General features: G+C 38.9%; 1 protein-coding gene across 1 annotated transcript; it reads right to left on the bottom strand.

Annotated features, from left to right (window-relative positions):
* Positions 1–23,438: 23,438 nt before the first annotated feature.
* LOC111222310 (opioid-binding protein/cell adhesion molecule-like) lies at positions 23,439–191,926 on the bottom strand. The gene is made up of 7 exons (XM_022746002.1): positions 191,728–191,926; positions 106,129–106,364; positions 72,513–72,638; positions 28,569–28,706; positions 27,889–28,009; positions 26,766–26,917; positions 23,439–26,421 (listed from the first exon to the last, which is right to left on the bottom strand). The coding sequence occupies exons 1-7, from the start codon at positions 191,883–191,885 to the stop codon at positions 26,321–26,323; spliced, it is 1,032 nt and encodes a 343-aa protein (XP_022601723.1). The 5' UTR covers positions 191,886–191,926; the 3' UTR covers positions 23,439–26,320.
* Positions 191,927–258,590: the final 66,664 nt, after the last annotated feature.

Below are 258,590 nucleotides of genomic sequence, written 5' to 3'. Positions count from 1 at the left end.
TAAGGCACAATTACGTAAAGATGAACTATTTTAAACCATCTGAATGCATGGGGCTGACATCCAGTGCTGCTTCATAAGTGATACATTTTTCAATGAGCTGTTGAAAAAAAATGGATTTTATTCAATTACAAAATCATTATTTAGCAAGCCTTCTGTGGTGTTTATGTTCTGAGATTGAGATTGGAGCTACATACTTATGTGTTGTAATCCAAGCTTCTCTGTTGCGCGTGCATTTTAGTGCATGTGAGTCCTACCCTGTTAAACCATTAATCCTCCCTAACCCTAACCACAGGTAAAATGGCATTGTTCAGGTGAAAGCTACTTTCCAGAATTTCCTCAACTGAAGAAACCTTTCTTTCTGGCTAAAAAAAAGCCTCAGACAAAGAACGAGATGACGCCAGAGCCCAGACAGACTTACCATGGGGGCCAATGGCTCAAATCACTCTGAAAACATCCTGTTTTCTTTTTGTTTTTGTTTTTTTAAGTTGCTTTTATTGGGATAACCATAGTGCAAGCAAGGCAGGAAAGTCATAGAGAGAGAGAGTGGGGATGACATGCAGTAAATGGCCACAGGTCAGATTTGAACCTGGGCACTGCAGTTAGGACTAAGCTTTTATGATACACACTCTACCAGGTGAGCCACTGGAGTGCCCAAAACATCCTTAAAGTTTTTAAAGGTTTTACTACCTCCTCTCTTTGTACCTGTCATTCCTGTGGCCGGTCCAGTGGATAAGTCAAAGCCTGAATTTCTCTCCAGTGTGACTGTGAACCAGAGCAAATACTGGTATGACTTTACCGAGATGGAGAACCCTATGAGCTGGTAAAGGGCTCCAACATGACTCAGAACTGGCATTTCTTCTCTTCCATGTGTAATTAACTTAAGGGCTACATAAAATATTTTTTTTATTTTATTTTAAAAATTAAAATTATTATTGTTTATTTATTATTACCTGTTATTAATATTATCAACAATGAGCTAATAGACACATGAAATTCCCCTTGGGAACAAATAAAGTATCTATATAGCTATCTATCTATCTATAATGTTATATGTCTGCTAACTTATATTAGTAACCGGCTACTGTAGGCATTAGCTAACTTGCTGTTACTGATTTTATGAATTTGTTCTGCAAATATTTCCATCACTAGCTGGCAAACTGTCAGCATTTCCCTGGAGCATATTGTGGGTGGATTGTTTTTTTCTCTTGTGTCGGTAGCTTTAATCAGTTGTGCTTCTTGTTGTGAGATTAGAGTCTGCTTTCACCATGCCAAGTCCAAATGGAGGCCGGAGGTGTGGCCAACAGAGTATTTGTTTTGGTCTGAGTGGCAGCAAATATCGTATATAGAACCTTTAAATCATGTCTTTAAAATGGTGTGGACTCTCAAGAACTCCAACCGAAAGAAAGAATTAATATGACTGGCAACACAAGGCTATTTACTGAACTGAAGTAAAAATGAACTCCTGACATGAACTGGAATTTCACTCTAAAAATCTTCTGTTTCCTCTTAAGGCAAATATGCAGATTGAATTTTAAGCCGCAGTGTCTGTCTTTTATCAGCCCATAGTTTAACACTGGATATGGAGCAGCCATGCATTTTATGTGAGCAGAGAGCAGTGTGTATACTTTACCCAGTCATCTGTGTCATGGCTTACAGTGTACCTGAAAGAAACATTTTACTATAGTAAAACCAACTGAGATCTCATCGTGACTTCATTACACACATTAAACAAGCTGACATACTCATATATACAGTACCAGGACTGCTGTGCATATGTGTTTCACATGTGAATTCATAGGTTCATGCCTTCTTACTTGTGTTCCACAATATGTGATCTAATCAATGCTGAGTAGTATATAGAAGAGGTGTTATCATCACAGACATGGAGCACAGGGAATAAAACACCTCTGCTCTGGAAAGAGTGTTAGCTTCACAGACACAGCGCAGACCTGTGAAAAATCACAGTATGCACGCACTAAACCTCTGATCTATACCATCACATCCTTCTGCCCAAACATGATGTACGAGAGAAGCAAATTAAGATTATGATACTTATCACACCAAACAACTTGTTAGGGATGAAAATAGTCTAAAAGACTGTTTTGAGTGCAGAGATTGGAATGTATTGTTGGAGTCACAGGAAAAACAGCGAGGACCCTGAGCTTGATAGAATGGTTGAATTTACCATGGACTACATTAACTTCTGTATGGACACTGTAATACCAGCAAGGACTGTACACTGCTTTCCAAACAACAAACCCTGGATCACCAGTAACATCAAGACCCTGCTCAACCAGAAAAAGGATGCCTTCAGGGATGGAGACAGGGAGATGCTCAGGTATGTGCAATAAGACCTGAAGAGGAGATTAAAGCAGGTGAAGGAGGACTACAAAAAGAAAGTAGAGAGAAAGCTGCAGCATAAACACCACCAGAGAGGTGTGGAAGGAAGGGGATGAGGACTATCACTGGCTATAAAGAGAAGAACAGCCAGGCAACATCAGCTGATGTGGACAAGGCCAATGAGTTCAACCTGTTCTACAACAGGTTTGACACAGCCTCACCTGTTCTCTCTCCCACTGCTTCAGCTGCAGCTGCAACTCCCTCCACACTGGGGTCAAGTCTCCTGTCCTTTACAGCAGAGGAGGTGAGGGCGGAGCTCAAGAGGCTACGTCCTGTAAAGGCAACAGGCCTGGATGGTGTGTGTCCAAGGCTGTTAAAGGACTGTGCAGCCCAGCTGGCTGAGTCTTTCCAGAGGATCTTTAACTTAAGTCTACAAACAGGGAGGGTCATGTCTTCTTCTGGTACTTAAAGTAGGATGACTGAGATAAATGACTACAGACTGGTGGCCCTCACATCACACATCATGAAGACCCTGGAGCGGCTGCTTCTCCACCTTCTGAGGCCACATGTTGAACATGCACTCGACCCCATGCAGTTTGCCTGCAAAGAACATATTGTAGTTGATGATGCCGTCCTTTACATGCTCCACTGGGCTCATTTTTACTTAGATGAGCCAGGTAGATACATGAAGATTATGTTCTCAAGTGGATTTAACACATCTAACCCCCGATTATTAAAGACAAGCCGGAAGGGATGGTGATGGATCCCTGGTTCGTGTCCTGGATTGCGGATTACCTGACAAGATGACCACAGTACGTCAGGCTGGGTAACTGTGTCTCAGGGACAGTGATGAGCAACACTGGGGCTCCACTGTTCTGGCTCCATTCCTGTATACGACGGACTTTAAATACAATCCTGCCACATCCAGAAATACTCGGATGACACAGCTATTGTGGCGTGTATCAGGAACGGGCAGGAAGAGTACAGGGATCTGATGATGGCCTTCAGTGAATGGAGCGACAAGAACTGCCTCCTTCTGAACACCTCCAAGACCAAGGAGATGGTCATCGACTTTCTGAGGTCTAGGCCCACCCTTCAGCCAATCAACATTCGAGGGGAGGACATTGAGCTGGTGCACACTTATAAATGTGTGCACATGGACAGTAAACCGGACTGGTCCCTGAACACTGATGCTCTTTTTCCTCAGGAAGCTCAGGTCCTTTGACGTTTGCAGTGAAATGCTGCACATAAGAACACAGAGAGAGACCGGACAAGCTAGTCAAAAGGCTGGGTCTGTGCTTGGCAGGAGTCTAGACTCACTCAGGACTGTTGTGGAGATACACATGCAATGTAAGATAGAGGCCATCTTGGACAATACCAACTATCCTCTCCAAAAAATTCTGGCAGGACAGAGAAGCAGCTACAGGTGCAGCAAGCGTCTCATCTCACTGCGCTGCAGAACAGAGAGGTTCAGGTGATCCTTTATTCCCACTGCCATCAGGCTATACAACACCTCAGCCAAAGGAAGTGGACTAATCTAATTATTACTGTTTATTTATTATTCGTGTCGTGTGGCGTAGTGGTCTAAGCAGGCACCCCATGTGTAGAGGCTACAGTCCTCGCTGCAGTTGGCCCCGGTTCGAGTCCCACATCAGACGGCCTTTGCTGCATGTCATTCCCCCTCTCTCTCTGCCTCCCCATTTCCTGTCTCTCTACTGTACTATCAAATAAAGGCATAAAAAAGCCCAAAAAATACACTTAAAAAAAAAAAAAACTGATGCAGCAGTGAACTACTGTCAACTTGCTTCACTTGAATAACAAAGTTTAAAAAAAAAGAAAAAAGAAGTTCAAATCAAAACAAACAAAAAAACAAATAGCTTCAAATAGTTGTGCATTTAGCAGCAGTAACTCCTCAAACAACAGACAGGAGCAGAGCAGCAGAGTGGGTTCAGCCTGAGCGGTAGGCAGGAGACAACAGGGAGTTTGTGTGAGTTTATTCATCATGATAGCATTGTATAAATCTGTTTACTGTCATTTCAGCAAAAATTCTAACATGTTAATTAAAGTCTGTGATCGGCTCAGATCTGCAGAATTTTATTACAGAAAGAGCCAACAAAGGGAGAGAAACTACTAAAATTAAATTAAATTATATTTACTGCTTTACTGTCCAGTCTTAATTTTACTCTCATACTCTAAAGCTACTATTTTACACAGAGGAAAGTAAAAAGAACAGTTTAATGTGCCGCTTGTTCTGTTTCATGTATTATTCTACCTGTCCTCTGTTTACTGCATGATTCTTATAAAATGTGATTTGATGGTGTCTCCAGATGGGTTTTGGGGCTGATTTTTATTGCCACTCCATCCCTTATTCCAATAAAAATTATGAAAACTATCTTTATGACTATATTGTGCTATGGGTAAGTGAGGAAATATGTTGTTTTTTGTTTTGTTTATTTTCATTTATTTTTTTATTTTATTGTTAATTTCAGTCACCTGACCCCTTAAAGCAAAACCCTACTCATTGCTTCTCAGTGTTCAACTGGGCTGATCGCCAGACACATTACTACTCCTGTGTATCGGCTACTTCTCCTTCATGGCTCTTGCTCCTCGTCCCCTCCAAAAGTGCCCCACCATCGGTGTCTGGTGCTGGGGCGACTGCAGCTCCTCGGCAGATCTCTGCTCCAAAGAGTGTTCATTGCCCATAATCTCTCACACCAAGCCCGGATGTCAGCTACCAGTTTGGCTCTCGCCCTTCTCCTCTTGCCACACACACGCACTCCTCCCCTGCTCTAACCCCCCTCGGAGGCACACATGAAGGCTCTCCTATGCTTTTTTGGCTTTCTCTCTTCCTCCTCTGTCTGTTCTTCACAGCCTGTTTATTCAGAGCTCCTTGGCAACACATTCACAGCTTCACAGCTCCCTACTTCCAGCATTCTCTGTTGGACAAGCAGCCCATCCCTGCTGCCCACCTCTGCATGAGACAAGTTTCTGATGAACACAGACTCGCCATCTTCACAGCACCTAAACTCCCACCACCTCCCTTTGCCCTCTTCAGCAGCACTGTTTAGTGATCATATTTTTATGCATTGGTGAACCTTATTTACATCCGAGTAAAGTAGTTAGACAGTATTTAGACAGTTACATATATTTTGTGCTTCAGCACATTCAATTTCAAACAAAATAATGGATACAATGGTAAAGTAAGTCTCAGTTTTAATTAGAGAAGGTTACATGAGTATTCAATCGCATGGGAGATAGAGCCCTTTGAACACGTAGTGCTCAAACTGCAAGGGTTCAAAAGTAATTGGGTACCTGGATAATAAATGTTTCTCGGGCCGTTTTAATGTTAGTTCACACAGAGTTGACTGAGAGTTGAAAGTTGCCATCTGTCAATATGAGAGGTAAAGAGATCACCAGTACTTTTATATATTATATGTATTTGCATTTTCGTTGTGGCTTTTGCATTGTGTTGACCCATCTGGGCTACCATATTAATCTCAAATTCAAGCTGAGACTTGGCACTTGTCAGTAATGTAATATCCATTATTGTAATTCACATTGAATGTGCTGAAGCTCATAGGATGAAGAACAAAAGATGTGTAATTGTCCAAATACTCATGGTCTGGACTGTAGGTTGCAAAAGCTACTTGATCAGTGTAGTGAAAACCAGCTAATTCTTTGCTTTCATCTTGAAACAAAGCAGGCCCGCATAGTGTTGTGTGTCATTCTCCTGAACCATTACATCTCTTTAAAAGCATCAGAGTTTCTCCTTGCTGTGCTACAAATGCATTAATGGGCAAATTTTACTTCAATACAAAAAAAAATGTAATGGAAAACACTGAATAATAAAGCAATTAAGAAACTACCCAAATCACTGGCGGAGGTACTATAAGTTGTGGTAAATTTTAACTGAATGTGCAGGAACAACATCATGTTGCTAAAATAAGCAGCATTGGGCCAGCCAGTGGTTTGGCTGGTTTTTAATTAGGTAGGGGAATAATAATATCTTTACAGAACCACTGCAGTGTTGTATGAGTTTTAGCTCCTTAAGTGCAAGTTATGTATAGTTTATAGTTTTACTGACAATTTTTTTCTTGTACTAGATTATATAACTGACCTCTAACCCCCTGCTGTCCTTACAGAGTGCTCAGAATCACCAACTGGGGTCTTCTACAGTAGCTGTTCCAGAGTCTAGGTCAATAACTAAGGGTACTATGCAGAGTTGAAGGCTGTTCAACTGAACATTAGGCTGTTAATACAGTGTATGTATTTAAACATCTTCTTAGAGCCTAGTTTTGAGATCCTTCCCTAAATAAGCAACAGTATCAGTCTTTTCACCAAATGTAAAGAAGGAAATAGTGTGACATGTTGTAGCATGTCAGACTTTGGCACATGTGATCACTGTTCACTTCCTTTTTCCTACTGACAGTCCCAGGGTATAATCTCTACTCAAAGCAAAATTTACCCCTCACTTTCCCCCAAAAAATGTCCCCTCACTTTTACAGTTTCAGATTCATTTCATCACTAATATTGCTCTGATTGTCCAGCCTCCATAGGCTTGATAAAATTTTGGTAGTCATCTGAGTCACTTTCTACTTGGTCACAGGTCCTTCTGTCTAAGGTAGTTACACACTACCTATTTTATTGTTTAAATTATGACTGTTTTTTTCATAACACATTAAAGAACAGTAAGAATAAATATCTGGCCTTCTATATCTGGTCAATGTGTTATATCTGTCTGTCACATCATATAATTATTATTTAATTATTCAATTATTTAATTATTATTCTCCTTACTAGTTACTTATGTTTCAGGTCTTACTAAGAGAAATTCCAATAGAGTCATTTGGTATTTGGGGTTGTGTTGCATAAAGTACTTGTTTCAGCTTAAAAATATGAGTAAGAAAAAACAATTTGGTTTTCCAACATCACCAAATGTTATCTTGATCAAACGTAAATCCTTGTTTGTAGATTTGTTGATTTTGATTTGTTAATTTATTGACTTGCTGAGTTTGCTGAGCCTGCAAATTTATGTCAGCTTAATTAAAACGGGCTGTTGTGTAAACCTTTGTTTTGTTTATTTGTGTTGAATTTGGTAATTTATTGAACTCCTCTGGTCGTTTTTTGAAATGAAAAATCAATTTCAGCATAACTAGGGGTGTTTTTTAAACTAAATCTCAATTCATTTTCTGAGTTTCATTTCATTTATCATGAAGAACCTGCCACAGCTTCATTGTGTCAGTACAAAGACCAAATATAAAACTCCCAGTGAATTCATGGACAAGTGTTCAGAGGTAGGAGCTGAATCCTGGACTAACCTTCATCATGTTAGCACTGTTTTCATTATTTAAACAAGTTTCCATCATGTCTGTTTTCTTCAAACTGAAAAAAAGAACTCTGGAGAGTTTTATCTCTTGAATAAAGCATGCTGGTAAGTGTTAATTGCTAAACTTGTTTCTTTAAAAACATAATTTAATGACTTGAGTGAACTCACAGCAGTTCGTTCATTCAACTAATTTTTCAAGTCAAAGACAACAAATGAAGAAACCTCTTGTATGAGAAGTGAAACATCTTTAAAGAGGACCTATTATAGCCACTTTTAGTGTTCATCATTTCATTCTTTATGTCAAATAAAATAGATTTACATGCTTTAATGTTCTGAAAGGACATTATTTTTCTTCTTTTATACATTTTAGACTGTAGCCTACTCTATTCACCCTCTATCTGAAATGCTCTGTTAGAGCTCAGGGCTCTTTAAGCCCCCCCTTCCCCCTCTGAAGCTGACCAATCAGAGACCAGTGTACTCCTATTGGTCAGCTTGCCAGCAGCTACCATGGCAATGTTCAGCATGTCTTGTGGTTGTGTGCGCTTGTGGTGGCTTTGGTTCTGCCTTATGGTTCTGTGCAAGAGTCCAATCCTGAACCAGAAGATGACAGACCCGATCCACCCTCACAAGCTGGACTGGAGCAGGAAAACAAGCGTACCCACTGTCAGGCAGCCAGGGCGAGGGGCGAGGCAGAAATATGGAGTGCTGCCAATCAAGATGCTGGACAGTCAGCAAAGACTTCGGATGACAATATTCATAACTTGGAATTTACATATAGAACCCTTCTGAGTTTTTATGTGTGGACACTTCCGGACTAAAGGAATATAAATAATGGAGGAACAGACAGACAACAGGTAGGGAGTCTCCACCGCTTCACCTCCTGCTGGTTTACGATGCCTGTAAATCCGAATGAATTAAACTTTAGTGGGCATATACTCCACAATGAACTGAGCGGTTAAAATATGGATAATTTATCTGAGCTAACAAGGTATAGCATGTCAATATTGACAAACGTTTAAGCATTTATATCTTTGTTATGCTTCTTACTAACGTCATCAGGTTGCGGTAAAGCGTTTAATCATCACAGATCCACAATGATAATGCAGACTAACAGGCTGTGAGGCTGAGTCTCCCATTCAGCCACATTAAGTGTGAGTTATAGAAATAACCATTGTAAAAATGACACATCTAACAGTGTGTGGCTTCTGAAGCAATCCTCCTTGACGTGCCGGGCTCACACTGTAATGTTTGGAGCAGTTGAGAACCATGAAAAAAATTAAGCAGATTTCTCCAGACAATTGAGAACACAGTGTCTTTTCAGCATGGCTACAAAACTGAAGAAAACTTTTTAACATTATAAGTACTTGTGTGCTGGGCCTTGTGTTGGGGTGTGCCAAGCTTGCATGGGTTGTCCAGCTTACAGGTGGACAGCACCAATAGACGCATTGACATAAGTAGGACCAGGAAGCAATGTCTGGACCTCCAACAAAGTGTTTCCTACATAGGAGAAAATTGTTTTTTTTTTATAATTACATTACATACATTATATTTATATTAATCTATTTATATTGACATTAATACATCCCATGAAATTCATGCTTGATGTTTTCCAGTGTACTGTCAATACCAATCACAGATATAGAGCAGATTGACCTTTGTTGCATTTAATCATGTTTATCAGACAAACATAAGTATAGCTAATCATTGATTTTGTAATACATGCTATCCCTTCAAGATCACATTTATAACTGATTACCATAAAATTGGGAAAGCATTTTTTTCTTGCTGATAAAGGTCAAACTCTATCACACACAGAGATGCAAAAATGTGAGATATTAATACAACATATTTACATCCACTTTTTATTGTTTTCATTTAACATTAAGCCTACATTTTTCTATGTGGATCCGGAGAGAGAGCAAGAGGGAGAGGGAGAGAGTGAGAGAGAGAGAAAGAGAGAGAGAAAAAGCAGGTGAGAGAGGTCACCATGCACCAGATTTAGCAAAAACTGAAAAGAAATAGAGAGAGGAAAAGGAAGAAGAAGATACAATGTTCAAGAGGCTTTGTCACTTTCTCAGGACCTGAGCGAGGGGGAGTCTGATGGTTTAGTGATGAGGAAAGTCACTGTCAGCTGGCACAGCCGTCAGCATGTCCGCTATAGACGCAGCCACTTTGCAAACTTTGTTTTGTGAGCACAAACTAGACCTTGATTTTGTAAATAGTCAGCCTGTAGGCTAGAAACAAGCAACATCTAAAATCACCATCATTTAGAACAAATAAAGAATTATAATGCAGCCTAGTAAATCTCAACTGTGCTGCCGGCTGTTGTTCAGTCCAGTACACACACCACACCGGTCTCTGTGCGAGCTTATAGGCTACATCAGCTCCAGGTGAAACGATTGTAAAAAACCTCTGGCTGTAAATAATAAACAATAACCAAAAATAACAATCAAATAAATCTCAGAGCGAACAGCGACAGCGGCTCTTGACATGAGAGCGCACACACTGTCTCCAGATGCAGGTGTGTGCTATAGGTGAATCAGGCGGTGCTGCGGGCTCACTATTAGTCACTCATTCTCTACCGTAATGTATCCCACCCTCTCCCCTTGACCCCCGACACGATATTATATGAAGAAGGAGAAGAACTAACACTTATTTTTTCCACTTCAAGAACTGCTTGTGAACCCAAACAATGTAAATACACATGACGGTCTGGGAGACCGTTGTGGTGGCTTGAGGGAATGTTGGTGGTCTTAGAGTTGAAGTTCTAGAGGGCTCCAGCCTGAAACAGGCAAGGATAGCCAATCTTGGTTCAGTCTCAAATTATTACTATTAATCTGGAACTCTGATTAATAATTAATTTAATAACTATAACCAAAATTACCATATCAAAAATAAGTAAAAGGTTGAAGGATTGGAATTCTACTGAGTAGAGGTTGGCAATAGTCACATTTGTGCAACATTAAACACACCACTAGTTATACTTAAAGACATTTATTTACAATGTAAAGTAAGAGCAAAACACAATGTCTGAGTACATACAAGTGTGTGTGTGTGTGTGTGTGTGTGTGTGTGGACACAAACAAAGGCAATATGGCCGGTAAACAAAGAAACTACGCAAACTGGTTGCTGAGACCTTGTTTGTTAGCCTTGTTCTTGTAGTCTAAAGATGCCAAGTTAGGAGGAGAAGGTTAGCTGCATACAGGCCCTAGAACTGAGATATGCTACTGGTATTTTTGTGTGAACATACAAGTACCAAATTAGCTGTGTGACTAACCAACATCCCAAGTAGACATTAAACAACAAAGCTAAGTGGACACTATAACCAAACATGTAGATGTACATTGACAAAGGTTAAGAGTTTTGATGCTTAGCTGTGGGATGCTATGCTGTGCTAGTATAGGTTTGGCTCAGTCAACGTTACCCAGTCCTTGGAAAGAGAAAATGCCTTCCCAGTGAGTTTGTTTATCCGCAGTCATGGAATTAATTTCCATTGTTATGCTGATGATTCTCAGCTGTATCTGCCTATAAAGGCTGATGATTCCTCTCAGATTACGAATGTAGAGGTCTGTTTGTCTTCTGTGAAAAGCTGGATGTCTCATAATTTTTTGCTCCTTAATTCAGACTGAAGCCGACATAGATACCAGTTTGATCAATTAACGATAACTCTTTCTCATAGTCGGTCACTTTCGATTATTCCCTCTCCTTTGATCAGCACCTTATAGATATCACCAAGACTGCCTTTTTTCATCTACGTAACATAGCTAGCATTCGGTCTTTTCAGTCCAAGACTGATGCTGGAATCTTAATTCATGCTTTTGTTTCATCTAGACTTGATTATTGTTATGTTTTGTTTTCTGGCCTGCCACGTGCTCGTATTAAATGTCTTCAAATGGTTCAGAATGTCGCAGCTAGAATTGTTACTAAATCCACCAAATTTGACCATATTACACCGATTTTAGCTTCCCTTCATTGTCCATATCAGATCAGATTTTAAGGTGCTTTCGATGGCATATAAGGTTCTAAATGGACTTGCTCCTTCATACCTGTCTGATCTGATTAAACCTTATACTCCATCTCGTGTTCTCCGTTGCCAGAATTTAGGGCTCCTGTCTGTTCCCAGAGTTAAAAAGACGTTGGCTGGCTGCCTAGCCTTTTCCTATCGGGCCCCTCTGCTCTGGAACAACCTCCCTGCTGATATCAGACTGTCTGACTCTGTTCAGACTTTCAAATCTAAACTTAAAACGGACTTTTATGCCTTAACTTTCAGTTAGCTTCTTATTCTTTTACAAACGCAGGCTCTGTACCTATTGCCATCCTACCATTAGCGCTTGGGCCTCAGTCAACCAGTAAACTCAGTACAGTATAGTCCAGGTTGTCCTGCTGATGCGATCGCTGTAAACTTTCTGAAAATCACTGCATCATTCTAACCGTTTGTTTTTTCCCTCAAGCACATGAGTGCCCAGGCTGTGTGCCTCTCTCTCTCCCTTCTTCTCTATCTCCTTCCTGTTACTCTCCGCAGGTCCTCCCACCTCCAGAGCTGCAGCTGTACAGTCTGGATGTGCAACTGCAAACCACCTACTGCCCCCATGATCCTGTTTAACACCTGCTGCTAAACCTGCTAAAATTTGCTATAATTAATAATGATAATTATTAATGTCATTAGCTGTCATTACTATTTTTATCAGTAGGAGCACTACACTTGCCATTACATTACTATTGCTGTTACTGCCGCTACTATCATTATTATTATTATTGCTATCATTGCACATTCTTGATCTTTTCCTCTGTGCTCTCTTTTTCTCTTTCTCTCTCTCTCTCTCTCTCTCTCTCCAACCAAATCCGTCGAGGCAGATGGCCGCCCATCCTGAGTCTGGTTCTACTCGAGGTTTCTGCCTCTTAAAAGGAAGTTTTTCCTTGCCACTGTCGCCTAGTGCTTGCTCTTGGTGGGAATTGTGGGTTCTCTGTAAATAATATTATAAAGAGAAGGTCTAGACCTGCTCTATTTTCTAAGTGCCTCGAGATAACTTATGTTGTGAATTGGCGCTATAAAAATAAAAATTTCCTTCACTTTGTGTTGCTTCCTGATGGAGTGAAGTCCTGTCTGGGTTGTGGCTTCTGTGTTGTAGAGGAGGCCGTTGGTTTCTCCCTTGTTCTTCTTACAGAGTGACCTGTTCTATGCTAACTCTGCTGTGGCTCCTGTTGCTTTGGAAATCAGCTGACTGACCTTGTGTTTTAGCCCCTGATTCTGAAGAAAACTTGGTTAACTCTCCGTTAATCCTAAGCAGGTCGCTGCTGTTGAAGAGAAGACTGTTGCAGTGTGCTATGGGCAGGCCAGCAAGAGAGCTGTTGTCTCAGGTAGCAGGGCTGACCTGGGCTGGGAGCCTTGTTGCTCCTTGAAGAGCCGAGAGAAGATAAGAGCTGCTGCTCCTGGGCACGTCAGGGAGAACAAGAGAGAGAAAACAAAGAAATTGCTGGTTTTGTCACCTGTCATCTGTCGTCTGGTCACATGTCACACAATGACCAACACTCACTGGTCGGTCCCTGGGGGAAGGTTGTCCCCAGGTGTGAAAGTGAAGAATTTTGGGGAAGTGATTTCTTTTGTTTGTGAAACAAAAGAACATGTGATCCCCACAATCTTGAATGGGCTGGGTCCCTACAATATGAAGGTTTGTTTATAACATATATGAAATACCCATAGCAAAATTTGTATATGTATATTGAAAATATCTATATATATTTGTATATGGCATAATATGTTGCCACTATATTTGCTAACAATATATATTATAATTATAAATGCAAGTTTATTAAGACAATATAAATATAAAAAATCTATATATTTATACATTTTATTTATTTATACATTTAATCTCCTCATTCTGGGAAAGATGTCTCAGACATTTGCACCCCACTGTAATATCAACACATGTAGACAGGTTTTACGATGGATATTTATGTGATATATGTCTCCAATACAAACATACATACATTCACAATTCTTTATTTCTTCTCTCCCTCTCTCAAATTACATCCTTCAATCAGCAGACCTCAAGTGTTCTTAGTAAAAAATCAGATTTCGCCACAATCTCAAACAGCCAATCACATTGTCGCTGTCAGACTTTAAAGTCTGTTCTCATACACAATACTTTTTCTGACCTTTTTGAATCTCACCCATGACAAACACCCCATATTACAAAAAAAAACTAACAATGACACTTATAAAAACTAAAACTAAAACTAAATAATTTCAAAAAATAAACCAAAAAATAAAAACTTACCTAAACAAGCAAACCTCCCTGAGTCAAAACTAAATAAAAATAAAAACTAATAAAAAATACAAAACTATTACAACCTTCATGATCAAGTATCAAGTTCACCTTGTATTTGGCAAGGTGAACAAGTTATATTTGAGCCGTACTGATTCTCATTTTCCATTGTTCATGAAGGGCATGAAATTCAACCACTTCTGCTTTTTCTTTATGTTATTGAATGGTGTTTGAATTCATTACAGAAAACATTTTTTTTTTGGTCGCAGATTCACAGTTCACATTTTTCTTCCAGAAATTAATTAAAAATGAAAAGCGCAAAGTACTTTAGTTAGTGAGTACTCAGCTTCTCGGCAGTGTCACTCCTAATTGCGTCCAAATTCTTTTGAGTGTCCTTGAGATTGCTGACTCACATTCAAATGACTTGACTTGAATTAGAAGGAAACAAATACAGTTAAGAGATAGAACTGGGGAGACACACACTCACTCATCATACACACTAACACGCATCTGGGTGAAGCTGCAAAACAACACATTGACCCAAAGCCAAATTAAAACTGGAAAGGCTTCAGACAACCATGGAAGTTTTTGAGAGGCCCTGGTCTAAGCCCAAACTTCCTACTGAGAATTTGCAGAATGACTTGAAGATAGCTGTTCCCAAATACCCCCCCCCCCCCCCCCCCCCCCCCCCCCAGTCCAACTTGATCGAGCTTGAAAGAATCTGTGAGCAAGTCAGCCGCCAACGATCCCTCTATAAAGTAATGAGTCAGGGGAGTAAATTTTGTAAAATAAGACATTTCTGGATTTCAATTTCAATAAATTAAAGACAAAACAAACCAACAAACAAACAAACAAAAATGGCTTGCAGTTTTACATTGGAATTTCACACAGACTTCTGTGAATAAATGAATAAATATCTGACATGAATCCATTTTGCATTAGGCTGTAAGACCAGAACCAGAAATGTGGAGTGCATCAGAGGGCTGCCCTTATGCACGAAGTGCAGAGGCAGAAATCAATGATCAATCAAAAGCACAGAACAGCCTGACACTGAAGCATTAATAGTCGACTGTACATAGGAGATTCTGCCTATTTCAGGCATGTTTAAATTTATTATACAGGAGGAGTCTGGATTTGCATCACCTCTGATACTGACAGTAACGACCATAAATGATTAATCTGGTTAGGCTGAATAGTGACTTAAATACATGTGTTAGGTGATGCTATTTAAATGTAGTTTGTGGATCTGAACTGTTCCATACTGATGAATAAGAACCTGGTTGGATTTTCTTCCTCTTTCCTTTTTTTCTTCTGAAGGGATCAGCTGTGGTCGTCCTGGGTAACTGAGCTAGCTTTGATTTTATTATTGATGATTTGATGCGAGTCTGGATTTGTTTGGTTCTTCAAGTCACACATTAGATTTTACTTGCTGCTGTTGTCATAGCAACAAGATCTTAAAGACAAACCTGCAAAAACCCATCTTATTCACAGATAGCTGAATCATGACCATCTGCAGGTACTACTTGCTATACTTACTATTATTTCAGAACATATGTTATTGAGAAATGATTGCAATCTTTTGGTGTCATTTTTACAATTTGGTTTTCACAGTGAAGAGTTACCTATATATGAAAAAAATCACAACAAAAACCTTTAAAAAAGAACCAAACCTATAAACAAATTAGAAAGAAACTAAATCAAATCAGACTTTCTGACTGATAAAACATGGAACCACAAATCATTGTTCAGCAAAATTTGTTGCATCAAATGAACAGACTGTATGTACTTGGACTGCAAGTAGCACATTGTACATATTTGTAGTATATTTATATTTTCACTTTTTTATTGTAAATATTATATTGAAAAAATAATCTATTTATATTTAAGTTACCTGACCTGCAGCACTTGCTATATTTTTTTTATTCTGTTTATTGTTATGCACCAAAATACACAAAAAAAATATTCCTTGTTTGTTAAAACGTACTTGGAAATTAACCTGATACTGATTCGAACCATCACTGAATGGCCCAGCTGCATTCAATCATAACAACTAATAACCAATAAGTCCATCAATCTGAACTATGTAGGTCATTTGTCCTGTGTCTGGCGTACTGGACCCTGTCATCATGGCTTACAGTAATAAACATGGGTTAAGTTTGTGGAACAGTCATGGATAAAGCAAACAACAATGACTTGTTTTCAAACGGGAAATGAACAGCCGCTTGCCCTGTGTTTTGTCGACCAATCCGTCCACCCCAGACCTCCTACCTCCTCCTTTAATTAATGCAAACTTTATCGCTTTATATATGACATCACCTGACCTACTCCTTTGCTCCCGTCATAACTACTATGGCTGCTGGAGGTCGCCTAACAATAAAAACTAACTATGGGTCGAAATAAGCTGCTGTACAGATGACCTATGGGCTCATTTTTTACAGGAGGACAGTCTTGTGTAACAACAACTGAAGTGTGGACACAGTCGAAGCATGGAGTGAAATGCTGCTCATGGTTTCAGCTCTCTACCGGTGAATGCACCCTTATTCATTATAATATCATATAGTAAAGTCTGAGACCACTTTTCCATTCAAGTGAGTGGGAAATACAGAATATTACAGACACGTGTATATATATATATATATATATATATATATATATGCAAAAGTTCAGGCAACCTTCTACTTGTAAAAAACTTTCATTAACTTGTCAGGCCATAACTCACTCTTCAGTTCTCTACAGTCAAGAAGTCTTATTAGGAATTTTCAGCTGATTGTCTGATTCTTCAAAACTTCAAAACTTGTGGTAACACTCATCAACCATGGGCTCCACTACGCAACTGACTGGGGATCTTCAAATTAAGCTAATTGATACCTACGAAGCAGGGGAGGCTGTAGACTGCTTTTTATTAAAGAGTAATTCTGTCTTGAAATTCTGACTGTCCAAAATATCATTAAGCAATGGCACTAAGGGGAACTGTGAAAATCAAAAAAAGATCTGGGAAACTGAGATAAAACTGCCACATGACCTCAGAGGAACTGCAGCAAGGCTCAGCTGATACAGCAGTGGTGGTCAACCATTCCACTGTGCAGCCAGAAGGATAACTCATCCACAACCTCATCAAAAAAATCAACAGATTATCTGAAGGCTACAAAGCAACATCTGGATCAGCCAGAGTCAATTTGGAAACAAATGTGTGGACAGATGAAGGTGAAACTCAGCCCTTTGGACACAATTGCCAAAGGTGTGTGCGGACAAACAAAAGGAGTAGCATCGGATGGAAACAACACCTCAACGACTGATCAGCAAGGCAGTGGAAATGTTCTCGCTTTGCTGTTGTGTGGCAGCCAGTGGCACAGGGAACACTGCACTGACACAAGGGAGAATGGATGCCACTAGATATGAACAAATTCTGGAGGCAGAAAGTGCATCTGAGAAGAGGCTGACTTCTACAACAGAACAATGATCCAATATCCTTCATGAACTACTTGAAGAAACACAAGCTGGAGCATCTGGGTTGGCCCCCACCACCCCCTGACCTGAACATCACTGAACATTTGTGGGCAGATGTTAAACCTACTGTGTGAGCAGGATAGACTGAAACATCATACATGAAATGATCTGCAGGAAGAGGATGAATATTCATCAGTCAAGAATAGAAAGAGTCTGAGCTGCTACAAAAACTGTTAGCCAGCTGTGATATCTGTCTCTTTGCTGCAGGCTTGGATTTATTTCTTTTCACTTCAAAAATCAACTAAGTATGGGATTTGCTCAGGGGTAGGAAAATTATTGCTTACAAATGGTTATTATACATACACTACACACAGACATACACACACACACACACGCACACACAAACACACTCTGTTTGCACACTGTTTGTGGAGTGTGTTGACGAAATATGTCAAAATCAAAAAAACCATCATCATAGTTTTCATCTGTTTTCATTTCACCTTGAATAACTCTGTTAAGACCTCGCAGATTCCTCCTGTGTTTATCCTGTTTATGAAACTGCAGAGTCTGGTCAGATCACAGCAGAGAAGCAGCCGCTCCACTCACAGCTTCAGAAGAAGGGGATGATCCCTCCGTCCCTGCAGGTGTTGGGAGATATAGCTCAAAACCCAGAGAAATGAATGTTGTGGCGAGCCGCTGGCAGTGACTGATGTTGTTGTTCCACCTGGTGACGGGTGCACAGTCAAGGGCAGGGATCTGAGTGTATTTATATGATATCTGTGAGCGGATGGCACCTCGAAGGTTGAAGGAGGCACTCACCCAGAATGACACCTGTTTTTCGCTGGACAGAAAGAGCCTCTTCCAAGTGCTCCAACACCCTCATTTAAAGATTTATTTCATCTGATCATGTGACTCATGTCGGCATTACATTCAACATGAAAAAATTGTTTTTCGAAGGCTCACACAGTGCTTGTGTTTTTGTGCTGATGCTGAAGTATGCTAAAGTTGAGCTTTGTTATTTTGATAGTTTTGTGCAAGAAAAAACTTCAAAAGGTTTAACAGAACTTGAAAAATGTAATATTTTCTCCACAATTTCTTTTTTGTTGAAGCCTCTAAAAAACATTTAGACCAATATGAGACAAAAACCACCACTTAATACATGTTTTAGGTTGCTTAGCTCCTCAAACAAAGGATAACACTGGTGTCAACATATTTTTTTTGCCATTTTATTTTGAAAAACCTAATAAAAACAGCTAACTTAGATAAAAACTTTCAAATTGAATGAATTGAAAATGGTGGATTCTTTACGTGATTCTTTATGGAAATACATTATCCCATCATTCTGTTGGCAGGGAGGAGGAAAAATAAATCTACACAATGTAATGTGTTGATCCAGGTCATATAAAAATTTTGTTTTGTTACAGCATCAATGACTGTGTATAAAGTCCTGTTAGGACAAAACTCCCAGTTGTCTAATGTAATGGATAATGTTTGTTAGCACTGTCTATACTGTATCTCTTTAAGCTCTTTTTAATGGGTTTTTGGAAACAATGGGCGTCTATGAGTCCTGAAGGAACAGGAAGGAGTATGTTGTGAGAGTGACAAATAAATCAGAAGGTTTAATGTCTTCATGGCAATACAGGGAAAAAAACCACCAACAACAACAACAACACACTTTTATTATCTTCTAAAGCAGGACGAGGCAGGTTTTACAGACTGACACTCTGAAGCCGGTCAAATCCTCATATCAGTGCTGATTTTTATTGAAAAGAAACCACAATATATTGTTATATATTGTTCTCACTCGTTCTGTCCTCGGTTGTAGCTGTAGGACCTGCATGACCACCCACTATCTTGCACATATGAGCAGAATGAAATGGCAGAGACAAGATTGCATGCGTAAGTGATGGAACGAGATGCGCGTTGATGCTCTCCAGGCAGGCATTAGCTACACGGTTGATGGGATCTCAGCAGTTGTACAGGCCTCTGACCTGTTCCCACCCCTCCAGCTATGGCCTTGACCTGTCTTTGCATTTAGCCAGCTGTGCCCACACACACGCACGCACGCACGCACGCACGCACGCACACACACACACACACACACACTCAAAATTATGTCTAAAGTACTTCTAGAACTACTTCAGACAGCTGGTAAATACATCATCACATTCTCGTTTTCTTCGCAAATAATGTCCTGCACCCCTTGGTTCACCTACAGCTCACAAACATGGATTCATCTCGTATGACACCTGCCACTTGAAGCCAAATAATCCATTCACAAAAATACATTCATCAGATTTGTGAGGGTGAATATTACAAATTGATCAATGTTTGTGTGTTGGAGTAAAGGCCAGTGACATGTGCAGTTGTATTTTGGATTACTGTGGCTTATTATTCATGCAGAAAGCAGAAAGTTGAGATCAAAATCTAATTTTATGGTTATGGAGGTCATATGACTGTAGATGTTGAGGAGAACTTTGTTATGAAATACATAAGGTAAATACAAGGTTAAAAATGATGGTGAGACAGAAAAAAAAACAACAAAAAACTGATGACTGAAAGATGCCTCAGTTTTGTTAACAGACAGGAGGCATCAGAAAGTTGGATTTAATCATGTTGTTGGAACGTTAGCACAAAGACCAGTCTTCCCTTCACATTCTGACGTCTTATTTTTACATGTGGTGTTTTTGTCAATCTGCCAAGTGCAATAGCAAACTAAACTTGAAAAATTAAAAGGAAAAACTTGAGGCTGATTTTGAAGGTGCAACACAGTTTGTCAGGAACAGGTGGTGGTGATTGTCACTTGACAAGAGCTTTGGCCATCACTGCTTATATAATACCCACTCTGAACAGCGCCAAGTCTTCAGGTTAGATTAGAGGCTACAGTGAGTTGCTATTGGGAAGTGATGAGACAAGCTGGTTAGTGCTAGCATGCTAACTTTATTAGAAGAAAAGACTTGATAGAGATAAGAGGTTAACATTGGTGCTGCTTTCCACCATTGGAGTAATGTTTCTTCTAGACTGATAAGTAAACAGCTGTTAATGCTAAAGTTGGCTACGTAGCAATAGCAAAACTGATAAACAGCTCCTTTAAGGTAATTTTAAATCGATTTAGTTACGTTTTTCTTATCTTTTTAAGTCAATTGGGGCATTTGAGGACAAAGCAGTGAAAAAATAAAGTTCTGGTTGATTAATGATTCATCAGCCCAGATGCTTGAAGTGTGCAACAACTTCACCTTACATTACACCTGTCTGCAGATATCATCGAATTTATGATATCTGAAAGACAACCTGTGTTTTGCTGATGCATTTGTGACAAAGGAGAATGGAGATTGTGAGAGATGAAAGAGCAAAGTAATACTGTTATTTTTAAAAATGTCAACCTTCATGAGGACATTTTTACAAGACTTATGAAATACAAAGGCCACTCAAAAAGATATTGTTTCATTACACTGGACTGGTTATAGGCGATATCTATAAAAGCAAAATCACTTTTTTTCCTTCTTCCCCGCTGACTTTGGTCTGAGCTAAAGACAAAAAAGGGGCTTTTATTCCCTTTTCAGAGAATCTATAGAGTTATTGTAATTGGAACATTGTTGGTGTTCATCATGCTGTGTGACTACTGGCAGGTTAGCTCTTCAAGCTCATTGTGCTGTCATATAGTTTTAAAAGCTTTCCTGTCAGGAATCTTTTTCAGAATAGAATGTCTGGGTATTTCATTCATGTCATTATGAAAATAAAATTAGATGTTCTTTTCAACTTGCAGAGGATCAGCAGCAACGTAATCACACTGGTGACTTATAAGTTGTGGTAGTTGCAGAAACAGTATTCACACACCCAAAACCTCGAGGCAAGAATTTGCATTAATATCTCACAGATCTGTCACTGGAGTGCATCTGCTGCCATTCATTTAAAGAGCTAACATGCAGCTTGACTGACACCACAGGTACCACACTTGCCATATATTTTTGCTCTTTTTTTACAGCATTGCTCTGATAAGGAGGTTATACTGCAATGAGACCCAGATCTAACACATGCAGATTTTGATGTCATTGTCCTGAGACTGTATGAATCCTATCAGCTCTGACAGCAGTGACACTGAATATTCTTGTTTGTTAAGAATAGGGCGGAAAAAAAGAGACTTGGGTATGCAGAGGTAGTACTGACAGGAATGACAGGAATAGTTCCCTCTTTGTTATGGGATTTAATGTAGATCTGCCAGGTTAATTCCTGAATAAAGAAACAAAATATATTATTTTTCATTATATTGGATTTGTTAACCTAATTGAGACTGTTGCAGGTTTGAGCACAGTTCACATCTGTTAGCGGATTATCTTGCTCTTCCTATCATACCTGTCAATTCTGTTTTCAAATAATCTTTTTTTTTTCTTTAGCTGTAGAAGTAGATTTTTTTCTGGCCACTTGTGGGTATAAAATCAGATTATTCTTCTATTATGTCAAGAAAAAAGATTAACCAAAGTATGACCTATATGTTATATGATTATATGATATGTTTATACTCTTGTATCATATCAATGATAAAGCAGACTTTTTAGGGTAAGGCATTGGACTGATTTGTTTCTTAATCGCGGCATTGATCAGTTTCAGTAATGACTGATAATTTTTCATCCTCTTTCTCTTGTGGTGTCCCACAAGGTTCTTTTTGAGGCCACATTTTATTTTTACTACTGTTCTTCCACTAGGGGTCTGTTTTAGACAATACAATGCCCCTTATCAGGGCTATGCTGATAACACATAACCCTTTTTTTTTCCAAAACCAAGTAAAGGACACAATTAATAACCTCTGTCTTTAGTAGTAGTTTTCTCTGCATTAGATCTGCAGAAAAAATAAAACATTCTCTCTCTCGTTTGGAAATTTTGAGACTCAGTCTTACATGCTTTGATGTTCAGTCAGTCAGGCATCTCTGTCATGACTACAGCTTGTTCAAAATTCTGCAAGAAGGCTCCTAACTGGCACCAAGCAGCCAGGCCATACCTTCTTCCACACTGTCCTCTCTTCACATATTACCAGGACTGATTTCAGGCAGCAGTTTCTCTGCCCCCCTCAGTCCCTTTTCTGCCTCCATACCCCTCAGATCCTCTGATCAGATACTCCTCACCATTCCACACCCACAGTAAAAGTCCAAAGATAACTTTCACTGTCAAATCTGGTGTCATTTAAATCCCTTCTTAAGACCAGTGGCAGACGGCCTAGGACATTTCCTTATGGCGTGACAGGTCATTTTGGCCAGCCGTGAACAGTCAACTTGACCAGAGATAATGCAGCGAACAGGAATTTTGCCTTGGCAGAGGAATGCATTCTACTGAGTGCCATTCTAGATTTCATATTTTGTGTTGTCCCAATTTCTTATATTTTGTAATCTGCATAACTTCCCTCCCATTTAATCATAGTGGCCAAATTTATAAGTAGTCTGGTACCTGTTATATCTTGGATGAGAGGTGAAACGTCTTCCCAGACAAATAATCAAGTCCAGTTGTTTTTTTTTTTGTTTTTTTTTTCGATTTAAACTCCTTTAGGATACTATGACCTGGACAAATGAGAATATGCACAGGTTCATTTGGAGATATGTTTCTGGTCACCTGACAACTGTTACATCCAGTATTTACTGTCCTTTAAGCTTTGGTTTGGTCTCCACCAACTCCTGAGAAAAACTATCACTCTTAAATGCTCAGCTAATGCTCACCAGATAGTAAGCTAGTTGCTAACTTTGTTTGTCTGTTTGGTCTTTGGTGCTGAACAGAGAGTCATCAACTTAGCAAGGCCTTTTTAATACCAAGCCAAAAGCTAAAGCTGTGAGCCACATAATCAACACAATTAGGTGAATGATAGTAAATGCCCTGCACAGTGAGATGAACTGCAGAGTTTAAACTGATAATTCTCTGTGGGTTCATCACTACATGTGACATCTTCAACATGACATGTAATCATTTTATCCATTGTTAAAATATTGACTAGTGCAGCTTCAAAAAAAAAAAAAACGTATTGGCTCATAGTCAGAACAAATGATTGGCAACTTGAATTCACATTTAAGCAGTTTATGGACAATTTGGCAATCTCGCAATCAAATGATACATTGACTATATACCGCAATTGTGACTACTGTATGTTGAACCTCCAGTAAGGTCAGAAAACATATAAAACAGGTCAACAATGCAGCCATCAGTGGAATCATACAGTATAAACTTAACTGTTTAGGATAAACAAAGACGACCGAATTGCAAATACTGCAAACTTTAAAATGCCCAGAGAATTATGCATTAGGGCGTTATAGGATAATGTGCAACACATAAATATAAAATCCTTAAATCATAAACAGACAATGTTGTTGTTATATGCAAAAATACGCCTTAACTAAATTCCAGTATCAGTTCTGTTTTAATGGGGATTTTAAACAAACTGATTCAAGCTTATTGACATCAATATTTATCACGTTCATCTATCTGGGATGAAAAGCGTTACATTAACTTTAGTTTTTGCAGGCATCTGAATCTCACCTGTCTGTGTTGTTTTGCAAACCCCTAAGAAGTGAAATCACATCCTGTGACATAGTCCGCAGCTGACTGGTTCACCATCATCACAAGCACATAACTGAACGTGAGTACAACGAAAGCATTCCCACATACATCAATCTCAGCCTTTTTGTTTTGTCTTCAACACACTTCTTACTCATAGGTATGCACAGGAGTGAACTGGACAATAGCAGAACATCACATTATCAATCACTTGTGCTGCAAGAATATTCTCATCACTGGAAATTTCTGCGCAAGGCAGACTGAAAAATATCCCGTGAAAATGCATCCACCGACCACAGAACACAACAGTCACTCCTGCAAGTCTTGAGAACAGCGGCTGCCGTTTATCTCGGGGCAAACCAGGTTAAAAACCAACATTCATAACACCTGGAAAAAGCTTCATAGCAGCTGCACGGAACATTCATCCAAGTTGTCCTGTCATTCATTAGATTTTCCTGCTTGTCATCTGTGGCTTGGATGTGGACTGGAGCTGTGCATCATTTTATTTCTTTTTTTTTTTCTTTTAGATGAAATTGTCAAAAACACCTCAGCCTCCACAGACGTATTTTAATTGAAGAAATGTGATTCTAAATCAAACCAGTTTATTCAGCTACTCCACCACTTCACATTCAAATTAAAACAATTTAATACCTCAGAGATAAACATGATAAAACACCCTTTTTTTGTAGTTGACTGACAGAGCACGTCTGAATATAAAACATGACCATTAATTTATATATTGAATATGTGTAGGAGCTAATTAAAGGAACATACCACTATTTTTGTACTGTCTTAATTCATTGCTATGCTAAACTCAATTTACAGACGAGAATCAACAAAAGTTTTATGTAATTTATCACACTGAATATAATGTCTGCTTTTATTATGCAAAATAAAGCAAAAATAAAAATAATTTGAAAAAAAAAATATAGATATGAATGAAAACAAATGGACTAAATTTTAGTGAATAAGATTGCAAGTTCTCACTTATTGGTAGTAGATACTTTATATGTGTATGTATATGTATGGACATTAAGAGATATTTTGGATTTTAATGCTATGACATATGTTAAACAAGACAACCATTTATCATAAAGTACTGGACCATTTATTTCTTACTTGCAGATCAACAGAAACAAACAATCAAATAAAAAAACGATTAACCCCAACATGATTTGTGATAAGCTGTCACCTGTTTGGTTCCGCAAATCCAAACAAAAAGCCTCAATTGCATAAAAGTCCACTGCTCAACCGAGAAAACTTGAGGACCACTGTGGCTGCCTGAGAAACTCACTGTAAAGGCTATATATTAAATATGAATGTACTTTTGCTGATTTTTGAGATAACTTGATAATTTACCATCAGGTTAAATTACACAAGTTGCAACTTTAAAGCAAGACTGTGAAAGCTCAAAATATCATCAGGTGTTTGAGGAATATGTAGTTACAAATTAAATTTAGTTTTCTAAATTAACAGCACTTAGGGGAAAATCAGTTCAGTGCCAAGTTGCTAATTAGACCACTCACTAACATGACCGTTATTGACACCATCAGTACTATTTGTTAAACAAGTTTTAATTTAATTGGTTACCGGAGAGAATGAAGTGGCACACTGACCGACACCTCTGTCCTAAATGATACTTAACATACATGTTTAGAGTCTGAAAATCTTATTTCAGATATGAGTATGAATATGCCATGAAGCTGCTATGACTAGGTGTTTCAGAAATGCCATTTTGATAAGTGTATGCATTTTGGAAAAACAACTGCAGGAATTTTCTGTACACATTTGTACATTTTCTACACACACTACAGTAGAAATGAAAAAAAAAAAAAATTGGATGCACTATGATGTAGGACATTGCCTGAGAAATCATGGTGTACTATTTATTATTCTGAACTGTTTACCATGAATGATCTGTTATTCTGTTTTGCATACAACTGTAAAAATACAGTAAAATTCAACAATCACATTGCATTTTTTTTCCCTTTTTTTGTTGTTTACTTAAAAAAAGCTTAATGGTATTGTACAGATATTGAACAGGACGTGACACAATAATAATAATCTGAATGTACACTTCAATATTGGGCAATAAACAGTCAACTATCAACAGTTACATGTATTTTTTTCTTTTTCCCTTTCCACATACAAAAAGGTTTTGGGGAGACACAAACTCTGTAGTTCTACCATCATCAAATTAGTGCATGATTCAAATTTTCCCCTTCTTGGATTGATGCCTCTCACTGTTGGCGAGCCGACAGAGAACAGACTCTGCTGCAAAGCCAGAAAGAAAAACGAAAGATAACTAAAGGTGAACCACTGGCGCTCTTGGATTTCCATAGGACTAATAGTCTGTTCTTGCTGTTCAATGCTGAGAGAAGCTTGGAGGTTGTCACATTTCACATCAGAACTTCAGCAGGTGGAGTAAGGTTACAGTCAGCAGGAGACATACGGAGCAACGGGGTAACACCGCAGCCCCATTCACATCATGCATCGCACCAGGACCTGGAGGAGAATAACAACACTTACTCCTATCATCAGGGTTAGCATGTCTCAACGTTCAAATCAGTGCTGGAGCCACAGCCTTGTTTGAGAATGAACTGTGATTAACTGGAGCTCAGATGTTCATGTGGATTATTTCCTCAGTCAAACAGGAGCTTTTCATTGGTGTTGAAATTGCCATGGAAACTAATGAATGGCAGAAATAAAAAGGTAAAGCACTACATAACACAGAGTGGGTGACTTTTTTTTTTCTTTGCACTGCTGCTAGCATGCAAAGAGTAAATGCTTTCCATTTAAAAATTAAATTACAATAATTTTAACACAATTGATCAACATTTTATTCTTACCATAAAGGATTATGCTGGCATTAGTCATTCCCATGGTGTTCATGGCAACGCAAGTGTAGTTTCCATAGTCCTCTTCTGAGACGTTGAAAAAGACGAGCATTGACTGTTTACCTTGATTCTCTATCTTAACTCCGTTTAGTCCGTTGAAGAGCCTGGAAGAGAGAGGGGGGCAGGTTTCAAGGGTTCTGCTGGTGAGCAGGAAAGAAACTCTGCTTTTTTTTGAATCCTCTGGGAGGCCGTGTGCATGTTTGCTTCGGCATTTTTGTCAAATCTCTAGCACGTGTACTTAAGACTTATATCTGCATGAAGTTAGAAACACATTAACACCTGCAGGCTGTGAAGAGCAAGCATTTTTCATAGTCAAGCCAAAAACTCTGAATTCAGCTCACTGCCTTATTGAAGTAACTGCACATGTGTGGACTTCATCCTTCAGTGCACGACAACCTTTGTTGTTTCGCTCATTGCTTTTCCTATTCCTCTGCTACTGTGTCGTTGCCTTATTTCATGTTTGTGGATGCCAGTCATTTATTTTATCAGCATCCTCCATCTTTTTGTTCTTGGGGACTGATTTTGTCTTTTGGGGACTGACAAGCGATGCTGCTGTCACCGTCAGGGACCATTTAACAGTGCAACATAGGCTGTGTTTATATCGGTTTACCAGCTCTGGGACTACTCATAAACATCTTTCCAGTTTCCAGGCTTCAGCTGGAAAAGCCTGCTTTATTCTATAATACTCTCTAAACCTTCAAACCAAACACAACACTCACACAAACCGATTGCAGTGCTTTTGGTGACCATGTCTATTTTTCAAACCATTTCACTGATGTTTTTCCTCCTTATTTTTTTCTTTTGTTCATAATGTGATTAAATAGAGAGAATAAAATGCAAAGCCGAGCATGAATTGGATTATCTCATTACATCAAAAGCACAATCTAATCTGAAACAAGAATAATAATGTAAAAAGCCATCACTTATTAACAAAGATGATCCAGTCTGGTTTACAGGATTTCACATAAAGAGAGTCCACACCTTAAAGCAGCACAGATGTCTTTGTGTGTCTGTCATACTGACTACAAACAATTCCAAGCCTGTAGGAGTCACAGAGCTCAGAGGTGAGACTTGCCTGCGGTCTTCTTTGTACCACTCAAAATCTGCCCTCGGGACAGCAGAGGCTTCGCATTGCAGGACTCCTTTCTGTCCAACTGGAGTACCTGTACTCCGTGCCTTAGAAATGAAGGGAGGATCTGTGAGACAAAGTGAAATGTGGTGTTTAATAGCATCATATTGAAGACATATTCATGCTGCTTCACACTCCTATTCCTTTAATGTGAATTGACAAAATGATGAACAAGCAGTGGCCTAAATACAGACTGCGACTGAGTTTGTTACAGTATTTGGGATAGCATCCAGTTGAATCTTCACTAAACCATGACGAACTATTCATCCTTTGAAAGCGACAAAGCCTCATGGGTCTGTCTGTGTAAACCATTTTATCGTCCCAGTATAACTGCTACTCTAATGACTGAGAAAAAAAAAAAGTACCCTCTGAAATTTTGATTCTGTTTCAGTATCATGTGGAGTAACTCTTTTTCATAATAAATCCAAAGAGTTCCCTTTCAGAAATGGTTAGGATCAGGACTGTAGTCAAAATGGTTTAAGAATAGTTCATTTTCAGTCAGGGTCTATTTGAGGATACTGTATATCCGAGAGACAGCAATTGGCTTTCTTTGTATACCCCATATGTCCTGATCGTTATGTCCCCCTGTGTAGTTAGACCATGAATGTGATAGTGTTGGGTCTTACAGTTGACGGTGACTTGCACTGTCCTGATGTCAGGGCTCGAGATGTCATTAGAAGCAATGCATTCATATGATCCTGACTCCTCTTTGGTGACAGCTGTCAGTTCCAGATGTTCCCCCTCTGTCACAAATTTATGGGTGCCTGTGGAGAAGCAAAGAAACAGAGGAAACACGCATGAGTAAATACTGTATGTCCTTGAATTGGTAAATAGGTGACCTGTACTGACCTTGATATAATTTATAGTTCCTATATGAGTGATACATATCACTGCTGCAGATATTGTACTGAATTACTGAAACTGACATGTGGAATCAAGATGCATCCTCACACACAATGTGTAGACCAGACCAGATGTCCCTGTCATGTGGTTTGTTTGGCTTAGTGACTTTGATGATCCTCTGGCCTGTCCTCTAGTGCCACCATGAAGTTTCACCACTTTGTTTTATGACCTGAAAAACTGATGGCATTCTCATTAGCCAGAGCTGTACTTTATGTTTAGTGTTAATTAGAACATTATTGCATGCTAACATGCTAAACTAAGATTATGAACACTGTAAACACTAATCATTAGCAAATTAACATTATCCCAATGAGCATGTTATTATTTAGCTAAAAGCACTGATGTGACCATAGTATGTGCCAGGGCTCTATTTTTGTGAACTCTGCAGCACAGTACTGGTCACAGTCATGTGTGTCCCGCCCAGTGCCCTCACGGTGTAGCCAATCGCACCTTGGTATTTTTATGGCCAGGTGCACTTAGAAACACGGTGGGATCAGGAATGAATACCATAATTGTATGGTATCATGGCCAATCACATTCACTACTTCCATCCCTGTAATGGCGCACTGACACTTTGGGAATCCTGTGGAAAGTTTTCCTCGGAGGAAACTTACTGCTTTCTGGGACATACAGACTTTGATACTGAGCAACATCTCTCAAGTTACGGAAACCTGCTGCCTTCAGACAGCTGCGATGAGACTCGCTAGAGTAAAGGAAAGGCTTTCAGGATACATGATGATGAATACTGTTTGTGTGGTTGTTAGTGTTTTAGTGAGGTTTGTGCAGATGGGATTTCACCAAATAAAATGAGCAAAATATTATGGAACAATTACACTGTGTCGATCTGATCTGAGCAGGCGGGCGGTGGACCACGCAAATGACACTCATTCTTAACGCCAAGATTGTAGTGCACCCCTGGATTGGCATCACCACACCCTCTGCCTCGTCTCCCACTTGGGATTCACAAAAAGGACACCACAGGAAAATACCAGTTTACCAGTGCAACAAAAGTCCATAGGCTTGTTATCCTGTAATCCTGCTGCCACTCTTACTGGTCTTCACTTAACAAATGCTTGTCTCTAAAGTCGTTGGTGTGGTTTGTCCCTAAAATGGGTCAAGCTCTAAAAACACTGGTTCCCACATTTCCCATAATGTAACCAGTCTTTGTTAGACCTTCCCTGCCTGGTTTGTATTTCAGGCTTTCTGTTAGCGATGTGTGATGTCTAAACCCAATGTGAAATTAACGAAGTGGTGTCACTTGATTGATTGATTGATTGATTGATTGGAAAGTAATATACTGACCATGTGCAGATATTGGTACTTTTGTTTAAGAAAAAAGAAAAGACTGAATAAGACATTATGAATACACTATTTGTTAAAGTACTGACTTTGCAGAAACCAGTGCATGTACTTTATTTAGATAAGATCATGGTAGAAACCCCTGGGCAAACCCAGAACATGCTAGAGGGATTATATATCTAATCTGGCCTGGGAATGCCTCAGGAGGAGCTGGAAAATGTTGCTGTGGAGAGGGATGTTTGGACTACCTTGTTTGGCCTGCTGACACCATGACCCAACACTGGATTAAGTGGTTGAAAATGATTGGATGGATGGATGGTAGGGTGGAGTGGAGTGTATGATGCTGTGTAAACCAAAGACGGTCTTGTGATTATCCTGGACAAAGATCTGAATTAGAAAAAAAACAAAACAAAAAAAAAAACAAATTAAAATCAACAGACCAAAATAGTAGTCAATGAATTTGGGATTTGCTGTCCCCAATTGTTTCTAGAAGGCAGACAGCTCAGGGCATAGACTCATTACACAAAGAAAATAAACTAATTGCATTGAAACAAGCCCACTTGAGTAACACCACAAATTACCCCTGACACCAGCAATGTTAAAAGCATGTTCTGGTGACAGAGAGACCTTAAGCTATTGCGGCGTGGGTGGGAAAATGGATAGAAGCACTCAGTAGAATCAGTAAAAATGTCAATCCAGCAATATCTCTACATTAGCATAATATCATTATGTTTTCCAAATCCTCTGTTGCAGCTGGCTGGGGAATCACTGTAAAGGTTGTGGGCTGGGGATAATCATATATAACCAGGGGACCTGCTAGCACAGGTAATTTGACATTTTCATCATGGCTAACTATATTAGGCAGAGTGTGGGTGATTTAATGCTGTTGAGTTACTAGCTGTTACTGTGTAACTGCTGTAATGATGGCCACGGGTGGAAGGAAGATTACTTTCAATTTAGAATCGAATTACTTCATTGGCTACACTGGATTATTACATATCGCATATACACATTCATTTATTGTTTCATTTAGTATACTATGGTTTGGAATTTGACAATGATGAGGAAAATTTTACTTCTTATGTCAGTCTTAGTTAAAGGTATAGAAACAGTTTCTCATCTATTTCTGGGATCCGGCATATTACATTTGTTATGCAGAAGTGCAGCAGACAGACAGTTCACTTCATTCAAACTTTCTACAATTAGTGATATTTTGGAAATCATCCAACCAAAAAAACAGCAGATGCTTAAAAAGGTAATATGATACAGCTGTGTCATATTCTCAAATTTTCAGCCTGGGTGTCAAAGCAGCTGCCAAACAAAAACAAAAACAAAAACAAAAACAAAACAAAAAACATTTTTTTTTAAATGTTTATCTCAGTTTTCCTGAGACAAATGCCTGTTTTTCTCATGAAACAGTTGTCTCTTATTTCCTATTCATAACTTTCAAAGCTGATTCAGAGTGAACTGACAGTCAAAAACTGTGTGTGGGTTTTATCAACTTTCTGTTGATTCCCACTTAATCCACTGTTTTGTGTGTGTGTGAGTGTGTGTGTGTGTGTGTGTGTGTGTGTGTGTGTGTGTGTGTGTGTGTGTGTGTGTGTGTGTGTGTATGTGTGTGTGTGTGTGTGAGTGTGTGTGTGTGTGTGTGTGTGTGTGTGTGTGTGTGTGTGTGAGTGTGTGTGTGTGTGTGTGTGTATGTGTGTGTGTGTGTGAGAGTGAGTGTGTGTGCTCGCATTGTTAACAGTAAAGTGTCAGCATTCGAGCTGTGAAGTGAACACAGTACAATAATATCCTCCATTGTTGATTCCCGTTGAGAAACTTTATCCCTCCACAGCCAGAACAGAACAAACAGCAGAGCTGACAAAATGTGAAGTTTACACAGAACATCAGATAATGACCGGACATGGTTCCAATCTAAGTATTATATTACAACACACATGTCAATCTAACTTGCCCAAATAAATGAATATAAGGAAGCCATGATCCTCACACATTGTTTTGGAAGAACGAATACAAACATCAGGACAACATCAGTGTCAGTATAGCATGACTGGATGACAGGTTTAAATTAAAAGTTTACTGAACACAAACAACAAACATCTCCTATTTTGTTTCTGTTACAGAGGAATCAGACAACTGCTCAACACTGCTATTGTGTTCATTTACAATAAATGTTATAGTTTCAATGGTTTTCTCAAGGTATATGTATATATATATATATACACATTTATATACAGTATATATATTTTAGCCACACTAGAAGCACATCTCTGGGAACGGCAGTGTTGTTCTGTCAGTCTGTCAGTTATTCCATCAATTTGGTTCAAACTGATGTAGCGTTAACGCCATATTTTAGAATTTACTCTCGTTGAAATGGGGCACCAGTCCTCTGGGAGGACAACAATGAATTACTTCATTTCCAAATTTATCAATCTCATATCAGAAGCCATGACTTCTCGATTCAATGGATCTCCAGTCTCTACGTCAAAAGAACACAACAGGACAACAACTGGGTGTAAATAAAGAAGTTTATTAACTAGACTACTATCTACAGAGTAAATGCAAGGTGTAATAATCATAAAGATGAAAATAATAATGAAATGAGCAGGGTGATGAGTTAGCAATGGTGGGAGAGAATATGTTATGGCTATACACTATGGCTATACAGCTAATGATACTACATCTACAAATTAGGTTTGATGATTAAATATTGCTATATTTCGACATCAACCCAGTCATGAGCAGAGTGTTAAGACCGGCCTACTGTGAGTTGCGCTGTAGCCAAAGACCCTCGGCTGGAACTCAGGTGGCTGTGGTTGCCGTGGTTACCCCGGAGACGCAGAACCTAGGTGGATTCTCCTGGAGGCCGTGTCCCGTTATCACGGTGACGGATTCTGCCGGTGTCTCAGCGGTTCAGCTCTGGTGGAGTTTGCCAGGAGACTTTCTGTCTCGGGCACTCTTGTTTTCTGCTCAGCTTCTCTGCAGGCGGGCGTGCATAGGCGTTATCTGCTGGTGTCTCTTGTGGGTTGATGCGAAATAAACTCTAATGCTCTTCACTTTGGCTGGATAACTTTAGAGGAGACTGGCGTTGACCAGATGACTCTAAAATTGTCAAAAATCTTCAAAAAGGAAAACTTGATGATGATTAAAAGTTACAAAATTACTCTGAGGCACTTCTGTTGTTTTGGTTCAGTTGGTCTTGACTTGGCTTATGAAAATAAAAGATCGTGCATGTAGACAAAAATCATGTTACTTGGAGCTTGTGGCAAAGAAAAATAAAAGACGCGAAAAGTGCAAAAATGACTAAGAGCCATGAGTTTGTGGCTAGCAGCTTAGAGCTAAGAGTTTACATGGCTACAGAGCCGGACTTTGAGCCGGGACTCTGAGCTTTGAGCAAAGTTCTCAGCTTCTAGTTTCTGCATTGTTTTTTCTAGTTTCAGCTTTTCAGCCTGGCTGAAAGAGGATACATTCTATTATATACATTCTATTGACTTGGGTGGATTCATGACGTTTCATCAAGCCAAAGGCTAGATTCCCTTCAGCCTCAGTTGTTCAGTGTGTTTAGTGCTAATTAGGAAATGCTAACAGGCTAAACTAAAATGGTATTCTTACATGTTATCATAGAACATGGCTATGTTTAAGTACAGCCTCACAGAGCTGCTAGCATGGCTATAGACTCTTAGTGTTGTTAGGTAGATGACTCAATTCATTTGATAAAATGACATAAGCTGTGACTGTTGCGCTTGTTTGAAAAATTCAATGCATCCCTCTGGGGCAGAATGCGTCACGTGTGAAAAACACATGCAAAAGCTTAAGTAAATGTTGCCCTGTGTCTTCTGTACACAGAAGTGCATTTCTGCAGGCAGATTTTTCTCTGGCACAAGGTGGAAAAGAAATAGCAGACAACAGTTATTAGAATTTGGCACAAACATACCGGTCGAGTGGGCAAAGCGGTCCCACACCATCAAGCAGGTCAAAACTCGACAAAAACACATCCGCAGGTATCGTGTTGCCTGCAAGGGACCAGCAGCTGTTGGTGGACCTCGAGCAGCAGCTGAAGTTCCCCAACCATATTGCAGCCACAACCCTGCAACTAAGCGTTGTCCTTATGTCTGAGTCCACCAACCACGCTATGCTGCTGGAGCTGACAGTCCCACGGGTGGATCACTTGGAAGGGGCCTTTCCAAGTACTCTCCAAGTTCACAGGACCTGTCAGCAACTGTCGGCAGGCTGGATGGAGAGCGAGGTGCCTCCCACTGGATGGAGTTGGATGCAGGGGATTCGTAACCCGTTCTTCAGCCAGGCCCTTCAGTAATTTGGTCATCGAGGGAGAAAGTGAAGGGAGCTTCGAGAGCCACTGAGTCAGGTATCATTATAGTACCATTATTATTAAAGCTTCCATGCAGTTTGCTTCTTAATGGCTAAGGAGTTAAAGCTTTGAAAAGCTGTAGCTGGTTAGGAAAAAAAAAAACACTACTTCACTGCAGTGGTTCTGTAAAAACGTGATTATTCCAATATTTAATTAAAAACCAGCTAAAACATTGGCTGGCCCAAATGTTTATGCTGCTTACAGTAGCAACATGATGTTCTTTCCTGCACATTCAGTTTAAATTCACCACAAGTTACTGTACCTCAGCCAGCGTATTGGGTAGTCTCTTAATTGCTTTATTATTCAGTGCTTTCCGTTACACATTTTTCTGTATTGAAGTAAAATTTGCCCACTGATGCATTTGCAACACAGCAAGCAGAAACTCTGCTGCTGTTCAAGAGATATAATGGATCAGGAGAACTACAAGTCCGTGACTGTTTTCTTTGGCAAACACTGTGCGGTCCTGCTTTGGTTTCAAGATGAAAGTGAGGAATTAGATGGTTTTCACTACACTGATCAAGTAGCTTACACATCTTTTGTTCTTCAGCCTCTGAGATTCAGCACAATCAATGTGAAATAAAATAATGGATATTACATTAAAGAGCCAAGTCTCAGCTTGAATTTCAGTATAGAAAAGTCAAACAAAATTATCATATTAAATATTTTTGAGAGAATTCTGTTGCAGTCTTCGACCCAGGTTATTGACCTGTGTGATTGACTTGGCCAGTCAAAGATAGTCCGTGTCTTCATCCTGCAATGTTCTTCAGTTGTTTTGGCTGCATCTTTGGGATTGTTGTCCTGCTGAGTGACAAAATGTCGTTTGATGCATTTGGCTGAATCAGAGCACAGGACTCCTCTGTATGCCTCTGCATTCACCCTGTTGCTTCCATTTGCAGTGAAATTATCAATAAATGTCAGTGGGTTCTATTGGCAGCCGTGCATGCCCGAGCCGTAACAGAACCAGCACCATGTTTGTGGCAAATGAGGTGGTGGTTTGTTCTTCACACATTCGTCTTTTATTACCAGCTGTGACAGCAGGGCTGTTATTGAGTCTTTGTTTCATGCAAAGATAATATTCTGGTTTCATACAGTAGCATCTGCATGATGGGTTTGATGATGTTTGTGGTCCAACCCAGGAACGTCTGGTGTGGTAGCGTTCCACTGCAAGAAAGTCTCTAGTTCTGATAGCGGTTGAGTTTTGTTTCATCAGCTTGTTCCACAGCTCTGCTGGTCTCATTCTGTGTGTTTTTGTGAACTGCAGCCTTCTCTTTCTGTTTTTGAATCTCACCAGGGGGGTTTGCATCTTGTGGTGAATCCTCTGAGGTTATGCTCATGAAGTCTTCTCTTGATCATGGACAGGGAAACATGTACGCCTACATCCTGGAGAGCAATCTTGAGTTGCTGTGCAGTCATAAAGGAGGGTTTTTCTTCACCATGCAAATGATTTTCTGCTCATCCACAAGACTTGTGCTCCTCGGTGTACCAACTCATTTGCCATTTTCTGCTCTTTTAAAATGTATCAAACTGTTGATTTTGGCAAACCAACTACCTTGGATATCTCTCTGAGAGGCTTGTTTTTCTCTCTTTGAGTCTCATTTTGAGTCTCATTATTTTCCTCCCTTGCACAATCTACTTTTTACTCCTCATATTGACAAAGAAAAAGGCTGTATCTCCCACACAGCTGTTTCTATATTGATGTAAACCCATCCAAATTAAAGCTGAGGCTTGCCACTTTAATGTAGCGTCTGTTATTTAATTTCATAATTTTTAAAAAAATTTGAACTGTCCAAATACTTACAGTCTGAACTATAAATCTGACGTGTCATTCCTGCATAGGAAATTGTCCACACAGTTCAGTACAAGAAACAGAACCAGTGTGTATTTGTGCGTGGTGGTGCTTTTCACAGACCAGAGATGTGGGGCAGGAAGTCACTTGCCTCTAAAAGACACTTGAGGACACTTAATGTGAAGCAGTGTGTCTGCTCTGACAGCAGCCAGCAGGTAATTGTAGAGTTTCATGGTTTCTAACCATTGCAGAGCCCTGTGGTCATTCTCTAAGCTGAATTCTGTATCCAGCAGAAGGTACTTGAAATCGTCTATGGTCCATTTGATGGCTAGACACTCCAGCTGCCCCGCTGAGCACGGTGTCTCCCCCAGGACTGGTTTCCTGCTGACACCAGCCACTGGCCTTTTCTCTTCTCTCTCACCTTGCTGTCACATTCCACCAGTACCTCTGCCTGAGGCATCAGTCTGGGTGTTGAAGGGCACACTAAAGTTTAGCTGCATCTGCCATCGTCTTTATCTCTTTTGATGACCTTCTTGGACCACCTGGGAGTCCCTGGGAGTGATAACACTGCTACAATATGGAGGCTAGGGTGGTCATATTTGCTGGATATGTTTGGACTCAAAGGAGGTGGCTGGGAACAAGCAATCATCACAGCCCCTTCCTCCTGCACCGGTACTGTAAGCACTTTCCCCAGATTACACAGTAGTTACACTTTTTTTTTTTTCTTTCCTAGAATGTCAGTGATCACAGCTTTTTTCACACAAAATGTAGAGATAAGCAGAAGAATGTTAATCACAGTTGCTGATGTGACAGGGGAAAAGACTTTTAGCTTTCAGCTTTATCGTACTTACAAAGATATACGTCTCAGGCGCTAAAGACCTTTGGTCAGCAACAAGAAAGCATTCAAAAATAGACTTTAAAAACAATTCAAAAATAACTTGAAAAACACCCCTTTCCTCGTCCACTGACAGAGTCACGTAATTGGCATTATTGATCACATTGGATCTGAAGCTTGTGAGACAGTGGGTGTGATCAGTCCAGGAGGTGGCCCCTTATTTAAAAGGCAAGGTGGCTTAACTGGTACAGATGCTTTATGAAGCCTGTGCACCAGCTGAAAGTCATGTTTGTTTGTTATTGACAACTCCCACCTCTCCCTTATTCCCCTCCTTTTCATGTTGCACTGCAACGTGACTAATATAGGCTAGTGCATGGACTACAGGACTAGGCACTACATCCCCGCCCATGTCCCATGAGGCACTGACAATTACCACACTGCCGCAGAGCTGCTGTGATAGCACTGGTCCCATGGGGCTGTGCACATTACTGCTGTAGTCACACTTTTCTCCTGTTTAATTGTTTCATACAGTCGCCGCAGGTGAATGTTCCTGCAAGGCTGCATTCTTGTGTAAATCAGGCTCTAAATCAAACTCACAAAAGTAAAACTACTTTTTCCTTTTTGTCGCCAGGCGTGCTTTATTGGGGCTTAAACACCTGCACACTTGAAAAGCTTTACGTAAATTCTGGAAGGAACACTGGATGAGACCTTTGGTAAATGGGAGGATTTTTAAAGATCAATGTTAACTGGCTGTTCGGTGGGGAAAACCACACTGTTCTAGCCCTGTCCTAGTTTAACAAAACAAGCGAACAGTATTAATCCCATAATTGACAGTTGCATCACAGTCAGGTTCAAGCTTTGTTGAGTAAATGAAATGAAAATATCCCCACAGTTGTATATTTCAACTCTTGTTACTATGGTCTCCTTTGTCATTGTTTGCACCACAACATTGTTACAAACCACAAATTATGAACCATGTTTTGCTTCTTTTTTTTTTTGGTCCTTTGCTGCCACTGGCCTGATTGTTACCATGGAAACATGGTTCTACCCTGCAGAGAGCGTAACTTTTTTAAGATGAAAATGTCTTTCTACATGTGAAACTGTCCTACTTGTATTAGAATAATCTGAGAGCAAAGTGAGCACGGGCCCAACACTACAGACCAGTCGGAAATATCTGAACAAGGTAATTCCAAAGCATTTAACAATATTTATTAATAGAATCTAAATTAATATTCATAGTAGTATTTTTACTAACAAGATCTTAAATACTGATTTATTTATGTTTACCAAACAATTTTATTTGTATTTGTATTCCATTTATGATTTTACTTTTTCTTTTTTTTTCTTTGTTTTAGGTTGGCATGCTAAACAGACTAGCAGTATGTAACAGTAAGGTTCTTTATGGAGTTGAGCAAATATTACATACTGCACCTAATTTATATCATGTGACAGTTGAATATTACAAACACTGCTTCTAAAATCACTGGTCTCTCAACCTCTCAGACCTCTCGAGCCATTTTTCATTCTAATTTCCTACACTGTTAAAACTTTCTGAATGTCTAAATCACAAGTTATCAGACATACAATTGAAACAGAGATTAGGAGCAATCTCAGCTCCCAACCCTTCCCTGACATCTCCTGTACACTGTATCGTCAGCGAAAAACACTGACTTTAAATGTAAACTACTTTATTCAGTGTTTTTACTGGTTATAATCACTTGGCCTGCTTGGTTTGGAAAGGAGGAGACCTCTGTGGATAATTCATCTCCCGACTGAATTATCTGACACTGAAGGAATCCAAACTGGAAAAAGCTTACGGCAATGTTGTTGAAAACAACAACTCCCATGATCCGACGCTATTTCACAACGTCACCCAATGTGGTCTTTTGTTGTTGTTTTGATTGAGAGACCCCTAAGGGCAGAGGTTACGTACTGTGGGTCATATAAGAAATGCCATTGCAAAGAATTTTAATTACGCACAACACAAATAGTTCAATTTAACAACATTAAAACCTGAAAAATGCCATGTTTTGAGCACTGTGAGAAAAAATGAGCACCACCACTGAGCACTTATAAAAATGTGAATATACTATGTAATGAATATATATATATACTGTATATATATATAAATAACCCTAACCCTATGTTCAGAAAAAGATGCCCTAATTTGTGCCAATCTGGTCTTATTACATCCAAGAGCCTCTCATTTGGAAAGAAAACAATAGGAAAATGGAAAACAGGACGACAGTAATTAAAAGAAACAATGGTTACAAAATCTCTCCAGTTGTCTTAGTAACCGGTGGCAACCAGCAGCAAGCAAAGCATCCACCTTGGACGAGTTGAAGAGGGTTGGGGGGTATAATAACAGCTGTCAAACCATCGGTGCTAAATAATCACTCATATCACAACTACAGGGGATAAATGGCAGGTGGAAGTTATTCAAGTGGAGGAAAATGGGAGAAACAGATGTAAAAATTGTTTTTAATGTGAGCACTATAAAAACAAAATACATATATACCACTGGAATTACCACTAAAGTTCCTACCAGGCAAATGTTTGCCCTGTGAATTCTTACTTTAGAAAAGTCTGACATGCTGCTTCATGTGATAATTAACTTTGTCTTACGTGTCGATGCTTTGTGATAAATTTGATTGTGGAAGCTTGCAACTGGTACTTTATACAGTACAGTGGTCTATCAGATTATTTGTCTTTCACTGAGACTTTATGCTGCCTTTTAATAAACTAGTTTTTATAGATGAGTATATATTTCATTTGTTAACATGAGCTGCAGATAGGCACAGATTGAGAATGTTTATTTTATAAACCATTAAAAGGGCCATTGAGCACTCACTGACCTGATGCCATCAATGAAACCAAACTCACCAATGAGTCAGCATCAGCACCGCTTCAACAAGCTAGTACTTGTTTGTTTGAGATCGGGCTGAATTCTGCAGAACAAAGCAATTCACAGAATCTCTGAAACAAATTTAACAGGGCACAATACACTCTTATAGCACAGAACCCCTTGTCCTGTTATGCAACTGCCCTGTACGACACAATGGAGCAATAACTAATGTTCCTATCTTTGCTGCTCAACAGATATTTTAAATGACAAACTCGTCCTTGTTTCAGAATAAAAAAGAAAATCCTCGTATACATGCGAAATGATGCACAGTGCTTCGAATGAATTTAAAATCAGTTAATTGTCCTAAGCCACATGTGTAGCATAGAAAAGGGTGAAATTTGTAAAAGACTGTGAAAGCAATTAACATGTACAGTGTGTATCACCTGTACTGAAGTTGTCAGGGTGAATTTAACTTGTGTTTTAATGTTTTGTGTAAATAAAAGCCAATGTAGGTAACTAATGAGTTCATGGTTTTGTGAGGTAAAACCATGGCCTCTACAGAAGTCAGTAAACTCTGTTTTTATGAATGCCAGTGATGATTGAACTACTGCAGTTTGCACATGTACGTATGTGTTTACACTGGCCGCGTTGCTGCCACTGCCAGCTCTATCTCTCTACATAGAGTTTGCGGGTTATTTTCAACATAAAAACATCACTAAAATGCCACTGTCTCGACATGCAATCCAAAACTTATATTTCAATTTTTTTCAAGTGTTACATACTGTATTCAGATTCAACATAGTCATTGACAACTATAGTGGAAGGTGTTAGTTTTATATAACGTAGCTGGTATGATTTTCTCTGTTCTATTTTTGCTGAGAGCTGCACGCTCCACACATGAAAAATATGCGAGACGCAGAATCCCTAGATCAGGTGCCGCAGCCACGAGACATGAGGCATGTCACACAGGGATTGTGCTAAAATGAAAACCAATATGTTCAGTAGTATGCCAGTAGTACGCACATGCCATGCAGCCAGTGCGTTCCCAGCCTTACAGTTGTGCGGAAAGTGTAAAGTTATTAACACCTGAAGTCAGAATGGCCACAATTATCCAAAAAAAAAGATTAAGAAAAAACAGAATTTAATTATTTTAAAACCAAACCAAACATGGTCTAAAATTTTAATATTGCTCAGGTTGTTCACATCAGCCTGAGGTTTGTTTTGTGGAGTGGTCCTGCTGTCTGAGCCACAGATTGCATCTCCAGCTCACTTTGGTCAGTCTTACCCTGCACTTTTTATAATATTACATTACAAAGTTATCCTGTTTTCATATTGAGCAGCAGCTGGCATCAGAATATTCATATCAGGCTGCATATGTCACGTTGAGCAGGCAGAAGAAAAATGTGAGTTTTTATATGTAAGCAAAACCTGAGCATGTCCTTTTAAAACTATTTTGACGTCCATCATAATAACTGAATTGAAATGTGTAACTGCAGGTATTAACTACACTCTGTACCAGCTTGAGGAACTCCCACTGGGCAAACTAATAGTTAGCAATGTTGTCACCTCTCCACCAGTGCAATGTGCATCATAATATATTATGTAAAGGCTGTTTTGTCAGCTTAAAAGGTGAAGAAGATATCGGCCTTCTGTTCCTGCCAGCCTTTTAATTCCTGTATGACTGGTGCCATATGCCCTTTAAAGCTTGAGTGGTCGTTTAACATGCACCCTAAATATTAACCACCATGGCTTCACTTTATTACCATCTGTCTGTGTGGAAAGAGACTGGCTCAGTTTCACCTGACTTTAGAAACAAAAAGTTATGTGATACACAGATGAGGCTTATTATCTTATTCAGACATGTTTAAAGCTCTTGAGATTTATAAATGTGAACAAAATTTAATCTAACATTGTGTTTTTTTTTTTTTCTTTTAATTATGCTAATGGTTTTTATATGGATTCATAATAAAAGAAAATACATGCAGAGAAACACTAATAACAATAAGTTATAGTACTGAATTCAATTAGTGAATCAAAATGAAAAGTAATAATGAATCACTAAAAGCGTCTTTTTAATTGCAAGTTTAAGCCATTTAATTTACTTCAAATTACCGTTCTTTTAGACTAAGAGAAATTAACTTTGTTCCATTTTAAAGCTCCTCACGGCCACAGACGAAAGAGTGACACATATTGCTCCAATGAATATAGGCTAACAGTTACAAAAATACTGAAGATATGAAGTAATTACTGGTTGGAAATAGATTTCTTAAGAGGCTAAAAACAAATATTAATTTAATGGAATGGATCTGACTCTGCTGGTTTAAAATAGCCCAGCAAAACCTGCAGGAAACAATGAAAGTAGATGCTAAGGATGTGTGTAAGACTGCTGTGCCAGCATCATATGACACCTGAACTCTTGTCTCTATGTATTTAGACAGGTTTCTGTAATGCTGACCCCAACTGGTGTTTTGTTTTAGTCTAAGAAGGAGCGTCTGTGGCCTCACCTGGCCGTAAATCTGTGAACTGGTGGTAAATGCAGCTAAAAATCCATGACACTTGACCATAGGGTGCACTGTCGCACACCTTCTCAGTTTGTTTCAGTTTCTCCCCCTCCTGTGTCTCCATCCACTTTGTGCTCATATTGCAGTGTAAGCTCTGCAAAGTAAACAGACCACTGCTGCTCCCCACTGAAGGATCTTTTTCCACTTTTTTTTCTCTCCTTTTTCCTTTGTATTTCCCTGGTTTTCCCACCTGTCCTTATGTGCATTCACTCAATTCACATTTCCCCCAGACTGGTCTGTAAGACATCATCAGTTTTGCTGAAGCTGTATAGTAAAAACATATATTTTCGATATCAATACCTGTAAAATCAGAGTATTCAATTTGTGTAATGTTCATGTTTCACATGTATTTACATTGAATTCCTGCTTGTAATCAGCAGTTTGAAGTAAAGTGTTGGATGCTGGATATGAGGTAAACTATAGAACTCAACTGGTAGACCAGTGAGGGCCCTTGTCACTGCACTACTACACCTCTGTTTGCTAGGGGCACCTGCACCTGGGCTCTGGAAGGAAAAGTGTGAACTTCTGTCCATGTTACACCCTTTCAGTTAAGTTAATCACTGGTGGTGACACCATGTGTACCTCAGATATGACCCATAGGAGAGCACCAGTGGCAGGCAAACTGGACATTTGTCGTCATGGTAACAATAATATACACACAGTTAAGGTTAAGAAATTGTCACATTTTGGTTAGATTAAGAAAAAATATTGTTTTGTGGTAAAAGAAGTACTAAGTACTAAGTACTTATTTAAGGTTAGAAGATCCTCTGTTTCGATGGTTTTCTAAGGTTGCTCCTTGGTTAAGGTTGTGCAATGGTCATGGTTAAAAGAAACAATGAAAACTACCGGTTTCACACAGGAAACACACAGCAGCTTCCTCTGTCAAACTCCTGTACATCCATCCATCCATCAACCCCAACCTCCTCCCAACACAGACTTTGTGGCTCTATATACTGCATCACTTGACTGCAGATGACTTCCTCCTTTGCTCCTGTCATAATTACTTTAGGTCACCTAAAAATAAAATGTTACTATGGGTCATAATAAGCAGCCACCGTAATAATACAGACAACCATATCTCCAAAATAAGCTGCAATGGGGACCACAGGGAATTACCCATTTTAAATTAAGAAGGGAAAAAATGACTAATCCTCATCTTATAAAACTTCCCTAAAAACCAATATAAAAATGACATAATAATGGCTATAGTAATATTGTTGACAACATCAGAAAGCTTAGATCTATTTTGCTGCTCATCCCTATCATGTTCTTACTAATCATTTGTGTTGTTTTCTGACAAATTATGAAGGTAGCGACTGTGCTGCTCAAAAAAATTAAGGGAACACTTAATCATCAAACTATAACACTAGGTCAGTTAAACTTCAGGGATATCAATCTGTCCATTGAGGAAGCACAAGTGATTGTGAATCAATTTAACCTGCTTTGGTGCAAATGAATGTGACAACAGGTACAATGGAGAGGCAAAAGCAAGACAACCCCCAATAAGTTAATGGTTTTGCATGTGGTGGCCACAGACAATTGCTCTCTCCTACAATTGCTCTCTCCTTATCCTTCCTGACCTCTAGTTTTTTTGTATTGCTAGTGTCCTTGTCACTACTGGTAGCATGAAGCAGTACCTGCAGCCCAATCAGGTTGCAAAAGTAGTCCAGCTCCTCCAGGATGGCACATCCATACGTGCGGTCACAGGAAGGTTTGCTGAGTCTCCCAGCACAGTCTCGAGAGCATGGAGGAGATACCAGGTGACAGGCGTGAAAGAGTCTGGAGACGCCGTGGTGAACGTTATGCTGCCTGTAACATCATCCAGCATGACCAGTTTGGCAGTGGGTCAGTGATGGTCTGCGGAAGCATATCCATGGAGCGACGCACAGACCTCCATTTCATAGCCAACGGTACCCCTGACTGCTATTAAGTACAGGATGAAATCCTCAGAGCCACTGTAAGACCTTATGCTAGTGCAGTGGGCCCTGGGTTCCTCCTGGTGCAGGACAATGCCCGGCCTCATGTGGCCAGACTGTGTAGGCAGTTCCTGGATGACGAAGGCATTGGTGTCATTGACTGGCCCTAACATTCCCCTGACCTAAATCCAATTGAGCACCTATGGGACGTTATTTATCGGTGCATCCGATGTACCGCCACAGACTGTCCAGGAGCTCATCCCCCAGGATACCATCCGCTGACTCATCAGGAGCATGCCCAGACATTGTCGGGAGTGCATGCAGGCACAAGGGGGCCATACACACTACTGAGTCACATTATGAATTGCCGTGATGAAATTCACGCAAGTTGGATCAGCCTGTGATTTAAATTTTTTTACTTATTTTCGGTGTGATTGTGAATCCAGCCCTCAATGAGTTGATGATTTTGGTTTCCATCGAACGTTATTATAACAAATTAAGCAATGTACATCAGTAAAGATTTTCAACTTGAATAATTTGTTCATCAAGATCCGATGTATTACTTGAGTGTTCCCCTAATTTTTTTGAGCAGCGTACATTTAACTTTACATTAGTAGCCACGACCCTTATTTACATCGACGACAGAGAGAATGAGGCCTTTATTTGTAGACTTACATTAGAGAGGGCTTACTTTCTGATTACCCCCCTTTTTCATATATTTATATTATTATATGTATATTTATATTATCATATTTATATGATATCTTATTTATATTCATATATCATCTTTTAATAAGAAGCTTCTGATATCTGATCTGCTCCTGGTTATATATATTCCATAACCAAACTCAACTCTATTGTGTTGAGTTTCATTAACAATAACTCCTTCCTGTTTGTGTTTTTTTTTTGTTTGTTTTTTTTTGGCATTAAATTCTTTTGCCTGTTTCCTCTACCTCACACATCCCCACAGGTTATTGTTAATTAATCCTGAAATGATACACAGTATCATTTGAGCAATTATTACATTCCCTGGTGCAAATGATTTTACAATAAAGCAATGACCATCATTGTTGGCAGCACCTCTAATTGCAATATGACATCATTCTTGGACGAGATGTGCAGAATGGGCTTTCCTTAGACAATTGTGTGTCTCTGTAAGCTAGAGACTAATTAAGAGACTGCTGACATTTGATAAGAAACATGCTATAGTGAAAATAATGTGGGGAGGGGGTGTTGCTGCCCTTATGTGCAGCAGAAGAACTTAACATCCTCACTGCTGGATAGAAGCTAAAGCCAAATTCATTAATAATCTTTACAAATTTGCAAACCACCATACCAATCAAGATATGATCTGTTTGCATCATAATGTTAAATATTAAATACATATTTAATGTTTAATCAAAACACACACCAAGCTTTCATTCAAATTTAACCATCTTTTGATGTTGTAAGTCACCATTACACTTAATGATTATAAAATTAAATCCAAGTGCTTTAACTTTCCCATACATGTAATGGTATATGAACCTTCATCTAAACCCTGTGTGTAACAGCTTTGGCTGCTTTTAGGAGAGAACGACTCATTGTGGAAAATTCTGTGTAATCATATTTTATAGTAATTATATTGCTATAATAAACCACATTTTCTACATTAAGTTAAAGATTTTCTGCAGTATCTAATGAGCTCATCTTCTTGCGAGGGATCCATAGGGTAAACAGGAAGTTTCTATCATTTACTGTACTGAGTTACCATGTACAGACCATTATAAAAAAACAATCCACCCAAATTTAAAGCTACAGCATGCAACTTTTTATGGAGGACTGAAACTGCCAAAATCAAAATAAATTAATAAATAAATGACTCAATAAATAAAATGTATATGCCATTAAATGCACCAAGACTAACATTACATTAAATACAAGAACTTATTATGTAAAATTGTAAAATTCTGTGAGTCAGATTCATGGAACAGCCTGGCAGCAGGACAGACCTAAAGTTTTTGACTCACGCCTCTAACCAATCAGAGAAGGCCAAAATGAGGGGTGGGAGCTAATAACTGTCAGTCAACACATGAACGTCCTTCTGGTCAACTACTCCTCCCATATTACGGTTTCAAGGTATTATTCGCTGCTGGGAGATGTCGCTATGGTTGACTCTCAGGCTAGCAAACACTTGTTGCATTAGCTGAGACAGTAAAGACGATGAGGATGTCGGTGGAGGGCTGGGCGGAGCAGGAAAAAGGAGCGGTGGAGGGAACGGAGAAGTTGGCTTTTAAATTTTTATAACTTGTAGCTTTACATATTTAACTGCCATATATGATGTTGCTGAGTGAGTCAATCAATGGAAAGTGATATGCTGAATAACTGCAGTCATGACTCTGTGTGTGTGCATGTGTGTGTGTGTGTGTGTGTGTGTGTGTGTTTGTGTCAACGGACTTTCCCTGCAAGAAGAGCAGTTTGCACATTGTTGTTTTGAAGCATTAGAGCATTAGCAACCTAGCACCAGGAGCAGTACACATAAAATGCAACATAAAAGAACAGTTTTGTAATTGATTTTCCCAACAACCAGGGGGCACCATTCAATATGAGTGCCATCAGTAACACTTCTAAGCCAACACTGTAGCCTCAACAGCCTGTGTGCAGGGGAAATGTTAGTACAGATTTTGCATAATCCCACAGCACATTTATGGCAGTCTCATATATCCCTCTCTGATCAGTTTGTATGTGTTTGTCTGTGTGTGTGTGTGTGTGTGTGTGTGTGTGTGTGTGTGTGTGTGTGTGTGTGTGTGTGTGTGTGTGTGTGCCTGTGTGTGTGTGTGTGCCTGTTTGTGTGTGAGAGAGAAATTAGCTCTGTGACTCACCATCAGCTGCCTAAGGAAAACAATACCAGTGGGCTACTTAACTTGCTAGTTAGCATTAGCAACAGAGCCATTAGAGAGCATAGCTTACAGCAAATGGCATGAATTCATAGTGATACTGCTAACAATGTTTACCACACAGTGCCACAGTATGTGATTTTATAATTATCTCCATCTCAGAAGCATCAATACAAAAGAGAATAGCAGAATGTTACCACTGCACACAACAAACCAAACAGCACACTCTAATCCATTTACACATTTATCCATGTGTTCTGAGCAAATAGATACTAATCTACAGTATATCTTTATTTATCATACTGGGAACACTTCGCATTTTAATCTGTTTGCTTATTATTTATCAAATAGGCTACCAAAGCAGTTTCTGTGTCAGATGAACACACTGTGAAGTGTTTGATGTGTATTGTTAAGGAGACTCTGATATTCAGACATGCCAGTCATCCCACTCTGTAACACATTTAGTGATTCCAGATTAGTTGACCTTCTTTTATCAGCACCTGCACTCTGTTATCATTGTGTATTCACTTGTTTAACTTTCAGCAAATGTGGGAAAATGCTTGTAGACATCTGTAAAATCCACAAGAACATGAATCAAAAACCATCGTGTCACAGGCGTTTAAACATCTTAACAGGTATGAAAAGTGGAGCATTAAAATACCATCCAGTGCAAACATTCACTCACTACTTATTCATTTTTAAAATTATATCAAGCAATCCCGACTGTTCTCAGCTCTTCACTTTTTCTGACATATTTTCTCTTCACGCTCTACTCATGCAGGTTTGTTATTCAACAATGTCTTCTACAAATTATGTCCATACACACACTAATCGCTTTGGTTAATGTGTTTTGGGAGAAATGTTAAACCAGGTAAATCACTTTGTTTATAAGCAAAGTAAACATTTATTGTTGAACATATGTGGCAAACCTTTACTGTCAATGTTTTCATTAGTTTTTTTTCCAGTAATGTTTGGTCCTTGAACAAGTGATGCTTTTATGATTAAGGTCAGGGAAAGTCAGTGAAATACTGAAAAATCCAACATCGACTTGAACCATGAGACTGGATGTGGACCTATGCTTTTATGCAAAGCGCTTTACAAATTGCTTTTTATTCATCCATGCCTACACAGTCACACCCAGGGGGTTATTTGGGACATTGACACATGGAATGGAGAAGCTATATGAATTAAGCCACCAATTTTTTAATTAAGAGATGACCGGCTCTGCCACCTGCGGGGAGCACAATCTAGGCACCATGGCTAGGACTTTCCTTCAACACATACAGTATGAGCCAAAGCAAATTAGTTGTCTCTCAATAATTTGAAGACATGAGCTTCTCTTTCTGTCAGCCTTTGATAATGGTTGACATGCGTTTTATCAGAGGTCTTGAAAGTGGAGACGGTCCTCATCGGGGGGGGCTCCAAACAGTTTCAGGGGAGGCTCAGTGAATGGAATGGAATATGGAATACATATATATATATATATATATATGACAAGTTATTACATTAGTTATCACAAGGAGATTGTGTAAATTAGCCAAAATATGTGTGATTTGGTTAAAGACATAGTTCATAGATAGTAATTTAGGGTATTTTATTTTTATAATTTAATTTAATTTTTTAGCAGTATTCGGCTGTCTTGCTCAGTTGTTGAGTGTCTGTGGGATCAAATAACATAATCAAGATCCCATAGGCAGCTGGGAATTGAGCGAAATAAAGCAAGTAAAGTGAGGTGGGGGGGAAAGAGGCACCTTTTCCAAGATTTGTCTGAGGGGGGAGGCACAGTCTCAGATTTCTAGTTCATGTTGTTTTATGCCTTATTGTTCTTACAGATTCTATTGCCTCTCTACAATATTGCCAGATACTTTTACATAATGTTTGATAATAGGTTTTATCTATAGTTTTCTACTCTTTTTACTTGCTCTTATTAATTTTATTGTCTTCACTTCTACTATGCTCAGGCTCTTCTGGCATTTCTCTTTTAACTGGTTTTATTTTATGTGAAACACTGTATAACTTTGTTAAGAAAAGTGCCACAGTATATAAATAAAGTTATCATTATTATTATTTATTTATTTTATCTATTTATTTTTTATGTTATAGATCTTCTAGATTGATCTGAGAAGGGAAATGTGTTTTCTAGTTTCTAAAAATTTCTAAACATATTTCCCGGACCACTAGTTGTGTAGGTAAATGAGGTTCTGAAGGAAATTCACTTAAACATAATTGTGCATATTTAACTGTAAGCTAAATTATATATTATAAATACAAACCTGACAAATCCGACGTGTTGTAAACTGCATAAAAAAGTGTTTTACACTAATTGAGGCTTTGCTCTTAAACTCACATTAAAGCTCAAATAAAGCATTGACATAATTTCTACTTTAGACTTGCTGGGACACCTGATAATACACAATCATTTCTTAATGTATGAGGATCTTAACTGCTGATGCTGAAGAAGGTGTGGATGTATTTCAGCCAGTGAATCAGGAGAAACTCCAGAAAATGACAATCAAATCACAGTGATGGTTTGGAATACAGAGACACTATTGAGCTGATCTACTATATTTAAGGTGATATAGTGTTACTCTGTCACATGCTGCGGTCTTGGATCGTCATGCTGTCAAAAATCCTCCTACCCTTATCAAATGCTAGCGCAGAGTGCTAAAATCTCCAGAAATCCAGTGTGAAATTCCCAAGCCTGTGTTACATCAGCCTGATAATTCCACCTGATGATAATTAATAACGATCCACCAGTGAGGCATTCATGCACACCATCTCAGCTGCACCCCTGTGGCATTTGACAAAGCCAGTGTGGAGACAGCGGTTACACATGTGAGATGAAAAGGAAACATGACGTGAACTGGGAATTCGCATTGCATTCAAGCTTCATCAGGTGTGCGACTGGCTTTATAATATGTAAAAAAGAGACTGACTATGCGCAAAATGCAGCTACGGGTGGGTCGGTAATGATCTGATATGAAGGCTTTAGTTGAGATGGTTTTAGGGAGCTCTCTCGGGAGATCACAAGTCATTAGCCGTTGCTTTAGGGACCAAAGAGCCTAAGTCTATTGAACAATTCATTAATGTTTTTTGCTCCTTTGAAACCTACAAGAAGAGTAGCGGAAATATGCCCTGGGGCATTTCTGTGCAGGTGGGTTGGATTAGAAAGGAGATTGGGGCTAAAATTGAGCAAGACAAGTGAGAGGGCTGCAGGATGGAAAGAAAGCTCCCATTACTTTAGATATCTATTTATTTATGCAAGCTGCAGAAGATTGGATGATGAATTGCTCTCAGGACACTGCACCAGTGTTCACTCTGAACCAAAGATTAACCTCTTTGTCAAGGCATTGATGTCACACAGCTTTAATGATGATAGGCAACTCTAGGCTTCACTTGCCACAATTTCAATTATATTTCCCTGGACATAGACTGTTTGCTTTGTGATAACCATTATAGGTTAGTTAAACAAGGCTTAATCAAAGAGAAATCATTGGGATGGAGTGGAATCCTGCTGCCTCACGATACCAAGAGGCAGCAGGAGTCAACTCCAAAGGCCCGTGGAGGAGCAACTTCGCTTAATCACTTAGCCTCTGAACCGAGCTTCTGACAACCATGTCCACCTACGTGGATAAGTGACTGTCATCTGCTCTCTCGCAACCCAACGTGCGACAGCCACTTAGCATGTAGCATTTCTCACCTCTCTACCAGATGCCCTGTCAACCCCGTTAGGTTGGAACAACCATACCTGTCTGAGGGTCTGTCACTCAGCTTCAGCTCAGCAGTGACAGGTCTGTGGCGTTAAAACACAGTGGTGCAGGCACATAACTGAGTTGAAAAAAATCGCAAATGGTCCTTAAAAATGCTAGTATATTAACATAATTTCCAGCAGGTAGGACTGTATTTGTAAATGACATAATCATAGGAGGCTTATTTCAGTGGATCCCATCCTTAAGTGTGGCTTCACACTTGCTGTGCTCCTCATACTGCATCCACTCATTCATTTCATTAGTGTGTAATCCAGGTAAAATGTAAGTAAATATCTGCCTAATGTAGATGTAGGAGGAGGAAAACTGTGTTGTCATTTATCCACTGGTGTAATTTAAGCATCAATTAAAGTAACTGGAATTTAGTCTTTTTAGATGTGTGTGATGCCTTTCTGTCTATTTCTGCTTTGATTATCTGTCAACTGGAGATAAAACCACCAGACACTGCTTTTGTCTTTATTCACCAGCTTTTCATCATGTTAGAGGAGAACAATTAGCATCACCAACCACAACACCGTGACATTGATCTCCACAAGTCTGACATGGCTCTTTCCTCTACTCCTCAGGTATAAGTAAGTATGTTAAGTATACAGTATATTCCACCTTGAGAGACTTTCAGATCAACATGCAACAGATAAGTCAAACAAAGTTATGTACTCATTATAATTCCTATATAGTTTCAAGTATCCCAACATTAAATTGCTTGTATAAAATAATCATTTGCTGGTACGAATTTCTAACACATGACCTTACACTACTGCAGATGCCCTCAACGGAAGGCAGGGCAGTGTTTTTCCCAGGAAATTCAAACTTGCACAATGAGTATGCCCAAATTACCACTCAACTGGATTCAGTTGAAATGTATCAAAAATGCCCAACTCTAGAACAAATGAGAGAGATTAATCATATCACTTAATTTCAATGCCTCTAATTTAAAGTCATGTAGATGGGCTCTCGCTTTCCTCCCCAAGCAAAAGAAAAGAAAAGAAAAGAAAAAAAAAATCCATTCACAGCCAAGAAACTACTTCCACTTCCTTGGCTTGGTTTCTCACATCTTGACAGAATGGGGACAGTGTAATTTGATATATGGTGATAAATTTTTTTTTGCTTTCTCAGCAGAGCATAACAAATTATATATTGAAAAATGGTTACACTTTATTTCACAATGCCCTAATTATGGCGAGATAACGGCTTAATTATGAAAAAAATGACTGCACTTTGCCAGTATGTAGGTCGTCCAAACGTTTGACAAATAATGAAGGGAGGGAAAATAAAAGTTTTGAGGAAGGTGAAGGTACCCGGAGCGCCCCATAAATACACTTGCAAACATCCAAAGAAATGTGAATACGCTTTGCGTTTTCTATGCCATCCAGCAGTGCTGAGTGTGACATGCTTCCATATTATTGGACATATGCGGGAAAAAAAAGTATTGCATAATTACATATGACTCAGCAACCCACTGAACTGCAGGATTTTAGTGGAAGGAACATGAAAATAAAGTTTCTTGAGATTATGTATATCATAAATGTGACTGCCGATTTACAAAGCAGGCAGCTCATACCTGTAAATCAATACCTGACTGACATGAGGCAGCCTAATGAGTGCTATCATTATCATATTTATGAGTGACCATGGGTCGGCTGTATATGATAGAGAATGCTATATTTCAAAAGTGTATCCTTGCAATAATTGCGGGTGTCTCACCGACTCCTCCATTTCTTATTTTAACAAAAGGTTTGCTCTCGCCACCGCTGGTTTGCAGCAACATAATATCCTTTCATACTCTTCCCATGTTTGACTTTCCTGACACCTCCAATAAGTTGCTTGAAAAATTACAAGTCTTCCATGTGTTGGCGTGAGCACCAGCGTGCTCTGTGCAAATTGTAAAAAGCAGCTAGGCCCCAGTGCACCCCTCTGTGTACCTTTGTGCACAAGCTTTTGTTTGTTCGATGTACTCTGTGTGTGTCTGTGTGTGTGTTTGTGTGTGTGTGTATGTGTGTGAGTTTGTTTGTCTGTTTTCTCGATCTGCGCTATTAAGCGAGGTACAACAGCAGCCTGGAGTCATGATGCCCTCCCTTTCTCCCTCCATGCCGCACCGGCTCCTCTGACAGCAGAATCATTTTCCCTTTTCCTCCCTGTGCTCACGTTAACTCCCCTGAATGCACCGTTTAGGCCACTTGAATCCCCCCACCCCCATCCAACACCGCCTCCCGCTGCATCATAATTTAATTGCTGAGCACCCACACACCCGTTTGTCTCATTCATTTTAAATGCATGACCTTTCTTGAGAACAATGATCAATCAATAGGTGTTTTCCCCAAATTAAAACCACAGAGTGAATTAAAAGCCTTTCAGAGCTGAAGTTATGAAGTGCAAGTGCTGTAACTCAGGCTGGGAAAAGGCCAATCATCAGAGGCCTTTATAGTTTGCTTTTTTTAACCTGATGATTCAGATAAGCTTCAAATAATTCATTTGCATTGATTAAACATTGTAGGTGGGTGAGCTATTATATGCACCATAGACAACCACTGGCCTTGTGTTGTAGAGGCTTTCCACAGAAAGAAGTGCAAAGAGTTTATGTTGAGGTATAGTATCCATCATTTCCATCCCAAACTTACATTCACTAGCAAACACTGGGAGACATCTTCCAGCTGGGCTCAGAGAGGATCCTCCAAGGAACTGCTGCATTATTGATTAGATCTGTTGGAAACAGCTGCCTCTGCATCTGCACCGGCTAAAGTTCCCACAAGGTGTGGTTAAAGTCTACTGAGTGTTCAACCTTGCCTTCTGCAACCAGGCATCTGTAGTCCATTACCAGAACAATATGTGCAAACAAGTGTCCTGCCAAATTACCCAGTTTCACAACTTTGAAACTCCACTTTCCGACTGTGAACCATGTTTCCCTACATTTGATCAACAGCTCTTTTTTCAGCTGTGTAGACAGAGACTCTGTTGGATTTAATAGAGTTAAGTTTCTCTATGTGTCATATTCCTTTTTTGTTAGATAAATAATACTAATACAAATACTAATGTCCCTACTATGTTTGTCTACTACTACTAAAGCTACTACTACAGTTAATTCACTTGCCAGAGACAGTATACTGTATACAGTGGTGTCGCACCTGTGGGTGTTGTGGGTTTTTCTGATGAAATGAAAACCTATTGGTCAAATTAGATTGATTGAATGACCATCCAGCCAATCACAGCCATTTGACCAACCCACCAGGCCAGGGAAGAGTAAACAGATGAAGTATGGTAAAGTAACATGCGTGTATGCAGAAATGGGGCTTCTGTTGTCGCTCACTGCTGTCATACTGCAGGAGTGTGAAACGGCTTGTAGACTAGTTAGTATTGTAGAATTTTCTTTAGCAACTTTGTCTTGTTATGAGATGTATCAGCAAATGTCAATGAACATAACTAATATTAAATCATTCCAGCTGCAAGCCAGGTAGCAAACAAACTTAATACAAGCTAATGGTAGCTGTTATTACTAGATAGAGAAGTAAGAAAAAAAAAAAAAAAACACGTATTTTTCTCACATCATCTCATCCGTTTTATTGCTGTGTTCTGCACATTTAGGATAGGAAATCACATCAGGCCCCAGTGTTAATGAGGATGAAGGTAACGCTGCACAGGAGAGCAGGCAAAAAAAAAAATAAATGTGTTATAAGGTTTGCCCTCATCTTATCAGAATCAGAAATACTTTGATTGAAGAGGGGAAATTGTGTTTGTTAAAGTTGTTCCAGCATAGAGAAATTATAAGAAAAATAGAAACAGAGAATAAGAAAAATAATATATGTAAAATATGTAACTCTACCCTATATAACTCAGTGTGAATAACATTTGAATAATATACAACAGTTTCATAATTGCAAAGAAAATTTTGAAGATTGAAATGTTGCACCAAATATTGTACTGTTAAGTTAGTATTACACAGTTTAATTATTGTGCTGTTAAGTTAGTTACCATTTTGTATTCTATATGATGTTAATGAAGGAGTAGGGTCCAAAGAAAAGCAGGCAGGAGGAGAAGAGGGAGAGGGTTTGGGCCCAGGAGATGGACTGGGAGATGGTGAGGGTGAGGAAAGTATGGTGCAAAAATACTATAGGCAATAAGAAATAACAAAATTCAAATTGTCCTGACACTGGTTTTGAGTAACGTTTTTGTCATGTGAAACCTGCTGTATTCTTGTTCGTCACCCAGTGACACTGGTTTTTAGTAATGGGTTAAGTTGAGTTGGACAATGTACTGTAGCTCAGATTTCATTTTGTGTCTCATAGATGAAATAAGAAAAGAGTGCTCATGTCCCACCCTTAGAACCCCCACACTTTTTAAATCGCTGATCAACCCCCGACTGTATATACAGGGGGTTAAATAGAGCTGAGCTCCGTCTCCTTCAATATTGTATCATTATATCAAGATTGTATCTTTTTAAATGTCCCAGTAAACGTAACGGATGAATAATTCTCTAGACAGCAAAGAGAGATAATTGAGGTGATTTCTATACCAAATCAATGTTAACAGTGAGCTTTATAGGTCATTAAATGCATCAGGTGTGTACAGTCTCTAAGGGCAACTGTATAGTTAAATGCTTTTGCTATGTGGTAAGTTCTCAGAAGTTAATTTCTGAGTTAGCCATCATCTTATGTGTATTTACTCAGCTGCGTTGCCTTGGTGAACTCGAAATTTTCTTGCCATTCCCTTGTGGTATCTGTCCAGTTCAGTTCAAAGAGATAAAAACTTTAGGATAAGCACAGAACATTGTGTAACTTTAGAATTGTTGATGCATTTCATGGAGAAATATCCACTTTGATTTGCGCACGCATCACCAGAGACAGACAAAGCATTAGTGATGTGAAACAAGACGCTGTTTGAGTGGAGAGCAGGGGACAAAAGGCTGGATATCCTCTGAATTCTAAGCATTGGAGAATCCAACAACGACTGATTAAAATCACACCTCGGGCACTACAACAGGTTTACGTTTCATGAAGAATCTTCTGTCCTTCATGCCCAAATTACTTGTTATCTCCACCTGTGTACAGTTCAGTGAGCAGCAGAGGAAAAACCTCCAGTGGTTCTTGGTGTATATCGATGGCGGGAGATTTCCCAGTGGAGGATTAAAATATTGGCAGGTCACTACTGTGGAGGCAAATATTGAAGGAGACATGTTCCCAGCAAAATGCCCAGTCGTTTTCTTTACATTCATGTTGAAACCAACTGCTTGTTTAAAATTTGACGATGTCCTTGTTTCACATACCAAATAATTTGTGTGAGATTCTGCAGAATATTTCTCTCTGTTTTTTTCTTGAAACTCTGTTTGCAGCAGAGTTTTTTTTTTTCAATTTTTTTATGACAGAATAAAAAAATGCCTTAAATTTAATTAATAATACATGAGCTTTAACGAGCAAACTGCTAAGCTTCTCAATGAAAAGGTCTTCAAACAACTAAGCATCTCTTTCAAAAGAATTTAAGCAGATCCTGCTGAATAAAAGCCCTCTGCAACAGGTAGCTCAATGACTCATTATGCTGATATATAGCAATTAATTAGGAAACATTATTCCTCGTAACCCACAGTCAAAAGGATAAGACGATGCGAACCAGCCCCTCCCGTCTACCACTCTGAAAAGGGAAACAGGTGTGAGTGCAATTGTCCACCTACTATGTGTTATTAATGATTTTGTTTGGAGGGGGAATTACTCGCATTGGTTTGGTGATTAATGATGGAGGACAGGAGAGCAGGAGTCATTGCCTTGAAACAGTCGGCACCTTTCGTAAGTTTTCTGATGGCTTTTACCTGCAAAATGCTCCGGATAAGACACAGCTAAGAGCAAATTGGGAGCTCCGTGGTGCACTAATCTTTCCTTTAGCCCCCTGTGCCCCTCTGTTCCTCCTCAACTTTCTTTTTTTTTTTTTTCTCTCCATCTCTGGCTCACTCATGGACTTGCTGCACTCAGACCCTGTCCCTTTTTTTGCTAACACTCACCCATACTTTTTTTCTGAATGCTTGGCTCTTGTTTCTCACAGCCTTTTGCGCCATGTGTGGGTGGTAGGGTGAAACTGAAAGTTTGAGTGAGCCCTCCAGGTCCCCTGCAAAGCACACACACACACACACACACACACATACACACACACACACACACACACACACACACACACACACACACGCACACACTCACACCTACATCAGCACCATGTACTCTCACTACTTTGCCACCTCTAACAGCTAAACAACACCCAACACTCCCACACTGTGATTTTAGAAGTGCATTTGGCCAATAAATTTGAAAAGAAAGCTTTCTTGGAGACTTCCCAAAAGTACACAGGCCACAGAACAGGTTATTGGGAAATGCTTCTTTTAATGTTATATGATTTATTTTCACTAGTCAGCGCTGTGTTTCGGCCTGACTGGCTAACAATCAGCATCTCCCACAGCTAGACCCTGTCTGATTTATAGAAATTGCCTTTCAGTACCAAAGCGATCCCTCTACAGACATGCTTTAAGTGTTGAGTCTGAAAATGATTAACAATCAGCTAATGTTACTGCCGACTGCTGTAGAAGAGGAGTTAAAGGGAAATTCATTTCCACAAGGCAGGGGCTTGGTTTTCACTCCTCTTGGCCTCTAAGACATGCTGTATACATATTAATGCTCAGGATGCTGTCTGCCACAGAGACACTGCTGTCTAAACTAAAGGCTGGATTTGAGAAAAACATTCCCACAGCACTCAGAAGGGGTCACGAACCATATTGTTTTGGAACACTCAATCCCAGGTGCTGAGGGATAGTAACACACACTGTGATCCCTACATAGTGCAAATGTGCAAAGCTATATATAAAAGATAAAATAAAACATTCTACACTGGTCACTGACCACTTTATTAGTTAACACCTGCACACCTGCTTATTAATGGCAATATCCAATCAGCCAATCAGTAATGCAATACATAAAATCCTGCAGAAACAGTTCAGGAGCTTCATTTAATGTTCATAACAAATATCAGAATGAGGAAAAAAAATGTGATCTCAGTGACTTTGACTTTGGCATAATTGTTGGTGCCTCACAGACTGGGTTGAATATTTCTGCAACCGCTCATCTCCAGGGATTTTCATTCATGACTCTAGAGTTTTTACTCAGAAGGGAGCCAGAAATAAAAACATGGACTGAGCAAGCAGTTTTTGTGGACGGAAAGATCTTGTTGATGGTTGGAGCTGGCAGAAAGGTTTATGGTAACTCAGATAACCACTCGTTACAATGTGGTGAGCAGCTATTCAACATTTTAAATTCAATAGTAACAATAGTTAATGCTAATCTATCTTGCATTAGTCCACAGTTGCAGCTACGCAGGTAAGACAAACAAGAGAGGACTTGCACTGCAAGCTAGCACCTAATGTTAGCCTACTACAAGAGAACAAGTTTACCTGATTGCTGTTCCTGCAATTCACTCTTATGCTGTAATTTCTCTTTCTGTGACCAGAAGGATAGTTCCACTTCATCCTCTCATCAAAATTAAATAAATAAATACTGACACCCACTTTAATATGAGGGGGAAGCAGGAACTCAACTTTTGTACATATATATTATATATACTGTATAGTGTGGGTTCTTCTAGGGGGGAGTGGGTTCTTCAATGGGATGCAATGCAGACTAAAAGAGGTGACATCAGATCACTTCATGGCCTTGCTCCAGACATCATTGATCTATGTGAGAAGGTAACAGTATTCTCACAAGAACTGTTCCACGACTGAAAAAGTGCATTGATGCTGTATTTCATTCATAAACCCCTAGACTCTGCAACGGCCTCCTTCCAAAACTGTGTCCTAAAAGAAATCCTACAACACATCTTTTTTGTTAATTTCCTTTTATCTAGGTCTTACTATATAAAATCCTAATTATTGTTGTCTTCTTTTCTACTATAAAAGCACATTGTAATGCATCCATATATGAAACGTACCATAAGATTAAAGTTTATTGTTATTATTTATCATTTTAGTCAACATCACCTAGTCATTTGGGCTAAAACTTTTAAAATGCTACAGAGTCCAGCTTTTAAAATGAAACAAGAAAAAAAGGACTCATGAATATGCATGGCAGATAAATTTTTAAATCACTACAAGACTGATATAGCTCTGTTGTGTGAAGCACAGTTGAGTCTCTGCACCAGTGAATTCTTTATTGGTTGGCAATCAGACACCAATTAGTTTGACCCAGTTTTAAGTGAGAGAAGCTCAAGTAGCTGCATTTTTCAACAGTTATTTTATTTTACTTCTATTTTTTTTAATTAAAGCAGTGTATTGTGGTGCACAAGGTTCATACTTTTAAAGAAAGACATTTGCATCTGAATGTCATGTTGTTTTGGCCTTCGGTGTAAATGGACCAAACACTTTTGTCAGAACTGAGTAGAGTGGAAACTCATAGAAGTGTAACATTGTATAAATGCAACAACTAATTCAAACTGAAATGAACAAACAGCAATGAGCCTGCAAGGCTGCTATATCTGTGACATGGGCACACTTTGTAAGGACAAAGATCACACTTTAGATTGGATGCAGGCAATCAATAATGCTGATATCATTATATTGATAAGCAAAGGGCTTGAACTGAAACAGAAACTGTTTCAACTTGGGATCTTGCTGGTAGAATTGTTCTGATACCAATACCAATAGTATCAGAAATGCCTTCGATACTGCCTAAAATACTGGATCAGGTACACAAGTCTACGCAACGATCTGATACCACGTAATTTATTAATGAGGTTTATAGTTTCCACCCGAAAGAAACAGCAGTTCTCAGGAAATCAGTTCTTCTTTGCTTCTGTAAAACAGTACACAGGAAGCTGTGCTGTGCAGACACTGGCAACTACTGTTTCAGAGCTGTGAAGACAGTCAAATGAGAAAATAAGGAAGATTCTATGGCATTCATGTACTTTTTCATGTTTTACAAAGGGTTTTACCTGATCCGTTCCATACCAAAATGATGGCAATCATATCACATTCATACAGGGTTAGTAGTTTACAGAATAAAAAAAATTGAACACAATGGTATCGGACTAGTACTCTGTAACAGCCAATACACAAGTTCAGGTATCAGAATCATTATTGAGAAGGAAGAAATGGTATCAGAATATCTTTACTTGCTGGCCTTCACAATACCTGCAGACATTTGGTGTAATGAATTCAGGAAAATTTGTGCCACGGTACAGAGGTCTTAATCCTTTGAGATTGCCTTCACAGCAGCAGGATGCATGATGATGGATGGAAGGAGCTTGGAAGTAGTGCTGAGGCTTGACAGAATGCCACACCAGATTCTTCCAGGTGGCCCCGATTGAGATTTTCAATGGTCAAACAACAAGCATCAACCCAAGGCCATAGTTGATTCAGTGAAGAGGAACATTTCCATTCATCCATTCAGGACATAAAATACTCAAATGAAACATTTTGTTCAAATCCAGTTTAAAAAAAGTATAATATATGACTCGGATTACTAAAAAAACTAAACTGCAATTGCAAGGCTACAAAAAACACAAATAAATAATAATGATTAAATAACAAATTCTACAAAAGACACTGGAATTATTACATTTTCAGAGACACCAAACACAAGCCCAGAATGTATTTACAACCCAAATAATTTCATTCCCTTTACCAAGGACTGCACTAGTACTATTGTAGCATCATGTACCTTTTATCAGGTTTCATTATTCTTTAGTCTGTCCTTACCTTTTCTCTTTCCAGCACTAAACAGGAGTTTATATGTATTTTTATCTTTTGTTCTTTTGACTTGGATCTATGTTTCTGAAAAACCCCACAGACGCTTTTGTTATGAAGTGACTCTTTGGCGAAGTCAGCCATCATGAGATTTAAAGTGTTTGCTCCATGGGGAACAAACACATAAGGGTTTTCCTCCAGCATCCTGCCTGGCATGGCTTTATTTTTGCCTTTCATCTTTGCTCTCTTATTTTATGATTGTCCCTAAAGGGTACGTCAAACTTCCCCAGCCTCTTATAGATAATGGTGGGCAACTCGGAAGCTGCTGACAGCTTGGTTGATGCACAAAAGCACAGAAAAAAAATACTTGGCTCTGTTTTTTATGGAATTCCTTTATAAGATACTATGTTGTTCTGTAAAGATTTGTCAAAATTTGAAAGCTGTAAATCAAGCCAAAACATCTGCTTGGATTTAGTATTCTCTTGATAACAGTGGCTTTCCTCTACACAGTGGCAGTGGCTAGCCCAGTAATTCCACATGTTCCTTATATTCAAACAGCTACTTGCTTACACCTCCAATACAGTCAACCTCCAACAAAGCACCACATATATCACCAATGTTCACCAGGGTCAACACTGCTGAAATGCTGAAGCAGGGAACAACAGTACAAACTGATCGTTTGGTCATAATGTTGGACTCATTTACAGAGGGACATGCTGTCAAGCTGTTATTTGCACAATCTGAAGAAGTCACTTGTCAGGATTTTAATCAGGTTCTGGGCCATTATCAGGTAATTACCACTTCTGACCACAGGTGATGATAAGATCAATTTAAATAGTTTGTGTATGTGTAAGTATGTGTAGTTTCATGGTGACAAAACAGGGTTGTGGGTCCAATTCAAGAGGTTCTCAAATAATGATGGTCATAAGCTGCCTGTTCATGGTTATATTATCTTCAGCTTTCTATAGTGATCGCCCAGTGGAGGCCTGCATATACAGTACATCTATAGTAAAAGTTTTTAAAACACAAGTTTTAAGATTGAGATTTTCTCCGGTGCTGGAAGTTCATTTCATATTGTGATTAAATTGTCTAGTGGGGGATTCTCACAATTGTCATAAATTGCTAAGTGTCCTTCCTATAAAGCAGCAACTGGTTCAATGTCAAAGCAAAGAGACTAACTAAATCCAGTTACGTATGTTTCGGATGAAGGAACTGGCAAATTAGACCATCTGCTTTATTGAAAAATATTGTTTTACTATCACAGCCCTAAATAAATTTGACTTTAACTAATTATGTTATAATTATAGACCATACGTCTGTAGTAAAGTGCCTGCAGAATACATTGTTTGCCCATACATGAATGAGATGTATAATTAATGGTTCTATTTCACACAGGCTTTTACCCTTTTATAGGGCTGTACAGAGTTGACAACTCACTGTAATTTGTATGAATATACTCCAACCAATTAGGATGAGACTGTTCATGTCCGTGTGTCTGCCACATTCTCACAAGTTGGCAAATTTATTGTTGGGATGGTTGCTGGTAAAAGTCATGCAATAGATGCTGTGTATAGCAAGGTCATGTGGACGCATGGGTACTATAGGTCCCCCCATGTATGTCCTCATTTGGGTAAATAGCTGTGCAAGGACAGTGAGCATAGGGAGCTAAGCATTAGTGGCATAACAACTAGGGATGTCCAAGTCAAGTCCTTTGGGTATCTGCTGATCCTCCAACCTGACCAACCATCACATTGCTTGTCCCTACCCTCTGATATGACCCATAGGAGTGTTTCCTGAATACGGCAACAGGACTACTGGACATTGGTTCTCATGTTTACAATAATAAAAATGCGAGTAAGCTTACGTCACAGTCACAGTTTGTTTATGTTTAGGAAAAGATCGTGGTTTGGGTTAAAATAAGTACTTCTTAAACATTAGAGGACCTTTGTTCTCATGGTTGCAGTATAAACATGCAGTTAAGGTTGTGGAACAGTTAAAGGTCCCATATTGCATAAATTGAGATTCCCCTGCCTTTTTTTATTATTAAGCAGGTCTAGACTCTATATTTATACTGTGAAAGTATCAAAGTGTTCAGTCTGCAGAGAAATGCACACAGCCTTTATTCAGAAACTGACCCGTAAAATGAGCCGTCAAGACTTCTGTAACCTTGTGATATTACAACAAAGCAGTCACCGATCTCAACCATGCCCAAGGTCCGGCCCACCCAGACCAACCATCTAACCTTGCAGGATATGGTGCAGGATTGATTACCTGAATTCTGCTATATTTTTATTCAATCGCTCAGAAAACAGTCAGCCAATCAGAGGAGAGGCTCTGAGCCTCTCATCCTCAAATACTGTACATCTTCTTATGGATCAACACTTAAAAGAAACAACAACTGCAGGTTTCAAATGGAAAATGAACAGCGGTGTCTTGTGTCAAGGTCCTGCGATTTGTTAACGCATCCATCCACCCTGACCTCCTCCTAACATAGACTTTATTGCTCCTCATACTACGTCACCTGACTTCCTCCTCCGTCCCGCTGATCCTATAGTATTTGCCCGAACGTTAATGATACATTGAAATGCAGCTGTTGGTGCTAATTCTGACACATTATTTTTCAAAACTATGGCTTTGATGAGGATAAATTCATTGATGTGATATAAATGAAAGTTTGAATGGAGAATTGTGCCTGCTGAAGTTGATGTGATGTGATCAGACAGAGAGAAAATGTATCACACTGTTGAATTTGTTCAAACAGACACTATCAGTGCACTGTGATTGTGTAGTGGTGTTAGAGAGTGGGGCTTCTCCCTCACAAACAATCTCTGGTCATTAGTGGCGTTCAGAGACCACTTCAACTGCAAACGACACTCACAACTTTAATTTCGTTCAGTCATCACATTACTCAGGAAATTAAAATTAATTAGTGACAATTAGTGACCCATAGTTTGTGCTTCTCCTCTCTCTCTCTCTCTCTCTCTCTCTCTCTCTGTCTTCATTCTGGAGGTACCTCTGGCTGCAGAGCTGCAGAATCCAGATCTGAAACTACAGCACTTTATTAACACATTATTATTATCATTATTATTATTATTATTATTATTATTGATTTGATTGGAGCTTACACCTATGGGTATTGCTATTATTATTTTCATTATAACAACCTTTCTTTCTGTGCTTGAATATAATAGTATATAGAGCTGTCCATGGTCTCTCTCTCTTCCTTCTCTCCCCCATGTCTCTCCTTTCTCCCCCAGTTGAGGCAGACGGCTGCCAACCCCGAGTCTGGTTCTGTTCGAGGTTTGTTCCTTGTAGAAGTTTTTCCTCTACACTCTCACCATGTGCTGCTCATGGTGGAACTCTTCGGTGTTTCTCGATAATATTGTTAGGTTGTGACCCGACTCTGTAAAGTGCCTTCAGATAATGTCAGTTATGATTATGCACTATATAAAAGAATTTTACATTTGAATTGAATTAAATTGACAGCTGGTATGACACTGCTTGTCAATTTGACTGGTAAAAGTTAGGGTCAAAATGGCTTTATTGTTCACTGGTGCTGATGAGAGAGAAGAGGGATAACAGATTTATTAGTGTTGGAGTTCAGTGAATTCATGTACTTTGCCAACCTCGGAGTCAGAACTCAGTTGTATCAGTCGGCACAATTAAAAATCACATTCGACATTCAACAACTTTCACTTGGATATGCAGTGAGATGCTCACACTGTGGGTCTGGCTGTAGTAAAGCAGAGCAGCACTGCAACAAAGGCAGGCTGAGGTGTACACAGTACAGGAAAAAAAAAAAAAAAAAAGATCTAATTATAATCAGCTTTATTTTAGCCGATACCTATCTATTTAAATATGCCCGGACTGCCCTGATACCAATCCTTAGGATCCACTCTGGACATTTCTAATATAGAATATAAATCTGGATCCAGCACATTACTTGATACTCCAAGCAACATTACCCATCAAATGAAATGGAATGATGAATGGTCATCTTTTCATCTGGAAGCACACATGTGCATGTGTCAGAAATGGTCAGAGACATTCAATATTTCATTGTGCCCCATACAGACTGTGCCTATTGTTTTATCAAACTCTTTATTACTATGTTTTGGGTCTTGTCATTGTAATGAACTGTTTGGTAGGTAAACCATGCAGAGAAATTAGTCTATTTTCTTCTAAAAACAGTTTCTGTCTGCTCCAGTACTCTTATTAGAGGCCTGTATTTATGCATTGATATTTGGATATTAAAGCTGTGTCTTTGAAAAAGGCTAGAAAAATCACTACTCCTCCAATTTTGATGAATATTGGAACTCACAATCAAAAGGGCTTTTTCTTCTATCCCTCAGCTAAAACGACAGACTTACATGTGAGGCTTACCTTGTGTGGGAGGCAATGTCATGCAATGTAATTTTTCTAAGGATCCTTCATCTTCTATTTTTTTTATTTTTTGAGAGAAACACCTGCACACACACTTTATCTTACGCTGGTGACAACGGCTTCACCAGTGTCAGAAGGCAATGCGGGCGTACTGTTCTTTCTGGAGGGCAACATCACTGCAAATAGCATGCCATTCATTTCTGCTGTGTAACACCATGAATGGCACTCATCAGGAGACTAATCACAAGTTGACAACATCTGTCTGTGCTGCCATGGTTCTGTCAGTCAGCCCCGACACTAGCAATTTATCAAAACATGGGCTGTCAGATGTCATGTAAGCTTTTTGCCTCAAAAAGTATTTGTCACGACTCAAATTGTGAAACTCTGAAAAAACAATAATCAACAGAAAATACAATTAAAGCCAGCTCTGTGGTGTAAAAACAAACAAACAAACAAAAAACATACTTGTTTTAAACTTGAAAATCAAATGGAGGCTGTCATGGTGGATGGTGGATGATGGATGGTGGGCATACTAAGCCCAGGACTTTGATAACAGAGGGTTTATATCATGAGGCCGTTGTGTGGTTAGGTTTTGGCAAAAAGAGCAACATCATGGTTTTGGTTAAATGTTAATAAACACATCCAATGTCCTGCTTCAAGTCGCTGTGGAGTTTTGCAAAATTGGACCAAGATGACATTTTGTGTGACATTCAGTATGAAGATTTTGCAGTATGTCTGATAATTCCATTGACATGGTGTCACAGAGCTATACTTAAAGCAGCTCAATAGCAGATCAATATTTTTATACAAAAAATGTGACAAAATGAAAACAATGTGACAATGTGAAAAGGGGTCTCTCATAGTGACGAACCTACAGAGAATTAGCAGCTCAGTCTGCAGCTCCCCTCTGCTATGTAGATCCATATAGTGAGTTTCACAACCACAGCTTTACTGCTCTAGGTCACTCTCAGGGATGTCAAAGTGTTGTTTTCGGCCGCAGCAGCCAGCTGTTTTCCAACAGAAAAGCTCTAAAACACCACTACCACTACCTGCTCAGCAACAAACAGCAGACACACACAGCTAGAGAGCAGCTGGTGAAGATGGGGGAACATTTAACAGATAGAGACGGTTATTTCCCTCAGGAGTTGGTAGGGACCAAAAACAGAGCTAAAAGAGAGGAAATGTTTGACTTCCCCATCTGTAAATGGTAACTAGACTGCACTTATATAGCACTTTTGTAGTCTCGACGACTCAAAGTGCTTTACAATGAAAGCCACATTCACCCATTCACACATCTCTCTCTCCTACATATAGCCATTCTCTATCATACACACACTCAAAAACTGATGATACGTGGGGGCCAATATGGGATTCGGTATCTTGTTGTGACTGACCTTCCGATTAATGGTCCACTCTTCCTCCTAAGCCACAGCTGCCCCCACTGCTAGGCTAGACGTGTAAATATGTAACTCTTTCCTAAGAAACAATTAAATATTAATTTATTTCAATAATTCAGTTTTCCATGTTTTATATGTGTGTTTCCTGATTTCCTCTAACATTATTTAAGTTTTGTACAGTTACGCTGTGTCCTCCTTAGATGCTTTCTGCTGACCGCTGCACATTGTGTTTGTTTGAACCTGTTACATTAAATTTGTATGTGCAAATAAATAAATAATAGCATATCAAGTAGTTCACATGCACATAAGCAGTATACTGTATATTATATATATATATATATATAGATCCATACATATATTACCATCCTCGTCATCCATTTTAGTTTAGCTTGTTAGCACGTTCATAAACACTGATGGGATTCGCCATAAACTACAGTATTAGACAAGTTAAAATTTTGATCAGAGAAAAAGTTAAGGGACCACATTAGTAGAATTTATTTTAAGGGGGACATGAATGTGTGCAATAAATTTAATTGCAATCCATCCAAGATATATTAATTGGGGGACTGACTGAAAGACCAAAATTGCCATCCCCAGAGCAACACCTACACCAGTGTGGCTTTAAAAAGACATATAATCCTGGTGGAATTCTGTAAATGAATTTGCTGTTGTAAATTTCTTATTATACAACAGTTAATTACGACCAAGTAATTTGATTAAATGAGAGGCATTTCATGAGTGCTGATACAGAGCACAGCACCGGGACTTTTAACTACATGTATCACTCTGCCGTAATAGAACTCTCTGTTCTATTACTGTTACAGTTAATTAGCGCTTCATAAACTCATTATCTATCTTAGATTGTAACAAACTTTGCTAAAAATCATTATATTTCCAGAAATAAAATTTGAATGAAACCATGTATGGTCATCAGAAGAGGATAAAGGGAAGGAAAGAAGCCTTGATACTTTGGTGCACACCTCCAGGTGCGCTCATATCAGCTGACCTCGACAAATTTGAGAAGAACAAAAATGAAGCCACCACTGAAAGGCAGACAACATGGGCTTTGAACTGCTTTCAGACTTGGCTAAGCATCAAAAATATAAACATCAACGGTCATTGAAGAAGCGAGCTGAATACAGTGTTGAGGGAGTTTTACGGATCCACCTGGACAACTAAAGGGGATTTCTACAGCATCACAGCTACCCTGGACGTCGGGCTGGTTTAAACTGCTAAATCAACGAGCCTCCGGTTAGCCATTCATGGAATTTTTAATGCAGGGCCCAGAATTCATATCGGTTAATAATGTTTTCAAAGGTAGTTGTAAAAGAGATTAGAAGAGCGGGGACAGACAAAACAACAAACCACCTCCTGATTTTGCCTGAAGACAAGCCCATCTTAATATATTCTGCAACACTAAATCCAGACAGTCCAAGAGGTTTGGCACAATATTCAGTTGGACTTTGGACACAGGGGCAAAGAAGGGAATCGAGATCTAAACCCCTAAAAAATGTGACGAGAATGGAACCAAGTATTTTACCATGACATTCAATGAAGAAACAAAAAACCATAAAGACCCACTGGAGAGAGACAAAGAAAATTGGAGGGTCACTATATGTTTGAGGATTGAGGAAATCCCCTCTGCCCGGTAGCGTCTCTCGAAAAATACCTGAGCAAAATTCCACCAGGTGCAAAAGCCCTCCGTCTGCAGCCCAGGAGGGTAACAGTGGTGACAGACAGCTTCTGGTGTACCGCCGTTCCTCTGAGAGTAAACCAGCTGTCACAAATGCTGCCCAGGGTGTGCAAAGAGTCAGGGACACACACATCTTTACACCAACCACAGCGTGAGAGCCACCACCATACAGAAACTGTCTGATGTGGGGCTCGAGGTTGAGGGAGATCATGGCAGTGAGTCGGCATAGGTGAGATGCTTTATATAAACATACAGAGACTACAATGTGAATTGTGACTCATAATGAGTTGTGGAACATCAACAAACAATTCATAACCTTCTACCTACGACCGAATCTCAGCCGTGCTGATATTCAGTGCATTACTCCCTTTTGTGTGATATTTCTAGTATACGAAGTATACTAGTATACGAACATAGTGTCTAGAGTATGGTCTTAAAAGGAGAGAGTTTATTGCTTTAACATGAAATCATTAAACTCAGTAAACTGAAGGTGCATGGTTGTTACAATGCAACAGTATTTGTTGCTCCTGTTGTGACACTATGTATAAGAAGGATTCACTGTAACTTACAGCCAATACCAATAACAGCTTAGTCACAACACTGCTAAAGGACAACACATATTACAGCCACCGTCCAGTCATAATTTGAAAAGGAAGGGCACAAAGTGACATCTAAGAGAGTGTACATTCACAACCTGTCCACTTTAATGAGTCTTAATGGGCTGAATGGATCCATATTGCATTGTCCCCTGAACAAACTGTTTTCCCCACCTATATATCCTCTAATCCTTTTAGTGGCCAGCATCCAGGGATTCAGTGGACACTGCTGAATAATTTATGTAGACCCCACTGAGTTGAAATGGGGACTGCAGTGCACAAAATAAAGGTTAGGCTTAAATTGACACAGTACATATATTAAGTAAAACGACCTCAGAGGCAACACATTTATGGGCTACTACTCTCTGCGCAACTCTTACTTATGTCAGCATTTCTGTTGGAGGATTGATTGGCATAGAGGCTTCAGCGTCTCCCTTCATTCAACGATGAGATCATATTCACCAGTGAGAATAGGTTGAAATTAGGCAGTGCAACTTTAATATTGTTCTCATATTTACATATTTTGTCCGAGCCAATTTTCTCATGTCACTTTTCATAGTAAAAGGTGAGGCATGTTTCTGAATCATGTCCCTGACACCTGTGCCAGTGTGGAAATTTTAAATGATATTGCCACAGAAAAAGAAAAAAAAAAAAAAAAAAAAAAAAAAAAAAAAAAGAACTATCAAATGGCAAAGGCAGACCACATTGCTGTTTTGAAATTTTTCTAGAAATGCGGTTTAACTCTGGGAGAAGGCTGCTCACTTCACTGCTGTACTAACAGACACAAACACTATCCTCTGAGGGAAAAGTCCATTATCGCTGGTGACAAACATGAAAAGCAAACGGTGAGGGGCCAGTCAGGAAAATGCCACTCTGCAGGAAAAACATTTAAGACTCTGACTCCCAGTGAGAATTTCTTTGCTGCCCAAACATCTCCCCCTTTTCATTAGTGCAACTCAGAGCAGTGTCAAGTAAGATAACCCATTATCTTTCCTGCTGACAATAACACACACACACACACACACACACACACACACACACACACACACACACACACACAAATGCAGCATATCAAGCTCTTTGGCGATGGATGCCTGTATATAACTTTGCTGTAGTGTGATTCTATTGCTTTATTTGCCACTACGCTTTCTGATGACTACCGGATCAGTTTTAAACCACATGGCATATTTTCTGTGATTTTCTATGATTTTCTATGATTTTCTATGATTTTCTATGTTGACAGTGTCTATAATATAATCATTCATTGTGTTTGTTTCTCTTCTTTTATTTTCAGATCCTCTGTCCTCAAGTTTGTCTTCTCCTTTTATTTGTGATTTTGTGAATAGAGGGTGCGAACAAAAGGATCTCAGCATTAAAGACATTTTTTAATGTGACTTTTATCAGCCTCTATTGTAAACACAGTAATTGCAATGTCGACGGCTCTCTAGTACAGTTTGCAGTTGCTCGTATCGGACAGAAATATAACAATAGAGGTAATATTAGCTTTTAAGTGTCAAATTCTGTGTATATAAAAACCATGAAATTGGGTGCAGACCCAGGAGGGGTGTTACAGACAGTGTGAATGGCACCATCTGGCTGGTGGTGGTTAAAGTTATTTTTGAATGTAATTACAATGCACTTCAAAGAAATGGTTTGTGAGGAGATCATGATACTGGGAGTAAATATTGAAGAACCAGTAAATGAAGAGATGGCTGAGGTGGCAGAGGGCATCTGTGCTGTGAGAACCAGATTCTGCAGGCTCCAGATAATGTGGAGGGAGGAAGGACCAGCTGTGCTGTAAGCATTCATGTCATGTTGGAGGCTGAACATCTGATCCTATAGAGAAGCAGTGCATGACTCACACCGCTGAACGTTCAGCAGGAAGCGCAGTGCCGACACAATTAGAACACAGAACACACATGCAAGTGCACACATGCAGGCGTGCAGAGCTTCTTGGCTCTCCTTCAGGCTGCGAGGTGCCAACACAACAGAACAAACCGAACCAGCTGTGGCCTCCAGCCAAATCACGGTTGATTGGAGTTGGGTCCTGTCAGGCCACAGGTTGTACAGCTTCAACCCCTCAAATCCACCGAGTTGAGAAGAAAACAAGGCCTTAGTCAATAGATTAAAGCCTGGCATTATTCAACATGCATCATCTGGTGCCGATGTGAACACAAAAGCCACAGATTCATATCCTGCTGGAGGTAAACGGCTATTCTTTGCGTAGGCGAATATTCATGTGAAGCAAATGTTGGAGGTGTGTGTTGCGTGGGATTGTCAACATAAGGCAACATGTGTAGGAGGGGTGGTTCAGTTACCTTTACACTGAGGTAATGCTGTTGCAGCTTTGTCTGACACATTTATTTTATGAATTACCTTTGACAGTGGAGAGAAATGATGAAAACTTTCTGAAATGTCCACATTACAGAGCTCAAGTAAGGATTTCTTTTTAAAGATTGTTCTTTATATACCAAGAGATCCTGTTTACTGTAACTAACTGCACATAGAAATCTCCGGTCTATAAATGCATTCAATTTTTGTCTTAATTGTTTATATACTTTATTTGAGGGGAATAAAATATTTTCAATTTTATTTTTTAGTTTACATTTATTTTTCATAAAGTTTTTGACATGTCCACTCTGGTGGACAGCATGCCTTTAACTTTAAATGTTAATAGATATGCAGTAACAGTGTAATAAATAAAATAGTGTATTTTGTAAAAACTGTGAACATTAAATTTCAATTTGTGACAGTTAAAAAAAAGTAAAAAAATATGTATTATGTATTATATATATATAATTTTTTTTCCTATATTTTAACATATACATATACAGTAAACTGAATATCTTTGGGTTTTGGATGCTGCAAGAAAAAAAGCCATTTTTAACATGTTACATTTGCCTGGGGGAACTTCAGGACATACAAAATGATGATCAATTGCCAGTAAAACAATAGACTTGATTAGAACAAAATACTGTCTTGTGTCAAACACCCTGCAAATGATATAATTCTAATAGATATGGACTTTACTGAGGTAATTTTTCTATTGATAAAATTTTAACACATTTGTAAAGTTTTATTACAACATAATTTTTATGGAAAATTATAACCAGTAATGCACAATGTCCTCTTTAGTTGACACATTATTGATTGTAACAGTATTATTGTTAGATCTGTGTAATATTGATTTTGTACAAGCAGAAAACTTGTACAAAATCAATATTACAGTATTATTGTTAGATCTGTGTAATATTGATTTTGTACAAGCAGAAAACTTGTACAAAATCAATATTACACAGATCTAACAATAATACTGTTCCCTAGAAGTTACTTGTTATCACCATATTGTTTTTTTTTACCTGTAAGAATCTTCTAAAGAGGAAATGGACAAATATTCCTGATGTGCTTAGCATACCTGATGTTTCATCAGCCATCTTGGATGTTGGGGTTTGTAGCTGCACTAACATGTGGTTGCAACTAGGTGGAAGCCTATGGGGTTTTCAAGGACTGTTCACTGTAGTGACTGATATGCAACTTCACCATCCAAATCCAGGCATATACAAGACACTGGCTTTTGAATAGCTGTCCACTGTAGTGACCACTATACGGGAAAGGGTTTTAAATAAAATAAAACTTACCTCTTGGTGAATGATGCTTCCATATGATGTTGGCCTCAGGTCGACCGACCGCCAGGCACATTAGATCAACGTTGCTGCCCTCGTTCACTGTGATGTCCTTTGATATGTTAGTGATCCTGGCGGGCACTGAGGGGGGAGAAAGAAAATTATGATTGATCTTTTTAGCTTAATTAATGACACGTGAGCAAAGGGCTCACTATTCCACGTGATTGGAGCAGTGATGAGGTTAAAAATAACCCCCGGGTTGGGGACTCAATTAGCATGAAATTAGCTGACAAATTTGACAATTCTCTGGCTCGCTGTGGTGTTATACATGATTGATTTTCTTCTTCATCTTAGACTTTGCCAAACTGCTCATTAGACGAGCATCAGGCTGATATGCAGTAAGACAGGATTTCATCCTCCTGACCGGACCAGCTTGATCTGTGTGTGCATGTGTGTGTGTGTGTGTGTATGTTTGTTTGTGTATGTGTGTGTGTGTCTGGGTTCTTGATTAAGTGTATCCTGTGGGTCTGAAGCTTCAAATCAAGGGTCAGAAGTTATTCTCTTTCACTGTAACTTAACTCACTCAATATGACTTGACCTTTAAGATCAATAGTACAACAGACCAGACCAGCTTTACGTGCAAAAAAATCAAGATACCCTTTTTTAATGTGGTTTAAGTTTTACTATTTATAATCGAAGTTCAGCTTTGTATGCAATGAAAAAATAAAAAAAATAGAAAACGCTATTGAAAGCTGGGTCTGAGGAATATTAAGTGTGTTACATAAGACCCAACCAGCAATAAGAGCTATAGTTGAATTTACAATGTACAACATAAATAAATGTACAACACTGGCTACATACGTTATCTTTGTCTTTTTTTTGTTGCATGAGGTAAGAAGTTGCGTAAGCACAGAATCAATGAAGACTACGCTGGCAGGGGCTCAACAGAAAGAAGAAAATAAAACGTGTTGCTGAATGTTACCATTCTAATGTTGTTTAGTGTGTGTTATTACAGCCTGACAACGACAGTAACAAGGGGCCAGTTCAGTGCATAAAGACCAACATTTCAGGAGAGTGTGTAAGTTTGATGTCAAATAATAAAGAATAAACACATAAGATATTACTGAGTCATCAATGGGACTTGATTGATTTCTTAGTAAATGTCAGAGCAGTTGTCATGGTTTCCTGCAAGACTGATAAACTCCTGTCCACTCCCTGTCAGCTGGTCACATAACTCTGTGATCAGTAATCTCTGTAATATTTTATTTAACATACATACATGGTGGCAAAACACACAAAGAACATATTTTTTTGTATATGAGTAATATATCTAATAACATTTAAAATGATTTAAAAAGGTACAGTGGAAATGATTCACATTTTCAATATGAATCAATGTAATGAATAATGTGGTCATAATGTGTGGTAATGTGCCAGGGGATCAGAGCTGGAGTGATATGCTACTCTGCACCCCATTGACCTTTGGATTCAATTAGCGTGCACCGCTAAAGCCTGGTCAATTCATTTAGGACACTTTGCAGCCTGCTTCTCTAAATACCACCAAAAAACTCACTGTTGACATGGAACCTAGTTTATAACACGTGTAATCACTTACTGACATGATTCAACTAAACCCATACTTTTAAACTATAGATTTACTCACCATTTTATTTGCAGCATCATATCTATATTCCTATTCTTGGTCAAATTAAATGAAGTATGCCGTCCCCCCTTTAAGTAATTACTTGTAACTTTTGCTTCATTTCTCCTCCGACATTTACACATTATGGATGCACCCATTCACAAAACTGGATTATAAACAGAACTGATGACAAAATGAATTGTATTATGAGAAGGACAATTACACGCAGCATTTATTCCATATAATTACCAAGATGAGTGCTGCGTTGAGCCAGTGAATATTATAGCTCTTTAATGCCAGATGACCATATTGCCTTCATCCCAACAAATAAATCTGTTCAACAGGCACAGCAACGTGGTCTTTGAAATAACAAATGCATACTCATGCTGTAATGTACAGTGCACATACAAAGAGAACACTATGTAAGTAAGTAAGCAATGTGTGAACTGGTATTTCATTAACTAGGTTTTTTTCACTGACGACAGAAAATTACTTTTTTCCCCCCTTTTTTTTAAGTTGTTTTTTCTCAAACTGGGTAAAGTTAAAGTAGAGATTGCATATCTTAAAACACACCTGACATGCCTACTTGGGTAGAAATCTGTCGCCAAGAGAGGGCTTATATTTCAGAGACACAAAGGATCAGTTTCTTCTCCATTTTTGTTTTGTGACGTATTTCAATTGCTGTGCAGATGGTTGACACTGCGGTCAAAGTTCAACCTAGCAGAACCTAGTTGAACTTTGACCGTGGCGCTCGTGCTAGCTCGCTGGACTGGATGTCACAAACCGCCGTGGCGCAGTGCAAGCCGTTAGAAAATAATGGGTTTCAGAACGCAGCTGTGCCGTTGCTGCGTTCTGTCTGAAAGCAGTATAACGCTACAAAGCCGACGTTAGCATAAGCAGCCATTTACTTACCAGTGTGGAAGAAACATTCATTCCTTTACTCGCCAAGAGCTGTCTCCAGTGGTGGAAAATAACCCTTTCATTTTGATTCTGTGTCTATCACTTTTTTTTCTTTAGCTAGCCCTGGCCCAGTCGGACTGTCTCGTCACTTTCCAATACAAAGTCACTGTGGCCTCCAGTCTTCTCTGAAGAAGTAGCACTACTCAGAGGATGTATCATAACCTCTTGTTTTTTTAAACACAACGATGGCTGAAGCTCTTGGCAAGTCTGGTAAGTAAACAACTGTTGACGCTAAAGTTGAATGAAGCAATAGCTCCTTTAAGGAGGCGAGATATAGAATCGCTTTGGCGACCACCTGATGTCAACTTTGAGAAGACAATGTGAAACTTGCACCATGCTGAAGTACAGCCTGGGACAATTATACGCAACATTTATTACTGATCTCTCTGTAGCGCCCGTTCTAATCTCCGCCCAGAGCGAGCATTACTGATGGGTGGGGTCAATGTGCTCTGTTGCACCTGTAACCACACCCAACAGTGATGTCCCTCTGTACTAAGACCCTGGAGTGGGCTTTCTTATCACGGGCGCGAGGTGAGAAGTAAAACCAATGGATGTGCAGCAAGATTTTCAGGGGGTGTTAGTTTTCTTTTGAAGGAGCAGAATTCCACAACAGTCAGTTCATCACACAGCAAGCACTAATTTCAATGTTTAGGCTTTGTTGACGGCCTTTAGCGGCATCTTTCCACATGAAAAGTTAATGGAAAGTTTCCAGGAAGTTGATACAAAGTGTTTGGGAAAGTGCAGCGTTCAAAGTGGCCGAGTGGTGTTGGCAAAGTTGACAAAAGTTCAACAGCTTAGCAAATTGCTCATGATGGCACACAGTTTTTTGTTGTTTTTCTATAGAGAGAGACTGATGTTACACAGCCATCTGGCTGCCTCCTCTGCCCCAATCATTTTCTCTCTGCTGTGTGGAAACAAAATACAGCCAAACCCAAGTCACCGGTGCATTCGCAAAGCTTCTTGATTTGTGTATGGAACCTAAACCTTGGTCTTATATTGTAAGACATATTATCTGACCTGTATTTGTTATATTATCAAATGCAGATGGACCAGTATAAATGCTGATAAACAGCTGTTCAGAGGATAGAAAAAAAAACCTTGGTGAGCACCTACAGAAAACTGGAAAATGAGGCGATCCCTGGATACAAACATAGCATGCTGAGAGAAGTGTCCAAAAAGGAAATATGGTCCATGTCTGTATTAAATGTATCATTTTCTCTTTATTTCTTCTCTTTTATCTCTTCATATGATAAATGTGTAAAATATGGCTTTTCAACTCGTTCCTGAAAACTGCATCACAAAGACCAAAGAGATCATAATCTGTATTCCTTAATTATTAGGCGATATTTCATAATGTTGTTCTTTGAACAAATTGTGTTCCGTGAGCAAGAACATCATTTGTTTTGTTTTGGACAGATTTTGTTGAGCCTTAGTACATACAAAAAATAAAAAATTGTTGCTAACAGTTGTTGTGTAGGCCTGAGCACATTACAAAAGTAATGTTATATTTTGTCCATATGTTGTATTTTGTCCATATGCTGTTGTATATTTGCCATTGTTGGCTTGCAGCATGAGGATGGCAGAACAGCTTCTTTTTTTGGAGCTGACAGTAGAGAGGTGGCGATATATCAGGACACAGACAGTGCAGTGGAAGTTTCCCATGTGCTCCCCATAGAATGGCAATGCTTAGGTAAAAATAAGCCAAGTGGTCCTGTTGCCAAAAAATAGCTTCTTGTTGGTGGTCATGTGTTTACAGTGTAATAAGGGTAACACTGTCTTAATGTACAAAAGGTCACCAAATGTGATTTTCAAATTGCTTTGAATACTGAAACAGGACTAATGCTGCGTGTTAGGTGCCATACAGAACCGGTTTCTAACATCCATGAACCAGGTCCTGTAGGAGAGCTGTAAGCCAGGCCAACAGATACACTGCCAAACCTACATGGTGGCAAAATACAGTGAAGAGGCTGCTGCGCAGTCGTCTTCTGGCTACAGCAATTAGACTAATGCCACATAACTAATGTGGTAATGATTCATTGAGGGTAAAATGCAGTATGTGGTGCCTTTAAGAGGCTCTAAATATGGAGGCGTGAAACCGAGCGGTTTGAGGACACAGCGGGTGCCACTTGCTCAGGCACACCGACCTCCGGCAGAGATGAATGAACAAGCATCTGTCTGCAGACGCAGGTGATGGGTCCTCCAGCTTGATAATGCCAGTGGCCAGGTGATTAAAAACACAGCTCCCCTGCCGACGGGGCTGCTGGTGGATGTGACTGGGGGCCCGGGGACACGTCAGTCTTCATGTTGGCACAGCCAAGGTGTTACAGCCGGTAATTAATTAGAAAATGGAATCAAGAGGCTTTCCAAAGAGGAAATGGATGCTCTCTATGGGCTTTGATTTAACATCAGGGCTGACATGATTGTATTTCTTTGTAATATTTTTTTTTTTTTCTAATGCCAATTGTCATTGTGTTGGTAAATGTGCTTCATTCACAGAAAGAAGAGCAGATACAGGGCACAAGTGCAACAATGTGTCGTTATCTGCAGGGCACAAAAACATGATGGCATAGGATGCATTGTTACGATACCGTACATTGTTGTCTGTCAGAATATGAATTATACATTTATGGCTATTCTCCAGTCAGACAATACATTCATGCAATGTGTGGTGAATCCTTTAGTTCCAACTTTTCCCTCATGAGAATGAGAAAAGATTTTAAGAAACTGGATGTGATGATTCATGGCCAAGTTTGAAAAGTCCTGCTTTCAAAATTAGTAAGTGATGTACACATGTAGCCAACTTGGAATATTAATTATATGGCCCCTTTCAATAGGGTATGCCTTATATTATTATATACTGCATATTACATTATCGGATTATAATTACTGATACTGACACATTAACATGCAGCTTTACACATACAAGCTGATCATATTGTAATTTAAAATGCATCAAATGCCATTATGTGTTATTTATGTACATAATAAATCATTCAGAGATGATGGATGTTATTTTGTATTACATTCTCCTGATTACAGGTGGAGATACATTTGTTGTGTTGTTGTGTTTTTAGACGTGTGAGTGATGAAAACCTCCTGTTTCCCACATAGACTGTACATTGAGATGGATGTAGCCTCTGTGACATCACCCATAGGTTTCTGAGGAGCCCGTACAGTTGTCACGAAGGAGGAAATTAGCTATAGAGACCAAAAGCGCTTTTTGTTACAAGGTTGTAAACATGTTTATTTCTGCTGTAAAATTGGACATTTTAACATCGGAGACCACGGGGATTGACTTGCTTTTAGAGCCAGCCTCAAGTGGCCATTCCAGGAACTGCAGTTTTGGCACTTTCTTTTTCAGCCCTGGAGGTTGCTGCTCGGTTTCCCATAAACTACATGCTGGTGCACACGGTGTGTTCGCAAAGTAACACATTCCCATGCACTCTTTAGTTCTACAGATCCAGCTGAAAAGACACAAGACACTCTGCTTTAGTATTATGTTGCACAGCATCATTGTGGTTATTCACATTTAAAAAAAATAAAATAAATAAATCAGTGAAGCCAAAAATGTGATTTGTGTTAGATATGAATGGAGAGAATAAGAATAAAAGAAGCCGTGTTCAAGACTGTTTTAGGGTGAGTCTGAACCTTTGACATCAAAGCATCTGCTCCTGTGCCAACATTCACCAAATCTATAATAGATGCTAACTCTTCTTTCATAACAAATTATTATGCAACTGAAACATCAAAGGAATCACTGTCAGTGAGTTTTCCAATCTGCCATCTCATCTCCGAACAATAGACACCCGTGACAGATATCTCGGTTACATTCAGTGTTCTTGTCAGTGGTTATTGTTAATTCAGAGGCACACCCTACTCCAGGAGAAGGAACAAGAAAGAGCTCCGAAGCTTCCAGCCTGGGAAGTGTGATAAAACACTTGGGGGGGCTGCTCATGCTTTGCTGAGGTAGAAATAAACTAGGTTAGATTTTCCCACTGGCTGGTAGAAGGCACAAGCGGTGACACATGCCTTCAAATTGCCAAGCTTTCTCGGTTCAAAGGCAGCTTTTCATATGGGACCCATTGCATCTTATGTTCCAGGATCCAGTCCAAAGTAATGACAGTGGCACTGAAGTGAAACCAAATGGCAGCGTATGATGCACTGCGTAAATATATTACCTTGTGATCAGCATGAGAAAAGCACCACAAACATGCTGGCTGAGATAGCCGGCTCTTTAATTCCTTGTAAGTCCAGACTCAGCCATGTGTTCATTTTATTGATGAGCTGATGGTGATTGGTTGTAGTGCTGGCCTGCTGTAGCCTACCGTCTTCAGTATTTTTTGGCTTATGCATTTTCAACCTGCAAGTATATTTTCTGTAGATCTATCTTTATTTTTTACTCAGCTGATAATATATCAAACATAAAACAGCCACATATTTTTTTTTTTTCAGACCCCGAGTATAAGAGCTGACAACATCTCAGCAGGTGAATCCTTCAGCTTATTCTTCCTTTCTCTATCTCCCTCCACACAGTACACTCATGCTAACCCAGCTCACACGCTTTAGTATCTGAAAGCATTTGAGAATGTTTCTGTAGCCAGGCATTGTGTGTGCCAGCTGAATTAGTATGCGGAAAGCAGCCGAAAGAAGAGGAAATTGAACATGGAAATCTACCATTTAGTGGAGGGCAAAAATTATGACCGTCAAAATCCCATTTCAATTGAATGAAAAAAAAAAATACAACTATTAAATTATTAGCATTTTACAAATTTAAAACTTAATGGTAGGAGCTCCACGGTGTCAGTGGCTCTAACCTAATAAATCTGTCCAGTCTCAGGCCTACACAGTTAAGGTATATTGCATTCATTGTGACTGTGTTAATGTCTGTATATTTAGTGTATCTTAAAGTGTGATTAAGGGTACAACCAATTCAGTGACCAATCCAGGAGCACAAAGGATCACATTTGAATTTAACATAAAGAATAAACAAGTTTTGCCTCCTATTTCTTCCTTTTACTTTTGTTGTTGCTAATTCTGTCTTACTCTCAGAAATTATTTCCCACAATGAGGACAGAGTTTAAAGCGCAAAACACAATAAGCAATACTTGAAAAATAATAAAAAAAATAAGTCCTTTGCCAAAGTCCTTCTGACCTTTGGGGAGTCCCACTAATCTTGGGCAATATTCAAAATGTAGTATCTTGATACAGATCAGCCCAAATATTGAGATCTACAGGATGATATTATTCCGGTGAAGAAAGCGCGCTGGAGCCCAGGACTGTTTTACGCTGAAGATGTTTACTGAAGCTTGATCAAAGAGAAAGGAGGAATCATCACTACAGACTTTGTGCACGATGTCACTTCGATTCTGAAGAAGGAACCCCTGCGGATAGTCTTTTTGCACTTTGAAAGATTATCATACAGCTAACGCCCCATAATCGGTCAAATATCTAAAAGAAGAGGGAGAAGAGGGATGTGTGAACATTCTATTGGCCCATTAACCATAAACAAGGAGGCATGATTTACACACACCCAGGTGCTGATCTCAGAACACCAAGCTACTTGTTACTGACCATCCAAGGTCTTCTGTTATCAATCATGGCACAAGCAATATCAGCAGAAAACCACAGCTGCGTCTGGAGGAGCCGCCTGAGTGTCTCCTCCTGTAAGATTTAATGCAGTAGCTGTGGCACTGTGACCTAGGGCCTCATACTGACTTGTCACCCTGAGTAAGTCACTCACGGTGGACATACAGAAAATTCCCTCACAATTATACAACTGTATTTAATGTTTCAAGTATAAGTGATGCTGCCACTAAACAGCAGTTAAAAGTTTTATTCATCACATGCCAAGGTACATTGTACAGTAAGCAAAGCAATCAAATGAGGGTCGGATTTGACAATAGGGCAGACAAAACTGCAAAAAAAAAAAAAAAAAAAAAANAATATATCAAACATAAAACAGCCACATATTTTTTTTTTTTCAGACCCCGAGTATAAGAGCTGACAACATCTCAGCAGGTGAATCCTTCAGCTTATTCTTCCTTTCTCTATCTCCCTCCACACAGTACACTCATGCTAACCCAGCTCACACGCTTTAGTATCTGAAAGCATTTGAGAATGTTTCTGTAGCCAGGCATTGTGTGTGCCAGCTGAATTAGTATGCGGAAAGCAGCCGAAAGAAGAGGAAATTGAACATGGAAATCTACCATTTAGTGGAGGGCAAAAATTATGACCGTCAAAATCCCATTTCAATTGAATGAAAAAAAAAAATACAACTATTAAATTATTAGCATTTTACAAATTTAAAACTTAATGGTAGGAGCTCCACGGTGTCAGTGGCTCTAACCTAATAAATCTGTCCAGTCTCAGGCCTACACAGTTAAGGTATATTGCATTCATTGTGACTGTGTTAATGTCTGTATATTTAGTGTATCTTAAAGCGTGATTAAGGGTACAACCAATTCAGTGACCAATCCAGGAGCACAAAGGATCACATTTGAATTTAACATAAAGAATAAACAAGTTTTGCCTCCTATTTCTTCCTTTTACTTTTGTTGTTGCTAATTCTGTCTTACTCTCAGAAATTATTTCCCACAATGAGGACAGAGTTTAAAGCGCAAAACACAATAAGCAATACTTGAAAAATAATAAAAAAAATAAGTCCTTTGCCAAAGTCCTTCTGACCTTTGGGGAGTCCCACTAATCTTGGGCAATATTCAAAATGTAGTATCTTGATACAGATCAGCCCAAATATTGAGATGTACAGGATGATATTATTCCGGTGAAGAAAGCGCGCTGGAGCCCAGGACTGTTTTACGCTGAAGATGTTTACTGAAGCTTGATCAAAGAGAAAGGAGGAATCATCACTACAGACTTTGTGCACGATGTCACTTCGATTCTGAAGAAGGAACCCCTGCGGATAGTCTTTTTGCACTTTGAAAGATTATCATACAGCTAACGCCCCATAATCGGTCAAATATCTAAAAGAAGAGGGAGAAGAGGGATGTGTGAACATTCTATTGGCCCATTAACCATAAACAAGGAGGCATGATTTACACACACCCAGGTGCTGATCTCAGAACACCAAGCTACTTGTTACTGACCATCCAAGGTCTTCTGTTATCAATCATGGCACAAGCAATATCAGCAGAAAACCACAGCTGCGTCTGGAGGAGCCGCCTGAGTGTCTCCTCCTGTAAGATTTAATGCAGTAGCTGTGGCACTGTGACCTAGGGCCTCATACTGACTTGTCACCCTGAGTAAGTCACTCACGGTGGACATACAGAAAATTCCCTCACAATTATACAACTGTATTTAATGTTTCAAGTATAAGTGATGCTGCCACTAAACAGCAGTTAAAAGTTTTATTCATCACATGCCAAGGTACATTGTACAGTAAGCAAAGCAATCAAATGAGGGTCGGATTTGACAATAGGGCAGACAAAACTGCAAAAAAAAAAAAAAAAAAAAAAAAAAATCAATACTATAAAAAATATTACGGTATTTGATATTATCAAATATCAGCCCAAGCCTAAGTGGTCTCATATTTGTAGGATGAATGAATTATCAATAATTTAATGAAATTATCAAATGCAGACCGGGGCTATACCACAAGCTAATGTGTTATTTCCTCCCAAGCTTTTAGTGCCATATTCATGTGCAGTAAAACTGTTCTGTTTGGACATCAGTTCGCTTTTGGTGGTAGATTTTCAGTACATTAGCTGTTGTCTGTATTCTTTAGCACAAGATTACCTGAACACTATGAGCCAGAGATCACACTGCTTCAGAAGAGAGGGGAGGGAGATTCCATTAGTCATGCCGGACCACACCTATTGATTAAGTTACTGACAGTAAGATGCCACACCACGTGCAACAACACCACGTGCAACAACACCACGTGCCACTGACTGCACTGGTGCTATGCAACATTTATGTACAAAAACAGAGCCCAGCTCTCAACAAGATGTTTTTAATGCCAGAATTATTGTTCAGGGCCGCCATCGTTCCATGAGTGTTTTGCTGTTTTTTTGTTTTTTTTTTGGAATCTGTCAAGCAAAAAAACCTTTGAGACTTGTGGGGCTATAAAAAAACAAAAATGGACCATTTTCTAGCATCCAAGGTCATAAACCAAGCAAATAAATAAATAACCTCCTTCCCAACTTTCATTTCACATGAATATCAAAGAGTACAAAGGTCAAAGGTCAAGTCAAAAGAAGTGAAAGTTCCATAAAACAGATGTATCAAAATACATTTAGCAGCAGAAACAGAACAGGCAACAAACAGACAATAGACAGACAGAAGGATTTCAGACGACAGAATACTGAGTTTAGTGAAAACGGCAGTCAACATTTTACAGCTGTAGTCAAAGACAGAGGCCAAAAGGAATAAGCTGTAGGCGGTGTTGGCTAGTATGCTAATGTTATTTTGCTCTATGGTTTCATGCTAATCATCCCCAGGTAAGGAAAGTGACTGAAATTAATTATATTGGTGGTGTATGTATTGTCCAGTTTGAATCTTACACAAATACATGCAGCTGGTTTAGAGAGAGTGGTATATTACATATTAACCTGTTTAGATATTTTTTGTCTTTACTCAGTTAGATAGATGAAAATGTGGTGGTGTTGTAATGGACTGAATTACATGACAAGTTGTTTGTGATATATTAAATCCCCATAGAATGTGATCTGACAGTGTAGATGACATTACATAATTGTATCAATATATCATCAAATACAGTAACAGTACAGGATTTCTATGTATCATTCAACAAAGTGAATGTAAGAAATCAAATGTTTGTGATTTGAGACATATGGGCCAGGCAGATTATTTTACAGATGACACACTTATCAACAGAAAATGTTTAAGTGAAATATGAAATTAATTTACCCCTCAGAAATCTATGGGTGGAATAAGACATTTAATTTAGCCTTCAGAAATCCTGTTTGTAGCTATTCATATTTAAAGACTGTTATACTTCTACTGCTACTACTTCTTTAAAAAAAAAATCAATCAACATCAAATGTGTTGAAATTGTAAAACCTATGACTAATTGTGTGATAACATCATCATGCCAAACATGAATTCATCAGCAATAATTTGGTTTCAAGTAGCAACATCACACACTTGCACTTTGACACTGCACTCTGTCATTTTTGCTTGTTTATTACAAAAAATATTCCATCAGGAGATAAATATATGTTGTTTTGTTGCTGTCATGGCATTAGGTGTTTGTCAGTTAATGAAACATGTGTTACCATGGTGTTACCTGAGTCTAATTAACAAGCACTAACAATATATAGAACTGTGATTACTACTAGTATGTCATAAATATATATATACCTATATATATATACACTATATATATACTATATATATATGTTGTGCTGATGTCGGTGTGTGTACTCTATATATATGATATATATATATATATAGATATTTAATCAGGAAGTCACAGTAAGATCGAGATCTTCAGATCTACAGAAAATAGATAAATAACAAAAAGAAATATAAATAGCAGAGATACAAAATTGATGGATGATGATGAAACGTGATTTAAATATACATTCATATAACCTAATGTCATACTTTAAAATTCCATCTAGAAACTAATCATGACTTGTAACCGGTGACTGGTAAAAATAATATCTGGTTGATTTTACATGGAGAGGAGCACATCATTTGATTCTCGTGTAGCACGGCTGAAACTCACAACATGTCCAGTCAGCCTACAAATTAAATGACTGGCAGTGTGATGTGAATGTGCACTTTAGAAATGGAGAGAGGCAAAATAACCAGTATTGCAATTACATTTTCTTGCATTTTTCCTCCTCTCCATGTCCTCTTCTGTCTTTTCATGCCTGCAGTCATTTTTTTTTTTTTTTTTTCCACACAACAGATTTTAAGGTTTGTGCCAAATTAAAATGTAATGCATCCTGCAGTGCACCAAGAGACTGTCTTGCTGAACATTTGTATTCCCATGCAGGAGGGAAGGTGCAGCAACAACAATTCAAACAAAAGCTTTTTTTTTTTTTTTCTATCTTTGTCATGTACCTTCACCACACCCTTGAAATGTACATCTACAAACTGTATGGATGACTGAGCTGACAGTTGGGTACAACATTTACTATGAGCTCACTATTTTAAAGCCAAGAAGTGAAGTATGTGCTGATGGTTGTATATTTTTGGGAACCAGATTTTGGCCAGAGTCAGTAGAAAATGTATTCTGGATCTGACCTTGTGCACTGAACGTGCACAATGTCTGCTGCCAGCAGGCTTCCACTTCATGGAAGTCAGTACAGCAGGCACAACAATTACACTGCATGGGTATACAACAGCAAAGGCAGGCAAACACATTTTACAGCACTGCGGTGTAGCATTTAAACAACACAGTTCCCTCATTATGTTCTAATTTTCCAAGAAGATGATAGTCAAACCACAGGCTGCTGAAGAAATTCAGCCCTTAAAGAAAAAAAAAAACAAAAAAAACAGAAACTTAAAATTAACTTTTCTTGCCTTCCTTTTAAACAACAAATTGATGGAGATATCTGCTTCCTTCCCAACTTTAAAGAGCCGGTAGTTTGTTGGGATAAAAACAGTCCACAGTTCAGAACTTGGCAGGCGGCATGACAAGAAAAAATGAGGCAATTATAAAGACAAAAAAAGGAGGTCATATCATTTGATATCATCAGAATGTTGCCCTTATTTGATTTAAATATGTTTAAATGATGTATTTTTTTATTTTGCTTCACAAGTGCTGTGTGTAAAGCATATTGAGATTATTTTGTATGAAATGTGTTACACTCTCCAAAAAATTTTAATTGATTTTTTTGGTTAATTTGTTCACTTCCTGTTCGACTGAGCCTAGAAGTAAAATGGGCACTGGAGCGACCTACTCGTAATCTCCATCTACATTTTAATCAACACAACAGTACAGTGTATTCCTCAGATGTACACAAAGTATCAGGTTAAATCCTCTACATGGGCTGCGTTTGGCTTCTCTGACGAGTTGTTTGCTCTTGTTATGTTTTATAAAGGTCACAAAAAAATGATCTGCTGTGTAACCCAAGCCTCCAGTATTAAAAATACATGCTTTTCAGGCTGTAATAGAAGCTCTACCCATGACATGCTCAGTTGAGCTGAGGGCCTGATAATGGGATAAATCAATGCAATGGGATGGCAGTGGGATATAGCACATGATATTCCTTTTACATTCTGAGCTCTTATCAGGAGAGGCTTACAGTCCAATAAGGACAACCACAGATTTACAGAGAGTTTTATCTCTGCAATAGATCGACATTACAAGTAGCCGAAAATAAGAATTGGAAATTCCAGGGTCTTAATGTTAAGCCCTGGACAAATAGGTTGTGTCAAATTCTGGCTAAAACACATAGTCTCCTCAATGGCTACAGGCAAACTTGAGGAATTATGAAATGGATCAAAGTGGTCTAATTTGGGCTCCCAGCTTCAGATCACAGCAATGCTGTTTCAGAGCACAGATGTTGGGAGCAGAACACAAGAGTACAGTCTGCTGATAAAGAGGTAGGGTATCGGAGACATCTGAATTTTACCCACTCTCCTCTGGTCGTACTTGTTTACCATGACATGTCTTCCTTACTGTGCTTCGCATTGAGGCTTTACAATTTTTTCTGCTGGTTTTACATTTTCCATTGTTCATTTGGCAGATGTTTTTGTCTAAAGCCATGTACAAATGTCTGGTTTCAATGCTGACAATAGTTTGAAACTGGCGGATGTTAGCAGGACCAAAAAGTGTTTTCATAGGATTGCCATAGCTACCACAGCCACTGCTATTGGTTAGAGTCATTGGTTGGATAAATCTACTTTCATGTGTCCATATACTTGCATTTCCAATCTCCAGTATTACTTTTGGTTTTAAATATTCTTACTCATTTGAATCCTGAGCACAATCTCTTTGCTGCTGCTGTAAGTGCATCACTGATTTAACGACAGTCTAAGTTCTGTTAGTCTAACAGAACTTTCTGACTAATGTGGACAGTTAATATGTAATTTTTTTTTTTTAAGTATATTTTTGGGGCTTTTTTATGCCTTTATTTGATAGTACAGTAGAGAGACAGGAAATGGGGAGGCAGAGAGAGAGAGGGGGAATGACATGCAGTAAATGCCGTCCGATGCGGGACTCGAACCGGGGCCGACTGCAGCGAGGACTGTAGCCTCTACACATGGGGCTCCTGCTTAGACCACTACGCCACACGACGCCCCAGCTGATATGTAATTAAGGAGACAGTGTACGCCACCGATGTTTGGAAAGTTGGCGGTCCAGACGTATGCTAACGCATCAGCAAAAACAGCCGATGCTGATCTATCATCCAGTCATCAGTTTCATGTGCTACACTCCCACACTCATTATTTGAGGAGTATCAGCGGGGGGGATGGAATCTGTGACGGAGACTGCACAAACTTCTTTTAGCACTATCCACTAACCTCAGATAGGGAAAGCTTTAGCTGAATGGCTGAATGAAAAGAGAGAGCATTACACAGAGTAATACGTCCTTGCAAGTATCCCAACCCAAAATCCAGCTGAAAGTGTAACTAACACAAAATAGCCTCTGGAAGTCTAAATAAGTCTGAAGCTACCACCGAACATCTGACTGTTAAATTCAGACACTTTGAGCTGCAAGGGAAAGCGCCGCTTTGTCTGTGACAAAATCCACACTAATACATTTTGGTTTTAAAATCACTTTTGCTATATTTATGCCTGGAGTCCAAACTACTCCCCTCCTTCTCCAAAACCGACACTGATGGAAACACTGCTGGCACTGTTTTAGTTTGAAAACTCCAGGGTTGCGCTTTAGTCTGGACAGGCAAAAATGGAGACGCAGACATTCACGCTTACTTCCTGATTGGAAGTTACAACATATCCTTCCCTGATTTGTTGAGCTCCTATCACATGGACCTTTTCCGGATGAAAACAGCAATTGCCAATCTATGTTTTCAGCCACCTTACATTCATTAGTTACTTTCAGTAACACTTTCAGATGTGTTTGTATGGATGGAGATTATTTTTGATACAGACAGAGACTGTTTTGAGTTTAAAATTGTTAAAATGAAAACGTATAAATGTGGAAATAGTCTGTGTGTCCAATCACTACCCCAAGGGAGGGCTGATTTTTGAGGTGCTGCACATACATGAAAATGTGCACTACAGGTTACTTACTGGAAGTGGTTGAAGGTGTGCCAAAAAAAATAGGCAGGTAGATGGTGACAGGATGGGCATTTAGGAAAAGCTGCATTCGAAGAAATACTGTCTGTTATATATTTTTTTAAATACTCAAATCGAGGTGCTCCTACAGAATATGTCTTAAGTATAAGGATTTTAAGTAGAACTCGGCATCCTTTTTTTTCTGCATCCAGCACATGCACTTCATTGAATTACTCAGCAGACAAGGCTAGATAAATATGATACACAAGTGATGTTTCTTAGATGGAAACAGCCATAATTGCACAATGTCATTCTAGCTGTGACGCCAGCTCCAGGCGGGACACACAGCCTCAAGGCTCTCCTTTGATCTGTGTCAGCACAGACCTGACAATGGGGTGGATTTGCCAACATGGAATTAATGTTAACTAATGGAACAGTCTGTGTCTCTTGTCATGGTAAAGCTCCGTGCTTGCACATGCTGCACTCCTTGTAGGGGCCGGTGAGCCAGTCTGGAACTGGACAATCAGTTGTTTTGTCTCAAATATCGCAGCTACAGTACACACATACTGTATGCAACTAGCATAATTAGCATAGTCTTGTGCAACTGATGGAACAGATGCACTTTTATTTCAATCAACACAGCTGTGTACACAAACTGCTTGAGTTTCACTTGAGTTTGTGTGCATGAGTACTACAAAACACAAATGACTTTATTCTGTACCTCATCCACATCCTTGAAATCTGCATCCAAAAACTGTGTGGATGATGTAGTTGACAGATGTATATATATATATATTAGCGGTTAACAGACTTGGTAATGTCCAATATCCAACTGGACACAGTTCAGTTCACCCAAGACAGATGTTAATGCCATGTCTGAACAGGGCCAGCGATAGAGGTTGTGCTAATGCACACTCTGGCTCTCTGCACTGACAAGGTTTCAGGTTATTTTTGCCCCACCCCCTGTCCCCACAGGCTGATGGAATTGGTTCCTTAGTTTAAATGACATATGAAACCCTGGTTGTTCTAATTCCGTTTTTATGAGACTGTTTTCATGGACTCATTGGTTCACTGCAGTTCCAAGGGGGAAATACACATGGCACTGACTGATTATTTCACTCATGTTCATTTTCAATTTATTATATTGATTTTCATCAGAGGGGATCTTTAACAAAAGTGCGCCTGTTGCATAAACCTCCCATATGCAAATGTACATATATTTAATTTCTATATATGACACATATGTACATATAAAATTAAAGCACATATGTAAAAATTATTTATGAAACCTATTATAAATTGGAATAATTTCATATTTTGACACGTGTCTAGCCCATACAAATATGTATATTTATGTATGTATGCTTATACTGTAGACATATGTTATGTAAATATAGTAGCCTATATCCATCCCAAAGCCTATCAACATATGCTGATATTATACACAGTAGAGTCAAAAAGTCTGAGACCACTCTCCCAGAATGGAAAGGTAGGTCAAAATTAATTCATAAACTTGAAAATCCAATATATATTTAATTCAATGTATTGTTAAACATATATAGTCGATACCTTATAAAAATTCATAATATAGATATTATGTACATGTACAAATTTAACTATTAGTTTTCCATATGTGTTAAAAACTTATATCTCCCTGTATCCAGAGAATATATATGTAACAATATAGGTGACATATACAGCAACATCACTCTTGATATAGGTATATTTATGTCATATATTACATTTCTGTATGGGCAACCACATGTGGAACCCAGGATATGAGCCCTAGTCCCTGGTGTCACAGTTGTACCCTTTCAAATTCCCACCATCCTCCTCCTTACAACTACCTCATTATATAAATTTAGCGCTTCATTCATTGAAAAAAAAAACAAAACATCGCCTCTGAACAGAATCGAGCCAGTGCTTATGTTTTATTACCATAACCTATGTGGGAAAGTAATGTAGTAAAATAGAAACATAATTTCTAGGACACAGAGATGCTAAGACTGAGGTTTGTGACTATAATTAAATAGCAAAAATGTAATGATCCAAGTATTAAAAGTAATAATCCGCTTTACATTTACGCCTAAGAAGGTATCACACCATTAAAGATTTACCACCTGGCCTGGTGTAAGAAATTTGAACAGATGACTTCTTAGAGGTAGATGAACACCACAACCAATCAGTGTCTTCCCTAAAGCTGGGATTCTTTGGGTTCAATCACAGTGAAGAATTAAGAAAAGAGGGCCATGCTTCTCTGCTTGGCAGTTTCTGTTTAAAAGATAGATGTGGGTTGAGCCCCTGCAATGGACTGGCTTCCTGTCCAGAGGGGTGTATGGCTAAGCTGCTTCACGCCTCAAAAACAGGAGATAATCTCCTTAGCAATGGGCCCCATCATCTCAAACAGGGCTTACTTTTAAGACTGAACAGACTGACTACCCATCACATGAGTGCATCATTGTTCAGTTTTGATGCTCTTTCATCTAATGAAAACATCTCAGTGAAATTTAGGTGGGGTGATTAGGATGCTTACATATCCCAAAATTAGGCCTCGGGGTAACACAAACAGCAGGAAGGGATTTAAAAATGTCTCAGACTAAATAAATAATATTACACACTGTGCTGTTGAATACAAAGCATCAAAGAATTTATATGAATGAAAGCCAAGGAAGCTGGTTTAACATCTCTGCATGTGTTCATCATGTGAACACGGCCATTGTACAAAACAGGGAAATGAAAACAGTGCAGCCCAGGCCAAATAGTCATCGAGCTCCATAGGTGAGAAATTGAAAGTGAAATCCCCATCAGCCTCAGGGAAGAACAAGCACTTTTAAATGTGTTACACAAGCAAAGCTTATAGGGCTTACTCTCCAATTTCAGTTATCCTAATGTTGTGGAATATTTCAAATGCCTCATTACTTGCATTTTGCGAGAAATGGAGAAGCCTCTCTCTACTCTATAATGAGCCCTGAAGCTTATTAGACCAGTGTGCATTGAATTGAAAGGACCAATGCTTTCTCCTTCTCTTCTCCTCCCCTTCTCTTCTTCTTCTCTATGGCAGAGACAAGCCTGGGCCCTAATCAGAAAAACACAGAGCCACATCATTACACTTGATGAAACTAAAGAGGATAATCCTGTAGTCCATTTATGGTATTTTATAATTGAATTGAATTGCTGTTGCTTTCTAACATATCATGGTGCACTGGCGTTGAAGAGATGCCATATGTTCCGCTCAGACTCATATCTTCAAATGGACATAAATGTGGAGCAAATGTGCAAAGCATCAGCAATGCAGAGGCTCCCCATGGTCCGGACCCATGTTGGCAATGCGAGGCAGTTCAGCTGAGAAGGCTGAACAGATTAACAGTCTCTTTTCAGTGCCTCCTTCATCAGTGGAAGCCATATTCAGACTAGTTTTACTGAGGAAAAAGGCTAGGTGTAGCACACCAGAAAGACTTGGGGAATAAAACTGATTATTTGTATATTTTAGTGAAACACCTCCTCTTTAATGCAAAATTATGACAAGTTCCTCAAGCAAGCAGCTTTCTTTCTTTGAGCACTCTATCCAGCTATATAAACAGCCCATCCCGTGAATTCTGATTTGGATTCAGGCATTAAACTACAACCACTTGGTACGTGCCATGCATATAGTGTATTTCAAGGCCTCTTCTCTTTGCACTCAAATATTTTACCCAAACAAGGCCAAAATGCTAACACTAACACTTGGAGTGTGACAGTCTGAATGCAGGCAGAATATAAACATGGTGTCAAATTCTTATCAGTCAAATATGTTCACCTAGTTTCTATGGTGAGACTTTGTACTACTCCCTCCTGTGAGACCTCAAAGAGTGCATTTTGAATGTATACCTGTGTTTGTGTGTGTGTGTGTGTGTGTGTGTGTGTGTGTGTGTGTGTGTGTGTGTGTGTGTGTGTGTGTGTGTGGTTCAGACAAAGTTTTTTTTTATGGCTCCCAGGATGTCACATGACCTGGACTTCCAACTGTGGACACTCTGGCAAAATAACCCAGTACCATTAACGGGAGTTTTGTTAGGACCTGTCTCAATCTAGTTTCAAGTTGCTCATTGTGCTGGTTTATGTATAAAACAAATGGTTTGGTTATCAATCTAAAACTTAAACTACAATGACGTTTATGATGAACCTCAGTGTAATATGATCAAGGTTCTTTTATTTTATTTTTATCCTAGTTCTGACGATGAGAGAAAAGGATTAGTTAAACAATGCAATAAGATTGCTTCAAGCAACATTGAAGGAATAGTTTAATATTGGAAACTGCTTATTTTCTTTCTTGCAGCTGGTTGTGTGGCCTTGGTCTTCAGTCACCCCTCCTGACTACAAACTGGTTTCCGACCTTCGCCAGCCCTGTTGTTAGTCATGCTAGCCTGCGTGTCTCCTCTGCCTCTGTCAACACACGCTAGTAATAGGGAACTCCATCACCCCCAGTGTTAAATTAGCATCACCAGCCACTGTTTACTGTCTACCTGGGTCAGAGCTTTTGAAAGGCTAACATTAGGGTGGTGGTATCACATAGGGAGAAACAAGGAACCCAAGTACACTCCACCACTAGTTTTAGCAACATGCAGCAACATTGTTAGCACCAACAACGTAAGGATGAAGCACCTTGAGAACACAAAAGAAAGCCATGCCAGGATGTTTGAGTTCATCAGAGAGATGAGTCAGCCTTGATCAATTGTCTGAGGTCCCTTACATGCAGGGTAATGATGAGATGTACAGTAGGTTACTTCACTGGCTGACTCATCACTGTTGTGAGCAAGCATTTAGCCTTTCTTGGGCCACCCAGACCTGCTGAGCAGACAGCCTTCATCTCACTGGCACAGGTGCTGCTATATTATCTTGTAATAGACAGGTGATTAAATGGAACCTTTTATATTGCATGACCATTTCCCGCTCTATATTTGTATTCTGGGACTCCACTACGGTTGGTTTGAATGCTTATTATCCCTTTTTATCTCATACTTCCTGTTATTCAGCCTCTCAGTTGAGCCTCTGACCGAAACAGGAAGTATTAGCTCCAGGCTCTTTAAGGTCCCCTCTCCCTAAAAGCCTACTTTTCTTCTGGTTTGCCAACTTCTGGAAGGCTGCCGAGAGGCAGCAGCCAGTGCTTGTGAGCCCCACCTCATCCTCTTGCTGGTGTGCAAAATGTAAAAATATCACGCAACATCAAAAAACAAAACAAAAAAAAAAAATACAAAATACTGATTGAAAATGGCAACTTCTCACATCCATATGTGTTTGAGCCAGAATCAGAGTGAGGGCATGAAGATTTGCAGCAACAAAGATTACAGCAGCGCATCTCTGGAAAATGTTATTTACCAGTGTGACATAATGGAGGATTTAATTCACAACCCGTACATCATTTTTTTTCTGAATATGCCCCCTGATAACTGGTGTATGTGTGAGGAAATGCACTGAGATGCCGTCTGCTGTCAATAAATACCAAAATTCCACCAAACATCTGTACAGTAAACCAGCACAGTCAGTGCGGCACATGAAATGTCTATAATACCATTCAGTAGACTGTTTTGGCAGAACGAGCTGTGCTTGAAGTAAATGACAGTATAAAGATGTCACTTTGCGAAACCCTCAATGAATTTCAATTTTGGGACCTACATTGCTGAATATTGTTGACTTACAAGCGGAGAAGCTCAAAAGGAATTTTTTTTGCAACTCCAAGTCAAGTCTCAAGTCTTGGTTTGCTGTGGTCCTGATCTCACTCTGCTGCTCTGCTCCTGTCTGTTGCTCTGCAGGGCTGAAACAAATGTAGTTTGCTGGGGAGGTAGACGTGAGGGGGGGATGACGGCCACACAGAACCACAGTGGGCCGCACAGTTTAAACTAGGCCGATTACCACGACACGGCGCTATCAATCGCTCTCTCCCTCTTGCTCTCCGTCACTCCCTCCCTCTCTCGCAGCCCAACAATCAGTAAGGCCCATCAGGAAATCTTTTTGCCTGCCGATTTGCCACCCCATGCCCGACATACACCAGACCTCAAAGAAAAAAAATTCACAGTCATAGTAAATGACCTGAACCTGCCCCAGAAATTGAATGGATTCTTCCTTGGCTCACGCCCCATCCCTCCACCAGGTTCATTGCAAATCAGTTAAGTACCTTTTATTTAATCCTGACAACAACAAAAAACAACAAATAAACATGGATGAACACATTACATCCTTGTTCAAGATTCCCGAATCTCAAATACGAGTTGAGCCTTTTGAGTCTCAAGTCATTACGTGTGCGACTTAACTCAAGTCCACATCTCTGCAAACGGCAGCCTCCAAAATGATCAGAATCAACACCTCACTGAAACTGTTTCACCACAAACTGAAATACATGGCAGGGTAGCGTGACCAAACGATACATCACTTTTTTCGTTTTTTTTTTTTTTTTTTTTACAAGTAACAAAAAAAAAAAAGATTGTACTGGATGCTAGTGGTTTGGTGTCACAGTTTGAAACAGAGAGGTCCTGTTGATACCCTGTTCCATATTAGTGCCGTTTATTCCATAATTGCCTGTTTAAGAGCACATAAAAATGATGATATTTGTCCTTGTGTTGCTTTACACTGACATACTGTAAATCCCTAACAATCCCATTTGTAAATCACAAGGCAGAACTTCGCATCAAAACCTTACGAGTTCTTAAAAGTTCAGGTTATAGGAAACTCCAGGTTACAGGTTTTTAAGTTCCTGGGGTAAGGAAAGCAAAAAAGAAACTGAAGACATGTTTCTCACGCTCTCATTAGTGAAATAGAAACAGCGTTCTTACCTGTTGCAGACAAGCTTTGTTTTCTATTAAAATAATCAAATAGAGGGATTTACCCACAGGTCTATTACTGGGAATTCCCCAGGGGAAATTTGGTGGAACTCACGAGGCAACCCACTGGCAAATATTCCAAGTATTTAAGCTTTGCAGAGACGGCCTCAAAGGATGCCTCCCTGGTGTGTTTCTCAGTGTGGTGCATGAAAAGCTGCCTTCACCAGCTCTCAGACTGGTGCACTGTCACCACTTCTTTACAGTCCACCCTGTAATGGCATTTCTCGTGAAAGTAGTGGTCGACTCCGCTAAGCCTGATGACACACTTCTCTCCAGAGCTAAAGCGTCAAAAGATTCTGAGCGCAACAAAGTATTTGAGTCTACCTTTCACCAAAGTGATTCTTCTCTGTAAGCCGTTGGAACCCAGACCTCACACATCTGTCACTGTTACTGCTGAGGCTGTATGCTATCCCCCCCTTTCTTCATCTGGCTTTTAAAGAATTACCATGTGCTAAACATGACCCCAGGGAGCACACTGATCATTGGCATAGAGGCTGACATGGACGCAACCTCTTTATGGTGCATCACCATGGGCACAGAGTGCATTATCTCTGTCACACATGCATCACTATGACCTGCTGAATGTTTTGTCCAGAAACTAGAAATGTTAATACATTTCTTGTTGTTTTTTTCTCTGCATTTTACTCCTGATAGTGGCGGTACACTATATGACCAGGCAGCACAACTTGTGAATGTTTTTCTCTTCCTTTTAACCAAGTGAATGCCAATGACACTTCACCTATACTGTATACACATACCGTAGACAGTACTGTGCAGCACGCGTCAGAACACGGTTCAAGAAGTATAAATTCAACATGCAACACTTAAATAAAGCAAATTGCCAGACTGGTTTATTTCCAATTACTGTATGTCATGATAAGAGTGTATATGTGTGTGTGTGTGTGTGTGTGTGTATGTGTGTGTGTGTGTGTGTGTGTGTGTGTGTCTGTGTAAAAAATGCATTTCATAAATTCTGTAGACTAAAATTATGAAACCATAAGAAATCTGTATTTTTTATTTCATCACTATTTCAAGCACTGAAGTGCTTCTGGTGATGTTGCTGTAGCATCTTATTTAGTCAACTTGTGCATAATGCTTTTAGAAATGCATACAGAGACAGTGATAAAGTTGCCTTTAATCTCTTTGTACATCAGATAAGTGCAGACATTAGTTTTAATCTTTGCTGAGGTGATGCAGGAATTCCAGTGTATATTTTGTTTTAACAGTAAATATGCAGTGTGGATAGATTAGGCAGAGTGAGGTTTGTGGTGTTAAAACAGTGTCAAACACTAACTCACAACCTCATTAAATTCAACCACAGAAGCAGTTTTCCTCTTTCCTTACTGCAGGTAAGTAAAAATAAAAAGAGCTTCTGACTATTAATCTTTGATGCAGATCTTCATCTTTGTGTTGCTTGATGTGATTTAACACCAGTATCTACTGTATAGCTCAGGCAGTGGTAACAAACACCGGTTAGCTTAACTGCCACTTATGTTCATTTTACAAAGGAATAAAAACTTGAGTGGCCAGAAATGATAGTGTATTAGTGTATACAGACCTGCTGTAAGAGTGTGGAAATTGTGCACATAAAAGCTTGTTTATAGCATGACTGATGTCGAGTTTCTGGGCTGGTCGAATCTGAACATTTAGATTCAATGCTGCCTTGATGAATTAATAATTTTTATCCACTTCCAGATCATAATTACACAAAGGAGCTAGTGGAACTAAGTTACCAGGGCCCCACAAAGCCCCTGCTGTCGTGGTTCATGTGGGTGAAGTGGAATATAAATCAGACAGTGTGGTGATTAATAAATATACTGTCTGACGGTCACATTCCTGGTCTCATTGCTCTGAAACAGCTGAGCCAATCACAGTGTAGCATGATGACAACAGCTCAACAAATGAAGAACTGGCTTCTCCAGGAAATATTATTGTTGTCTGACGGATTATGGTCTGGTTCAGAGTGACTTCAGACACGTTTATCTACGTTTTAACCAAAACCGCCATCTTTCGGCGGAGCAGCTCACTCTGAGCTTCAATACCGCTTTTCAAAAACCTATGGATGACATCACGGAGGCTACATCCGTCTTTATACACAGTCTATACTTTCAACCTTTGTCTTATGCTCAGGGTATGATGAAGACCTGAAATACTGTGAGGGAAACGACGTTCTCAGACCTCACAGTGAAGGTTCACTCAGCGAGTACAGTATGTTGAGAATTTCAGATTGTGTGGTCTTTCTTAAATTTATTTTAAAGCACTTACTGATAACTCTAATAACCACTACAAAAGCATGAGTTTAGAGTTGCAGATGTAGTGACCTTGGATGTATTAAAAAGGTAAAGTGACCCACGGAGACTATGTGCAGGGCTCTGATTTCTGTGCCATGTCACTTGGCTACACAAGACTAATGTCCATGCAGATGAACTGAATTACACAGACAAAAGCAATCTGGATTTTGTGTAAATCTATTTTTCCCCTAAACTCACTGACCATATATAGTATACTTACAGTATCAAAGTAAATCAGCTTCTCTGTTGGTATTCTGAGCCCTTGTACTTCTGTATGCAGCTTAAATTAAGCATCTAAACATAGGAGCTGTTGACATGAATGGAAGATTTGTTGTTGATGTGCAACTGGAGTGATGCTGACATGACAAAAGTGGTATATACTTTGTGTTACCAATGTCCACCAGACACCTTATTGATTTTATACTTAGACGTTTAACTGAAAAATCTTTATTGTGGTAAGAGTTTCATTTCCCAATTGAATCTATTGGCTACACGTTGGCGAGACGAATTGAAAACTTTGATGCACTGCTCATCCATAACTGCAGTAAACCTGACAGTCAGTGGAGCCACTGTAGCCGTTTATGGTTATGTTTGAGACAATCTTAAATTAATGGGTGTGTAGTTGCTGAGAAGCACTAAAGACCAGCCAATATGAATGCCACCAATTGCTTTGAAGTTTATGTCTGAAATAATATTACAGTCTTCACTGATTAAGATGTCTTTGAATTCACAGTTCAAACATCTTTATTCAAGTTTGAATAAAAAATCTGTTTCCTGTGTTGTCTGGTCAATTGAAATTCCAACTCACCCAGTTTGTTGTGTTAACTTTTATCATTACACATTTAGTTGTATGCAGATAAATGTTGATGAATGTATTAATCAATAACTATAACTACTCCTGTAGGCAGTAGGCACCCATGGGTAGAAAACACACAGGTGTCATAATATAAGATGAAAGGAAGTTTGAACTGAATGACAAATACTGTAAATGAATCACCAGGATGTCCTCATATCTTTGTTTTAAATTTGTACTGATTATAGATAGGATCTCTATTCAGCAGCGCAGCGAGATGAGACGTTTGCTGCAGCTGTAGCTGCTTCTCTGTCCTGCCAGAATGTTGTGAAGAGGGTGGTTGGTATTGTCCAAGATGGCCTCCATCTTACATTGCAGGCATCTCTCAACAACAGTCCTGAGTGTGTAGGCTACATTCTTTTTTTACATGCTAAGTTTATAGCCTAAATACAGTGTCCCTCCCCTACAGCACTTATGTTTCATTTGATGAAAGAAGACAATTGATAAAGTAATGTGCACTATCACATTATTATATCATTAATAATGAATGAGATGTATTATTTGAAGCTGTATACTTTCAGGATGTAAAATGGTGTTTTATCAAAAATGTAAACACATGATATATACACTGTCGCCCTTAAAGTTGGAATAATTTAGTTTTCAGACACAATCCTCTGTTTATTCCTATTAAAATGCATCAGTAATCACTTTTGACCAGGTGCAATGAATACATTATGTGTCCCAATTACCCAGGTGAAATGAATTCATGCATAACATTTGTTCGGTGCTAAAAAATTATAAAAAAAAAAAAAATTATTCCAACTTTATGAGCAACAGTGTGTTTGAGCCTAACCCCATAAAGAGACTTTCCAGGCCTTCTGAAAATATTCCAGTTAATATATAATGTCATCCCCGGTGCTGATCTCAGTTGTTCAGTGTTGTAAAGAAGAAAAACAAACACACTGTAATTTCACTTTTTCATGATAATAATAATAATAATAATAATAATAATAACTTCCACATAGTTGACGGGGTCATGAATGGACAGTGGCCCATTTTGGGAGCATCCTGGACCAGTTGCTGTAAACACCACCTTGCCTGTGTTTAAAAGAAATAACAATCTAAGGTACACAGATGCTGCAAATGACACCTAGGTAATAACCGTGTCTGAGTCTAGGGCCAAATTGCTTAAGAATTAATTTTATCTGTCTCCAGTGATTGATATTGACGGAAGGGGTAGGATCAAGATTGGCTCCAGTGACAGTGTTTTCCCAAAGCAGCTAATGTGGGAGGGGGGAGAGGCATCCTATGTACAGTTCGACCATGGTGCTAAAAATAAAGATGTTGCATCTGTGGAATATTTATTTAACTTCATCATTATCATCGCCTCTATCACTTGTAATTCTGATTAATTACGTCTGTGTCTGTCAGTCATTATTCATAAAAATGTCATCAACTTCTTCAAGTCACTCTAGAATGTCAGGTTTCATTTTCTGCTTCTGCTTCGGCAGAAACTGCTGAACTAGCACAAGATAAAAAAAAACTCATTTGATGTTATACAACTTAGAGACGAAATTAGCTGCATTGATCAATTTTCTTAACAAACTACATTTGTTTCCATTGAGTTATTGATCAAGCTTCTAACAGCTACTCAATGTTAAACCAAATTACACAACTGCTGTAGTTACAGAAAATAATGACTTTCCCCATGTGCTAAAAGAAATCAAATTAAATGCAACATTACAGTGCACTGAGCTCAGTGTATAGCAATGTATAGTGCTAAACCAAGGAATCTCCCTTTTATTACAGTTTGTGGGCATAAATTCCTATTGAGGCAACCAGAAGGTCAGTGCAGATCTTAGTGCACCCACTGTTTTTTGTGTGCGTGATGAAAATGGCTCATCACATGGACGACAGTTCTTTTCTGGGAGGTTCAGTTGCAACGCACAGTAATTCAGCAAAAAAAAAAACGCAGCTCGAAGGGTTAGGGTTAGGGTTCATATAGTTATGCTTAATTTGCATGTCTCAACAATGAAAAATAAACTAAAACATGATAGAAAACATGTTTCACTGTATATGCAGTAATTTTTATGTTAATAATGGTCATAATAAACCAGAATTACCATCTTGTGGTTGTATGCCTCTGCCAATAAGACTGGACTCACGTTACATCCCTGCTGTAATTGCTGTGTGAAGTCTTGAGGAATGGGTGAAAAGTGTTTTGTGAGGTCACACTGACGTTGACCTTTAACCACTAAAATCCAATCACTTCATTCTTGAGTCCAAGTTTGAAAGGAATCCCTTGAGGAGTTATGGAGATTTTGTTTTCACAACGCCAAAATCATGTTTTGTGAGGTCACAGTGACATTGACCTTTGACCACCAAAATCTAATCAGTTCATCTTTGAGTCCTAGTGCATGTTTGTGCCAAATTTGAAGACGTTCCGTCAAGGCGTTACTGAGATGTTGTGTCCATGAGAATGGAATGGACGGACATCCCGAAAACAATATGCCTCCGGCTCTGGCTGTCACCGACACGGAGAAAGAAACAGGAATGCACATTTCAGAGACAAGAAATTACCAAGGGATCCTGTTTGCATTTGTCATTTGCTGCAACAAAAACAATCCCTAAATATCAGAATAAGCAGGATGGACAAACTGAGCACAATGGCTGCTTTAATATGTGTCAATTTGAGACTGTCCTGTGAAAAACAAGCCCATCGGTCACTTGTGTAGCAGGTTGGTGTATGGTGTATTTTATGTTTCAGTTGTTTTTAATTAAACTATATAATTATATTCTTGTATTTTATATGTCAGGTGTAAGCTTTGCTGCAACTTAACAGCAGTTAAAATATTTACTTGTCACATGCCAGGGTACAATATACAGTAAGCAAAGCAATGAAATGAGGGTCGGACTCAGCAGCATGGCAGACTGTGCAAAACTGCAAAATGATAATAATTTATTGTCACGATATTATGAAAAATATTGTATATGGCAAGGAATATCATGATATTTGATAATATCGAATATCGGCCCAAGGCAACTCAGTCTACAGTAATTCATCTATGATTAGTAAATTGTGGAGACTGACTTTCTGACAGATTGTATTTATCAACACACATCTATCTACTCAACTCATGCAAAACTATAGGAGCTTGAACAATAATAAACACCCCTGTCTGTGCAGAAACTTTATATATGACACACATTGTGAAGCAAACTGGGGACATGTTAATTTTATACACTAGCTTGCATGACTGTGTAAAAATATTATTTCATTTGCAATAATACAACTTGCAGTTGTCGAGGTGTGCCGAAACTAATGATTGTTGGGCCATGCTGTAGGCATGCCACCTCCACAGCCTTAGGGTTGAATACAATGAGACTTTCAACATTTTGAGGCATGCATGCCTGGAGGAGAAGTCACAGTGGCCCAGCCATCTCTGGTACTGCCTGAATCAATTTTGAAAGACAGATGTCCGACAATCTACAATGTATTGGATAATGAAGCAAAACTAAAAGTGTAGGTAATTTTTCATTCATTCATTTTCTTCACCAGGGTCATAGTGAGCTGGAGTGTATCCCAACAGGCACTCAGAAGGCCCAGCAACATCATCGACACATAATATTCCATGAGAAGCTGAACATCTCCACACTGGCTGACCTGCATGTGATTAGACTGTGCACTGTGACACAGGATTTTTCTGCTCTGAGGCAACAATGCAAACCACAGAGCTACTCTGGCGTCGCTGCTGGAAGTTCACTAAACATCAAAGAGGTGGTTGACAAAAAGCTGTCTTGAATAGTATCAACTGATGTCATACTGGCAAAACAAAGTTGGGATAAATCTACAACCAAAGGCAGAATAGCAGATCCTCCTGCAGTGGCCTGCTCTGTTTCAAGCCCCATGGATGAGCATGGGGAGAACAGTGTGTGTGTTGTGTGTGTGTGTGTGTGTGTGTGTGTGTGTGTGTGTGTGTGTGTATGTGTGTGCTTGATGCTGAGTGTTTCGACCAGCATGAAGTGAAGAGAGGGGGACAAGTTCAGTTATTACAGGCCAGCTGAGGCACAGAAAGGCACAGGGAAAAACATAAAATAAAATGTACAACCAAAATTTTGTTTGTCTGCTGGCTAAAGATGTCAACTGATGCTGTTGACATCTGAAGGAATTTAAATGGGTTATTTGTAGCCATTTCTAGCAAGGTTTACTCCTGCACTGGTGTCATAACAACAGCAAACTAATAGCAACTTCTAGCTAGGAGGAAATACTGTATTCATGTATTTACCAGAATTTACTCTTTACTGTATTTTGGAGATATTTTATCTAATGACAAATATGGGGGAGAAAAAAAACAATTAAAAACACGTACTCAGAGTGAGACTACTCTATGTAACATTTGATGATCAGCAGCCACTGTTGCTCAAACTGGCAATTACACTATAACGACACATTTTATTAGCTGTGGTCATACTAGACCATGTAAGGCTGAGCGGTAAAGCCCCTCACATCATATTGCTTAAGACTTCAGTGTTTTATATGCTGGTTATTTGTTGCTTTAAGTCAACAACTGCATTAGACTGAAAGCAGAACTACCTCTGGTGCCAAGAAAAACTGCTGTTAAAAATATTAAATAAATAATAATTAACTTTATTTATATAGCACTTTTCAAAACAGTAGTTACAGAGTGCTTCACAATTGGTAATAAAAATGCATAAAACTCAACGATAAAAAATATAATAACAATAAAAAACAATATAGTAAACTAAACAAAATCACAAGATGGATGATACCGAAAGGAATAAATAGCAATCTTGTAAAAACGGCACCCTATTCAAATCCATAAAGTTGGACCTAAAATGGCAAAGCACGGCCTCCCTTTTAGCAGTTGGTCAGACAATCTGAGTGATCTTGGTAGAGAGTAAAGTGTTATAAGAAGAAATATAAGAAGGTGCCATGGTATGGAGGGCTTTGAATATGATCAGTGTGTGATCAAGTGAAATCTGAAACATATGGGAAGCCAGTGAAGTCGGGCCAGAATAGGGGTGATATGCTGTCTTTGTTTGGCGTACTGCGAGTCACAGTAATCCAGGCGAGAGGAAATAAAGGCATGGATGATTTGCTCTCCGACAGTCACACTGAAGATGAAGCTGATGCTCTGGCAATGCAGGGATAATCAATAAGAGGGAAAGAGTAAAGCTGTAACCTGATCAGAGAAACAGAGCTGAAGTGACTGAAGTGACTGAAGTAGCAGTTACAATGTAATAATGTAACTACCAGTTGATGTTGATTCAGAGTCCAGGTTCCTTCTCTGCCACTTCAAGTCCTTGGCATACATACACTATGCATGGCTAAGCTCTCACAGATTTTATTCTTTCTAATAGTGTGGTGTGACTGCAGTCAGTCCTCTCCCTGTGTGCAGTCACCATGGAAGCAGGTGCCCTATATTCCTGAGGGTATCGGCTGACAAGGTCACTGAGCTGATTGATGTTAGCCTCCAGAGTCCTTCCCTGTGTACAGGTTCAACACCAATCTCCATTTCTGAAGTGCTGGAGAGGAGAGCGCCAGCGGGGACGAGAGGAACCAGTAACATCCCCCATGGACCACCTGATCTGTCTTTGCCATGAAGGTGGCACAGTGTTCTGTATTCATTCACTCGTCAGTCCAGGGTGTGACATGAATCTGTGGCCCATGCCACAAAATGTTCTCACAACACAAAACTCCCACAGAGTTTGACTAGTGGTAGTGATTGTGTGTTATCACTGTTTGTCATCAGCACGTGAAATCAGGTCAACGCAGCATTACACCACTGTTCGGCCTAAAACTAGTGCCAGCATGGGGAAAATACTGGGTCACACTATCTCACTTCACTTCATGTCCCCTACTCAATTTAACAGCAGGGCTGCCCACAAAGAAATCACATCTGCTTCATTCGGTCATAGCAGCTATCATTATGCATTATACTTATATACAGAAGGTATACACAAATACAGAACAAAAGGCCGGATTGAAGAATTGTACGTATCCCTCCGCCAACCAAGTTGTAATTTGCATCCATGTCTGCCCAGACTTATGAGATATACGTAGTGAAGAGGGAATTTAATAAAAGGTATTAATTGAATTTTATCAAAATAAGCATGTGGATTTTTGAGTTACAGCCAAACATGTGTTTAGTGAGGTCAGAGTAATGTTGGCAGGCCAGTGCAGGCCAAGGAGCAGCATGTCAGACAGCTAAGATATTCTCATTATTCTAAAGAAAACCAGTAAGGTTTAAGTCTGTTGTGATGAGGTGGATGTAACCTACTTTTTGTTTACTTTGCTGACAGCTATTTAATATTTTGAAATTGCTTGTCATCTTGTTGAAAACTATCTGACTTTTTCATTTGTATTGTTATATCTTTGGCATTAGTGTTTAACTATTAATCATTGTTTTTTATATATCGGTTTATCTCTGGTGTTTATTTATATTTGTATATTTGGTATATATTTTATATTATTGACTTTTATTCATTATTTCATTGTTTTGTTGTTGTAAAGTTTAATCTTGCATAATCTGTTTTTTTATGTGTGTGTGTACTGTTTTAATACTGCTATTTGGGCTACACGTTTCTGTGAAAGGTGCTGTATAAATAAAGCTGAGCTGAGTTGAAATTGCTTGGAATTTGCATCGCTAATTGACATGCCAGGGGCTGGCTGCTTGTTCCACTGACAGACACTGTTGCCCTCACATGCACACTGATTGTTGAAGCAGGTGCAGCCCTGCTTTGGTGTGAACAACACAGAGCCCCACCGCTAGTGTTTTGTTGGCGTATCAAAGCCCACCGTTGCCTGTTCTGCCGATCTCGTGGTTTCTTTTAGTCTCAAGTGTGAGCTAGAAGCATCCACATCGACGGGTTATCCAAGGTAAGGAGAAGAGACATATAAAATCCAGTAGAAAGTATATTTGGAGCTGCACTTCCTTGTCTGTGTGAGCCTATGAACGTCTGTTTTTTTTGTTTTTTTTTTTTACCAAAACCATGCCCTGATGCTTCTTGGCATCAATTAAGAGTTAATGAGATATCATCATGAATTATACAGTGTGAAAAATACTCAGTGTTAATTATGATTTCATGAAAGTGAATATCATCAAGTTGAACCGGTTTTTGTGAAGTTCATGTCAATTATTTTTCATAAGATGTGCTGGTTGCAATGTCTTTCAAAAGGAAAAAAAAATCTGAAGTTTTTTTCCTCAAAGAAACTCTGAAACTATTCTTTTTTCTTTTTCTTTTTTTTTTTTTCTCAACTGATTTTAAAATTTTAAGTAGTTAAATTTGCATTTACTCAGGAGTGGCAGCAGTTTTTTCTTCATATAATGTACTGTCGGTGGTTTTTGACACAACTATTTAATCAGTTTTTGTAATTATATATTATGTGAGTTTAGTGCAGATACAGACCTCAGTTGCAGACGCAGGATGGTGGTGCTAATTGTTTGTGGAAACTCGCCATGAAGAAAGATGATTTCATCATAAAAGTCTCAGCGCTGACAGTTGATTTAGTAGAACTTTGCAATGAAACTCAGCCAGGACATTTTCCAATGTACTATGCTCTAAATCAATACCCATCAGAAATGTGAAATTAAATCGAGATTGAATCCCAGTTTCATCACCAGGTCTGATGCTCGCTGAATTCTATCTTATCAAAGCATCCTAAAACAGAGGAGGGAAGATTTTTTTTTTGTTGTTTTTGTTTTGACTCAAGACTTTGCGTTTACAATGCTTCACCTGTAAAAAAAAAAAAAAAAAAAAAAAAATTGAACATCCAAACAGCAAATAAACCAACACACCATGCTGCTGCAGCTCTGATCTTTTTTGACAATTTGGTTATTTGCTACAACTGAATAGAATCACTGACAGGGCCGGGGAAGCTCATCAGCACCTTACCTTGAACGATGAGATGCACTTTTGTGGATTTTGGTTTCTTGTTTGTGAGGATGGAGCAGACGTAGGGCCCCTCGTCATGGACGTCAACGTTTTGGATCTCGATGCTGTACTCTGTGATGCCTGTGTTCTCCATCAGGATGACACGAGGATCCAGAGACCACTTCTCAGTTCCCGCAAACAGAATGGTGGTGCGATTGAGCCACGCCACTCGTGATACTTTGCTGTCCACGGTGCATCTGGTAGAAAGAGAGAAAGAAAAAAAAAACTAACACAGAGATAAGGACCTATAGCATAACAGTCTGTCTCTGTTAGAGCCCATGATACATTGAACAAAAACATTACTGTGTGCTGTGAGATGTAGAAGTGCTTTTTTTTATTTTGGAATTTTGATGATAAGGCAGTTTAAGTTTAACCACGAAAAGCCACACATGGTCACACTAGAACAATATAATACAATTACCTACAAATGAGTACAGCTCTGGTAAGCTCTTAGCCCGCACTTAAGCTTTGTTGTAAAGGACTCTATAGCTTGACTTAATTTGATTTCAGTTGGTGATGTGTTCAAGAGTTGACAGCGCTTCATGAAGAAAGATGATTGTCTAAATTTAAATCAACAATGGGATATTTTACAATTGCAAACACAAAAGACTTACTGAAGTAGTAAAACAGACATCCAAACAAGGAAGTGAGCCAAACAACTTCCACAAATAAATTCAGGGAAATTCTGAAGGGTAACACAAGGGGCAACTGAACAAAAAGCACTCGGAACCACTGGGGACACAAACTGGCACACAAGGAAATTCTAGACAAAGCTGAAGAGAACTGCACAAGCAAAGCAGACAAACTGACAAAGATACAGCTACTCAACTTAAGAATAAATAAACAGAAGTAGTGATTCAAAGTTGTGACAGTGTAAAATTATTAAACATTATTAATTAATACATCATTAAGTTACTACAATTTGGAGTTAACAGTAGTGAAAACTCTGAGTTGGACAAACTAACAGGGAACCCTGTCTCCTAGAAATTACATTCTTGTTACTAAACTGTTTCCCCATTGGCTCTCAATGGCAAACTTAAGAAATTAATTTGAATTTCCAAACCTTGGAAAACTTAGTTGGAATGCTATGTTTTAATAGTTTGAATTTTTGGCTTTTCTCAACTTTTTCCTTTTTAAAGTGTAGATAGCCATCTGAGAAATGTATGCCTGACTTGTAGGCACCAGCTGATTACAGATGCCTGATCATTCAAATTAAATCAGTCAACATGTTAAAAATATTTCTTTAGACACACAAATGTGTGCATTGCGCAAGGACTTCACTGAACATCAGAATGTGACATGCAACACAGATCATGTGCACACTGGCTTTGCCTTCTACCTCTGATCCCAAGAGCATCAAGAAGCAGGTGGGTTATAAATAGAAAAGTGCACTTTGCCATGCTCCTGTGCTTCATGTTCCATCTGAAGGACATACACGTACATGGCACACATGTACATGTATACCTTAAACTAAGTAATGCATCTGCAAGTGCAAACTTATTAAATTGACTCACACTCTCACTGCTTAATTTTACCTAAAATATATTAACAGCTACTGATGTTTGCCATTTTTAACCAGCAATAGTCATGGTTAGTTTGCTTATTAGTGCTGAGAACAATGCGGACTAAATGTGTTCCAAATTGCATTTTCCCATTATTCCCATATTGTACAAAGTGAGATTTTCATGTCTTTTTTGATTATAAATAAGGTCTTGGTTCTATATTAATACTCTGAAAGTTTCAAAGCAGTCAGTCCACAGAGAAAAGCACAGAGCCTCTATTCAGGAACTGAGTGCTAAAATGAGATGTCAGGACTTCTGTAACTTTGCGATGTCACAACGAAGCCCTCACCACACTCAGCCATGCCCCAAGCCCAGCCGACCCGTACCCACCATCTGACCTTGCAGGATTTGGTTTCTTTTAGTGTTTACCTGAAATCTGCTATATTTTTTTAGGGTCAGAGTTTCTCTTCTGAGTGGCTCACCAACCTGTTGTTACTAGAGCTCCAGAGAAAGGAGATGTAAAACTACATTGTGATGACTTTTGATACTTAAAAGCCCAAATATGTCTTCTTATGGATCAACAATTATAATAAAACACTGGAAAAGTGTGAAGTATGGGACCTTTAATAGATTTGTTAGAAACCTGGAGAGTAAAACTGGGAACTGGATCCAAAATGGAACCAGCTAGTTAGTTAAGTGAAACCAAACCCTACATATTAGCAGTACACTTAGCTTTGTTGTGGAGAAGTGTGTGTTTCTGAAACAGTCTGAGCCCAAGGACCAGTGGTGGTGAAGTGGACTATGATGCAAGAGAGTTTGATGAACTTGAACATATTGATTAGTTTTTCTTTGCTGTGACTCTGGGTTGACAATAGAATGCATAATGAAAAAAATCTTTATTGTTGAAAAATACTCAATCAAATAGTAATATGAATGAATTGAATAATCATAGAATGTGATATAGCGATACATAATTATATACAAAGGTATGTTCAACAATACAAAAAATATATATATTGTTGTACAGATGTACCCTGAATGATTTCTGTTTTTCCGTCTGACAGTGAAATTAGACAGGTAACTGCACATCTGCTGATTTGATGCCAGGTTAAAACAAAAACAACAGCAAAGGCTGTATTAGTCTTTTTCAGCAGGGAAACTACAGAATACAAACTTAATGAAAAAGAAAACCCGACTCAGAATGCACTGCGGTATTTATCCCACTTAACACCAGGATTTGGCAGAACATTTATTGATAGTATCAGTAAAAAAAAATGTAAATTCATTGCAGCTTTGTGTGCCAATACTTTTTTTTTTTTTAATTAATGGATGTTATAAATTTGGCACGAGTTTGCATGAGCCGTGAAAACAGTCTTTTAAAATCCAAAATGCCCTGAAGTTTAAGTCAGCTCACAGATGTGGGAAGATGAATTTAGTGTACAAAGCCTCAGCGTCTGGCTGATTAGTCTGCAGGTCTCAGCACAAGTTATCACACACAGACCATATAGCACATCATCCAGGGAGCTTCACACGCTCAGCAGTGTTTATTCACCCCAGAGTGACACACGGCATTCACAGTAAATAGAGCAAAACAAGAAACTTTAGGTTCAAATATTAACTTGTCCCTAAAAAAAAAAAAAAAAAAAAAAAGAAAAAAAAAAATGTGCAGACTGTGTGGTGCTGAATACATTGAGACTCAGTATCAGCAATCAGAGTGACATAAGGAGCTTGTATATATATATATATATATGATGGGAGGAAAGGGGGCAAATCAAACAGGAGACAAATAGGAAGCTAACATCATCCAAACACAGAGACATATTAAAGGTGGTGGTTGTATTAGGGTGATTTGCCTCTCACAGTATTTGGAAACTTATCATGAAGTCGCAATACGACCATGTAATTCAGAATAATCCCAGTCATTATTTTGTGCTCTCTGTGTACAAACTGTGCTGGTGATGTGTCATGTAACCAAACTGTGTGACCACGAGAACAACGTCTCCCTGTCAACAGAAGCATCTCATCTGACTGAAAAAAAAAAAAAAAAAAAAAAAAAAAAACTTTTCTGTTGTTTGTTAATTTTGTCTTTAACCAAGAAAACTGCGGGACAACCAGTCAATTTAGATGAAGCGACACACCAAGGGAAGAAAATCCACATCAGAAAATCCAGCAAGAGAAGACAGTGCCTTTGAAAAGCTCCATTATTTGCTGGACTTAGACTATCAAGCAGCACCGCTTCGACTGCCTCCCAACAAATACGGAGGATGAACTGTTTATTTTCAAAAGGAACACTGTTTCATAATGTTTCCCTTTAGAGAACTACACTCTCCAAAGAACAAGACTACAAAAGTTACCTTCAACTCGAAGAGAAGGATTATTTATATTTGCAAAGCTTTGAAGGAAATTAAAACTTTAGGTCAAAGCCCCACAAAGCAAATTTTGCAAAAACATGTCTTGAGGAGCCTTAATGGTCTTAAAAGGGGAAGTAAAACATTTAAGGACTAAAGGTCAGCATTGGCCATTAAACTGTGCCATCTTTATTCAAGCCTGAGAATAGTTCACATTTTACTTGGAAGTAAATAGAAAACCTGTGAAGCTCATCAGAGTTCAGGCTGTTAAAAAGGATTAACCATGCAGGAAGATCTGACCAGAGCTGCCAGGTCTGTGTGTTCTCTGCAAAGGGTGGGCTGTTTTGATGGAGAGCGAGATAAAGGGGAAACCTGACATGATGATCTGACAACTTCCAGGCTGAGCTTCACTTTGTTGGCTATAGATCTGCACGAACAATGGCAAATTTGAAGCAGATGGTATTTTTAGACTGAATAATTCAAATATCATATGATTAAAAGATTATTTCTGCAAATAAATTGCATCAGTTAATATTTGATTTTATATTTAGATTTCATGTGTAAGGCATTAACTGACATGTTAACATGAACTTAATAATTATAGTAAATTATGGGGGACATCAGTTCTTTTTTTTAAGAAGAACCAAATTGTCTGTAGAAGATTATAAAAATAATCAAGCAGCAGCAGTCACCTTTCGATCTCAGTGGTTTCAAGTCAATTGCAAGGCAGTGCTGTTAAAAGGTAACTTGTTCATTTTCACCCCTCACAAACCTCTCCTAGAAGAGTAAGTTGTTTCTTCAGCTGATCACTTTTATATAACAGGGATACTGATAGGAATGGTGCAAGCACTAATAGTGCAAGCAGAAGCAAGTTAAAAAAAATAAAAAATAAAAAAATAACTCTATTATTTTATCTTTTTTTGTCATGCCACAACATGACCAAGGATTAGTTTGTTAGTGAATGTTGTGCAGCACTGTGACACAGGCAGACGAGCTCAAGACTATAGATTCACTCAGGTGAATGAAAGGTGAGGTTAGAAGACAGCTCACAGCAGGAGAAAATTGTATTGTGTTCATTTATAAAATCTATTTTATTCACATTTTTAATATTAATTTGTAATTAAAATGTAAAATATCACTTGAAACAAGAAAATTAATTTGGTAAAAGTCCTTTTAAACAAATTATATGAGCCAATACTGAAAAAAGCATGTTCTGCAGAGTCATCTCCTCATGTGTGTACAAACATGTCAACATGAGGCTCCACACAGAAAGACAGGGAGAGGACACCTGCACACACATACCCACACCACTGTATATCTATATACTCATGTTAAACTAAACCTATGCCTTTCTATAGGATATCACTACATTACCTATCTCCACTTTTCCTTTAAGACTGCCCAAAAGTGATGTGGAAATTAAATAAATGAATGAATAAATACATAAATGACTGTGATTAATAATAAAAAAAAATGAGTAGGCTACATTTAAATTTAGCCAGTAAATCTCCAATTTATTTATCCATTCATTTAGTCTATTTACATTTGCAGAGGGTGACACTTGTAAACTAAATGTTGCCAGTGTTTGCCTTCTACCAGGACATCTCACCTTGATGAATCAGGGGAACATAGTCTGTACCTGTTGGTCACCTCATAACCTGAAATTATGCACAAAATGTCGCTCACCATGTTACCACATAAATATGCAGTAAATATTCCAACCAAGATACCTGATTATGCAAAACAAAAGCCAGTTTCGTAAACCCTGAGCCTTACATCTGATCAGTAACCACAGCAGATCTTAGTCCAGTTACAATACAGGACAAATTTATGGGTAAGAATTTCAAAAACACAGAGATAATGTTGTTTTTATTTATTCCAAATGAGGCAAAGGTCAAGATGAGGAGCTAATACATTTGTACATTGTACAGAGGCACTCTTTAAATCAAGCAAATGAAAAGTCCGTTTTTTTTTTTTTTGTTTGTTTTGCTTTAATACTCAGAGCTCAAAGTGCCTTTTACAAAGGTTTGTCTTGACATTACACAATTGGTCAAACGTTTGTCATTAAACTGTATGGGACATTTCTGGACTGCTCAATTCTTTCCACCAGAAGAGTTAGGGCTGTGTATGCAATCTATGATAACTACAAATTCTGCAGTGATTTATTGTTCATTTTTCAACAACAACTTGGAATGTAAAGTCACGGCACTGTTTATGTCCTCTGAAACCAGATTCAGGGGCCAGCTGTGAGCTGGTAGGTACAGCGATCACGAGTGAGTGACACACAGTCAGCTGGACTGAGGTAAGGTGACAGACCTCGTCTGTGAAGACCATCCCATTGCTGGAATGTAAATTTGGCAGTATATGTAAAAAGGAGGCTTCATTTGCCTCATTGCTCACCCAGTGGAGATGTGAACACAATTAACCTGCTTAAAGCCAAGTCAGCGTTTTAGTCTCAGCCGCTGTAACATTTTACTGTAAATCAATGGATGACAGAATACGACCAAAATGTGTCACTTACGGTGGCCCTGAGGGCTCGACGCACTGCAGCTTAAACGCGCTGCAAATTCAGAATGAATTCACATGCGCTTCAAAAAATCACAACACATGCAAATAAACGAATGCGCTGCAAATTCAGACAGAGGTGTTTTTCTGAGACACTAAAAAGTGATGAACCCGGCTGGGACTGGTTGAAGGCCCAATTGTGACTTTTGAAGTTAAAAGCATTGAATATCAAGTTTGTCTCAGGTTCATCACTTTTTTTCTTTATTAAGTTTTTTTTTTTTTTTTGCGTTAATTCCAATGGTGGAAGTGAAAGACAGACAGGAAAGTCAGGGAAAGAGAGAGAGGATAATAAAGCACAAAGGGCCACGGGTTGGACTCGCCTTCATTGTATTTTCCCCACTTTTGTGTATTTTCATGTGTTTTCTTAAGTTGCAGTGCATTGAGCTCTCAGGGTCACCGTCAGCCCAAATAAAGCCTAATAAATCAAAAATATCTTAACATTAATCCTTACATTTGAGCAGAAGAGTCAGACTTTATTTTTCTTGTGTAAAAGAAAAATCAGTGATCCCACAAGTTTCAACCACTTAATAAAAACCCATTACAATTATGTGAATATGCCGTGGTCCAAGACGCCACATCCAAAACAGTGCAAAAGACACACACATCCAATATAAAAGCTTACCTGTGTCAGATAACTCATATTATTTTTTACATGAACACTTGAGTCACTTATTATTCCAACATAATGTTTATCATTATAACTGGTGTGGACCAAAATGTAAACAAGGTGTAATCAGTACAGTCTGAAGTCTATCAGCCAATCAGAACAAAGCAGCAGATATGTGCAGAGGATGTTAGAGGAGCAGGGGCCAAAATTCATGAAAGGCAATTTTTAAGCTTCTATCCCCGTGGTTCAGAATGGTGAATTGACTTACTACATTATTAATTAATTGTATACTGTATACCTGCAAGTAAGCATGTAATTGCTGGTGGTCACTGATGATGGTTCATGAGCAAACCCTACAGTAATCCAGTAGAATATATGCATATTAAGTTAAAAGCCTACAATCAAAATGATTCTGTTACTGTTTCAGTCCATTAGCCTGTATGTCATGTTTAGCTGAATACTTAGACAGACCATAGACAGTCCACAGCTACTTCCAAATCAAATTCCTAAAGCGCATCAATATCAGTATGAAAGGTAAATGAACAGTATATTTATACTTTATTTGGCCAAATACCTGCTGTCTGCTTCAAAGTTACTCATCACACTGACTCACACTGAGTGTGTTACCACAGGAATTTGTCTCTGGGAGGCAAAACCGCAAGTACCGAAGCCCCCTTAGTGGTCTGTCTATTCCCCCTTCCCGTGTGACAGCCTTCCTTATCACCGTTAAGGAAGAAGAAATACAGAAATAAATTAATGTGGAAATAAATAAATAACTGTGGAAATAAATAAATGTATTAATTTATTTATTAAATTACATTTTGCTAGATTTAAATTTATACATTTATTTTTAATTAAGTACAGTCATTTATTTATTTATTTTCCATACCAGTTTGGGGGCCCCCACATTTCTTTAAGAAATGTACGGGGACCAATTTTTCACAGTTTATTCATTTTAGTGAGAAATGCTCCAGTAGCAAAGCTGTCTGTCAACAAACAGATAAAAATATGAAGTTAATATCAGTCCTCTGTGCTTGAAATCCCTAGCACACACTTCAGCAGAAAAAAAACACTCGACAAAGTGTTTCCTTAGCATAAAAATAAATTAGGTCATAAAATGAAAATATAAAAGGTTATCTTCCTCTCCTGCTATTTCCCCTGGCAGTTGCCACCATGGTGCTGTAGGATTTAGTTGAATGCATGCCAAGTCACAGGTGAAGGTACAATAGGAGGAAGGTTCTATGGTCATTTTTATAAGTCTTCCTCTAGTTACTCTGTGAACATGGTGAGGGGACGTTTTGTTCGGAGTCTGTGCTGTATTCAGCTTTGTCCTGCTTCATATTCATAAAGGTGCACAAATTCACAATGTGGAGCTGTTCAGTTCAGTCCTCCTCTGGCTACTGAGTCATTCCTGTGGAGCTACCAGAGGTTAAGTGCTCAAGGGCACCTTGTCAGTAGCTACTCAGGAAAGAAGAACAAAGTTAATCCTTTTTTTTCCCCCCTGTGTTACTCCCAGCTGATTCTGGGATTCAGACCATTGACCTTCCAGTGTGTGTCTTCGACCTTTAAAGGGGAAATTGACCCACTTAACTGCAGGGATATCTCCGTATCCAGATAGCTTTAGTGTGACTTGCCAAAGTTTAGGAATGTCTCTTGTCAAACCCAACAATGGAGCTTTATTGTGTTTTTGTTTTCACATGTAGCAAAAAACCATCTGAAAAACTCAACACCAACAAATATTCCCACAGATTGTAACATGGTTATGTCAATTGCTCTCTCCTGTGCAGTAATACACAGATTGTAGTAGACATATATAGTTTGTAGAAAAGAAATGCTCACAGCAAGATCTGTAGATCACAGTGAGTAACCATGTGAAGACTTCGGAAACAAAAAAAAAAAAAAGAAACTATGCAGGTGAGCTTTTAAAATGTAGCACCACAAACAGTTCTGGTGTGTTGGGGTGACAGCAGACATTTCTCTGACAGACATCGCTAGACTTTGCTATATTACCCTGAGTTCTGGATGGATATAGTGTATATACTTTAGGGAAAGTGCCCTTCAAAAAAGCACATACAGTGTCCTTAACTACTTAACACTCCTGGGTTTAGTTGTTTGTGTGTTTTCTGATTCGCGTGGAAAAAAGGAACATAGACAGATATTTATCCAGATATTTTCTTCTCAGCTACAATAGCGGCACTGTTCAACAGGGATGCAGGGAGACATCAATCATAAAAAAGGAAGAGATACCAATGTCTCTACTGACAAGAGACTCACTAGACCAGAATGTAATGCAGACGCAATGCATGGCTGGAAATACCTGGCTGATCTGTTTCTGACACTAATGCTGTCACTTTGGCTTTTGCTCTGTCTTTCTTTGCTTAAATAACTTGTTGAAAATAGCCCAGACACATTCTCTCAAGGATGATAAAATTAATTCTGGGAAATGTAGGAAGTTAAAATGTCTATATTATCCAAAGCAGGTGAGGAGGTTACGCCAAAGAGAAAGAAATTCGGACATGTACAGGGAATTCCCTTCATTACTCATAATGGAGGTGAAGGTTACTTTCATCTGTTGTTGAAGAGCTGTGTTGAAGTGAACCATGCGGGGTGTTCATGTGGGGTATTGGGTACATAGTTTTGACAGGGTTCTCCCCAAACAGGACACCTTGCTGACAAGATGGCACATTAGATCTTGAACCTTAACATCAGACAGAAGACAGCTTTCAAATTGGCTGAGAGATCCAGTACTTGGAGAGAGGCCAACAATGAGGTGACACTGTCACAAACTGTTCTGTCGTAGCCCTCAGCTGGCAAGTCAGTGTAGTTTTCTAAAGTGCGCTTCACACCAAGACGGTTGGGTGCGTGTTGTGATGATACTTCGTGTTGTGGCGAGATATATAAGTGGTCGCAGATTCAAGGATCATTCCAGCATCCCACCCTATTGTATATATGATCTATGGTTGGTATGCAGTGTTCTTCAACAGCCATTTAATTTATTTACTTTCATCATTGTTAGAAGGAGAATCAGCGATACTTGCACTAGATTCAAAAATCCCACCATGTGTGTGGGATTCACATGAAAAACTGTAGCATGTTGTCTTGTTGTTTGTAATATTATCTGATTGATATCAGCCTCTGTGTTTACTCCTCACTCCCCCTTAACTGCATTATGTTACCAAAGCAAAAGCAACATCTCCTGTTGCTGTTGCACAACTGGTGACACCCTGTCAGAAAATACATTGTATTTGACAGACATATTAGAGCTGAGCATGATCATCATTTCATCAAGACTGCATCTACAAAATACTGAAAAGTTTCTCTGTTCTCCACATTTTTTCATCCACATCATCTGTAATTTTTGAAAGAAGTAATGGAAAAGTCAGGAGCAGCCACGCTGAGCTGTTAGATGAAGAGCTGCAGGCGACAGGCTGCATGCCTCCAACTCCTCAGAAATTAACCAACTTTACTGTGCCGCGCTGTTGGGAGGAAAACTGCTTGCACCATGGAACCAGATTGTGGTTGCAATTCTGATTGACTGACTTAATTTATTAAAATATTTGGCTGTACTATAAACAGAAACACCAGCTGCTCTTCTGTTGTATTTCGAAGAAAGTGGCAGCCCGATGAGTTTTCCCCGCATCCAGAATTCTGGGATCTGTAGTATTAACCCACACGTGCTGTTAGCAGCAGTAATCACAGGTGTTGCCAAAACAGTCAGGAAGAGAGACATTCCTGGTTCCCATTAAATTAATCCCAATGACTTGTGATAACTTCTTAGTGAACAGTTTCTCTAGCGCCCCCATGAGGTTGATGTGTGCTTTTCATTGAAATGCCTATGACTTGTCGTCAGTTAAATCCTTTTTGCCTTCTTCCCTCATGTTTCTATTTGTGTTTCCTGTTTTATTTTGATACTCACCTCTTGTCTCGCTTCAGGTCCCTGCACTTCCTGCCCTCCTGTGCTTCCCTCCTGTGTGATTACCTGACCCTGTCCTAGCGTGTTGCACCTGTGTGTCATTGTCTCCCCTGCCCTAGAGTAGTTAGTCTCAGTGTTCCCTTCACTTTGTGTCAGTGTTATTAGCAGATTATTAGCAGCTTATTTAGCAGCATCATCAAGTCAACATTTTTTTTTAATACTTGTGACCAAATCCCTGCAAAACTATTGACTCATCTAATGACTGATTACCATCAGCTGATACTTTGTGTTAAGCGTTATTTAGCAAACGCATGCTAACATGCTACACTAAGATGGTGAACAAGATAAGCTGTATAGCTAATAAACAATCTCCTTGTGCACACCTTCTAAGTCACAAGCACAGTTTCCCGCTACCTCTAAGCTCTACCAGCTCATTTGTCTTCATCCAACACGCTCACCTTTAGCCAGTCACTAGAAAGCTGTCAAACTTTAAAGAGTCTGTCTCTTTGCTGTCACTCAGCTGTCATTTTAGCACCGTAAGATGACCCACCTCTACCCGTTCACCACCTCAGCATGGGTGCCTGACCATCTCCAATCAAACCGTCCGATCAGAAGTTTCCCTCTCATTCCTCAAGCTCCTCATCACCACCACCAGTGTCTAGTCTTCGGTGGAAGCTTCCTTTTTATAGGAACCACCTCACTGAAAGAACCTTCCCATGATTATCAACGTCCTGTTGGGGTGTAAGCACTAAAGCCTATTCATCCTGTTTTCAATGAATTTTATTTTACTTCAAATTTGTCGTGCTCTTTCGTTATCTTTCAGAGTAACATACACACAGTTTCAGCATTACTATATGTCAGATTCTGTCATGAATCCCTCCAACTCTTAGTTTGTTTTCACCTAGTTTTCTTTGCTTATATCATCACTAACTCTCCTGTCATTTCAGATTCTGACTCTCAATTAGCCCATGCATTCTGCTCATCACCTTCACCTGGTTTTCCCTGCCCATCTCCACACCTGTGGCTCATTCTCTCCTCAGTCCCTCAGTACATATACCAGTCCATTTTCCCTTGTCCTCTGCTGGATTGCCTTGTGTGTTACTGCCAAGCTTTCCAGCGTCTCCTTCCCGGCGCTGCCTGATCTATCTGTTTTTGACCCAGTCTGCCTGTTTTCGGACCATTGATCTCCTGCCTGCCCCCCATTGGATTTGTGTGCCTGATTGTCTGATTACCTGGTTTGTGACTCTGCCTGAATTCTGTAAACTGAACTTTAACTCAGACTCTGCTGCCTCATTGTCGTGCTTTAAGGTTCACATCTGTACTGGTAAACCTCACAGATTCCCACTTTTTTGTCTACAAAAGTTATTTTTTACTCAACAGTATATGTTCTCTGCTTTCACTTGGCATTTAAATAATACACTCAAACTGGGTGATTTAAAAAAATATCTTCTGAATTTGATGTATGGAGCAAAGCTTCAACAGCAGCAGCTTGGGCTACAATATTTATTCCTTCAATAAAGCAACCAAAACACAAGGCTTGATTCCTATGCCAAAAGTCCATGAATTTACTAACAATGAACATATTACCATGCATCCATTGTGTATTCAAGGTCCTATCCATTTTTACTGCATACCCAAATATACTACAGCCTGTCCCTCATGTGCACTCATGGCCTTTCTTGTTTCCCCCTCCTCCTAAAAAGAACTTGATTTGTTGGTTATATTTCATCTAATTCTATTGCACATTGACACTGCATGAAAGCCAGTCAAGGTGTCCAAACACATTTACTCAAATGTGTTTACACTCCACCGAACACCATTGGCAGCATTTGCAGGTTGGTTTACAATTTCAAAGTAAAAGGTTTTTGTTCTTAGGTTAAAAGCAACAGCCGACGGTGAGTGGAGGAGTCAAATGGCGGTTTACATCTTCACCAAGCTAACACTGTTGTCAACAGCAACATAGACCATAGGGAATTGTAAATGACTTCTGGAAGCCAGGACAAAAATGACAAAACATAATAGAATTCACTCATCTCATGTGGTAATGTATTTGAAAACCTTCTTTTCTCAGCCAAACTTTGGGTACATGTTCCCCACATGAATCTATCAAGTGAAATCCCAGAATGACAGTCACATGAAGACTGTCAACAGTCTGCTCCCCCACCCAACAGGTACTGTGTTTTGCAATCTTTCATATATGAATACACACACATTATAGCACAACACACGGATAGTGTGCAACAAAACATGTCTTCTGTGTGCTAAAAAGACACCGAAAACAGACACATCTGTGACTCAGCTACCCCCTCATGTAATCATTGTGACAGACAATGTTAGCTTCTCAAAAACATAGCTAAGGTCAGAGACTTTGTGTCTAAGCAGGAGTTAGAGAAACTTACTCATGCCTTTAGACCCTCAAAAGTTGATTATTGCAATACTCTCCTCACTAGTTTACCAAATAAGACCATGAGACAGCTACAGTTTATTCAGAATGTTGCTGCTAGGTCTCTCACAAAATCCAAAAAAAGTTCCAATTCAAAGTTGTACTTGCTGTCTATTGAGTCACATAACGGTCTAGCCCCAAAATATATGTCTGAAATGTCCGATATACATAAGCCTAATAGGTCTCTAAGATCAGCTAGTGATTCCTGGAGTCGAAACTAAAAAGGGTGAAATGGCTTTCAGCCATTATGCGGCACACTGGAGATCAAATCTGCCCAAACTGTGACTGGCTTTAAAAAAGAAGCTAACAGCTACTCTATTCTCCACTGCTTTCATTTAATCATTTAACCTGGCACTTTAATGCCTGTTTTATACTCTGTGTTTTCACTGTGTTTTCTGTTATTTGTGACCACTGTGTATGATAATGTACTATTCAAATACATTTACATTTCCTTGCCTACAGGTTCTTGTATAATTTAACCAAGACTCTCAATACAGTAAATAAATAGTCACAAGGAAGTGAAATGTATTGTTCTATGAAGTGCTGAGTGTTTGTGAGACTAGAGGATCAAACACAATATTTCACTCGACATTGTGCAAAATTATTCTTAACGGCAAACGATGAGCCAACAACTGCCAAACATGCGCTCCATAATGATCATCACGCTACACTGCCCGAAATGTCAGCACCTGTGAAAATTCCAATTTTCCGTGAATCACCACCAGGTCCCAAATTTGCATATCTTTAGCATTCTCTGGGAAGCAGTTTGGAAAATGTGCTTGAAAAGGGAAGGTTACGACATGCAGAGCCCAAGCCCTACACAGCACCCAGGACAGAATGGGTGACAAAGGATTCATATCAAAGACAGATTATTGTTTTCTCACCACACTGTTCCTAGCCTTCAATCCAATGGACCACACTGGATGAATAGCATTACTCATACTGTCATTTCCTACTGCCACTGCAGGGTCAGAGGCGACAGCCGTATGGGAATCCAGTTCTATCACAGCGCTCCATCAAAGTCGAGACGCGAATCAGAAATAGTTGAGAAATGCTCCCCACAGGACAAGTGTGACAGACATTTTAAGTACAGAATATGCTACTCACTGCTGAGCCACTGTTGACCTACTGGCTTTACTCACAGCTAATACATATTTTAGGTTCTACAAGGAAATTGACTTCGACAGCTAAAAACATTTTTTTTAATACGTTTTGGAACAGTAGATGGTTCATTTACATGTAAATTGGTTGTAAACATGAGACTTTTAGATACAACAAGGTATTAATACTTGCAGCAGGGTTTAAAAGTTAGAAAATTATTTCCTTTATATCAAGACCACCAGAAAATCTGCTAAACTTAGCATCTGCTATAAATGATGTGAACATCTCAAATAAAGTTCTGGTCACTTCTAAGGTTCCTCGAAGTCAGTATGCAAAGAAAATTAAACTGATAAAATCATGGGTGGAAATTTCATCTCACAACTGGGAGGGGCAATGAACAGTCCAACTGTATGTCGCACGAGCAGTACTCGCTTCTGGTGTGAACATATTCCTCTGCTCTGTTTTTAATCACACGTAGAGCTGATTTTTATAATAACCTCATGAATTTGTAACAACAACAACACAACTGTTTCGGGATCAGCAGGACATTGCTTCTTTTGCAGCAATGAAGTTAAAAGGACCATCGTCTTGTGTGATGTTGGGCTTCTCTCCTGCCTCTGTGTATGTGCGTGTCTGCTCTTCTGTCTCACTCTGTTTAGACACTCAAATTTATTTACCTCTGAATCAAAGGTGTCGGTGTCATTCTGGGTAGTTGCAGTCCACTTTAACCCCTGTGGTCTTGTACCGCGTATATACAGGAAACCCTTAATACTTAACAAAAACACTGATAAAAAAAAAAGCTGAACAAACATTACCTGAGACTCCAGACTGTCTCCCTGCCTCTCTGGGCCCAGCTCTGTTCTCTCTGTCTCCTTATGACGCCATAATGTAAACATTTCCATAAGCACTTCATTCTTCTCTTGTGAAGATGTCATCAGATTGCCTTTAATATTACTGGGGGCTTACTTGGCGTTTTCTTGCACTGAAAACCAATAGTACATCCATTTATCTTTTCTCCGAGCCACAACCACACTGAGGTTGGGTTAGGTTTACATTGATATGATATGCCGCAAAGTGACATACTGCAAAGTGACACATACTCGTACAGTTAATGGAGGTGCAATGTTTTGATATTCTTGTCATGCTAATAAACAGGACCATAGGTTGTTATAAACCAGAAAATCCTATAAATCCTCTGTATATAAAATTTGAATGTAACCACAGTGGTGATCGTAATAAGCTATATTTAAGTTTAAACATAATTATAGCTTAATCATGGTTCAGCTGCCGTGACCAGATACTGTGGGAGGGAAATCATTTAAACATGTCAACAGTGAACTTGCAGATCTTTCTTCAATACTAACATTTTGCATTTAACTTCAATTTAAATATTTGCCAAAAAAAAAAAAAAAAGCTATCAAACCTTTAGGCTCATACAGTCTGTTTCTACAAGCATGTCAACCCACTACACTAGCGCTAACTGGACTGAGCCGTGGGGTGTTTCATAAAGTGGCTCAGAAAAGAAGGGCTGTCCTGAAGGAGTCTAATTAACTAAGCCAGGATTTGACTTTCATGATGCCAACTAATAGCTAATGAGATCAGAAAAAGTCTGTTCTAAGAACTCCTCAGTCAATGGCCGTGAAACACAGACCAGAGACATTAAAATGGACCTATTATGCTTTTCTGAGTTCTCCCTTTCTTATAGGTTTTTATGCATGTAAATGGTCTACAGAGTCACAAGGATCAAAGTTTACTACAAAGGGAGTAACTCTGTCAGGGCAAAACCCAATTTTCTCTTTGTATGAAACGCCTCGTCGGGGGTCCCCATATTACTTCCTGGTTCTATTGACATCAATATGTCTCTTTGTGCTGCCCACCTGCAAGCTGGGCACCCCTTGCAAGCTTCGCATGCCACCACACAAGGCACAGCACATTATAATGAGGAGTTTTCTTTAGTTTTGTAGCCATGCTGAAAAGCAACCGCTTTCTCAATTGTCTGGAGAAATCTATTTCATTTTTCCGCAGTTCTCCACTGCTCCAAACATTATAGTGTGAGCCCGGCACTTCAAGCAGGTCTGCTTCAGAAACCACACACGGTTAGGCTGTGAGCTTGAGTCCCCTGTTCGGCCACATTAAGTGTGAACTACAGAAATAAGCGTTGTGAAAATGAAGCGTATGTCAGTCTGCATTATCATTGTGGATCTGTAATGTTTAACCATGTTACCGCAACCTGATCACAGTAGTAAGTAAGCAGCGTAGCAAAGATATAAATGCTTAAAAATTTGTCAGTATTGACATGCTGTATCTCATTAGCTCAGAAAAATTATCCACAATTTAACCACTCAGTTCAACTTGTTGTTGCTGTGGTAGTTGCCGGGAAGCTGACCAATCAGAGTACACTGCGATCTGATTGGTCAGCTTCAAAGGGGGGAGGGGGGCCTTAAAGAGCCCTGAGCTCTAACAGTGTTTCAGACAGAGGGTAAATAGAGTAAAATGTACAGAAGAAGAAAAATAATGTCTTTTCAAAACATTAAAGCATGTAAATTTATTTCAGTCGACACCAAGAATGAAATGATGAACACTAAAAATGGCCATAATACTTCCTCTTTAAGCACTTAACCGTAAAGTAAACTGACATAAAGACAAAACTGATTTTCATAGCAACAGAGATGGTATTAAGTATATAGATAGATAGATAGATAGATAGATAGATACTTTATTTCTCCCCTGGGGGAAATTCATGTAATGAACAATACAAAATAATTTGTAACAATAACCACTGCAATTAACAATGCTGTAGTTGAACAATGAGCTCAGACTCTGACACAAGAAGAGATGGACTCATGAACTCCTCTGTTAGCTTGGTTTGTTAGCACTCTGTGTCTAATGATAACATTGAAAGTTAAAGTCCAGTGTGCGAAACATGAATTTTCAGACATGCTCAGAATCATGTATAAGATTTATAAGACACAACATGACATTAAACAACATTGATGAATCAAATAACATCCCAGCAAGATTATTTTTATAGCAATAATTTGCATTTCATCGAAACTAAAGTCCTCAATCACCTGGCTGCTTGTAAAGTTTGCACAAGTGATGTAATGTCCTCTATAGAGTTCAATCATTGTTTGAAGATATGATATACTGCAAAGTGACACATACTAATGAAGAACATTCAGGAAGGGACCTTGATAAAAACACTGCATTTCAGTCTTACTCACTTTGTAAGACTGTTTTCTGTAAGACTGTGTAACACTGGTTTAGCTTAAGGTGAAGCTCATCCAGAGAACTAACCCGACCAGGCTCAGGATAGTCTAGAAGAATACGTTTCCAAGGTATCTTAAGTCAGACTTATTCAAACCACCATCATTAACTAGAATTTCATGGCAAAATTGAGCCTGGTTTAACTGGTAATCTTTATTAAATGCTTTGGTCTATTGAGAGAAATGGTGAACAATTTATTTATTGGTTCCACTACATTTATGAAACAGCTTTAGTTAGCATGTTGTTAGCATGTTGGGGTAGTAGGTGGTCTCTGTGGCAATGCGTTTACAGACTTAAATTGAGTAGAGTGTGTTCTAAATGTTACTGTATCTGAATGTTATCTTAATGTTATCTATATATTATTGTTCTTGACATTAACTCAATAACCAAATGTCTCTGGCAGCTTCCAGTGTCCTTATGGAAAAAGCATGTTACACCATGAGTGAAGTGAGTCGTACAGTTAGGAGGTGTTTTGATGTGCTTGTCATGCTAATAAACAGGACCATAGGTTGTAAGAAACCTAGACCTGCTTTATAATCAAAAAGACATGGAAATATCACTTTATATAATATTGGACCTTTAAGTGACAATGTCAGTGCAGCACTTTTACTTGAAATGAAGTACATTTATATTCTAATATTGTTTTTTCTTTTTTTTTTTGGCCGGTCAAGGGGTTGCAGTAAATTGTGAATACAACACTGACATATCGTCACTGTTTAAGCTGATATGCAACTTGTTAGCAAACAGATGCTTGTTTCCATATCCAGCAGTTACAGAGCAACATTTTCATTCTTGTGGAGCAGTGTTTGTGTCCACCTGATGAATGTGAGTCCAGTATTTTCTCTCTTTTCATTATGTTTTTGGCATCCACCAACTCCTGATGATGCCATATCAATGAACTTATCTGCCACGTCACAAAATGTTCAATCAAAACGCAAACAGTTTTAAATACATTTATTCTGTGATAGCTGCCCTCTGTTTCCATAAAGAGTTTTTTTTTTTTGCTTCATGCATCTTTCATTCACATACAACTTATACTGAAACTGCCATTTCCCTCTCAGCTTATTTCTCTGTATGGCAAAATGTTCTAAATGTTATTTCCATAGATCACAGTTGGCCTTATTAAGCTTCCTTCTCCATCCTGGGAAACTTTCTTTGATTAAACTACTCACAAGAGCCATAAGGATGGCTACATATGGTGGAAACACTTAAAGTGCTAATGCTCTATGAATACAAGGCATTCAATAATACAACAAATTATTACCATAAATTATTCATAATTATTCACTCAGTATTCATCTCTCCAAGGTCATGGGTACTGGCTGGTATATATATCAAATGGATGCTACTGCCTTGTCACAATTAATCATTAAGAAACAGATAACTGGTGGGCAGCCTCAGAGCTTATGTCAAGGATTCTTCATCATTACAATGGTGGGTGTACACACAGACAGCCAGACAGCTTTGAGTGCATACTGGCAGTCTGATAATGGCTAGCACATGCAATCATTACACCATTAGTGCTCTTTCTTGTGTACAACTGCTTGAAGCAAAAATAAATAAATTAAAAAAAAAGGAAAAGAAAAAAAATCTCATCTGTTTCATAAGTGATGTCAGTTAGAAACAAACACATTTAACACTTTACTGAAAACAGTAAAATGCCACAGATGCTCAGGGTCTTTCACTAATAAGGATCACTGTGTCTCCAAACTCAAATAAAATTCAAGCCATTTCATAAGGGAGCTACGAAATAAAATGTGAAATCATCTAATGCATAAATAGATGTAAGTGGACAGGAACAGGAAGTGTGAATCAATCATTCAGATTGATGGTTGGCAGCATTTTCAGACATTTGTACATTCATGAAATCCTTTTATTATGATTTTTAGCTTGAACAGCATTTTGACCAAAGACAAAGAAGAGCTGATTCACAATGAAATATGTCCAAAACAAACCAAATCTCCAGATGTCATGTGCCCATTGTGTGGACAGATTTTTTTTTTTGCCAAATATCTTTTTTAACAAGTTAATAACAGATGCTTCAATTATTTGTAAAATAAAGTTCCATGATAAAAGGACACTCGCATTACTCTTCATATTTTTTATTAGATTTAATAATGAATTTTACTGGCAGATTTTTTCAGGTGGGGGTTTTTGGAGGGTAACTGAATCAGCCATTACATTTTTCTAACTAAAATACATTCTAATGTTTTAACACAGAAATAGTATTAATATAGTCTTTCATGATTTGCCAGCTTGATGGATGCTTTTATTTATAGTTTTTGTGGATAATGGACACTCACTGTGGAGATGTGCATATTATAAGTAGACATTCATTATGAAGGACGATTGTACATATCTATCATTTTGCTGTGCATACCCAAACTGCTGGAGACCTCATAATTCTGTTAAAATGTATGGCTCCCATCTCTACATCTAAAGTCTCAAAACCAAGTCAAGCTAAGTTATAATATTCAAGAACAGCTGCCACACATGTGAGTATAACTGAATTCTCCATTAAAATCTTGGAGCAGTTTTATAGTAATAATTATCATGTCATGTATTGTGTCTTATTTTTAACCTTTCTTAAGGAAATGCTGTGATATTGTCAATTGGACTCTGTGGCTAGTATTAAATGATTCAACTCTTCATGAGAGATACTGGAAAAATACCTAATTGCCTTTTATTCTTAATGCTCATTTCACTCCATGTACAAAATTGCAGCTATTTCATGGTACATGTAGGTGTATTGAATGTATAAAATTACATAGTCATTTCTCATTTTAGACCACTTTACTATTCACTTTAATGTCCCTTAATTTACTTCACTGTAAAACTTTTCACTGTAAATTTACAGAAATTGACTAGCAGCAGCTCTGCCTTCTCAGTACTGTATTTCTTAAAGTTTCTTCCTGTATTTTAGAATTCCAGTGTATTACTACAAATACATTTGCAGTTCTTTATGTATTAACACGATACTGTTCACAGTTTTGTCAGTAAATGACTTTGTTTACAGTATGTAACTATTTGAATTTACATCAATTTACATACATGTATTTTGTATTGAATGATAATTAAAAAATGTTACACTGTATTTTTTTTTCTCTCTTGAAATAGATTCTTGGAAATGTACATAGACCAGTGTCTTTTGAGGTGTCCTTGCACACATAATGTCAAATGTATGTTTTCTTTGTTTTCTATATGATGCCATGTTGAGGTATTTGGGAACACACATTTGACAGAGATACTGAGTTTTTTTTTCTCCTCAAATGGGAATTTTTGCTCTATATAACCATTATTTAACAATTACAATCAGTAATTCACAATGAAAAAAGAACTGAAAGAGAAGGTAAACCTACATATTTGATTTGAATAATTCCTGACCTATAATCTTAAATCAAGTCAGAGCACTGAATAAATGAAGGTTCATACATCATCAGAACTTCCTTCAGTTGAATTAAGTCAAAATGTCACCTGCCTAGTAACTACAGCTTCATTAAAAAGAGATGTTAAATGAATGTAGCCACTATTAGGCTTTCCCTGCATTGTGACATTGATTTTGAATGGCTGCTGGTTCTTGCCTATAAAGTCCAGGGCTAGAGGACATCGCTCACTTATTTTTACAAATTACAATACAATTAAAAAATAAAAAAACCTTTCAACATATCAGATCATCTGGGAGGAGCAGCCTGCTAACTGTTTTTAAACAAAGCAGGATTTAGCTTAATGCTGCACTAAGAGGCACCTTCCACAGGATCTGAGACTTGCCCTTCATCTGACTCTTTTTAAATTAATCTCAAAGCTTTTATGTTCTGGTCTGTGTGTTATTAAAATTTCAGGCTACTTTAAATTACACTATGCCCTTTTCTTTGTTGTCTGATTTCTGTTTCTTTCTTTTTATCTTGTTTTCTTCATTTCTTATTAAATACCTTTTGCCTTAAAGCATTTTGAGTTCATTCTAAGGTATGAACAGTCTTTGTTTTCCAGTCTTTACTTTCAGCTAGCTGCAGGAATATGTCCTGGCTTTGTTCAAAAGGATTTACAATCACTGCTATAAGTTGTATTTCTTATGCATTGACAAAAATGAATGTTCCAGATTTCCCAGTAATTCCTTTAGTTTCTCTGTACACATTCAGTATTTCTACACATTTTTTAGTAGATCATATGTGCATTTATTTAACTTCATTGTGTCTGATATACAAAACAATATATTTTGTATTTTTTCAGGATAAATTCTTTTTATTTGACTAACCAAGGTGTAGTGAAATACATGTGCGATTGACTATGAAGGTGATTAACTTCCAACAAGCTTTTATTCTCAAGTCCTCCAAGTGTCATAATATGTTCTAGTCTTTCATTTTCCTTCTGCACAATGATGCACATGTTGAACAGAATGATATTTATTTTGCATAGGTAATTCAAAGAGTATTCAATTCAGCTCTTCATAAATCTAGAGGACATAATGCAACAATAACAGTGCCTTGTTTAAATAAATACAATGGATCCAGCAACTAGGGGTTGCTCTTAAGTTTGGGCATGTATGTATCAATATTTATCTTTAGTGATTTTATTTAATTTTATTATTTTTTTCATTCATTTTATCAACTGATGTGTAGGTTTAAACTCTTTGCCAGTCAGGCGTATGGAACTACAGTGCAGAGTGAATCCATGAGAATGGGAACACCCAGAGTAGTCCACTCAATCCTGAGAACCAGGTCCAGATTATAATTCTTGTTCATGTTCAGTTTATCGTGGGTTTATCACTTTCGCTATCAAATTCAATGTACTATAATCATTGTTAATAACTGTTAGATATCAATTATAATGGCCATTCAAATTTGTGTAAATGTTGCACAGCATTTAGCGAGATCTAGTTATATACAGATTCTCTCAGTACCCCTAACTCTGATGCTCACAACAGAACCGACTAGTTATGTGTAACATTTTCTAATATACTTCATGTGTCTCCTCTGTGCTGCTGCTTGTTAATTGGCTACAACATGTGTAAGGCATGAAAGAGCCATTTCTGTGTAGCTGTGATCAGACTGTTAGCCATGCTGGCTCAATGTAAATATATTGTGAATAGAATATATGCAGCTGTGTGCTGGTAAATGAACAACAGAGCCCTGGTGTAGCTTGTAGCAGTGGCTGGCATGTAAACTGGCACAAGTTCCACTTCAAGTGACATGAATTGTCACTTGCTCCAGATGACTGATTCACTGTGTAAGTGCCAGTGTCCACTGTTGCAGTTCTGTTCTTTTCACATGCTAACTGGGCTGTGTCAGTGTGGTTGGCTGCTTTCTAAGGTGGCTTCTTTTTGTGTGTCAAATTTGTCTTCATTTTACAATAAAATGGATTTGCAGGTGCTGCTACATTGGTCTCTAACACCTTGGGGTACAGTATGCTTCACCTCTGGACACACCCCATGAGTCATGCCACAGCAGGTGTTTAGCCTTTTGTTAATTATGTCACTTTTATTTAACTAATTTTTTTTTTTTTTCTTTTGTGTTTGTGTTTTTTGTTTTTTGTTTTATTTAAATGATAATACTTTATACCAGTGGTTCCCAACATTTTCCAACTCATGGCCCACTTGAAAATCTCAAAAAAATTATGGCGGCCCATATCCAACCACATAACAATATGGAGGCCAAATAATACATTCTCAGAGCACCTTCTTTATTTTAATGATAATGATCATTCAGAATTGACCTGAAAGCAGAAAAGCTCTTTTTTTTCTGTTTGACAGGGGGTACATCACGTCATGATTCACTATCTGACTCTTGACTGATTCCTTTTAACTCTTCCTGTTGCTAACCAGATATCCATTTTGATGGTCCCGTTTTTGCCATAGATGCAATTGTTTGATGCGCAATCACACTGAGATAGCAAACAAGTATATGATGTGGTCCAGCAACGAACATACAAGTTCTTAACATTGACTTATTACAGTAATAGGCCTTAATATGAGAAAAGACAAAAAAAAGAAAGAAAGAAAGGCGTTTTTTAACATTTTTAATGTTGTCAAAGATTATTTTATTTTATAACATTTCAAAATATTATATATATATATATATATATATATATATATATTATCTATAACCTAACCTATATATATATATATATATATATATATATATATATATATATATAAAAAATTTAATATACCAAAATTGTACTTTGTTTTGTTGGCGCATTTGCAATACCTTTGTGATCCACCAGTGAACCACAGGTTGGGAACCACTAATCTACACCTATAGGCAGATTCTAGAATAAACCTCTTTTTCCACGATTCACATCTCAGACTGTCTTGTCTTTTTTTTTTTACTTGCTAATACTGGTCTCACATTCAAAATAAAAAGATCCAAAACTCAGTTGCTTTGCCATTCCAACATGCATTTATTATCATTATTATATATGTGTTAAAATCCTAAGCAGGAGTGGCAGAGGCATCAATGTGTGGTCATTTGAATCATCACAGCCACTAGAAACTCATCTTGAACTGATTTGGTCAGCTTTAAATTGATTACAGCATGTCAGTTTTAGACATGTTCCCTGAACCAGATGCCACTGTAACCTTTACAAATGGCGTGTGTCAGCAGTGGTGGGGAAAATAAACTGATACAGATGGGAATAAAATGAGCAAATAGAATGGTATTTTTTTCTGTATCAATTTGTGATATCAGATTATAAATTAAATAAGGGCTCACTGAAACAGCAGCTCTCACTGTGTTATGAAAGATATATATCCAGTCAGCGTCATCTGAGCTCAAACTGACATCTGATGAAAAACAAGCCGATCCCTCTGTGGCTACAGACTGGGTATGAGAGAGAGAGAGTTGCTCACAAAGAATTTGCTTTTATCATCACTTTGGGTAATATTTAAGTTTGCATATTATTAAGTCAGCGGTGTGTTTATTCTTACATTTAGGATACAGAAACACACACATGTATCATATTTAAATTCAAGTTAGATACATTAAAGAATAGTAATATATTTTACAGCACTAAAGAAGTCACCTATACACCTGACAACTTATTCTCATTGAACTAGGGTTAAAATAAGTAATGACTGCTTATTTCAATACTAGAGAATAACCAGTGTTTCACATGTTTGGCCTCTAACAAGCTCTGCACTCTCTCAGGGGGGGGGGGGTGGAACCCAATAACTGCATCCCATTCCCAACAATGGGGAGGACGGTCATTACTCACAACAAAGCTATAGCCACTGTTGCACACCAATTACGTGCCCTCACAGAGTAGTACATCATAATATGATAAAACATTGCCTGCAGGTCTCCTCTTAATGCTAAGTTTAGGGAAAGGGAAAGGGTTGGAGGTTTGACATGTTGGCTGGAGGAGCCAGATGTCAAAGTTTCCTTCGTCAAGACACTGAACCCGTATTTGCTCCTACCTTGTACAGCTCAGTGAAAGTGCTACAGACAAATACAGATTTAATTGTAAAACAAAGTTAAAAAAGATACAAGACAAAAAAACAAAACAAAAACAACTGCAACAAGTAGCATAGATAAATATATATTATACATAACTGATGCTATATTGTAATTGTTTACATTAGTCTTTAATTTTTTTTTTAGACTTTGTTTTGGTGTTCTCAGGTGTTGATTTCTCATTACGTTTTAAAATACGATGTTCAATAACATTTTCTGATGTAACCATGATGCATTCCATATGTGTATACATATGTTTATACATATACTGTAACGCACTTACCGGTCTAACAAAACACACGGATTAAATTTCACCAAAACATGCCTGCAAGATGATACAAAAAAAAGAAAAAAGAAAAGAAAATATGACGTTTTCAAGGGCTGATGACAGCACAGTCCAGGCAGAGTAACAATGCCCTTATAAAACCACTTCATGGGATCAATTTTCTCCTCACAACATTGAATATAAGAGAACAATGAAATATCTAACATCAGAACCCAGAACGAAATCAAAGTGAGGCTTTGCTTTCCATTACTGACAAGCCCTGGAACACGGAAAAAATGAGTGCACTGTTGCAATATTAATCAGCCACTTTCCTTTAAGTGTGCTCTAGTCATGCATCGCAGGGCAGCTGGCCTGTCAAGGTGAGAGTAAACTGGTATGTCACTTGCTGGAAAACACACACTTTCCAACCACAAGCACACATTACGCTGTTTGTATCTTGTCTGATCTGGTTATAATATCCTGCTGCGTGAGATCCTGTGATATTGTTACACCCTGCAAGTTAAAAAAAATTCCCTAAACCTTTACTTCTGACAGTGACAATCACTCCCAGCAGTGTAGAGTACTCTCTCACACTATAGCATGCATTCCTTTAATGTTATTGAATAAATTATTTCATTCATAAAGTATGGAGAATATAGTTGTTGTGACGATAGTGAATATTTCACTACAGTTTATTTAATTTATTATACTTTAAAGGTGAAATAATAAATAAAAATGTCAAGCCTGTAGATGTAAAAACATCTACAGACAAATATTTCATTTTATTTATATATTTATTGCTATAGCACTCTGTCAAATGTGTTCAACATATATCTGTGATTTTCTTTGTGGATATCAGCCATTCACATGGAGAGTAACAATATTTCTCTCTGAGTTTCACAGTCAGTCTGAGGATTAAAAGGACAATTACAGCAACTGTGGCAAACAAATCCTTATTAAAATGATAGATGATTCATTTCTGCTTTCAGTTCCGTTTATAGCTTCTGAATGTTTATCTAAAATATCAAAACTGTTTTGTCGCGGAATAAATCATTGCTTTGAAGAAGTTTTATTTTGTTTGTTTTGTTTATCTAAATAGGCACTCATTCTTTTTAACAGCTGGTAAATGTAATTTTTTGGTTGTTTAAATAAAAAACAGAGGCAGTTTTGGATTACGAGCGTAATCAATCCGATTCTGATGCTGAATAAAGCTTTCAATTTACATTTTCATCTGGAAATACAAATAAATGTTATCTTTCATTCTTTCAGTTTTTGCTATTGAAAATTTGGGGCAAAGGAGCGCAACCTCGGTTCATAACAACCCGACACTTGAGAAAAGTTTCCATGTGAACTTCAATGTACCTTTTTAGGCAGAGTTTATCTTTTTTCTACATTCTTTCTAATAAAGTACAGAACAGGATACATATTGTCTGAGCTGAATCACATGAATACATTTGAAGACTATTGTGTGTATTTAATACAGAACCTTGCACAAACCTTTTCAGAAATAAAACTGGTACCACTTTACAATAAGGCTACCCTTGTAAAGGATTTATGAATGGTTTATAACTAGTTTATTGATTAGCTTGTTAACACTTTATAAATCATTTATAACCTGTTATAAAACATTAGATAAAAAGGGCAACAGTAACCTGTTGTTTACCAAATAGTGAGCCCACATGTATCTGTACTGTTAAGCCTCATATTTCATTGGTTATTGAACATTCTTAGTTTTCTCCATCATCCAGCATTTGTACCTGCTGCTTCATCATGTTACATCATGTCTGATGTATCTTCGTCTCATTTTTACAGCCATTTTGTTTATCAACATTTGTAGCTGGCAAAAAGGAACCTTATTGTAAAGTGTTAAACATATCCCCATCTATTAATGACTTACTATAAGGCTCCTTTTACCATTTATAAATGGTAGTAACCCATTAGTAAGATTAATTATTATAAAGCACGAATTTGATCTTGCCAAATAGTGAGTCTGCAAAAATGTATGAATACTGTGTTATAACTTGTTCATAATTGTTTATTTATGTTTCATAAAATGTTACCACTGAATTAATAATCAAATTATTAACCATTAACAAATCCTTTATAAGGGTAGTGCTATTGTAAAGTGGTACCCATTATATCTACATGATGTGGTGTAACAGTACATCATTGCTATGATATTTTTAAAACCAATTTTAATGTGCCCATTTCCCACAGGTCACTTTAAAGCCATAAACAAGCACAGCATGCATATTCAAGTGCAGAGCAATAAAAAAAAAAAAAAATGGGCCCTGATTGGCCAGTAACAGCTCTTGTAAGCTTCCAGATCAACCTCCTGCATTTGACACAGAACTCTCCACAAACTGATGACCACAATTTGCCTCTCATGAGTCTGTCATTGTTATAATCTGTATTATAACTTGAACCAGCCCAGTGTCCTAGGAACTGTGTTCATATTTCATGATTCTGCACGTCACGATTTACAGTATGTCCAGTGTCAATGTTTAGTGCAAAGTACTGAGCGTGAACACATCTATAGAAGCAAAGCAGGAAGAGAGGTGACGTTGTTATAAAGCGAGGGAGGAAGATGGAATGGATGGAGAAGACTTTGGAGATGACTTTAATATGGGAGATACTGTTTTCTTCCTGTTTCTATTTTCCCTTTTTTTTTTTTTTTTTTCACCATGATCACAACTGTTCCCCAACCTCAACGAAACATTTGAACCTAAACCATGACCCTTCCCTAAACCTCACATCATACATTTTTTAGCAGAGATCTGAGGCCAACATATGTCGTCCATGAGCATTAGAATGACGTATTTTGATGTTTAATTTGAAGGACTTGTCGTAGACGGGATGGTGGATGGGTGTGTCGCAACTCTGACTTTCATGCAGCAGATCAGCGTTTGTGTCTGGCACAGATCTGCACTTAACGCGGTTGCAGCTTCACCAAAAGTTTTAGTTGCCAAACCTTAATCAAGTATTTTAGTTGCTGAACCATAAAGGCAACTAAACCATAGGTGCTTAAGTTGTGGAATTTCAACAACAGCCCAACCTTTACCAAGCGTTTCAGTGGCCTGTCTGTAAAGCTGGGGGAAGGCTCCAAACAAACAAAGTTTTTACATGTTCTTCAACCATGTCCAAATATGAAAGTGTTTGTAGCTGTTGAAGAAAGCTGTACTCTGCCTTCTTATCACTGTACACCTGCTCAATCTGTATGAAGTGTTGGTGTTTGGATGGTAATAAAAATCGCAAGAGGCAGCCCCTCCAAATCCAACATTAAAATTTGAAAAATAAAGCCAAAAGTAGTCTCTGAAGTCTGGGTTTTCACAGAATCGTCTAGCATCTTGTCTAGAGATAAGTTTGCCTGAAAGCATCACCTGTCTGTCAGGCTCCTCATATGCAATCAGCCCCACTATAGTTAGCTGTATAAAGGGCAGCTTTCACCTACTTCTTGCCAATTCGGTTTACAATGTTTTTGCATTACAGTGCATTCGGTGTTGAATTTGGCCTCAGCTTGTTTTCCAGTATTGTCATAATGAACTGTAGAACACGTTTTTAATGAGGTGTTGTTGATCTTGGTACACCCACAGGTTTAACTCACCAAAGCATTCTCGATACTTGAAACCACAAAACAAACACATTGCAAACATCTTGAATGTCAAATGGCACAACGAAGGAATGCGTAATAACCCTTATGCCTGGAGCGGTTTATCAGAAAAAAAAACAAAGTTAACATGAAGGGTCCCACAGAATTCATTTATTCATTCAGTTACTTTTCTCAAAAATACTGTCTGATGTGTTCCAAATAAATGAGATCTGAGTTACCGCCTTGTGGTTGTATCCTTCTGCCAGTCAGGTTGTAGTTTACATCCACGTGTCTGTTGATTGCTGTACAGGTTGTAAAGCCTCTAGAGGCAAATGTGTGTTTGTTTTTTGATATAATGATATATAAATAAAGTGATTTGACTTGACTTGTTTAAGCTTTGTTTCTCTTGTTCTGCTGTATGTCTACTGTATCAGTGTGTAAGTAAACTTAAACAACAACAGAAAAAAAACTAACGCTGATTCTGATAGTACAGTTGTAGCCATGATTCCAGACAGTGCTTCAAATATGGATGTTGCTGCAAAGAAGATACAAACTCTTAAACATGGAGGCTTCACACACATCTTCAACCCGGCACCACATAAGATCTACAGTCAGTACAGTTTGATTAATGTCACCAGTTCAGTATCGGACCGCACGTGAAATATGGTCACAACCTCCCCTTCTGTTCCTGAGTGTTGAATAATTGCCAGAAAAGTGTTTTTGCAGGACATTATGATATCACAGTGAAGTTGGCCTTTGACCTTTTTGGATATAAAATGTCATCACTTTTATCCTATTTGACATTTGTGTTAAATTCTGTCATGACTAGTGTATGAATTCTTGAGTTATGGCCCTAAAAACATGCTTTGTGAGGTCACAGTGACCTTCACCTTTGACCATCAGTTCTTACAAAAGATGTAAATCTTAAAAAGCACCTCACTAACACATTCTTACTCTGCAACAGTGTGTGTGGCTCACTAATGGAGCTCAACAACAACAACAACAACAACAACAACAACAGCAACAAGAACAACAATGGAGCAATAGCACAGAGGAATAAGAAAAACGAGCCCACAGGTTACGTTTTGTTGTTAGTGGTGATCACATCTTGTGGTCGTAGTAATTATGACAGGAGTAAAGGGTCATATCAGAGGGTTGTAAAAAATTACCTATATGGTTGTTTAGGTTGGACGATTTGTTGGGAATAAGATATTTCAGGCTTTATACACATACACAATAGCTGTTAGCAGAGCTGCCTATGACGATTCCATTACAGTAACTGATTAGTCGATTGACAGACAATTAACTGGCAATCAGTTATTCATGAAAGTCATTTTACAAGCAACAGTTGATAATTTCAGCTTCCTCAATATAAGAATTTGATGATTTTCTGTGTATTCTGTGTGTGCTTTATTTTGAACAGAATATATTTGATCTGTTGATCAGCTCTGAAAAATTGTGATGGGCATTTTGAATTGTTTTCTGGTGTTTTGTAGACCAAACAATTGATTCAGTAATTGAGAAAATAATTGGTAGCTTAAATGATAATGAAAATAATCACTAGCTGCAACCGGAGTTGATAGTAGTATCTTTCCGTGTTGCCAAGCACACTGAGAATCAACACATTTGAACAGTAATTGTTTGATGGAGTTATGGAGATGTGTTTGAATCTGCCTCCTGCCTTTGTGCACTTGAGAAATTTTACATCAGTGAGGCTGATATCACTATGGCGTGACTGTAGCTGTGTTCATTTTTGACTTCAGCGGACTTGATGGTCAACGTGAACAGACGGTGACTGCAGGGGTGGGAGCATAAAATGACTGCAGTCAAGTCGGACACAATCTACTTCATGTGGTGTCACTGGCTGATCTCATGGTGTGTAGAGCTGTTCTGTGGTATTTTATATAAAAAAAATATTTCAGACTGTTATGACATATGTTGCTCTAAAAACATTCTCAGGCTAGACACAAATTTACATCACTCTTTGGAACATGAAATTAAAGTTAAGTAATGTTGTGACATCCCCAGTCTGTGTTATTGAGAACCACAGACTTAATAATACTTTCAAAGAAAATGGGTCACCATGCTGCCAGGAGAGTGAAAAGAAAATAAATCTAAAGAATAAGAAAATATGACGTACAGGGGCATTACTTCTTTTACAATAACAAACACTAAAACTAAAATGTTTTTACAACTTTCTGGGTGGAAATGAAAACTATAGTGTTGGTGTCCATATGTAAAAAATGAGCTGTCAGAAGGAGGAGAATAAATTGCATTCCCATTGGGAGAAAGAACCATAAAAGAGCCCTGAAGTTCTTAGAATAAAAAGTAGAACGCAGCCAGGGGTGGACAGTAACATAGTACTGTACTTAAGTAAGGTACAGATACTCAAAAGATATATTTGAGTTTTATTTCATTTGGAAACGTATGACTTTTACTCCACTACATTTCTATGAAGTACTTGTTACTTTGAAGCAGAGCTTTCAATGAGTGGACTGAATTATCTCTTATTTTCTAAAACGTGGTAGACCATACACTGTGTTTGTCATGGGAGAAAAAAACAGTCACAACCAACTCCCACACTGTCAGTCATGTTGTGCTGCTGCATGTTTGAACAGCTCAGTTTGAACTGTGCAGTGTCCTAACAGCGGCTACGTTAGATAAAGATGAGGCAGAGAAGATTCTTCAACTCCATGTTTGAAACTTTTAAATTCTATAAAGATTCCTTCAGTTTTAAATATTTACTGTGTTTAACACGACCGAAATTCTTTATTACCAACAAAAATTTGCTGTCCAACATTAGAAAGCATGTTGAGATATTAAATGTTTGTTTAATTCCAGATGAAAAGCTTGTGGTTGGCTGTTGTTTTGTTGATTCAATTGTGTTTTTATGGCCATTTCTGTCAGCTTTGTACCACATTCTACAAGCGTTTTTATTCTACAGGTTCTACAGTGAGTCAGTGCATTCAGTCAGTCGTTTCAGAGTCTTTAGGTTCTGTACAATACAACGTGTTGACATAAAAAAAAATATATACTTTTGAATACTTTAGTATTTTTAAAATCAAGTACTCAAGTACTTCAACTAAAGTAAAAATGTGACTGAATAACTTTCACTTGTATTGAAGTAATATTTAACCAGGAGCTGTGTAGTTTGTCCACCTCTGAACATACCATACGAGTCAGTAAAGCATTAAGCCGATCACAGCAATGTGCTGTCACCACAGAGGTGGTTCCCAACTGGTGCAGCCAGAGGAGAGCAGCTGCAGCACCTAGCTCATAAAACTGCAGCCGCCTTGCTCCTGTGAATTTTAATGTCATGTGACATGACAACAATAATGGTTCACAAACTGTAGTTCCAGAGGAAAGGGTTGTTTGACGGCAAGAAAAAACGGTGAAAATATCCAAAATAAAGCATACACTTCAACAGATATTGACTTCTTTTCTGTGGGCATGTTTTAAAGTGGCTAAAACACGTTTTTGCGGATGGCCTCGTCCACAGCAGCACGTTGCTCAGCTTCTGTGCCACTGTTCCCAGCTGCTTCTCTAAACTGGCAGTGCACCTATCTGAATCTATTGCAATATACAATACACTGACTATAGATAAGTACCTCACACAACTCCATGTCAAATAGCCCGAACTATTTCTTTAAGTCAGCGCTGTGCAGTGCTGCATTCAGTCAAATGCACCTGCTAAAAACTAAACAACCTTCACAGAGTAAACTCAGTTGCAAAACGACATTAACGGTGTTAATCAGCTCTGGAACAGGGCTACAATTAAATTCACTGTCAGATGAACACTTTCTTCTCCGGTAGTCTATGAGAATGTTTGATTTGCTTACTTTTATTTTTGTACTTAGAGATATGATACCTGCCGGTGAGTTACTGCTGTGTGTACTTGTTCACTGATGTAGAGAGCACTGGCACAGAGCAGCAAGTGGGAAGCTTGTTTAATTTGTGTCGTGGGACATATAACTTCTGGAGAGGCAGCGGATCAAAAGGAATTGACAGCCCATAAAACTCATCTGTGAGTTGGCTGAAACTTTACGGATGCCAGATCTGGCCCTGGAACCTTATATCTGTCATGTGGTCTGAATCTAAAGCCTCGCCTGATCAGGAGTTCAATTTAGCAGGACATCATTTTGAAAAAAATCTGTCATCTCTCACGGTTCTATCATTTCAGCAGTCTGTTGTTAGTGCTGCCAGTAATCATAGCCAATCCTCCTGGCAGCTTTCATAAAAACAGCCCGGGACTGTTCTGTTATCTCCTGGATTTCTGCTGATTTAACTTGTTCTGCAGCCACTTCACCACGCTTGCTGGAGGTGATTAGATCTTACACAAAGTTGACTACCTTTCCACTGCATGTTACACCACATGAATTGCTCAACACTGGCCATTTTTTCTTACAAATTATAAATTTGGCTGAAATCTCTTTCAGCAACATTTAATCTATTTCCCCCCAAGCATCTGCTAAACACCACAAACACATTTTTTTGACTCTTTGGCATATCACTAAACGGGGTATGTTTAATAATGGGTCAATTCATGCTCTAAACAAACAAACAGCAGCATATTACTGGATAGTTGTCCACCCCTCCTGTAAGACACAAGGAAATGCACTCTTTATTTTCTCCTTCTCCCTCCACTTGTGCCATGTTGTAAGACACAAATGTGGGCAAATGTGGGCTGCCACATTGGTGGGTGGGTGCACCGTCAAAAAATCCATAAAGTTTTTACCACCCCTGTCTGTCTCGCATTTTAGCACTTTTGGTTCCCTCATCCCGAAGTCTGTCGGTTTTTTGAATGGGTTTTTTGGTTAGATAGCTAAAATAAGGTCTTTGGTTAACATAAGCTTTTACATTTCTTAAAAAAAGGCTGATTACAGAGTTTGTTGGGGATGTTAAACGTCATCAATCCAAACACAAACACCGATCTACTCACCAGTCAAACTTACTATGGCACGCGGATTGGTCCAAAATGTGTATTTTGACATACGCGTTAAGACATAAAATTTGCACATCTTAAGACACCAGAAAATGCCATCTTAACATGTGAATTACCTCTGTCTATGCTCTGTGAGATGCTAAAGAGGCTAATTTTGAACGTCTTAAGGCATTTAAATTTGGGTGCGAACACTTCTTCAATTTCTGAGCGGAAACCACATAAACCTTATCATTTCAAGGGACGAAACAATTCCCCATTCAAGCTATGAATTGATCTTAGAAATATTGACATTATTAAAAATAATATTGTCATTATTAATAGTATTGACATTATTAATATCTGCATTTTTTATAGGCTATTTATTGATAAAAATGTGACTTCAGTGCCATAATTGACATCTTATTATTTATTTATATTATTTAATGTGGTGTGTGTGCCCACTAGATAGCGGCATGAGAGCACAAATGGCAAGCTGTTGAATTTTGAGCAGAGGAGGAGGAACAAGAATTGGGGTTCAGTAAGTCAACAATGTCAACTGTTTAAGATCCATTCTGATTAGTGGAGAGACTGTTTTCCTGTTAAACAAAAGCACACTCTGGACAGGAATGAGAACCTGTAGAAGATGTAGAGAGGAGAGCAGGTGAGGTGGCGGAGCTGGAGTGGAACAGGGAGCAGAGCGAGGAGCGCATCTGAACCACTCACAGATACTTTATACAAACGGATACCTAAACTTAATCAGATTTCACTCAGAGATGTTGCATCATACAAGCTTGTCCTTCACAAGTTTCAGTGATTTAGGTGGGAGTTTTAACAAATCCCTTATCCCCCTCCACACAAATGGACTGTCCCAAATACTGATTCAGTTGCGTATAAGTCACATGATAGGTACGTAGTCCAAAAGTAGCCACTCGCAACAGTTCACATGACCACAACGTTGGCATAAATACTGCCCAACATATATGAAGTGTAGCCCCCCTGTCAAAATGAGGTGGATATGTTGACACTAACCAATAGCATGGAAGTATTGATGGTCCAAACATCTGAAGACATTCAAAATTAGTGTTAACACAGCATTTTATATCATCTTTAGATGTAACTGACATGTAAAGAAGGCATTGTCTTGTGTCTTAAGACGTACAAATTTGAGGTCCTAACGCAGACGTAAAAATATAGGTTTTGGACCAATCCACGTGCCATACGTTACAGCCTTGTTGTATTTATACTCGCACCCTTGCAAACTATTTATAAATTTCTAAGAGGAAGGGCTTTTGTAAAGAGGTAAGAGCTAAATCCAAATACAAGTTGCAGGTTTAGTAGTAGTGATGTTGGGGACATGTGACTGTGGTGTAGTTCATTTATAGCCTAATGTTAGCTTTTTACACCTGGTGATTGTATTTAAGCTTCTAAAATCATAAAGTGGTGTTTATTTGTTAAGATTATCTTGATGACAAAAGCCCATGTAAAAATCTGATTGGCTTTCTGTGATCCAGGATGGCCTGGAAAAATGTCCCCTGTGGCACTCTATACCCTCCGCCCAGTTACTACTTCTTCATCCTCACATGTTACACTGAAGGCTGACCGGACACTACAATGACTCACTATCAAAACTTGAGGTACAAAGTGGTATCAAGAAACGGCACAGCCAGGGCTGGCTGGTTAGCATGCTAACTTCGGTAGATATCTCTGCAACACAATACATAAACATCTTTGGTGTGATGTCAGCATTGTTACTTCTTCTCATTCTGTTAATAATCTTAGTTCATTTTTGAATGTTGTGAACTAAAACATTTACATGTGGCCCCTTTAACAATAAAACTCTCCAAATGTTATTTTGCTTCATTAATAGTTTAAACCTGTTCCAGTTAGTTCCCAAATGTCCTGTTTGATCATCTTTTTAAATCCTTAAACACTGTAATTATTCCTCACAACAGTCTATGTCAAGTGGGTTAAGACCTGCTCAGTTCTACTTGGAAATTAGATCTTAAAATACACGGTTATTTCCAGTATTTTTTTCTCCCCATTGTTATTCCAATGTATTAGAGTGCTGCAGAATCTGAATCTTTATACAAAATCTTACTTGAGCTGCCTTCTTTACATAATTACTTTTAACAAATACCATAAGTGATGCCTCATTATGTCTTTTATTTGTGCTTTGCATTGTTGTTCATTTTCTGCCAGCAATTTAAAAAAGGTTTAAACGCTGTATTAACAACCTACTATGTTTACCACACTGTTCCTGCCACGACAGATTCTGCTGAACCTTCCAACCCGATATGACAGCACACAAGGTGATGATTGACTCGTGTGGTGAGTGTAGGACAGAGATAAATGAACACATCTCCCTTTCACTCATCCTGTCAATGATGAAAACATGAAAGAGCCTTTCACTGAGAGCGTGCACGTGTCTACAAACGATTATAATGTTGCCTTTGTGAAATGCGATGATTTGCCACATCATAGAACATCTAGCATTTTGTTAGAGACCTCCGCGGGTTATTTGATTTGTCTGTATAGCTCACAAATACCTGCCAGTCAAAACAATTCAGACGGAAATCGGAGGTGGGTAGGAATGTGAAACAGCTGGTCCCTTATTCTACAGCACATGGAGATATGTGCACTATGTTTGGTTTGTGGATGATGATGTGTTTTGAAGAAAAAGAAACCTGCCCTTTACAGCACCTCAGCACAACCGTTTGAAATGTAGATGACAATGGCATATTGAAAAATTCTGGTCTGCTGGGAGCACTGGGCGTCAGAGGAGCTCAAACTATGTTTTAGTCTGAGCAACTTGGAGGAAAACTTCTGCATAATGCATTCAGAAAAAAAAAACATTATGCAGAACTTGAATATGTTCCTCTTAAGCATGATAAAAAAACAAAAAAAAAATTCTCTCTTCTTTTTCCAGTTCGTATCTGTCAACAACAAGTTACTGGCTTTTATTTTTGGATATCATATGCATAGTTCTTAAGTGTTTTAAATCATACAACGTTTCATATTTTTTGGAGGTCACTGTCACGTTCAAATAATGCAGCCTGCAGTGCTGAGATCCTGTCATGATTCTTTCTGAGAGTACCAGCCAAAAACAAATGTGGCTTTGATCCAGTTTCAACAGAAAAGCCTTTGTTTTAATTTTTTCCTGATCATATGTGTATACAGAGTTAATTCTCTTTTAGTTTGCATTTACTTTAAATATGGTATTAGGTTATATCTGGTTTGTTGGTTTGGTGATGGAACGTTGTTAATAATTTAGCATCGTTCTGTATCAGTCCTCTAGTGGCATCCATCCAGCCGGGGAGGCACTTAACGCCTGTCTTGTCCACTCTACAAGGGGAATATTGTTGTAACCAAAGACATGCATCTCAGATTAAAGACAATACTGTATATGCCTACACAGCCATGTTACAGCTGCATTTGCCAGTTACCTTTTCACTATCTTGAAGCAGTAAGCTCCAGCTCAGCAATAGGAATAACCACTCAGGTCATCGTACAACAAACATCAAATGTTATCAGATGTTGGTTAGTGTTGAACAAGTCACTGATAATTTGGCCTTGGTGCATTCTGAATAAAATGATGCTTAAAATAACTAGTAACACTCTTCAGGGTGGTGGTGCAGATGAGATGGAAGAGCAGAGATACAACTGCACATTACAGGTTTTGTTCACAGAATATCATCTGCCACATAAACACAACTGCAATTAGTATCAACCCTGATGCCCCCTTAGCAGTCGGACATCAAGCCTCCCAAGGTGTGAGAAAAAAGGTCTGAAAGCATCATCGTTCACCATTGCAAGTTATCTTAACTGGAGAAAATATGGCTACAAAAAGTCAAAGCATCAGTCAAGGCATTAGAGATGGAGAAACAATAAGAAAATTACCTTAGTGTTATGGCTGAAACGTCTCATGAGACTTTCTGCCTCAATTGAAAAGTGGAGCCGATTGTTCACGCGTGCAGGGTTCTTAGCAAAAACAGACAGCGAAAACACACAAAATCACACATCAGATCTTGATAAACAAATTATTCAAGTTGAAAATATTCACTTATGTACAACCCAATTAGGGCTGGATTCACAATCACACCGAAAATCAAAGTAAAAAATTGAAAGCAAAGGCTGATCCAACTTGCGTGAATTTCATCACAGCGTCTCATAATGTTACTCAGATGTGTGTATAACCCCTGTGTGCACTCCCGACAACGTCTGGGCATGCTCCTGATGAGTCAGTGGATGGTGTCCTGGGGGATTTTCTCCCAGACCTGGATCAGGGCATCATTGAGCTCCTGGACAGTCCGCGGCGGTACTTGGCAGTGCCGGATGCACTGATACATAACGTCCCATAGGTGCTCAATTGGATTTAGGTCAGGGGAATGTGAGGGCCAGTCAATGGCATCAATACCTTCTTCATCCAGGAACTGCCTACACACTCGGGCCACATGAAACTGGGTGCCAAGAGGAACCCAGGGCCCACTGCACTAGCGTAAGATCTGACAATGGCTCTGAGGATTTCATCCCGGTACCTAACAGCAGTCAGGGTACCGTTGGCTGTGACATTGAGGTCTGTGCAACCCTCCAAGGATAATGCCTCCCCAGACCATTACCGACCCACTGCCAAACTGGTCATATTGAATGATGTTACAGGCAGCATAATGTTCACCACAGCGTTTACAGACTCTTTCATGCCTGTCACATGTGCTCAGTTTGAACTTGCTCTCATTTGTGAAGAGAACGGGGTGCCAATGGAGGACCTGCCAATTCTGGTGTTGTCTGGCGAATGTCAATCAAGCTGCAAAAGGTCCCACTAGAGGACGCAGGGCCCTCATGCCACCCTCATGGAGTCTGTTTATGACAGTTTGGTCAGAAACATGCACACCAGTAACCTGCTGGAGGTCATGTTGTAGGGCTCTGTCAATGCTCCTCCTGTTCCTCCTCGCACAACGGAGCAGACACCGGTCCTGCTGCTGGTTGATGCCCTTCTCCGACCCTGTTTGGCTCTCCTCATGTAACGGCCAATCTCCTGGTATCTCCTCCATGCTCTTGAGACTGTGCTGGGAGACACAGAAAACCTTCTTGCGACCGTATGTATGGATGTGCCATCCTGGTGGAGCTGGACTACCTGTGCAACCTGATTGGGCAACCTGATAGTGCTGTAGTGACAAGGACACTAGAAAAACACAAAACTAGAGAAGAATCAGTCAGGAAGGATAAGGAGAGAGCAATTGTAGGAGAGAGCAATTGTCTGTGGCCACCACTTGCAAAACCATTCCCTTTTGGGGGGTTGTCTTGCTTTTCCATCTCCATTGCACCTGTTGTTACTTTCATTTGCACCAAAGCAGGTGAAATTGATTCACAATCACTTGTGCCTCCTAAATGGACAGATTGATATCCCTGAAGTTTACTTCAGACTTACTGTGATGATTAAGTGTTCCCTTAAGTTTTTTGAAGCAATTATATAACCATCTCATAAACTGTATTTTATTAAAGACTAAAAATGGTGGCTACATGTGTACGATGCTGTCATAGCGGAAAACACTTATAGGTTTTGTAACTATAAATTAGGAAATATTTGTATTTATTTTAATTTTCTAGACAACCACTCAGCCGATTCACTTCAAACTTGACGGGTGTGTCACTGACAACCTGAGGAAGTGTAGTTTCGTCTATGAAGTTTTTTGGATGAGGTGGTTCCCAAGAAAGCTTTGAATATCGCTTTTCCAAATATCACTTCATGTGAAGGAAAAGGTGGAATTACACTACAGGGTTTGAAAAGAGTTGGAACGCAACTGCAATAGCACTTTCTAGGTTGTCACCCTGACGCTATCGGAGTGGAACAGGCCACTCCAGCAGTAACAAACGAGACCGACTGGCCACACACACACTGCTGGGTGTATTGCTCAGGACTCAGTGCAGTGCTGAGTGTGAAGTTGTTTGGATGATGCTCTCAAGAAAGCTGCAAACTGGATTAAAATGCCAAGCAATCAGCCCCTACTGACAGGCACATTTTGAACCATCACTGCACTAGTTATGTAAATAAATTAACAGAATATTACGGAAGGGCAAGGCAGTAGTTTTCCACTGTACACTCTTTTAAATTAAAATGAAATGACATAGAACACTCTACTACTGATGCCCATTATCAAAGATAAACTCTGTTTATAAAGCAGTGCTACAGCAGCAATGAGGACATGTGTGAGCCGCAGCTTCAGTGAGGTAGCCGTCACACACAGGTGAGGTAAGGAGTGTGGCCCTAACCTAAATACTCAACACTCACAGGCCAGCGACATCAAACTTTTCTGACTGTGTCCTGCATGGTTTTCTTTCCTTTCTGTATATTTTAAAATATTTTCATGGGATTCTAAGTTTTCGCTATTGTGTGGTAGGAGTGTTAATTCTCATCAGTCGTGATACTGAACACACACATTCAGCTATGAGGTGGATTTAGTAGCAAGTACTTTATCATGTAACGTACCTGCCACATAAAGCCAAATATAAAGCTTGACCACACTAGTTTGTATAACAGCCCCTTGAATAATGTGTCTAATGATGTGAATCGTCAAAGTGTTTCTGAGCAGTAACATTTTTCCATATTAATATTTTGCTTGACTCCCTCTTGGCCAATACAGTAAACACTGTAAATATTATGTTGCTATTTGATAATGACATTGGGGTGATTATAGTCATGATTTACATTTGACTTCATGATAAACACAATTAATAGCTTCAGCGTTGTTGACTGGGTTGTTGGCAGCAAGTGGATCATCCATGAGTGCCAGCTACTTATTATTCATGTCCCATTTCAGATTAGCTTGAATGGACATATGTTTACTGTAACAGCATGGGCTCCTAGACAAAGATACGGCCTCACCAAGTTTAACACATCTCCATTTCTTTGTACACTGGAATTACAGAGGAAACAGCTTTGTAATGATAAGACTATCATCTGTCATGTCTCCTTGACATTCAATCAGTGCTTTTTTTTATGTCAATCATAGGATAATCCAAGTGTTCCAGTGGAAACACATTATGGTGTGTGTGTGTGTGTGTGTGTGTGTGTGTGTGTGTGTGTGTGTGATTTTATCATTTTGTCCACAATTGCCATGCTATCCTTTTGTCATTATAAATTGGTGACTATATAAAGATTACATTACATTTCTATACAACAGCAAATACATTTTGTACAAAATGGATCTGGGACAGGATCACATTCTCTGTTAATGTAATGAAGAATTGTTTTTAAATTAAGAATTTGTCAAAATACATTATGAGTAAAATGTTCACAGACCACGTGTTTGTTTTCCACCAAAATATCAGATCTTGCAGTACAAGATTTACTGTTTGATTGATTGACACTGATTACAGCACTATTAATCATTTTTGTTGTTATGTTTTGACCAGAATTTCTCAGTGAGTGGTCCACAAGTGACCCCTTGTGGTCAACAAGTAAATTTGTTAAAATAGGATGTTTTAAATGTAGTGTTTCTTAACTTTTAAATTTAATTTTGTTGGACTTTAATGTAACTGACCATTTTGTGACACTGCCTACTCAGCTACTCCAGTTTATAGTTTATGTTTTACATCAACAATGATCAGCATGACATTTGAAAGGAAATGAAGATGAAGCTAACAGTTAGCCTGCCCTGGGATTGTGCTAAATTTCAACAGTTATCAGCCTATTAACTATCAAACATGGACAAGGGACAAGATCATGGACTGGTGGTTTAAGACAATCAAATGAAACCTCCGACATAATACCCACAACAGGCAAGTCACCACAACAAAGACTCATAGTGCATTTGATGACATCCGTTCATATGTGTGTGATAGTTTTAATGCTACATGGATAGCACCACTTGTTGCTGTGCAGGGGTGTGAGGCGCAGGGGTTGTCAATAATTAAAATTCTCTTCCAGGTTGACATTCTTCAGCGCAAGCTTGCCACAATACTCGCCAGTGAGTTCAGCCTCCGTGCTTTTGTTGCCTAAACCACAGACAGTACTGTGGCTGTGAAACTCAGTCTCTCGTGTCACAGTTGTTCACTTTATACACCCCACCATCTACCCCAACCACGTTCTTGCAAATCTGCTGCCCTTAATAAATGTGTGGTTTTATTTTTGGAAAAAAAAAAAAAACGACAATACCTCTGAACGTATATCCAGCCTGTGATTTCATTTCCTCAAAAATGTATTTGCTGGTACAGTTTAGTTGTATATAAACGTAATTTCTGGGAAACAGGGCTAACTGGAGGCACTAACGTATCAACTGCATAATGTGGATCAATATTCTCACAACCCAGCTGCCTGGCGCACACACACACACACGCACACACGCACACACACTACCAGTGAAACATGCAGCCTATCACCTATACAGCCTTACTCCAGACTATCCCATTTATGCGGATACCATAGATGCGTATCAATAAATATGCACCACCATGTGTGACAGGTGACTAAAGTTACAGTTTAGCATAACCTAAATGTCTCTACATGTAATAACGGCCTTATCCGACTCACAGCTGTTGCACTGGTTGCAGACACAGCATTATGTCTCTCTTCCACAACACAACATTATTGCACTGAAACTATTAAAAACCCATAAAAACCCATAAGAGAGTCATACCGTTGCACTGGGAGACATATTCCTTCATTACAAGGAACATGGCCAGTGCAGTTAATTCTTCTTAAAGCTGCATATCTGGGGAGCCACTCAGTGTCAGGTGGACTTTACTGAGCATGCTCAGAGGTGATGCTGACAGTGGTTTGATGAATGAATATGTTACCAGGTTGTGACATATTGGCTCTCTTATGTCTTCTGTTTTGGGGCGACAGTGGTAAAAGCTTCAGCTGCACAGACAAGTAGGAAAAGTTCATTGCTGGGTTGGGTCTTTTCATGAAAACTGTTACACTGTATATATGACAAGAACTATAAATAAGTCATTTTCAGCAACATCCCTTCTTCTATCCAGAATAGTATAAACTGTAAAACTACTTTCATGCTATACAAAATTACTACAGTTCCAGTTTTGTAATAGGGTTCCTGACCTAATACTGACCACATTTGTATAAATGCTAACTGTTTCTCACTTAGATCCCAGAGCAGCTCCAGTTGGTTGATGATTTAAGTTGGTTGGAATGGGCTTTGCTGGTCCATTGCTGGTCCATTGCTGGTTTTAAATGGTCTGGTACTAAAGGTAAATTGCATCAGTGACGCTGGTAGAGCGGGTAAGATTGGTATGTGCTCCAAATATAGCCAACCTAATCTCCAGCTAAACCAGTATGTATGGCCAGAGCATCAGTGAATGCAAAATTAAAAACAGTCTTAATCAGGTCAAGCTGCTGCGTTTTTTGTTTACGTGCATGTACACATCTGTTATATTTACTACCTTAAATCTGCTGCACACATGCAAATAATATAACATTGATGCAAGTTTTCAGTTATTTAAAGTATCACAGTTGTTTTCTGCTGTAAGAGCAGGTGTAATTTTGCTTTAATTGTATCGTCCACCCTAAATATATAGTAAAATGCTTGGCAAACTGTGCCTTGCTGCAGCTGTTGTATCCTGTGCCAGTGGCCAGCTAAAGATAGACATCAATTAGAACGATATGGAGGTGGAAGTGATATCTCTCCTTAGATCTCAGAACAGAGCTCTGTCCCATAAAGTATCTGATGTTACCTGTTTGCATCCATCTTGTGATGGTTGCAGGCTATTGTCTCTCTGGAAGCTAGCTTGACTACCAGCTGCTGTATCTACCTTTTCGTGTGTATGACTGTGTCCTGTTGACAAAGGCTGGGGCTCGTCAACCCGAGAGGGGAGCAGCATTTTTTTTTTTTCGTTTGCTCATGCCCATTGAGGATAATCCTGTGATATTTTGACACATTTCTAGCTATAGCCAAAGTGTGCTTGTCAAGCTGCCCTTGATTCAGCTTCAAGTGCTCTGACATCACTTATGATATTGCACATTATTACTACATTATCATGAGTACTCAGTTGTCATGGGTCAGACCATACCCATCTTCAAATTCAGCCTTCATTTTGATCTCAGCTACACATCTGTTAAGGTTTGTGACTGTATCTTGCATGTTGTGATTCTATCGCAGTGACAAAATCTATCCATCTGCCGAAGTAAGCTACTCAAAACCACCGCTGTGGTAGTTCCTGCTACAATAGGGGTCTCCAGAACATTTTGCCTTGACGACATACACACACACACACACACACACAGACTCACAAGGTGCAAGCAATACTAGCATTGCTGTCTCTCAACAGACATCCTCTCGGAATATGTTTAATTCAGAACTATCTATGTCATATTTATGTATGGAAGTTGATAACAGGGCTGCCTCAAGAAATGGGAACTGTGAATGAAAATGAATAGTCACAATTCTAAATGAAATCAAAGAGTGAAAGTGTTTGGAAATAATCAAGTTAAGCACAGCCTGACTTTGATCTGATATATTATGTATCCTTACAAAATTGTGCTTAAGAGCTTATGCAGTGGTTTTGCAGGCATATTCATAAGATGAAGCAAACCTCTGTGTTGTTTAGACTTGTATCAATTTTGTTACTCGGTCTGGAAATTTTCACATCATTTCACACATATCTTTGCTCGCACGGCAGAGCGCTGGGAGTTTCAGCTCTCAGTTGACATCTCACTAACATGCGTGACGGAGGCAGAATAACTACCAGAGTCTGAAATAGAAGCCGCTCTGCGCTCACAATTGTCAATTCGGCTGGGTCGGAGATAGCCAGATTTATCTGTGATACAGCTGTCCATCATCCCATACAATCAGTTTTCCTTATCTTTCATCAATCTGAATTACTACGGACAGCGTCTGATAACTTGCAGCAAATCCCAGCCCAGGGCGTCAGGGGCCTGAGCTCCAGCTTGTGCCACAGTTTTCATTTTCTACAATCACTGAGAGAAAGTGACGGCAGGTGTGATGTGTTCTGGAGGTAGACCCATCGACTGTATAGCGGCCGTCATGTGAAAGCTGGACTTTTCATCGTGTTGTATCTTGGCGATCCAGCATGCCAGCATTAATTTGTAAATCAGGATCATTTTTTGACAGTTCATCAGCCCACCAGGATTTGTCCCACTGCTTCCGATATCCATTCCAACTCCTAGGTGCCTGGAGCACAATGGACAACTCCTAGGTGCTAGCTTTTAAAAGCATTAGTGCAGATAGCTTTTTTCTAGCTTATACGGAGCATTACTTATTCATATTTCGCATCAGCGTCAACAATAATCACTCAAAATCAGCAGTGGGAGGCAAATGGAAATAGCTCTTGTGCAGTGTCCCTTCACTTCCCTGTCATATCCTTTCTGTGGATTTCAACAATGGGGGGGTGGTGGTGGAATTAAGGTTCTATCAGTTTCTAAGGTGGTAAGTTCTATTTACAACCATGAAAAACAAGCAGGCAAAGAGACAGGACTAAGTGACGTGTTCTGTCTGTCCATCTGTCCATCCATCCGTCTGTCTATCTCCGACAGACAGACGGATCTCCGGGTCTCCGTTTAAACACAGTGCCGAACCACACAGCAAATAGCACTTTTTAGAAAAAATAATTTTAAAAATATAGGCAAACAAGTGATTTTCGATACTGACGAAGGAGGTGCAAGATCCAATGTGGGAGGTCCCACACACTGTGTCGGCAGTATCTGGGGCAAATTAAGGCCTGCTGTAGTGGCCCTGAACATATTAATCATATGAGGGCTGATATATCTAGATATATCTCACCTAAGCAGTGTCAACTGCGGCTTCAGATGTGTTAATGAAAAAACACTCTATCATCATGTGCCATGAGTATGAGTAATTAATTTGAAATTAACAGCAGAGAGAGAGCAGTGAAGGCAGGTCTGGTCTGGGGGGGGGGGGGGGGGGGAGGGGGGGCGGGGCGGGGGGGGGGGGGGGGGGGGGGTGCAGACTGTCTGTGCACTGGTTAGACATTGGCAGCCTCCGCTCAGTTGGATGGTTCCTTGTCTGATTCATCTGCTTTCATTTGCTGTTTCAAATCCAACGTTTCACCAGATGCTTGTTTTGTAAAGAAACAGCGGCTGCTGCCAATCAGGATCTCAACACTTCACTAATTCCTCCACTCTGCATCTGAAGCCACATAAGTCAGATAATTTATCACTTTGCCCCTTAATCTGTCATGGCATTTGTCTTTAAAACAGGAATTAGGAGGACAATGAAAAGCTTTCAGAATGATTTCACTAGAGATAATGTTAGATCTAATACTTAAAAGCATAAAATAATACATAGAAGTATGAATCTTTTTATTCCCAATGGCTTGTAAGATTGGTATGAAGTTAACCTTTAAATCTATTTAAGGAATAATGCAAATTATTAAACAGTGCCACTCCCCTTTAAAAGAAGAAAATGCAATATATTGTATCTTATATATATATATGAGATAAGGGATCCATTTTCACTACTGTACATCAAGTAGCTACATTTGTGTTTTGGTTTAACAAGGGGAGAGGGGAAGTAACAAGATATTTCAGACGTGCACATGCAGACACATGCACACTGGGGGATGAGAGGCAGACAGTTAATAACCCATCAAAAGAATAACTGTGGCTGCCAAAGCATATGAGTTCAAGCAGAGACGACGAACACCAGAAGACCACGGTATCTGCTCCGGGCTCCAGGCTGCGGGCCGAGACGTCTCGACGCCTCACAACATGACCTCCATTTTACAGACAAATCAATCTGTGAACGACAGGCTAATTGCCAGGAAACTCGCAGTGTGACCCATTAGGCTCCCTGTTCCACCCACACACACACACACACACACACACACACACACACACACACACACATAGGGTGACATGACAAGCCAGCAGATGATGTGGAAGAGCTTGTGCATTGCAAAAAAAAAAAAAAAGAAAGAAAAAAGAAATAGAAGATAATAAAATTACTTGTATCTTTAATTGGTAGTGCAACCTATTGCACACAGATTTGTAGCGTCACTCTTTGACTCCGAAACATCAAACCCGAATTGAAGACTTCAGAGAAGACAAGTCAGTTTTAAGTTTTCAGATGAGTGATGTTTCCAATTCTCATTATCTGAAGCTGCACAAAGTTGTGTGGATGTACTGCGTTAGTTAAAGTCAGCAGAGGCTGTGTCCAAATGACCTTGGACAAAGTTACTCCAATTGACATTTGTTGTTGAGAAGCATGTCAAAACTTACTTTAATGGTATGGTGGGCCAGAGGGTGTTTGGGAAAGTCTTTTTCCTCTAATGGAACTGGACCAACTGAACTGTTGGGTTGAGATTATGACCGTGACAGCAGGGAAAGCAAACTGTTTCCGTTCGTCAGTTACCAATAAATCTCAGCTAATTGATGAACGTTACAGACAGGCTAATCTGGTTAGCCAGCACTTTTAATTTGGTAACTAGTCATTAAACATGATTTTCGGTTTAGTTGTAAACCCAGTGTCTGCTCAAAAAACAAGCCTGGATCTCAAGCAACTAAGCAATTTACATTGGCAACTCAAGCCACGTTTCATTCCCTTTACAGTGATTTTCAAGCAAAGGGCAAGACGTGTTGTGAGGAGAAAGGCAGTTTCCTCTGGAAGTCATGCCAGAAACCTGACAATGCTCTGTTTTACAGTGTAAAATAAATAAGCACAAGACCGCTGCATACCCCTGCAATAAGCGAGCTCACTGTCAAAGCACACTTCTCATTTTTTTTACCGTCAATTCTCCTCCTTTACACACACACACACACACACAAACACACCCTTAACGGCCAAGTACAAGCCACCCCCTCCACATGTAGCGGACAGTTTCCTAACACTTGCTGTGTAGCTATCAAACACTTCTTGATCAAGGACGGCTCTGTGCAAACCAGGCCTTCCAGCTGTGAACTAGCAATGTGAATCTACTCACCGAAGAAAACAAGTGCACATAGATAGCAATCAATAAAGCTTTCCCTGCTTTACTTTAACCCACACCGCTTGCATTTTGCTATAGGAGCTGCTGAAGAATGATTCACTAATACTCTAACTAATATTTATATGTGCTTTCTGAGGGGGGCTTTGTATAAAACAGCTTTCAATTGTACTAAAAGAGAGGACATGATAAACAAACATTGTCTCATGGCTTCTTAGAGGTCTCCTCAGCAGTTAACAAGGTGAGGCTGCAGTCCATGAAGCCAGAGCTCAATTACAGATGCATATAGTCCAAACAACAGCACACTCAGCTGCGGATGTAGATGGCAAAGTGGAATAAAGAGTCAGTGTCATAAGTATTCATGAGGGTTTTTGCCGTTAAAGCTGTATTCACAGACATGTGAATATACCTACGGTACATTAACCGCCCACACTGGATCACAAACTGAGGCTGAAAAACATCCAGCCCTCAAGAATAAAGATTTGTTATGACTCCATCCTTTGTATGTAAAATAAAAGTAAGAAATCCAAAGTGCAGCTAGCTAGTCGTCAAATTAGAAAGTCAAACTCTAGCAGTACCCGAACTTATAAAAAATGAGCAACAAAGGGAGAGTTATATATTTAGGGGTTAATTGAGATCCACACAGTTGACTCCATTTTGAGCTAACAAAATAAAAAATGTCCAAGTGGAGCTTTAACATTGATTTTGCATTGTGCGGCGAGGGAAAACATTTATTCTAAGGAAATCCAAAAGCAGTCCCATCTGCAGCAGATAATTGATGCATGTTGATCTGGATACACTTTGTAAGACTCAAAGGTACATGTTGCTAAATGTGCAGATGTGTTCAGAAAGTTGGCAGAGGTCGGTTGTGAAGAATTCAAGACACTGAAGACACTATACTGTACTGAACAGCATAGTATAGCTACTGATGTCAGAGATGTGTTTTATTTGAATCGGAATGCCACATTATATGAATTGGAAATCCACCTTCAATAAAAGGAAATAAAAAGTCTTAAGAGAGTTTAAATAAAAGCTGTGTGACTGTTAATGCCAGTCAATGCTGTCTAGCTATGAACAGTGGAAATGTCGCACAAGTTTTCCTTAAAAAACAGAGTGTGTGTATATAATTGTAGCTATTTTTAAGTGCTTGTGAAAAAAACAAAAAAAACAAAGAGAGAAAGCCTTTTATAAAAAAAAAGAAAAAAGCTCTCTTGGCCATTCTGCATGCACTTTTGAGACGGTCTCTAACTTCTGCTCATCTGTTTCTGTTTGCAGTCAAAGCACCAGGGTGCAAGACTTCAGTATCAAATCCTCAGGTAAAAATAACAGCTGTGCATCAGTCAAGCTTCACGTTGCACCAAATAACAGATCTCACGAAAGCTGCTGAAACATTATTGAGGATGAACTTCACAAAATGTCTGAAGATTGAACTTCAAACTATCTACACTCCTGTGTTTTCAGCCTGTTTGTTTACATTCTGGGAAATCTGCATCATGGAGAGTCCTGCAGCTTTGGCTTTCAGCACTTCACGCTGAAGAGATAACTATCAGCTTGATTATTAAGTAATAATGATTTCAGGCAAGTTTTGAATGTATAAAGAGCCCCTTGTTCTATATGATTTCTATACAAATTTTTGGATGTGTATTCTGATGTCACTGTAAAGAGTGATTGAGTTTCACTGACTGAAGAAGTGTGTGTATGGTAGCTGTATTTTCATTTGACTAATAGATAGATAGATAGATAGATAGATAGATAGATAGATAGATAGATAGATAGATAGATAGATTCAAAATGAAATTTCAATGGCATTCATTTGTCTAAGGGCCTTAAGACCCTCAGCTAACAGTCTGCTGTGTGTGGCTGACCATGTAGTGTTTGGCTGATTCGGCCATTAAGCCAATTCAGTCAATTCATGCTGAATCATTATTAGAAAGGGGTCTATGAGACTGACTCTTCAACCACTTAGTGAGTTCATAAATCTAGTGTGGATTCTCCCTATGTTTCATTCCTGCCCTTTGTTTTCCATCCATTAGATACCGCTTCTCCTTTGAGGGTTGTGTGGCGTGGGCGGGCGGGGGGGGGGGGGGAATCCCAGCTGACATTGGGGGAGAGGACACCCTGGACAGGTCGCCAGTCTATCACAGGGCTAACACTTAGAGACAAACAACCATTCACACTCACACCTACAGTGTCACCAATTAACCGGCCCAGAAGGAGAACCTGCAGGAAACCAATGTACGCACACGGAGAACACGCAGACTCCACACAGGCAGGCCGGAAGGTTAGCCGGAACTTTCTTGCTGTGAGGCTGTGAGGCTAACCACTGCACCACCTTTGTTTCCTTCTTCTTTAACCTTGTACCAGACACGCCTTTTCTGAAAAATAATGTAAGATAACCAAAATAAAAAGGGAACTTTTCTTCAACCCTTTTGATTACAGTCATAACCCTGGTCTCCTTTGACAGGAAACTCATTACATTTTACAACCAAACCAACAGAATGAATATCAGAGATACTGCACGTTACGGAGGCACAAACATGGCAGAAAAGTAAATGGTAAATGCCTGTAGCAGGTCCTTTTCTATTAAAAACACTTTTGAACCACAACCACAAGTCTGAACCATTTTTTTGTGTCAGCAGCTAGCTGCTTTGCACATAAAGAAAAAGTTTCAAATAGTGTATCATTTCTCAAGGTTGTGTGAAGATTGAGTCTGGTACAGACCAAAATTTACCTAAAGTACCGCTAAGGTCAAAGTCTCGGTCTATTTTAAAAGGTTAAATCTGTTTCACAAACTGTATCGGATTCACAGTGCTGGGGAAAATATCATATCATCATAATATATCATCTCTTGACGGTGTTCTTTGAAGTGAAAGTTGAGCGCATGTCAGTGGCCTTCAAACTGCTGATCATCATCTTAACGATGCAGTCACATGCAACTTGTACAACAGGTGACTTGAGGTTACTTTTGGTGCTGACAGTGTTTTTTTTTTTTTGTTTTGTTTGGACATTTTTGCCTTTATTGTGATAGTATAGGGAAAGATAGACAGGAAAGTCATGCAGAGAGAGTTACATGCAGCAAAGGGCCACAAGTTGGATTCAAACCCATGGCCGCTGCGGGTAGGACTAAACCTAAGTGGAACACTCTTTACCAGGTAAGCTGAGGCGCCCCTTTTTGACATCAGCTCAGTGTGTCAGGGCTCGAGAGGGTAAAGCAGTGAGTAAACCAAAATGATATTAGTTGAGGATGTGAAACACACAGTGCACTGATCTCTGGAAGCTGATCTTTTAAATGTGATGCAATACAATGTCAGACTGAGTGGATAGTCTGAATTAGCATACATACATGCATACATGCCCCACCAACATGATGCTGTAAAGTATTTACTCACTTTAACACTTGCTTTGCATGTCCTCTATCCTTTGAACAGTGTAACTGGTTCTGACTGAAGAAATAATTTGCTGGACTGAAGGTTGGCGCATATGATCTGTTCCAAATCATATTAAAAATGGACTTTAAAAGGGGTGTGTGGAGGATGGAGTTGATTTCACATTTGGTCTGGAGCAAATGTTTTGATTTCAGTCTTTCAGATTTTCAGACAGCTGAAAAAGAAGGAGCTGTTTTGAACTGAGAAGTCCCTCCTTTCCTTTTGTGTTTTTATAACCAGGACGTTTGGTGTGTTTGACGCTGACAACCTGAAGCTCAGGGGCCATCAACCAAGGTTAAAATGTTCTGGGAAAAAGTGTTGTGAAAGGATATGCACAATGGAAAATGTATCACTAATGTGTTTTTGTGAGTGTCTGTCTGTTTGTCAGCTGTTTTGAAAAAAGCTCTGAAAAAAGCCGTTTCTCTGTTTGGCTATTGAGGTAAAACTGGCATATTCTCTGCACAGTGAAAGCGAACACATTGGCTTTTTAGTAGAATTTCTTCCAAGGCAGAATGACTTTATAATTGTCAGCAATATTGAGCCAAAAACATAATCAACTTTTGAATACACCCTGGCACTGGTGAGCTGTCCCAGCACACAATGGTCTTCCCATAGACTGGACGTAAACATGTGCACACACAAATCCTTTTAACCACAGGCCTAAACACATCACACACCCATATGCATTCACCAATCTCCCTTTCCACTCATGTGCTGTCTGTCTGTCACACACACAAAAACACACACACACACACACACACACGTACACTGATCGCACCTGCATTTAGGAGGATTTGAGGGAGCCTGAGTCTGCAAACCCAGCATCCGGTTTTCCTTTAATTACAAGCCAGGCCATTATAGGGGATAGAGCGACTATTTCCTGTTCCCCATGGGCAATCTGGAAGGCTACAAATTGAAGATGATTCTTACACATGGCCTAGATTCCGCCTGCAGTCAAATTCCCCTCTGCCCCATGTAACAGCTTATCATTGTGCAATAACAATGTCAGAGAATAGTGCACCTGACGCTCAGCCCATCCTCCCTCCAGATTCTTGTTATCTATCATCACGCTGTGGTCTCTCTCTCTCTCTCTCTCTCTATCTCTCTTTCTCACAGCAAAGGCAAACACCTGGATTGGCGTGAGTATGATTGAGATTCCTCGTCTCATATTAGACAGAAATTGTTACGCACAGCCTACAAACCTTCACTGACTTGTAACAAGGTGGCTTGATAAAAGGATATATTAAACTCGTCTTTAAAAGGAATAATAAGAAATCTGCAGCGGCCATTCGCTTCTCAGCAATTCTATTCAGCTCTGTCATGGGATTTCAGAAGCAGCTCCTCCTCTGGGCTCAGTTAAGGTTTGGATTAGGGGCTGCTGCTGAGTTCACCGTGTGTGAGGCTCAGTCTGTTCAGCATCTGGCTGGAGAATTGACAGACTCTTTCAATTTTATATTCACTTCCATTCACTGAGGGAAATAAAAGAGGAAAATATACATTTCTGATGCTGCACATAGCAAGTTGGTGTCTCTCCAACTATGTACACATTACTGTGATAGTATACAGTGCTTTCATGCCATGAAACAAAGCATCTGCAGCATCCTGGTGTCATAAATCACCCGAACCTCCCCACTACAAAAGGTTATTACTTCACTTAAAGAAAAATAATTAGCCTGCTGATGAGCTGTTACAGATACTTGAACTCTGATGTCGACACAAGGAGGAATAAAACAGCTCTAAGCTCCACAGACTTGTAAGTTGTCAACACATCCAAAGTAAAACAGCTTCAAAGAGAAGAGACAGACGAGGAGAGAGAAACTACAAAAACTCAAAAGGCAGTGAAGCTGAAGGCAAAAGGCCATCATTTCCCTTGCCTGTGCATCCTGCCTGTCCGCCTCTGCCACCTCCCCGAGAACTTATCCTCTGGTCAATCAAAGACCTATTCAACCTTGGAGTATAAGTTAATACCAGACCTTCACAGCCACACAGGTAAAACTGAGATGTGCTCGTCAGCGGGCCTGAAAACGCCGTTTTCACTGAGTGGACATCATGCCCGCTGTTCTATTTAAGCTGTCAAGCATCACAGCCTCAAAACAGGCCCAGCTGGCTCCCTGCGAGCCTTCCACAGTAAGATTGATGGCGGGAAGCCTGGCAGAGTGAGGCCAGCACAGGCGAGCCTTTGTGTCGTTCTGTATGTACACATCATTTTCTCTCATTCCACAGGAGGATCAGCAACAGCAGATTAAATGGCAGAATGAATTTCCATCAGGCCATACACATTTGTTCAAGTGAATATGTGTAACCATTCAATGTAACATGGAATTAATTATGCATGCTTGTATCCATCGTTGTAATGCCATCCTGGTAGTGTGGACCAAAACATAATTGATATATTCATGCATTAAAATCATATTTTATCACAATGTCAGATAGCAAGCACGTTATCTGTTCTTTTGTAGTTTTGCATACACCGTAAATTAGATTTGATACATAAAAATGCTTTTCAAAAAGGCGGCAAGTAAAATGTGTGTACACTTAGCTTTAATTTACCCTTTGCGTTGATATTGTGGAGATAATAGTGAGGTTTATCGGTTTCAATGATTTAACCATTGCTTGGCCGAGGCGCTAGTATTTTCTGGCTTTTAATACTCACTTTTCAGTCTGACTTTTGTCTTTGAGTAGAAGCCCCTCTTCCATAGGCTTCACAACATACCCCCTAACACCTCCACCACCATCATGTGTGAATGCTATCATCGAATGCTGGATGAGCAGAGCTGCATGTACAGCTCGTCCTGTGCAGTTGAGAACCAGCCAGCTGGCAAACACTGGCATAGTTACACAAATGTTGATTAATGTGCATACTCTTAATAAATAAAGAAATGAAATGAACGTGTGTGTACACCTGAATACTACTTCCCCACTATGCAACACAAGATGTTTTATTATCAGTTAACACAGCATGGCCTCAGACGAGAAAAATTGGAAAGGCTCAATCAAGCATCTGTTTCTTTCCAAACAAGATATTTTCCTTTTAACTTCTTTTTTTTTTATACTGAGAGGCCTGAAAAATAATTCAAGCAGAAAATGCTGCAAGTATTTATGCTCCTGTTTAACCACTACATTTAGCTATCATTCCACATTTTTGTAAACCTGACTCCCATTCTGTTTGATTACCCACCAGCTGAGTGCTTGCAGTTCATTACAGCATTCTCCAGACATGCTTATCTGTGGCAACAGGGAAGTAATATTAGATAAATTGATATGTTCAAGTCATGTATCTGCTTTTCCATCGTGCTGAACACAAGTGAGCTCAGCATCAGAAAGCTGAAAAATACTGTAGTACAACCAGAATAAAAATATATTCCCATTGGATTCATTAGTAGTCTCTGGGATTTTTGTGTCATAAGAGATGTCTTCATCTCTTTTCCAGATAAAGAAATCAACACTTTGAGCGTCAGCAGTAAGCGAGCTGAAACTATTCTGAGGGGTCATCTGAGGAAAAAAAGAAAAAAAAGGCAGATAAATAAGAAAGATTTATATTCATAATTTAGCTATGCCATTAAAAAATAAAAGTAATTATATTTATTCCAGGATATGAAGGTTAGTGAAATGTCATTATTAGTAAAATGTTCAATAGATAAAAGAAAATATTCATTGTTGAAGCTGTTTAGTTTCTTTTCTTGAATCTTCTGAATACTGCTGAATGTTTAATGAGTAGTGTTGTGTAGAAACAGTTTCCAGCATTACTTTGGAGTTATTTTAAAGTAATTCACCTTTCCCCTGCAAGATTGACTAAAAATGTTTCAATTATTAACATAGATCATTTGCAGCATTTACAAACAGATTATCATCTAGTTATTCTCTATTTCCGGTTGATATAGCATGGTGATTCAAGCCATACTATATCCAACTCCTGAAAGCTTTTACAAAATATTGTACTGTACAAAGTTATGTTACATCTGCAGCTTGATTGGAATAAAGAGAATAATTTTACTATTGCTACATAGCCACCATTAGCATTAATAGCTGTTTACTTACAAGCCTAAATAATGTTGAAATTTCAGCATCAATCTTCAGTCCTTTAATCGTCAAGAGCTGTCTCAAGTAGTGGAAAGCTACCCTTTTGTTTTGCTTCTATCCCTGTCACTTCTTTTCTTCTACTGAAGTTAGTATGCTAACCAGCTAACCGCAACCCGGTTGGCCTGTCCCGTCACTTTCCGATACAGAGTCACTGTAGCGTCCAGGCTGCCCTGAAGAAGTAGCGCTGCTCGGAGGACGTACTATAACCTCTTGTCTTGTAAACATAATGATGGCCGAAGCTCTTGGTATGCTAACTCCATGCTAACGTTGGCAATATAGCAAAACTTAACTCAAGCTCAAGTGAAAAATTGTTTGACTGTTTGTCTGACAGGTGATAACTGGAAAAGATGTGCAAATGCATCACAGCAATGACCTTGCAATTAAAAAGGTCGAAATAGGTTAAATGTAAAAAATACTGACTGTAATTAGCTGCTTTACATGTGTTTTTAACTGACATATAGATTAACACTCAAAGGTCTGGGTGTATATGATGTTCAGATACATCACTGCAACAGATGGGAGCATGAAGACTTATCAGTGTGACAGTTGATGTCTCACAGATATTACTCAGAAGTGTGTCACGGCACACATGGTGAGAACACGGAGGTGGTCAGCACATTAAGTGGGGAGAGACACGATGCAGGGGCAGTGACACACTCGTCCTGATGGATATTTGCTCTTTACAAGGTCACTATGTTACTGTGGGTGTACTTGTGATTATCAGGCACAGCGGCTTCAGAAAGTATTCAGAGCCCCTCATTTTTTCCACACTGTGTTGTGTTGTAGACATTACCCATAATGGCAAAGTGAAAACATGTTCTTATAAATTTTTGCAAACTTATTAAAAATCAAAAAAATGGAAATCTCTCATTTACAAATGTATTGGGACCTTCAGTTTGCTACTTTGTAGAATCCCCTTTGGCAGCAGTTACAGCTGTAAATCTTCTTGGGTAAGTCTGTACAAGCTGTGCACACCTGGATTTGGGCAGTTTATCCCATTCTTCCTGGGAGATCCTCTCAAGCTCCATTAACGCCAAAATGTCTGAAAATTGTTCTTCCAGCGATGGATTTATGGAAACGTGAATATAAAATATGGACGAGAATGACTTTTCCCTGAATGGAGTAGAGACTTTGTTTACCTTTTGTTCTAGTCTCACTTGTCAGCCCTTTAACATACTTAATACACTGTTGAAAGTTTTTCGCAATTTTGCCTTTAATCCTTTCTCTAATGCTCATAATAACTTACCTACACCTTTGTTATAGCAGCTAAAATACTGGTGCATCTCCACAGCCCACACACCCCTGAGGGGGCACTCACAGGCAAGAATCTTCTTTAAGCCTGCTAGTTAAACACCCCCCCCCAAACACACACACACACACACACACACACACGCACACACACACAGAACCCCCTCCCCAAACAGATCCCTCTTCCCCTACCTTCATATAAACAACTACTGTGGGTGGTTGCGTGTGTTTGGGTACCAATAAAAGCCTTTGATACCGGTTGGAAGATGCAGGAGACACACTATACTTCAAAATCATGAAAGCTGGCTCACTAACAAAAGGTGTGGTTGTGTAATGCAGAAATCTGGAGACTAAATAAAGACAGTAGTGGTGATGGTGACATTTAACAGTCGATAAGACAGACTTTTAACATAACAAAGTGTCATTTATTTACAAAATAAAAGCACACGTTTCTAGTATAAGACATGTTTTAGGGCTGCATGGCACATACAGTACACTGAGATCTTGTGGCAAATCCCAGGTCTTCCTTCATCCATTAACTTTGGAGTCTCTGCATGAGATAGTGGCATCACTCTGTTCACTGTCACAGTGTTACCAGACCTTCTACAGCTAAATTGGCCATCTACTCTGGGGCTTCTTTAATGAGGAGATCTCCACCAGAGAGCATACTGCCTCACAGTAAGTGGTTTCTTAATTTATTCTGGAGGTAGGTAATGTAGACGATCTGCTGCAGGTAGGCAGCACAGCACTCAGAGTCCTACAGTATATTCTCTGTCCAGTGGCATGAATAAAATCCCAATTAAACATTTCTGCCCAAATATGTTTTTCTCCCATTCTTACAACACCAATACAGTTCTTCAAATTAATGAGCCTTTTTTAAGTGTGCTTTAATTTACATTCTAAGTTCAGTACATTCTGAATGACATACGAGTAAACCATCTGAGTCAGTTCTGTTTATGAGACAGTGGTAGGCAATGTGTCAGTACACAATCTGGATCTTTGATTTATGATTCATGTCTGACTCCTCAAAAAGACAGTTTTATTCTAAGGTAATCCTGTGCTTGCTTTAAATAGATGATGATGACATTTGAAAGTGTATATGTATATGCTTAGGATAAAATAAATGAAAACCTGTGGGCCTTTAGACTTGCTATGGCTCATTTGAGCCCATTGAGACTGCACTGTTTTAATATATTTTATGATTAAACTTACAATATCTTCTGTTACTCAGTTTTTAATTCCACATCACACAATATTGATTTATTATGCAGCTCTTGTCAGCCAATATTTATTCAATTTGTTTAATGAAAAACATTATCTTTATAATGTCGCTCTGTAATGGGACCCTGAAACCATGATTAACACTAGTAAAATTGTAATTTTAGCTCTGTGAAGGGGCTGTTCAGGAGGAAGGCCCCTGCTGCAGTGTAAAAAATAGTAATTAGCTGAGTTAAGTCTCTGTGGGTGGAGTCACAGAATTTTCCATAAAGAATCATAACAAAACATTTACCAAGGAAATACTTAAGATTATACAGTATGTAGACTATTTTTCTAAATGAGTCAAACAATTCTTTATCTAGGGATGGCAGTGGTCCAAGCTGAAATACCTCAACAACTACTGGATGGATTGCCATGAAATCTGGTGTGATATCCACAGTATCAAGGATGAATTCTAATGGCTTTGGTGATCTCCTGACTGTGGCACCACTGGCAAGTCAAACGCATTACTCATTCATTTACTCATGCAGTGAAATATGTTGCATTGCATTGTCACTGTCAGCATGGTGACATGCTGCCATTAGCATTCAGCTCAAAGTACAGCCTCACAGAGCTATCATGGCTATAGACTCTTAGGTCCTTATCTTACACCCAGCGTCAAGTATCTTTGCTAATTTCAGACCGACGCAGTTCTCATTTTCCCGTCCATTGCCCACAGTGTTTAAATAACAAACACACTTGCGTTTATCTGTGCGTCCATGAGCGTGCTGGTCTTAAAATGAGGTGTGGTCAGGCGCATTGCTATCTTGAGTGAAGTGATTGCGTGACTGACCAGTATGTCATGACCGCAGTATTTCACTGCTCTTTCAAGCCCGAGGTACAATCCTGTGGAAAACGTCCCAAAACACCACACAAGCCTCTGCGTACCACAGGAATTTACTACAGGAGAAATGTGGCAAAGTAACAGCAATATGAGGGACAAGTACCACAGAAATTGCATGGGTTTTACCAATTTTTCATAATGGTCCGGCTGGACCAACGCATCACTTTCTGACTCAGCGTAGCTTCCTGAAGAAGTAGTGCTCAGAGGGCGTATTACAACTTCTTATATTGCAATCCCAATGATGGCTGAAGCTCTTATTAAGTGACCATTACCATGACATACTCCAGGCAAAGAAAACACATTGAGTGGCAGAGAAAACAACTTACAAATAGCCTCTTTTAACTGTTTTATGGTTATGTTTAGGCACTCACAACACTTGTTTAAGGTTGGGGAAAGGTTATAGCCTGGTCACTGGTGCGACTCTCGCATCCACCTCAACCATCTCCTGGAGATTCCACTGCCATTAATAATGCAGTGCCTCATTGAACAGCTGCCTCTGATTGTAATCCAGTCAGCCATTACGGTGCCTCTTATCTAATAACCAAGCATCTGATACTCATAGAAGGCAGACAATAATGTAAAGTTTCTGTGTAAAAGTTAGATTATTCTGTTGGCACAAGACCGATCCATAAAAATCCTTTAAATGTTTTCCTTTGACAAATGGCTGTAGTTACCAAGCTGGGTTTAATATAAGTAGTAGCCTTTAGAGATCAATCATAAATATTAACACAGAGAACAGGCTGATAACAAAAAAGTAATTATCAAACCATGGTATGAAAACTGACTGATATTTTCATATTAGATGACCAGAAGATGTGTTTGGATGATGTTAAAACTAGCAGGTGCACAACATTGACTGTAACAGCATGAACTCACACCACAGTAGGCCAAAGTAGCATAAGCACCATTACATGTGGTATATTGGACCATTGAATCCCAATTGATTAAAGGGCTATGAACCATCTGCCACCTTTTGAAGGCTGTACAAAGAGATTGATGATGTTTATCATGTTCCTATAAAACTCCAGAGGTGGCTTCAGAGCCAGCTCATAACTGGCCTGTAAATCGATATCTATACGACAGACAAGGCAAAGCTGATGGAGGGATGATTTCAGTCCAGCGTGTACATGTATGTTTGTGTGTGTGTGTGTGTGTGTGTGTGTGTGTGTGTGTGTGTGTGTGCGTGTGTGTGTTTGTGCTACGGTTTGAAATTGAAGCATCTGCTACCAAGTGCACCCATTCCAAGTGTGGAAATGGGTTTCAAACAAACCAATGAGTTAGCTGAAAATCAACTTGCCCAACCGAAGGAACATTAAAAATAAATAAATAAGCAGGAATTGACATGTGGTTTCCACATCTGACAGTTTAATTCTGGTCACAGGAGGTATCAAAAATGTATGCAATTGTAACAATTTGGCAAATATTTCTACATGGTGAAGACTGGCACAAACTTATACTGCATAAACATTGACTGACTCCAGAGTCCTTTAACCATGAATTTATTTAGACTGATTCTAATTACCGAACTGTTCTTACCTCATCAGCACACCATTTATCCCCATTAATCTGCACCATTTCATGCAGATAAAGGCCTCTAATTTTACTCACAGTGAATCATTGTTGATTGCTTTACAACCCTGCATTTCTTAGATAAGAAACACACTTACCATCTCACTATGTACATAAATCTTGTCCTTATCCGTTGCTCTTATCTGTCTTGTTTATCAAATCTCTATCTCTCTTATCCTTGCCTTTTATAAACTACTACTAATTTAGTAATTAATTAAAATTTCTCGGCAGCTCCTAGTGTGCAAGAAGTATTAGAAAGTGACTGTAGACAAAGGACATACAAAGGCAGCTCTGCACTCACCTCGTTGGCAATGTTATCTTCAAACATCTTAACGGATGCTCTGATTGGAAATTGTTTTACACACAAATTGTGTTTAATTAAAAGATTGGATGGTATCAACCAGATATCACTTTGGAATTGTTTGTTATGTATTTCAACCTACTTCCAAGTTAACGCTTTTGTAGTTTGCAATCAGCAAGAAACCAACTGCAGAGATTCATGTGAATAAATCCTGTAAATATAGAATGTACATAAGTCAAATGATCTTTTGTGTTGCACTTTGATTTAGGCCTAAAACGTTTGGTGTTCTGCATGCTTCGATATAAACAACATGTTCTTTGAAATACTGTATGTGAGTAGATGGATTAGATCCTCTCTCAGACTGCTCCACCTTGAGATTTCCAGACCAATCTAAGGCTTTCAGTTTATGAAACTGACCCCTCCTCTGATGGATGAAATCCATCCTTTTGATAAAGAGATTATGTGTATGGCATCAGATTTTCTGCCTCTCAAACACAAAGTAATCTCTTGTAGCCTCCACTCCAATCCCTACTTAGACTGAATATCTCTGTATAGCAATCAATCAGAGCTTGCACAATGATTTGGGTGTGCTTCACTCTCCAGGAAGTGCTGAGGCCTCATGCTTTAAAGATGGTGACCTATCTGCAAACTGCAAATACAGTCTTAAGTACACTTCAGAGAATATTAGGTTGGATAAGATTTCTTCCACTGTGCGACTTTTAGCCAATCTGTCTGGAAATTTTATTATTAACAGTCTCAGTTTTTCATTATTTTCAAAACTGCTACCTGATGTTCAAAGATGACTTTTTACCATCTAATGATAATGACCAAGCAAAGCCAATTGTTTCTTAACCAGTGGTGTTTCAAAAGACTGGTGGGGCCCTAAGCAAATAAATTGGCAGGGGGCCCCTCCAACGAGCCTTCACCATTATGTAATAGATAATCTGACACAAATACAGGAAAGTATGAAACCTTAACATTTTTTTTTTTTATTTAAAATTTTCAGAATTTTCAAAATAGAAATATAAATAACATGAAAAATCTTGTAGTTTTCTTAATATTTAATATAAAGAGCAATACAAATCTAAATGAATAACCATGTATCTTCAGTGTTGTCACATTGTAAATAACCCACATTAAGGCCAGTGCTCATTAACACATAAAGCCTCTTTAAGGAGCTTTACTACTAATTTATTGATTTTCTCGCTATAGATTTGGTGACTTATAAAACCCTTCAGCTATTTTTTCTTTCATAAAAGCTGACAGTGCTCAGTGGGCGGGACAGAGCAGCACTTTCCGTCGACCAATCAGCAGCCAGACAAAGATGTGAATGAGCTGTCAACATGTATACTTAACGACCAATCACTGATCCACATTGTGGTTCAGTTTAAATGGCCCCCCCTTTAGGGAGGTTTCCTTCTGAGATGTCATTGCAAATTGTCCATCGGTTGTCAAAGGAGGAGGGAACTGCATTTTGAGACACTGCTTTGGAGCAAAGGCCCTGTTCAGAGCTGGTATTAACATCCGTCTCAGGTATTCCAATAACAAGTGGACAGCTCTAACTACAAGAGTGAACGCACCCAAGAGGCATTGAAAACGCATTTTAGATCCGATTACTCAGACCACATTCAGAGGTGGTGACCACATTCTTTTAGCAGTGTGAACGCAAATGCATCCTGGCCACACTGAAGGACCGCCTACTCTAATGACGTCCTCTGCCACAGTGGGATTAATCCAGCCACAGTTTCATAATGAACAGAAAATATTTTACAATTTCAAATGGATAAAACTCTATTTCACTGTAAGACCTGCGCACAGTCCATTCATTCTCTCAACCCAACCCTTCCGTGCTCCAATCAATCTCTCTCTCACACACACACTCACACACACAAGCTCATCAACAACAGATCCATCTGTGGATTGACTGAAAACAATAACGCATACATGTTTATCTGCATATAAAGCGGGTTAAGTAAGATCCAATCACAAGCGGTCAATCGAGACACACGTGGAGACGAATTTTATAGGCAGGTGTGAACTGACAAACTTAGAGCTGACCACTTGTGATTGACGCATGTTAATACTAGGTCTGAACAGGGACAAAGTTTTGCAGTCCTCAGGGGTCCCAAGCAGTTGCCTGCCTTGCCTGTTCACAAGCTACGCCTCTGTTCTTAACACAAGCAGTGAATTACCTGGCAGCATGAACTCTCTCTACCTCTAGTCTTCAAATGACACATGAAAGTTTTGAAGCTCTGCAAACTGTTTTGAAGTAGTGTGTGTATGTGTGTGTGTGTGTGTGTGTGTGTGTGTGTGTGTGTGTGGCTGTTTTCTAACTCTTTCTAACTGACGGCTGATAGCACTGCAGCGATCCAAAGTGACACGGCTCATTTCACTTAAGACAAGCGTATGGATTTAGAGCAGGGCACAGAGTGTCCCAAAAAGTTTGAAAGTGCACTGGAAAGACAGACCACTATCTAGGATTACAAAGGTGGCCCTGCCCTTGTTCCAGAGCTAATTTTATCAGATGTACTACCATGGTCAGGAAGCATTCTATTTTATTTGCCGGCAAATGTGCCACCCGTGAGGCAGACAAATGAGTGCAATACACTTTGTGGAGAACAACATCATTGACCCCATGCTCCCTCACAGCTATAGATTTTCCTCCAATGTGAGCTCTATATCCACGCGGGCACAAACAAGGCCCAGCCAATGATTAATTTAAGCACTTTTGTACCTGTTTAGGTATTAATCTATTGGGGCACCTTGCCAGAGTATTTCATATGTCAGAAAATTACCATACTATTTGTGCCTCCTTCCAGAATTGAGACATTATCTATTATTTATAACATCCAGCCATGCTCTGTCTTTCCTGTGTGGTTACTGTGTGCAAGACAAAAACATTTCCGAACAAAATCTGCTCTCTCTCTCTGTTTGTGTGCTCCTCCACTATGTCTTTGGAATGGATTTCTGGAAGACAGGAACACCATCAGGTGAAGAAATAAAACTCAGAAGCTTCACTGTGTAATATAAAGGTAGCACACAGAGGGGCTGGCTCCGATAATGGTTCATGCTGACACACACAAGCAGGGGATGGTCACTTAAAAGTTCAGCTCTGTGGCAGTTTAGAAAAACAATGACGTAGGGCTGCTTGGTTATGAAGTTTCTCATTGCTGTTCTCATGTTGAGTAAAACTGAAAACTCAACAGAGAAATGCCGGGCTTGTTTTGGTCTTACATCCATGCAAACTAAGTATCTGTTCATAGTATCATTCATATGCAGATATGAAAACATTGTTAGGTTTTGGACTGATGCTAATGCAAAACAAACTGGTGTTACCATGAGCTCTGGTCACTTGTGACTGACATATTTCACAAACAATTCATTGAGTAATAATCAGCAGGTTAAGCGACATGAATAATAATTAACCAAACCAAATTTAACATTCATAGTTCCATGTTTTTAATTTTAAATTGATGAATTAGTCACACTCATACTGAAACTGAGGGGTCTCTCGTTGATATTCAGTACAGGTGTATCACAACTTGTGGATTGATGGGACTAAAGTATCAAGTGCTGTGAAATGATTCATTCAGCTTAGAAACACCTTGAAGCAATCACATAGCATTAAGATTCTGTAAAATATATTTTACAGAATCTTGTACCACTAAAGTGGGCTGTACCATTTCTTATCCTTGACGTTGGCTGAACATCTCGTCAATCTGCCTATCTTCCATCAGTAGTTCTCACCCTCAAATCTCTGCTTCTGTGCATTGCCACACTGTGGTTAAATGTAAGTAGCAGGAGCTAATTATCTAGCTTTTTTAATACACTTTACCCTCTTACCTTCTGAGTTTCTGAATTACACTGTGTCATGTATCTACAGATGGACGCTAATCTTAGCTGGTTTCTAATTTTTGCTTAAGTTACAGGTCAGCTAGCTAATTTTAGCTAGTGTGCTGTCAGCTAGCTAATCTTAGCAAGTTGACGGCACACCCTCTCATTTCCAATGTTGGCTCGGGATTTCATTACCAATATAAAATGTCATATATTATTTAATTTTAGCAAATACTGCTGCTCAGACATAATTAGTGAGACAATGGAGAAGTAAATATTGTAAAGATATGTTTGATTTTATTATTTCATTTTAATAGTCTTTTGTGTGGCTGTGGTGGTTTTGTTAGTCTTTTACCTTTTTGGCTAGACCACACGTGCAGGGGCCGGCCCTATAATGGCAAATGTCACTGACTGAGGGACTGAGTGATCATATTTCCACCAATGGTCAGCCAAAAGTCACAAGGGAGGGAAGATTGTGCTTTCTACTCCAGTACATTTATTTGACAGCTTGAGTTAATCAAGCAAGATACTGTAAGTTCACTGAAACACGCGCCTGCGCGGTCCTGGGTTCCCTTTTCGCCCTGAAGAAAAAGTTGACCTCCCTGATTGTCACTGTAGAATTCACACTCTGATTAGCAGGAATAATTAAGGGACAGTTTTTTTATGCAACCCTTGCGGTAAAATTGTAGACCTTTCACCATTACCTTCATTATTACTATTATTATTATTATTAGTCTTATTATTTAGTATGATTTTTGGCACCATTCATTCTGGCTTGTGATATTAAATAGTATAAAGAAGATAAAACTAAGCTCATTACCTCAAAAGATTTTCGGTCATTTGGGATTCAAAGGTAAAATAGGGAAATCACAGCTCGTTAAAACACTTCAACAGTAATGTGCTGGATATGGAGACTACACATAAATTGATTTCTTGCTTCAAACGACCATGTTAGCGAGCTTTCATTTCACTAAAATCAAAACTGTGATGTAACCCACAGCAGCATGTATTATCTACCATTAAATTCTATATACGTTGTATGTAAAGTCATAAATGCATTGAAGCCCATAATACATGTATGACAATGCGTGAGAGGGAGCACTTGCCAGTTCCCAGCCCTGTAATTAAACCTTAATGGCCATGATAGCTTTGACACCCCCCACCCCCCACACAGAAGCCAAGTGCACTGTCTCCACTTGATGGCTATATATTTAGTGCAGAGTCAGAGGGGTCACTGTCAACAGTCTGCTTTTCATGGTTCTCATTATTCTCAATGCCAAGTAAGGGACAGCGGACACTCAGTGGAGGGTTGAATGTCTGCAACCTCAATATTCATGCCACGAAGGCCCAATTTTGAGGACGGATTTGTCCTGTGTGTGTCATAATGCTATAGTTTTGCGAGACTGAGTAGAGTGCTATTTAGCTGCTGCCACTGAAATATCCTGCAGTTTCATTTTGAATGTCTGAGATAAATGGGCCATGTGTCATAATTATCCCCTCCAGGTCAGTATACTATTAGAGGCGTATGCGTTGGTTTTTCTCCTGAAAGGACCAAATAATAATGATAGAATAATGATATTGAAGTTTGCTATCCTTAATTTTTTTTTTCTGTCTTTCCAAAAGTCTGGAGGCTCATTAAATACTGGGCAGATCGGCCTATTTCTCACATGAAAAGATGGGTTAAAAGCAGGGCTTGCTTAATTTTCCTTAAACATTTGTATCATAGCCAACGCGTTTGTTTGATTTATCCTTGCCTCTTTAAACATGTACAGAAGGGCCGTTTCCTCAGGTGACATGACAGATGGAAATTCCTAATTACTGCACTTTCATCTCTTGATTCTCTGCTGCTAGATTTCGAAAATCATCAGAAGCTGCTTGCAGAACTTTTAAAGCAAGCAAATACTGTACATACGCTCATGTATTCAAATAAAGTATTAACTGGACAATGAAAATTATGATATTTGAATCATGACAAAAAGCGATTTTACACATAATACTGATATACACTGTTGCCCATAAAGTTGGAATAATTTTGTTTTCAGACACAATCCTCTGTTTATTCCTATTTAAATGCATCAGTAATCACTTTGGAAGAGATTGACTACTAAAGTTTTGAGAAGATATACACTTTATCTGTCAAGAATAAATCACATTGTCACAATCAATTCATGGAAAGAGGTAAAAAATATTTTATTCCAACTTTATGAGCAACAGTGTATTTAACATTTTATCCTTTTTCATACCTGGATTGGCTCTGAGATACCAAAACTGACAGGGGCAGTTTGCATTGTCTGTTTTTTAAATGGTTAATATTTCATTGAGGAAACGCAAATAAACAATTAAATTGAAAAAAGAAAAACATGGAGTAAAAAAAAAAAAGAAAGGGATCTGCAGGTTGTAGAGACTCCCTCTGTGTAGACGGGAACTGCCTGCATCACATTGGCAGTGAATGATGGCCAATTACCAACATTGGCAGCTATGGTGGCTCAGTTGTTACCAAAAAAGTTATTGGGTTGGAATCTAACAAACTAGCAGTGATGTTTTCCCAATCAAACCATAGGTTTTTTTTAGATTGATTCCTGTTGGTGCATTCATGTGCTCACGGGAAGGTTTGAAAAAAAGCCTCCAAGAGTTAAAAGAAAAAAAAAAAAAAAAAAAAAAAAACCTGATCAACTGGATCATGAGTCAACAGAAATAAAAGCACCTGTGCTGTTCGCTGCGAAGATCAAAACAAGAGTAAAAGTGTGAGGAAGTTTATTGTCATCCTGCGCTGAGATGAATGACGGCTCAACATGTGCTATCAGCTTGAGCTTTTATCCTGTTGTTCTGTGGACACTAATGCAGGGGGATGAAATGAAACAGCTCTCTGACAGTTCAACTGACAATTTGATCTGGGCCTCCTGACAAATGATTTAAATCACTACATTTCAAGGTGCAGCTGTAGCTATTATGTTTTTTTTTTTAAATATTATTTCTGGCACTTTTACACTGCTAGAACTTTGAAAAGCATCATGGAATCATGCATGATAATAATGTTTTTTTACTTTCTCAAAATTTACTTAGTTTTGCAAGGTTGGCACTCTTCCTTCAGTCATCTCATTTAATGCTAACAAGCGCTAATTAGATATTGACAATTAATGTAACACACACACACACACAGACGCACACTCACTCACACAGATTTACATGCAGACATGAGCCCTAGCTTTTGGAGAAGAGATGGTACAATATGTGATTACCTGCACTTGGGCTTGAGATTTATTGGACTCGTGTAAATCAGCGTGACCTTTTAGAGTTGGCTCAAACTAGATCTAAATCAAATTAGGAAAACTGCCTTGAAATACAGTCCCCCGGCCGTTCAACAAGCCTGCGGACAAGTCAAGACGTGCAGACGTGCAAAATTTGTGCTGCGAGAGCAAACAAAAATACCGGAAATTCTGAAATTAGACTGAAGCTTGAACTTAAACTAATTATTCTCTGGGGTAGCTGTTAATTTCTAGTCAGGAGCCACCTGGCAACAGTAAATCACTTCACCCATAATTGTCTGGCCAGAGTGCGGTACCCTTCCCACATCCAATATTATTTTCCTCACTTCCACACCTGTCAATTACAATTTGAAAAGAATATTTCCTGCAAATTGTGCTCAGATTTAGTCACTGAGTATCATCTGTCACCTGCCACACCTATTCACATTCTCCGCTTCCCATTTATCAAGTGAACGACGAACTCATTTCGGATAAAGTGAGACGCTGGCATGATTCTCTGCATTTAATGGGTCAAAAAGAGTCCTAATAGAGTTATCTCTACTCTTCACTCACTCACACACACACACACACACACACACACACACAAAGAGGTATTTTTATCTTGTAGGTTTCTTGTTTTCCTCTGTTGGGGTTTTGGTCAGAGCTCCTGATAGTGGCCTTTACTCACCTTCCTCAACCTGCTTTTATATTACGTTTGAACCTCTCTGCTCTCTTCAGTTCATTGAGTTGAAGGTTAGCCATCTGTGCTTGTCAGGTGAGTTCACTTAAGCCAGTTGCTACTTGGTGGGTCTGTCATGTTAGCCTAAATTTATATAATACTGATACTGGGCAGAACCAGCAAGCTGTGCCTCTAAGATCCTTCATCTTGGTGTGGTCGATAAATAACTTCTACATGGTTCTGAGGAAGCATTTGGTATCTTATATACAGTATATGTCTGGTTTTGAGGGAGTGAAGACTTTTTGTCAGAGACATCTGCTCCAGGAGGAAGTATCCTGAAAGAACCTGTGAAAAGCAGACACTGGGTGTGTTTAGAGGCTTTCTTTGAAGAACCCTGCTGGGAAGGTGAACAGGATAACCCAAACGAAGTTACCAGACTATAGAATCGGAGTGTTGTATACCTGACTGAAACAAGCAATTAAAGCGTGTCTATCAAGAGAGAAAAGATTCCCTCCTGAGCAACCTCAGACAGCCCCCATAAGGCTGATTTTTCGCCTAAGACGACTAGTTTTATGAGCCAAGGTGAATCGCACTGCAAAACCTGGAGCTGAAACTACTGATTAAAATGATGCACAGAGAAAAGGTCATAAAAGAGAAAGTTCTATTTAAAAGAAAAAGGAAAAAAAAACCTTGAGAGACAGACTATAGAAACTACTGAACAGTGTGACACATTTGATTGAAGAAGATCAGGCTTACATGCATCCCCTGGCAGACATTCAGTGCCTCGGCTTCCTAATAGTGGGTTGCCCTTGACATAAATATGAATATACTTTTTTAATACGCTCTTTATAAGGTTTAATAACAATACAATGATCAGGAACTATTTGTTTAAAACAAGTATAGCAGAGGACGGGAGACTTAGCCGGCCTCTATAGTGCAAGATATTGAAATATAGCATGAAATATTAATTGGTTGAAGTGGTTAGTGACTATGAGTTCAGACACTGAGGTTGTAAAGATACAGATTCACTAAGCCTTGACGCTAATAATTGTTATCAAAGCAGTGTAGAAAACTTCTCATCTTAGTCAGTGCTCATCGGTTAACATGACAAATGTTGCCAGTGGTAGTACATCGTATCAGCGGTTACTGATTAATGTTAATTCAGTCAGTTACTAAAGTCAGGCCTAAATTAAACTTGGCAGTTGTGACACCACTGTACAGCCACAAAAGAATTGAGTGTACTGAGTTCCAACAAATCCAACAGAGTACAACATCTTCTTTCTGGTGGATCATGTCACGTCACTGGAATGGCATTCTCCCAACTCAACTATGGTTCATATCAGATCAATAATTTAGGATCATATTTTTGAACCATGACCTTCCTGTGTGCGTTTGTACCCACGTCTGTGTGTATGTGTGTGTGTGTGTGTGTGTGTGTGATGACTGTCAGCCGTCGGCGATGGCATCGTCTATCATCCTAACCCGAGTTTCCGCATGTTCAGTGACAAATAGAACAAATATGACACGATACATCCTGTACTGTACATCTGGGGGAGATGGATTTTTTTGTTTTTTTTTTCTGTGTAGGTGCACACTGCACAACACACAACGTTTGCCGACTGTGTTTAACAGTCTATTGTGGAGATTCATAAGCGAAACACCCCAGATGCTGTTGATGGGCGGCAACAGGGATAAAGCCTAAAAGAACAAGCAGCCATTATCATGTAATAGACTTATCAATATTTCATTTCATGTGTATAAAACCTAAGAATAAAGGCTTACTTTCTGGCATTTCTAATTTCTGGGATTCTGGACATGAAGTACCTTTCTTTATTAAATGCTTGATCAATGTAACCTTTCTGCTTTTTATGACATTGGGGAGAAAACTGTGCTTTTTATAGCTTCTCTTTAACCCTCAACTTCATATTTTCTGGCATTTTTTTACGGAGTGATCATTATAGTCTATATCTTTGTTATGGCTCACTGCACTTCGAGCCAACCATTAGGCTTCAGTCCGACTGCCAAGACAGTGAGAGTGTGAATGGTAAAGGTTATTTAGTAGCCTAAACAGAGAAATTAATTAGATCCTGTCAGGCTTATTATTTAGACCTGGTTATTGTCCTCCCACATGCTGGAAAACTACAAAAGGCTAATCACACTGAAATGCATCAGGATGTGTTAGTAGGCAGAAAGTAACAGAAAGAAGGATAACAACCAGAGGCGTCAGCCTCCAGGTCAAAAGTTGCTCAATCCAAGTCAGGTAACATGGCTCTCTAGATTTATTTTTCTTTATTTATTCTTTATTTTTTAAAGAATATTGGTAGTTGTTCTTGTCATCCATATTTATGGTGAACGCAAATCAAATTTTGTCACACAATAAATTTAAGAAAGCATCAAATATATCCACCAGGACTTACAAGATGTCATGGTGAGAGGAAAACTGGCTGACACAGACAACAAATGGCAGTATATATGTCCCTCACCCTCAAAAACTGTTAAATGGTAATACCAACAGCCGCCACTCTCTACTGTGACCAGTTCTATGGTTCTTTGGTAAAAAATATATTTGAAAAGCAGCTTGTTACTGGGCCCTGCTGTTGCAGAGAATCACATACCTCTATCAAATGTATTCTCAAAAGTCTGGTTCTCACTGATTTGCCATCTACAAAGGAATCCAAAGGCAAAATATGTGGGTCAAACTCAACACTGACCTGCTCAATTATACATCATCTTCTCTCTTGAGTTGTGTGGAGCGAGCACTTCAGCTCCTTACACATACAAACCCCTCAGTGAATAGAGTGAGCATGTAGTAGCGCTGCACAGAGTAATGAAAACACAGGAGAGATGCATCAGTTTGTAATAACTGCCTTGAAAGCCACGTAGTAACTTCTGCCCCTGTTAATGCAATGGACTGATGAATATTGTAGTGAGATGTACAGCTATGCACAATAATTAAATTATTATTTTTTCTTAATGGACACATTTAAAGTTTAAATGAGAGCCATTAATGCATTTATACACATTATACACGGTATAGTAAATGAGCTCTAAATATTTTAGTGGGGAAAAGGTGGAGTTAGCTGTCCCAAAATGGCTTTGGTAATGTAAGTGTTGCTGCAAAACTAAGTCCGCCACGTAGTGTTGTTTTTGGCGGCCTGTTTTAATTTTAGTTTTAGTCTAGACTTTGTGTCAAGCTGTCATTTTAGTTTTTATTAGTTTTAGTCACGTTCATACTCTTTTTAGTCTAGTCAAGTTTTAGTCGACTAAAAGTCTGAGCATTTTAGTCTTATTTTAGTCAGAATCATCCATGACTATTTTAGTCTAGTTTTAGTCGACAAAAACTGATGACATTTTAGTCTAGTTTTAGTCAATGAAAATTTTATTTTAGTCTCTTTCTAGTAATGCAATTCTATTCAACCCAGTATAGTATCAGTACCTAATAGTACAGACAAAACCAAAATTTTCTTTTAGCCAAACCCATTTCACAGTTCAAACAAGGTTATCTTATTATTATATTATTGTTACCTTATAGACTCAAGAATACATCCATTCCAGACACACAAGACGCTCTGATTTGAATTTACAACATATTTATTTTACCAACCAAACATGTTTTCCTGTGATTTTGTGGCCGCATTTCTCCCCATCTTTTTCCACAACACATTCTGGGTTTTTTTCCACCTCTATGTAATGAAAGTGTGTCCAAATGTCATTTCGTCTTTTTCTTCCAAAGAAGAACCCCGACTGGCTGCCGGCCATCGGTCCTTTTCTCTGTCGTGTTATGATTCTGAAATTGTCCTTCAACCGCAGCTGCAACTTCTAAATGCCGCCCGCGAGTGGGGATTGAGGAAGTGACGTCGCATGCGTCGGCGCAGTGCGACCTGATGATGTGAGACACAGGAAACAGAAATACTGCAAAATAATAATAACTCGACTAAACGAGTCGAAATGACGTTATAACATTTCGTCTCGTCTCCTCTCGTTTTAGTCAACGAAAATGAAGAGACATTTTAGCAGAGTTTTTATTTTGTAAACCACATTTAGTCTCGTTTTTATTCGTCAACAATATTGCATTATATATTTAATTATAGTTATCGTCACATGACCAGCATTTACGTTGCGTCTCGTCTCGTTTTCGTCACGTGATAAAGGTTCGTTGACGAAGATATTTAGTCATAATTTTCGTTGACGAAAGCAACACTACCGCCACGTTGGATTACATCATACTGAAGATTTTATATGTAATCTGAGCTACTTTAAGTGAGCACAAAACTTTCAAGGCCTCATCCGGTGGACAGGTTGCTACTTATGGATCCTACAGAGCCACATTTTTAGTCATATTTAATTAACATTTATCAGATCTTTATCGATGCCAATACTGACATTAAGCTCATCAAGCTTTCGCAAATCATTACTGTTCCACATTTAATGCTGTTTTGCAGTGTTTTATTATTCAGCCACCTTGAGCCAGTGACTTGCTAAAGTAATAAGTGTTATATGTTTCTTTTTTTTTTCTTTTTCTTTTTTCTATTTTTTGGTTGTGTTTACTGGCTGGAGTAAATAAATACATACATACATATATAAAAGACTGGAAAAGAGCTAATTTAGCGGGGGGAAAAAAAAAACACAAGTGGTTTTCTGAAGAGAGGTGAAACATGCTGTAAGGTGCAGTGAAGCCTTTTTGCATTAGCTGCGGTATTTACACACAAAGGATGACAGGCTGCTCAGAGCAGCATAATGCTGTTTGTAAAGTCTGTCTGCAGTGAATCTACAAAAAGAAAAAAAAAAAACTATGCGTGTTATATGTATTAAACAAATTAAATGATTTTACATTGATGTATTATGAAAAAATACAAAACTAACATAACTATGTAGAAGAATACAATTTAAAGTTCAAGCCCTTATGCTGTCAAAAGACATTTGATTAGCTGTTTTAAAGTTACAATAGCACAATTGTGTCATCAGTAAATTACCAGCTGCTTCATCTTTAGGGTACCTCTGATAGAACATCAAACAGTTGATTGCTGGGCTGAATCATCAGTTTGTATTAGACTGTGAAACAAGTTCCCAGTGTGCCAGTCAAAGAAAGTTGTTTATTTGAACAGAGATCATGGTTACCATCATGGTACCAAGGAAAGACAGAGAGAGAGAGAGAGAGAGAGAGAGAGAGAGAGAGAGAGAGAAAAGGCCTGGTTGACTATTACTGATAAACAAGGAAAGCCTTCTACTAAATTGGCTTTATTGATTTTCCAAACTTAAGTAGTGTATGTCAGAAAGATTTTACAGTAGTTTCTTCTTTTGTCCTCCTGTCCAACCACCATTTATTATCTAACCAATCGTTCCAGAGAATTTCTCTGGGTGACACGGTGCCAGTCGTACACTGTAAAACATCACAGCCCCATTTAGTTATGTCCACTAAGGTGTTTCCATGGATCATTCAGCAGCTGCCACTTTAAAATACAGTTCACCTCAAAACCATCTTAGCAGAATCATTGATAATAACTGCGTCTCTCTTTTGCAGCACCCTGCATGAATGTACCTGGCTCATTTAATCCGGTAATGATGACTTGAGCTCTGCCAAAAGTCTAACTGGTTTCAACTTTTCAGAGGGACTGCTTCTTGGTGTTTTCTTTGCGCTGCATTCAATAGGTTCATGTAATCTTTCCTCACATAGGTCTCTTTGAAATACTTAAGATACTGTACAGGCTTTGATGTCGTACAAAAACCCACACAAAAGCTGCTTAACACTCTCCTTTCCTCCAACAATCACTGTCAATATGACCTTGACCACGGGGGCGAACTCCTGACTGCTCCACCGGAGCTGCTCAGTAGCCAACAGCAGCAGACTGCAGCCGCACAGGCCAGCTCCCAAATGTGGATGTGTTTAACCAGGTGAATGTAAAGCAGGGTGTTATAAAAGTTGTTGTGCTGTTGTAAAAGTAAAACCATTCTCATATGGTTTTCTTTGAATAAAAAAAAAAAAAAGAAGAAAAAGAAAACATCATAAGACATCATCCTTTGGAATCTGGCTTTTGAGAATTCATCATATTCATAAGTATTGATTCAACTGCCCGATAACACATTACAATTTTACATTTGGCAAACCGCTGGTGAGATATTCTATTTTCATGAAATTTGTTTTAAAATGAAACAAATACACTAAATGATGCAAATGTTAAACACAGACTTAAGTCCCCTTCTCTTTGAATATTTAATATTTCATAATTGCACAAATTCAGAACATGAACATGATTCCCAAATGTGATTAACAGTGGAGAAAGGAGGGGATCGATGTGAAGCAAATCAATTCATTACAGCCAGTGGTTTCAGCCACTTATTTGTTTAATGTGGTATGACATTCTTCCCAGATGACTCCCAGTCAGTTTTATCCATATTAATGAGCACCATCAACTGGCAGACTGAGACGAATTCCCTCCTTCCTCGTCCTCAGACAGTGATATCTGGTTGCAATAATAAATCAAGGGCACTTATCGATTTCAACATGCCTAAAAAAAGCCACACTAAAAAACTATGTGCATTAAAATGTGACATTAATCAGAGAGGCAGGGAGCCAAAGTTACACAGGGATGATGGATGCCTTTGCTTCGAAGACTGCTGCCTCCGTTTCAATGGATGTCGTAGGCTTTAACGTGTAATAGACATCTGACTGTCAGTCTCCTGTCAGTACTTAGAGACTGATCAAAATGTCTCTTACAAGTTGCGTGCTAAGAAAGCCTGTCCGGCTTACAGTATGCCTGTCAATATATGTAAAGAAGAAAGCGACAGTTTCATGAAGTTTCCATTGATCCCTGGTTAATACTGAAGACAGATGGGGGGTGGGGGGGCAAGTGGTCTCAGATAGGAATAAACAAGTTGCTAATCTGAAAATAATGGCTGTAATGCTCTGTGTGGTCCATGATAGACATGTTCACGGGAAGCCTTTCACATTGTGATCAGCTTGTGAGCTAAGGCCGGCAGCCAAGTCCCATTTAACGGCCATATTTACTGCATTCTGCTCCTAATTGACGACTGTAGCTGCTTGGTTTATGTTGAAATTGCTCCGTCAGGATTAGTTAAGTCTCATCACCACGCTGCCCTCACAGAGCATTTTCAACATAATAAAAGAACAAAAAAAAAAATTGCGTCATCCCCATCCTTGATTCTAAGTATAGCTCAGCTGCACTATCCTTGAGGCGGCATTGGCCAGGGAACAGAATCAATGGGAGGCACTTTTCTCTGCCATATTCCTCCATTAGGGGGATCTGTTTTGTTAGACGACCGACGTCTGGGATCCAGGATCTGAGAAGAGGCGGGAGAATTAGGAATGATTTGTCTGGTCACGGGAGGCCAGCACTCGCCGTTGACAGATGGTCGGAGACATCTCATTTCTGAAATGAGGGAGATCTCGAGTGGCACGGACCAAGAGCATAGCATACAAGATTTCAACAGCTGCTATAATGCTCATCAACAGTGTGTCAACTCATATGGCAGCACTTAAATGTGAAAGCCTGCAGTGATGAATGTGTTACTCCCTTGTTACCAAGGTTCTGCAACAAGTAACGGTCCTCTAAAATGGGGCCACAACTGCAATACACTAGTGACTCCGGTAGTTGTTTTCTCTATTTTCATTTCCAATTTAGCCGTGACTCTGATTTGCCCCTGACCTCTCTGACATGAAAGTTTCTCGTTGTGTTGTAGATGCATTCTTGAAATGCAAAACTCATGGCAGCAAGCAAAGACAGTGTGCTTACACAAAATGCACAACCTTTCTAGGAGCACCTCGCTCACCTCGGAGAGGATGCCCTACTTTTCCAGCACCTACAGTCGCACTCTTAAAACAGAAAGAACAGCGACAGCAAACAGACAAATAACAGCCAGCCACTAGAGCCCCTTCCCCCCCCCCCCCCCCCCGCCTTAATCACCATGATATATTAAACATAACCGTTTATGCTACAGAGGTCAGTAATTAAGCTAAGTTAGTCATTAATTAACAGATCTCGACGTACTTATCTTCACATAACACATGGGAAATATTTAAAATTAACTTCCAGTCTTACAGCCTTAAGGATTGAAGAAAATGACTTTTTACTAATTATTTTGAAGCTGTATTCAGCTCCAAAATCTTACCACATCCAGAACCAGATGTGTCTGTGGAGTAGTTATTGACAGACAAACAGGAAGAGAGATTCCACTACGGGAAGACAGTAATATCTACCATGTTGTAATTTACCTTAAGCACTTTGCATGATAGCTGCAACTCTAATGTAGCAATCTTAATTCATTCAAGGGTTTGGAGGTCAAATGGAACTGGTACACTGATATCAACTCTACAGTGTTTCAGAGGAGCAGGCTGGATAAGGGAATGAGAATGTTGGGAGAATTCTGATGGGAGCAAAGGAGGAAGTCAGATGACGTAGTTTAAAAGTTTGTTTTAGGGGGAGGATGGGGTGGACGGATGGGTCGACAAAACACAGGACTCTTTTTTTCCGTTTTATCCATGACTGTTCCACAACCTTAACCATGTGTTTATTACTGTAACAATGGTGACCTAGCTCCTCTTACCTTAAGGAGGTACTTATTTTAACCGAAACCACAATCTTTTTCTAAATCTGCTAAATGCTAAATGCTTAATCCTCACTCAACTGTGACGGCTCCCCAACCTTAACTGCCTGACAACGGAAGTCCAGTATGCCTGGTGCTGGCACGTTCCTATGCAACAAATGACATACGTCATATAGGCTGGGGAACTTGTTGGATGTTGGTTGCCATCTTAAAATCATCATTTAATTGATGTAATTTTGAGACCACACAGAAAATATATACTCTTTTTTAGATTTTATATTCCTTGATGGTGGCTCATCTGGCAGAGCACCTCACTTAGGCTCAGTCCTTGCCGGAACAGCCCCGGGTTTGAATCCAGTCCTGGCCCTGCATGTCATCCCCTCTCTCACTTTCCTGTCTCTATCACGTTACAGGCAAAAAACACATGTATATGTATGTAAATGTGTGTGTGTATATATATATTCCATTACAAACCTCTGTGTAGTCATACGTGTAAAACCTTTGAAACTACTTTAGATTGATTTAGCTATTATAAATAGTTACTTAGCAACGTGGATTTACAGTAGGCCCTACAGGCATCCTGAGGGGCAGGTGAACTTAATTTTGCCTCCTGGCGGAAATTTGAAAAAAAATAATGAAAATAATGGTCTGCCATTTGTGACACAAAAGACTACTATTTACTTTACTTACTAAAAACTTTTTCATGAGAAAATCCACTTGACCAGAAAGAAAATAATCAAAATCCTTCATCTCCACACAAAGTATCACTTTATCTGGACCAGACTTGAACAGACTTGGTCCTTCTTGGTCAGTCATAACTACATAACAATTGACTCAACAGTCAGGCACGATCCCGGATTTAGAGAAATTCTGGGACTACTTTTTGTCTGTACAGGGCATTTGCTGGGGTATAAGTGTAGATTTAGACGAGTAAGAGGGATGGGGGATGTCCTAAAAAGAGGAAAGAGAAAAGTAGGTAAGGGAGTGAAAGTAGTGGAGTGTAAATTGCCTGGCAGAATGTGACATGAATGGAAGGTGTTGCTGATGAGTATTAATGACATCAGAAAAGTGCAGCCAAACATGCACAGAGAGGGGACAGCAGAGACAGACTGTAATGGATGTGGCCAGCTCTCAGAAGTGGAGGATCTAGTTGGACTGCAGCACAGCGCATAGGTTTCTGGATATTAAAAATTAATGACTATCTCAGTGATTTACGACAACACAGAGATGCTGAAACCCAACCTGTGTAAGATGGATGTCTGGGGAATGCTAGAAGAAGACTGATGCAACCCTGGTGGACTACTGGAGAACAGCACATGCGATCCACACCAGACCCCCATCCTCAGGTAGTGTAAGTATACAGTGGGTCTACCTGAGGCAGCGAGCTACAGTGCATCGAAGTCATTTGAATTCAGTGTGATCATTAGGCTGGTTTGAAAGTTTGAACTTAATGGCCTCAATGTGTTACATTACCCTCTCGCATTTAACCACTGAACTCGATGCCTTACACTTGCACTCCACTGTTGCTGAATTCACTGGTGTATGCTCAGTCTGTCATGTATACAGGTGAAGGGCATAAGTACTAGATTTTGATGGAAAGTTGATATTTTTGAAATTACAATTTGAATATATTAACGATGAATAATATAGATTTGTGGTCATGGAAATAAAATACATTTGCAGTGGTGCATACTAAAAGGGTTTCTATGCACCTACTTCTGAGACCATTGAGACCAAACCTGGTGGTTGCTGAACAAGATAAAAAAGACAGAAGGGCTGAGGGAACGATAAATAAATAAATAATACATGGCTATGTAAGTATTTTAAGGTGGAGGAGGTGTGTGTGCAGGCAGGGAAACATCCAAGGCCTTTACTTTACAAGTAAACTCAACAGACCCATGTTTTTTAAGGTGAATATATGGAAATATATGATGCATCTGATTGCATGATTAATTCTTTTAGAAAGATAACTTAAATGTTTTTTTCTTGCAATTAGATCTTTTTTTTTTATGTAACTGCTAAAATTATTTTAAAAACTTATAATAACCATTTCCACTTTTCAGTAAAGAAAGAAATGGTTGTGTTCTATCCATGGGTTTATTTGTATTTTCATTTTTATTAGGCTGTAGAGAAACTGCCTTGAGTAGAGAGTGAAGATCTGGGCTTGTTTTGCCATGACTGGGTGGCTTTCTGAAAAGTACTGGTTAAGATGATACATCACTGTAAGATCACGAACAAAGAAACAGAGCTCACTATGTCCATTCCCATTATCCTCCCCTTAGGCTTCCCTTTACAAGATGCCCTTGTCTGCCCATGAGCCAGATCTCATTTTTATTTGTAACTAACTACCTATCATCGCAGTTGGGGTGCATTGCAGTGCTTGGGGTCAATGTCTGAAGCACAATTAAATTGAAAGACGGGAGCTAGTTAGCTCCAACTTGCAGTCATGATCAACGGATCCAAAGAAAAGAAACATATACAAGTAAAAAAGCAGAATACCACTGGTTCATTTATGGACATATTGCAAAGAGATCAAGTAAGTGTAGTATGCAACATAAAGAAAAAAAAAAAAAACTTGTTTTGACCAAACTTCAAGTAATTCTGCACAATTTAGCTGATGTTTCTGAAAAAAAATCTATTCACTGTTGCAGAAAAGTCAGGCATGTTTGAAGCCTACCACTCAAAACTCTCCAGTCTAGATACACAGACCTGCAGAAGCCTATTCAAAGCAGTAGCTTGCTTTGCTCTGAATTATTTAATGTGGCTTATATACACGAAAACCTTCATCTTAACAAGAAAAAAAAAAAATGCTGGCGTTGTGTGTGAGCTCTGATTTGAGAGAAAGGAAAAGCAAGAGGAAAACAAACATAAGAATATCGCAGTTTCTTAGTCTTTCAATGTTTCTTATGGCTCACATATTTCTTGTTTCAGGCTGACAGTTTCCAAACATAAGCTATAAGCAAAAGGATGCACAGAATGTGATAAAAGCAAACACTTATCCTTGGTTTCTAGTTGAAAATCAGAGAAAGCCTTGCAGATTTAGTGACATTGTCAGCTGAATAACAGACAGTGCCATGGCTCTACACTGCTTTCTGAAAAGGCTGCAATTATGGACGGGCCTTTGTTTCATTTCCTTTGACTTGAAAACAGCCATTCAATCAGAGGACCGTGTATATCACCACCCAAAATTTCAAGGGACCATGTTTAATAAGCGCTGAGTGCAGATACAAAAAAATGAGAGCTGGAAATAATACCTACCTGCTCATTAGAGGCAAATACTTGATATGATATGAAAGACACTCGGCTTGAAATTGATAAAACATGAACCACAGTGACATCTGCTTTCAGCTTCAGTATCTTAATATAGACACTCTTGACTAATGCGTATTATAAACCCAAACAGTTACATTTAGTTTAGTTTTGAAGCAGGGTTGTGAGTTCATGTGCATTAAACACAATACAATATAATGCTGCATTACAGTTGAATCAGAGCTGCAAAAGCAGCACGAGGACATCAATTCATCTTTCAATTCCTTTTATGATCAATCGATTACTCTTTTTTTTTTCAGTCTATGAGATGTCAGAAACACTCGCCCTTCACAAACTCCCGCATGACATCTTCAAATGTCAGGTAGTTACTGAGCAACAGTTCAAAGCCGAGAGACACCGAGTTTACAATGGCATAAAACAGAGGGAAGAAGAATGTCCTCATACCTGAGAAGGATGACCCAGAAAATGGAGTGCTTTTTAAGTAAAAAATGATTAAAGGGTGAATCACTTTTTAAAATATTTGATGATTATCTTTCACTCGGTTGATTAATCAATTGATCCAGCCCTAAAGTTTGTAATTATTTGCTGTTTAATTTGATTTTAATTTGATGATTGTGATTTCATTTCACTTAAATTTTTCAGCATAGCAGGTTAAATATCTGAAGGAGGTAATTTAATAAAAAGATATTTTTTACCTCAAACTCAAAGAGAGCAAGGTGATAACAGGTGATGTTATGCTTGGGCCAAAATCTCCTCCCCACTACTGTTTATTGAAGCCCCACTTCCACCGCCCCCAGCGTGTCCAATCTCTACTTGAGTGCTGACCCTGAATTTGATGCATCAGCCTATTCTCAAACATGCCTGCTTGCCAAAATCAGGCCACACGAAGCAAGTTGATCACATGATGAGAAAAGCAGTGCTACTGCTGAAACAAACTCACCTCTATTTCCCTCTGAAAGAAAGACTCCGACTATCACAGGAGACAATTCAACTCACACGCAAAAATAAAAAAAAAAAATAAAAAGTTTGAGAATTCTGTTGTGACTGCACCTTAAATCAGAGCAGCCTAACATCAGTTGCCACTTGGCTCCCCACCCTCTGGTTTACAAGGTTAAGACGGCGACTGCGTGGTTGAGCCGCGCATCACCTGAGCCCTATCTGCTGTCTGTCTGTCTGTCCCTCCGGGAGAAGGGCCACAGGGAGCCAAATTATAAAGGGCCCTGTCAGTGACATAGCAGCGGAGCCAGTGGCATTGAGGGGAAGCGGCTGCCTTCGGTTGATATTGACCTGTCCTAAAACACATCAGTGCTGATAGCTGGAGCAGGCTGACTGTGGCTACCAAGCAGAGCAGGTCTCTCCTACACAATCCATCCATGAGTATACTGGTCAGTATACTGGTATACTAGTCAGTGCAGGTGCAAGGATAAGGAAGTAGAAGCAGTATGACCACTTACCCCTACTCATAGACAGGTCCCATGACGTTGAAGTGACCTATGAATATTTGCACAATTTCATAATACCACACATTTCTTAGTGACTGCTTGAGTGGGGTCCAAAAGCCTGAAACCATTTTCCCATGAATGGGAGCTATGCAATCTATATATGTAATCACACATGTATTCTTCCTTATTTAAATCAATTTGTTTTCCGGCACTAAATCAAACTGTTGTGCTTTCTATTTCTATTTCAACTCCAGTTTATTTAATTTTTCCTAGATATAATAAGTTATTAAAAAATGGTAAGTAATTTTACATTACAGATTGCTCATTTTATCAGCATTACAATTTATAGCCATGCTAGGTCCATCGGTGGACACAGGATGACTAATGCGACTGCACATTATGGATGTATGTGTTGTAAAAAGCATGAGCGCCTGCAGTTTCGTTGGCTGCTCAGAGGTTGTTAATTGTACAGGTTCAAATAAGTATGATTAGTGTATGATGATTAATTTCAACATTACATTACATTATTTCAACAACATTAAAGTTCCCTCCCTCCACTGCGCACACACAGCCAATTGGAATGTAGTGTTCTATTGACTGACATCTGAAATCAAGACCTGATAATAACCTGGTCTTGAATATACATCAGAATCACTCAGAATATACATTATATATATATATATGGCCCACATACACATGCACATAATATAATGGCTTAAAATTGCCATGAACTTCTTGTTCATCTAGCACGTGTCACTTTAATTTTCATTTCTGGGAAAAAAAAAAAAAAAAAAAAGTAACATTGCTACTAAAGCTATGTTGAATGATGCTAATTATTCTGCCGCTCACATCTGCTTAACTTCCTGTTGCCGGTGGCTTTCTTTATGTGAGAATGATGCTGCTTTGTGTTGCCCTTGACTGTCTAAATAACACAGCCCCGTAGAAATAAAATAACAACTCAGGAGTTTTGCCAGCAACAGGAAATCACTCAGATGCAACAATCATTTATTAAAAAACATATTGCCAGGATCACATTAATGTTGCAGTTTCCCTGGCCTAAAAGCATTTAACCCTTGACAAGCCGGTGTGAGTTGGCTCACATCCCCATTTTTCCACTCCTGATGTGAGACTGAAAAGCTTGGCTGGAGTGAAACCTGTGCATCGGTGTTTGAATCTCTCTTTGTAGGGCAACTGCTACACTGGTGACTTGAAGTAATTTTAACCCTTGGGAAAATGCTGGGAAAAGCACGGCAATGCGACATATTGTCTTCTGAATAGCAGTACTGTCATATAATAATAGATATATTAGAGCCATGTTTATGTGGCAAATCGCAGGTTCCTAACAAAAACATCGTCGTTTATTTAGAAAAACAGCAGTATCCTGGTAGAAATGAGTTGTTTCAAAGCTGCAATGTCATCCATAAAATGTTCAAATCAAAACCTGCCAATTTCAGCCTGTTTAGTCTTCAGATAATGTTGATTCAGTCAGAGATCAACCCCACAGCCACACTCCTATCCAAGGCTTCCTGCCCCCAACCCAAGCTCCCTGAGTCCCAGCCTCACCAACCCGCTGCCCCTTCCAAGCTTCTGCATCGCTGCCACTCTGGTGATGAGGGAGTTCAGAGAGGCTCCGCGCAGAATAGGCAGTAGGATCCTGACAGACTCAGCGTCAGGTTGCCCTGGGCATGTAGCAGTGAGCTGTTAAATGTGAGGACAATGCTATCATATACCACCACCACTGGCCTTATTCCCACCCACAGAATCTGAGAAGCAGGATGGGAATGGTGTCCTTTGATTTCTCCGGTGCTTTCGACACCATCCAGACACCCCTTCCCTTGCTTGGGGAGAGGCTCAAAGCGATGCAGCTGGATAGCATGGTTTCCTGGATTAGGGACTGACTAGCTCACTGACAGGCAGCAGTTCATCTTCCTCCAGGACAGAGTATTGATACACTGTGAAGCAGCACAGGATCGCCCCGAGTAACTCTATTGTCAGCTTTTGAGTCCACTCTCTACACCTTTCCTTTTAAGATTCAACCCGGGGTCAACTCCACAACTTCTTTGATGACTCCTCTACTGCGGGGGTGCACAGGTCAGGTCAGGATAAGGAGGATGCGAAAGCTGCCATACGAGCTCTGTGGGCTGCTACAGGAGCAACCACGCGCAGCCATCAGACATCAGCGTGACAAAGCAGCAAGAAGTGGATTTCAGCCTGTCACCATCCAGGCTGAGGAGAGTGAAATGGATGGTTTCAGTGGATCCAACAGACTACTTAACAAGTCCTCCTAATCATCCTAATCAGTGGAGGCCAGCACGCATTTGTAATGGCAGAGACGGGATTGACAAACTTACTTCTCTGAGGCTGCACAGAGCAGAGAAGACAAGATGAAGACTAAACTGATCTCCATCTTGGAGAACTACTCTCCGCCTCCTCCATGGTGAGCTGGTTCAGCTACAGCGCACCACCTCCTCTACCCAAGGTGCCACGGCAAACTGTTCAGCTGCTCTTCTTAGTCAACAGTAATCAGACTGTGCGATAATTCCTGTCTAAATACATCCCATCTCAGTCGGCGTGGAGCCAGCTGAACTCTGCTGCCCTGCTCTGACAGCTTGAGGTACTGAATGCACACAGACTTGGTGATGTCACATTCACATAAGTACCACAAATGAACACGTCTGCTCAGCTCTGTCGATCACACTTAAGTAAGCAAACAAGAATGTCATTAACATCTGTGACACAGTGCAGATTTGTACGACTGTTGAAGATCCCAACTTCACAGGTTTATTTTACCTCACAATTGTGCACACGTTATGACTACTCACATTGTTTTCATTTCTTGTTTCTTCTCTGTTGAGTTCCCCTTTTACATTTTCTTTTATTTCAAAATTTCCCCTAATTGAATCTTTTGTTTCAACAGTTTTTTCTTCACTTAATAGTGATAATAAAATACTATTTTGGCTGTAAATGCTGCACTTCAAAGATGTATTACATTGTAAGACTGTGTGTGTGTGTGTGTGTGTGTGTGTGTGTGTGTGTGTGCATTTGTGTGGGTGGAGCGGGCCTCTATCTTGTATCATTTCATGGGGATTCTGGATTTCTAGCACCACACCTGGTCTATTCTTATAAAAAAAAAATATATATATATATATATATATATTAAAATAGAAAAAAAAAGAAAAAAGCATACTGCAAACCCACAATACAGTTTATAGATGCAAATAAAGAGGAATATAACAGCAAGGAGAGAAAATATAGGAACAAGCATTACATATGATAAACACAATGAAAACATATGTAGGAATAGTAGGACAAAACTGGAAATTATTACTGTATACACATGATTAAAGAATGATAAGATCATTGTGAAATCACGACAAGACCCTGGGATCAATAGTGATTAATAATGGTAATGGTGTTTCACTGTTAAAAGCTGCAAGATCTACACTCTCCAGTTTTCCGAAGCGTTTCATCAAGTGTAATGAAAACAACTCAGCCCTGAAATTTAAAGTCATAATTGCATTTGTGTTACATGCTCAAATCAATACGTACACAACCCCTCCTAACGCTGAATTTGAGTACCTCAGCTCTGTGCATCCTCAACAAGACATTAACTAACCGGATCAATAACATTCAAGGGCAATGAGATGGAGAGGCTGAACACCGAGTTTTGCACGTTTCACCATAACTTCCAAATGGCACACACGCAGTATCAATAGGCTGCTTTTAATCCATGTATGAAAAAAAAAAAACAGGCATCTGTGCGTTTCTTTATAGGTTATCATGACCTTTAGTAACTCCTGGACCGTTGCACTTGAGTCGCTTTTAGAACCTACACATGCTGTAGAGCAGGAGTCGGTGCTCATGGCGCACAAGAGGAGATCATATCAGTGATGTGGTAATGAAATACAGTTAAAGACTTACTTTAAGACGGCGCTGTCCCCCTGTCTGACGGTGATGTTGTCCTTTAATACAGAATCCCCGCTTCTGGCCGGAACTCCTGCAGGTACAAGGAATAACAATTTAAGTCCGAGGACAACAAGGCATTTCCCGGGCACCGCCAAATGGCCACAAATTCCCATGTTTTTCTGTCACTGCGCAACTTCCAGGAAAACTTGAACCGTCTGATATTCCTTCTTTTTTTTTTTTTTTTTTTTTTCTTATGCGTTTTGCGCTGCGGACCGCAAATTCCACTCCACAAAGAAAGATGCGGGAGCGAAACCTGCTGGAACTGCGGTCGACCTGGTTTTGGCTCCAAGTAAAACAGGCTTGTTATGAAATACTGTCTGTGTCGATAAACGTAGGGGGGGGTGGGGGGGAAGTGTCTTTCCGCCCGCCAGCCGCTCTAGGAAACTGACTTCGGAGGAAAGAAGAGCACCGTGGTTCTCAGAGAAATGCGCACCGTCTCCTCCGCTTCAAACAGTAATCGCCGTGAAATGGATGCTCTCGCCGAGATGCATCAGCCAAGTCTCCTTGTATGTGTGTTTTTTCTCTCTCCCTCGGTGCTCTCTTTTTCTTTCTGTCGTGAACACTCAAAGCAAAAAGCTGAATTCGCTTCAGTATCTTTCTTTTCGTTAAGTCGCCGACAGTTCCTCAAGTAACCCCCCTCTCTCTGCCTCTCTCTCTCTCTCTCTCTCTCTCTCTCTCTCCCCTTTAATCGGCAGGTAGCATCACTTGCCTGTACCATGAGGACCATATGGTCTGCAGTCTGCACTGTTCCTACATGCATAAGGCTTAGATTGCCTCCAAATTTGGGTCCAGTGGCCCCTAAATGGGAATAACAGGGACCACTGCTATTTAGCAACATGACAAATAATAAATCACGTTTGGTGACATACCCACTCTCAATATGATTTCATCATAGGGAGCGCCCATGCATATGACAGGATCATAGATGTTGATTTGTGTTGATTTGTGCACAGACACACACTGTCAGACATAGAGTAGTGGCTCCTGGGGGCCTGGAAGTTACTAAAGAAACTGAGGAATTGTTAAATTTCACAATAATTTCATTGACTATGGACAATCACATTCAGAGAATGAATCTATTCTACGAATAGGTTTTCGCTTTCAACCGCTCTTAGCTCAGTGACTGCTACACTGTGGCATTTGAAACATATATGATATGCTTTAGAATGACTAAAAATAGAGGTCTATAGGACAAAATCTCTTCAAATGGGACCTCTGGCTGTATTGATTTGGCAACCATGACATGAAACAGGTGAAGGACTTCTCATAGTTAATTGAATTGCAAGGAAAATATTCATCATCCAGCTGAACAATTTTACTCTTAGAATGACACAGATCTACAAACGAAAGAAGAAAAAAAAAGATAAAATTTGCTTTAAAGCTCCTTGTGATAAAGCAGCTATTGTGGATCTATTCAGGTGTCCTCCACACCACCAAAAAGGCTGAAGCTGAACCTTTGCTGAACCGTTTTTTTTTTTTTTGTCTAGTCTATCATTGCGCTAAGTTGTTGAAAAAATGTAATATCTGTGTTGTATACATTCATCTGCTCTAAAAATGACAAATTTTACAGGCATTTTCAAAAAATTAAAAGTAAAATATAAAAAAACTAGTCCAAGGCCATCCATTCGATTCTCACAAAATTTTCAACATCATCTCCGGACAATGCTGACAAAACAGTTATCAAAGGAATTTTGATGCATTAATCCATTTTGAAATTATACAGTTTTAAACCTGTGCCATTGAGATCATAAGATAACATTTACACTCAAGAATCAAAATTGGCTTAAGCTATTGTAACCAATCTCAGCACACACAGGAATGTTGATTTGGTGTCCGGGCTAAGGAGCCAGTGGGCGTTGCTTTAGACTGCATCAGGATCTACTTGCTGAACTGTTAGTTCAGGTCTCAGCCTATTTGTGTGGCTTCCTTGTTAAACTCTTCTTCTCTTCCTCCTAGGCCTAGGTTTTTTCTTTTTTCCTTTTCTTTTTTTTTTTTTTTTTTTTTGCACACATCACACGCACTTCATTCATCCAAACTGCATTAATCACCGACCCAGCTGACTAACGCTATGATTATATTTAGGTGTCCAACCTGTTGTCCTTTGTTGTGGTTGTTTTTTCTTTCTTACTATTTTTCTCCTGTAAGAACAAAATTGACCAAAATTGACATGTGGTTTCCAAATTCCACCTACTACTCATGACACTCACTGACCTCAAGATGGCGGTGTAACAATTAATTTTACGTTTTCACAATTATCTCGAAAAACACCCTTGGCTCAGAGCCAAAATTCTTTCCCCATTTTAATCTCTCAAATCATCTTAACGCCGTCTGGTATTCAGCTCGAAAACTTTCAAATTTTGCAATTTTTTTGCTCAGACCCTGATTATTGATTATTGCTGCCTGTGGCTGTGTTTTATTCTGAAATTCTCAGTTCATTTTTTTGATAATTAGGTTGAGGAGAAAGGGTAACTTTCAGGGACAGTGTATAGGCGTTAATGAGAGTCTGAACTTCACTAAACCACATTCACTTTGTTTGCTAATGTGATCCTGCGCTGTGTCTCCCCGTCCATATCTGTATGCATAGAGGGGATGCAGGCCACTTGGGAAGAGAGTGGCACTTTGCTGCACATCTAACAGCAGCACTCAGAATTACTGACAGCTTTTGAGTCTCATGAGAAGACTGAACAAGATAATTTCTTTACCTTAACATCAATTTGGCACGCTGTGAAGCTATTGGACAGGAGGCAACAAATGACAACACAATGACAGCTTTGGATGCCATCACTGGGGAAAGATACAAGTGACACATGGCAGTGTTCTTGTCTGGTATCAAATGTCTGTGCAAGTGTGAAAGTATTGATGGCTTGTATTCACAGGCTACAGTTTGCATTCTGTTGTGTGCTCATCAGTCTTTTCTCACATACAACTGATTTCACAATAAAAGCCTCTCTCTTCAAGATAAACACACTAAGTGCACTCCATAATATACAGTGACAAAAGCATAATTTTACCTTTTAAGATTTTCTCTATATTTTTATTGCCCACTTCCTGGTAGTTGCAATAGTAGAGCACAAGCACTTCAGCACAAGTGGACCTTGAGATAACATTAAAAAATAAAATATCCATGCTGTTTTGTGTCTATATCCCACTTCAGTTAATACCTTCATAATACCTCTGTTTCAAATTCCAGAAAATGTACAGACTAACCTAGATGATAAGTTCAGAAAAAGCTTACAATAACCAAAAAGAAGCCCATCACATTCACCAAACTGTTGTTCAGTTTATTTGTAGGCTGTTATTGCGGAATTATGATGATGTCTTGTTCTGCAGAAATTGGGCAAAGATAAGACTTAATTAAAATTATATCTGCCCTGGATGCAACACAAGTTCTGTCTGTGCGCACGTCTTAATGGTTTTTAAATTAAATCCCCTCCCTGACCTCAGCAAAATCTAAGATAGGTGGTCTTAATTAGAGTCAAGGGTACAAGGAGCGGGGGAAGGCTGAAGCACTTGTTCACAGGCAACCCCTCCCCCTCAGTCAATTAGGGCTGCAACATTTGGTCATATGATGTCATTTTAACACCTTGGTGGCTTCTTCTATCAGTGCTGTATGAGGAGAAAAAGGGTTTAATAATAATCAATCAGAGAACTATTGTAAAGTCACAGGTATATGCAATATTTTCTGCAATCAGCTGCACACAGTGGTGTCTTGAGAATAAAATAAGATGGCAATCCATTTCAATCCATGTCATGTGCATTAGGTTTTTGACCCTCACTGTTCTACTTAACAGCAGGTCAGGTACATCCGGTGACCTTGCCAAAGCGCCACCGCGAGCGAGGGTGCCAAGCATGCAGAAATGACAAATTAGAATGGCATTGTTTGTTGCACGGCCCACATGAATCATTCTTGATGTATCACACAAACACGGACTGAAGGAGAGGGAAAGAAAAAAAAAAAAGCTAAACTATGCTGCCTAGATCAACTAGCCATGCTCTAAAATATAGGCTGCAGGTATTGATTTTAACATGCTCAAATGAACAAAGCCATTTCACTTAAATCAACGTCTTTTTGATCGGTTGCAGCCGTATGCAGCCCAGCTCTTCCTGGCAGATTGTGTTTCTCATTTATTTCACTTATACATGCAATGACATTCACATAATTTCCTGCTGTGACGCATTAACACCAGACCCTGGGTGGTTTATTCAAACAATCCATGCTAATCTTCATTCATATCATGCAAGGATGGGCAGAGCTAGCAGACAATGGACCAGCCTCTGACCAAAGCAAGCTAATATCCAAGAAAGAAAAAAAGAATAAAGAAAAAAAAAAAACATGTAAACTGAATAAAGAGCGTTCACTCAGTGGACTCAGATTGTACTGGCACTCAGGCAGTAATGTTACATGGCTTATCTATGAGAAGATGACAGGCTGAGGTCAATACAACAAAGGTTTTTGCGACAATATTTGTAATCACACACGTTCTTTTGTCTTAGCTAATGGTTAAATGTATTCAAGTGACTATCTTTCTGTAAAAAAAAAAAAAAAAAAAAAACACGAGCCCATAGGTCATCAGCAGGTTCTTATGACCTAGAGTTACGTTTTGTTGTTCGGCAACCTCTTGTGGTCGCAGTATTTATGACAGGCGCAAAGGGAAAAGTGTGGTGGCTTGGTATACAGAGGGAGAATGTCTGCCTTTGGAGGAGGTTGTGGTGGACGGATGGATCAACAAAACACAGGAATATGACACAGGAGAATGGTGTTAAGATTCTCACGCGAAGGTAGCAGTATATGTTGTTTCTATCATCCATGACCCTTCGACAAGTAGTTCTTGTGCCTAAACTTAACCAAGGTATGACCATTATTATAATAACCATGGCGACAAAGGTAGGTACACTGCTCTCGGTACAGTCTGTGTGTTTATTATTGTAACCATGACAACCAAGGTACGGTAAAGAGTTAAAAAAACAACCTATATGATTGTTCAAGTTGTAGAACTGCTTGTGGTATTTCAAGTTCGTGATCTTTTTGGGGTTATACTGAGGTTTTCTATGGTTTTTGTTAAAGCTAGAGGATGAAATGACAAACACACAGAAGTCATATATTACCACCAACAAGTTAAAGCTTGAGTGGAAGTTGGAACCTGGTTGATGCCACAAGTGAACACTGACAAGTGTAACACATCATTGTCTTATGGTGTATCACTGCCAGCATGAACAGTTACACATACAGTGAATTTCCCCATGTGTACAAAAATAGGGACATTTTGAAATATAAAATAAATAATCACCATGGATTGTTCTACTTAACATCAGTAAAATGTTATATACTAAATACATCTTTAAAAAAATCTTATTCAGACATCTCCAGTTTTGCAACAACTCAACAGTTTAAGTGTTCTACTTCTTTTTATCCCTAGCTAACATCCAGCCTACAGAGAGCCCTGCGGGTCTGTCACAGCAAGTCCACATCCTCTGGAGGAAGAGTAAAATGTCGGTTGACACATCACAAATTTAACAATTTTGGTTGGATGATGAAAATTTACAAGACCTTAAAGGATTAGTCCACATTTTTTCAAGTGTATCTTAATGCAGTACTCATTTTCCCACATGTACATTGAAAGGGCTCTTGTTTGCTGTGATTGTCCTCCCTTTCCACACTGACCACAAAGAGTTCCTTTCTAAAAGCAGTTTAAGTGTAAGTGATGGGGGACAAAATCCATAGACATTGTCCTGTGTAGATGAGTTAGTCAAAAACACTTTCTCTGGAGCGGGCGAACTGTGCAGCATACGTTACCATAGTGACCTACCCCGATTAACAGTGAGCCAGGTTTGTGATAAAGAAAAACCTGAGTTCAACAAGATAGCCGAATAACAATCTAATCTCACTTTTTCCCTGTTTCCTTGAAATTATCTTTATATAATTGTAATTTTCAACAGTAAATATGTTTTGAGAGAAATCTAAAGCTGTTCAATTGAGATTTTTTTTTTTTTTTTTTTTTAATCAATGTATTGAAAAATAGCATTTAAATAGTATTTCTATAAGACAGGGCAGATACATTGAAAGTTAAAATTCTGATAATAAAATGTGTCTTATCTAAAATGTCTATGCTTAATGTAACATCTTTGTGTTATTCCTCGTGTAAATGTAATCAAAATCAAAACCAGGGAAGATAACCTGTGTGATCACTTCTGTTGTTATCAGTAAACCATACCTTAGATATTCCTCAAGTCTTGCAGCAATCTCCTCTGTGAATCTGTCTGATTTCTGATAAACATCATGGTGACTTCAGTAGAAATTGAAGAACAGAATCACTTATCCATTTGAACAAATAATTTCGTTATTTAACTTTGACTGCCTGAATTGCAGGATTGACTGTTTTTTTTTTCTCATTGACAGCTGACTGATTCTGTTGTTGTTGTTGTTGTCTGAGGGAAAATGCTTTTTTTTCTGAAATACAATAACAACTTGATTCAGGCCTGCTTTATACTTGTAGGAGCTTAAACGCCCCTGGCATTGAAGAGGTGCACATGATTCCAACTTTGATCTCAGATAACTACATCTGCCTCAATCTTGACTTATCAGACAACTTTAATCAGACACCTTTGCTGCAGTAACAGTGTGGGGGGGTGGGGGGGGGCTGATATCTGCAGTCAGACTTTAAAATGTGAGGTTGGTCTTTCTTTTCTCTTAAGATGTTGTGCTGGTTTTTGTCACATCACAGGTGCCTCACTGCTAATGCCGCATGACGTGTCGCAAAGTCAGTCATTGTATGCATTGTGAGAGGGGCATGAATTATTTAAGAAGATGGTACGTTTAAATGACTTGAATGTTCAGACATTCTCTGTTATCAATAGGTGTAATATTCTGTGCGCTCCCAGCAGGCGTGTGTTCAGCAGATATGCTGATACACTATCAGAGGCTCCTGCACTGACCTCTGCACGACTTTCTTGGGCGCGTGTGTCAGAATTAAAAGTGTGCGCACAAAGATGCATCGATATGGAAAATGCTAGTCGGGGTCTTAAATGCATGTTCAATTTTATTTATTTATTTTTTCACATCCAATCTGTCAATATTCCAACCGTTTTTAGCAACTCTATTGACTAAAAGTAATGAACAGAAAAAGTGCTTGAAGGTCAAAGCTAAATCCTCCTGCATTAAGGCATCCAGCTTATGTGAGAGCCTTGAAAGTATGAAAGGCGTCAACAAAAACTCCATGTGTGTGTGTGTGTGTGTGTGCGCGTGTATGTTTCTATAGCCATACGAGCTTATTTACACTCACAGTACAAAAGAGATTGACTTTGAACACTTTATCTTTAGAGCATTACATTTAAAGTCTATTTCAGTGTCAGTAAAAATAAAACAACATCACGTAGATTCAATCATTCTAGGATTGTTACTCTGTAATTGGTTTGGATAATGACAGCTTTGAGATTTCAACCGTTACCTTTGGGGGGTTGTGGGGTGAGGGCCACTAAGTTTGTGGAGTGTACTAGGACAATGACATAAGACTAATGAGCAGCGAAATGATCTGGCAGTATTTATTTATGTTTACAGCAACGACACACATCAGCTTTATCAGTAAGCAATTACTAAATCTTCCTTTAACCAAGAGAAGTAACTTATTTATTTATATATTCTAATCCAATATTATGGGTCATTTACACAAAGTTTCTCCAGTCAGAAGCCACTTTGGTAACTGTTTTCATCAACACAGTCACACTGTAATTCTCAGAGACAGAGACTGTGGTTATATAAGACGAAGTCAACATTTCAGCCCTAATGTCAGTTTCATCAACATTAAATTGTTCATTTGTATGTATGCAAATAAAGCAGTCTTTAACCCTGAGGTTATAAACAATTTACACGGCGACAGTAACAGTGTCCAATGTGAAGTGAGAGAAGCAGCTCCCGCTAATGCTTATTTAGGCAGAAACTGTCATCCCGGAGATGGATTCTGGTCACTTCAAGGTGAATGCATCTGACTGAGCAATTTCCATTCAAATATTAGTCAAATGGAACTAATACCTCAGGATAGAATGAATCAACAACTCAGATCATATTTGACACTGACATATGGATAGTGGGTTTGGGAAAGTTGGGAATTTCAGAGGTGGTGGGGAATTTAAAGAGAGGGTATGCAGAATTTCAGATAGTTAATCATCCAATTTCCACATCAGCAGGAGTCAATCAGAAAGTTACAGACATGCTGATTTATTTCTCAGGGCCACTAAGGATGCCCTAAGGATGGGGATGTGCCAGCAGATATATATATATATATATATACATATATATATCACCTCATGAGGATTTGTTTAGAAAAAGTAAGACTTCTCAGAGCCGGCTGCTGCAGAGAGAAGCCTTTTCTTCCTGTATTCAGCTGGTGTCCTTGGTAGCCACAAGCAACAAAACCATGCAGACCTCTGCATATTCAAAATGTTAATGACGGCTCTTATTTGCAATGCACACTTGCATGAGACATTATTGTAAAAATACTGCCTGTGATAATGATGTTCCATGTGTAAATGAAAAAAAAAAAAAAATCAACATGAAATAATGTGCAGAAGATGCCCTATACTGTGTTCACAATGTCCCCAGTTCAGTTCTGGCTCAAGACCTTTGTTGTGTGTCATATTGCTCTTTCCTTTCACCACTTCATCTCTGCTGTGACCTGTCTACTATAGGCAACATGCCAGAAAAATAGTCTTTAGAAAAACAAAAATGTGTAGAAGATAATGTGCTTGTTACAAAGATATGTAGGAAAGGAAAGAAATATGTGGTCAATGCAGTTAGAGTGCAAGGCTGCTCTGTGCTGTTATTGATTTGTCTTCTAAAACACAGTCCAGATAGCATCATGATGTCCATTTAGAAGAGTTGAACACAATAAGGAAAACTCAGATAACAAGTTCCTGAATGAGTCACCATGATTTTAAATCTATATCAGTTCTTAATGAAATGCAGATTAATTGCCAAATTACCAATTTAGATCTAATTGGTATTTGTACTGTAGAGTTAAATTTTAGCTGACTGTATGATCCTCAACATTTTCTGCAGTGCAGATATCGTTGGTGACAAAAATCCCATAATAATAAATATAAGTTTACTTTTGTGGAGTCTAACCGCAATATTTGATCAATTAAACTGACTTGATGATAGCCTTGTTATGGGGGTGGAAATCAACTTATGTGGGTAAAATTAACAAATTGTCTGCAATTTAAAGATATAGTATGTACGTTTTCCTTATCCAATTTTATGTCTAGAAATACTTGTGTTATCCCAAATGTTTCCAGCAATTTTCAAACGTGGAGTAATATGTGATTTCAATCAAGCTGAACAAACGTTACTGGCTGTCCTGTGTCCATCGAACAGTGTCAGAGAAACACTGATTTTTAACATGAAACTGCTTTATTCAGTGTTTTTGCTGGATCTAATCATTGGATCTGTTTGTTTCAGAGAGGAGGAGACTTCTGTGCATACTTTGGCTTCATGTAAAAAGCTCCTGCAGGATTGACACTGAAGGAATCCTAACCAGGAGGACTGCATGATGGCAATGGCGGTGAAGACAACAAAACCCATGATCCAACGCTGCTTCACGATGTCATTTTTGTTATTGTTTTGATTGAGAGACCCTTAGTGGTAGAAAATTACACTCTGCATTACCCATGCTTTGATACATCTAATAATGACATCTCAAACACAATACACACTGACTTGAGATTGTTTTCTCTTAAGAATAAAAAGGTTAAAAAAAAACTATACTGTATTAGACTAGAAACTGTGTTTCTTTGCTTTTGCTTTTGGCTTTGTAGCCATGTCCACTATGCACAAGCTCAACAGACTGTGGAAGTTTGACAGAAAAGGAGGAAAACTGTCAGAAGAATTTGGAGACAGTCTGCTGCAGAATCCTGCTGACTGTCTCAGTGATTGTATGTGTGACAGAAACTTTCTAAAGCTGAAAGTAATTAAAAACCTTATGCACACATCAGTGCCTCAGGACAGAATATTTGGACTTGTGATTCTATCCACTGAAAAAGAAAACCTTACACAGATCTAATGAGACTATCCTCCTTTAAAAATGAGCCATAGGTCGTCAGTGCAGCAGCTTATTACGACCCATAGTTCGTTTTTATTGTTATGTGACCTCCGGCAGCCATAATTATGACGGGAGCGGAGGAGTCAGGTGACATAGTATACAGGGCATTAGGAGGAGGAGGCTGAGGTGGATGGATGGGTCCGCAAAACAAAGGACTGCTGTTCATTTCCCGTGTGAAACCTGTATGTTTATTGTAGTAACCATGACAACAAAGATACTCTAACCACCATCTTTTCCTAAACCTAACCAAATAGTTAAAGCTAACTAAACTGTGACTGTGTATTATTATTGTTACCATGACAAAAAAAGGTATGGTACACTTCACGCTGATATTGCTGACTGTGCTGCCAAAAAAACAAAGGACTTGTATAATTTAGTCTGTACATGCTGTTTACCTTGTTCGTTTGTTGTAACATCCTAGCCTTTGTTATTCTGTTGTCACACCTAAATATGCCCATCTCACAGGGGTCTTTAGCTTACCGCTCTTGGAGGGGCCATGGATACAGTCTCTTATGTTCTCTAGTCATATATACATATGTATATATATACATATACCTTTCTTTTTCCCCATGTTTATAATGCAGTAAGGCAATTAAAACTGCATTTGTATTGAACTGTGCCATTAAACTTGATTTTAAACGACAAATAGCTGTGTTCGTTTGGCTGTGCTCAAATATATGCCAGTGGTCAAGGCCTCACATAGCAAGTTCACACAGGACCGTGGATATTGTGTGTGTGTGTGTGTGTGTGTGTGTGTGTGTGTGTGTGTGTGTATGTGTGTGTGTGCATTTGTGTGTGTGTGTGTGTGCATTTTTGTAGGTGGAGCGGGCCCCTATCTTGTATCATTTCACAGGGATTCTGTATTTCTAGCACCTGGTCTATTCTTATTATATATATATACTATATATATATATATATATATATTATAAATATTAAAAAAAAAAGCCTTCTGCAAACCCACAATACAGTTTATAAACGCAAATAAAGACGAAATGTTGTTCTGTGTGTGTGTGTGTGTGTGTTTGTGTGTGTGTGTGTATGTGTTCCAATTATATTGACAAAAATATTGGCTGTGATTATCTGTTGGAAGGACGTGCGCTGTCATGACGCCCTATACTTTTATATTACACTACTATTATGAAATGAATGAAACATATGGTGTTTTAAACTTATCAAACCAATTCAACAGTTCAGTTTTGGCTGTATTTTTTGGCCCATCCAGCACCCACGTTGTTTAAATAGCAAATACACCTGCGCCAATCTGAGCACCCATGGGCGTGTGGGTCAAAAAGTGAGGTGTGGTCAGGTGCATTGTTGGTGCATTGCTATCTTGAGGCGGAAAGCGATTCTGTGATTGACCAGCAAAAACCTGGTCTGAAGCAAGTGGCAACCCACCGTGACGTCACCCATTGGTTTGTGAACAAGCGTTCGGGAAGCCGGGAATTTGCATTTTGGCTGTCGCCAGCTTGGTTTTTTGAAACCAGAGGAAAGCATATTTGATTGAGAGAGTGGAGCTGAGGAGGAATGAGGGGTGGACCTGACCTGAGAGCCAAGACACTATGCATGCCCACCTACACTGGCTACCTGACCACAACAGGCTCCTGGATAAGCGGTACGATGTAACTGCTAATACAGTTAGCATGCATAATTTGAGGTAAACTTTACAGCTTAGTGTTAAAATAATCTTTGCAGCTAACTGAACGTGCTGTTCGGTGACAGTGGGTTGTCAGTGTCGTTAAGTTACGCTTAGTAAAGGATAACGTTATTACAGTTAACTGTCGTGTGTTGACGTGTTGTTGAAGAGGAGTTCAGCTTACGTGTGTGTTGTAAGTGTTAGTTAATACTAAGTTTAGTTCAGTGTTTGTCCGCTACTTTTGCAGGTCAAGTTCATTTCATTGTCGATGACAGGAGTCAAAACATTTGTTGGAATGATTCTTTCTCTCGTTCAGAATGAACAACATCACTGAGAGCTGAGAACCATCATGACATCTGCACCTACACAATGACACCAAAGTATTAGTTTCTACTCTATTGTTATTCAATGTAAAACAGCACAGCAGACTGTTTTTACTACTAAGCCAAGGGAATAATGTATTTTCAGATAACTGTGCTATCATCTGTTCAGAGTGCTGTTTCTTTTGCCTTTTACTCTATAGTTTACAATATGACACATTTCTGTCTATTTCAATGTTTTTTTTCATCCAGCCAACATTTGGATATTTGGGGACACCTACCACCTCACAGCATTGAAGGAGGACCTGCACCACCTCCACCTTCAGTGTCCACACATGAAGATCTTCTCTGGCATCACCCTGAGATGCAGGTGGATGCAGGTGCCAACCCGGGGAAAATGGGCAGGGCTTAAAGGTTTGTGGACAGTGTTTTGGCCTCATGTGTTCATTGTTTAAGTGGCAGCCGTGTACATCTCCCTCACATAAGGTTAGGCTATTTTTGCATGATGGAGTTCAATTCACCACCAGTGGACATTGTACACTGTTGCCCATAAAGTTGGAATAATTTTGCTTTCAGTCCTCTGTTTATTCCTATTTAAATGCATCAGTAATCACTTTTGACCAGGTGCAATGATTACATTATGTGTCCCAATTACCCAGGTGAAATGAAATAAATCACATTGTCATAATCATTTCATGGAAAGAGGTAAAACATATTTCATTCCAACTTTATGAGCAACAGTGTATTTTAACCTGTTTTGCAAAGTCTATTAAAGCCTAGCTTCAGCAGTGGTGAAATGTTCATTTGTGACAGCTTGTTCACTGTGAAAGTTGAGTCTTAATAGAAACATAGATACAGTGTCATAATATAGTATTTTTTTAATGTAACATTTTGTAGCCATAACATTGTTCAGTCTTATCAGCTATGCTCTTCCTTGTTCCCTACACCTGCACTCTCTGCGCCATGTCAGACATACAGTCAGATGACGTTTGGACTCCACTGTAGCTGTAACAAATTGTAAATAGTTTAAAACATTAGTGTTCATATTTCATAGTTCTCAGCCTTTATAGTTAATATCAGAGTGCCGTTCCAACAGCACCACTTATCTAGAGGGAGATTGTTACTGGGGCAAATAAATATTAACTGTCTCATACCCAATGACTCATGATGAATAATGCTTTATACTTGTTCATAAAAATTCTGTTGCACTGGAGATTCAACTACCTCTTTTTATTATGCAAACTTACATATGACAGTGAAATTCAGCTTTAAATTCATCCACAAATGTATTTTTTATTTCTGATTTTAAATAGTTACAATTAATTGTAAATTGCACACTACAGTATTTAATTCATCCATTACAATCTTTTATACATGTTTCCAGTGTTGTAAACTGTTGTAATTAATATAGTTTTTAATGTGCATTAAAGTTATTAATGAAGCTCTTGCTTTAACATATCTCGAATGAATTTCACAATAGTTACATGCACATTATTTCTATGTTAGCTTTAACTGACTACATAAATAATGGAAATGTTTAAATGTTGCTGTCCTAGAACACTGTCAATGAAGCATCAAAAACATGCTGATGTCAAATTGGAGGTGGTGACTGCTGGAGTTGATTCATCACTTAATCACAGTATAATATTAATAAATTCTCTTCTTAAAAGTGGTGCTACCATCACCTGTGAACAACAGCAGAAATGAAGACACAGGTAAGAAACTGAACCTGTGAATAATAAAGAGAACAAAAAACAAACTTCTCAACAGTTTCATTCAAGGTTTTCTAGCATCATCATCACAACCCATTTGAGAACTAAGGATGTCCATGCAATACCTTTCAAATGACAGTAAAAAACAAACACTTTAGTTAAGACACACACAGATCACAGTTGATCACAAACATATACGTATCAGCTGTCAGGATAGTTGCATGAATGTGTATTAAATGAACAATCTTCTATATGACAAGTATTTTTTCTTTACATTTTACAAGAACCCACTTTTTAGTCATTTTGTGGATGGCATAGAATTTAAAATCTGTATATGTGAGAGAGTAATCTTAAAACAGTCAGACAGACCAAAGTGGAAGAAAGACATAAGTGTAACAGCATCAACAACAGTGGTTCATTTCAAGGTAACATGATGTAAATATTGGAAAGATTGTGTTTTGGGTTTTCCATGTACTTAATAATAAGAAGGGCTGTAGTCACTTTACATTTCACTTCTACTTTGATCATATTCAATGTTAAAACTTTCAGTCTTTAATCACCTGTTTAACTTAATAGGTATAGCAAGTATACAGCAGGTAAAGTTAACATTACTGTCTTAACCACATTTAAATGTACCTGTCATTATCTTAATTTGAAGTATAACAACGACCTGATTGACAATGTATTAAATTACTTTAACGCTGCACATTATACTAACGCAGCTCACTTAAACTGGGTAACATGTGCCAGAAACACAAAACAAACATCGTTAGATTAACGTTGGTTAAATTCACCTTTTTATTGGGCTTTGACTGAACACCTCCATGGCCTTACCCAGGTTAATAAGGGTTACCAGCCCAGCATTGCCAGGTACCGTCAGTTATCGTTAGCATAACAATCCCTAAGTTATCAGCTAATGCTAGCACAAGCTAGCTAGCTTGTTTAGCAAGGTGCACCCGTAATTCACCTCCACTTTGATATTAACAGGGATGCTAATTTTGGCTAGCGAAAAATAGGTATGAAATTGATAGAATAATTGTACATAAGTTATCCCATATTGTCTACCATTATGTATTAACTACGTCATACTAACGGTGTGTGTGTAGTCTGCTTTGGGTTTGAGCTATCTTACAGGAAACCCCAACTGAATGTCTGCAGGCTGATAAGTCAACCAGAGTATGAGCTATTTCGAAGGAAACGGGAAGTGTTGAACCCAGTCTAGACTGGTTTCACCATCACACGTTGCAAAGTTGATGCAGCGTTATGCTAATGTATTTGAGTGTACATCATGTTGCTGCTGTGTGACCCCTACCCTTTAGAGCAGCAACATTCATGTAACTAGGGAACGCCCAAAGATAATAAAAAGAAAGGGTTCGGCGGAATATGCTTCAGAGGGGTTGGAGATTTTAACTGAGCATATCTCTGTCCGTTCTGCTTGCTAGAAACAACTCTAACACTGTGTCTTGTTCTCTTTTGTCTAGTATTCTGAATGTCACTGGTTGGTTAAACCTGACAGAAATAAAATGTACTTACTGGAAAAAGTGAACCGCAGACTCTTCAGAATGTCTTTTAGTACAACTGAATGCTGAACAAAACATTTTCAGGCAAACAACATGTCACAACTAACGTTCATGAACTGAGCACACAATGACAGGTCCAACCTCCGACACATCGCTCTGGCCTCTTTCCAGATTGATAGGCAGGTCACCCTGTGTGTCAATCACATGTTTGTCTTGCCCCAAAACCACTGTGCATCTATTTTCTTTTAAATGGGAACATATATCATGTTCTACTGAAGAAGACTTCAAACTAGCGATTGAAACCATAAACACATAGCGAAAACAATTACTGAGGTAATAAATCAAGTCAGAAGTAAGGGTAATTTACCATAGATTTCTATATAATATGACTTCTTTTTGCAACCAGTGAAGTCGCCCTCTGATGGTCATTAGATAGAAGGCAAGTTTAAGGCACTTCCGCATTGACTTCTTTTTCCAGACCCAGAGTCGAGATCCATTTTTATATAGAGTCTTTGGTCTGAAGTCAAAGGTGCAGTATTTCAGTGTTATTTTAAGGGTGCATTATCAAGACAGTAATTTGTGCCTACACATGCAGGTGCACGGGGTGCTGAACTGCACACACACAAACACACACACACACAGGCCAACAAAACTCTCACTGCACTGTTTATTGTGTGTATTGTGTGCCTGTTTATTGTGACTGTCTGCTTGCTTTTTCAGGTTGTAAATAAAACTTTTGGCCCTAATTCCATTTTCCCCAGGGACTGGAGGAAATGGGGCGAAATGGACAGTCAACGACAGGGAGAAAGAGAGAGAGCGGGAGGGAGAGAGAGCCTGCTGTTAGCAATAGACACCTTGCAAATCTGCCATTATAGTAGCAATCTGCAAAGGTGCAAGCAAACCTGGCTTGTAAAGGGAATGGAAGATGGCACTTTGGTTTATTTCACAAAACACACCCATGATTAACTGAGAGACTAAGTACAACCCTTTTGAACCATGCACCTGGCACTGCGACCATCAAACTAACAAAAGTGGATTTGGACACGCCCCAAATGCTCCATTGATCCATGTGCTTAGTTTGTTAAAATAGAGCCCTCTGTGTCTCCCCTTCACACAAATTATTGTCCAATTAAATGTTCTGTTGAGTATGGACAGGGAGAGTGCAGAGTTGCCAACAACACCTCCAACCTAAACAAACTTATTGGTAGCAAGTCCCTACCCCCTTTGTGAAAGTCCCGTGTTTGGTCAACCCACCCATCCACCTCAACCCCCCCCCCGACTTTGAAGTCTACCGACTTCCTCTTTGCTCCTGTTATAATTACCGCATCCACTAGAGGTCATCTAACAATGAAACCTCACTATGGGTCTCAATAGGCTGCTGCAGACGACCTATGGACTTGTTTCTCAGTCTTGCAGTACATGGATAATTGTGTTTTCAGTGTTGACAAATGATAAATTATCACTTACAACAGTTAAACAGATTAAGTCATTACAGATAAATTGAGACCTCTTCAAAGAACTGAGATCATATTCCTGTTTTCTTTTTTTTTCTTCTGTTTTTTTCACCAATTTCCTTATTTAATTAACTTAACTCAATAAAGGGTGATTGCTTTCCTGCATGTGTCACAACAACTCCAGAAAATGGCTCATTGGGGCTTTTTGTTCAGCCAGGGCTGTTTTCTTTGGCCAACCAATTTCTGCACTCACTGTATAAAAGTCTGGAGGGCACAATTACAACTGGCAATGGAAAGGAAAATGTTGGCATTGAGAAGAAAAATGAGGTATAATCTCACTCATTTTTCTTATCTGTGGAAGTCCAAGAAGTCTGAGAGGGTACAGTATTTCCCCAGATATAAGCCTGAACGATATTCCACTCACACAAACAGCAACGCAGAAGTACATAACAGTCTTATATCTCTACTTGGTGTCCCTATAGGTTTGTTTTGAAATGAGGAAGGCCAGAGCATTTTCCTCTCCATCAGGTGGGTTTGGCTTTCTGTATAAAATACACATTTTGATTGTGATGATGTTCTGTATTATGTCATCATATCCATTTCTCCTCTCACAGCTTGTGAAAATACTCACCACTGAGACAGTGAAGGTCCAGTGATTGAAGACATTTGCAGTGGCATGACTCGATTAATTCCACACACTAGATCTTAATTAACTCAGCATAACCATACAGATGATTTGTGTGCCGATGGGATTTGGTCAATGGGGATGATTGCTTGAAGTAGATATGCTCATTCAATATTCATTATCTCCCTGTCCCATTTTCTCACAGGGCAGAGCAGGTCCTTCACAAGATCAAGATATCTTCCTTTTGTCTTCAGATGCATAAAGAGTTCGATTTGAAGCCTTCATGTTAAATTAATTCTATAAAAAGGGTGAACTATTTTTTAAATTAATCAGCCGTGAAATTTTTTCTCCCTGTTGATTTATCAACTATTCTTTACTTTCCCTGCAAATCAAACATCACAACAAACACATTTAACCATTTATTTAACACAGTGAAAATTGCTTTTGAAAGCGTAGAGTCTCACATGTCTGATTTCAGAGCCAATGCGTTTGCAGTGAATAGTATTACGGAGCTAAGAATGCAATGTGGTGCCTTCCATTTTCAGTATGTCTGTAACAAAGATGAGTAAAAAGGCTTGGGGGGGAGGATTTATTATCCTTATCAAAAGCCAAAGAGAAGACAAATATAAACCATTCTTCTGCTCTTGGCCCTTCAGCACAAAGCCTCGGGGAGTGGCATGAAGACAGCTAAAATGTGGTATTTAAAAGTGTGTTGAAGGGAAATGCCACAGTTTTGCACAGACCCATAATAATATGATCAGGAGCACAGCATAATAGGCTCTTCTGCAAACCTGTTATTGTTTCCATCATATCTGCGCTGACGAACTCTGTGGTGGAACTCTGTGGCCCTGAATGCTGCTGCCGCCTCTCATCTGCTCTGTGTGCACTGTCTGGCTTTCATTATTATACTTGCTTGCAGGGTTGAATGGTTATAAAGCATGCACTCTGAACCAGAACAAACATGGAAACAGAAGATCATTTGAGCCCATAGATATACATAGCTCTCAGATTATGTATATGTATGGGTTATGAATTTAACATTCTTCAAAATAACTAAAAAATCCCAGGATGTAACTGCATTGTGTTTTTTTTTAAATACTCATTTAAAAATTCAAGGCATCCTGACAGCTAAGAAGTACAGGGATGCTTAGTAATTAAAACTAATTTAACCAATAAATGAATGCATCATTGGTTTTAGCTGGTTTATTTAAATTATTTTCTCTTTAACAAAATAATTTAAATCAACCAGCTAAAAGGATTTGCTGTGAACCTTTAACCTGCAAACAACAAGCCAGTGGTTTGAATTATTTATGGTTGCTGGTATGCTAATTAACAGGACTAAGAATTTGCAGTCTGTGAACCATGAATGTCTGTACCACAGTTAGGAAAGATTCATCTAGATGTCAACATATTTTACTGGGTAAGTGAAATTTTTTTATAATTGCCTGATGATGACATATACTTTGTGAAGCAGGTGAATAAACCTTTCAAAATAATATTTTGGCAAATCCAGGTAGGCTGAGGATACATGCAACTGCACTATATTTCATGCAATCTGTAAAATTAACAACCATGGAAGCAGCTCTGTAAGGCTTTACATGTGGGGGGAGTTGAATGTTCAATAGGATAAATTCTCTCGTGAGCATAAATGTCTAGTATTTTATTTTTAGTATTTTATATTTCATGGAAATCCATCAACTAGCTATTCACATATTTCTGTCTGGACCAAAGCGGTGGACCAACCAGCAGACAGACTGACTGACAGAATGACATTGCCTTTCTTTCTGACTTTATTATATAGAGATATAATAGCTATTCAATCTATGCCTCATAGCATGAATGTTGCTGTTATTTCACTGTTACCAAAGCCGGGTAGAGATCATTTACAAATGTACCTTTTTCGTCCCCTTAGTTTGTTAAATAATGATTATAAAATTTTTGCTAAAATTCTTGCCAGTCGTCTCGAGAAAGTCATCTCCTCATTAATTCATATAGATCAAATTGGTTTTATTGCTGGACGTCATGTTGCCAATAACATGCGAAGACTTTTTCATGTAATGTCATGGGCTGCATCTCTCCAATACCCAGCTGTTGCAATCTCTTTAGATGCTGAAAAAGCATTTGATAGGATGGAGTGGTCATATCTGTTTCACATATTTTCAAAGTTTGGTTTTGGCCCAGTTTGCATAAAATGGATTAAGGCCCTCTATCACAACCCAGTCCCATGTGTCAAGACAGATGGTTTAATATCCTCTCCTTTTCAGCTTTTTAGATCCACTAGACAGCGATGTCCAGCCTCACCAGTTATCTTTACTCTAGCACTTGAGCCCCTCGCCTGTGCTATCAGGAACAACCAGAACATTACAGGTATTACACTTTTCAACTATGATTTTAAAGCTAACCTTTATGCAGATGATATTTTATTGACATTGTCTAGACCGACTCTCTCTGTGCCCCATTTAATGAAACTCATCAGTGATTTCAGTACATTTTTTGGGTACAAGATCAACTGGTTCAAGAGTGAGGCCATTTCTTTAAATCGTCTCACACATCCCAGTCATCTGAACTCAATCCCTGTTGCGTGGAGGTCAGAAGGTATGAGGTATCTTGGTGTCAACATTAGATCCCCAATTGATAGCATTTTTGAGTCGAATGGCCCCAAACTATTAAAAACTATCAGAGATGATCTGAATAGATGGACGAATTTACCACTATCATTGTGGGGGAGAGCCGAAGTGCTTAAGATGAATGTGCTCCCAAAACTAGCCTTCCTTTTTTCTGCCATTCCTTTGGAAATCCCTCAGAAATGGTTTATTGAAATTGACAAATCGTTTTCTTTGTTCCTACGGAAGGGTAAAAAGCCTAGAATTGGTCGGAAAAAATTAGTAGTTCCTAGGAACAAAGGTGGATTAGGAACACAAGATGTGTATGCACATTATTTATCTTACAATGGCATATACCCAGTATCCTGGGCCTACAAGAAAGACCAAGTAGACATAGGTAGCTGGCAATGGCTGGAACAAAAGATTATATCCACAAATTGCAAAGATGTTTCCCTGGCTTCCTTCTGGTACTACCCTAAGTGTGATAAGCGCATTAAAAACCCTGTAGTTCTGTTTTCATGTAAAATAGCTAAAGCATTACACAGACAACTTAAAATTAGTGGTACATCTGTATCCTCCTGCCCCATATGGAAGAATTAATTATTTATGGCTGGCAGGAAAGCTCTCAATAATGAAGTGTAGTGAAATAAAAACATTGCTGAGCTGGATCATATATTTATAAGTGATGGAAACTTGTTGAATTTTCATGAACTGAAGATAAAGTTTGGTTTAAATAATTCAGACATTTTCCAGTATTTGCAAATTAAGTCTATTATGAATAATTTTACACAGAAAAATGTTACTTTTGTTAACAACAAATTTATCGACATTAAACTAAGAGATGCAGGCACTGGCAGAGGTAAGGTTTCCAGACTAATATGTAGTATTTTTTTCTGAACGTAATGTATCAATAAAAGCAAAATGGAAGAAAGACTTAAATATACAACTTACAAGAGACCAGTGGGAAGCTATAGTGAGTCGCTCAAACTATCTTTCAAAATGTGTAAGGTATAAAGTTATACAAATGAAGATTCTGTTCAGGTCTTACATCACCCCGCACAAGCTTATGAAAATGAACAGTGATGTTTCAGATAAGTGTTGGCATGGGTGTGGGAAGACCGGTACTCTTATACATTTACTGTGGCACTGCCCAGAGACAAAAACATTTTGGTTGAAGGTGAGAGATTATTTGTGTACATTATTTGAGAGAAATTTCTCATCATGTCCAGTAGTGTGTCTACTGGGAAATAAGATAGACGGGGTAATCTCAAAAGAACTTCAACACTTAGTACATTTGGCATTTCTTTCAGTAAAACGAATAATACTCATAAATTGGAAGGTGAGGAAACCCAATTGTTTCAATATAGACAACTGGTTAAAAGATTACCTGGAATTAGTATCTATGGAACAGGCAGCATCCATTCTGCAAGATCTGGGCAGCAACCACATGGATTCACTAGGTCAAATTAAATCACATTTGAATAAGAAACAAACAGATATAGACATACCCTGATACAGTATCTGGCAATCATAAGCTGTTTTTCATTCTTTTCACTCTTTTTTGTAAACATGTACATATGTATGTAGGTGTGTATGTGTATGTGTGTTCACATGTGTGCTGTGTAAAAAAAAAAAAAAAACAAACATTTTCCTAGTGGGAATTTCTGATACAGAAAATGTAACCTTTACTTAAAAAGCCTACTCCTAAATAACATGCTTTAGCCTGGAGGAAGCTCTTGCAAAGCAGTTACGTGATTGCATAGGAATGGTCTGAATGGTATGGTATTTTCAATCAGGATGTAGAGTCAATCATAGCACTGTAGCATACATACCTGGCCTGGCATCAGTCACAAGCCATTAAGGAAGTTTATTATAAGGACATGCAGAGTTACAGACCCACAATTGACACTTTGCGACTCTTCCCACCATCAAACTATCAAATTGATAGGAAACAGAGACAAAGGACCCTTCTCTCACAAACAGACCATGCTTTTAGCATGTCTGAACAACACAGTACCAGACCAAAGGTCAAAGGGTCAGCTCCAGAGGATTAACCAATGGACACCTGGCAACTGGAGAATATAGGCAAAATCTCCAGTTTGTAACAATAAGACTCTGTCTGATGGTATTTGATTGTTTCTTATATAGGACAAGTAACAACAAAAGGACTGATTAACACTAAGGTGTGAATCCTGGCCTCTCTGTGCCATGCATGAACACACACAACAACCTCCCTTCCTCTGTCCCTCTCTAGATAAGAGTCATAAACTACAACCCACATTCCAATCCTGGGTAGTGACCAGCAGAACTCTCTTCACAAACACAGATCTAAGGAAGAATGTAAAATTAAATATCTAGCTGTTCTGTAACTCATGAGATGTTCCTATGCAATAGTTTAATCCCAAACTTCTATCCCATAGAATGTTTGAAATGTAACATGTAGATTTTAAGACAATGTCCTTCATGTGACCATACTGTCAGCATCCTTCACACGAGGTAACACACACCACATGACATCCAGAATGTCCATATTATTATTATTACAGTCAAAGAACTGCTGTGTAATCCACATGTATAGACTATTAGCTTTGGAAAATGTTTATATTGTTGTTTGATCAATTAACCACTTGTATCATGATTAATTCCAGGTTTGAAGGATGTAATATGAAATCAACACTGGTGTTACTCCTCTCTGCCATTATTAGTGCAAGTAGTTTTATATGTTATTTCATTTAACGTTTTGTGGTCATGGTCGAAGATGGATGTGCGAGTTTATAAGTAAACTCTAGATTTAAATTATTCCAAAATTCAGTGGAAAATTACTCTCTTCTCCAAGTGGAAACACAGGAGGATACGGGTGACGCCCCTGAAACATGCGCCAGCCCCCCAGGGGATAAAACAGTCGTGATCAATTCACACAGGTTCGGAGGAGAGAAACCCAGATTCTAAGAAGGAAGAACATGCGAGAAATGAAGCTAAAAGCTAGAGGCTGAAAAGCTGAAGCTAGAAAACGATGCAGAAACTAGAAGCTGAGATCTTTGCTCAAAGCTCAGAGTCCCGGCTCAAAGCCCGGCTCTGTAACCATGTAAACTCATTTTTTATTTTTATAAGCCAAGTCAAGACCAACTGAACCAAAACAACAGAAGTGCCTCAGAGTAATTTTGTAACTTTTAATCATCATTAAGTTTTCCTTTTTGAAGATTTTGACAACTTTAGAGTCATCTGGTCAACGCCAGTCTCCTCTAAAGTTATCCAGCCAAAGTGAAGAGCATTAGAGTTTAATTCGCATCAACCTGCAAGAGATGCCGGCAGATAACACATCTGCACGACCACCTGCAGCGACGCCGAGCAGAAATCAAGAGTGCCCGAGACAGAAAGTCTCCTGGCAAACTCCACCAGAGCTGAACCGCTGAGACACCGGCAGAATCCGTCATTGTGATAACGGGACACGGCCTCCAGGAGAATCCACCTAGATCCCGCGTCTCCAGAGTTACCACGGCAACCACAGCCACCTGGGTTCCGGCCGCGGGTCATCAGCTACAGCGCAACTCATGATATGATAAATTTGGCGATGAAGTAATTCATTGTTGTCCTCCTAGAGGACTGGTGCCCCATTTCAACTAGAGTAAATTCTAAAATATGGCGTTAACGCTACAGCACAGAAACAGCACTGGTGGCGTGTTGGTCGCCCATGATCTCCCCATGACTTAACACAATATACTTGTCTCTATACTTGTCCTGCTTGATCTTAATGCTGCATTGGACACCATCGATCAGAATATTTTATGACATAGACTGGAACATGTCATTGACATTAAAGGAACTGCACTAGGCTGGTTAAAATCATACTCAAGAGTTAGTCATGGAGTTCCACAGGGTTCTTTGCTAGGATATTACAATACTTGCCACCCTACATATGCTTTCTTTAGGCAATATGATCAAGAAAAACCACATAAATTTCAATTGTTACGCAGATGACACACTGCTGTGTTTATCTATGAAGCCAGATGAAACTAATCAAGTGGTCAAACTTCAGGCATGTCTTCAAGGCATAAAGCGATGACCTGTAACTTTGCTGCAGTGTGAGTAGTGACGGGAACTGGAAAAGCAGAAGATATCTCTCCCATGTTATCTCTCTCATGTAGCTTCTCTGCATTAGCTCCCTGTAAAATCCATAATAGAATTCAAAGTCCTTATCCTTACTTACAAAGTCCTTCATGACCAAGCTTCATCACATCTTAAAGAGCTCATAGTACTTTATTAACTCAACAGAACACTGCAGTCTCAAAATGCAGTAGTTAGAAGTTTCCAAGAGTAGAATGGGAGGCAGAGCCTTCAGCTGCCAAGACTACAGAGATCACTCCCATGATGTGCTGGGCACTTCAGTCTCTCTTTCTCTTTCTCTCTCTCTCTCTCTCTCTCTCTGAAATTGAATTGAATGAAACATAGAACATTAGAGTAATCTATGTTATGATAAAATATAAAGAATAATCTACCTTCTCATTATGATTTTACCAAAAAGATGTGAAGTGTCAAATCAAGCAAGGTTACCTGTTGTATAGCTTAGCTACATGTGTTGCAGGATGAGTTGTGTGTCCACCGAAGAATCTGTCAAGTTGCATCACTCGCCTCTCTGATTAATGACCATTTGTAAGACTTTGTTACAGAAATGTCAGTAAAATATTGAGGCAGTTTGGAAAAACTTATTGCAAGGGCAGTGTGAACAAATGCAGGGCTCTTAGAAAGGGTTAGATAGCTCTCCAAACACAACTTGATGGATGACCATGCAGTTGGCTGACAGTGCTACTTGCTGTAACAGCCACAGCGTGCAGAGATTTGAGGTTATAACGCTGACTTCAAATATTATAATGATGCTGCCTAGTGATACTTCATATGATTTTGAAATGTCTGCACTTCTGTGTTTCTGTTGGCTGTATGTGAAGACTTCTAGGATACACAGCCTGGGAATTTACATGGAAAGGAATGAAATTTCTTCAGCTGAGGTGTGACTGTCTCACATTATCACACCCATAATTACAAGTCTCTGATCTGGTAGGAGGCTCACACCTAAAAATTCAACATATTTTCACCAATTAGTTTAGATAATTGGCTGGTAGATACTGGCATATACTGTGCGAACTAGGCAAGCAACCTTTTATAAAGAATATTTTGGCAAAGTGAGGTGTGTTAGGGTTGCAGTCAGGTACACTTTTTGAAGTGAACGTTGAGAGAGACACCTGAGATGACAGCCTGAGCAGTTAACTTTTTTAAAAATAGTATCTTCATCGGCGGAAAGGACCACCTCAAAAGATCATTTCCTTTGGAAATGAAATCCCTGCTTTGATTTCTTTTACTTTTTATAAAACGCCAAATCAATGTGGTGGGAATACAACAAAACTTTGTTTAGATTTTTTATTTTTGTCTTTTTTTATCTCTCACTATTTGTTGCAGTTATGCTGCTGTCTTCTTTTTCTTTATCTACTGTCCTCTCTACTCATTTATTCCAACTTCTTATTGTGTTTCTTAGCAATTTTGCAAGACCTGTTTACAGTGATTTCTATGCAGTGTCCACAACACATTATATGTAACATTTCTGTTTCCACTACCATGATTTGGATTACATAAAATGCTATAGTGTATTTAGGGATGTTCTGAGAACTGGATTTATAACAGAACTATTTTGGATACAGGCTGTTCAAAGTGAAGTTGCTGTTAATTAAAACGCCAAGGCAGGGGGTAATGTCTGTCTGTTTGTAATTTGAGTGTTGGAGGAGTCAGTGCCAAATGAAAGTATCTCAGTCTTTTTTGAGTTTAGCTGAATGAAATTTAGAGCTATCCATTTATGAATGTCCTCAAGACATTTTATAAGCTAAAAAAAATAATTGAAATGATTGGGGTCAGAGCTGAGATACACCTAGGTATCGTCTGCATAAAAATGGAAATTGATGTTGTGCTATTGTATGAGGTGTCCCAATGACAGCATGAAAATTGTGAGCAGAATCAGGCCAAGTACCTCAACTCAACAATAGCAACAAAGAGTGTCCTGTCTGTAAGGTATGACTTTAACCATTCAAGGCCACACTAAATGGGACATGTGATAAACTGTGTCAAATGCTGCACTGAGTGCTATAATGGAGGGGCATCCAGCATCAGCAGCTAAAAGCAAGTCATGCATGACCTTAAGAAGGACAATTTCTATACTGTGGTGAGCTCCAAAAGATCATTGGAAAGATTCAAACATTGAATTATAAATTATAAAGGCTAAAAGGAAGGAAGTTAAAATCATTTGAGTTGAGTCTGGGTTTCTTGAACAGGGGTTGAACAAGAGCATTTTTGAAATAGCAAGGCACATAATCAAAGGGAGCTGTTTCAAAATGTTCAGTATGAAGGACAAATTGTGTTAAAAACCTATTTAAAAAATTGGAAGGGGAGAATGTCAGGAGGAGGGGTTCATGTTGTTGATAATTTGCAACAGTGTAGGTTGAGAGACAGGGTTGAAGAGAGGAAAGTGAGTATTAGGCCTAATGGGTACAGAAACTAATGGCGGATCTATGGCTGTGATAATACTCAGATGAATGAGGGAGATGTTTTTGATTAAAAAAGTTTAAAAACTAATTGCCGGTTTCAGGACTATCACCTATGCAGGGGACAGGAAGAGCATCAGTGGCACATCTTACAATGTTAAAGAGCACCTTAGGTTTTGAAATATTAGATTCAATGAGATTAGAAAAGTAGGTGTGTCTAGAGGCTTTAACCTCCGTGTTGAAGAGCTTCATCAGAGTCTTAAGGGCCTCATGGTGACCAGAGCTGCGTACGAAATCTGCTAAACAAGGGAGGTAAAACCAAATTAAAAAAAATACAATAGCCATAGAAATACAAGGACCAAAACATAGCAAGTCAGATAATGTAAGATCAAATGTGTCACCCTAGCGAGTGTTAGAGAGATTAGAAGAATTTATCATGGATAAAAACTCAGCACTCAGACTGTTAGAGGTACAGCAGACATGAATATTTAAATCACCTACAATTAAAAACTTGTTTTGTAGGACTATTGACAGGAGCTCTGAGAATTCAATATGAAGCCAAAAGAAGAATTGGCAGTCTATAACATAGAAGGCACAGACACTTGCTACCCACCTTAAATAAAAGTGGAAGTGTGTGATATATCAATCTCTCTCATATTGAGAGAGATATTAGTCCTAAAAGAAGGCAACCACCCCTTCCCCACCTTCCCAAACATTTGGGACAACAGTCTGACAAAAGTCAGACTAGCAAGAAGGAGAGACTTCAATTAGAGGAGTAAAATCCTCAGGTTGCACCTACAACTCTGTTATCATTAACATGTCCAGATCTTACATTAAGTAGCGCTGCCTTTAATATATTACTTGGCACGGGGCAGTGGTGGACACATAGGCCAGAAGGGAAAGTGAATAAGATTACATGGTGTGACCCTACGGGGAGAGAGATGGCTTTCTGAACACCTGTTCCTTCTGTCAGTGGTCACAACAGGAATAGTATTTTTAAAAATCACAGAACAGACCAGCAGGACTATCGCTGAGGATAAGTGCGTAAGGGGTCATTCTGAGGTGGGTGTCAGGGAGAATTAGAAGTTATACAATGGATAAAATTAGAAACTAGTTGCTTGGCTCCTTTCTTATTTGATTGGAGGCTGTCCAGTTTGTAGAGGCCGTGCCTAGTCCTGAAGAACTCAGAATTATTGATGAAATCAAATCCTGCTGCCAAACAGAGTTTCCGCAGGCACTGGTGAAGGAACTAAAAAGATGATTAACACTCTCTGAAAGAATAGGAATGGGGCTGGACTTTAAACATCTTTTTCCTAGACTCGACAGTGCAGCATAGTGATTCAATGTTCTGGTACAGCTTGGCTAATCATCTAGACATGGCATAATTAGTTATGGTGTGTATAATTACAGTGTGGATGGAGAGGTGAAGGTCAATGGAGTTGCCAAGATTTCAGGCACAGAGCTACCCCCGTCACCTGCCCCCATTGGTATAAACTGCAAGTTTGGAAAGGAGTTTGCAGGTGACAAAAGAAGCTGCTTAGCTTAGCTTAGTTTAGTTAAAGTCCTCAGTAAAATTGGGGCAACTCATAGCCGAGTGGTTTGGGAGCGTATCGTGGGCTCAGATTGCCCTGAGCACCAGTTTGACTCCCAGTTGGCCAGACTCTGCTGCATGTCAGTCCCCTACTCTCTACACTTGCATATCCTGTCAATCTCTACTGTCCTATCAAAAAAAGGCACAGAAATGTCCCAAAAAATCCTCAGTAAAAGTGACTGGCTTGTTTAGGCATGAGGCTATAAATATCCTAGCTAAGTTTGTGCAGTTCTACAGACCAACAGTGTATTGAGTGTTCTGTTGTGAAACAATCGTGCTCCTAATTAAACTTTCATGTATATTCTATAAATACTTAAGCTGACCCACTAAATGGTTCTGAATCATGTCTACAAGAATTTAGAGCAAATAGTTGGTGAAATAAGGTGTTCAGGAGTACGTAGTCCAGACTGGACATTTCAGTGTATTATACAAATTCAATAAAGATTTCATATCTAATTATTTTCATTTTCAGGTTATAGCTGCTGGTTGTGAACATTATTTAGTTCTGTTACTCAATTGTTATTTTTACCTTTAGTTCATTAAAACAGTGGAACACTGGACCTTAGCTGTATTTCTGTTTGTGAAATTCATACAGCTGTTTTCAAACCACTGTTGGAGTCATGCTGAGGACATTGTGTTGTCTCTACTGCAGCACCAATTTTAAAGCAGTGGCTGCTTTTTATTGTAAGATGTGTTGGAAAGAATAGGCAATAAAAGGAGTCTCTTACTTAAGTCATACGATGAATTACAACTCTTCAGATATAATTTTCTAAACATATATTTCTCTGTCAGTTGAGAGACAAAGAGTCCTTGACGGTATGTCTCTTGACATGAGGACAAGAAGGCTCCAGTCATAAATAAGTAAGGTCACCAATGATCTAACGCCAGCCACTGGCAGCTGGGATATTTGCTTCCTTTGTCCATAAATATCCAATCCTCCTATATTCAACAAGAGTCCCTCAAGTCAGCTGGTGATGAATATCCTACCTAACCCTGAAAGGACTGAGCTGACGATGATGACTAATATCATGGCGGGAAGGACTTGTGGAGCCACAATCCCTCACTGTCATTTGCCTCACCCTGACGACCCTACCCTGAATTTTACTATGGTGGTCAGTTATGACTTGTGGCCTTCTTGTCATTCAACATTTATAGATTTGATGAATTTTTCTCCTTTTTATACCATGCAGTGATTAACAGCTTGCAGTAGATTAGCCAGGAAACTATAGTAAAGATGTGAGAGCTTCATCATCAAAACAACACTCTTTGAGAGGTACTTTCTGTGCTGTTATTTTGTTGTCTCATCCCTTAATTTACACACTTGACATATCCAGGAGAAATATGCCAGACATTAAATTTGTAAACAATTGCAGTCTGCAAAACAGCAAGGAATAAAAGCCTGCTCAACATTAATGCAATATCCTGAATGAGAATAAGAATGATGTGATATTTATATCTTTGCAATATTATTAGTACACATTTAATAGGATGCTGGTGCATATTACTTAAAATCTTTTTTTTATTATTTCAATCACAATCTGAACCACCTGTAATTAATTCTTCATGTTTCAGATGAGTAAGTACAGGGAACAGGCTGTCAGGAATAGTTGTCAAATTAGCCCTCATTGACATTAATTGGATGCACTACACCCAGTAGTAATGTTGTCCCTTTTTTTCCTTAAGTATCTAAAGGCGTAAGCTAATTTCATGTACAAGATATGCCTTTGATATCAACGGTCCAGTGGAACATTTCAATTTAATTGGAAACAGTGCAGCTGCTTACTATAGGACAGTGAGATAGAAGAAAATATTGTTTCCTATTAGCAGTTTATATGCATTGTGAATCTTTTACCCCTCAAATCATGAAAAAGTGTTTGGTCTTCAAACAGCATGTTTGCTAGCAGTGATGGATTAAGTGCTGCAGAGTCACCACTACATTCACACAACCTTCACTGGGACAAAATAAAAGGCAAGTACCTCTGGACTGAAAGAAGTCTTAAGACTGAGTACAGGATGCTGAACTTCCAACATTAACGTGGTCGGTATATCACCAATGCATCCATTGGCAAAAGCACTGCAGCTTGCTCAGATAAGCGGCTGTCATTTGAAATGCCACTATCTACTGACAGTTTGTAAAGCTCAGCGAAAATAGGGAGTGATGCTGGCATTTTTAGAGAGGACGGATTTACTGTCTCTTATCAATGACTGGACAAACTGACAGGTCGTCTATGCAAAAAAGCTAGGGGTCAGAGTCAATCAAGCTCATCCTTTTGTGACAGACCACTCATGCATGTTGTCATTTCATTTACCATAATAGGTGCTTAAAGATCAACATCCATTCACTCTGCAGGAAAATGAGTTTACAACAAGCTTCTGATGAAGATTTACGTTCGGGTCAAGGCAAGATTTGAGATTTTGAAGTAGCTCTGTTCACATAAAGTGTCTATGTATGATAAGATCACTCTAAACTCAGGCAGTCTCAGTCCCTGCAGGAATATACTATATGTTTTATGATTATGGGCACTCTTGTTGAAACAGTATTGGAACTGAAGGTAAACAAATGATATTCATTTCCCTGTTCTTAAAATGTACCATTTTTGGAGCCTGTTATTGTTCACCAAGCCACCGGTTCACTCCTACCAAAGCCAGGAAAAAGGTGTTTAGGACTGTTGTAGCATAGCATAGCATTTGGTTACGTGGACCGCATAAACAGTACAGGACAGATGGAATGGGACAGAGTGCGGTGCCCTGCCAAGTTTCATATTTGACCTCTGTCTTTAGGGATGCCAGAGAGGTCACACAGCTCATGCAGTTCCCTGTACAGTAATATTTTTCTTCAACATACACAGCATAATAATGAACATATCTGAACAACCACTGGTATACCGTGACACAACTTCTTCAGTTTTTATTGATGAAAGTGACATAAGCCTGTGTGTCAGGTAGGCTTTAGGGGGGAGGGTGTCATTATATGATTCTATTGTTGTATTTCATGTTTCAGCTGTTTATTTTTTGTTGTTTTGTTTTTTGGATATTATGAAAAATATTGCAATATTCAATGTTATTGAATTTCGGCCCAAGCCTTCACTTTTGTGCAGTTGTGTACATTGCTGTAGTGAGCAGTGATTTTTTTCTCGGCAAATGTTTAAAATTGCTTATCAGTAATATTTTGCAGTTTGCACTAAATATTTACTATTAATTGTATTAATATTTATTTATATTACAACTTTTTTATCATGCATGTTTAAAAGGTGTTTTGGCTTAGAAAGATCAACTATAATGCAATTTATTTATGAATGACAGCCAAAGGTTGCACTCTCTCTGTAGTAACACAAGGCTGTAGTAGATATGGAACAGCATTTGTGCTCTGAGCGACAAATAGTTCTTTTAATGTGTGGTGCACAGTTATTCCCAGTCTTATTGTGGTGAATAGTTCCACTGCTAGAGTCATTCTTCTCATATTTTTTGTGATGTACCATCCAGATAATGTATGGAATAGCACTTTCTAGGATGTGTAATAAGTTTTTACCTTCATGAATCTGTTGTAATTTGGGCCATTTTTAGGCATAGGTGAGGGCAAGTCTGATTTTTCAATTACCTAATCCACCTTTTAAAAGTCTGTCAAACTGACATCCAGTGCACACATTCCTTTGTTAAATGCACCCACTCTTCACACTGCACTAAACATCTGATGCACTGGCTCGCTGTCATATCATCAATCAAAACTGTTGGCTGCTGCTTATTGACAAATGATTACCCAGCTTCCATGTAAACACCGTGTAATATGATCCAAGACTCATAACTGTGTTATGTGGCACAGGTACATATTTGAATCATGTAGTAGAAAGACAATAAAATAAAAGATACAATGATAAACAATCATCAACACCCTTAAATAAAAAAATAAAGTAGGCTATCCAAAGTTAACCTAGAGGAGATCAAGATCAATCTGAGAATTTGTGATTAATGCATAAAAGATAAATGTTTTAAACCAAATGTTTCCTGTGGGAAAAGCAGCAGTGAAAACCATCCCACTGTGCCACTGTCATACCACGTAAACGTACAAACTGCAGCTGAGCAATTATTTTTTGTCTATTTCAGCAACATTTTGCAGGTTCTCTACAGTGTAGCTGACTGAAAACTTCACTATTCTGATCATTTTATTGTTGAAACAGCAGATCCATACTGACATCCCATCTCTGTGGAATATTAAAATACTATATAACGCCAGTGCAGCGCTATTCAACTGTCAAACATAACAGATACTGATAATACCTACAGCTCAGTACAGAAATGACAGAGAGTGCCTGTGGTGTGATCACAGTAAGCAGGTTTCTTATGTTCCATATCATATTCCAACCATGATGAAAGGATATCTCATGACTAATGACTTATCCTGGACTTACCTTCACAGGGACACTAGTATCCAGGTTCCAAATTACAGATGTTACACAACAAAGGCTGAATGAAGTCAAATAAAGTAAATAATTATATAATTTAACTAAAATTTAATTCATTTATTACAATTACTATAAAATATTATCATAAAAAAATCAGTCACCTCAGTCACATTACTGGATGTCTGGCCTCGGACACCAGGAGGTCCAGAAATAGCCCTGATTACACTTACATGCATATAAAGCATTCTAAGATGGCAAAGAACACTGCTCACAGTCACATGCATATATTATGTCGTCACACATGAGCTTAGTCATTACTCACCCCAGCAGTTACTAATATGTAGTTTAAAACAAAATAAATTAAGATTAAAGCAAACTATAACTGAGAATCATGCTATATTTGACCATATGAGAAACACTGGAGTTAAGCAGAAAAATAGAAAAATATGATCACATACATCATACTGATATTAGTCTAATTGCATGGCACTGAGAAGGAAATCAAACCCTGCACCTATTTCTATGCCCCATTTGTCAGGAAGTGAATGGCACTTAGAGGTATAGCCAATGCTCATGAATTATTGCTGGTAAGGTGTAAGACTGAAATGCAACGGCAGTCTCACTCCCAAGTCGTCACATTCGGACGCTTGGTCAGGACACTTTGTAATGCACAGGTTCCCCTTTAGCATCACTTTACAATGTGCAAGGTAGTCTGAAAGACAATGTTGTCTGCTATGTTGAAAGTCGACACATGAGTCAAGCAGACTGCAGCCCGTTGTCTGCTTACACTATAGTTTTGAAGTCACAGAGTCACAACTTTCTCTGTATTCAACCACATCACAGTCTTTCCCTGACCTTAAAGGCCTGCTCTGATGAAAATCAAGTTTCTAACCTTGTTAACATCCACACGATTCTCTTTTGTTTTTTGTTTGTTTTTTTAACCCTTACCCTAAGGAATCAATCCTGTCAACTTGCATGGACAGGGGGTGGCAAAATAAACCCCAAACCTTGTCAGTCTAGAGAATGAGTCTACATTAGCACAACCGCTAACAATGTATCAACCACGTCCAGTTAAGCTAATAAACAACATAAACAAATAAAAGATATTAACCATTTTTGTATGTCTGCAAGTCACCAATTTTGGTCACAATAGACTCCCGAGTCTGGGTCTGACTGATGACTGAATGCAGTATTTCATTCATTCCATAAAATAATCGAGTCAACTCAAGTCAAGTAGAGCTTTATTGTGGGGGCTGGGCAATTGACAGAAAAAGTATCAAAACCGACATTTAAAAATGCTCACTGACTTAATCTTGTTCATGCTGGTCGATTTGGTTAATGCTTTCCCCAATGCCTGCCTTCACTAACTAATATCTTGTGTTCAGTCAAGTATCTCCTACCCATACAACAAATGCCGCATTGATATGGTTTTTAGTTTTTAATGTATCACTTTTTCTACATCCATGTGCCTGGCATCCACCCTACTTCTGAGTTTTCAAGCCCCTAAAAGAAAAGACGCTTTTGGAAAATGCTGGATGAGCAGAAACTGAGACTTTTGAAAACGATAACGCAGACACCCACCTCACCTCCTGATTGAGCCTTCTCAGTCCCGACTACCAGACAGTGGTGAACGCAGAGTGGATAGCAACCAAAGGTCACACCACCACAATCACATTGTGTCCAAAAAAAGAGAGGGATTGATAAGCGCCAAAGTAATCGTTCATTGAGCATAAAAGTCGTGATATTGATTTGAAGTCATATCGCCCTATTTGTCATCACGACCATCTACAGTATGGTACACAGCAGAGACAAAATTATGTTCTCCTTGGATCATATGGTGCAACAAAGTAAAAAAATTCAATACAAAAAGGGACTAATGCTTTACCATACATACTACATCATCATACCATACATACCACTTACAAACCACGTACAATATTTACATACATTGCCTCTGCATATTGAAAAATTATTCTTAAGGGGAACCAAGTGCAAGGGGTTCATATTTGACCATATGTGACAACTTGGGTGTGAGAATGTGCTTGAGATGCTTTATAATGTCAGTGAAGTCTGAGGAAGGTATAGTTGGTGCAAATGCTATAGAGATAACACGGCCTTTGCAGAGAAGAAAACAAATGAAAAAGGCAGGCCAGTCCTGAAATGCAGTCTGGGATGTCTCTAGTGGAATGACCTTGGCTAATGCAGCCAAGGCTAAACTGGTTGCCAAAGATTCTGTCCCATCCAATCAGCATCTTGTTCAGAATCAAGGACTTGCGTTTTTCTGTTTCTCCTGGTTCGGAGTAATGCCATTCATGTTGTAAGCTACAGTGCAGGCTAAGAGAATTTAGTCTCATCAAGGGTGAATCCTTCATGAAAGCCACATTTGTGTCCTTGAGGGTGAAAATGAAAAGATTCAATATAGATTTGTTTATTCCATCCCATAAGTACAGCAGTGTCTTTGATCTTCCATATGCACCCATCGACAGGCAGCATTGTGAGATACAACAAAAGCCAAATTGGACCATCATTTTTATGAAGTGGATGGCTCCTTGCAGAATATTGCAGTGAGTCTTCTGGAGGAAGATAAGACAAAAACCTTATGTTTCCTGCTTTGCTTCTGAATGTCGGTTATTTTCATGATTTAAAATTATTATTTCAAAATGAAGTTATTATGTTATGTAATGCAAATCAGTGACTATTAAAAAAAATGTTTTTTTCCACTGAAATTCTATTTTAGTATTTCTACTTGGCATGTGTGCATTGCTGTCTGTTTTTATATAAATTATTTGCTCCAATACATCTGAACAGAACGGAAACAAAGCAAAAACAGCTTTATAAAACAGCAGACGGTGCTGGTTACTGATAACAAGAAATTCTTTAGTGGTATAGTGGCATTTTTATAGGCCATCATTCCTCAATAGAGTTGCTACTATTTAGTTGCACTCTAAATTACGCTTTTATCACTGAAGCTCTTTATGAGGCTAAAATTAAGAGTATTTCATTTGTAAAACAGTACCTTCAGTCTTATTTAGGCAATTACCTAAATAAACTACATCCCAGGGAACCACATTAGAGGTGTCATTTCTGAATGTCATTTGCTGCAGACCTGCATAAAAAAAAATCAATCCGTTATGCAACCTGGCATAGTATCGCTACATAGGTTGATATGGGGGCGGCTGTAACCTGGAGGTAAGAGAAGGACGCTTGAGAATGAAAGGTCAATACATAACAGACAGCAGTGCAGCTGGAGGTTGCTCTCACAATCATTCGTCATTTAGTTTATAAGATCACAAAATAAATGTTCAACACAAATTAGCAGAGAGCTTTCATTTTCTTATTTCATTTGCGTAAGAGCTATAATACATCCATTTTACAATGATATGAAACAAAACAAATACTTGCTAACATGCCAATACTTTATAAGTGTATTGCATAAATGACAACAAAACAATGACTGTCTCTTAACATTATCAACCTCAACTCAAAGCACCCTTCTAATCTTTCACAGAAACAATATATAATTATATTATTTTATGTATTTAAAAATGCTGAGGACTTGAATTAATGTTATCATAGTGGGCAATCAAGATTAAGTCATTTGGCTGTGGGGTTATATGTTGGATATGTAATTTCCTTCCTTCCTCAATTTCCTTCTAATCGAGATAAAAATCAGTATTCAAGGTGAAAATATAGGACCCATGCTGTTCAGAAAAGTGGAACATCTCTGTAGTTATGCTCAGCAGATGCACACGTTTTTATATTTGCACAGGATATGATCGATAGCTGTTTAGACTAGCCCCCTCCATGCATTTCAAACAGCATCAGCTTGCTTTTATAGATCCATCAGATACTGTTTGATACATGTGCATTTTGTTATTTGAGAAGTGCTACTTCTCCAGCGTAGCCTGGATGCCTCAATGACTTGGCATAGAAAAATGACGAGACGGGTCAACCAGGCCGAAGCTAGCTGGTTAGCATGCTAACTTCAGTAGAGCCAATGAAGAAGCGCCGCTCAGAGGGCATATTATAACATAATGTATAGCAAACACAACGATGGCTGAAGCTCTTGGCAAAACTGGTAGGCATGACTACAGGACTAGAATGTGTAGTTGGTTAGTTTATTTAAACACACTTTAATTTTGCCTTGGGTCCAAAAACTGAATGAATGAAACAATTTTAAAAAATGGAAGGTATACATGTAACTTGCCATACCAATACGATGTATGGACCCATTAAAATGGAAGAAACAGTAGCTTTGTGTGCTTCTAGCACTTATCTATCCTCTGAATTTTCCCATTTTCCTCCTAAACATCTGAGTGTCTGGTGGGGGCAGAAGTGAATATGTTATTTACATTGTCTGTATTGAAACTCCCTCTTCAATTGATTTTTTTAGTTAAAGAAGTGGGGTGCAGGCTGTTATTTCACAGCGAAAACTTCTGACTTCCAGGACTTGAGAGTCATCTGATTAACTGCAGCTATTTTAATGAAAGAAGTTATCAGATTCACATTAGGGAATTGGTTATGTTTGTGATATGCTATTGTTCAATGCAAACGTATTGAAATATTATGTAAAAGCCAAACATTTGACCATTGTGGTAATAAGACATGAGCATTTTCCACAATCATTGTGCAATATTGTCTTATTATTGAGTTGCTCCACTGTAAATATGGCAATTTGAAACAAACTGTAAATACCTGAATGCTGCCAATGAAATCCACCGTATTTAAGTCAAGCCTACAAGACCTAGATCACAATTTAGATCAAAGGGGCCACTCTGATCAGCTGGCCTTATAATCACAGCACTGCAACAGTGTTATAACTGTACAACTAATTCTTTTTAAGTTGTAGATAGAAGGGATAGATACCAAGTGGAGGGGAAGTACCCATAGTGCAAACCTGTCTCCTAAAAACTATATTCACAAACAATTTTTCATTAGCAAATATGTTTTGTAGCAAACACAATGCTGGCTGAAATATGAAATGTAGTTATATAGCTGTATATATACAGTTTTATATATATGTAAAATATATTAATATATGTATAAGATTATATTGTTATGATTATTATTATGATTATTATGATTATTATTTGTTATTTTATGTTAAAGACCGATAAATAATGAATATGATAAATGTTTGGATGTTTGTGCCACAGTACATCTGTGCACAAATGTGTTAGAGTTAACTTTTTGCTAATGAAGAATGCGGTGGATGTGACTGTGCTGTGTGAACTGCAGCTGCATGAGCTCCTTGATACAATGCAGATAAGGCAGCCAAGAAGTATAGGGCACACCTGCTTCCTGCTGTCTTTGCAGTTCACTCGAATCTATCTTAGTAATTTCAGAAATCAGGCCTGGTAACCCTTAAGTTTCATCATAGTCAATGTGTGGCTGGAAAACTGGAGGTGTTCACACACATCCAAGCCAAAACTGGGGGCTGGTGCTGGGCCAAAATGACTAGGTCACATGGACATAGTTTCAAATAGTGATTAGCGAAAACATAAATAGCTCATTCCACATCTGTCCACGTACGTGTATATGAGAGTATAACATGTCTGAATGATGTACAACACTCTGCATAGATGATTTCATTTTTATTAAAAAAATATTTCATCAATGTACAAAAGAGATCACACTAACACCTCTTCTGTTTATCCTATGTTAAAAGGTGCGATATTATCACCCAGATAACAGCAAACATAGCTGTTAGCTAGCTACAGGGAGTATAGTAAGGGAAAAGAACATATAGCTGTATCAGCAGGATTAGCAGGAAGCCCACACAAATCTTAACCAGAACCCATGCTGAAACTGAAACAGCAGCATGTTCTCTGATTCTGATCTCATACATAAAAATGACTGAGATCGATCACCACTCTATATATATGCTTGTGTGTGTGTGTGTGTGTGTGTGTGTGTGTGTGCGTGTGTGTTATGTGTGGGTTTGCATGTGTTCACACAATAAACTATCTTGTCTGTTTTAATTCAGATCACAGATCAGATCTGGCAGAATTTAGTTAGACAACACCACACCCTTACACAGCACTTCAGGGCTGCTTTGAAACCCAACTTGTTTGGTTTAAAAGAACCCTGGTGTGTTTGCCCATTTAGTTTGGTCGGTGTTTTGGCTAGTGTGAAAGCTGTCAATCAAAGTCTGGTGCAGATGAAACAACTGGACCGAGACCAGGCTGACAAAGACGGTCACACCGTGCTTCACAGTTAACACTGGTGCATTTTGTTCGTGGTGTGAAAGCACAGGATTTCATGATGGCAGATATTTGAAACTGTTGAGGAAGGAACTAGGTGAAATGGATTTATATATTAAGTGCATTCACACACACACACACACACACACACTTCACGTAGCCTGACCATTTGGAATAATTTGGGGTTCAGTGTTTTGCTCATGGATGCAGCAACGTGGGGACATGTTGAACCCCAAACCCTGATTAATAGATGACCCACTTACACCTTCTATTTAAACCTGTTCATCATCATTAATGGATCAATAATTCTCACAATCAGATATCTCTTCATGAGCTCTTTGTGGCATCAGAGAAGATAAGAAAACATCACATTAGTATTGTGCTTCATGACCTGCAGGAAGATGCCACTAAAACTGTCCAATCATGGTTACATGTTGTTCATATAACTCATCTTTACTCCTATTGTGTGTGTTTGTAAAGCGCCACTGTGAAAATGAAGCAGACCAGATCTAAAAGGCAAGAGTGTATCATGTCTTTCCCTGGTCTGGACCAACTGAACAAAACTATAGGTGTGAAAGAACTTGATGATTAATCAGCATCATTTCATCAAATCAAGACATGTCTTATATCTCCGGTGAAAACAGAAAAATAAGTTGCTTGGATTATCAGCATTTCTTTTTTTCCGAAAATGTCATTTGAAGGCAAAAAGCAATAAGTAGCCCATTACAGTACAAGCAGCCAATGTAGTAATTCTACGCAAGATTACTCCTCATTACCATGTTGCACCTCCCAAGAGTCAGTTATGCTGTCACACACAATGTTGGCAGTCATAAACTGTCATGACACTTAATTTTGTTCCATGAACAATTTCTTGGCACATTACTGACATGAAAGTCGTGGGGCTTTTTTTATGAGGAGCTGCCAAAGCTGCTGTGTTGATGTGCTGCCTACCTCCAAACTGGAATTCCACCCAAAGGAGAAAGCTGCCATGGGGCAAAGGCAAAACCCCTGCCATATGGCAGAAATCTGCACCATTGATGTAGAACTGTTGAAGATGAACGTGGAGAATATAGTACCACGAGAGGGCTCCTTTGAAGGATGGCTTTCTGTTATATTAGGTTGGGGAAATTGGAAAGCACTTGACAGATCCCCTTGATCTCCACTGACTTTCATCAAAGGTTCTGGACTGCATAGGAAGATAGCGGGATTATTTCTGAGTGTTTGTAGGCTTTGGTGCTGAATTAGTTATGGCTTAAGAACACAGAAAGCCTTCTTGCCATTTAAAAGTACACTTGTTCAGAATTTGCAGACTTCTGGAGAGCTGGTATAGGATTATGCAGATGTGTAGATGGAGTCAGATCATAAAGTGACCCCAGAATGCAAAATGCTAGTGATTATATCTAACAGTGTAACATTTAAGTTTGGATGTGCAAGAGTCATTTGCACAGCTCTTGATTGAAGCATACTGACTGATGTGATTAGAATCACCACTTTTACAGTTTTAATACAGTTGTGGGCAAGACATTGATTGACTAACATTGTCATTTTGAATCACTGTCCTGAACTCGCGCTCACACAAATACAGTTTTCCTAACAATCACTCAGCATGAAGGCCATGAATTTTTGTCTAAGCAGATCACACAGGAGCAATCAAGGGCTTCTGTTAAGGTGGAAAATGAAAATGCTGTACACAGAGTGTCTCTCATTTCATCCTAATCGAGCTATTGATTTTCCCTGCAATTGTAATAATTACTTGCTATTTCAAATTTACAAAGTAAATGTACATTTACTTTTTTTTTCTTTAAATGAACAAAGCTTAATATTTTGTGTCCAAATCCCACTTTCATAAAAAGCAAATTATACATACTAACAAGAATGAAGAAATTAAGTAATGAATAACTAAATTAAAATTATCTTTATAATAGCTCACTGCATTTTCATTGCAGTATTGCATAATACACATTTAGTGTTTATAGTGTTAAGCCTGGGTTTGTTGTTTAAATTGTTCATTGTGAAGAAAAATTATAAGATATTTGAGTATAAAGACATTGATGTATCAGCTTATAACAATTTAATTTCTGCTCTAAAGTATGTATTCACAGTTATAGCTACAGTATGTACAGCAGATTCAAAACTATTTATATATGCGTTCAGAATTTATTTAATATGTTTGATTGACAGTTGTTATACTTTGAACTTAAAAGTGTCCTTATCTCTGTTTTCAACAAGTGTTACAAAACAATTAATTAAGTTTTTATACTTCTTATACTTCTTATTAATGTGTATGTGTTAATCACGTTACACAATAAGCTACTTTAACAGGCCATGTGCATCATTTCAACTGAAGCCTGAACTGAACTGCAGAACTCATACATGCTACTGAAGTTCTATTCACACACACACAGGCTTATAAAAACAATGTCAAACTGGCAACGAGTCACTAAAAAACCATTGGATGTTGGATAAAGTGCACAAGTCTCACACCAGATACCAGGTTCACATCCTGATTCCTGACACATTCAGTATCAATGTAATTGCAATTTACCAAATATATAAATTAAAAACATTTCCTCATTATGTTAACATAAAACATAATCTGGTTGCAGTTACATTTCTTACAAAACAAACAACCCACTTGCTGTTGCAGTTTAGTTGTATAGAAACGTAGACAGGGTTGCTCAGCCAAGCTGTGAATCTGACTCAAGCTTATTGCTGACATATAGGCCATATAGTACTCTGCAAAGGTTTTAGGAACTACACGTAAAGTGAGGATGCTTTCAAAAATAATTCCTGAAGAGATTTATTTATCATTTGACCTCATAAAAGTGCAGTAAAGTGAAACAAAAACTAAATCAAATCAGTATTTGATATGACCCCTCTTTGCCTTTAAAACAACACCAGTTCTCCTCAGTACACCAGCACACAGTTTTCCATTGCAACCCCACCACCACCACCCATCCTCCTTCAGCAAATGCGCCTCTGCAACAGTCCGACCGATTTCAAAATACACACAGTAACTGTGGGCAGTCAGAACTATTTAAATCACAGTTTGTGGGCGGAACCAGAGTCAAAGAGAGGACTCACACATTGAATCCACAGGACAGCCTGTGAGACCTTTAGAGAGTGAGTAATAGTTTTGACACCTACATAGTCTGACATCTCTCTCTGAGAGCAACTGTTCCCATCAAAACAATAAATACTGATGAGCACCCTTCATTCGCTCAGCTCAAAAACCTGATAAACACATATGAGCTGTTATAAGGAGCACTGAAGACTCTTGCCACCTAGTAAAAGGTCATGACATTTAGCATGTAAAGCAAGTGCTGGAGTCAACACTTAGTCAGAGTGAAGGTTATGTCACTCAACTCATTAAGTAGCTAGAGAAAGAAATTTAAAATTTAGGAGGATCTCTTGATTCATTATTATTATTATTTTGTTTATTTGTTTGTTTAGGTTTTTTTGTATGTCCCTTTTTAACATTTCTTTTTTACAGCTTTTGTTGTTGTCTGTTTGTTAACTCTAACCCCTAATGCTCTGCCTGAGGCCAAATTTTCATAGTATCCGGAGGCTAAAAGTAGCTGCTAGCACAAAATCCTAAAAACAAAAGAGCATGTCAGTCCTAAATATTTTGGTCTAAGAGTAATTCACAAACCATTTTATCACTAAAAGTAGCTCCTAAGTCTGAGAGAAGTTACGTCAGGAGACCTGCTCTCAGATGTCTGTCAGTATTAGTCATTAAACTAAAGCTGTGCTCTTCAGACAACACTGTTTTTGACCATTCATCAAGTGTACGTTAAGTTACCACCAACTGTAATGAATGCATAAAAATGAATGCTATGTTAATGCTATTGAAATCACTCAATCCAGTCTCAATAAAGACTTACTCCTCATTATGTTCTTCTTTATTGATGCTTGATTTTACTTTACATTGACTGACACTAACTGGACGCCTATCAACCCATCACTGTAGAAATAGTGCCAAAGTCCATTCATGAAGCATGATAGCAATGGGGTCAACCACTCTCCTCCTCTTAGCTCAGGATTTCTCCTGAGTGGATCTCTTTCATCACACTTCTCTGGGTCAAAGATAACACCTAAACCTTATCACATAGCATAAATATTTACATCAATAGATGCATCCTGATGTTTTCCAATTCCTCTCAATGTTGTATTGTTGCTGCATTTGTACTGTTTCCAGTGTCCCTCCTTTCATGGACAGCAGCATAATAATGATGATGAATACAATAGCCATTGTATGATGCTACTAAAACTTGAGACTCTTGAATACTTTTTGGGGCCAATTACTTCCTTCTTCATCATGTTTTTTTTACAAGGTCAACAATTGTAGCCAAATATGCATTAGGTCAGTGGAACCATTACTGTGTTTTCAAATTACACTGAAAAAAAAGTGTCATCAATCAACAGCCATAGGACAGTGTGTAATCAGCCTTTACCATTTGATTCAACAGGTCTCCTCAGTTCCACACAGTTGTTTGGCCTCTTTTTGCTTATTATTTCAGTTTTGTAGCTCACACAGTCTGTTGTCATCAACTTCGTTTTAGCAGCAGGCAGCCGCTCTCAGAGTAAAAGCTCTGATAAACCCACTGTACTCTATCTAATCTGTTCAGCACCAAACACAGATAGCAACTAGCTGGGGAACATGGTGGAAAACAGCTCCCGATATTTCCCTGAGGAGTTGGTGGAGACCAAAAAAAGAGAAAAAAACAGAATTTAAAAATTATTTCACATTCATCATGTCGATAAAACCATGACTTTAACTGAATATAAATGTTGTTCCATGTCTTTTAGGAGCGTAAATAAGCATTATTTTCACCGACATGTAGGCCTTACTCAAGTATTTTCCATACTGTTACTCAGATCATCTGCCCTCAAGTGGCAAGAAAAACAAATTAATAGAGCTTTAACTGGTAACAGGTGGTGAGTTCATTTGTGTCATTAATAAAATATATTACTTAGAATGAGAATGAATTAAATGATGATCATGCAGGTTGGTAAGAATTAAAACATTACTGTCAGTCTACTTCTTACTGAGCATTTTTTCAGCATTTTGCTCTTTATTTAGTTGAAAGTGACAGGAAATATGAGGACAGAAGAGACAAAAATGGCCATGAAAAGTCCAAGTGGGTTGATTGAAACTTCTTACGTCACAGTTACATGGATGTGCCAAATTGGACACCCTGTCTTCACTTTTTCTCTTGTTGTATGGTTTTACTCTCCTCAGGTTTCAGTGTGTTGTCTGCTCTGCCATGTAGGTGAGCGATTGACTCTCAACTTTCCCGCATGAAAAGACTGCCTGAAACCAGGATAAAAGAAAAAAAGCAGGAAGTATTGCGACAAATTCTGCACACCAGGCAACCATCTGTTCAACAAACCCTCCTTTGAGAGACAGTACCACACCATCATGACTAAAGCCATCCGTCACCTCAACAGCTTCTTCCCAAGAGATGTCACCACACAAACACAGTCCTCCTAAGATTCCTACTAACCTTTCACAGACCCTGAAAATCTTACTTTTTCATCAATGCCTGTAGAGATGTGTCTTTAGACAGTTTTTGGCAATCATGTTTTTATTGTCTGCAAATTGATAGTAGGTTTGCAAAGGGATACAGAGAGATGTTTTTTTTTCTGCTGCTAATATACACTATTCAGAAAATATATATACAATACTGTGTGGGGTATTGCAGTAATTTGAACACTGTCATACAATTTCATGGTTTCTCCAACCACTGCTATGCTAATGACACCGAGCTTCTTCTTTTCCCTCCATCTGTCGCTCTGCAGGTACTCTTTAACCTGGACAAGACTGAGCCAGTGTTCCCTCAGAGGAAGTTGAGCTAATTTATCTACTTACGTAAGACACAGTCCAGTTTTGTCCAGTGGTTCCCAATCCCAGGGATACACAAATATGTTTTCATCTTTTGGATTTTTGCTTCTTTGTAAAATAATGTGTAAGTTTACATATTTGGGCCTCAAACAGTTTAAATGTAACCATCTGGGAGGTTTAGAGGGGAACTCTCTCATTCACTGTCTCAACTCCTAGATATCTAAAATGTGACAAAGGGCCCCAATCTGATTCTGTTTTTGTATGGAGTTAGAGAAAACCACTTCTTTAAAGGTCCCATGTTTGACATTTTGTGGTGCTTTATTTGAAGTGTCGCTATCTATTAGAAGATAGAACCAAAGGCCATCTTAATGTAGTTTTACATCTCTTTTCAGCCAATGCCAAAGCGACTGTTTGTCGTCACTACAAATTTCACTGACAAATTTTTTGCAGCTGACATCCAGTTCAAGACTTTGGTGATGCTGGTCTACAGGGTAGTAAAAGGAACTGCTCCTCTCTACCTCCAAGCCATTGTCAAAGGCTCCAATAACCACTGTGCTCCTCTGCCTGTGGATGATTGGCTACCTCATCACTCCAAGGACCTTGTAGCCGCCCACCTAAGTCACAGCTTTTCTATGTTCTGGTCCAAGTCACAGCCAATTTTCCACTGCAGGCTGGAAACCACTTTTTCACCTTTTGACACCCAAACCTAGCTGCGAACATACGTTCAACAAGCTTGTTCAACAAACAATGAAACAAAAAAAAATGTGAAGAACACACAACCACTGTGGAAATGCTTAGATTAGATTAGATTGAATTTTGTTTGTCAAACATTTAAATGTCACCGCTTACTGTTATAAATGAACAGTACTAGTTTCATATCAGGTTGGATGGAACAGTTGATGAGACCTGTTTTTTCCCTCTGTTGTCTAATAACATAGTTAAATTACAGGATGAAAGGGAGAAATGGGCACTGTAGATGAAGCTGCGATACAGATTTGTGTACCACATTTGTGAGTGATAGAGGAAGGAAACTGCACCTTTCTGCGGATGTCTAGTTGTGATTTTATTTGTGCTCTGAAGTAAATGTCATGTTCCCTGCTTTTATCTTAGATATAAATCTCAGACATGAGTCACAACAACCATATACAGTACTATGCAGGAATGAAATGACTGTCTCTGGCAAACAGGTATCTAGGAATTTTAATGACTTTTCACAAATGGAATTCAGTAGGTTCATTTACTTTATGTATTAAAGGTGGATTATGCAATGCTGGGGAAAGACTGCTGATATTTGAACTCAACAGCAAAATAAATACGGCCCTCCCTCCTCCAGAGCACTGACCTACCGGCTCCATGAAACATAGCAAAACTGATGCTACCCACCTGTAAAGCAGAAACAGAGCAACCTCTGCAACCATCTTCATGCCTTTCAACTCTCAGAGGTCTCTCTGGACAAATCCCAGTTGGCTGTCGTAGCAGTGAGCCGGTGGACTGTCAAAACATCCATAAAGTTTTTTGTAGTTGCTGCTGTTGCTAATTTATCATTATCAATTATATCATTGATTTTGCCTTTGGGTATGATAATCAGTCGAGATTTCATCAGCTCAGTCTATTTGTTAAATGGCTTGTAGCTCAAAAGGTGTCTTTGACAATTGTATTTTATAAAGATAAAGGTCATGTTTGTTTGCATTCTTATTCTTGCATTTATTTTTATTATTTTATTACTTTGAATTTGTTTTTACCAGACTTTAGATGTTGATCTTCATCACTGAAACTTTTCTCTGTTTGTCCTATTGTGTCTCTTCTTTCTTACAATCCTGTTGTTAACATTGAATACACTGAAAAGACAATTCTCTTTATTGAAATTGCTGTTGTGAAAAGCTGGTCCCAAACCAACTTTGATTTGATCAATTCTTAGATTGTTTCTTATATTAACACTATATTATCACTCAACCAGTTACATAGTGTTAATCTGGTACCACTTTACAACACTTTAATCCTTCTACAACTGATTATGGATCCTGTGCTGTTATATTTGCTAGGGGCTTTTTCTCTATCTAAAATATTTTGTCTGTGTAGTGACAGTTATCCTGTTATTCAGTTATCATTAATATTTGTATGTGTGTGTGTGTGTGTGTGTGTGTGTGTGGTCCTAGTTCAGCCTCTGTCTCAGCCCAACCTTGTCTCAGCTTAGCTGGTCTTGCACTCTACAAACCTAACACTGTGAACCCTTGGAGAACAAACTTAAGCAAACGTTTTGTTCACCTAATTAATCCAGTGTGTTTACTGAAGAGACCAGAAACCTCACACACACACTACCCAAGTTCAAACACAACTGTGGCCCACTGCACAAAGAGCAGATCCACATCATCAGCTCATTTGAGATGAACCTGCTGGCTGGCAGCAAATTCTCATTCATTCATCAAAGTGTTTGCTAATTAGTTGGCAGGTCAGGGATTTCCTCAGCTGAGGAGTCAACACATCCAGTCCTCCATTTTCCTTCAAGAGATTCTGCGGTGTCCACCCACATCAGCCTTACCACATCAGGATAAAGATACTCACTATCCCTGTGTGCCAGAGCCAGTAATTGACAAATAATCCATAAAATAAGTGATGTTGAACGATTTTGTATTTTGTCAGATTTATGAAGCCGCACCTACTATATGCTTAAATCCCAATCATATCATGTAGAACTGGTCTCATTTCCACTCTCACAGTTAGAAATAAATGGATGTAGAAACACTGAATAAAATGTTTGTATATTGATTTGGTCATACTCCACTCATTGGGCGTGTCAGTAAGAAGAACTGCAGAGGAGAACCGCAAGATGAACATTGAATTGGCAAGGTCTTCCAACAGCAGCAGACTATCATGCATGATTGTGGCTATTTATTGTGCCTGTACCACTAATTTATCACATGAACCTGTAAACAATCACCTTGGTGATGTCTCTATAATCATTAAATTAAGTTTATATGACCTGCACACATTCTAACTGCACATTCCTCTTTTATAAATACCATCTTATGTGTGGGATATGGTGCACTTGTGGATATTGTGCATACATACTGTTTAAGACCCCCTGTGATGAAAATCAAGTTTTTTTCAACCTTGTTAACATGTCCATATAATGTTTTTATATAATACAAGTTATATCATGAGTGAACAACATCATCAATATCATGACTGCACATTTCCACCTTGGAACTGCAGTGAACCAATGACATAAAAAGAGATTCAGACAGCCACGGTTTCATATAGCACAAACCTAAGGAACCAATCCTGCCAACTTGCAGGAGCGGCGGGGGGGGGGGCAGGCAAAATAAACCTGAAACCTTGTCAGTACAGAGAGAGAGAGTTTGCATTAGCACAATCACTGTTTCAGCCACTGATCGCAGATTTTGGTGCACAATAAACTCCTCAACAAACTCCAGAGTCTGGGTCTGACTTTATAGGCTAAAACATGTGGCTGAGTCTCTCTGATGTTTTGACTATTAACCGTCTTGATACTCTGCTTTTTCACCTGTCAACCTGGAGCAAGCAGCGGTGTTGGGCGGGGCACAAGGCCTAATCCAGAATTTCTCAATGAGGAAGTAAGCGTAGATATGTTTCCAGGCATGCTACAAGCATAAGGAAAATGACTTTCATATTCACATAATGTGCAAAGTGAACACAGATTTGAAGAGCCAGGGTCAATGAACAAGGTTTGTTTGGTCAAGAGGCAATTTGAAGAAGCGGTGGTGGCACTCAACAGATCTAGAGGGTGATAATTATTTAAAAGCACTTTTCAAGACAGTTTGAGTTTTCCACCATAATTATCGACTGCTCTGTTTTGGTTGCTCTAAATAAAGAAATGTTCATTATCTTCCCTCAGACATCCACTGGGACGTATCGATGGGAGCCCTGTTGTTCTGGCAAGTGAGCAATGCTGTCTCCTCACTGGACATAAATACAGTATTGATTAGCCATTCTACACAGCTTTCTCTGTCATTTTTCTACCTCGCTCGGCATGAAAAATTAGTGGACAGTAATCACTCTCCATCCTGCAGGCAGGAGTGTCCACCATTAGAGACGGGCTAGTATGGAACCCAATAAATCATACTCACACACTCTCACTAGATCCACCTGTCACCATGAAGGATTCAGCAAGTAGAGCGTGGAAATATCGCCTTTGTTATTTGTTGCTCTAAAAATCAGGTCAGGCAGTGTCTATTTTCTTTTTTTTTTTCCCAACTTTTTTTTTTTCTTCTTTTGATATGACTTGATAGGTTTTAGACACTATAGTCCAGCCAGATCTCTGCAGTTTTGGGCTATTCATACCACAGACATAGATCTGTCTTTGTCTTTGATATTCTATCCAAAGTTATGGGAATTGGAAAGTTCCTGTGTATTTCCAAAGAGGGTTACAGCTTGCTGGATGAGACGTACAACTTGTAGATCAAGTCTGGTTTACAGCTGAAACCAACGGGGAGGAGAGACCTGACTTATTTTTTCAGACCGCTGTGAAAACTGGAATCCAAAGCATCCTCACAGTTAGTGTTAGAGACGTTTAATTTTTAAATGCAGATGAACAGAGGGGGTAGGATATCATACTGAGGGAATTACTGGCTGTATTTGCCCATCTGGCTTTATGTCTGTCACTCTTGTCCAGATGAAGATATCTGGTAAACTACTACCCAGACCACATTTGGTCTTGTTGGTCATTTTGCTGTCCCATGAAGGTTTATTTATAAGCGGCTGGGTCAGGGGGGTTGGTGACGTGGGGGGCTCCAAAAGCTAATGTCGTCCCTCAATATTTAGTGTTAAACTGACTCCAAAATGCACTGCTGTTGTACCGTGGACGAACACATCTGGACAGGTGTTTGTCAGTGAAACAAGCTCAGTCACTTTCCTTCTAGGGCAATTTACCAACCAAGTTATCATACAGTCTCCTGTTGCACTTATTTGTTGACTTTGATAAATTAGCAGCCACTCGTATCAGTTTTACTATGATACAGATCATAAAAAGACTGCACTCCATGTTATCCATGTTGCATTCGCCAGGTGTAAACGTAGCAAAAGAGATGCATTTTTAAACTAAAATGTATTAGTGTGGATATAGCCATAGTTAAAGTTTGGTAGAGGTACAAACTGACTTATTCAGGGTTCATGAAAGATGATGGTGTGGGTTAATGCTGTATATCTACCACATAAATGATCAGAGAACAACTCAACCATACCCCAACCATTTTTTCGCCCAGTAAACATGTCATATGACATAATTACTGCGGCTGTTTGTGGTGCTTTGTCACGTGAAAGTAAATTTGTCTTGTCTTTTGGGAACCTTCTGAAACAAAGATGATGATGATGCTGCCATTTTACTTGGGAGTCTCATTTTTTATTAATTCCACCCTGATGAAGACTGGTTGAAACTGGTCTGCATTTTAAACCCTCAACAGGCCTAACTAAATAAAGGCTATTTAATATCCAGTACACATTTGTGCTTGCTCTGCCTTAATGTTTGAAGTACATGTATGATTCTTTTGAATTTTTTTTTTTTCACCTTCAAGAACCCTTTAAGGTTCCATCAATGTAGTGCATGTGAAATCGAAAGAGCTCAACACACTGCAACTTAAGACAACACATACAAACAAACAAAACACAAACAAATTCAGAAAACATCATCAACACGTGTGCTACAAATGCACACAACACAAACAAATACAGAAATGAATTGCAAATAGCACGGATGACAACAAAAGTGTTTCCAGGGGACAAAAAATGCAATGAACCTGGCTGAGGTGCACTTGAACAGCTGTATTTTAATAAATTTACTACACCACAATAATCTGTAATATTCTCTTCTTCTCTCCCTTCCCAGATGTCAGTGTTTGTTTCAGTTTTTATGTCATTAGGTCGTTGAATCTGATGCGAAAATTCAATGTTATGTACACTATGGGAAAACTAAATGAATGAAACAAGTTCAACTTGTTTGCACATTTCTGCACATTTTTCTCGGACTTGGTGAAGACGGATTTTGTATTGATTATTTTTTGCTAAGAGATGTTGCTATTAGTAAATATCATGGTTCATGATATTCATTGTTCAATCTATCTATCACATAAATTACTGTGAACCCCTTTTCTTTCAGAGAGTTAAGTTATGGGAATGGCTTTAGGGTTGTTTTCCATGTTGTTACACACTCAGGCTGCAACCTTAAACTCCCAAAGCTACTCCTCCTTTCATCCTCTCCCACCTCATTTTCTCTGTTGCACAGACAGTAATCTTCATGTCGTCATGTTAGCTGATGTCCCTGGTCAGGCAGGAGATGAGAGAAGCTGCTTAAAAACATCCCTTGGTGGAAGATACACAGGTGTATCCTGTCTATGCTTCTGATGTGCAAGTTTCCACAACTTTGAGTGTCTAGCCTGGGATCACCTAAATATATGATGTGAAGAAGATATTACAATCATAATCTACAGTTTTCATTACCTGCACAGGAAAATATACTGATACACAGGAGCTGCTCTTCTTTAACACCTGAGCAAGTGTAACTCAAAATGGCTTCATCAGCACAAGCTATTTTTAATTTACTTACACTATTTTGTGCAAGATGTTTGAAGAAACAACAAGTTGGACCGATCAGTCATGGGGAGTCATAAATATAAAATGAAGCAACATTTTCACACCTCAAATATGTTCAGAAACCGATGTCAGTGGATGGTTGAGAGTAAAATTTGTCAATATTTTATCTGTTTTGAAAATCTAATGCAAAAACTCAGGATTGTCTGTTTGGTGTAGGAATGGTTTTATTCAAAAATAATCCTGTGGGAATTGATGAGAAGCTGCTGCAGACGATCGGCTGCCATTCAAGCCGGTGTTGCTGTGAGCGGCGCATGTTACACTGGGATCCTATTCTCCAATGAGCTATCTTTAAATGCCTATTGATTTTTTTTGATTGGAAGCATCGTTTTATATTTACTCATGTTCTCTTAAATCTTGAAACACTCCACTGAAGTCTGTTTCCGTTATGGTGATAGAAGCTAAATCATTGGCAACCTTTCTGATCTTTAATAATAACGATTGTATTACCAGCAATGAATTATGAATGATGATGTATTATTATGGTATGCGTGCTATAAATAACCACAGCTGTGCATAATGGGTGTCCTTTGCCATTCTTTTCACCTCCAGGTCTGATGTGTGGCGGAGCAGGCATTATATTATAGCTGATTAAAGGGATGTCTACTGTACATTCATTTATGGCAGTGGGAAAAACCTGAAATCTTGTCAGTACACAGAGAGTTTGCTTTAGCACAACCACTAACACTGTTTCAGCCACAAATACAAAACGCGAACTACGTTAGCCGTTCTAAAATGTCTGCTATTCGCTGGTTTTGGTAACAGCAGACTCCTCATCTGAGTTTGAGTCTGACTGAGGCTCAAACATGTGGCTGAGTCTCTCTGATGTTTCCTCCTCTAACCATCTTGATACTCTCTGCTCTTTCACCTGTCAACCTAGCACAAGCAGCGGTGGCGGGTGGGGCACATGACCTGATCCAGATTTTGTCGAGGTATTTTACTCTTTAAAACATGTCTGGAGAGGAATTTTAAAGGGTGAAACATGTCAAAATTAACACAAGAGGAACAACGAGATGATCTCATGTTGCAAATCACAGCTTGCATGTTGCATATTTGGTGATGCAGACCTCGGTTTTGCAGCCTTTTCTTGTATATATTTGGTCATTTTGTCATTTTACAAAACACTGGGTTTGGATTTTTTTTGCAGGTTACAGTTTACAATATGATTAAAAAAAAAGAAAATGATGGATGGTCTGGTCTGGTCTGTGTCATTTCAACATAAGACACTGTGAGAACCCAAACACTGCTTCCCAGCTTTCATGGGGAGCTCAACAATTTGTAGATTTTTTTTTTTTTTTTCCATCTGTGATCAAACATCAATATTGGTAATTATTTCTAAGACATAAAGACAGCAACATAATCCAAAATGGGTGCCTTTCATCTACATCTCTAAAGCCTATTTAGCATTAACCACAGTTTTACCATGTTCAGTGAGATGCTCCACAAATACCTCAGAACACACTTGGCTTCATTATCTGGGTTGTTCATATGTTTCCAATAGCACAGAGGATGCTTTGAGATGATGCCAAACCCCATTATGTTTATATGTGGGGTCACTGATTCCCTGTGTCATTCCATTTCACAAATAGATAACTGTTTGCCATGCAAAGCTGTAAGACCTGTAGAATGACCTGGCCTTAGAAATTATGATTGTCAGTAAAACAAAAAGAAGGCTGCTTGGATAGGTTGGATGCGTCTTCAAAATGTTGGATATGGAATAGGATACTGTTTGTTTGCATTTTCAAACCTTGCAAATTAACCAAAAACCTTATTTTTCTTCTTTTGTGCTGTGTGGACCAGGAAAGTGTGAAAAATGGGACCTTTTGGGTTAGGATCCAAATCAGAATAATCTTTTTAAAATAATCTTGTGCTTTAATAATAATAATAACAATAATAATATAAATATTATAATAATCCCTCCCATCCACTCAGTGTCTCTGTTTGTCATTTGCACAACAAGACTTGGACACTGCATTGTGCCCTTTCATGTTTAACCTGTACTAAGTGAATATGTTTTCTCATAGGGGGCATGGACATTATGAAAAAAAAAAAAAAAGAAATTATGTATGTAAAAATGCATAAGTCTTTTTCACGGACATTCACTCAACATACCAATGAATTCTGATGGCAGCTTTTGCTGACATTACTCACATACAGCGAAGGTCATGTGGGTGGTGGGTATCAGCTTTGTATTCATGAAGACTCTCTAAGTGATACACATACATTGTATGTGTGTGGATACAAAATTCATTTTTGAGTGAACAAGAAAACACGATTCTTGTAGAGAGGATTTTTTTTTTTTTTTCATTGCCTGTGCACTTGGTTAGAACTAAGGTAGGTCAGGATCCGCTACAAAGCAGCTGGAAAAATGCTGTTAAACACACAACTTTTCTCCAGGGGGAAGAAGCAGTTCCCCCTATAATCTACACAATCCAGCAATGTGTTAGAGTCACCATTTGAACTTAATTTGCGATATATCTGTACAAAACGTATGTACAGTGGCACTACTGGTGGAAGCTAAATCCCATATAAGTTATCAAAATTTACAATTTAATATAAAGTGTGTTTTTTTTTTTCTTTTTTTTCCTTTAGCATTACCCCCTGCTCTCGGTATATTATCCCTGCTTTATGTTGGGGCTTGTTTACAGTGCAGGGAGCTTTTGCCTTTTGTGAAACTAACTGTGTCCCTCCACTTCATGATGGAAAATCCAGGGGTTTAGTCCGCCCTTCAAAAGCTGTGATGTGGGATTTTTAGAACCGTATGAACACACGTGAGATGCACTGCATGTGAGCAGAAAACCTTTGCACAACATTCTTGTCGTGTCCCAGTTTGAAATAAAGGTCAGTTTCAATCCAGTGTGCACAGGTAATTTGAACCATTTTACATCCTCAAACTACAATAAAAGATATAATTAGATGTATGTATTTGTATCATGCCAGCTCTCAAGAACTGCCAGCTCTTGAATCAAATGCGTATTCATAACCTTTAGCTCGAGAAAATGCTAATTTATTTGTATTTGGATCATGGATTGGGCTTTGACAAGGGGGGGCAGAGGGGAGAGCAAACCTCAGCCTGGTGAAATCATGCATCCTCAGCTCTGTACCGCCTATAAGACTGAGATTTGCTGGCATATCCCCACTCACTGCCTGACTGTAAACACAAGTGTTTGCACAGGATAAGTCACGGTTTTCAGTGATTCTGTAACAAAAAAAAACCCCCATCATCTTGCATTCCTTTTGACTTTCCATGGTTCACAATGCAATGGACAGCATCCCTCATCCTGTGCTTTTATATGGTTTCATAGCTTCAGTGTAATGAACTGTACAGCTGATTCTATCATACAGACAAAAGCATAAGCAGCATCTCTTTGCCCATATTGCAATCAATGGTCTTAAAAGCAAAATGATTCATAAATCTGAACACTTTCCCAACATGCCCTGTGTTTACAAAATCCATGATTTAACACATCGCTAATATACATTCTGCCGGGGTGACAGTACATCTACCCACACTTCTCCACCAGTCTCTTTGCACGATTAACCTCTCTCGCTGCAAGAGGAAGTGGATGAGATTGCCTGGGTTATGGGGCAAACCAAAAGCGGCTTGTCCCTCTGCTGTGGCACCTGAAAGGCTCAGAGGTCAAAACAGCTCCCTCGGCGTCCATGTCAGGCTGCTGATCTTTGTTCAAAGCTACAACAAGCAACTCACCAAAATAAAACCCTTTGCATCGACTGTGCAAGAAAACCAGGGCACAGTCTATTCTAAATATTCACTCTGGCTATGCTGTAAATCCTGCTAAACACGCAGCCAAAACTGAAGCATATTTTTTGAGGAACAACTATGTGATAGCGGAAAAAAAAAAATGTGTTGTGTCAACTAAAAATACACCCATATTTGTTTCATATGATATTTCTGTTTGCTGAGAGGATAGTCAATGAGTTATCAATCGACACAAGCATTTGACTTGGGCAACTTAGAATAGATTAATGGTGCTTATAAGTTGTCTAATTAGCCTACAGCTTTCAAGATAATGAAGGTCATTGCTTGTTGTGTAGGAAACAGAGCATGTCATGTGAATAGAGAGGAGTTAATTTAACTTGAGGAATGGATGAAAGTCTTCCACTTAAAGCCTGTCTAAATAGCTTCACACTGATGAACTCAGAGCTACACCTGAAGAGCTATGGCTGATAAAAAGGGAAACACCCCTCCTCCTCATTGTCACTTCATCTTAAAGTAGGGTGACTATATTTTCAAACCCCCGAACTGGGACCATTAAGTGTAGCACACTTTCATGCACCATAGACGTTTTAACCATGGGCGACAATTTTTTCAGCGTTAAGCACACCTAAGAAGTGTACCTTTCAACACAACAACACCATGACACCATGAACGCACCATTTTTATTGCCGAGTTACCTAACGAAGGGAGGAGTCTTTTGTTTTTATATTGGGTTAGGTAATATTGAGTGGGACAGAACCTAATAAATGTCAATGTAAGTGCTGAAAACAAGTATTAAAATTATCTTAATTGTTGTGCAAACCAGGACGATTTGGCAGTGAATATTGACAAACCAGGATGTCTGGTCACTGCGGCTTAAAAGGTTGATTCATGCAATTTCCACAAAAAAGAAAAAAAAAAAAAAAAATCGAAACATATTTTCTTCTTTCCCTTTGGGGGGTCAGCCTTATGTTCCCACAGCCCTATGTTCCCACATTTCTAAGAATGTTTTGAAAATTAGGCCCTATTTTCCCACAGTCTTATATGTTCCCATAAGCCCATGTCCACACTAACCCGGGTAATATTTATCTGGTTAGCCCTTCCGTCCACATTAGAACAGTGAATTCCGAAACTGAAAACGATGCTTTACAAAAACGATCGCTGAGGTGGATAAATGTGAAGACGCCGTGGAACGTGAATGCAAAGCGTTCTGAAAGGGTATAAAAGGGGAAAATAGGGCTGTGGGAACATAGGGCTGTGGGAACATAGACACGCTCCCCTTTTTGGAATATCCGTCAGTGCAATGGAATGAAAAATTATAATTGAACAAGACAAAGAGTCTACAACCCACAGTGAGCCGACACAGTGAGGAGACTGTGGCACTGTTTTCTGTCTGAACACAGCCTTAAACTGGATTTATACTTGATGCAAGGTGTTAACGGGTGTCCCACCACAGATACCTACAGCTTAGCTTTTAATTTATAGTTCTGAATTTCTCCTGTTGAAGGCAATACCACAACACTAAATGGATGTATTCTACATGATGGGGCTGTACTGTGCTTTAATTATATTTCCATATGTTTGAATTATCTCATCCACTTTGTTATACTAGCTACAGTTGGAAGGTCCAACATATTTCATCACTGAATATGAGACAATTGCAGTGTATTTACTGTGTTTACATGGGTTCATTCACTGTGAAATATGAGGTTGCACTCATCGGATGATTTGTGTGTCATTGAACAGAAGAAAACTACTTTTTCAACCGGCTTCATGTTATCATCACTTTCAACAATCTCCATACAGCCCTAACCTGTAGTTGATATGGGGCGCATTAGTTACGCTGCAGCTTCAGACTTGCATTGGCCCTTAATGTTTCAGTATTGTATCCAACTTTAGACAGAGAGGGGTTCTGATGCTTTATTATCAAATGCTCAAAATGACAATGCTAGCATGCTGATGCTAAGCTGGAATGCACACGATCTTAGTACGCATCCTAACATTTGTTAAATAGTACTAAGGCAAGTACAGCTGAGGATGATGGGAATCTTCATTTCTGCAGGCATTTGGTCACAAAAGTAAAGCTGTGGAAAAACTGATATTTTGATCTGATGATAGACCACATCCTGTGCAAAATACATTTTATGGCAGTTCTTGTTTTCTTTCAGTCTGGACCTTTCTGTTAACATCTTTCAGTGCAGTCAGCCTATGCTCTAAACCAGTGATTCCCAACCAGCGGACCGTGGCCAAGTCATTTGCAAAACAGTACAGTTCTGGTAAAAAAGTATGATTATAAAAATAATAAAATATAAAAACAGTTTTTAAATGTTTTCAAAACAGAATGATCTTTAAAAACATTAAAAAAAAAAAAAAAAAAAAAAAAAAAAACTCCTTTCATTGATTTTGTTTTGTTTTGATTTTGGTATTTCTGTTTTGTTTTTGTTTTTTCCCGGTGATGAGCCAATGATAGGAACTTTAATATTGTCGCCAACCGGACCACTTTGCCGACGGACCCCATGAAGCAACAGGAAAAATTAAACAGAAAGAGAGTTAAGAGACCGATGGTGAGTTGACAAGCGACCTCTCCCCCGTCAGACAAAAAATAAAAAGTTGACGCGCCTTTTTGAGATACTTTTGTAGCCACTTAAATGGATTTAACCTCGGTTCCCCATCTTCAATGTCCAGAATAAAGTCAAAGCGACCATTAGAAAACAGGAGCTGTGGGTTCAATGAGTCGACCAGTGAAATTATGACTCTTTTGAAACTCTGTCAGATTTTGTGACAAAGGAACAGATTTAGCTTCCCACAACCGTGACCAGAGCTATCAAGTAGCACCTATAAGGTTTGAAGACCCAGCTGCGCAGTACAGTTGGATAGGAAACCCATTCGCCAGACACAGTGACTAGGGCCCTCGCAGCCTTGAGCGCAAAAGAGCAAGATAATCTTGTGGATCTCTCCTGTGACATTGCATTGAAAATGGTTTTCTCAGAGAAGTACCTGACAAAGTTCTGGCTTTATGTTTGTTCTGAGTATCCCAATCTGTCCGACAGAGCTGTGAGATTTCTAATGCCTTTCCCAACAACATACCTCTGTGAGACTGGATTTTCTGCTAAATATAAAAATAAACTGAATGTTGAGCCAGATCTTCGACTGAGACTGTGATCCATTGTGCCAGACATCAAGCATTTAGTGGCCGCTATGCAACATCAGCGCTCTCATTATGTGAGTCAACATATTGGCCTTATTGAATCGATCCACTGCAGCTCTATAATTATCAATAACTAGCATATGTAGACCTACATTGGTTTTATGTTTGCAGGCCTACCAATTTATTTCTCATTTGTTGAATGATACCTTTATATAATGTATAATGATTTATTCGTTAATTAGCCTACTGTAGACCGCGCGTTTTATGTAGTGCTGATGGACAGCTCCTTGAAAACTCTGTAATACTGAAAGTGTTGCAACATGTTTCTGATGCTGTGTTAGTGACTCTGGAGCTTCCGACATGTTTCCCCTTCTTCCCGCGGCATGTTTGCCCATTATTATTACAATAAAAAGTGCTGTGAGAACCTATTATTTGGCCTCCTATTGTTTAGGGGGTCGGATGTGGACCGCGAACATTTTTGACATTTTCAGGTGGGCCGTGAGTTGGAAAAGGTTGGGAACCCCTGTTTCAAACCTATCTGCTATTTGGTACTGATTAAAAACTTGGCCAAAGATTATTTGTAGCTACTCTTGGACACAAGCTTAGAGGGTACAGCAGAAATATTATGTAGAACAAGTGAACCATGATACAATATTAGCCTTCATTGAGTTAAGTAGATAATTTGGTTTAAATTCCTGTTCACAACATTAGCTCTCACTACCTATTTTAAAAATGGGGTGAGGTATTTCCATTGGAGCAATACGCCTCAAGGCCAATGTGATGTTTATTGCAATATGGCAAGTGATTGCATATAAGAAGTGTGGCTTTTGCAATGTTGCCTTCTGTTGGTCCATAGATTTAAAAATTGACATTTTCTATGTGTAATTCATGCATAAATGCCCCATTGTTTATGGATAATTTTATTGGTCAAGGAACAGCGCAGTTTAATTTACTGCCACAATTATTCTCTGTGATCATACAGCCCTGAGTCACATAAAGGACTTGGACAACAAAACAGGCATACATTTATTCGTATTTTAAGAGGATGTTACATTATTCAAATTGTGATCACTTACCAGGGATAAAAGACTGAAAAAACACTCTCAAATCCGAAATACCTTTATGTCACATTTGTAAAATTAAACAAAACAAAAACTTCTATGAGGAGAGGTAGCTGGAAGAAGAAGCTTTCCATTTGCTCCATTGTTAGGGTTGTGAAAATTTTCTATGGCCTTTCTGCTTTTATTAGATAGTAATAGGAGAGAAAACAAAGGAAGGCAATGGAAGGAAAGAAAAGCAAACCACAGAATTATTTTCACGGTGCTGAGAGCAAATATAGCATAGCAGCACATCCAGCATGACATCCTCAGTTTAATCAGCTGAATATGACAATACATGTGAGTCTCATTGTTATGGGGGCACCAGTCTTCCATTAGCATCCTCTTTTAACATCTGCCAGGAGCCAGATGAAGAGTCTATACTGTCTCGGCTTGCTATATATCCAGCGCTTGCTCTGACAATTTCCCTTCCTCCCACTATCTATTTCTTTCTCTCTCTATCTATCTCTGCTCATTGTATCTCCTACACAACACCCCACCCACCCCCACCCCTGCTACTTCTGTCTCCAGCTCCCCCGTCACCCCCCTTCAGGATTCTCGCTCCTTCCTCTCCCATCAGATTAGCTTTAGCTGGGTCATTCTACCTCTCTTCTAATTGCCCGGTGGTGGCTGATTGGCATGTGAATCGCAGCGATGTCAGAGCTGCCTAAATATTAACTGTGTGTAGGTGTGGGGGTGTAGGTTGTCTCTGCGTCACATACTTGCTTTCATTAGGCAGAATCATTGCAGAACACTGCTTGATTTTCTTGTTTTTGATTCCTCCTGTGGATTATTAACAGTCGGTCGAGTCTTATGATATCCAAAACACAACATGTACACTATACCCATTTGTGAGGAGCAATTTTCGGTGTCACTGTCATTTGCATTTATCCATCGCTATAAATGTCAGTTCCAGCAAAGATAAGTGGAGCGCCATAAAATGTACACATGTTGTTTGAAGCAGAGGTAGCATTTATTTCCATATAATCTGTCAGCGTTAGTTACATCAGTTCCGATAAATTATCTCCTCCTCCTCCTCGGATAGTGGATGTGTACAGCAGACTGGAGCCGGGCTGAGTGCTTGATGAACTGCTATTGGTGCATGAAGCGAATACCCCAAGCAGCTATTGGGTAGCAATATATTATAAACAAATAGCCAAGATGGAGTGATTCTCATGACGTCTTAATCTCGCCTTACAGTGCACGTCTCACAGATAGCTCAGAATACAGGGAGAGCATGGCAGGATGTCAGCAGCAGGTCAGCAGAGATTTTGCTTGAGGGAGCAATCTGGCTTCCAAAACAGCTTATTGCTAGCAGACACACACTTTTGCAAACAGGAGACTTTGACATCACAACACTGTTACTGCTGCCTTGGTACCCACCGTTGAGAAGGGAGGGAGAGTCGGTGTTATTGTCTGTGTTTGTACAAATATACTCAGGGGAATGTTGCTGTTTTTCTTGTGCATGGGGGGCTATTTCCTCTGCTGCAGTAAGTAAACTTAGTGCTTTGTTTACTGTCCCATCTTATCTATCTATCCATCTACCTACCTATCTATCTATCTGACAATGAATGTTTTAATTGCAGTGTCCGTGCAAATGGCGTAAAAATTAAGTCCATGAGCAGTCAGCAGATGTATATGTGTGTTTTTTATTTGTGTTTTTCGATGCAGTCTGCTGTGAGAAAATGACCAGTTTTAAAGGGGGAAAGGAAGCTATGGCTAACTCTTTCAAAGTCAGAGGTTGCTGTTTGTCTGGGGAGTCAGCAAGCCTCTGAATGCCAAGCTGAGCAAGGCAGAGATGACAGTCGGGAAGCTAATCCTCTGAAATAATTTGGTCGGCAGTCTCTGAACTTCCACATTATCTTCCTCTGCATACGGCTGATGATTTAAACGGCCTCAGCCCACTTTTGACAGGTGAATACAAGCCTGAACCAGCTTTTCTAATAGGCTGACGGTATGGAGTGGATCCATGTTTTGGCCTCCAGTTTGAATTTCTTGTATAAAGAGGGTGCAAGGGACCTTTATTTTTGAGATAAGGGAACTGACAGACCGAGCAGCCACTGCCATGGACCTAAAATATGCTTGCACTCTGGTTTCAAGGCAGTGAGTGATGGTGGATTGTTTGCTGTGTTCCTCATCCGTACACAGATTCACACAGATATCTTCATTTACTATGTTCCCTCAAGTATGCTGTTGCCACAAAACACCTGCTTGGCACCAGAGATGAATTTTTATCTGGTCAAACGAACAAATAAACATGTCACAAAATTAATTCCCAAAAGAATTACACTCTGTGAAATGACAGATTCCATGAGGCGCTATCACAGGTTCCTTGAGCTTGTTAATGAATCTCTTTGGTGAGAGAAAAAAGGTATAGGGAGGTCTTCTTAAAGGCAATATAGCGAGATCTCTGTTTAAAAGGGGCTGATGGTACAAATACTTCCTTTGAATAAATTGCACTTTGTGACCCCTTTGTGACCCCTTAGCAAAAGAGCAAATCAGTTTATTTACTAACCTTTAGCAAACTAGCGAGCTCAGACAGCATTTTATCCTTCCTTCAAAAACTCCTTATTAAAATAAAAGATGTCAAATCCTAAGAACAAAATCCCATTGGGGAGTTTATTGCACAGTACAGTGAAAAAAAAAGCTTGGGGAGTTAATGTGAATGACAAGCGTTAGCATGCTCCCGGCCTTTGGTTATCAACTAGCCGTTTGTGTAGTCCCTTTGTCACCAAGACTCAAAATTTGTTAAAATGCATGGATGAATGTTGCTGTGCTACTCTCTGGTGTGAGCTGCAGCAACTGATTTTTTTGGGGCACAGTAAAAATAAGCTATGAACCGAACACTGACATAGCATCACCTTTTACAATTGATATGGTTTTGGGCCTTTTAGCAGACATTCAGAAAAGCATTTACATATTTAGTAGATATGGAACAACATTAGCATTAATTTGGAGTGTTGTTTGCGTCGACCTGATAAATGTATAGTAAGTCCATCAGTCTACTTTTAACCCAGTTTGTAGTCTTCTGTCCAGTTGCTTGGATGCTCCATTAATGATGCGATCCATTGTTAAAGGTCCAATTTTGTATAAAGTCAGATTTCCATGTGTTTTTTGATTAATACTAGGACCGCCAGCATTCTGGCCCCCCCCTCAAGCCGCCACAACGGTCTCCCAGACCGGCATGTGTATTTACATTGTTTCGGTTCACAAGTAGTTCTTGAAGTGGAAAAAAATAAGTGTTAGTACTTCTCCTTCTTTATATAATGTCATGTCGGGGGTCAAGAGGTGAGGGTGGGGGGGGTAGATTACGTTAGCGAATGATTGACTAATAGTGACCACGATGCACCGCCTGACTCACCTATGGCACACACCTGCATCTGGAGACGATGTGTGCGCTCTCATGTCAAGAGCCGCTGTCGCTGTTCACTCTGAGATTTATTGGATTGTTATCTATTGTTATTGTTTATTATCAACAGCCAGAGGTTTTTTTACAATCACTCCGATGTAGCCTACACACTCTCACAGAGACCGGTTTGGCATGTGTACTGGACTAGACAGCAGCCGGCAGCACAATTGAGATTTACTAGGCTGCATTATAATTCTTTACTCGTTCTGAATGAGGGTGATTTTAGATGTTGCTTACTGTTTCTAGCCTACAGGCTGACTATTTACAAAATCAAGATCTAGTTTGTGCTCACAAAATAAAGTTTGCAAAGTGGCTGCGTCTATAGCGGACATGCTGACGGATGTGCCAGCTGACAGCGACTTTCCTCATCACTAAACCATCAGACTCCCCCTCGCTCAGGTCCTGAGAAAGTGACAAAGCCTCTTGAAAATCGTATATTCTTCTTATCTTTCCTGTCTCAATTTCTTTCCGTTTCTTTTCAGTTTATGATGGTATGTTAGATCTGGTGTGTGGCGACTTCTTGCTCACTTGATTTTTCTCTCTCTCTTTCTCTCTCTCTTTCGCTCTCTCTCTCCCTCTTGCTCTCTCTCCAGATCTTCATATAAAAATGTAGGCCTAATGTTAAATGAAAACTATAAACTGTGAAAAAAAAAATAGACGCGTGAAAACCGCAAAATGTAAACATTGTTATAATTCCTATGGCCGCAGCTACAGTATGACTGCTTTGGCAGTCAGAGGAATAAATGCTCAGAAATCTTGTTGTGTTGTGTTTTTTATTTTAATACCTTCTAGGCTTCAGAAAACATCAAAAACATATATTTAGGAAGAGTCATGGAGTGAGAGACCTGTAGTTTTCATTTAAACAAAGTTATTTAAATAATAAAAACTCAAACAGTCTGACCAGCTTGGTGGTTGTAGTGTTAAAAAGCAGATCAAGGTTCTATATTAATACTGTAAAAGTTTCAGAGTGTTCGGTCCACAGAGAAGTAAACACAGCCTGTACTCATAAACTGAGCCTCAAAACGAGCCATTAGGACTTCTGTAACTTTGCGATGTCACAACAAAGCAGTCACCACTCTGAGTCACGCCACAAGCCCGGCCCACCAGGACCCACCATTCAACCTTGCAGGATTTGGTTTCTCTGAGTGTTTACCTGAATTCTGCTATGTTTTTATTAGATCTCTCAGAAAACAGCCAGCCAATCTGAGGAGAGACTCAAAGCCTCTCTTCTGATTGGCTCACTGACCTGTTGTTTCTATAGCTCCAGAGAGAAGCCTGAGAGAGGAGATGTAAAACTACATTGAGAAATATATCTTCTTATGAATATCAACATTTCAAATAAAACACGGGAAAAGTGTAAAATATAGGACCTTTAATGTACAGTAGAAATATTGTTAAAGATGACAGCAGTATTATATGTTAGTTATCCATTTTCACTGCCCTTGCTCATATTCACTGCCTATTGTCACTAAAATATGCACAGATTGTTGCATCACATCTTTGCCTGTGTGAAATCACCTGAACACTCAGGCTGCCTAGTTAATGCATTAATTGGGAAATGTAATGTAATATTTCTCTGTTCAGACCTCCATTTAACATCCTTTTCTCACTTCATACCACATCTGCCACATTCTAGATAGTCAGGTCTCTGACTGAGCCAGATAACATCATCTTTGGTACACTGGATATTTCCTAAGCCAGTGGCGATGCAAGCATCAAATGTCACATATTCTAGGTTATTATCGCTGATGTAGAAGTGGCAGAAAAACTGTACTTCAGAAGCTCTTTTTGTTCTAACCCGTGTCTGTATAAATAAGCCAGGTAGACTATATCTTGTAAAATGCTTCTTCTGGTGTTCATAAGATTTGAATAAGTTTGTTGAGTGCAAAAAAAACTGTCCAAGAAAAACATCTTTTGCCTCTTGGATATATGGCAAAGTGTCATTACAGCAGACACAAGCTCAAAAAACAAGGCGGAGAGATTGCAGACCTTTAAAAGCCCCAGACATCATGGGCTTTGTGTATCAAGCAAAGATTTTGTTGCCTGAATCAGACACCACCTCATACCGTCTGCTTGGCAGCTGCTGTGCTTTGCTGCTTCTCCTCCTTGCCTCACCCAGACTTGATGCAAAGTAGGCCGAGGCCTTGGGAAGTCCCTCAAGGTGCTTATCTCAGCAGTATGGATAGACACAAGCCTCCACTTTCCCCAAATGACTCAAGTTTTAATAGCATTTGGTGTCTCTATATCCTGCTGTGCATGTGAAAAGTTACACAGGTTTTGTTCTTTTGGCAGAGGCTCTACCTCCACTCAGCTAAATTATGAATCACTTGCTGATGTTTGGAAATATATTATTGAGAAGCTGCACACCTCCACAATACTTTTTGGGAGTTTGTGTGTGTGTGTAATGTTCAACTGCTGGTATACTCAATTTGTAAATGATCTTTGTTTACACTCCCAGTGTTTGTATTAACATTCAATTTTGCATTAATGAATATGAATGTGGTCGTCCAAGTGTTTAACTCGCATAGTCTTTTCATTAGCTGTTGTGCTATACGAAGCAATGAGAAAACGTGTCCTCAGCTCATATCTGCACTCTGGAAAAGGAGATTTTTATACAGATTGCTCACCCCATCAGTGAATTTGGATCATTTTCTATTTTAATGTGCAAGATTATACTATTCAAAAACCATGTAGCCCCTACAAAATTGGAAAAAAATATATTCCTAGATTTAGTAGTTTTCTGTTGTTTCAGACAGGAGCTGATGTGTGTAAGGTTATTAGTTTCAGGGCTCTATTATCAGTCCTCATATATAGCCTAACTGTAACTATTCATATACAACTAACTTTACAATGCATTTTGGTGCCATCATTCACTGCAAATGCAGATAGATTTTAGTGTGGTCATACTGTATATTGCAAGGATGAAGAAGTTAGACTGGCTGTGTCCACCGTCCACACAGGCAACAACAACAGCTTGATTGCAACCACAATCTTATATCTTACTATTGCTTGACTATGCTTTAATACAGTGTTTGGCAGTATGGTGCATTAAGGATAAGCTGAGGATGCTGGAAGATTTATCCTACTGAATATCTTTTGTAATGTTTGCCCCACATGAAAAAATCAAAACTGTGCAGTTATCCCACTACTAAGAATAAACATGACTAGACCAAAAGAACTGAAAGCTATTTGGTTTCGTGAAAGGGGCAAGTTAACTGTCCCACACTGGGATATGTTATTGGCATATTGGTCAGAGGTGGACAAAGTACAAAACTCAATTACTTGAGTCAAATATTCCTCCAAAAGTGAAAAATCAAAGTGAAAGTTATTCAGTCAAATATTTTACTTGAGTTAAAGTACTGGAGTACTTGATTTTAAAAATACTAATACTATTCAAAACTTCTTTTTTTTTGGTCAGTACATTTTTGTATTGTTCCATAGTGTATTTACAGAACCTAATGACTCTGAAACGACTGACTGAATGCACTGACTCACTGTAGAACCTGTAGAATAAAAACGCTTGTAGAATGTGGTACAAAGCTGACAGAAATGGCCATAAAAACACAATTGAATCAACAAAACAACAGCCAACCACAAGCTGTTCATCTGGAATTAAACAAACATTTAATACCTCGACATGCTTTCTAAAGTTGGGACTGCAAATTTTTGTAGTTAGTGATGAATTTTGGTCGTGTTAAACACAGCAACCTTTTAAAATAGAAGGAACCTTTATTTCATTTAAACATTTCAAACGTTGACTGGAAGAATCTTCTCTGCCTCATCTTTATCTAACGTAGCCGCTGTTAGGACACTGCACAGTTCAAACTGAGCTGTTCAAACATGCAGCAGCACAACATGACTGACAGTGTAGGAGTTGGTTGTGATTGGGTTTTCTCCCCTGACAAACAAAGTGTATGGTCTACCACGTTTTAGAAAATAAAAAATAATTCATTCCACTGACTAAAAGCTCTGATTCAGTGTAATAATTACTTCATATTAATGTAGTGGAGTAAAAAGTACAATATTGTACAATATGTCTTTTAAGTGTAAGTAAAAGTCATAAGTTTCCAAAAAAATAAAACTCAAGTAAAGTAGAGATATAAAGAATATATCTTTAAAAAGAAAAATATACTTAAGTACAGTACACAAGTAAATATACTATGTTACTGTCCACCCCAGATAATGGTCATAGGTGACAATATTGCCAAGTAAGCCACCATAAGGCAAAACGGTATTGGACAGCGCTACTGTTTTGAAAACAACATAATCAGTTATGTTAATTATAGAGAAGAATACAATTAAAT

Source organism: Seriola dumerili, unplaced genomic scaffold (assembly GCF_002260705.1).
Source record: "Seriola dumerili isolate Sdu_G_001 unplaced genomic scaffold, Sdu_1.0 BDQW01000091.1, whole genome shotgun sequence".
Lineage (NCBI taxonomy): Eukaryota > Metazoa > Chordata > Actinopteri > Carangiformes > Carangidae > Seriola > Seriola dumerili.
Note: the sequence above shows the minus strand (reverse complement) of the source record. Positions and strands in the feature narration are given on the sequence as shown.

Excerpts from the sequence above, each read along its gene's own strand:
- LOC111222310 (XM_022746002.1), bottom strand. The coding sequence starts at position 191,885 with ATGGGAATTTGTGGCCATTTGGCGGTGCCCGGGAAATGCCTTGTTGTC. Across the intron at positions 72,639-106,128 it reads AGTGCATCTCATCGTTCAAG|TGCCCGCCAGGATCACTAAC; the intron begins GTAAGGTGCTGA and ends CTCCCCCCTCAG. Across the intron at positions 28,707-72,512 it reads GAAGCATCATTCACCAAGAG|GCACCCATAAATTTGTGACA; the intron begins GTAAGTTTTATT and ends GCTTCTCCACAG.